At 53.8% G+C, this 259,434-nt stretch overlaps 13 protein-coding genes, 2 long non-coding RNA genes and 1 other non-coding gene across 39 annotated transcripts; 8 read left to right on the top strand and 8 right to left on the bottom strand.

The window, feature by feature from the left end:
* The first annotated feature begins 10,963 nt into the window (after positions 1 to 10,963).
* Positions 10,964 to 19,267, top strand: LOC102453049 (uncharacterized). The gene is made up of 3 exons (XM_089771460.1): positions 10,964 to 11,722; positions 17,854 to 18,402; positions 19,233 to 19,267. Exons 1-3 carry the CDS (start codon positions 11,122 to 11,124, stop codon positions 19,265 to 19,267), a joined length of 1,185 nt encoding a protein of 394 aa, XP_089627586.1. The 5' UTR covers positions 10,964 to 11,121.
* Positions 19,268 to 23,607: 4,340 nt separating this feature from the next.
* Positions 23,608 to 27,689, top strand: LOC149522056 (uncharacterized). The gene is made up of 2 exons (XM_089771745.1): positions 23,608 to 24,412; positions 26,057 to 27,689. Exons 1-2 carry the CDS (start codon positions 23,941 to 23,943, stop codon positions 26,623 to 26,625), a joined length of 1,041 nt encoding a protein of 346 aa, XP_089627871.1. The 5' UTR covers positions 23,608 to 23,940; the 3' UTR covers positions 26,626 to 27,689.
* A 2,938-nt stretch (positions 27,690 to 30,627) lies between these two features.
* Positions 30,628 to 39,756, top strand: LOC102452791 (uncharacterized). Of its 4 annotated transcripts, XM_089771741.1 has the most exons (3): positions 32,381 to 32,804; positions 34,934 to 35,046; positions 37,456 to 39,756. In XM_089771741.1, the coding sequence occupies exon 3, from the start codon at positions 37,465 to 37,467 to the stop codon at positions 38,851 to 38,853; it is 1,389 nt and encodes a 462-aa protein (XP_089627867.1). In that variant the 5' UTR covers positions 32,381 to 32,804; positions 34,934 to 35,046; positions 37,456 to 37,464; the 3' UTR covers positions 38,854 to 39,756. The 4 variants fall into 4 exon arrangements, with proteins under 4 accessions (XP_006114787.3, XP_089627867.1, XP_089627865.1 ...); XM_006114725.5 differs by lacking the exons at positions 32,381 to 32,804; positions 34,934 to 35,046 and adding an exon at positions 30,628 to 30,731; XM_089771739.1 differs by lacking the exon at positions 34,934 to 35,046 and having other exon boundaries at positions 32,381 to 32,800.
* Positions 39,757 to 45,108: 5,352 nt separating this feature from the next.
* LOC102458564 (zinc finger protein RFP-like) lies at positions 45,109 to 60,439 on the top strand. The gene is made up of 7 exons (XM_075918110.2): positions 45,109 to 47,245; positions 48,707 to 48,802; positions 52,292 to 52,522; positions 52,825 to 52,847; positions 53,537 to 53,652; positions 56,025 to 56,084; positions 57,011 to 60,439. The coding sequence occupies exons 1-7, from the start codon at positions 46,724 to 46,726 to the stop codon at positions 57,520 to 57,522; spliced, it is 1,560 nt and encodes a 519-aa protein (XP_075774225.2). The 5' UTR covers positions 45,109 to 46,723; the 3' UTR covers positions 57,523 to 60,439.
* Positions 60,440 to 60,445: 6 nt separating this feature from the next.
* On the bottom strand, positions 60,446 to 79,048 carry LOC102446793 (butyrophilin subfamily 1 member A1-like). Of its 3 annotated transcripts, none has more exons than XM_075918104.2 (8): positions 74,043 to 74,762; positions 71,941 to 72,048; positions 70,335 to 70,682; positions 68,606 to 68,884; positions 66,908 to 67,012; positions 66,086 to 66,106; positions 64,503 to 64,529; positions 60,448 to 62,209 (listed from the first exon to the last, which is right to left on the bottom strand). In XM_075918104.2, exons 1-8 carry the CDS (start codon positions 74,299 to 74,301, stop codon positions 61,608 to 61,610), a joined length of 1,749 nt encoding a protein of 582 aa, XP_075774219.2. In that variant the 5' UTR covers positions 74,302 to 74,762; the 3' UTR covers positions 60,448 to 61,607. The 3 variants fall into 3 exon arrangements, with proteins under 3 accessions (XP_089626811.1, XP_075774219.2, XP_075774220.2); XM_075918105.2 differs by lacking the exon at positions 74,043 to 74,762 and adding an exon at positions 78,856 to 79,048 and having other exon boundaries at positions 60,450 to 62,209; XM_089770685.1 differs by lacking the exons at positions 71,941 to 72,048; positions 74,043 to 74,762 and adding an exon at positions 78,856 to 79,048 and having other exon boundaries at positions 60,446 to 62,209.
* Positions 78,991 to 104,153, top strand: LOC102445691 (uncharacterized). Of its 2 annotated transcripts, XR_016347292.1 has the most exons (5): positions 78,991 to 79,131; positions 82,723 to 82,923; positions 84,579 to 84,692; positions 86,724 to 98,340; positions 98,916 to 104,153. XR_016347292.1 is itself a non-coding variant. In XM_075918103.2 (4 exons), the coding sequence occupies exons 2-4, from the start codon at positions 82,785 to 82,787 to the stop codon at positions 88,247 to 88,249; spliced, it is 1,779 nt and encodes a 592-aa protein (XP_075774218.2). In that variant the 5' UTR covers positions 78,991 to 79,131; positions 82,723 to 82,784; the 3' UTR covers positions 88,250 to 104,153. The 2 variants fall into 2 exon arrangements, 1 of the variants encoding a protein (XP_075774218.2); XM_075918103.2 differs by having other exon boundaries at positions 86,724 to 104,153.
* LOC102445456 (uncharacterized) lies at positions 89,014 to 116,790 on the bottom strand. Its single transcript, XM_075918114.2, has 17 exons — positions 116,359 to 116,790; positions 114,700 to 114,795; positions 113,983 to 114,213; positions 113,619 to 113,641; positions 111,959 to 112,074; positions 109,325 to 109,384; positions 107,436 to 107,627; positions 106,372 to 106,536; positions 104,669 to 104,833; positions 100,450 to 100,788; positions 98,992 to 99,192; positions 96,945 to 97,292; positions 94,589 to 94,693; positions 92,146 to 92,166; positions 91,717 to 91,737; positions 91,568 to 91,594; positions 89,014 to 90,029 (listed from the first exon to the last, which is right to left on the bottom strand). The coding sequence occupies exons 1-17, from the start codon at positions 116,773 to 116,775 to the stop codon at positions 89,515 to 89,517; spliced, it is 3,042 nt and encodes a 1,013-aa protein (XP_075774229.2). The 5' UTR covers positions 116,776 to 116,790; the 3' UTR covers positions 89,014 to 89,514.
* A 5,462-nt stretch (positions 116,791 to 122,252) lies between these two features.
* Positions 122,253 to 131,290, bottom strand: LOC149522055 (zinc finger protein RFP-like). The gene is made up of 7 exons (XM_089770698.1): positions 130,793 to 131,290; positions 129,126 to 129,221; positions 128,198 to 128,428; positions 127,861 to 127,883; positions 126,708 to 126,823; positions 124,760 to 124,807; positions 122,253 to 123,411 (listed from the first exon to the last, which is right to left on the bottom strand). The coding sequence occupies exons 1-7, from the start codon at positions 131,207 to 131,209 to the stop codon at positions 122,900 to 122,902; spliced, it is 1,443 nt and encodes a 480-aa protein (XP_089626824.1). The 5' UTR covers positions 131,210 to 131,290; the 3' UTR covers positions 122,253 to 122,899.
* Positions 131,291 to 137,089: 5,799 nt separating this feature from the next.
* On the bottom strand, positions 137,090 to 162,847 carry LOC102445185 (butyrophilin subfamily 1 member A1-like). Its single transcript, XM_089771459.1, has 15 exons — positions 162,737 to 162,847; positions 159,624 to 159,740; positions 157,902 to 158,249; positions 155,377 to 155,658; positions 153,938 to 154,042; positions 150,308 to 150,328; positions 147,636 to 147,656; positions 146,850 to 146,870; positions 143,860 to 143,880; positions 143,064 to 143,084; positions 141,388 to 141,408; positions 140,544 to 140,570; positions 140,025 to 140,057; positions 137,283 to 137,644; positions 137,090 to 137,098 (listed from the first exon to the last, which is right to left on the bottom strand). The coding sequence occupies exons 2-15, from the start codon at positions 159,721 to 159,723 to the stop codon at positions 137,090 to 137,092; spliced, it is 1,392 nt and encodes a 463-aa protein (XP_089627585.1). The 5' UTR covers positions 159,724 to 159,740; positions 162,737 to 162,847.
* A 17,899-nt stretch (positions 162,848 to 180,746) lies between these two features.
* Positions 180,747 to 197,720, bottom strand: LOC102458398 (butyrophilin subfamily 1 member A1-like). 3 transcript variants are annotated; one of them, XM_075918120.2, is made up of 8 exons: positions 197,533 to 197,720; positions 195,485 to 195,702; positions 192,283 to 192,630; positions 189,087 to 189,371; positions 184,971 to 185,075; positions 183,424 to 183,444; positions 183,274 to 183,300; positions 180,747 to 181,462 (listed from the first exon to the last, which is right to left on the bottom strand). In XM_075918120.2, the coding sequence occupies exons 2-8, from the start codon at positions 195,675 to 195,677 to the stop codon at positions 180,948 to 180,950; spliced, it is 1,494 nt and encodes a 497-aa protein (XP_075774235.2). In that variant the 5' UTR covers positions 195,678 to 195,702; positions 197,533 to 197,720; the 3' UTR covers positions 180,747 to 180,947. The 3 variants fall into 3 exon arrangements, with proteins under 3 accessions (XP_075774235.2, XP_075774233.2, XP_089626825.1); XM_075918118.2 differs by lacking the exon at positions 197,533 to 197,720 and adding an exon at positions 197,065 to 197,205; XM_089770699.1 differs by lacking the exon at positions 197,533 to 197,720 and adding an exon at positions 196,690 to 196,826.
* Positions 197,302 to 213,082, top strand: LOC102458154 (butyrophilin subfamily 1 member A1-like). 7 transcript variants are annotated; one of them, XM_089770690.1, is made up of 9 exons: positions 197,302 to 197,442; positions 201,194 to 201,335; positions 201,699 to 201,808; positions 204,557 to 204,904; positions 207,481 to 207,765; positions 209,399 to 209,503; positions 210,656 to 210,676; positions 210,794 to 210,820; positions 211,794 to 213,082. In XM_089770690.1, the coding sequence occupies exons 3-9, from the start codon at positions 201,709 to 201,711 to the stop codon at positions 212,291 to 212,293; spliced, it is 1,386 nt and encodes a 461-aa protein (XP_089626816.1). In that variant the 5' UTR covers positions 197,302 to 197,442; positions 201,194 to 201,335; positions 201,699 to 201,708; the 3' UTR covers positions 212,294 to 213,082. The 7 variants fall into 7 exon arrangements, with proteins under 7 accessions (XP_089626816.1, XP_089626814.1, XP_089626815.1 ...); XM_089770688.1 differs by having other exon boundaries at positions 201,620 to 201,808; XM_089770689.1 differs by having other exon boundaries at positions 201,153 to 201,335; positions 201,620 to 201,808.
* Positions 213,083 to 218,564: 5,482 nt separating this feature from the next.
* Positions 218,565 to 244,312, top strand: LOC102446875 (butyrophilin subfamily 1 member A1-like). 9 transcript variants are annotated; one of them, XM_089770694.1, is made up of 13 exons: positions 218,565 to 218,654; positions 219,808 to 219,983; positions 222,010 to 222,126; positions 223,384 to 223,731; positions 225,981 to 226,265; positions 228,190 to 228,294; positions 230,281 to 230,301; positions 231,073 to 231,093; positions 232,576 to 232,596; positions 233,208 to 233,228; positions 234,044 to 234,070; positions 234,557 to 234,589; positions 243,023 to 244,312. In XM_089770694.1, exons 2-13 carry the CDS (start codon positions 219,971 to 219,973, stop codon positions 243,538 to 243,540), a joined length of 1,530 nt encoding a protein of 509 aa, XP_089626820.1. In that variant the 5' UTR covers positions 218,565 to 218,654; positions 219,808 to 219,970; the 3' UTR covers positions 243,541 to 244,312. The 9 variants fall into 9 exon arrangements, with proteins under 9 accessions (XP_089626820.1, XP_089626823.1, XP_075774252.2 ...); XM_075918130.2 differs by lacking the exon at positions 218,565 to 218,654 and adding an exon at positions 219,339 to 219,372; XM_089770697.1 differs by lacking the exon at positions 219,808 to 219,983 and having other exon boundaries at positions 218,630 to 218,654.
* Positions 228,767 to 234,659, bottom strand: LOC142825924 (uncharacterized). Of its 2 annotated transcripts, none has more exons than XR_012900237.2 (3): positions 234,535 to 234,659; positions 233,903 to 234,044; positions 228,767 to 228,903 (listed from the first exon to the last, which is right to left on the bottom strand). It is a non-coding gene; the product is annotated as an uncharacterized LOC142825924 (long non-coding RNA). The 2 variants fall into 2 exon arrangements; XR_012900238.2 differs by lacking the exon at positions 234,535 to 234,659 and adding an exon at positions 234,426 to 234,514.
* Positions 244,313 to 244,865: 553 nt separating the features above from the next.
* On the bottom strand, positions 244,866 to 246,186 carry LOC142825923 (uncharacterized). Its single transcript, XR_016347301.1, has 2 exons — positions 245,939 to 246,186; positions 244,866 to 245,652 (listed from the first exon to the last, which is right to left on the bottom strand). It is a non-coding gene; the product is annotated as an uncharacterized LOC142825923 (long non-coding RNA).
* On the bottom strand, positions 245,714 to 245,904 carry LOC112545347 (U2 spliceosomal RNA). Its single transcript, XR_012900240.1, has one exon. It is a non-coding gene; the product is annotated as a U2 spliceosomal RNA (small nuclear RNA).
* A 5,024-nt stretch (positions 246,187 to 251,210) lies between the features above and the next one.
* LOC149522054 (uncharacterized) lies at positions 251,211 to 256,362 on the top strand. Its single transcript, XM_089770683.1, has one exon. It carries the CDS (start codon positions 253,163 to 253,165, stop codon positions 255,209 to 255,211), a length of 2,049 nt encoding a protein of 682 aa, XP_089626809.1. The 5' UTR covers positions 251,211 to 253,162; the 3' UTR covers positions 255,212 to 256,362.
* Positions 256,363 to 259,434: the final 3,072 nt, after the last annotated feature.

Below are 259,434 nucleotides of genomic sequence, written 5' to 3'. Positions count from 1 at the left end.
TCTACTCTGCACTAATTAGGCCTCAGTTGGAGTATGGTGTTCAATTCTGGGCACCGCATTTCAAGAAGGATGTGGAGAAATTGGAGAGGGTCCAGAGAAGAGCAACAAGAATGATTAAAGGTCTAGAGAACATGAGCTATGAGGAAGGCTGAAAGAACTGGGTTTGTTTAGTTTAGAAAAGAGAAGATTGAGGGGGGACATGAGAGCAGTTTTCATGGTGTCATAAAAGGGTGTCATAAGGAGGAGGGAGAAAACTTGTTCATCTTGACCTCTGAGGACAGGACAAGAAGCAATGGGCTTAAACTGCAGCAAGAGAGGTTTAGGTTGGACATTAGGAAAAACATCCTGCCTGTCAGGGTGGTCAGACACTGGAATAAATTGCCCAGGGAGGTTGTGGAATCCCCATCTCTGGAGATATTGAAGAGCAGGTTAGAGAAATGTCTATCAGGGATGGTCTAGACAGTGATTGGCCCTGCCGTGAGGGCAGGGGACTGGACTCGATGACCTCTCGAGGTCCCTTCCAGTCCTATGATTCTATGAAATATCCTGTGCTTAATCTGAATAAAACTGGCCACCGCTTTTTGCTGACTCTGCACTCTGTCAGCAAAAAGCGGCTGTCAAGACGGGGATCCGGTGACAAAGCCTTTGCCGACCGATCCCTTATGGCCTCCCCACCCACTGTGAATCCATAACGAAGGGTCTTGAATCAGCCTCATTGCAAAAAGGGGGTCTAAGAAGATCCTGCTGCTTCGCTTAGCTTAGAGAAGAGATCGCCAGCTGGGAAGGGACCAGGGAGGGTTGGAGCTGAAATAGGAATTGGCATGGGGGAGGAGAGTGGGGAACGGAAAGGTGTTTTGGGGGAAGAGAAACAGTTTATGAGGGACAAACCCAGCATTCCCCCAGTGGAAGAGAAGGAACCAGACTCCTTGACTGTTCCTGATAGAGACACAAGAAACCTGGACCCAGAGTGCCCTGAAATAGAAGCAGAACTAGGGGGTGCTGTGCACACCCCTAACAGTGTCCTGAGGCCAAACGGTGTCACCTGACCCACCAGCGGGGAGAGGTCTCCGGGGGTTCTGCCCTGACCCCTCCTGAGCCGTTAGCTTCCCAGGCAGCGGATCTCTGGGTTTGTACGTCCCCTGACGTAACTTGGCCCTCCCCCACCCGTGGTTCTGTAACAAGAGTGGGCAACAAGAGCCCTTCCCAATGGCCCGGGACTGAAATTTGGGGGAATAAAGGGTTAATGCCACCTGCCTACCCCCTGCAAAGACTCCTAGCTCATCCCCTGCCAAGCCACTGGCCACCCGCCAGCCAGGGAGGGAACCAGGGAGCAGAGCTTTGGGCTGCTGTTTTGCTGGCTGGGGTCTCCCTAGTGCTGGGCATGTTGCTGCAAACAGAGCACCAGTGACTGCAACGTGCTGTCTAATGGTTAGAGCCGGAGACACAGCACTGGGACTCCTCCCCCGGGATGGGAGTGTGGGCTAGTAGTTAGAACGGCAGGGAGGCTGCCTGGGTTTTATCCCCGGCCCCAGTAGGGGAGTGGGGTTCACTAGGTTAGAACAGGGGGGTCTGGGTGCTTTCCCAACTCTGAGAAGAAGTGAGGTCTAGTGGTCAGAGCAGGGTGGGGCTGGGGATCAGCCAAGGCTCCCTGGTGCTCTGCGTGGGGGGTGTCTGGGCTGCTGTGGGTTTGCAGAGCGATTCGTTGCTCTGTGGGGCGCAATCAATAACACAAGGGGGACAGAAAGGAGCCCAGGCCTCCGGCGTGTCCTTGTAAAGCAGCCGGGTCCAACATGGGCCACGGCCCCGCCTGCGAACACCAACAGGCCAGGCCCTCTGGGAGCTGGGAGGCTGCTCCTGCCAGCCTGGCACACACTGGCCACCCCCTGGTCTCTGCTGCCTGAGGCTGGGGCGCCCCCCGGTGGCCTCGGCTGGTCACTGCAGATGCACTTGCATTGAGGGTCCAATCTCATCTCGGCTGGGCCGTTCACTGCTCCCTTCAACCTGGTCTCCGAGGGGAATCTTGCCCTGGGAAAGCTGCTTCTGGACTCTGCACCAGCCCCTACATCTGCTGCTTTCTATACCTGGGTACCAGTGCAATAGCTCCTCTCCCCCCCCAGACCCTCCCAGCCTACATCTGCTCCTTTCTATACCTGGGTACCAGTGCAATAGCTCCCCCCCCCCAGCCTGCCCTTCTGCTCCTTTCTATACCTGGGTACCAGCTCAATAGCCCCCTTCACCCCCAACTTTCCCAGCCCCCATATCTGCTCATTTCTATACATGGGCACCAGTTCAATAGCCCCTGCCCCCGACCTTCCCAGCCCCCCACATCACACCCTGAAGGGCTCTAAGGCGAGACTGGTGCTGGAGCCATTGGAAGGCCAACGTGGGTCTCCCTGCTGGGGCCGGGGACAAGTGGGGGACACGTGGGGATTCTGAGGTCCCCAAGAGGCAGGACAGGAGGCTGCTCAGACAGCCCATTGAAACCCAGCATCCCTGGGATACCTTAAGGGTCAGCCCTGGCTCTGAGCAGAGAACACCCTCAAACCCCCTCCCCCAGCATCCTGCCCTGACCCCTGCTGCACAGCCCCTCCCTGGCGCCAGCATGGGCCAGTGGGCTCAGCACTAGCTACGGGGGGGGGGGGGGCCCTGCTGAGCCCCCACCGGCCTCCATGAAGCAGGGAGGCGCCGTGCGTCCCAGGAGACCCCTCAGTGGGATGGACGGTCCCAGCCCAGAGAACAGGGCTGAGGAGGGGGGAGAGTCTGGGGTCCGGCCCCAGAGCCACAGCAGATGGAGGAGAGGCTGGGAGGATTAGCGGCTTACAGGGGAGGGTCTGTCTGGGGCGGGTCTCTGGGGGCATCCATACGGACGGCGACGGCAACGGCAACGTTTTAGTTTGTTTTGCCAGAACTCCCACCGCACAAACGCGGAGCCTTTCGGAGCCAGGCCTTGTTGCTCTTACGCTTGCAGGGGCTAAACAGCCACCATGGAGTGGTGATACGGCAACACCACGTCCTGCGCACGTGGCAAAGGCAAATGGAAAAACAAAACAAAAGATCAAAGTGCAGGTTGAACTTCTTTTGTCTGGCACCCGACCCGTGTGAACCAGAGAACTTGCTGAGCCACTCAAATGCCCAGCCCAGAACCCTGGGAAAGTAGAAAGAATTATACTGTAAGGCTGTGTCTACACTGGCCCCTTCTTGAAAGTAGGAATAAGAGATCCTCCGGAATAGGGCTTTATTCCGGAGGATCGCGCCAATCTGGATGCTCTTTTCCGGCTTTTCCCCAAGCCGGAAAAAAAGCGGCGGCCATGTTTATTTAAATCCCGCGAGAAAGATGAATTATGCTGTAATAATTGAATAAGTTGAAGGAATACTGTTTGTCTCTGAACAGGAAGAAGAAAACGTATGTTAATGTTGTTTGTAGGTAGGCAGATCAGAGTGCTAGCCAGGTGGGCCTGAGATAATAGAAAAAGGAACATTAGGTGTTAGGCAGAAAGTAATTGAGATAACCAGGGAGATATGGACAGGAGATTGCTGTGTGCTTGATGTGGAAATGAAGATACTTCACTAGCCTCACACTAATCATGTGAAGTTTTGACCCTCTTTTAATGGTGTTAACTTGGCTTTCTTTTGACTGTATAAATCAAGGAGTTTGAACCTTTCAGGGTACTCACATTTTCTGGGTGCATTTAGCAGAGAGGCTTTGCTAATAAACAGAGTGGTCTGACAAATCTGTGAGTCCTGTCTGACTTTGACAACCCAATCCACCTCCCTGTACACAGAGAGCTCCAGGGCAGGTGGAAAGTGGGCAGGACTCAAACCCACCACTCTGCAGTTACCAGGTGAAAGCCTTAGGCCACTCCAGAACTAAAAGCCCTTGTTTTATGTCAGCAGTGGCAGCCTGTGCCCCATCAGGGTTATATGTTTGGTCCATGAGACAGTTTGTTTAGTGTATCTTTTTCCACTTTTCTTTCGAAAGAGGCTTTTCCAAAATGTGGTGCATCTTCATCGTGCCAAATTTCAGAAAAAGCCTTCTCTTTTGGCACAACCCTTCTTCCTTGCAGAACGAGTTTAATAGGGCTGGAAAGCAGGTAGTTGTGGGGGAGAGGGGGTGGGTGCTAGAGGCAGGCTGTGACTCGGAGGCATTTTGGCTGGGAGGCACTTAGCTAGCCTGCTAGGAAACCTTTGCTGCTGCCCATAGGGACCTTTCCCCAGCTCCTGCCTCAGCTGCCTCTTGGTGCCAGTGGCAGTCGCTCGCTGCTCAGCACAAATTGCTGCAGGTCAGAAGGACTCCTCTGCGGCCACAGGGCCAGCAGGTGGGAAGCCCGGGGTAAAAACCCGACCTGTCAGGGGAGGCAGGACGTAGCAGAGAGGAATGTCCCCCCCCCCCCCCCTCAGCTCCTCCCCTTCCCTGGGTGAGCCATTCCTCTGGCAGGCGCGGCCGAGGCTTCAGGACAACCACAGTGTGACAACAAGCTCGGTGTTTGGTTTCTTCTTCAGAAATTGGCAGGGTTTGGAGTTCCCAGGAACTCCCAGGTGTGTTTGCAAAGCTCTGACACACGTGTTTCCCAGGCAACGATCCCAGCCCTTGGCCAAAGCACTAGGCAAGGTTCATGGGTCACGGTGACTGTGAGAGGACGCCAGGACTCTGGGGTCTGGGCCCAGCTCTGGGAGGGCAGGAGGGGTCTAGCAGGTGAGAGCGGCAGACTCCTGCTCTATTCCTGGCCATGGGAGAGAAGTGGGATCCAGCTGGGAGAAGCTCTGGGTATCACATCTCCTAGGCTTTAATTCCAGCTATGTCTCGGCTGGTTAACTGCAGGGAATTTTCAACAGGGATGCCATGGGGGATCTGTCCAGGAGCAGAGCCCTTTGCAGGTTTGAGAGCAGGTTTCTCTCTAGCCATCTAAGCCTAGGAAGGGAATGTCAGACCCCCCTTCCCCCTCCCACTCCCCCCCCCCCCCCCGCCAGAGATGCCGGCTCCAGCCTCCCTCTCTCTGAATGGGCAGGCTGGTCTCAGTACGTTCAGCAAGTCTGGAGAGGAAACGGCACCTACAAACCCGGATGAGACCAGCTCTCCTTTCGGCACATGCGCCGTGTGGGCGAGGCCTTGGGCGTTCTGCCACCGCGCTGTGAAACCAAACAGGGGATTTTTGTGGTTGATTCCATGGGGGATCACGGGGCTTGTCATTCATGACAGTTCACCCTGCTCCTGGGGGCAGGACGGGGTGGGGGCAGGGGCTGTATTAACTGTCATGCTGGTCTCACAGCTGTGTTTACAAAGTCGGGGCCTGTCAGAAACATGAGACGGGAACACAATGCGCCCGGTCTGCTCCCGACTGGCAATTCTCACGAAACTGTCACTACAGCCTGACACTAGAGCAGGAGCAATGGGAACTAGTTAATGGGAGGCGCGACAGATGATCCGCACTCTGAGACCAGCACGACAGTTAATACAGCCCCTGCCCCTACCCCGTCCTGCCCCCAGGAGCCACATGCATCCTGTCCCTTTCCCATACTGCCTTCAGGGACTGTTCTGCACCTCCCTGTGCCCTTCCCCTCCTGCCCCAGTATCCCTAGTGCCAGGCAGTCCCTCGGAGGATGTGCAGAGGTGTCAGATCTGCAGGCATGGTGAAGCCCAGGGGAGTGACACCCACCAGTCCAACATGGCATGGCAGATGGGCATCATGGTGGGTTTTTACGGCCAAGCTTGACCAAGCCCTGGCTGGGATGACTGAGTTGAGGTTGGTCCTAGATGACTTCCTGAGGTCTTGTCCAGCCCTAATCATCTGTGACTCTATAGCTTGAGCCCTAGATCACAACACCTCTAAAATTTGGGGTGGCCAAACGGGCAACCTGGATACCTTCTTTGGAAAAAGCCCTGACACTCCCCCAACCCACCTCCCCCACTCATTGCAGGAGGAATATCACCTATTTCAATTTAGGGCTTTAAATCGGAAGCCCATTTCACTGCCGCATGTAGACCGCATGTAACGCAGGCAGTTACTTTGGGCTAGTCAATTTCTAAAAATGGCGACCAGCCGGGAACATGCAAATCAAGCGTGGGATATTTAAATCCCAGGCTTGATTTGCAATTCCGGTCGCCCTCATTAGCCTCGCTAGATCGATCTAGGGGGCTAGTGTAGACGTACCCTTAGAGAACACTTGTTTGTGGGTATATCTGTTTTTGTGTCTGTCCCCCAGCCAAGGGACATGCACCCCTCCCCCAAATATGCCTCCTGGAACTGTAGAAACCATCCGTAGGTGCTTCTCCCCTGACCTCAAGCTGCTGCACTGAGCAAAGGTTGGGGTTGCCCTCTCTCTCTGGGGCAGCCTGCACCCTGAACCCCTCCTCTCCAACCCCACCCCAGAGCCATGATTTAAAAGAAAAACAATAATTATCTCATTTAAGGACCTGAGCAATGCCAGGTAAATCTTCTACCTTCTGTGTGTGTGTGTGTGTGTGTGTGTGTGTGTGTGTTCTACCTTCGTGTGTGTGTGTGTGTGTGTGTGTGTGTGTGTGTGTGTGTGTGTGTGTGTGTGTGTGAAATTTTAGTACTTTGGGGGTTTTCTTTTCCCATGTTATTACTCTTTTCACTGACGTTTTTCTTCTCACCACCCCTCCCCCATCATCCTTTTTATTACTTCAGGAAAAGGGGGAGGGAGAAAACCTGGAAAAAATCAGGGATTTTATATAAAAAAGAGGGTATTATAGGAAACACCCCCCCCCCTCCCTTGCTGAGGAATATTTTTAATTCTGTTTTTTCCAATAATACGTTTTCCCTGAAAAGGCTTCAGACAGCTCCAGGTCTCTAAGCTCCTACCATGCTGCTGGAGAGATGAAAGGGGGCTTCCGCATCAAGAAGTATCAGACACGAGAGCTCTGACGCAGCCCAAAGTTACTCCAGACCCCCCCCCCCCCCCCGGTTCCCCTGAGATGCAGGCTGCAGCTAGGAGGGTGCATGTGACCTTTGCCTGGCTGAGCAGGGGGATACAGAGTCGGAGCAGGGACCTGGTACCAGCTCTGCACAGGGCACAGGTGAGACCGTTTCGAGGGTCTGCGCCTGCACAAGGACGTTGGCCAACTGGGAAGGGCTCAGAAAAGAGCAACCGTCATGGCAGGGAATGTGGAAAAGCTGCCTGGGGAGCTAAGTCTATCTCGCTTAACACCGAGAAGCTGTGAGGTGGGTACGATACACAATGAGCGCCAGGCGGACGTGTAGGAAGGGGTCCTCACGGTATCTCCTATTTCACAGGTGGGGAAGCTGCTGGCCCAGAGAGATGCTGGGATTTGATCCCCGAGGTGAAAGCAAGATGATGCGCCCAGATGCACCCTCCCGGCAAGGAAGAGCCAGCTCGCACTGGGTGCTCCGCTGCAGGAGGAGGTGGGGTGCACTTCCAGCGGGGGTCCTGGGGCTTCCTGCAGGCAGCTGTGCTAAGCAGCAGGCAGGTGAAAGGGGCCGGCTGAGGGCATGCCCCCTCACTAGTCTGGGACTCCCCCAGTTCCAAGCCTTCCCTGCAAGGGTGCCATTTCAGGAGAGCAGGGGGTTAATGCCCCTCATACCGGGATGCTGCTGCTCTTCTTCCCAATCCCCTGAGTATCAGGGAGGGAGGGGAAAGTACGCAGGGCGTCTTCATTCCTCTCACTCCCGGCTGGTGCGGGCAGGGGCAGAGGAGCAAGTGACTAATGCTACGTGCTTACCTCTCGCCTCTCCTGCAGGTGCTTTAACAACTCGGAAAGGAGAGCTCTCTCCGGCGGGTACAGGAGTGTCTCTGCTGTCCCTGTGGGCTGCCCTCAAAGCGCTGCAGCTAAACACAAAGGGGGGACAGGTGGCTTAGCAGGAGCAGTTAACACACCTGGGAACATGGCAGACGACAGGGCCCGTTAATGCTCCTCCAGTCATGGGCAGGGAGCAGAAGGGGCAGGGTTGCTGGCCAGCAGTAAAGCCAGGGAGAGTCCATGAAAAAGAACTAACATTGGGCCTGTCTGTAAAATCCATGAAAACATTTAGGTATCAGTAAAAACACACCAGATTTGCAGGGGAGCTGAGGAGTCTCTGACCCCCATTGGCCCGGGGTGAGCTCCACACCACGGGGCAGCTCCAAGGAGTCCTAGGGCAGGGGCAGAGCGGGGAATTGTTCCTGTGGGGGGCTCCCTCCGACCTGCTGCTGGCTGGCGGGGGCTGCTCTTCTCTGCCTCTGGGTTAACTGTCAGCAACATCAGCACAGCAGCATCTTTTGGTGGGTGCACACGCAACATACCCCCTTGCCGGGTTCCCTGCAGCTGGGGGGACAGGGGCAAGTGAGCTGGGCGTAGCAACCTCTGACGGCTCCCTGCTGGTAAGTCACAGAGGGGCAGCCCCAGTACCAGCCAGGCAAGCAGCTGCTGAGCGACCCCTCCCACAGAACGCTGAGTATTGTTCACTTCTGTCCTGAGCCAGCTTCATAGGACATCAGAACGTGTCGGCACAAAAGTCGGGTTCTGTCATTTTTTCTACACTGTCCAGAACAATAATTCTCAGCACTTGTTAACCCTGAGGCGGGGGGGGTGGGGACATCTGTGGGGGGCTGTTAGTGGGTTACCGATTGCTGTGCTAAGCCCTCATTGCAGGGTCTCTGCTCAGCCCATGGTTTTTAGTGTGTAGGAAAATTGCAAAAATTAAGCTCCTAGAAGACTGTTCAATAAAAGTATCAACGGACCCTCTCCCTTGTCTTGTTAATATCCTGGGACCGATCCAGCTCTAGCAACACTGCATCCTGCCCGTACTCACATTACCAACAGAAAATCCTAATACTTCCTGCACATAGAAAACATTCCCGGCCTAAAACGGACATTTCCCACCCAAAACTAGACACTGTCTGCTTAAAAAGACCATTTTTCAGTGAAATCACAGGAAAATATTTGGCTTTGAAAATTCAGCTGGCTCCGCTTAGGGACTGAAAGATCTCCAAGTGCTGGTACATCTGGGCAGAAGAAGGGAGATAAAATTCAGGGCTCAGTGTTCACAGAGACTCTGAAGAGAACGCCCATTGGAAGGCTCTGTTTGGATTGTTCCACCCAAGTTACAGGAATGTTGACTCTTCTTCCATTACCTTAGCAGTTGTACTTCTTCATTCCTCTCCCCCACCCCTTAAATCAACACCCTGCCCCCGTGTGATCTTTGCATGGCCATTTGGGCCTCCTCAGATCACCCAACCAACTTCAGAGCTCCTGCCACTGCCCTCTTGACAGGGTGTTGGAGGAGCTGATGCCACGTAGCTCAGGCTGTGTCTACACTGCACACCATGTGTGGCGGTGGGGAGGGTGTGAATAGCAACAACGTGCAGCAGTGGAAAGTATCAGGAGCTACAGGGGTCGGTCAAAGGTGCCAGTCAAGGGTTGCAGCAGAAAATGGCTCTGGAAAGCTTTCCCCTGTTGGTACCTTTTCCTGCTGCCTTCCCTGACAGAGCCTTTCCTGATTGATGGAGCTGGAGAAATAGCCACCAAGAATTCCTGTCCTACCAGGAAACCTCACCAAGAGCTGCAGAAGGGCTTAGGACTCAGGGCTCCCGGGTTCCAGTAGGAGAATGTGGAACTGGCTTCTGGGGAAGTCGGCTGGCACCGTCCCAAATGCAGGACACCCATGGGTGCTACGCATTGGGACTCTCCTGCTTGCCAAGTGATCAAAGGTGTTCTCTGACTTGTCAGCTCAGTGGGGGTGGGAATTTCACATGCCTCGGAAGTCATGCAGCGACGCAAACACACCACTAGGAAGAGGCGTGGGTCAACAGCACCCTCTATAAATATCACCATAACTCGCGCACTGGGTTCAGTTCCAGAAGGGTGGAGGTTGGATGCAAACACAAAGGTAAGTGCTGGTGGTGGGTGTGCATGTGTGGATGTGGGGGGATTATTTCATGCTGCATTTGTAGTGGAGAGGTAGGGGGGAAACTGCCCCATGGAGTCACTGACCAGTGCTGTACTGGGGGCAAAGAGATGGGAGGGTGTAATAGAGAAATGGGAGATACTGGGTTAGATAATCCCATTAGTTTGATCCTGGCAATGGGGGTCTAGACACAGCTCTTTAGAAAATAGAAGCCAAGGTTTACAGGATCTTTCGAAAAAGGCTTCTATGTTCAAAACAACTGCGTCTAGACCGTGGTTTCACTTTCAAAAGAGAGCTTTTTCGAAAGAGCACCGTGACGTGAATATGCAAATGTAGTGCAGGAAATTCAAATCCAGACTTCATTTGCAATTTCAAAGTGTCTAATTTACATCCCTCTGTCGAAAGAGGGATGTAATCTAGATGTACCCTGAGTGGGTGCTTTCAGAGAACTCTCCACATTAACTCCAAGATCTCTCTCTTGAGTGGTTATAGCTAAATTATTCCCCATCATTCTGTATGTGTATTTTTTCCAATGTGGATTACATTGCATTTATCAAAAATATATTTCATTTGCCATTTTGTTGCCCAGTCACTTACTTTGGTGAGATCTTTTTGAAGCTCTTCACAGTCTCCTTTGGTCTTAACTATCTTAAGCAGTTTAGTGTCATCTGCAATTTTTTCCACTTCACTATTTACCCCTTTCTCTAGATCAGTTATACATACGTTGAATAGGATTGGTCTCAGTATGGACACTTGCACTAGTTACCTCTCTCCAGTCTGAAAACTGACCATTTATTCCTACCCTTTGTTTCCTGTCTTGTAACCAGTTATCAGTTCATGAGAGGACTTTGCCTCCTATCCCAGAACAATTCACTTTATTTAAGAGCCTTTGGTGAGGGGTAGCAGAGATCAGAATCTGGACTTCACTCCTAAGAGGTCAGTGGAGTAATTAAAATCCACCCCAAATGCCATTAAATCCCATACGATCATTGGATTTACTGAAGGGTCAATGGGTATGACCTTGACTCCATTGACTTTCGTGGAGCACAACTGACTTACTTCAGGGATTAGTTTTCAGAAACTAGGCCTATCCCTTACCTCCTTTAGAATTACCTCTGTTCTGCATTTCCTGGGTTTCTAGCACACTGAATACCCTGCGTGCAGGAAGGGAACAATCTCATAAGGAACCAATTGCCTTCACAATACCTTTTTTTGTGTGAAATATCAAGCTTACTCATTGATAGGCCGTCCTTGTTGCATGACGCACGAGGCGGGCAATCTTGTGATACAGGGTGAGAAAACAGTTCTCCATCTCCTTCCTCTTCTCCATTGTAAAGACAGTTCTCTCCCTCATGTAGGCTGTACATTCCCTGTCTCTGGCTGGCCCATGATGGCTTTTTCAGCACAGGTCTCACAAGATGACAGCTATGAACGTGAGGTCTCCGTGGGGCTGGCGTCGCTGGTGTCTCTGGCCAAGTGCCTGGCCCACAAGGGGACAGACCCGGACAAGCATGAGAAGATAAAGGGACACTGCAGAGATGCTTTGGAGACAATGAAGGCTGCGGAGAAGGCGTTAGAAGCCCACAGGAGTGCCGTCAGTGACCGAATCGGGGAAGGGCACATCAGAACGAAAGAGCTGGCAGATGAGCAGAAGCAAAAGGCAACGAAGCTCATTCAGCTGGAGATTCAATTGGAGAACTGTGAGCAGACGTACTTTCGCATCCAAGACAAGGTGACTGTGGCTGAGACCCACCTGCAGGAGCTGACGACACTGCTGAGGAAGGCGAGAAGGGAGGAGAAGTGTTTTAAAACCCTTTCCAACATCACCCTGGTGCTCCTGCCTCTTTACAGTCTTCTAGGTAAGCAGCAGTACAGCAGACCCTTGTCATATGAGGGGTAGAGTGTCATGTTGGCTAACAGCTCAGAGGCAAGCAGACCACAAGGGTGAGCGTGCCATATGTGTCCCCCCTCTCTGCCACCTCCATGATGGCCACCTGGGGTGAACCAGGCAGATGCCCCAGGGGTGAACCAGGCACCTCTTGAGCTGAGAGCCCGAGCTGCTGCCTTGGGAGCTAGAACCCATATTTCCTAGTTGTGGGGTGCAGGAGACTTATTCTCTGTGGACAATGCATGGGGGTAAGGGGACTGCACAACACACACCCACCAGTGGGGGTTCCTGGTGCTGTGGACCCCGGAGGGAACGGCCAGGCACAGCTGTCAGGAAAAGGCTGTTGTCAAGGGCTGGGGAGGGAAGCCGGCGTGTGGGAGGCCTGGGTACAAAGGGGTTAACACGGGTCCTGACTTTCCCCAATGGGTGGGCTCAGCTGGGCAGCCTTGGTTCTCCCCAGGTTCAACACACCAGGCTCCCATGGAAGGTCCCGATCCAAAGCCCATTGGGATCTTTCTGTTGACTCTGGTGGGCTTTGGAGCCGCCCTCAGGCTTCCTGGCGAGGGACGGGGGTGGCTCTGGTGTCATCACTAATCTCCTCTGAGAGTTCTCTTTGTGCGACAGAAGGGAAAGGGTGTCATGTGACCCCTCTCTAAGGACTTTTCCCACCATCCTCCTACCAACAGGGATTAATTTGGCCCCCACCAAACCCCCCTCATGCAACTATCCTGCAATTGCATTAACCCAATGTGTGTGACATTAACTCGGAGGGGGAGGGGGCGGAGTGACTGGGGGAAGAGTTTCCTCCCATGAGCAGAATGAATTTTGTGTTGTGCACCAGTACTGAGTTCATGGGGCTTGTTCGGATGTGCCACTGTGGTACCCACGTTATTAATAAATATCTTATAAATCTCTCCCTTTTCCCTCTGCTGCCATGTCTCCTCCCCTTGCTCCATCAGCTCCCCTGCTGCCCCCCACATCCTCATCCACCTCTGCTGTCCTGACTCCTGCCCTTCTCACTGCCCTCTGCCCTCCTGCGACCTGCCCCCCTCCACCAGCCCTTCTCTCCCCCCTGTGCCCACTCCTCCAGTAGCCCCACTCTGATCATGTGAGCTACCCCTCCTCATCCCCTCTCCTAACACCTCCCTCTACACACCTGCCCTGCCTCTCTCCTCTGGTGCTGGTCCCTCCCCGGCAGGTGTCTGCTCTTCTGCTTCACCCCCAGAATCCCCTGGCACCTTCACCTTCCCTTAGCCCTGCACCCTCCTGGTGCCTCCCCTTTCCCTTACTGCCCCTGCCCCCTTTGCCCTCTTTTTCCCTGATGCCCACCCCCTCACCGCCCTCTGCCCCCATTCCCCTCATGCCCCTCTGTGCCCTTACACATGACTTGTTCCATCCCCACCTTCCTCATGCAGAGCCAGAATTCCGGCAGCTGCAGTTTGGAGAGCAGCACTTAGCCGGCTGGCAGCTCCCGGACCCACACCAGCCCTACGCAGTGCCCCCCTCTTCTCTCCCAGTGTGGTTCCAGGAGGGCAGGGGCAACTGCCCCTCCCCACTTCCTCCCCCCCTTTGCTGTGCCTCTGGAGTGGGGAGGAGAGAGGGAGAAAGGGCTGTGCAAAGCCGGAACTCCAGCAGCCACACCCAGGAGGCTGGTTACTGCCAGGTTTCTCCTTCCTCCTTCAGCAGCCAACAGTCGGCCCTTCAGCCAACAGCCCACCAGGAAATTCCCAGTATCCTGCCGGGCCAGTCTGCCCCTGTTTGTGCCCCATGGATCCACGAAGCATCCAGCTGCCTGACTCACTGCTCAGCCTCCCTTTCCCCTCCAGCAGTCCTGCCCTGGTGATAGTACACACAAGGGATGTTAAATATTGATTAACTGAATATCATTTAGTCAACTATTCTACAGCCCCCAGGGATGGGGCCAGCAGCCAGCTCCAGAGGAGCCCCCTGCCACTCCATGCTGCTGCCTCTGTATCAGAGGCAGCAGCGTGAGGTGCCAGGCAGGAGCTGGACCAGGAGGAGAGCCAGTTTAAAAACTAGCTCCCCTGGCATACTGACTGGCTTTCACCCTGCGAAGTGGCCTCTCTTACAGAGACAGCAGCGTGGGGTGTCAGTAAACCTTGTCTAGGGAGGGGCTGAGCTCCTAGATCCAGGGTGACCCAGAACTGAGCCGGGCTGCCTGCCCACCTGGCTCCTAATACACTTTAAATGCAGAGCTGCAGCAGGGGCAGATCCAAGACCCAGCACGAGCCAGGACTGAGTTGGGCTGCTGGCCAGCCGGCTAAAACATTTACTGGGTGGGGGGAGAGGAACATGTGTCATCTGCAATATTAACAGATTAGCTTTTGCTTATCAGTTAATCGACTATACTGGTACCTCCCTAGTGCACACTGCCCCGGAGTCTCTCCCCGCCCCTCGACTGTCTCTCTGCTTCCCGGCTCTGGCTTGGCCGGCTGCTTCTACCAGTCCTGCGGGGCCCCTCCACCTGACCACAGCTCTCCTGGACTTCCACCGTGGATCCACTACCCTGCGGTCTGGGGCAGGGGGGATTTCTTCTTGGCTGCTGCTTCCAGTGTGGTCCCAGGGTGGGGGATTGCCTGGCTCTGGTTGAGGACTGGGGGTTGGGGCCTGTCCCAGCTAGAGGGTGCTTGCTCCACTCTGGTCCCCGGACAGGGGGACTGGCTGGCTCAGGTTGTGGGAAACTGGACACGAGGCCTGTCTCCTCCACGGTGTGCCAGCCCGACCCAGCCTTGGGCTATCTCAGAGGGATCTCTGCAGCTCGGGGTGAGGAAAGGGGCTTACGTGGGATGGATCTGGCCCTGCAAGCGGGAGGATTTAGCGTGATCTGCAGTGTGACCATTGAGGGCCTGGGGGTGGGGAAAATGCACAAAGTTTCCTCCGCCCTCCACCCCTGCCCTGCAAGAGGGGTGCAGTGATTAGAAGCGCCATTCACTCCTGGCAGGGCGGGAGAAGAAGTCACGCACTCCCCTGCCCCCACGCCCTGATTGGCCTGGGGTCAGAAGGGGAGTGTGTAAAGTCTGGGATGGAACGGGGCTGCCTAGGAGGTACCTGGGTAGGGGGAAAACTTCACCCACTCCCCCACCCCCACACCCCTGCCCCTTCTGCTTGATACCCCGCCCCTTCCAGGGCAGCCGAGGGCCACTTCAAAAAATGATTGCCCACCCCTGCTGCATCCATCCTGCCATTGGCCATCTTCCTAGCTGTGGGCTGTAACTCGCATGTTCTCTGTGGACTGAGCTGAAAGGGATCTAGCTAGCTCAGTTAGCAGCGTGTGAAACTCTTAATTTCATAGTCAATGGTTCAAGCCCCATACAGGGCCAAGCCCTTGACATTGGCAATAAATTGCCAAGGGAGGTTGTGGAAACTCAATTGCTGGAGACATTTAGGAGCAGGTTGGATAAACCGGAGTTGCCCAATTGCGCCGTTTCAAGCACCCAGGTGTAGACAGAGCACTAAAGCAAGCAGATTGGCTACAAAGAGAAGTGTTTCCAGTGACTGCAGGCAACGAGGTGTAAAAATCAGAAATAGCAACAAGAAAAAAGCAGAGAAGATGCAACTAACACTTCATACAACAAACCGGGTTCAATTCAACGCCCAGTTGCTCTCCACCTGCACTTGTGCATTGGCTGCTCCCTTTGTGCCTCCTGGGACAGGGCAGGGCAAGGGGTGCCTGGCGATGTCTCTCTTGCTCTCTCCCCCCTCTGAGAAGTGGCTTTGGCTGAGGTTGAGGGGACCAGAAGCAGCAACCGGTTCCTACAGCTCCTAGGAGGAGGCACAGCCATGAGGGATCTGCTCTCTGCCTGAATACCAGCAACACAGCTCCCATTGGCTGAGAACTGCAGCCACTGGGAGCTGCAGGGGTGCCACGTGTGGGTGGAGGCTGGGTAGGGTCACTTGACTATATCTTTGCCTGGCAGCCAGAGGTCCATGTTGCCATATGTGGGGAGCAGCCCAATGTGAGCACTGCCTGGACCCATCCCATGCCCCAACCCTCTGCCTCATCCCTGAGGCCTCCCCGTGAGGCCAGAGTCCACACCCCTCACCCTCTTCCAACTCCCAGCTCCAGATCAGAGCCCTTTTCTGCACCCCAAATCACTCATCCCGGCCCCACCCCGAAGCCCACATCAGCAGCCACAGCCCAAACCCCAACTCCTTGTCCCCAACCTGAATCCCCCTCCCTGAGCCTCTCATTTTTGCCCCTGTCCCAGAGCCTGTCCCTCCAGCCCTGGGACTATACCCACTCCCACACTGCAACCTCCTGTGTCAGCCCAAAGCCCCCTCCCACAATCTCAGCCCTTTGGTCTCATCCCCTTTCCAAAACCCCCTCCTGCGCCCCAAACCTCTCCTCCCTGGCCCTACTCCAGAGACTACCCCCAGCCAAAGCCCTTAACCTCTCCCAAATCCCAACCCCTGTCCTGACCTGGTGCAAATGAGCACGTGAGTGGGGGGGGGCGGGATGATGTGAGTGGAGGTGGAGCCTCGCAGAAGGGGCAGGACAGGGGTGGGCCAAGGGTGTAATTAGGAAGCTGGCAATCCTCCAGGTCAAGCCAGAGCAAGGATCGGGGAATAGCTAGGGGCGGGCTGGCCAGCAGCCCAGGGTGGTTGTTGCAGCTGTGGGGAGTGAGCTGGCAGCCTGGGCAGCGGTGGCAGACCTGAGGCAAAAGGGGGAAGGGCTAACCTCCCCCAAAAGTGGGGGGGTCACATACAGGTTATGGCCCATTGGCCGTGTTTACACCTGCCAGAGGCATCACTCTGAGGAACTGGTTCAGCCTCTCCCCAGACTTGGGATGTGGTTTGGTAACACTGTCCGGTGGAAGCTTACACCTCTGCTTACGTTGCCACAGCACCAGCCTGTGACCGTGAGTTTAAAGGATTCCTCTCAGGGCTTGTGCTGATGGTTACACTAGGCTGCCGGGGTGAGCACAGGAGTACAGAGTGTCCCGGGGAATCCTGCAAACCAGGGGGAGGTTCGGTGGTGGCAGCAGCTCACCCTGCCAGTGCCCAGGTTGGCTTTGCTCTGGGGGACAGGGGGCTCAGAAGGAATCCGCTTTCAACACAGGGTCAAACCTGAGATCTTTAGATCCTGTGGAGCATGAGGGGAAAAGTCCAGTTCTATCACCCAGGAGTGTAACAGCTGTGACACCCCTCCTCCCCAAACACACACACACACATTTGTTTCTATGAGAAGTTTAAATGAAAACATACCCAAAAAGTTGTTCAGGTCAAATTTTTCCACAGAAAGTGCTGAGCTTTCATCAAAACAATCAGTTGTTGAAAACGGAAACGTTTCGATTTGGAAAGGCTGGACAGGTGCTTCACTGGTGCTGTAGTCCAGGTGCCTCATGGTCCCATTCTCCAGTATGGGCCAGGCTCCTTGGTCAAACTACATCTTCCATGATATTGTCTGGTCAAGGAACCTGCCCGGGGGAGAAAAAAGGCAAGTGAGTCCACAGAACTGGAAATCCCATCCAGCAACACAAATGCTATTTATGATTTTTTTTGGTCTGGTGCATTTGGTGTTTGTTATATTATGAACCAAACACAATCAACTCAATAGAGCATCAAAATGGCATGCATCTGATGAAGTGGGTCTTTTGCCATGAAAGCTGATACTCCAATATGCCTATAAGAGGGGTGGCCAACCCATTTAACAAAGAGAACCAAAACAGTGATGGAAAAAATATGAAGAGTCACACCAGACTTATTGAGAAAAAAAAAAGAAAAGAAAAAAGAGGCTGCTCCTTTAAGAAAAAAGCATAGGCTTTTTATCCATATAAGGCTCTCATAGATGCCCGCCATCTTGGGCACCATTTTCAGTTGCAACCCTGGTGAGCACAGGAGAGTTGCGGTCCAGAGAGGAGGTGGGAGCCATTCTGGGGGGCTGCACTTTTCGGGGAGATGAGCTGCATGCGACTCATAAGCTACAGGTTGGCCACCCGGGGCTCTAAGGTAGCACAGAACTACTCATTGTTTATGCAGATTCAGACTAACACAGCGACCCCTCTGATACTTGTCAAAATGTTGGATAATTGTTTTAAATGTTTGTTTAACCAGTGCCCCCATTTTTCTTTTTCTAAATAGTTTCGATGAAATTCTTCCAAGAAGCTCTCCAAGTGACCGATACGCAGCCACTTTTCCTCTCTGCTAGCATCGTGACCATCGTCTGTCAGGTCTCCATGTGGGTTGCGCAGAAAGCCGGCCTGGAGCTGCAAAAAGCCATCGACCAGTACCAAGTGCATATCTCCGACTATAAAAAGGAGGGCTATGCATGTGACAAAGAGAAGGCAGAAATTAAGGAGAAGATTGAGGACTTCACAGCTGGACAGGAGAAAATTAAAGAAGCCAGCAATGAACTAGGAAAGCTTTTAAAAGTGCTGCAGGAAAAGAAGCATGAACTAGAAAAACACATGCCATTTGTGAGAATGCTCACAGAGAAGGTCGACACGCTAGAAACATACATCGATGATCCCTCAGACTATGAATTTGCCACCATAGTTTTGGAGGAGATTAATCAGTTAGTGCTGTTAGCAGCGGGAAAGGGTGGGCAGGGGGGGTTGGGGTTCTCTGATAAAGAAGCAATAAAGAAAATGGCTGAGGAACTAAACCATGTGGCTCAAAAGCTTAGGGAGGGTAAGGGCAGGAATTTTTAGAGCTGAGATAAACCAAGGCAGAAGGGATGTGGTGTTTCAGTGGGCCTGAGACTGACCCCAATTACACCAGATTTACACCAGGGTCACTGAGATCAGAATCCAGCCTTGACTCCACTGCTGCCCCTGGTGTCTCTGTGGATTCGCACTGGGGTAGGCTGCAGATCACAGGTGGGATGGCAGAAATCTATGTTATGACTGTAAGTGAGCGTAAGGCTGGTTTTGGCCACACCTCTGTGTCTGCCTCGAGAAATACAAAACACGATTATGAAATTTCGATTTAATGGAAGTCACCAGGGGCTTAGCAACTGACTTCAGTATGAGCAAAGTTTTATACCTTCCCATGTCAGGCCTGCCTCAGTTTTTACAGGTAATCATATCGGAGCTCACTCAGTATAAATATAGCTGGAACGTTATCTGCAGTTAATTGAAGGGAAGGAGCATACTGATCTTTAGCAAAGAAAGTTTTTCTCCCAAGAATTTGTGGACATTTGAGTTAAGAAGGTGGCCTCCACAACTATTTTGAATAAATATCTCTTTACCTTGCAATCAATCAGGTTACACTTCTGTGGTTGTCTTTCAGTGCCACAGTATTACAGTTTATCCAGTCAACCATACAGTTTCAAAGGAAAAATAGGATTAGCAACTATTTGTTTCAATGACTATTTGCGTGCCTGATGCTGACATGTTTAAGGTGAGGGTTGCAGTTTTAATTTCAGACAGTTGTGATGATGAATTAATCAATCAATTACAAAGATCCCTTAGTGTGTGGGTGATAATAAGATTATTTCTCACCCCTTTCGCCCCCACCAGGCTTCTGCCCAATCACAGTCTCCCAGCGCCAGTAAAAGCTGCACAAGCCAATGCAAAATATATGGTGCAGGTTGTTGAGTTTTTTAAAAATACAACGCAATGCAAGAGAGATGGTGTAGGAAGAAGTCTGTTTATAATAAAGTATTCAACATAGCATGTGTGTTTGTGTCAGTGGATTTTTTTAGCCTGTGTTCAGTATTGTTCAGTATTCAGTATTTTTGGGAGACCATCTGGCAACCCTACCGATAAGTCTTCTAGTATCAAATGTTGCTATTACGCAAGGCACCACATATTGCAGTAAACTGGGGAGCTGACAGACTCTAATATGAACATTCCCACGTGTATAAAAGGAAGTGATACAGCTTTGGGCGAGATTTTGCACACTTCAGTGACAGGTTTACCTTAGGAGCAATCTGTGAGGAAAGACAAGGAGTTGCATTCAGTTTAAGTGACAGAAGTGAAGAAGTCAGGCTAACACTGGCCATCAATGTCTTTTGCTGTCGAGTTAATGGAATAAACCTGTGTTGAAAGAAGTGGTAAATTAAAAGGAATCCCAGAATGTGTTTATACAGTCACATGGCCACAGAGTGGACTCATCAGAAAGGTAACTGTTTGCTTAGTAGCGCATGGATTTGGCTCAGCCACACACAGTAAGGTTCCAGTGCTAGTATTTTTTTAAAGGAAGGGGAACAGAAATGGGAGATTTCTGCTATTGTTCCGTCTTGCTGGAGCACAGCAGGTCTTGAAGCGACTTTGCAGTCTAGGCTGGAATGCGACAACACATCTAACAAGCTGCAAAACATTTGAAGGGATTTATGAATGGGAACTTTAAATGGGACTTTGCAACAGCTAGCCGAGTGGGCTGGAGAAACTGTACCTGGGGAAGCATAACAGCATGATGAACCAGCAGCTAAGGTTGCCGAATGTCTGGTTTGGGGTCAAAAGCACTCAAAAACTGATCACTTGCTCTCCAAATGAGCCATGAGAGAGGACAACTCTCTTTGAGAGCATTATTATTTCAGAATAATGGCCATTGTTCCAAAATAACAATGCGAGCATCTACACCATAATTATTTTGACATAAATTTGAAATAACGGCCGGCTTATTCTTACTTCTGTAAGCCTCATTCCACGAGGAATAACGTCTCTCCTCACATGGCTATTTTGAAATACCAGTAGTGTGGATGTTCCACTGCTGCTATTTTCAAATAGCTCCTTCCCGGGGCCAGTCAGAATAATTACTGCCCATTGCCTATGGGGGCTCTAAGTCTAGGTAGTGTGTCTACGCTAGGGGAGCCTGCCTCGGAATCATTCTGAGGCTTCCTCGTAATGTAGACGTGCTATTTTGAAATAAGCTATTCTGGATTATCTCGTCCTGAATAGCTTATTCCTAGGGCTCTCATGAGATTTAAAAAACTAATCACAGTTAATCATATAATTTTAAAGAGATTGTGATTAATCACACAATTAATCGCATGCATTGCCCCTTGGAAAAGCCACCCCAGTGTTTCCAAGTGGCAGCACGGTGAAAGCCCGGAGTCAGCTGGAGTCCCCAGCTGACCCCAGGCTCTCTGTTGCCCCTTGGAAAGGGGTATTTGGGTGCAGGAGGGGTTTCTGGCCTAGGGGACGGGTATAAGAGGGAGTACAGAGTCTCGGAGGGAGCTCTGACTAACTCCCTTTCCGCAGGACTCCTTCCTAGATAGTCACTGCCCATTCTGTATGTGTGAAATGGATTGTTGTCTAGAGGTAGCCTCTGGGGACAGTTTCTCCATCTGTTCTGCCCCTGTAACTCCTCCTAGGTTGTATTTACCTAGTTTGGGTGTGCCTGGGGGGTTCTGGGTTGGGCATGTCAGCATTGAATTCTTCCATTCTGTAGCTGTGCTGGGATCTGGGGGATCCTCACCCCTCTGCAGGTGTCTGAGCCCCTCTCCTTGCCTGATGTGTGTTCTGGGATCTCCGGGCCTTGTGGGGTATCTAAATAAGATATGTAATTTGTGCTATGCAAATTGCATATCTTATTTCGATTGAATTTCAAAGTAGCTTATTTTGAAATTTGGTGCATCTGTACAGTGCCAGATTTTGAAATAATGCATTATTCCGAGCCATCCCTTATCCTCTGTGAAATGAGCTTCCCCGGGATTGCAAAATAAATAGCACATCCGTCATCTCAAAAAATATTTCAAAATAACAGGTGGCTTGCATAGATGCAGGGTAGCTAGTTCTGGATACACTATAGACATATCCTAGGCTGTCTACAATCGTGGCTTCTTGCGTAAGTAATATGCAAATGAGGCTAAACATGGAATAACGCTGAGCCTCATTTGCATAGCTAATGAGCCGCCATATTTGCGGAAGAGGCTCTTGTGCCAGAATGAGTTGTCTACACTGCCCCTTCATGCGCAACAAAAACCCTCTTGCGCAATGCTGTTCTTCCTGAAAATGATCGGCATTATGGCATTGCGCAAGAGAGGTTTTGTTGCGCAAGAAGGGGCAGTGTAGATGCTCCTTCTAGCGCAAGAGCCTCTTCTGCAAATATGGCAGCTCATTAGCTATGCAAATGAGGCTCGGTAATATTTCACGCTTAGCTTCATTTGCATATTACTTGCGCAAGAAGCTGCGAGTGTAGACATAGCTCTACTGTGGGTCACTGTTCCATGTAGTGGTGCTCAGTATCAGATACCAGGGCTCTGATGCAGCCCAAAGTTACTTCAGACCCATATCTTCCCCCATCCCGCCCAGACCCAGGCTGCAGCTAGGAGGGTGCATGTGACCTTTGCCTGGTTGAGCAGGGGGATAGAGTCAGAGCAGGGACCTGGTACCAGCTCTGCACAGGGCACAGGTGAGACCGTTTCGAAGGTCTGCACCTGCACAAGGATGTTGGCCAACTGGGAAGGGCTCAGAAAAGAGCAACCATCATGGCAGGAAATGTGGAAAAGCTGCCTGGGGAGCTAAGTCTATCTCAGGGCTCCCAAGTTCCAGAAGGAGAACGTGGAACTGGCTTCTGGGGAGCTCAGCTGCTACTGTCCCAACTGCAGAGCACCCATGGGTGCTATGGGTTGGAACTCCCCTGCTGGCCAAGTGATCAAAGATATTCTCCAACTTGTCAACTCAGTGCGGCTGGGAATTTCACATGCCTCGGAGGTCATGCAACGATGCTGACACACCACTAGGAAGAGGCCTGGGTCAACAGCACCCTCTATAAATATCATCACAACTCGGGCACTGGGTTCAGTTGCACAAGAGTGGAGATTGGAAGCGAACACGAAGGTAAGTGCTGGTGGTGGGTGCGCATGTGCGGAAGTGGGAGGATTATTTCATGCTACATTTGTAGTGGGGAGGTAGGAGGAAAACTGCCCCATGGAGTCACTGACCAGTGCTGTACTGAGAGCAAAGAGATGGAAGGGTCTAACTGAGGAATGGGAGATAGTGGATTAGATGATCCTATGAGTTTGATCCTGGCAGTGGGGGGGTCTGGCAGATTTGAGCTAGAGAGGGCTCTAGACACGGTTCTTTCGAACATAGAAGCCAAGGTTTACAGGATCTTTTGAAAAAGGCTTCGATGTTCAAAACTACTGCGTATAGACTGCGGCTTCACTTTCGAAAGAGCGCTTTTCCGAAAGAGCTCCATGATGCAAATATGCAAATGAAGTGCAGAAAATTCAAATCCCGGTTTCATTTGCCATTTCAAAGTGTCTAATTTACATCCCTCTGTCGAAAGAGGGATGTAATCTAGATGTACCCTGAGTGGGTGTTTTAAGAGAACTATCCACAGTGAATCCAGGATCTCTCTCTTGAGTGGTTATAGTTAAATTATTCCCCATCATTGTGTATGTGTAGCTGGGATTATATTTTCCAATGTGCATTACTTGGCATTTATCAAAAATATATTTCATTTGCCATTCTGTTCCCCAGTCACTCACTTTGGTGACATCTTTTTGAAGCTCTTCGCAGTCTGCTTTGGTTTTAACTATCTTAAGCAGTTTAGTGTCCTTTGCAAATTTTTCCACTTCACTATTTACCCCTTTCTCTAGATCAGTTATACATACGTTGAATAGGATTGGTCTCAGTATGGACACTTGCACTAGTTACCTCTCTCCAGTCTGAAAACTGACCATTTATTCCTACCCTTTGTTTCCTGTCTTGTAACCAGTTATCAGTTAATGAGAGGACTTTGCCTCCTATCCCAGAACAATTCACTTTACTTAAGAGCCTTTGGTGAGGGGTTGCAGAGATCAGAATCTGGACTTCACTCCCAAGAGGTCAGTGGGGTAATTAAAATCAGAATCCACCCCAAATACCATTAAATCCCATATGATCACTGGATTTACTGACCTTGGGTGTGACCTTGACTCCATTGACTGGTGGAGCACAACTGATTTACATCATGGATTAGAATTCAGAGGCTCGGCCTATCCCTTACCTCCTTTAGAATCTCCTCCGTTCTGCATTTCCTGGGTTTCTAGCACACTGAATACCCTGCGTGCAGGAAGGGAACAATCTCAGGAGAAACCAATTGCCTTCACACTACTTTTTTTTATATGAAAAATCGAGCTTCCTCATCGAGAGGCCGTCCTTGTTGCATGACGCATGGGGCGGGCAATCTAGTGATGCAGGGCGATAAATCAATTCCCCCCTCCTTCCTCATCCCCGTTGTCATGACAATTTTCTCCCTCGTATAGGCTGCGCATTCCCCGTCTCTGGCTGGCCCATGATGGCTTTTTCAGCACGGGTCTCACAAGACGACAGCTATGAACGTGAGGTCTCCGTGGGGATGGCGTCTCTGGGGTCTCTGGCCAAGTGCCTGGCCCACGAGGGGACAGACCCGGACAAGCATGAGAAGATTAAGGGACACTGTAGAGATGCTTTGGAGACAATGAAGGCTGCGGAGAAGGCGTTAGAAGCCCACAGGAGTGCCGTCAGTGACCGAATCGGGGAAGGGCACATCCAAACGAAAGAGCTGGCAGATGAGCAGAAGCAAAAGGGAATGAAGCTCAGTCAGCTGGAGATCCAAATGAAGAACTGTGAACAGATGAGCTCCCGCATCCGAGACCAGGTGACCATGGCTGAGACCCACCTGCAGGAGCTGACGACACTGCTGAGGAAGGCGAGAAGGGAGGAGAAGTGTTTTAAAATCCTTTTCAGCATCACCCTGGTGCTCCTGCCTCTTTACTGTCTTCTAGGTAAGCAGCAGTCCAGAGACCCTTGTCATATGTTGGTAGAGTGTCATGTTGGCTAACAGCTCAGAGGCAAGCAGACCACAAGGGTGAGCGTGCCGTATGTGTCCCCCCTCTCTGCCACCTCCATGATGGCCACCGCCATCGCAGACGCTCCAGGGTGAACCAGGTACCTCTCAAGCCGAGAGCCCGAGCTGCTGCCTTGGGAGCTAGAACCCATATTTCCTAGTTGTGGGGTGCAGGAGATTCATTCTCTGTGGACTGTGCACAGTGGAAGGGGGGGGGGCTGCACAACACACACACACCAGTAGGGGTTCATGGTGCTGTGGACCCCAGAGGAAATGCCCAGGCACAGCAGTCAGGAAAAGGCTGTCGTCAAGGGCTGGGGCGGGAAGCCGGCGTGTGGGAGGCCTGGATACAAGGGGGTTAACACGGATCCTGACTTTCCCCAAAGGGTGGGCTCAGCTGGGCGCCCTTGTTTCACTCTGCTGCCATGTCTCTTCCCCTTGCTCCTTCAGCTCCCCTGGTGCCTGCTGCCCCCCCAACCCCTCACCCTCCTCTGAGTCCTGACTCCAGCCCTTCTCATTGCCCTCAGCCTTCCTGAGACCTGCCCCCTTTCATCAGACCTTCTCTCCCCTGTGCCCACTCCTCCGGTAGCCCCACTCTGATCACCTTCTCATCCCCTCTCCTAACACCTCCCTCCACACACCTGCCCTGCCTCTCTCCTCTGGTGCTGGTCCCTCCCCTGCAGGTGTCTGCCCTTCTCCTTCACCCTCAGAATACCCTGGTACCTGCACCTTCCCTTTCTCCTGCACCCTCCTGGTGTCTCCCCCTTCCCTCACTGCCTATGCCCCCTTTGCCCTCTTTTTCCCTGATGCCCACTCCCCTCACCCTCTCTGCCTCCATTCCCCTCATGCCCCTGTGCCCTCACACATGCCTTGCTCCATCCCTGCCTCCCTCATACGCACCCCTTCTTTCAAGACTCCTCTCAGCACCTCCATCTCCCCCCTCTAGTCCCCAATGCCCTTACCCCCTCCTCTCCCAGCATCACCCTGTTCCCCCCTCCCACTGACACCTCCCCTCCTGCCCTTTTCCTCATTTTCTGCACTTGGTCCCCTGGCATTTGTCTCTCCTCCACCCTGCCCCTTGGCCCCTTCCCCTTTCTTCTCCTGACCTGCCCCCCTCCCCTCAGCACAAGCCCCTTCCTCTCCCCCGCCCCTAGTTTTCCCTCTTTCCCTCCTCCACCTTCTCCCTTCCAATTTGTGGGGCTGGAGTCTGTGATCCGGCCCCAGAAGTCCCCACAGCCCTGGCCCCAGCTGCTTCCAGGGCTCCAGACCACATGCCAGGCCTGGAGCTGGGCCGCATTGTGCTAATTTTACTGAAGTCCCTGCACCAGCTGTGGCTCCCATTAGCAGGAACACGGGAGGGGGGGAAGTCCCCACCACCCCAGACCTGCCATGCGGGGAGAAGAGCTGCATGCAGCTCATGAGCTACAGGTTGGCGACCCGGGGCTCTAAGGTAGCACAGAACTACTCATTGTTTATGCAGATTCAGACTAACACAGCGACCCCTCTGATACTTGTCAAAATGTTGGATAATTGTTTTAAATGTTTGTTTAACCAATCCCCCCATTTTTCTTTTTCTAAATAGTTTCGATGAAATTCTTTCAAGAAGCTCTCCAAGTGACCGATACGCAGCCACTTTTCCTCTCTGCTAGCATCGTGACCATCATCTGTCTGGTCTCTACGTGGGTGGCGCAGAAAGCCGGCCTGGAGCTGCAAAAAGCCATCGACCAGTACCAAGTGCAGGTGTCCGACTACAGAAAGGAGGGCTATGTATGTGATAAAGAGAAGGCAGAAATCAAGGAGAAGATTGAAGACATCACAGCCGGACAGGAGAAAATTAAAGAGGCCAGCGATGAACTGGGAAAGCTTTTAAAAGTGCTGCAGGAAAAGAAGCTTGAGCTGGAAAAACACAAGCTGTTTGTGAGAAAGCTGACAGAGAAGGTCGACACGCTAGAAACATACATCGATGATCCCTCAGACTATGAAACTGCCACCATAGTTTTGGAGGAGATTAATCAGTTAGTGCTGTCAGAGGTGGGGAAGGGAGGACAGGGGAGCTTGGGGTTCACTGATAGAGAAGCAATAAAGAAAATGGCTGAGGAACTAAACCATGTGGCTCAAAAGCTTAGGGAGAGGAAGGGCAGGAATTTTTAGAGCTGAGATAAACCAGGGCAGAAGGGATGTGGTGTTTCAGTGGGCCTGAGCCTGACCCCAATTGCTCCAGATTTACACCAGGGTCACTGAGATCAGAATCCAGCCTTGACTCCACTGCTGCCCCTGGGGTCTCTGTGGATTCGTACTATGTTATGTCAGTGTAAGTGAGCATAAGGCCGTTTTTGGCCACACCTCTGTGTCTGCCTTGAGAAATACAAAACACTAAATGAAATTTCGATTTAATGGAGGTCAACAGGAGCTTAGCAACTGACTTAAGTATGAGCAAGGTTTTATGCCTTCCCATGTCAGGCCTGCCCCAGTTTTTACAGGTAATCATATTGGAGCTCAATAGAAATATAGCTGAAGCGTTTTCTGCTTTTAATTAAAGGGAAGGGGCATACTGATCGTTAGCAAAGAACATTTTTCTCCCAAGAATTTGTGGACATTTGAGTTAAGTAAGTGGCCTCCAAATCTATTTTGAATAAATATCTCTTTACCTTGCAATCTGGTTGTCTTGCAATGCCACAGTGTTACAGTTTCTCCAGTCAACCATATTGTCTCCAAGGAAAAATAGGATTAACACTACCTGGAAGAAAAAATTAAATCATTGCTATTGAGGTTTCCATGTGTCAGGGATGACCGTTAGTTATCCCTGCTGTCTTCTGCAGGTGGCTCGGCTGGAGCCGGCGGTGGGCTGGTTCTAACCGGTGATGAGCTGGCTCAAGGCCTTCTTAGCTGCATAAACAATTTGTAAGATAATTAGGCCCAAGGACATGTGTGGGAATGGGATAGCCCTTGTGCTTCTTGCTAGAATCTGCCTATGAATGTTTGTGCTTCTCAGAAAGAGTTATAAAACAGCTGAGAGGCGCTGCTTGAGCAGTCAGTCTCACCTGTGGATCTAGGCCTGGTTGATGCCCAAGAGTTCCCCACGCTGGAGCAGCGCCTGCTACCAGCCCTCGAGAGCCTGGACAGGAGGGCCCAGGACTGGATGCAGCCCAAGGGGCGTAAGCGTTGAATCCTTGCTTGCCGGTTTGCTTGCTTGCTGAATTGCCTGCTTCTCTGCACTGAGAAGCACATATTTGGTAATGCGTGAAGACTGTAAGGTGTAATATGCTTTGGCAATAAAACCTCTTATAATTATGCACCCACCATGGCTTCACTGAGTATATCCGAGCCTCCTGATCAAGCGACAATATGACACAAATTGATACTTTGGTAGAATGATAATAATGATAAGGTCAAATCAGGTCTAAAAAGTGATCTGATAGGACATTGGGCTACTCTGAGTAATATAAAAGGAAATATTTTAACAGAACATGTGATTAGGCTGTGGAACTCATTGCCACAGGAAATTCTTGGAGCCAAGAAGTTAGAAAAATTCAAAATGAGGTAGGAAGTTTATATGAAGAATAAAAATATAAAATTAATTATATAAAAAATGATCACAGTGAGTAGTCCTTTGGCGCCTTAGAGACTAACAAAAATATAGAGAGGGTCATGAGCTTTCAGGGACAGAAACCACTTCCTTAGATGATGAGCTGAAGAGGAATAACAGAAACCAAGTATTTTATACCAGAAAGGGAACCTGTCAATTGCAGGACAGGTGCTTATGAGGCTAATTAAGTGGGTTGGACGTGTCTCATACTTAGCATTTGATGTAAAAATGAGGTGTTAAATGCAGACAATGTGACAACCAGTTAATGTCATTGTTCCAGTCAAAGGAAACTGTCACATTTGATTAAAAATCGTATTAAAACTGTACCTATATATATATTAGAGCAGTGGTCCCCAACCTTTCATGGCTGCCAGGCAGCCGGGGTGGGGCCACTCACGCACCGGGCGTCCGGGGGTGGGGCCGCTCACACGCTGCACTTCCGGGGTTGGGGCTGCTCACACGCCATGCGCCTGGGGGCAGGGCCGCCCACGCGCCCGGGGCTGGTACCATGCATGTGCCAAAGAGGGCAGGGGTGAGAGGAAAGGCTCTGGCAGATATGGGACACTAGGAGAGAAAAGGCAATTGATGGCCAGGGGTAAGGGAGCCCCTCTCCCTGCCTGATGTGTGTTCTGGGATCTCCAGGGCCTTGTGGGGTTTCTAAGCCCTTCTTCCACCCCAAAATGACACACCTTTAAACATCTGAAACCCGGGAAATGAATAATTTAGATGCACGTCACTCCTAGGGTTGCCAGGTGTCCCGTTTTGAACTGAACAGTCCAGTATTTGAACTTTCTGTTCAGCAAAAAAATAGAGAAAATATAATTGCGCCGATAGAAATGTCTGGTATTTTCTCAAGCAGATGGAATGTAGATAGTGATGTAATGCCAAGTGTGTCAAGTATTTTTGTTGAAACTATCTGGCAACCTTAGTCACCACAGGGGGGAGGGGTGCAGCTGGCCAGAGTGTGGGGCAGGAGCCTGGTTTGGAGGGGCGGCAGACTCAGCCTGACTCGCAGAGGGAGGTGGGAGTAGGTGGAAAGGGTCCATCTTAGTGTAAAGGTCAGGCTGCGTCGCCATGGCAATATGTGGCCTACCAGGATGCTGCAGCCTGTGATGTGTGTACACAATAGCACAGGGCAGGAGCGAACAAGAAGCAACTTGTCATCTGTTAGTACTTTCCACTGAGCCAGCTGCTGATTGCACGGGATGGGGAGGGAGGGGAAACTGCAAATGTTGGGGATGGGGGGGGAACCAATCTTCCCAGTCTTCTCCCAGGTTCTTAAAGTCACACAACCCCCTCTCAGGGAAGCTGTGGAAATTTGAGGCTGGGGAACATGGATGAGATCTCTCTCGCTGGCTCTGTTCACAGAGACACTTCAAAGGGCAGCCACGGTCCCCTGTCCATTATCCCAAAGTGCACCAGAGAGGGGAGGAGCCCGGAGGAATCACAGGCGGTGGGGTGTCCAAGTGGAAAGACCACTGTCCTGGCCTGTCCTAGCTCTGCCATTCACCAGCTGGGGGGCCTCAGCAAGTCAAACTTCATAGACCTCGTCAGAAAACCTCAGTGAAGCCTCAGAGCTTGTCCCTTCCACCGACCACAGTTGGCTAGTCAAAGATATTGCCTCACTTACATTGCCTCTGTCCGGTATTTGTTATTCTGATGCCAAATGAATATCTCTACCCCAGTGGCCACCAACCAGTCGATCGGGATCTGCTGGTCGATCTTGGAGCCCCTGACAGGGGATCTTGATGGGTTTAGCCAAGAGGCTGTCAAGTGCCTGCACTTCAGCTGCCCCTCCCCGCACTGCTGCACATCTCCTGCCCCTCCCCCTGGGAAGCCTCCTGCTTTCTGGGCAGGGCAAGGAGGGGGTGCTGATATCAAGGTGCCTCCTCCCATTCTGTATCCTTTCTCCACAAAGCCAAGAGGGGCACAACAGGACTTGGGATGGAGTTTGCTGGGTGCTTTTGGGACTGGTGCAGGGCCAGGGCAGGGGTGAGTCTGCCTTAGCCCCACTGCACCACCAACCAGGAGCCACCTGAAGTAAGCAGTGCCCAGTTGGAGCCCACACCCCGAAACCTTATCCCAGTCATGACCCCTTTCTTGGTCCCCACGTCCTTGCCCTCACACCCGTGCATCCCATCTGCCTGCCCCAAGAGCAACGCAGAACCCCTCTCACGCTCCAGATCCCTTAATCCAAGACCAGAGCCTGCGCCCCAAATCTCTGCCCCAGCCTGATGAAAGGGAGTGAGGATGGGCAAGAGAGAGAGGCTGGAGGTAGCGGAGCAAGGCCTCAGAGAAGGGGCAAGGGTATTTATATATGAGGTAGATCTCAGAATGCACTTACATTCAAAAAGTGATCTCATGCTTGAAAAGGCTGGAGACCTCTGCCCTACCCTAACCACAGAATGAAGCTCCAGCTGTAGAGATAAAACACAAATGAGCCCTGGCAAACACAATTCAGTGTGTGGTCACTTTAAGAGCCCTCCTTCAGCCCTGGTAATCTGAGCTTCCCACCCGGTCGTTTGCATTTGCATAACTCCCCCCCCCCCCCCCCCCACCCCCATATATTGAAATCCCATTTTGCCAGCACTTCAGCAGCACTGGAGATCGTCTGACTCTAAGCGGCATCATAAATGGACAACCATTCAGGCTGTTCTTACATCTGAAAAAGGTGAGTCCCGCCTGTCCCTGGGAGTTGTGAGGCAGAAGAAAAAAAAGCAAAAAAGCTTGCCGAGTTTATGGCAGATTTTCAGTCGGTGTGTGTTAACCCACCCCAGCTGGGAAGGGTTGCTCCATTGGCTTGAATAGGGTCAGACCCCAGGTACAAAAGGGTGAATCGTAGTAGAAATGTAGCCGTGTTAGTCTGGTGTAGCTGAAGCAAAATGCAGGACTATGTAGCACTTTAAAGACTAACAAGATGGTTTATTAGATGATGAGCTTTCGTGGGCCAGACCCACTTCCTCAGATCCCTCAGGGTGAATGTGATACTTGGATGCATGAACAGGGGGAATCTCAAGCAGGAGAGGAGAGGTTGGTTATTTCGAACCTGTATTTGGTGGTGTGACTGCTGGACTCCTGGGTTCAGTTCTGGTTCAGTTCAGGAAGCACGCTGATACAATGGGGAGGATCAGGGAATAGCAGTGAGAATGGCAGAAGGATTAGACAACATGTGGGAGAGTGAGAGAGACTCACAGAGTTCAACCGTTTTAGTTGCACCAAGAGAAGATTAAGGGGTGACTTGATCACACTCTGAAAGTATCAACGTGAGAACCAATATTTGACAGCCAGCTCTTTAATCTGGCGGACAAAGGCACACGGAGCGGGGCCGTGCTATTCCTATTTGCAGATCAGCTTTGAGGCTCTTCATAATTACACAAAAATTGGTGGAAAATTTGAAAATCAAAGGCTTTCCCAGCTTTGAATCTTGAGCTGCTGGACTCTGGCTTTAATCATAAAGCATTTCCCTCCCCCCTCCTTTTGTACCTCCTTGGTACATGTCTCTTGAGCTTTTGGGATGGTTTAACATAGGCCTCTATACATCTCTAGCAACAAACAAATTCTAGTGTGTTTTGTGAACAGCCTTTTGTTTGAAAGACCGTCCTGTCCCTTCCCTTGTCTTGTCTTTTCTACTGATACTATTTTTCTTTTCTTTTCTTTTCTTTTCTTTTCTTTTCTTTTCTTTTCTTTTCTTTTCTTTTCTTTTCATACTATTCACCAGCTGGGGGCCTCCAGCAAGTCAGAGAATAAGGATGAATAATAAAAAAAATGAAAAAGGATGAACTATGCAGAGTCCTAAGAATACTTGAATGGATCTTTCTCATCTGCCTTGGACATACAATGAGTTGGCTACAGAGATAGCCAAGCTGAAAAAAACTAGGTATTTCTGTCTGGACTATATGTGTGGCATAGCTCATCAAAAAGTCACTTGAACAAGGACCTTGATCACTGAGGATGCTTTAATGCTGGCCAGGAGATCTGTCAGAAGCAGCAGTCCTGCTTTGAGTATGTCTCTTTCATCAACCAGAAAGACTGAGGAGGTGGAAGAAAGAGGGAGCAGTCTTAGGCTCTCGGAGACCCTGACAAAACCCCAAAGGACGCTCAGCGGTGGTGAAGACCCTGGCGAAGAAGGAACGATCCTAGGGGTGCTTTTATTGTTTGTGTCTAGAGCTGTGTCACTCTTGCGACGTAGCCGCACGGAGGGATGACACTCGCACGCCTGGAGTGTTTAACTGCGCTCTTGTAACTTGTCAAGGGAGGGATCAAAGGGGCCTGGCAGTGGCGCGCTGTGGACACGGGTGTCACCGGCGTGACACGCTGTGGAGACGCTGGAGGCGACTAGGAGCACCGCTTCGGGACACCTGCAAGGGTATCTCTGCTTTGCACAGGTGCGCCGCGCGGCTGGGTGAGATCCCCGCATCCGCGCAGCCTGGGGACCACCCGGGGATGCGCGCCGCAGAGCGAAAGGACCAGAGATGCAGCTTCTGACTCAGCACGGCGCGCAGGGGCAGGCCTAGGGCTTCGGATCACGTGCCGGGCAGCCTGCAAACACAGAAAGCGCCAGCTGCATGGCGAGCTGCGTCTTCTCCATTTTGTTTCCACCCCTGCTTCTGAGCTCCGGCGCGACCGTTCTCCAGACGAAAGGCTGAAGGACCCGGCCAAGCGCGTGGTGTGTTCCAGAGGGGCTTGCAAGCCGGCAGACGCCCCCGGATTGCTAGGAACCTGGTGGCCTCGGAGCTCTTTGTATGTATGTGACTTTCCAGCACCGCTCTTCTTGCTCTTTTGTTTAATATATAACAAACCTTTCGTTTTAGTCACTAAAGGGCTGGCTCGCTGGCACCAGTGTTCTCTCTAACTTTTCCCAGCCCTGAGCAGCGTGAATAATGTGCCACAGGGGGAGGATGTGCAACATATCACCTTCATATGAGTGCATGTAACATTCATGTCTTGGGGGTGGGGCCAAGGGGTTCTGCGTATGGGAAAGGGCTCAGGTTTAGGGCAGACGGTTGGGGTGCTCTGGGTGGGGTTGAGGGGTGCAAGGCTGGGACAAAGGATTAGGGTGCAAGGGCTCTGGGGTAGGTTTGGGGCAGAATCATTGAATCACAGAACCGTAGAGCTGGATAGAAGGTCACCCAAGTCCAGCCCCCTGCCCTAGGCAGGACCAATCCCAACTAAATCAACCCAGCCAGGACTTTGTGAAGCAGAGTCTTAAACACCTCTAGGGATGGAGACTCCACTACTTCGCTGGGTAACCCATTCCAGTGCTTCACCACCCTCCTAGGGAAATAGTTTTTCCTAATATCCAACCTGGAAAATGGGGTGCAGGAGAATGAGGGGGATTCCAGGCCACCTGGGCCATGGTGAGAAAGGTCTGTTGTCCCCAGCTGAACCCCTCCATGATAGGCGTTTTTGGGGCCAAACAGCACCCTACGTGCATCAAGAAAGCATGTGAATCATTCTGATTTTCAGTAACTCTTGAGACACTGAGGAAGTTCCAGAAGAGTGGAAGAAAGCTAATGTTGTATCAATATTTTAAACAGGTAAACAGGATAATCCAGTAATTATAGGCCTCATATCTATTATAGGCCTCACAGTGATTGGGCAACAAAATGGCAAATGAAATTTAATGTGGATAAGTGTACAGTAATGCATGTTGGAAAAAATAACCCCAACTATACATATACTATGATGGGGGCTAATTTGGCTACGACAAATCAGAAAAGAGATCTTGGAGTTATTGTGGATAGTTTTCTGAATAGTTTTTGCGGTGGTCAAAAAGGCAAATAGGATGTTAGGAATTATTAAGAAAGGGATAGAAAATAAAACACAGAATATCTTACTGCACCTGTATAAAACCACGGTACGCCCGCATTTTGAGTACTGTGTATAGATGTGGTCTCCTCACCTCAAAAAAGATATTTTGGCCTTGGAAAGGGTTCAGATTAGGGGTTTGGAACAGGTCCCATATGAAGAGAGGCTAACGCGACTGGGACTTTTCAGTTTAGAAAAGAGGAGACTGAGGGGGGATATGATAGAGGTCTATAAAATCATGAGTGGTGTGGAGAGGGTGAATAAAGAAAAGTTTTTTATTAGTTCCCATAATATAAGGACTAGAGGACACCAAATGAAATTAATGGGTAGCAGGTTTAAAACTAATAAGTGAAAGTTCTTCTTCACACAGCGCATAGTCAACCTGTGGAACTCCTTGCCAGAGGAGTCTGTGAAGGCTAGAACTATAACAGAGTTTAAAGAGAAGTTAGATAAATTCATGGAGGTTAGGTCCATAAAAGGCTATTAGCCAGGGGGTAGGAATGGTGTCCCTGGCCTCTGTTTGTCAGAGGCTGGAAATGGATGGCAGGAGACAAATCACTTGATCATTGTCTTCAGTCCACCCCCTTCCGGGGCACCTGGTATTGACCACTGTCGGCAGACAGGCTACTGGGCTAGATGGATCTTTGGTCTGACCCAGTACAGCCATTCTTATGTTCAGTCTGACAATGATCCAGGACCAGACAGTGGAGTGGCTAATATGTGACTAGATTAATAGAGAACTAAAGGACAGTAATATAATTACTGCCAATCAACCTGGGTGTCTGGAAAATGGTTCCTGTCACACTAACTTGGTATCTCTCTATGATGGGAGAACAAATTTGGTTGATAAAGGTAACAGTGATGATGTAACAGACTTCTGTAGGGTGTTAGCACAACACTGTGATTAAGAAATGAGATTGATGTGAAATCGATACAGCACATATGAAACATTACAAACTAGCTCACTGAATAGGTCTTAACATCTAACTAAAATGGGTGGGTGGGTTTCCACTGGGGTGTCATAGAGACTGGTTCTTGACCCTGTTTTGTTTAATATTTTTTGAGGGTCCTGGAAGAAAATACAAAACCATTCCTCATGACAGTTGCAGGCACAACCATTGAGAAAGTGGACAACAACAAAGATCATTGATGCAAACTGATCGTGAGGCTATGGCAAGGTGGGCTCCACCAATGACGATGTGATTTTAATAAGGAGAACTGTGCACCTCTAAGAACAAAGCCAGACAAATTCACGCTGAAAATAGGGAGTACAAGTTTCTATCAGTGGAGGAGGAGAATTAACATACGACAGGCCATGGTGGATTCTCCATCGTGGAAATTTTTTTTATATCAAGATTAGATGTTTTGCTAAACAACCTGCTGTAGGAATTATTTTGGGGAAGTTTTATGGCCTGTTATTCAGGAGGTCAGATTAGATAATGACAAGGGTCCTTTCTGCCTCTGGAATCTGTGAAAATGTGTTGGGTTTAGGAATCCCTCTCCAAGATCTGTGTGGGACTTTCTGTTTCTTGGGGGAGTGCCCTGTAACCACCCCCCACCCCGCTCCTGCATTCCTCATTTCTATGTAACTGTGATATTGCAGATAAAAGTGCAATCGGCAGCCATCAAGGTACCTCGCGAATAGAGGGCAGTTGCATTTAGTGCATAGGGACCCAGGGCAGGGGGATGTGGGGTGTTCAGGAGTAAGGGCTGGGAGCAGAGGGGCCCAGAGTTGACGGATATAGGGGTGTCTACGGGGAGTGTGTGCGCAAGGGTGCCAATTCAGGAGGGGTGGAGCTGCAACCACACATAAAGATCCCTGCTGCTCTTCTTCCTCTGACTTTCAGGGAGCAAAGGGAAAGTTTGCGACCTTCTGTATCCTACCCTGCCCTCCTCTCGGCAGCCGGGAGCCAAAGGAAGGCCCAAGCTGAGCCTCATTCCCTAAGAATCCAGGGAAGAGTAAGACTCAGTATGTATGGCTGCAGCCCCTCCCCCCGCCCTTCCAAAAGGGTGCAAGGGGGGGCAGCGTTGGGTGGAGGGGGTGCTTTCACACCCCAGCCAGCCCCTTTCACCTGCCTGGCTATCTGCTGCTTAGCAAGACAGCCTGCAGGAGAGCCCGGGAACCTAGCTGGGAATAGCTGCAGCCGGGCTCACCTGCTTCTTCTTGCTGGAGGCCACACCAGGGCACACAAGCTAACCATCACCTCAGGTCATGAGAAAAACAGGACAAAAAAGCGTCCTGTGTCATATGAGTAGAGGACAGGAGCAAAAAAGGACTGTCCTCTATAAAAGAGGACAAATGGCCAATTCACATGGGCCATCCCTAGGACCTCAAAGGGGCACAGGCTGCTCACCACTGATCTGGCAGGTGTCCAGTCTAACAGGGTTGAGGGTCTAGACTATGTGTTTGTTGTCTTTTCCTTTGGTAACGACTCTGGCTTGTTGCCTAACCCCTTATAATCACATACATTCTGTCTCTACACACAGTCGATTTCTTTGGCTGTTCATCTTCACCGGTGAGTTTGGATGAAGTGTGTGGCAAATCTATTCCAGGGTTTTACAAAAGCTTGTGTGTGTGCCCCATTTCCACTCATGCAGGGGTGAATCAGTCAAGGAATTAGATGGTATATTCCTGAGGTAGAGTACAAGGAGCCGGAGGGAGGCGGGGATTTGGCCGGTGTCTTCCTCTGAGAGGTTCATGAGTGGTCCTAGGAGGATTCATGCAATCTAGCAGCTGACTGTGGGGCTAGTTGTGCTGAGTGATAACCCAGCCTGGAGGGTTTGCTGCTGGTCACTAGCAAGGCACTGTGGGAGACGGCTCTGTCTGGAGAGAATTTGGGGGGCACAGTGGTTCAACGGTCCCAGGCTGCACTCCTGGGGTCCCCGTGTTGTTAGTCTATAAAGTGCAACCAGACCATTTGTTATTTTTTTCTGTAACAGACTAACTCGGCTACCTCCTGAAGCTCCTCACACTGTGAGTTACTTGTCTCAAGTGTCACCTGTCCATAAAGGGTTAAACTGTAAACCAGAGTGGCCAAAGCTACGTCTACACAACAGAGTTAAATCAGAAAAAGAAATGGAATTTGCAGTACACAAACTGCGTCTCTTTTTCCAATTTATTGTTTAAAGCGACTTAACGCATTTACATGGCACCAAATTTTGGAAAACAATCCTCTTTCAGCATATCCCTTATTCCTCATAGAACGAGGTTTACAAGGATAGCGAAAGAGCGTGTCCACGTTTTTGAACATTTTTTTTTTTCAAAAAAGCGGACATGTTCCTTGGACACGTTCCTTGGTATCCTGGAAAAGCAATGCAGTGTAGACATACCCCAAGAGTCAAGCCTAAACTACAGGGGAGCCTTGATTTTAGTTCCTAAGGCATGTGTACAGCACGGTCCCCATTCCTAGAATTCATGTCACGTGTAGTGAACCCTACCGGTAAGCTTGAGAGTACCTGGATATGGCTCAGACTCTGTGGACGTAGAAGGGTGCAGGGGACACTATGTGGATCCAAACACAGAAGTCTTCCGAGTGCGCAGCAGGGGGATCTCAACCAGGCCTGTGATCTCTTTCTGTGTTTTACAGGGCTATCCCATGGCAGCAGCAGGAGGACCATTTCAGGCCATAACCAAAGCCACGGTGAGCCCCGCAGAAGAAGACAGTGTGAGGAAAGAGGCTGAGCTGCTGCTAAAGCCGGATGCCAAGTGGGAGGAGCTCTTCATGCCAGCCCCCACCTCCGTTGCCATCCTGGGGGAACTGGCATGCCTCTGCGCAAGGCAAAAAGCCGATGTGTCCATCAAAGAGAACTGCCCTGAAGATGGATTTAAATACATCAAACACCCCGAATCCTTCAGGGCTTGTTTGCATCAAATGTGTGACCGAACAGGGGAGGCCTTGAATCAACTTTATGTCAAAATGGACGGGAGCCGCCTGCATTCCATGTTTGTCTCACGGAAGATGAACCAAATCACCCAGGGCTTCTTCCAAAATGCTCAAGCAGGAAGGGACCAGCTCCAGAGTGGGAGACAGAACATACAGAACAAAGCAGAGAAGTGCACAGAGTCGGCTCAGGCAATGAGGGACGTGGTCTCGGAGGTGATTTCCCTGGCGCAGGAGATGTTGCTGGCCTGTCAGGAGGCTGAGCACGGCTGTGAGCAGGACCTGACGGATGTGCAGCAGAAGCTCAGAAAGGCAAAGGAGATGGAGCAGTCGGTCAGGAAGGCTATGGAGGATGCTCAGTTGAAGCAAAAGCTGACAGAAGGGAACATAAAGCAGGCTCTTAGTAAGATTGAAAAAGCTCTGACCATCAGTTTTGCTTCATGTTGTGACATCAGCTCAGGTGTGAGTGATAAAACCGAGTGGATAAAAGAGCAAATATCGAAAGTGGAGAGCAGAGGGGAGGCACTGAGAGGGTCCCAGGCAGAAGAGCACAGAAGTTTTGAGAACACCATTAAGCTGATGAAAGAGCAGACAGAACTCCTCTGTGAGTTGAAGGCGAGTGAGATGAGCGAAAGAGATTTGGAGACAACTAAGGAGATGCTAATCGAACGGCGGGTTGCCCTGGCCAAGGCAGAGGAGCAGTGGGAGAAGATGCTGCAGTTATCCTGTATGATCTCCAACCTGATCCAGTTCTGCTTCACCTGGGACATTGAGGAATGTTTAGCTTCTGCCGAAGGCATCCAGCAGGCCACTCATGCATTTAATGCTTCCAATGTGGCTTGGATGCTGTACATGATCACCAAGATATTCACCCAAGTTTATACAGACCATCTGCTAGACCTGCTCCATAGCTCAGGGAAAATCCTCACTCTGGAACCTTCCGATCCCGATTTTAGTTCGGAGCATGCTAAGATAGACAGGGGCTGTGCGGAGGCCCAGAAAGCTATTTCCAGCCTTGTGCTGGAGATGAAGGAAGAGTTCAAGAGGAACTTAACTGCTGGGCAGGAGACAATTGAGACGATGAAGGCCGCGCAGCACCCATGAACCTGAAAGCAATTTACGGGGCTAATTCAAAGTAGGATTAGGATGAATTTGGTGTCCCACTTACATCCCAGCTGTTGGGAAGAGCACTACAATTAAGTGGTTAACGATTCCTGCCCTTTTATTTTGTGTTTTGCTGAATGATCTCCATCAGCCACTCTTGAAGCTCACTTTAGAAAAGCTCCATTCCTCTCCTACTTGGGAGATAAAAACAAAAGATGCTTCATTGAGTTTACATCTCCTGCAGGCACCAAGGCAGAATTCTTCCCTTCAGGCTTTTCCCCCAGGGCTATGGCTTTAAAGGTCCCAAGGGATGAAGGTCTCATACCACCTGCCCCCATTCCAAAGATCCTTCAAAAATATTACCCCTATTACATACATAGACCGGTCTTGAATGGGCCCCTCTGCCAGAGATGGGTCTGTGCCGCTCCTGCCACAATAGCTCCGCTAAGAGGAGGGATCAGCAGGAAGGAGTTGGAGCTTTCATGGGAGGCAGAGGTAGAAATCAGCAGCTGGGAGAGGGTTAGGAGGTTCACAGCTTGGGAAATGACTGGCAAAGGGGGCAAAAGTGGATGATGAACACTGGGGGGAGAATCGATAATGGATGAATCCCATATTCTTCCAAAGGGACAGAAGCCAGAAACCCTGGCCATGTTTGTTAAAGATGGTGATGGAAGAAACCTACAACCAAAGAGCCCTGAAGGGTGAAAGCAAACCACAAGGTGCTGCCATCACCCCCATTCTGTGTGTGTGAAACTGATTGTTCCTCCTTAAGTGGAGCATTTTGCATTTACATTTACATTGGGGGTGGATGAGCTGGCTGTTACCTGTGCTGCATTTCTGCTGCAATCCTTTCCTATCAGTCAGTCAGTCAGTGGTGCTCCTTCAATAAAGCTGTGAGGAAGATGTCTGAGTATATTTCTGTTCAAACAGCCTGGTCAAAATTTAGCCAAGAGACCCCCAAACCAAACACCAACATCTGGTCTCTGTTCCATTCTCTTAAGGCTGTGTGTGCAGTGGAGAGCCTGATTTTGGGAGGGTCATTTTTTAATATATCTGTGGCTCTGTTGTTTACATTAGAGGACAAGGTCAACGAAAAGCACCTGGCACTCTAGAGCAGAAGGTGATGCAGTTTGTGATGGTCCTTATTTTTGGAGGATTTCATCCTGGGCTTTTTCACTGCCAGGTCACAACAGTTCATACTGACTGACATCTACCTGTGACAGGTGCATCCCTTCTTAGTCAGACCAGGGAAATGAATACCCCACTTACGTGTTGTCAGGTGCTGCAAGTGAAGGACGGTGTATGTTTGTGAGAGACTCAGACATGCAGGCTGTGTCTAGACTGGCAAGTTTTGTGGAAAAACTTGCCAGCTGTCTACACTGGCCGCTTGAATTTCCGCAAGAACACTGACGATCTCATGTAAGAAATCAGTGCTTCTTGCGGAAATACTATGCTGCTCCCATTTGGGCAAAAGTCCTTTTGCGCAAAAGGGCCAGTGTAGACAGCTCAGATTTGTTTTGCGCAAAAAAGCCCCGATCGCGAAAATGATGATCGGGGCTTTTTTGCGCAAAAGCGCATCTATATTGGCACAGACGCTTTTCCACAAAAAGTGCTTTTGCGGAAAAGTGTCCGTGCCAATCTAGACGTTCTTTTCCGCAAATGCTTTTAACGGAAAACTTTTCCGTTAAAAGCATTTGCGGAAAATCATGCCAGTCTAGATGTAGCCACACAGTGTGTGAGTGGCAATGTAAATATATATCAATCTCCTTCCATCCCCTCCTCCCTGGGTGAAGATAGGATACAGAAGTGAGGGAAGGAGGGACACCCTGATATCAGTGCCCCTTCTTCTCCCTCCCACACCCTGCACAGCAAGCAGGATGCTCCCAGGGGGGCAGCTCCCAGGCACAAAGCAGGAGTAGTGTAAGAGTGGGTGGAGGGGCAACTGAAGTGCAGGCACTTGATAGCCTCCTGGCCAAACCAGTCAGGATCACCTGTCAGTGGCCCCAAGATCTACCAGCAGATCCTGATGTACTGGTTGGGGACCACTGGGACAAATCACCCTACACTGAGTGGGGCAAGGAGAGAGGCATCCAGAGGCTCCAAAACTGTGGCTGGAGGCATGAAAACCCTACAGAAAGTCTCTCCCTCGCAGTACATTTTGCAGTGACCAAAAGAGGCAGCGAAGAGCCTGGCAGAGGAGGGGAGGCAGGAACTCAGGCTGGGGGAGAGAAGGGACTGAACATTGAGAGGGGAGGAACAGATGGATTTGGGGATTCCCGATGTGTGTGTCTGGGGGGCAGGACAGCAGAGATTTCTCCCTGCCCGCTCCCCTTGTGAATGTGGGGGGAGATTTCGCTGGGGGTCGCGGTACCGGGAATTCCCCAGCTCCCCTGAGTGCAGCAGCTCCCCATGACCGTGGCCCCCGACCCCACTTACCGTCCATGTTCTCCTGGGCGCTGGGGGGCTGCAGGGAGCGTCTGCCCCCCGGCTCAGCTCCGGCTCAGGGTGGGAGGACTCCAGCCGGGTGCGGCTCCCCCTCGGCCTGCAGCTGGACAGGACACAGCGGGGACCCCGTCGCCCATCGCAGCCTGGCCATGGGAGCTGGGTCCGACGGGGGGGGGGCGGGTAGGTTGCAGGGGGAGCCCCTCAGCAGCCACGGAGAGAAGCCACGTGGTGGGGGGGGAAGGAGGCAAAATGCCTGTGAGCCCCGTACACCCTGTACAACCGGGTGTGGCGGGGGGGGGGGCTCTGTCTGTGGGGCACAGACTGGCAGTCAGGGACGTGGGGGGGCTGGCAGAGGGGGGCTCTGTCTGTGGGGCAGAGACTGGCAGTTGGTCAGGGACGTGGGGGAGGGGCTGGCAGAGGGGGGCTCTGTGGGGCACAGACTGGCAGTTAGTCAGGGACGTGGGGGAGGGGCTGGCAGAGGGGGGCTCTGTCTGTGGGGCACAGACTGGCAGTTAGGGATGTGGGGGAGGGGCTGGCAGAGGGGGGCTCTGTGGGGCTCAGACTGGCAGTTAGTCAGGGACGTAGGGGAGGGGCTGGCAGAGGGAGGCTCTGTCTGTGGGGCACAGACTGGCAGTTAGTCAGGGACGTGGGGGAGGGGCTGGCAGAAGGAGGCTCTGTCTGTGGGGCAGAGACTGGCAGTTGGTCAGGGACGTGGGGGAGGGGCTGGCAGAGGGGGGCTCTGTCTGTGGGGCACAGACTGGCAGTTAGTCAGGGACGTAGGGGAGGGGCTGGCAGAGGGGGGCTCTGTCTGTGGGGCAGAGACTGGCAGTTGGTCAGGGACGTGGGGGAGGGGCTGGCAGAGGGGGGCTCTGTCTGTGGGGCACAGACTGGCAGTTAGTCAGGGATGTGGGGGAGGGGCTGGCAGAGGGGGGCTCTGTCTGTGGGGCACAGACTGTCAGTTAGTCAGGGATGTGGGGGAGGGGCTGGCAGAGGGGGGCTCTGTCTGTGGGGCTCAGACTGGCAGTTAGTCAGGGACGTGGGGGAGGGGCTGGCTGAGGGGGGCTCTGTCTGTGGGGCACAGACTGGCAGTTAGTCAGGGACGTGGGGGAGGGGCTGGCAGAGGGGGGCTCTGTCTGTGGGGCACAGACTGGCAGTTAGTCAGGGACGTGGGGGAGGGGCTGGCAGAGGGGGGCTCTGTCTGTGGGGCACAGACTGGCAGTTAGTCAGGGACGTGGGGGAGGGGCTGGCAGAGGGGGCTCTGTCTGTGGGGCACAGACTGGCAGTTAGTCAGGGATGTGGGGGAGGGGCTGGCAGAGGGGGGCTCTGTGGGGCACAGACTGGCAGTTAGTCAGGGATGTGGGGGAGGGGCTGGCAGAGGGGGCTCTGTCTGTGGGGCACAGACTGGCAGTTAGTCAGGGATGTGGGGGAGGGGCTGGCAGAGGGGGCTCTGTCTGTGGGGCACAGACTGGCAGTTAGTCAGGAATGTGGGAGGGGGCGTCTGGGGCACAGACTGGCAGTTGGTCAGGGTTGCGGGGGAGGGGCTGGCAGAGGGGGGCTGTGTTGAGGACAGACTGGCAGTTGGTCAGTGATGGGGGAGGGGCTGGTAGTGGGGGGTCCTGTCTGTCTGTCTGTCTGTCTGTCTGTGGGCAGTCCTGGAGGCTTTGCATATAGCATAGTAATAGAGATGTGGCCGAGTTGGTTTGGTTTTGCTGAAACAAAAGCCAGGACTATGCAGCACTTTAAAGACTAACAAGATGGTTTATTAGGTGATGAGCTTTCGTGGGCCAGACCCACTTCCTCAGATCAAATAGTGGAAGAAAATTAGCATGACCATGTATACCAAAGGGGTACAATAAAAAAAAAGTGAACACACATAAAATAGACCTTAATTTTTTGTGGAAGAAAGCCCGATGGCTAAAATGGCCATCGGAGCTTTCTTGCGCAAAAGCGCATCTATACTGGGCACGGATGCTTTTGCGCAAAAGCACTTTTTGCACAAAAGCATTCGTGCCAATCTAGACACTCTTTTGTGGAAATACTTTTAACAGAAAAATGTTTCCGTTAAAAGTATTTCTGCAAAATCATGCCAGTCTAGACGCAGCCCTGGTGTATTTGTTAAGCCCCCAGCTCCCAGAAGCCTGTGATGAGATGAGAATCTCTCCTAAACAAAGGAAGTTACTAGTTTTCTTGGGTTTAGAGAAAGTTAGATATTATTTGTGACCTGAGTGCAGCCTAACAGCCTGAGAAGCCAGACGATGATTTGTCCTTTTTATAGGTGTTCATTTTTTTTAATTGTATCCTTTGGTATATATGATCATGCTAATTTGCTACATAGTCCTGGTTTTTGTTTCATCATTTCAGGATAGGGTTGCCAGCTGTCTGGGTTTGAACCGGACAGTCCAGTATTTGAGCTTTCTGTTTGGGAAACAAATTGAGAAAATATAAATGTCCGGTATTTTCTAAATAAGATGTAAGGTAGATTGTGATGAAATGTCAAGTGTGTCTGGTATTTTTGTTGAAACCATCTGGCAACCCTAGATGTGGTCAACCTCACATCATCAAAGACCAGTAGTTTGGCTGAAGGAAACAGGGAGGTTTTGCTTCTAAATCACTGACATTCTGGGAGTTTAGTGAGTTTCTTTGCGTCCCGGGTTTGCTCTGTTCACGTCCCCAAAGTGCTCTACTCAGCCAGGAGAGCGAGAAGGTGACTGTGGTTAAAGTGAATGCTGAGATTGTCACAGAATCGCAGAAGCACATTGGGGCATTAGGAGAAACATCAACGAGTGAAAGAGTCTGTGTGAAATCAGCCATGTCTGCAACAGTCCCCATGGCATGTTTTTGGGGAATGTGATGGGGACAGAAAACAGCTGCACTTCTAGCGACTGCAGGCCCTTATCTGGCTCCATCCCCACCCTGCCTGAGTCCCATATATCCTTTTTAGGGTTTACCCACACCAACCACTGGGGGATCTTCTAGTAGTTCACCCTTAATGATGCTTCCCTCCTCACTAGGTTTACAGTCTCACAGCAAATATTTTTATTTTATTCTCCAAATGCCACATCACCTGTTAGTGGTTAACTTGCAATATATACTGTCATTGTGTTGTATGTTTATTACTATATGTTCGTGCTTTTAATGTTCAAACATTGATTTTATGTAAAACAAAATGGAGTCGGTCACCTTAGTCCCCGGGGTTCCATCTTGGGCTTTGCCCCCTCCCACTGGAACATTCCAAGACAGTTGAGGAACCGGTTCTAACCGGATTTTCCCCCCTCGTCTTCCCATTTCTAGCAGAGGGGAGCACGGGCCACTGGCTGAATTTGGGGGAGATCACCCTGAAACCCCAGTACGGGAACTCAGCAATGAGGCTGCACCTGACCCAGAGGAGGGGCTGGCCCTCCCCTCTGTGCTAGGTGGGGCTGGGCCATGATGGGGTGTTGGGGCTACTCTGATGCTGGAGGACAGGGGGGTTGGGCCTCGTATGGGGCCTGGTGAGGGGGCCAGCTTCCCCAAGCAGGGGGGCAGGGGGAGAACACACCCAGGCCCCCAGTCTCTTCATATCACAGGCGGCTGGGAGAGTCAGTGCTGAGCAGTGGGGCAGGGCACCAGGGGCTGGGCTGTTTGCTCCCCCTCCTGCTCCAGTGCTTCCTTATTTGGAAGGGGCAGGAGGCAGCGGGAGTGAGGGGAACCCACATGGTTGGTAAGAATCCAGCCTCTACTCCGGGTTGCTCAACTCACCACATGACAGGATGCCGCAGGCTCCTGGTCCCAGCAGCTGCCCCTGCCGGTGCCCGCCCAGCATTCAACTGAGACTCCAACTCGGTCACTAAACTCCCTGCGAGCTGGGCCGGCTCTTTTGCAGACATTTCAGGGGTGTGCAGAACAACCCAAACCTGCGCCCCTCCCCTAGCCTGACTCCCCCCCACACCTGCCGATGGCACTGGGGGGGGAGTTTTTCACAGGCTTCCTGCTTCTGATGCCCTTCGAGAGAAATGTTGCCATTGCTCATAGAGTTTTGGGCCGCTGCTCTTCCAATTGTTTGTCCGCTCTCCTCAGTATATTTTTATGTTTCATTGGCCAGAGTTTAGGCTCCTTTCGATTTTCCTCACTAGGATTGAACTTCCACTTTGTAAACGATGCCTTTTTATCTCTCTCTGCTTCTTTCTGTTACTCGGTTAAGTCATGGTGGCACTTTTTTGGTTCTTTGACTGTGTGTTTTAATTCGGGGTGTACAGTTAAGTTGAGCCTCTCTTACGGATGCCTTTCTGGTGTGTGCGCTGGGCCAAACGCACTGCTGCGCCGTGCACACGGCCTGGGAGCTGCCAACCGTGTGTGGCCCTGAGCAGCCTCTGATGTTTCCACGGGCGGCCGGCTTGAGCCCAGAGCTAGCCCTGAGTGGGGGTGACCCGGGGGGAGCAGCTCAACCGTGCAAAGGGGCTGCCCAGAGGCAGGACATGAGCCTCGCTGGGCGTGGCAGCGACATCACAAGGGCCTATTGCAGCCCCTCAGCTTATTGGCTAAAGAAGTTTGGGAGGCGGTGACCTCACAGAGCATCCATGACAACGGCCAGGTGGGACAGGCTGCAGGGCAGGGGCAATCTCAGAGACCCCCCCCCATGGCTTTGCTGCAGGGAGTCTCTTCCTTGAGGTCTGCAAAAGAGTCTGAATTCAGAGTCACGTCCGGGAGCACCAGGAAGAGGCTCTTTGGGGTCTTCTCCATTCCCGCAACTACCTGAGCTCGTAGACAGACGCCCTGTGGGAAAGGTAAGAGCCTCTGAGAGGTCTGGTGCCAAAACAGCCTGATCCACCTGTTGCTGGCCAAACTGAAGGCAGGAAAACTCTAGGGGAGGTTCTTTCATACCCAGTGGAACTGAATAGTGAGTGGATGAGAATTCTCCTAATTCCCTTGACCCGGAGCAATAAGAGACAAGTCTGTGATCCTCTAATGCCCCATCCCTGGGGAGGTGCGGACAGGCAATTAACCATGGAACGCTCTCTTCCAATGTGTGTTACCTGCTTGTGATAAATGTGTTCTGCCCACGGCCCTAGCTTGCAGCCGGGGTACATGCACTGTGTAGATATCACCTACGGTACATGAACTCCTTGGGAGAGAGACACAATCAGAGGCAAGATCAAGATTCACTCAAGGGATTTGTTTTTTGTGCACTCCTGCACCCCTCTCTGTCTGTCCCCAGATCCCCCAGCAGCCAGACAGTGAAACCCCCTTTCTCACAGGGGGTACGTCTCCCCTGCACACTTATCTCGGAATAAGCTAATCCAGAACAGATCGTCCAAAATAGCTTATTCTGAAATAGCACATCTGCACTACAGGGAAGCCTTGAAATTAGTCCGAGGCAGGTTCCCCTAATGTGGACGTGCTACCTCGATTTACAGCCCCAGGAGGCGCTGGGGAGTAATGACTTTGAATGGCCCTGGGGAGGGGCTATTTTGAAATAGCAGCAGTGGAGCGTCCACCCATTTCCCAGCAGAAGGAAGTGAGACTAAACTCTCTGGTCTCTGCACCAGAAGCCATGGCTGCTGTGAATCCAGCAAACACGCTCCAGGATGAAGTGACCTGTTCCATTTGCCTGGAGTATTTCAACGATCCAGTGGCTCTCGACTGTGATCACAGCTTCTGCAGAGCCTGCATCACCCAGTGCTGGGGGGGACTCACTGCAGACGTCTCCTGCCCCCAGTGCAGACAGGCCTTTGCCCAGGGGAACCTCAGGCCAAACAGGCAGCTGAGGAGTTTTGTGGATGCAGCCAGAGAACTCCAGTCGCAGGCAGGGAGGGAACCAGCCCCAGAGAGACTGTGTGAGAAACACCAGGAGCCTCTCAAACTCTTCTGCAGAGAGGATGAAATCCCCATCTGCCTGGTGTGCGACAGATCCAAGGGGCACCGAGGTCACACCGTGATTCCTGCCGAGGAAGCTGCCGAAGAATTCCAGGTAGGGAAATGCCGACTGTGATCCCTGCCCTCCTGGGACTGAGGGGGAGCTCTGGGGAACAACTCCCACCCTGGGAATCTAGCCCGGTCAGGGGTGGGACTGCAGGAAGCAGGGACGGCCTGGGGATAGGGCACTGCAATGGGGTCATTGCCTCCCGAGTGCCTCTCGTAGCATGGGGTAGCCCTGCCTCAGTTTCCCAAAAAAGACCCACAGTGGCATTTTTTGTGGCCAGTAACAGCCCTGCTCTCCCAGCAGGGACTCTCAGGACTTTGAGTCTGGAGTTTGGCCTTATCATCCTGAGCAAGATCCAGGGTCCCCTCTGCCTGCTCCAGGGGCCTCCTCTCTCTGGCTTTCCATGGGCCTGTTTCACCTACCCCAGGTTGGGTTGGATCCCATGACCCCTCTCCCTTCCTTGGAAGGAGAATTGACTATGTCAAAGGTGGGGTTACCAACCAATGTTCCTTCTAATATTTTCCATCTGTGTGTGGATTAAATTTTGTTCTGTGCGCCGAGGCATGTGTGGCTGTGCACCACCCATATAAACACCTGCTGCCAGCTGTGGGTGACTGGCCATGCAGCTAATCAGCTGGGCAGCACTGGAATCTCTCCTGGCTGGGTGCCCAAGCACCCAACTTACAGGGACCCTGCTGAGAGCTTCTCCCTTGAAAGGGCAGCCAGCCTGTGCCCAGCCTCATCCCCACCCGCCTCTCTTGAGCCACAGGGAGAGCCCCAGTCCTGCAGATTCCTCTTGGGGATTTCTCTCTGCAGATTCAGTGGGGAAACCTTGTGCCCAGCACGTGTCCATGCTGATGTTAATGGCAATGGCAATAATTGGTAGTGGATAGAATGCACTGGTGTCTATAGCACCGGCCTCTCTGGGCCCCAGGGAGCGATTGGGGCCCCGTGGGGCTGGGCAACGTATGGACAAGCCAGCCAGAGAGAGCTCCTAGCCCTAGCCACAGCCTCATGAACACCACCCGCAGCAGGTGGGTAAAGAAAGAACCAGGAAATGGGGGAGGGACACTGAGGGGTGTTTGCAAACACCTGCAATCGCCAGAGCTAGGTCATCACGGGTGGCTGCCAGGCCAGATTTCCACACTCACCCCCCCACACACACGCTCCCCAGCCTCTCTGGAGGTCCCCGATGCTCACCATGGCTCTCCTCTCCTCCAGCTCCCTCCCCTGAGATCTCCCCCCCACCCTCATCTCCTCCCTCTGCATGCAGCCTCTGAGTATGAGACACCCGTTCCCTATTGGTGTCAATAGAGTAACAAGGTCCCACAATTGAAATGAAAACACTCCCAGTGCCCATTCCTAGGATTCCACTTGCTTGGTGTCTCTGATCCCATAGACCTACCAGGCTCTGCAGTGGGGAGTACAGTGTGTGGTTGTGCTGGGCCAGCTCCCCCCAAACCCTAAAACTAAACATAGCACCATTCCCATCACTTTCTGTGTCTCCAGGAAAGGCTCCAGGCCCATCTACAGACTCTGAGAGCCGAGAGAGAAAAGCTGCTGGGACTGAAAGTGAGCAGGGAGAAGACCAGCCAGACATACCTGGTAGGTGCCCGGCGTTATTACCCTGCTGTTGTAGCGAGCCGGAGAGAGCTGATCCGGAATCAGACACTAAGGAGCAGCCCTAGACTGGATTACAGTTTCTCTTCATCAGCCAGGGAATGAGCATCCAGAAATCACAATTCATTGCTTTAGCAAAACCCCTCCTTAGGGCTGGACCCTAAACCAGCCGCTTCCAACTTTTGTGCGTTTGTGGAACCCTGTAGAAATGTCAAAGGGAGGTTCTTTGACCCCTCTGTAAATCGATTATCTGTGTGAACAGCTGAATTCTGTCCAGTCTAAGTCCTTTTCTGACATGGTCCATGGCCCCCAGGGCACCAAGACCACACTGCTGCTCACTCGGTAAACTGTTATTCTGATCTACAGCCTGTTAACTACGGTTAGTTTATTAAACTCACTTCACAAGCAACAATTTATATTAACGAACAGCCAAAACTGGGAATGAGGAAATGCCGTGCCCTAGAGCAAAGGCCCAGTGAAATATGTTTGTCATCAATTCCCAGCCTCTCTCAGCTCAGAGTTTGCAGGACATATAGGCTATGTCTGCACTGCCAGTTTTTTTCGGCAGAAGATATGCAAATCGCACTTGCATATGCATATCTTCTGCCAATCCTTTTTTCAGAAGCGGTTTTTTTGGTATTTGGCCCCATGTAGACGGGGCCAAATGTTGGGAAAAAACCCTTTTTCACAAGACCCCTTATTTCTCGTAAATCAAGGATCACATGGTTTTGCAAAAAAGGGTTTTTTCCCCGACATTTGGCCCTGTCTACACGGGGCCACATACCAGCAAATCCTCTTTCGAAAAAAGGATCGGCAGAAGATATTCAAATGAGAGTGCGATTTGCGTATCTTCTACTGGAAAAAGAAGGCAGTTTAGATGCAGCCTGAGTTAGTTCCTGAGGAGGCCTTTTGTGCAATCTTTGCTGTTCTGAACTCCAGCTTAAATAACTAAATAAAGCCCCGTGTTCCCAGATGTCAAGTTCTTCCCTCCGCTGCTTCCTGGCTTAGTCCCTTTGTGCTCTGACAGTTTCTCCATTCCTGTCATTCACCTCGGGTACCTGCTTTTTCTCTCATGGGTTCATTTGCCTTTTTCTTCCCACCTGTCTCTGTGAACGTGGTTCTGAGCAGAGCTGAGCAAATACCAGATCTTCGCTGGCGGGGTATTTAAAAAACTAGCCAATTAGCCTGCCATAAGACGGGATTTTCAGGTCTCTCCTCCACGTCGGTCTTCCCTCCTGAGCCTCCGGTCTCTCTCTCTCTTTCTCTCTCCTCCCACTGCCTCCCTCTCTCTCTCTCAGCTCTCCTCCACCTTCTGCCTCTCTCTCCGTCTCTCTCTTTCTCTTCTCCCCCTCCTGCCTCTCACTCTCCCTTTCTCTTCTCCTACTCCTCCTGCCTCTCTCTCCCCTCCGTCTCTCCCCGCCCCCCTTCTCCTTCCCTTTTCCTCCCACCGCGGCGCTTGGCTGAGTGCTGCCTGCTCAGCTGGGCTGCCACGAGAGAGGGGGTGGGGCGGTGACATACACGGCCAGGGGCGGGGCTGTCTATGTCACCGCCCCCCCTTCCCCTCTCCCGAGGTGGCCCGGCTGAGGGGCGCACCACTCAGTGCCATGGCGGGAGGAGGAAGGGGGGGCGGTGATGTACACAAGGACTCCGGTTGCGGCCAGTGGCTGCACCCGTCCCCCTTGCCAGGTCTGCTTCCCGTCCAGCCCCATGACCCCCGATCCCCCCAAGCTCTGCATCCCACCCCCTCTTCCTGCCAGCCAGCCCCACGGCCCCCCTGGACACCCCCCCGCCAGCGCTGCTTCCCTCCCCCCTTCCTCCGGGCCCCCCCATCCTCCCCTCCAGCCCTCCAGCCCCCAATCCCACCCCAGCTCTGCTTTCCACCCTCCTTCCAGCCAGCCCTGTCCCTTCCCGTCCCTGTGTGGTGCCCACCCCCCTTCCTCTCCCTCCGTGGCGTGCTGTGGCGCTCCCGCCGGGCCCACCTGAGTGGCGCTCAGCTGGGCCCTGGCAGGGGAGCAGGTGGTGGCAAGCATGGGGAGCGCAGACCCCAAAAGGCCGCTTGCTGCCCTGGGCCCAGCTGAATGGTACTCAGACTCACAGACACTGGGCTACTATATATATGATGATGGATTGAACCAAAAATTATCTATTTTTTAAATTATTAGCACATCACAATTTGTTTCTTTGCTTGGTCAAATGAAATCTTATAAAAAATGATCGTTTCCAAAATAATTCAAACCTTAAAATCTGGAGGGAAAAGTAAAGGGAATATTTTGATTTGTCATGTCATAGAATCATAGAATCATAGAATAATAGGACTGGAAGGGACCTCAAGAGGTCATCGAGTCCAGCCCCCCGCCCTCAAGGCAGGATCAAGCTCCGTCTACACCATCCCTGACAGATGTCTAACGAACCTGTTCTTAAATATCTCCAGAGAGGGAGATTCCACCACCTCCCTTGGCAATTTATTCCAATATTTGACCACCCTGACAGTTAGGAATTTTTTCCTAATGTCCAATCTAAACCTCCCCTGCTGCACTTTAAGCCCATTACTCCTTGTCCTGTCCTCAGAAACCAAGAGGAACAAATTTTCGCCTTCCTCCTTGTGACACCCTTTTAGATATTTGAAATGTATTTATTTCTGCTGCACAACAACCAGGTGACATCACCAGTAATTCATGAAATGTTTCTTTGGCAAAAAATCTGCATTTTTCCAGGAAAATAATATAATGCAGAAAATGTCACCAAGGGCTAATGCTGAATTATGCCCCCTGCTGCTTTAGATCTGTATTGCTGAGGGTATCAGCCACTCACGATCCAAAGCACGTCAGACATGGAAACGTCTTTTATGAGAGTCTGGGGTCAAACAGGAAGACGTGACAAAAATCCTCTCTCTAGTAACCGCAGGAGACTGTTCACAGTCTGGTGACTTAGAATTTGCAAAGAGATTCTCCCCCTGCACACTCAGTGAAGGGGCCCAGGCTCCACCCACGTCCCCCTAGCGGTGGTGGGTTATGTCTAGACTGGCATGATTTTCTGGAAATGCTTTTAACAGAAAAGCTTTCCATTAAAAGCATTTTCGGAAAGCGCGTCTAGATTGGCAGGACGCTTTTCCACAAAAGCACTTTTTGCGGAAAAGCGTCCGTGGCTAATCTAGATGCGCTTTTCCGCAAAAAAGCCCCGATCGCCATTTTCGCGATCAGGGCTTTTTTGAGGAAAACAAATCTCTGCTGTCTACACCGGTCCTTTTGCGCAAAAGTGTTTCGGAAAAAGACTTTTGCCCGAACGGGAGCAGCATAGTATTTCCGCAAAAGTACTGACAATCTTACATGAGATCGTAGGTGTTTTTGCGGAAATTCAAGCGGCCAGAGTAGACAGCTGGCAAGTTTTTCCGGAAAAGCGGCTGCTTTTCTGGAAAAAGTGGCCAGTCTAGACACAGCCAATATGTTCTTCCTTTGGTTCTTCTTCTTCTTCTAGAAATGGACACGAGCCGAGTGGCAGAAGTTTGTGGCCGAGTTTCAGCAGCTGCGGCAGTTCCTCGAGGAACAAGAGCGACTCCTGCTGGCCCAGCTGGAGCAGCTGGACGAGATGATCGTGAAAACATGGACTGACACTGTCACCAAACTCTTGGAGCAGATTTCCCGTCTCAGCGAGCGGATCCGGGAGCTGGAGGGGAAGTGTCAGAAGCCAGCGAGTGAATTCCTGCAGGTGAGACTGAGGGAGAAACAGCCCAGTTCCCACCACAGAGACAGGACAGCACCTAACAGATGGGCACAGGAGTCAGAGCAGTCTGTGTGCACCTTCCTGACATGGAAATTATTGTTGTTTTGTGCAGACCCACAGGCACAAAGAGACTAGAGATGGCAAAGCCCCATCGCTCAGGGATCCGTGGCCCTGGGGCCAGGCAAAGCCTAGTTCCCCTCACTCGCCAAATCCCTCCCTTGGAATTCACAGTGTGTGTCAGGTGGGACTGAAACTCTCTCTCCCTCCTTCTCTCTCTCTCTCTCCAGGACATCAGAAGCACCCTGAGCAGGTCGGTGGCTCTCACACCTCACAGCGCTGGGGAAACACTGGGCAGTGAAGTTGTCGCTGCCTCTCCCCAGGGCTCCACAGCAGAACGTGCGGGAAGGTCACATTTGGGATACAAATCTCTGACCCATGTAACCCTGAGGCCCTCGCCCCTTTGCAGACGACTCTGCAACGCCCCAGGGAAAGGCGCAGACTGGCCTGTGGTACATTCTACCATGTCACCGCCCTGGGGACTGGCTGCCCCAGGACTGAGGGGTGGGACATGGGCCTGTCCCTGCTGGGCGCTGGGCACCATTCAGCCCAGGGCAGCAGGATCCAGGGTCTGTCCCACCTGAGGGCTGTTTGGAGCCTGTGTGGGATGAGCTGGGGAGGAGTGGGGAGAGCTGGTGTCTCAGTCTTGTTCCTAGTGGGCAGATACCTACAGCCCTTCCCCTGGGAACCTCCCATCCCTCAGTGCCTGGAGGCCCAGGAGTGAATTGGCCGCGGAGACCCAATTCCCCTTTGTCCCCAGAGCTGGTGTCTCCAGGCCAGATTTTAAGAATATTATCGGGTCTGTTGAGGGGAACACGGCCCAGCCATGGGAGAATTGCAGGGATTCTAATTCCAGCCCCATCAGGGCAGCGACTCACTGGCCAGAGAGTAAGAACTGAGTCACTCAGTGCAGGGTCACCGTGGGACGTTGTGTCTCCCCAGGTGTGAGGAGGGGCAGGCCCAGCAGCCAAAGAAGATGGCTCCTGAACTGGAAGAACAAGTCCGTGGTTTCTCCCAGAAAGCGATTGCGCTGTCGGAGACACTGAGGGAGTTCAAAGGTACCTAGGGGGGGATGGCGGAGGGGAAAGTGAGAGCGTGGAAGGAGAATGGCACTGGTCAGTTGGTTTATAATTAAATGATGTTTCTACGTCAGGGGTGGGAAATACATTTTTGCCAGGGCCACGTCAAAAATTTTTGAAGTGATTCCCAAGCCACACCAGAAGGGGCGGGACCTCAAACAGAAGGGGCGGGGCCAGGATGCTTTAGGGCTTCCCCACCCAAAGACCATGATTGCTCTGGGGATGGGGGGGCCCTTTGCCACTCCCCCCAGGTTCTCACTAGATGCTCATGCCCCTGGTGGTCAGAGGAGACTTTCCACGTTCCCTCACCCCAATCAGGGCTTGGGGCAGGAGGACACACGAAGCTTCCTCCCACCTTGCCAGGAGCACACGGCACGTCTAAGTGCCACACGCCCCTCGCAGGGTGGGGGTAGGGCAGAGGAAACTTCACGTGTCCCCCCCTGTCTACAGGCTCTGATTGGCCTAGGAGATAGGCAATCTCCACTACATGTATATATATTTTATCTGTAACTAGTTCTGTTCCAATCACCATTGTGTTAGGAACAGTAAAGGGCTTGTATAATTCACACGCTGCACACACAGGAAGATTGAATTGTCAGGGGTTTTGCTGTCCAAGCAACTTTCAGGTTCATCTCTTTTCTGATTCATTACTGCTCAGCACAGGCCAATGTGCATAGGTCACTTCTCCACAGGGGGGTTCTGGATGTGTCTTCCTGGCTGGGCAGGTCACTTGGTGTCTGTCTGCAAGCACCATGTGCGGGCAACACATCTGTGTCCCGCAGAGCAACTCAGGAACGTGGCAATCACACGGCTCACCAGGCCCAAGCCGAGCCAATTAGCACCAATCGCGGGGGGGGGGGCACCCCAAGGTATAGGAAAGTAGCCAAGGGCTACACTTTGCTGTGGCAGAGGTGTGGGGTCTAAGGTAGAGGTTGGGTGCAGAAGGGCGCACGGGGTAAGGGACTGAGGTGCAGGAGATGATGTGGGGTCTGACAGGAAGTTTGGGGTGGTGACCTGGGTCAGGTGTGGGGTGTAGGGTCAGGGAGGGGTTCTGGGTGCAGGTGAGGATTCCGGGCAGGGGCGCTAGGAGGGGTGCAAAGTCTGGGAAGGAGCTGTGACCTGGGAGAAGGGGAAAAGGGAGGTGTAGAGTGCAGTGTTTGGGTGGTGACATGGGGCAGGGGAATGGGAGGGTGCTGGGTGCAGGAAAGGATTCTGGCCTGGGGGAGGAGTATTGGGGCGAGGGGCTGCAGGGAAGGAGAAGGCCCCTCCCCCACGGCGAGGGGTCCCTCCAGCACAGGAGTCTTGTGCCTCCTCCCAGCAGCTGCAGGCCCAAGGCTTGTCCCTGAGAGGGGTAGGGAAGGCGGGAGGCAGGCGGAACAGAGGCATGTCCCTGAAAGGGCTGGGGATGGGTTGGGGCTTGAGAGGGCAGGGGGAGGAGGGACAGAAGGACAGGGGAGTGTCCCTGAGAGGCCTGGGGATAGGAGGGGGGAGGGACAGAGGGCCGTGGGCAGTGTGACACTGGGCCCCTGGCTCTCTGCGCCCTGGCCCAGGCACACGGGCCATTGTAACCGGGATGTGACTCTGCCCGAGCCTGAGCCAGGCCCGGCCCAGGCCCCGGCCCCTGCAGCCACTGAGCAGCGGGTCACAAGTGGCCTCCCCGCCCTGCTCTGCCGGAGCAAGGTGAATCTGGCCCATGGGGCCCACCACCCCTGCCTCAGTTTCCCCAGGAATAAAATGATTTTCTCCTTATTCCGACTGCTGTGAATGAAGGCTGAAGCCCCATCATGCTGCTCTGTGTAGAGATGCTGAGCAAACAGCCCCACAGCTCAGTCAGAGCCAAGATTTTGCAAACTCCTAACCTCCTGTTCGCACCTCAGGCTACGTCTAGACTGCTAGCCTCTTTCAAAAGGGGCTGTTTCAAAAGTATCTTTCGAAAATGAACATCTAGACAACAAGACGATTTTTCGAAAAAGTGGCTTGATTTTTCGAAAGAGAGCCTAGGCGCTCTCTTTTGGAAAAGCCCTGTTTTCATGCACTAGCACCTTTTTTCGAAAGATGACTTTTGAAAAAAGGCGTTATTCCTCATAGAGTGAGGTTTACCACCGTGTTCTTTCGATTTCCTGTCAGCAGGACGCGGTGGTAGTCTAGACACAGGTAAAGTAGACCCTATAGTTTAGACACATCCTCCAGGACCAAAGTGCCGGAAGCTGCTTTGATGCCAAAGGCTCTGCAGGGCCTGGGCCTAGGCATCGACAAAAGGCCAGATGTGAGCGAGGCCTGAGTGTGTCTGTGACGTGACAACCTGGCTCTGGGCTCCCCGTGCAAACCTGAATCTCCCCCTCCCCCCCTAGACACTCTGCCGGCCGCACTGGAGGCAAGAAGTGGGGAACCTCTAAGAGCGCACAGACCAGGTGAGCTGCCTTGGGCCTCATGCCCCGCTCAGAGCCAGGCCTGATTTTAAGCACACAGCCCCAATCCACAGCCCAGCCCCCTGCCCAGAACCCTTCATCCCCAGGGCTACCCCGGAGCCCTCATCCCCTCCAGCCCCCCAACTCCCTGCCTCAGCTTGCATCCCCTCTGATATTTCAAAACCCTCCCCCCCCCCGACCTGGAGACCCTCTACATCCAAAACTCCTCTTGGCTTTGGTCTCCCCTTGTTCTCTGGCACGGGGGGTGGGGTCCAAGAGGGGAGTTTCTCTTCCCCCCGGTGACTGAGGGGCTGTGCCCAGCATGGACTCCGGGGCACTCGGGGACGTTGCTCTTTCTCCTGCCCCCGGCAGAGGACCCAGGAGTCCATGGGAGGGTCCCTGCTCTGCCAGCGGAAGGGATGGATCAGACCCCAGAGCCCCAGGGCCCGGGGCACAGACAGGGGCAGCCCTGGGCCCATGGCAGGCCGAGCCCAGACGTGCCGTGCGGGGAAGACGTGTCCCAGGGGGAATCACAAACCCCCCCAGAGGCAGCTGGGACCCAGGGACATTTCAATGGGGAGGGCCCAGCCGAGGGCAGGGCCTGGATTCAGCCAGCCCTGACCAGGCAGTTTCCATCCGTCCCTCTGGGGTCCCCGGCCCAGAGTCGCTCGTCCCCGGCCCAGGGAGAGAGGGGCAGATTCCCAGTGTCAGGGCCCCTCTGACCCCTTCTCTGCCACGGCCCCTCCCTGCCGGGGAGCAAGCTGCCCTTGGGCTGGGCCGAGACCTCAGGGCTGCTCCCCACTCAGAGCCGGGCGCCCCTGGAGGCAGGAGAGTCCCTGAGTCACGGTCCAGCTGGGGCAGATTCTGTCCCTGACGCCATCGACCCCCCAGGGCTGAGCTCTGCCCCTCACGCTCTGATTCCCCCCCAGCCAACGTGACTCTGGATCCAGACACGGCGCATCCCCGGCTCGTCCTGTCGGGGGATGGGAAACATGTGAGATGGGCAGGGACACGACAGCCACGGCCCGACACCCCGGAGAGATTTGACAATTGGTTCTGTGTGCTGGGCCGGGAGGGCTTCACCTCGGGGAGACATTGCTGGGAGGTGGAGGTGGTGGGTGGGATATTCTGGGCTGTGGGGGTGGCCAGAGAATCTCTGAGCAGGAAGGGAGGGATGAGCTTGAGCCCCCAGGGCGGCATCTGGGCTGTGCGGTGGTGGGGGGATGAATTCCAGGCTCTCACTGACCCTGCGACCTCCCTGCCTCTGACCATCCTCAGCAGGATCCGGGTTTGTCTGGACTGTGACCGGGGGCAGGTGACATTTATCGATGCTGGAACCAAGGCCCCGATCTTCACTTTCCCGCCGGGCTCCCTCCCCGGGGAGAGAATCCGACCCTGGATCTGGGTGGGATCAGGATCCCAGCTTGGCCTGTATCCCTGAAAACAGCCTCTTTAGCCTCACATACACCAGTCTCTGTGATCCTGGAGAACCCCCCTGTACCGAGCCCCTGGCTTCTCATCTCTAGGACTCCTGAAACTCCTCCTCCTTCCTCCCTGCAGCCTCAGGGATTGGAGGGGAAGAACCCCTGGGGCTGCAGGAAGGGCAGAGGTGGGGCTTGGGCAGGGGCAGAACCAGTGGGTTTTTTTGTGACGGTACTTACTGGCGCCTCTGTAATGAAAATGGCTGGGCTGCGTCTCTTAAAGGGGCAATGCCGACCCCACCACTGCTTTTTCTCTTTCTTTTTTTTTTTCTTGCTCAACAAGTTTTCCCCTTGAGTATCAGCACCTTTTTTCTTTTCTTTTCCACAAAAAGCATTGGGCAGAACTAACAGCGGGGCTGGGGACAGGCAGAGGTGGGGTTTGGGCAAGGGACAGAACTAACAGCTGGACTGGGGACAGTGACACAACGAGCAGTGGGCACGGGTGTCTCACAGGTAGGGGTTGGACCACAGGAGGGACACAGTGAGCAGGGCCATCCCTAAGGGAGGTGTGAGGCCTGAGGCTACCCCCAGGCATCGAGTGTGGGACAACCCCACTGCCACAGGCCCCACCCTTCCTCTGCTCCACCCCCACCCCACTGCACCCCTTCCCCTGTTCTCTACCCCTAGTCCCCCAACCCTCGCCGCACCGCTTCCTGCCCCTGCTCCAACATCATCCCCATCCAATGCAAGCCTGGGAGCCTGCCCCCCTCTCCTGGCCTGCTGGGCTGTTTCTCCGAGGGGAGGAGGGACACTGCAAGGGCCAGGTGGGAGAGTCCATGGCCCTGCTAGACACGGAGTCGAGTCAGTCCCCATGGGGACTCCGCTCTGTCCTGGCCCCTGGGCGCCGGCCTCTGTGATCGACAGCTCCTCACACCACAAACCGGCCCAATATTCCGCTTGTGCCCAGGCCCACAGACCAATCACTTCCCCAGGTCCCCGGTGTGGTGCTGCATAAAACGGGAGCCACAGGAGGCTCCGGCTCACCCCAGTGTTACACAATCGCCAGGACTCAGACCAGAGCGGCCGTGCGAGGTGTCTGCACACGGGCTGGTTTGCAAGTGTCGTGTCTGTAGGTTTTTGTCCCCTTTGCATGGGGAGCTGTGGGGCTGCCGGGGGTCTCTGAATGTCACCCTGGCGCCGTGCAGCAGGGTCACACCCCACACAGAGCGGCATCAGCCCGGCCTCCCCGCTCGGGGCTCCAGCCAGGGACATCGGCTGTGCCCCAGCCCCAGGGACAGACCAGAGATGGCACCGCTGGGCCAGCGAGCTGGGGGGCCTGTGTGGTGAAGCTTGTTTGGGACACAGGAAGTACCAGCCTCTGGCAAAGAATGGAAAAGGCCCCAGCCGCCCCTCAGCTTGGTCTTCGCTCCTGCGCCTCCCTTGGGAGCAACGTGGCTACAAACCAGCCTCTGGGGGGCGGGGGGGATTTGGGCTTCTGTGGGGAGGGGGGGACCAGAAAAGGAGGAATGACGTAGCATTGGTGATCAGTAACATCCAGAGCCCTGCCCCAGCCGGCCACTGTCTGACGGGGGCACCAGCCTGAGGCACGACGGCCTGTGTCCCGTTGGGGCCCTGCGCCCAGGTAGAGTCGGCAGCCACGAGGGCTGGGTCAGTATCACTAGGTGCTAATACGCACCTCAGGAACGTGACTGGAACATGCAAACCCGCCAGGGCATTATGGCTGCCAGCATGTGAAACAGAGAGAAGTCGCTCGACCATGCGACCTGCTCTGGCCAGGAGGATGCCAGGAGAGATACATAAGCGCCATAAGCTTCAGTTTAGCTCCTGATCCCAGATGCAGCCTTGCAGGGAACGGCGAGCTGGAAAGAACCGTGGACCCGTCCTGACACAGGATGTACGCCAGAGACTTTTAAGATAGCCGTTTGTACCATCCCTGCTAATTAGCACGGCCATAGGCTGAGCTGTTCTCGCCTGTTGCTCACCCACATACAAACTCCCAGTCTCCATACAGAGTACATATTCATAACTCCACACACAGACATTATACAGGTATACGAAGAGCATATACAGAATCGGTAGAAGGAAAGCTTTCATCTGACACCTCACATGGCCCCCTTTGTACCCACTTTTGGGGCAAACAACCCCCCCCCCCCCCGTGGGTGCAGCAGTGACCTGGCTGCTTCCCTTAAACTCCAGTAACGTGACACCCAGGAAGCTGCCAGATTTGAACTTCAGCTTAAGAGAATAGAAGAACAAAAGAGACTGGGAGTTCGGTGTATAACCGTGTGGGTATGTGGTGTGACTATGACATGTAACCCTCCCCCCAGCAAGACCCCACATCCCCAGCTGCTCCAACACCCTCCCTTGCTCCTGCACCCTCCCTCCTGCCAGACGCCCCTGCATCCACCGTTACTTCTGCACCCTCCCCTGCTAATGCTCCCTCCCCCTGGCCCGACACCCTACTTCCCAGCCTGCTTCTGTACCCCACCTCCCACCCAGATCTTGTAACCTCTCCCCCTTCTACACCCACCTCCCTCCCAGATCCTGCACCCCATCCCTATCCCACTCGCTGGCAGCCCAGTCCTGCACACTGAACCCTCATTTTTGTCCCCACCCCAGAGCCTAAGGGGGGGTCCATAAAATCCAGTAACTCCAGAACCCCAGAAAAGTAAATCTGGCCTATGGGAAGCCCTGGATCTCAGCCCTCCCTGCCCCTTCCCTTCATCCTGTGGGGCTAGAGCACCAGAGGAGCGAGGTGTCCCAATTGGGGGCCACATCAGTGAGGGTTGGAGGTTTTTTTGCTTCTCTCTTGTGTGGCCCCCAACTGATTTTTCTGTGGGTCGGTGGCCCCCGACCCAAAAAGGGTTCCTTACCCCTGCATAAAGAAAGAAAACATTGAACCCTTTTGTGCTGGACATAAGTTAATATTTTACTTGGTTTAAAATGAAGTTTGATAAAACCAGCATGAGGCAGTTAATGTTCTCAGTCTGTTTAATAATTTAAATGAGTATTTCCTTTCTTACTGGTTAAATTAAACCGTTCGCCCGCGCTGCAGCACACACAGAATGGCTCGGGCGTAATTAACGGCGCATTTCCATTCGCAATTGGTGGTCTGCGGACAGGTTTGCATTGAGCCAGGTAGGCCAAAAAGTTCGAGAAGCCCTGCACTAAGCCACGTTGGAAACCTCTGGTAGCAGCTGGACAGACCTGTAAGAATTGGACCCGCTTCATGGCTTGATTGACAGGCCACCTTTGATTGACATCTCTACATGCTCTGGAGCACGTTTGTAACCCCTGCAGCACCAGGGGGAAAGAGCCCCAGAATGCATTAACCCCAAAGGCAGGACCCTACCCGCCTCAATCATGGGGCGTGGGGGAAGTCTCCAGGCCCTGCACCCCTATACGTAGGCAAGCGTGACTGTCATCCGGCAGGCAGAAGAGAAGGTTGATTGGTTCATGGGGACACAGCATAGCTTAGACTTCTTGTTACAGGCACCAGGAGCTGGCAGTACAATCCATCTTGGGGAAAGGGGGGTTCAGAGCCCCTGCCCCCTAAGCCAGCTTGGCTCCCTTCTCCCTCAGCCAGCCGGAAACTAACTCACTCACAGCCACTGCTCACAGACCCCAGGCAGCCCCACCTCCTGCTTGGTCCTGCTTCCGAGTCCAAGGGGTTATCTGCTGTCATTTGGTCCTCAGGCCCTGAGAGACTGAAGATACTTCCCCCATGAGTCCTAACCAGGCTCCTCCTCCTCATGCAGTGCTGCAGTGCCTGGGGAAACTGAGGCAAGCACCCGGCGTCACTGCAGAGCAGCCCAGGACAGCAGGAATCATGTACAGCACCACCAAGCCACCAGCGAATACAACAACAGCATGAACACAGGACTCTGAAGAGTGGACAAAATCCCCATGATGTCACTGCAGCTCATCCCGATTCCTGTTCCGAGTGGAGCTGGGCAGAACGTGCAATAGCAGCGGGACCACACAGAGGGGCCCCCCCAAAGGGAGCACACCACAGACCAATGGCCAGGAAACCTGCCTGGACAGCCTATTCCTTGCTTCGGCTTTTGACCCTCCTGAGATGCCTTCAGTCTCCAGAGTCAGAGACCGGGATGTCTGTGGCCTCATTTAATGGGCCCAGTGGCGGGTCCCCACCCCTGCAGCCCTCTCTGAAGCACAGCCTGAGCTCCGATTTGGTGTCCCACAGCCAAAGTAAAGGGAAGACTCTCTCCCCATGGAAAGAGACTGTCGGGAAAGTGAAGATCGGGGCCTCCTTATCAGCATTAGAAAAGGTCACCTGCCCCCGGTCACAGTCCAGATAAACCCCAAGCTTCCTGAGGACCTCACTCAAAGGCAAGGAGGTTCTAGGAGAGGTCAGAGCCCGGTAGTGACTGCTCCAGTCGTAGTCCACGGCCCAGATGCCCTCCTCGGGAGTACGCATGATCCATCCCTTCCGCGTCACAGACTCTCTGGCCACCCCCACAGCCCAGCCTCTCTTGTCCCCCACCTCCACCTCCCAGTAGTGTCTCCCGGAGGTGAATCCCTCCTGGCCCAGCACACAAGCTCTAGAGTTGAATCTTTCAGGATTGTCGGGCAGATCCTGCCGTGTGACTCCCCAGCTCACACGTTTCCCATCCTCCGACAGGACAAGCTGGGGATGAGCCGTGTCTGGATCCAGAGTCACATTCTCTGCGGAGAGAGAGAGAGAGAAAAAAAATCAAGGTTCCAGGCATAGCCGAGACTTGGGAAGGGTTTGGCTGTCTCAAGCTAGGTCTACACTGCAGTGGAAAGTCGGGAAAAGAAGCGCAATTTGCGGTACTCAAGTTGTGTATCTTTTTCCACTTTACTGTCAAAAGAGGCATTTCCAATATTGGGTGTATCTACATAGCTCCAAATTTTGGAAAAAAGTTCTCTTTTGACACATTCCCTTCTTCCTCGTAAAACGAGGTTTACAGAGATGGTGAAAGAGCTGCGTCCGCTTTTTCAAAAATTTTTCCAAAAAGCGGACACACATTCCTTGGATGCAGCATTGCTATGCCGAGATACCTCCCATATCCCGGAAAAGCAGTGCAGTCTAGACAAAGCCTTAGTGACAGTAATGTCTCTCTAAAGTTAATCCTGTCCTCCAAAGTGCTTGCAGCTTGGTGTCATCCACAAATTTTATAAGCAAGTTTTCCACTTCGTCACCCAAGCCACTGATACAAATCCTGAAAAACAATGAACACTGGATAGACCCAAATGGGATCCCACTCAACACCTCTTCCCAGTTTGACAGCGAACCATTGACAACTACTCTTTCAACCATTTTTGCACCCACCTTGCAGTAATTTCATTTAGATCCCATTTCTTTATTTTGCTTCTGAAAATGTCATGTGGGATTCTGTCAAAAGCCTTCCTAAAATTAAGATCTATCGCATATACTGCTTCCCCCACGCCCACTAGCCCACAAATCCTGCCAAAGAAAGAAGTTAGCTGGTTTGATATGATTGGCTCTTGACAAATCCATGTAGGCTATTACTTATCAACTCTACGTTCTTACAAATTGATTGTTTAATAATTTGTTCTAGTATCTTTCCAGGTATTGAAGTTAGGTTGAGTTGTCTACAATTCCCTGGGTCATCCTTTGTTCCCCTTTTTGAAGACAGATACTATATTCTTCTTTCTCCGGTCCTCTGAGGCTGTGTTTAGACTACACAGTTCTTCCGGAAAAAAGATACACAAATTAAGAACTGCAATTTGTGTTGCTTTTTCCGTGTCTTTTTTCAGAAGAAGTTTTTCAGACATTTGGCCTGTCTACACTGGGCCAAATGTGGAGAAAAAAAAACCCTTTTCAGAACATCCCTTCTTCTTCATAATATGAGGTTAAAGGGACGCCGAAAAAACACGTCTGCTCTTCCGAAAAAAATTTGAGAACTCACAGAGAGTGGGTGATAACTCTGGCTATGTCTAGACTGCAGAGTTTTTCTGGGATACCTGCTGTATCCAAGGAACATGTCTGCTCTTCCTCGTAGAAAGAGGTGTACCGCCGTTGGAAAAACCCCTCTATGCTTTCAACTTTCTGTCGAAATAACTCAATGGCAGTGTGGACACAAGTATTGCTTTTCCGGAAAAATGGCCATTTTCCTGGAAAAATGCCGCAGTGTAGACTCACTCAAATATGGCTAGTAGCTATTAGGAAGGCTTGTAGACACCTAACTTGAATGTAGGCCCTGAAGATCTCCCACCTCTCAGGTGAGGGCCCCAACCACTGCAGCATGGGACATACTAGCGGAGAGGACATCTTTCCTTGAGGTGGGGCTATGCCGGCTCACTCTGTCTCAGGAGCAGCAGTTTAGGCAACCTCAAACCAGGCTGTGGCTTGCCAACAGAGACAGACACTAACACTAACCCTCTCCCCATTCATTGTCCAGAGAGCCTTGGTGGGTTAATTCAGGACCTATGGATGCGGTGTCCTGTTACCTGAGTGTTGGGCATTGTAACTGTGAGAGAGGGCCTATGTCCCTTTGTAGACCTACTTTCTCTGTTGCTACTCCATGAAGATCTGGATGGCCAACCCATTCTGGGCAAAGAGCCAAGATATCAGTGGATAAAAATAAAGTGGATAAAAAAGGGGGGATTACCCCTTTAAGAAAACTCATTTCGAGGCTTTTTGGCCACCATCTTTAGAACGCCGTCTTTAATGGACATGTTAAACTGCTCTTCTGTCACGGTGAGCACAGGAAGGCAGGAGGAGAGGGCCATTTTCAGGGGCGTGGGGATAGCACAAGCGGCGGGGGAGGGGGCTTCATGCACCCGGGGAGTGGGGGAGGAGTCGCATGCAGCTCATAAGCCATAGGTTGGCCACGGCTGATTTAGGTCCTAATTCACTGTCTGTCTCTTGCCCAGATGTGGCTCGGTTCCAAATAGCCTGCAAAGGGAAAGGAGGCGCATTTCCTCCGCAGGGACGGCTTGTGGACCACGGCGATATGTGCTCTTGACTTACCTGGGTGGGTAAGGACACTTCTCCATCCTGAAAGAGGCCACATAACAAGAGGTGAGACACGGACAGACCAGACATTGGTTAGAGAGCATTCTGTGCATGTAGGACAGTCCTGCCTCAACTCCTCTCCCAAAATAAAGTAAAGTAATCGGTCGGGGGGGACAGAGGGAAAGCCCTTAACAGAGACTAGTGTGCATCCTAGATGATGCCCAGCTACACCTTCTGGCGGGCATGCAGATGGCTAAGGCGGATATAGGTGAGTTCAACCCACCCCATTTTCTTCTGATGTTTCACTGGAAAAACCTTTCAGTGTCAGCACACTTGGCATATCCCTGTGGAACTGTCTAATTCCCCCCCCACACAAAACCCAAGCAGCTCCAATAAGTAACCAGCCAAGGCGTGTCTATACTGCATCCGTAGCTCGAAACAAGCGATGAAAGTTGAGCAAATTCTGCCGCTTCTTTCAAGTTAATTTCAAAAACGCTTATTTCATCACTTGGCTCTGTCTACACTGTGCCAAATTCTGGGGCGGGGGGGGGAGGGAATGCTCTTTCAAAACATCCCTTATTTCTCTTGGAATGAGGTTTATAGGGACATTGGAAGAGTGAGCCTGTTCTATTTGGAACTAACGGGCTTATTTCAAAGATGCGGAATAGCAATTCCAGGACCACGGAAGAATCCTGAAATACCACTGCAGAGTAAACATACTGTAATTCTCCCTCAGAGGCTACATAGTGAAACTGGTTCCGTTATACAACTTCGCATTAACCATATGCAAATGTGTTAATTATAACTGCCGTTTCTTTGATGACTCACTGAAACCATATTGCAAAACTCTGAACAAAGGTTAGATCCAGTCTCTTGAAGACATAGGGAGTAATGTTACACCCCTCACCCAACCTCACACCCTCTTCACATCACAAAGTTGAAACTAACGTGCAGGCTCGCTGGGCATTTTTAGTCAGAGCGCTTGAGAATTTTAAAAATTACTTTTGGGCTACGTCTACACAACAGAGTTTTTGCAGAAAAATGGCCATTTTTCCTCAAAAACTCGCGGAGCGTCCACACGTCAAGCGTGTTTTTGCCTTCCAAAATTGAAAGAGCAGAGGGTTTTTGCAGTGTAGGTATTCCTCTTTCTACAAGGAATAGCTCCTTTTTGTGCAAAAGCTCTTGCACAAAAAGGTGTGCGTGGATGAAGAATGTGTTTTTGGTGCAGAAAGAGGCTTATCGAAAAAAAGCACAGGTGCCCTGGTGGGCCATTCTGTGAATAGCAATCAGAGTTTCCTTTTGAGAGAGCATCCTTGCAGTCTGGATGCTCTCTTGCACAAAAGTGTATCACTTTTTCAACACGCTTTTGCAGTGTGGACACGCTCTTGCACAAGATCTCTTCCACAAAAAGCTTCTTGTGCAAGAAACCTGCAGCGTAGACATAGCCTGGGAGTGACATTTCGCATGCTTAATATTAAACCCACATTAAAACTACTGACACTAAACACCCAAATGCCAAACTATCGAGGAAACGCACTTCCGAAGACAGACATTTGTGCAAAATATGTAATTGTAGGGGAAGCGTTCGTGAGACTTACTAAGTTCTGCTGCAAGTTTCTCTGAAAAAGAGACAGAAATGAATAGGCATTTTTATTAATTATTTATTTCGCTCTCCCCCCCCATCCCATCCCCCAGTTAAAGGCATCACTGCACCTCAGACACAGAGCAAGAAGGGTTTCTGTGCTGACCACACAGAGGGGCAGGCAGCTGCATGGTGCAGGGTGGGAGCAGGCCACACCCCAACTAGTTTGCCAGCCCAGTGGCACCAGTCCCTGATACAATGAGGGCACAGCTATTGGGGTGGGGAGGATCCTAGAAGAGGGGTTTAACATGGCACCTGAGCAGCCTCTTAACTACGGAGAGACTGGTAGTTACCTGGCCCCCATCACCATGACAACAGGGCACCTCACAGCATCCTGGCGAAGGGCGAACTATATTAATAGGAGGGGGACTGACGCGCAGGGAGGTGAGGACCCAGGCCCACAAGAAACCTTAGCACTGAACTCCCAGTGTAGATGTAACCAACACCCCAGACCTCTGACTCCAGACGCGGGCTCCGGGCTCAGACTCCTTCCTACACAGGGAGACCTGCCTCCCTCTAGCCCAGATGTCAGCCCCCAACTCCCTGAGAAAGGTGGGGCTGAGGGCACAGCATCTTCCACAGCTGCCCTGGGCTCGGTGCTGTGGTAGAGCTCGTGTTTAGGGACCTGTCTCTCCCCTTGCGCTGTCCATGAATCCTGGGTGCCCTGAGACACAGCTTGGAGCTGCAGTGCCTAACTCCCCTTGTGCTTTGGGGGCGTAAGTGACTTGACCCAGGTCACACATGGAGCCGCTCGGTGTTTCACTGTGTGATGTTTTACCTTTTACTCTGAAGAGATGAACCAAGAGGCCAACGCAAACCAAGAGAACTGCCAAGATCACACCCAGAGCCACCACCCAGAGGGAGACCCTTGAGAAAAAAGCACCTGAGGAAACAAAATCCCACAGCTTGTGTTCCTCGGCAAGAGCAAATGGTGGTATTTACAAGGAAAAGGCACCCAGAAAAGAGTCTGCGTCTGGCCCCACCGAGCATGAACGGAACCATTATGGAATAAAGTTGTAGTATGTGCCACACCATTGGAATAAATCACCATTCAGCTGCACCATGGAGAAAGAAACGCATGATATTATTATCTTGCTCAATAGGAGCAGTCATCATGTGGCCAAAATGCCGTGATCCATGCAGTAAATAATATCTACCTGGTGGAGTTTTTAGCAGCTTTCAATCAAAATTACTTGCTGCACTTTACATACACTTTACGTTTATAAAGACCGAATCACCTGAGACGCGAACTTTTGAAAATGTTAACTTGGATGCAATTTTGGATGGGATTTTCAAAAGGGCCATTCAACCATCGATCTTTGTACACTTACATTCATTTGAACAGATTTCTCTTAACTAATTCACACACTGCAAAGGCAATTTCCCCTTTTAATATGCACATCTTCACATCAAATGCTACAAATGAGACACATGCACCTTGACTTCATTAGCCTCATTAACACTGGCCCTGCCATTGACAAGTAACGTCTTCTGCTGTTATGTACACCGGAGACTTTGTCATTTTCACTCCAAGTCATCAGATGAAGTAGGTTTTACCCATGAAAGCACATGACCTAATAAATCTCTAAGCCCAGGCCTACATTAGCGGCTTAGTTTGAAATAACACCCCTTAGGTCGAATTTATAAGTGGAGCATGCACACTGCTAAGCCCATTGTTTTGAAATAATGTTAATTTTTAAAAAAAAATCACATATGTTCATTTTTCGCTCCACAGGCATTTTTGTCCCCGTCACTATTTTCTTTTTTCCATTCCAACGGCTCACTTCCAGTGATGTGGACATTAGGGGCATCGTTTCTAACATGCACGGACACTGTGTGCAAGTTGGCAAAGGCACTAGGTCCAAAGTGCACTAGGAAATTTTCCACGGGCGCAAACACACTAGTGCATGAGTGCACATTCGAAGCCACACTTCCATAGGGCTGTGTCTAGACTGGCAAGTTTTTCTGGAAAATCAGCCGCTTTTCCGGAAAAACTTGCCAGCTGTCTACACTGGCCGCTTGAATTTCCGGAAAAGCACTGACGATCTCATGTAAGATTGTCAGTGCTTTTCTGGAAATACTATGCTATGCTGCTCCCGTTCGGGCAAAAGTTCGGGAAAATGGCAATCGGGGCTTTTTTGCGGAAAACCGCGTCTAGATTGGCCACGGACGCTTTTCCACAAAAAGTGCTTTTGCAGAAAAGCATCCTGCCAATCTAGACGCGCTTTTCTGAAAATGCTTTTAACGGAAAACTTTTAAAAGCATTTTCGGAAAATCATGCCAGTGTAGACGTAGCCAGAGAGATTAAATGTCTTGACTAGAGAGAGTGTCTAGCAGAATTGGAGCCCAAGAACAGTTCTTGCTGGCCTTAGTGTACTTCCTTCACCGCACACCTACTCTTCCTCTCCTTTCTTACACACACACACACACACACACACGCACACAAAATTGGGTAAGTAGTTTGGCTGGAACTGACCTGACACGGAAATCGTTGATTCCTTTTCTTGCTTGAGGTGGCTGTTCCAGACACAACAGGATACCTGCCGGTTGGAGTTTTCCGTGATAACAATTGTCGCTTTGGCTTCAAACAGGCCGTCGCCCACCATGGAGGTTTCAGAGACTGAGGGCAAGGTCTGGCCACCGGCATCTCTCCACAGCACCTGGGGCTCCGGGTACCAACCCGCGGAATGACAAATCACCTGGATCCCTCCTGTCTGGTAGCCCTCAACAGAGATCTGCGGATCAGCACCTAAAGCTGGAGCCGAATGGGATACCGCTGTTAATCCGATATGCTGATTTATGTGAATATTCAACAAAAAAGATGTTTGTATCCATTGATAGAAGGGATACATGGATTCTTATTCTGAATTCCCTGGGCCCATGGACACAGTAAAGTGTGTAAACATTTAAAAACCAATAAACCGTGCATGGTTGGGGGCAGGCCATCCTCACAATGCACAAGGTCACCACTAGGAATCACTGGTTTGCAGAGACTTGCACTGCACTGCTAATGGAGTGAACACTCACTCGCAGGGCCAAGAGAGCCAGGACTGATTGCTTAAGGTGCAGGGCTCTTGTGTTATCCATCTCTGCCCCCGGTTGGGAAACTGACTTGTAGGGCCCTCACTATCTGATCCTGTTACTAGAGTGTTTCTTCAACTTTTTAAGATGGAGGAACACCAAAGACATTTTGACGAGAAAAAAAAAACGAGGCTGGGGAAAACGGTCGGGGAGAAAATTATTGGGGGAGGGGAAGAAGTCGCCTGTCCCTTTAAGGGCAGCCATTTTGAATTCTGTTCTCTGCGGCACACTTCCGACTGCCTCGTGACACACGAAACACAGTTTAAGAAACACGGCATTAGTCAAAACAGAGCGACAGGGTTACCGAAGATCTCCCCACAAAATCCTATTGGCACATTTTGTAACTAAAGCTGGAAGTTTCTCAGAGACTTTGGCCTGGTCTAGACTTAATACTTTTGCTGGTGTAGTTATGTTGGCCAAGGATTGATTGATTTTTTTTTACCAGCACCAATATGCTGTTGGGAGAGAGCTGATTTTGTTTGTGCAGCTGGCATAAGCTCTAGCAGCAAAGTTATGACAGAACAAACGTGTCTACATGAGGAGGATTTGCTGGTGTCGCTAGTCCAGCACAGCCATCCGGGTACATCCTGGACAGGTCTCAACTGAAAAATGCCCTGCTGCTGTGGATCAGGCCAGGACTGGGCACCTGGATGGAAAGCAGGAGAATTGACAGCCCTGTTCTTTCAGTCTCCTTCCCCCGCTGGCCCCGAGCCGAATGGAGGAGGAAAGTGACTGGAGGGTAGTGGGTATGGACCTGGAGGGTGTAGGGAGTAGACTGGGACAAGGAGTCAGGGGCAGGGAGGGGGGCAGAGAGACTGGCGGAGGAAGGGAAATGCAGAGTAGCTGAGATATGCAGGCTGGGCGGTGGGTGAAGGGAGGGAGATCAGGGCAGCCTAGGGAGGGAGGGAGGGAAGGAAGGAAGGAAGAAAGAAAATTTACAAAGGAAGAAAGAGACAAAGAGAAAGAAAATTTACAAAGAAAGAAAGAAAGAAAGAAAGAAAGAAAGAAAGAAAGAAAGAAAGAAAGAAAGAAAGAAAGAAAGAAAGAAAGATCCAGCCCAAGCAACATGCACGAGTCACACTAGCAGCCATCTCAAAAGCAAATACAGACACAAGCTTATTCACCTGCTACTTTCAGTTCCAACCTGGCTTCATTATAAAACGTCAGGGACTGAACAAAACACCCATATTGTCCCTCATCAGCAGGCCGGATGTTGCGTATCCTGAGCGAGACATTTCCCGCGGCCAGGCCGTCTCTCAGAAACTCCGTCCTTCCCTGGTACTCCGGGGTCTGGTCTTCTGTCTGATCCTGCCCATCCACATAGCGATGAACTAAGCGGGAGAGCTCGGCCCGGAACCACCTCACCTCCATGTGCTCTGCGCTCGTGCTGGGGGACAGGCGGCAGGGTAACACGGTGTCTTCCCCCACCACCGCCGTGACTGGTTGGTCTGGTCCGATGACTTGAAACTGGGCTGGGAAACGCAGCAGAACACAAGAAAAGAAACTCAGGGGGAGAGGGAGAAACTGATTGGAAAGGTGCGTGAAGCCGGTTCTGGTTTATACGCATTACATTCATGGAGCCAGGGCCGTGCCCTGAGCGTGGGCAGGTTGTCTGGAGGCTACTTGGAAGCTTACAAGGAAAAAGGCATTTGCACACCCATTGGTCCCCAATCAAGGGAGCGTGTCCACATCAGGGAAGCCGGCCTCGGACTAATTCAGAGGCTTTTCTGCAGTGTAGACGCACTATTTCGAAATTAGCTATTTCAGAGTATTTCTTCCAGAAGCGCTTATTCTGAAATCAATCTGCCATGTAGATGTCAGGGAAGTAATAGCGTAGTCGATTAGCAAAAGCTAATAGGTTAATGCTATAGACTATATGCACTCTCCCCTGCCACCAGTACATTTTTTAGCAGGCTGGCCAGCAACCCAACTCAATCCCGGCTTCCACCAGGTCTGGGACCTACCCCTACGGCGGCTCTGCATTTAAAGTGTATTAGGAGCTGGGCGGGCAGGCAGCCCAACCCAGTTCCAGCTCATGTTGGGTTTGGGAGCTCAGATCCACCCCTCACTTCCCAGTGTGAGGTGGCTGTTGCCACCCCACACAGCTGCCTCTTTATCAGAGGCAGCAGCGCAGGGCGACAGGCAGCCGGTCCTCGAAAGGAGCTGCATCTTAAACCGGCTTCCCTCACAGACCAGCTCCCACCTGGCACCTTGCACTGCTGCCTCTGATACAGAGGCAGCAGCATGGGATGGCAGGGGGCTCACTGGGAGCGCACTGGCTGCCGGCCCCACCCCTGGAGACTATCGAATCATCGAGTAACCGATATGAATTCACGAGGTTACTCGACTGTTCAATTAACCGATATCTAACACCCCTAGCAGATGTACCCCTGGCATACTACAAGGGCTTTGGGAGCTGAAGAAGCACTCGGCTTGGTTGTGGGGCACTTGCAGAGACTCCTCCTCACCGCACTTCTCCGCGACGGCCAAGGGCAGCGTCCCTCCCTAGGACCACCCTGTCGCCGGGGTGGGCAGCTCCCCAGGCCCTCCAGGAAGGGGGAGGAAGGGTCAGCAATGGAGAGCAGAGTGTGATGGGCAGTCAGCCCTGCCACGCTTTGGAGGGGCTCTCTGTGCAGCTCTAGTGTCCCGGTTGTGATAGGGAATTGGGCCGGTTTTAGAGGGGGAACCGAGCTCTCGGTAACGGCAGGGGGCGTCGCCAAGGTCTCCTACCTGAGACCTGCGGGTGAATGTGGCAGACCAGTAAGAAAATGAGGCAGCCACGCCGGGAGGAGGTGGCTGTGGCCCAGCGGAGCAAGGAAACCAGCATCTTCCCGGTCCCTTCCGTCGCCAAACAGGAGCAGGGGAGGGAGGGAAGAGTCTGGTCAGTTTAACACCGATCACGGCAAACACATTAAGAGGCTGGCGATCATCGGCGCCGACTAAGATCAGCCCCTCCCCCTCTCAGCACCTCCCTCACACCCGCAGCCCCACAGATCCGCTCCTTCCCCACCCTCACAGCCCCTCCCTCCCTGATCAGCTGTTCCACGGGCTGCAGGAAGTGATGGGGTGGGAAAGGAAGAGGCGGGAGGGAGGCAGCGGAATGTGTGGGTGGGGGCAGGGCGACAGCGGGAAGAGGCAGGCTGGGGGTAGGGTTTGGGGAGAAGAGGGTTTTCCTAGGTTATTAGGGTAGAATCACACCCTGGGAAGTGCATTTCCCAACTTAGCCCCTCCCCCACACCAGCAAGTAGTGTCCTGACAAGGGGATGGCTTCCCCAGTCAATGTAGCCACCCTGCTGGGGGGGGAGGGTTTCCTGCTCGCATGGACCAAGCTCTCCCTTTGGGGTGTGGCAGGGAGTGTGGACAAGCCCAGGATGCTGGGAGCACCTTTCCTTCACCATCACAAGACAGTGAGGCCAGGCCCACGCTCACGGGGCTACCCTGGGCCACCGTGGCACCTCTGTCATGCTTCATGGAGTCATAGCACACTAGAACGGGAAGGGAACTTCGAAAGGTCATTGAGTCCAGTCCCCTGCCCTCACGGCAGGACCAAGCACCTTCTAGCTCATCCCTGACAGGCGTCTGTCCAACCTGCGCTCAAATATCTCCAGAGATGGAGATTCCACAACCTCCCACCATGTTTTTTCCCACCATGTTTGGAATTTTTCGTGAAACTATCTGGCAACCCTACTATCATGCCCCCTCTCAGTCGTCTCCCTTCCAAACTTAACAAGCCCAATTCTTTCAGACTTCCCTCTTAGCTCACATTCTGTAGACCTTGCATCATTTTTGTTGCTCTTTTCTGGACCTTCTCCAATTTCTCCCCAGCTTTCTTGAAACGTGGTGCCCAGAACTGGACACAATACTCCAACTGAAGCCTAACCAGCACAGAGTAGAGCGGAAGAACGACTTCTCGTGTCTTGCTCACAACACACCTGTTAATGCAGCCCAGAATCATGTTTGCTTGTTTTGCCACAGCATCATGCTGTTGACTCGTATTTAGTTTGTTGTCCACTCTGACCCCTAGATCCCTTTCTGCAGGACTCCTTCTTAGACACTACCCTGTCATGAAAAGCAAAGTTCTTACTCTTTACAGTCACCAGCAATTTCCCAAACTTGTGTTCCTGGTTAAACACTGGAATAAATTGCCCAGGGGGATTGTGGAGTCTCCATCCCTGGAGATATTGAAGAGCAGGTTGGACAGACACCTGTCAGGGATGGTTTAGAGACGGTGCTTGGTCCTGTCGTGAGGTCAGGGGACTGGACTGGATGACCTCTTCCAGTTCTATGATTCTGTTCTTGTTACAGCCCTCTTCAACCCAAACCATTTCCCCTCCTGGCCTTCCCCCCACTCTGGGAGGGGATACCCAGGGCCATTTGCCCAGCTGAGACTGGGGGCTGCCACTAGAGCTCACCTCTCTGTGATTGACCAGCGGGGTGCCTGTGGGAGGCTGCTACCCCCGGCCAACTGTCCCCTGCCCCCCTCCCCAGCCACTGGGAGCCTGGCAGGGGTGCGCACTGCATACCGACCCACCAAAAGTTGCTGCTGCACTGACACTAGTGATGCTGAAGAAGATTTCAAAGTAGAGGCAGAGGAGTGCAGCCCCCCCCCCCAATTTCCTCCCCCTGCCCCGGGCATTGTAAACACCCCAGAGCTGCCCTGCGGCACGTACCCCAGAGCCCAGTGGGAGGGAGTCCTCAGCTCCACTGCAAAGAGGGGGTGTTTTTACAGACAGGGCCAAGATTAGCTCTTGGATGGCCTGGCCTGGCAGCTAGAATTGGCCTGCCAGGAAAAGCAAAGCTCTTCCTCTTTACAGCCTCCAGCGACTCCCTACCTTGAGCTCCTGGGTGGGCCTGGCTCGGGCGTAAAGCAGGCAGATGACAGGTGGCTTGATCCTTGACGCAGAACAGCCCCCCGCACGCCCCTGTCCCTCCTGCTCCCTGACGACGCGGCCTGTTTCCAGGACATCTGCCAGCTGCCCTTTCAGCCGGCAGCGTCTCGGCTGGGCAGGGTTCTGGCACAGAGGGCAGGAGGTGGCTGTATCCGATCCGTCCCTGCGCCAGCTGATGCAGGCTCCCAGAAATTGTGCCCATAGTCTAGGCCTTTAAATTATTCCAGACAGCAGGAATCACTGGCCCCACCCTGGAGGTTTTCGCTGGGGCTTCTTTGAGACCATGACTGAGGGCTGCCTCTGAACTATGGAACAGGGTTAGTTTCACTTTCCTGAGCTTGGAATGCTGTCCAGCTTACAGCCCTGGCTGGGTGTTTCCCTTCCAGGAACTGACTCTGGCTGTTTACAGAGCTGGTCCGGGGAGGTTTCAGCCCTAGAGGTTTGGGTGACAGAAGTGTACCAGCGGGGCTGTGACCCTGCTGGCGCTTTCCTGAGGCATCAGGGCTGAGCTGGGATGCTGAGCTTGCAGGGGCTGTGGGTCTAAGCAGGGATGTTACATTCACAGGCTAAACATCAGGAATCAGAGTCACAGAATCCCAGGGCTGGAAGAGACCTCAGGAGGCACCGAGTCCAGCCCCCTGCCCAAAGCAGGACCAATCCCAACTCAATCATCCCAACCAGAGCCGATAGTTATTGCAGAGAGCCCCTTTCTGGAGTAGGGATGTTAAATATCGGTTAAGTGACTAGTCGAGTAACCTCATGAATTCTTATTGGTTACTCCACTATTCTATACTCCCGGGGGGCGGGGCCAGCAGCCAATGCACTCTGGCCCCACTCCAGAGGAGCCCCCTGCAACCCAGGACCCTTGGGGAGCGCAGGGTGGTGGGTTCAAATCCCCCTCCCCCTTGTGAGGGTCGGGATGAGACAGCCAATGCCTGGGAACTGAGATGTAGAAAGTGGGTGGGCTTGTGTTGACCCAGGGGTGTGGCTGGTCCTGCTGGATCAGAAGCAGCAGGAGAGAGACCCCTCAGGGCGGCAGAATTTGGATTGCTGAATCTGGCTTCCAATAACCATGTCTCAGTAAATTCAGTGTCTGGGAGGGTGGGGATGATTCGAGGAGCCTGCTTTCCTGACATTTGTTAGCCAGTGGAGAGAAAGAGAAATTTACTCTTGTGGCTGGTTGGTAGATCTCCTGGGATACTAATCACCCACCGCGTTTGGGGGCACGACTGCCCATTTCTCAGGAAAAAAAAATAAAAAAGAATGAATGGCTCTACAGCACCTTAGCGCAGGGCTGGGGAACCGTTTTTTGGGTCAGAGCCCATTGACCCACAGAAAAAATCAGCTGGGGGTTGCACACGATTGAGAAGCAAAGGGGAAAAAAACCCAAAACCAAACAAACCTTTGCTGATATGGGCCCTGGCTGAGGAAAACATTTCTTGGCAATTTGCCCTAAATCTGCTATCCTCCGCCGTGACCCACTGAGGCGCAGAGGCAGGCAGCTTTGGCTCGTCGGCCTGGCGCTAACTCGAGGAAGGAGGAAGAGGCAGGCAAGCAAGACTGGCCAAGCATCAGGGGGAAGAGACACCAGGTCAGAGCTTGGCCACGCAAGTATCCACCCCACAGCCTCTCCCGTACCAGGCCAGCACCCGGCCACTGGAGCGAATTCCCCACCTAGGGACATGCTGAGATGCACCAGCCAGGCAAAGTGAGGACACAGGGGAGGTAAGCGGGACAGGGTGTCAGAAAGGGTGGCTGGATCTATACATGTGGGGAAGGGCCCTTCGTCCTGGATCCCAGTCACACACACGTGGGCACACAGACCCGTGGCCCTGGCATGAAGTGCAGCATGGGGATCAGCATTAGCCCCTGGAGCAAGCACCACACTGCAGCAAAGACACCACTTTCATGGAACCATCGAACCCCCGACTGCCCTGACACCAACTCCCTGGCACTGCACAGACCCAGGGCCACACACAGCCCTGCCCCACTACTGCTCACTCCAAGCTGCCACCAGCATGGGCTGAGCTCAGGGGCCCTGGGGGTAGGGTTGCCAGGTGTCCGGTTTTTGCCCGAACAGTCCGGTAAAAAAAAAGTCAGAGAATTGTACGTGTCCAGAATTTTTCGTTTTTCTTGGACGGAAGATCGGTGGGAACATTCTTCCCCTGCCACATCTGGCAGAGGCAGGGGGGAGCGAGGGGATTCTTAAAGGCGCAGCAACTTTTTTGTTGTTGTTGTTCTCCCCATTTTTTTTCCCTCTTTAGTTTTTTTCCTGCCACGTTCGGGATTTTTGGTGAAAGCATCTGGCAAGCTTACCAGTGGGTGATCTGCCCTGCAGCTGTAACGGCATGAGGCTCCTCCCACCAGCCTGCTCGGTCAGTGCACCCCAAGGAGCAGAGAGATTGTCCCCCTGAGTGACGCTCTCTGCTAGCCAATCAGCTTTGTGGGGAGGAGCTTGGAGGTGGGGCAAAGGGCTGGGGCTCTCATGTTAGGATCCCCAGCGGCAGCTATGGGATGGTGGGAGCCAGTTACTGCGGAACAAAGGACACTAGAGAGTGGGAGAAATGAACCATCTCCTTTATTTGCAATGAAGGAACAAAGGCAGACTCCTGTCCCCACCCTCGCTCTGGCTCTTTGCATCCCCAGCCGCACACCCCCCCCCCCCCCCCAGAGAGCAGCATTCAGACCTGGGGGGCTGGAAAGTGGAGAGAATCCCCAAGGCACCAACACAAAAGGAAACACTCTGGGTGCAGTGGAGTGTCCCTGAGGGGTTAACCAGGTGAACACTAGTTAATCAAAACATTACAGTAGATTATATAGGCAGCAGATGGGCGGAGAAGCAATTTCATAGGTTCTAGTGGCAAGACGGAATGAGCACATAAGCCAATAAACAATGAAGGTTACACAGCATCTCCCTCCCCCCCCCCCCCCCCGCCCCCGGCCCACCACCTGCTCTCCCTGCCTTCTTATCCCATGTTCCTCAAACACGCGATAGCTCCCACAGCCAGCCTCTCTCAGACAGGGCCTGTCACTCTGCAGAGCTGCTCTGTACTGGCCACCCATCATGTAGTTACCAGGTGTGTATACAAATTCTGTATCCGCACAGGGCTCAGAGGGTAAGAGCCCAGCTGGCAGCTGTGACGAACTGTGATACGGACCCTCCGTCTGACCAGAGAGCAGGGGGATGCTCAGGGTCCTTTCCCAGGGAAGTGAAGGGCCCTCTGCCACCCCACAGTTCCCACTGACACTTCCCATGCAACTCTGAGCCACCCTGACGACAAGAGTGGGTCTGGGAGAGCGACATGGGCAGCTATGGGGACCAGCCCCCCTGCACATGCCCTGATCCAGGGCAGGATCCTGCAACTCTGCATGTACGTCCGGAGAGCCGCAGAAAAGTTTTGCAGCTGTGGACACACTTTTTTGTATCCGCACAGAGCTCTGGCCCCAGTTTCCTCCACAAACCATCCTCAGTATTTGGTCTCCCAACTCCCCGTGTCCCTGTGGGATTTGGGGTAGGGAGGAGTTTACAGCCTTTCTGCACACAGGGAACAGCTCCAGGGCGAGGGGTGATGGTAGATGGGGGTGGGGGACAAGTGTCTAGAGAGAAAGCGAGGCCTGGGACAAGTGTCCTCCCATAATGTCCATGGCAGAGAGATCCTAGCTGGGATGGGAAGGAAGAGGGGGAATTTGAGGTAGGTATGAGGTGCGTCTGGCGGAGTTTGTCTCTTCCTTCTCCCTCCTGTGGCCCAGCAGCTTAGCAGCCAGCCTGAGGGGTGATGGGGTCCCCCCCACCTGGTGTTTGCTCAGACCCAGGCAGAGCCAGAGGATCCCAGGCCAGCTGACTGTTGGGTGTTACAGCCTCCTCATGCCAGCGCTGGACAGAGGGATCCCTGGGAGGCAAAGGCTACTCATGTGTGTGTGGGAATTTGGCAGGGCTCTGGGAGAATTTCCCTTAGGTGTGGAGCTATCTGCGCTGCCCAAGCTCCAACAGATGCATTTCACTCACTAGCTCAGTGTTTCTTAAACTGTGTTCTGTGGCACACTCGGAAGCGTGCCACAGAAAACAGAATTCAAAATAGCTGCCCTTAAAGGGACAGGCTACCTCCCCAATAACTTCCCCCAACTTTTTTTTTTTTTTTTGACTAAAAAAAAAAAATCCTTTGTGTTCCCCATAAAAAAATTGTTTGGTGTTCCTCAGTCTTAAAAAGTTTAAGAAACACTGCAGTAGCTAATGAAATTAGTGTGCTTTCCGGGGGGATTTGCTGGTGCACAAACTGAGATTTACTTCTCCCCCTCTGTCCCCCCCGTGTCTCCCTCATCCCAGCGCTGCCCCAGAATTCTCCCCCCGCCCCACCCCTGTGTGCCCCCTCCACCATCCCACAGCCCCTCCAGTGCCCCACAACTCCTCCCCCCACCTCCGCTTTGCTTCTCCCCCTCCGTCCCCCCGTGTCTCCCTCATCCCAGCGCTGCCCCAGAATTCCCCCCACCCCTGTGCGCCCCCCTCCAGCGCCCCACAGCTCCTCCCCCCACCTCCGCTTTGCTTCCCTGTCGCCCCCACTCAGTGTCCCCCCCGCCCCACCCATGTGCCCCCCTCCAGCGCCCCCCAACCCCTCCTGTACCCCCCAGCCCCTCCCTCACATCTGCTTGGCTTCCCTCCTTCCCCCCCCCAGAGCCCACAGCCCCGCCTCTCCCCCCGGCTCCCCACACGTGGCCGCCCCGCTCCCAACCCTGGCGGGGCCCGGGGGGCGGGGCTCACCTGCTCGGCATCGAACGCGGCTGCGGGGGGGGCGGGGCCAGACAGCTCCCGGCCTGAGCGACGCGCAGTCACCGCCCCGCCCCCTCGGGCCGGGCCCCGCCCCCTCGGGCCGGGCCCCGCCCACCCCGCCCCTGGGCGCGGCGCGCGGGCGGGTGGGGGCACAGCCGCTCCCCGCCGTGCGGTCACTGCGCATGCGCCGCCGGGAGCCGTTGGCGCCGTTACTCGGCGCGCGGCCGCTTCCGCTTCCGGGCGGCGGGAGGGATCCGGGGCGCTGAGGTGAGGCCGGGGCAGGCGCGGGGAGAGTTGGGGAGCGGGGGGGTCAGGTGACGTCACAGATGGGGGCGCTAAGAGAGGGGGAGAGAATTGCTGAGGGGGGGGGCAAGTTTGGGGGGCGGGGCAGGTGACGTCACAGCTCGGGGGCCTTAAGGGGGGGAGGGAACCTGTGAGGGAGGGGCAGGTTTAAGGGAGGGGTGGGGGGCGGGGCAGGTGATGTCACAGCTCGGGGGCCTTAAGGGGGGGGAGGGAATCTGTGAGGGAGGGGCAGGTTTAAGGGAGGGGTGGGGGGCGGGGCAGGTGATGTCACAGATCGGGGGCCTTAAGGGGGGGGAGGGAATCTGTGAGGGAGGGGCAGGTTCAAGGGAGGGGCGGGGCAGGTGACGTCACAGATCGGGGCCTTAATGGGGGAGAGAAGCCGTGGGGGAAGTGACGTCACAGATATGGGGGGGGTTGACGCTGGGGCAGACAAACGGGGGGGGGAAGCTTTGGTCTCTGTTTGCACATGGGGGGGCAGCTCCTCCTCACACACCCTGGGGGGGCTCAGCTGCCAAAAGGCCCCGACACCCGCCTTGTGAGTCGAGGGGGGGGGCATCTGGCCCCTTCTCAGGGGCTCGGGGAGAAGGGGCTGAAACTGCAGCCAGGGAGGTTGAGGTTGGACATTAGGAAACACTTCCAGCCTGTTAGGGTGGTTAAACACTGGAATAAATTGCCTGGGGGGTTGTGGCGTCTCCGTCCCTGGGGATACCAAACTGGGTGGGGTTGCGACTTCTTTGGAGGAGAGGGACATAATTCAAAATGACCTTAGCAAGTTAGAGAAATGGTCAGAGGTAAACAGGATGAGGTTTAATAAAGAGAAATGCAAAGTGCTCCACTTAGGAAGGAACAATCAGTTCCATACATACAAGATGGGAAGCGACTGTCTAGGAAGGAGCATGGCGGAAAGGGATCTAGGGGTCATAGTGGACCACAAGTTGAATATGAGTCAACAGTGTGATGCTGTTGCAAAAAAAGCAAATATGATTCTAGGTTGTATCAACAGGTGTGTTGTAAGCAAAACTCGTGAAGTCATTCTGCCGCTCTACTCTGCACTAGTTAGGCCTCAGCTGGAGTACTGTGTCGAGTTCTGGGCGCCACATTTCAAGAAAGATGTGGAGAAATTGGAAAGGGTACAGAGAAGAGCGACAAGAATGATTAAAGGTCTAGAGAACATGACCTATGAAGCCAGGCATCATGAACTGGGCTTGTTTAGTTTGGAAAAAAGAAGATTAAGGGGGGACATGATAGCGGTTTTCAAATATCTAAAAGGGTGTCACAAGGAGGAAGGAGAAAATTTGTTCCTCTTGGTTTCTGAGGACAGGACAAGGAGTAATGGGCTTAAAGTGCAGCAGGGGAGGTTTAGATTGGACATTAGGAAAAAATTCCTAACTGTCAGGGTGGTCAAATATTGGAATAAATTGCCAAGGGAGGTGGTGGAATCTCCCTCTCTGGAGATATTTAAGAACAGGTTAGATAGACATCTGTCAGGGATGGTGTAGACGGAGCTTGGTCCTGCCTTGAGGGCGGGGGGCTGGACTCGATGACCTCTTGAGGTCCCTTCCAGTCCTATGATTCTATGATATTGAAGTGCCGGTTAGACAGACACCTGTCAGGGATGAACTAGCTCAGGGATGGGCAGTGATTTTTGGTCAGAGGCCTCTCCAAGATTTTGGAAAATGGTCAACAGCCGCACGTTTCTGTGGAGGGGGATGCGGGGTCTGTGAAGGAGTCCGGGTGCAGAAGGGCGCACTGGGTAGTGGGCTAGGGTGCAGGAGCAGGTGTGAGGTCTGAGAGGGTGTTTGGGTGAAGGAGGGGGTTGTGACTTGTCAGGGGATTGTCATCAGAAGCAACAACGGGGAGGAGGGCCAGGAGCTGGTGTTATGAGGAGCAGCTTAAAAGCTGGTTCCTCCCAGTACTGTCTCCACAGGGGAGGTAGAAAGAAGTAGGTTCTCCCATCTCCCACTATGCCTCTGCTTTTTAAACAGAATAAGAGCCAGCTCTTACTTCATTTGAAAGTCAGAGCTGCAGCAGGATTAGCTCCCAGGGCTAGGTCTACAGTTTGCCCCTTTATCAAGTAGTCGATGGAAATTCCATCAATTACTCAATTAGCTGATTAAACGCAATGTAACATCCCTACAGGCTACATCTGTTGTTGTTACACATTTCACTGGTCTTCTTTATTCTAACAATGCTACTGTTCTGTGTTGCCAAAATCCAGCATTTTTAAAATGAATAATCCTCTACATTCGTTGGGTGCCTGGCATAGCGCTGACCTGGCCAGATTTGGCTTTTGTTACAGGTGAATAGCTAGAGCTCATTAGTTGCTGGTAAAACAGACATTTTCTGAGCTGTGAAGACAGAGACTGGAATGCTGACTCGGATGTGAAGCAAAATGTTATTAACAGCTGGAGAGCTCTGATATCAATTTGGGGCAAACGGTGCAATTTGCTGTCACCAGTATCTGTGTCTGAGTGTGCAGCCCCTTATGTGTAGCTGTTACAGAAGAGCAGTTGAAACATTTCAATCTGAAGCAGGGGTGGGGAACCTTACACCTAGGGGCCACCTCAGTGAGGGTTTTGTTTTTTTTAACTTCTCACATGTGTAACCCCCAAACCACAAAAGGTTCCTCACTCCTTAATAATGGTATCATCTCTGCAGTAGTTGCAATGTGGCCACTTCATATGGTGCATGCATACAACCTCCCTTATCTGACTTCTCCCTGCTGCTCCAGAGAACACCGAAGCCATCCCTGCGGGGAGAGAGTACGCCAAACCAGAAATAGTCCCTTCCCAAGCTGGGAGTGGAAGCTAGGACTGCTGCACAGAAGCCGTCTCTAGTGTCAGGGACTGTGGAGAGCCGGGCCAGGGGGCAGTTTCCCTCAGTGTACCTGTACATAGACTGGCCTACTTTCATTGTGCATACACTAATCCGCATGGGCAGGTTTTCCCTTACTACAAACCCAACTCTGGGAAACATGCTTTGGGGAAATAAAGGTTTGTTATGGGGGTAACAGGGTTAAATACAGTGGCCTGTGACAAATGAGACCAAAGTACATGAAATAAGATTCCTCCGGATTCTGTGAATCTATGAATCTTAGGACCTCATCCTGTAAACATTCAGCAGGTGCATTTAATTTTAAGCATCTGAATGGTCACCTTAACTTCACTTAATCTCTGTTGGTTTAGTCCTTATGAGTGGGCCTAGATCTTTGCTGCAAATGGATGGAGGAAGAATAGGGGCTTTAAATACAGAAGTCTAAACGAACACACCTACCTCCATGTTCAGGCAGGTGACTGTGCGGCTTGTTTATCAGAACCGCTGGGTGCTGAGAACCGAATCCCATTGTTGCAGGCACAGCAGTGTTGAAACTCAAGCCATGTATTGGGACAATGAATATGACTTTGGGATCTAACTCATGTGGTGTAGAATATCGAGATGCAAGCATTTGTGGAGTCTAGCGTTTGTGTCCCCAGGGACCGAGTCTGGGTAGCATGGGGGGTGGAAAGGATTAAAGCCTCTTCTGGAATGTCTCCAGTTGCCCTTCTCCCCCGACAGGCTGCAGAATACTCATATCTGTCTCCAGTTCAGCCCGTGGACTGCAGAGCCAGGGTCAGGGAATGGCCGTGGCAGAGCCGGTGACCTTCGAGGAGGTGGCTGTGTATTTCTCTGAGGAGGAATGGGCTCTGCTGGATCCGGGCCAGAGAGCCCTCTACTGGGATGTGATGCAGGAGAATTACGAGGCTGTGAGCTGGCTAGGTAAGGACTCCTGTCCCCTCGGGTATCAGAAGCTGGGTGAGCTCTAGAGCAGCTGGGCTGGGTTTGGTTCAGGGTACCTCATTGCCCCCACTCCCAATGTCAGGAGTGTCATCCCCAATAATCCTGGCTCTTGGGTGAGAGATTGTCCCATCCACACCTCCTCCCAGGGGAAGCAGGTTCAGGGACATAACAGTGGTGCTGCCCTTCCCACAGCCAAGATCTCTCTGCTTCCTCACCATCTTAGCCATGTTGTGCCTTGGCCGGAGGTGTCAGTGGAAGGGCCCAGGCAGGAACGGCAAGTACCAGAGTTGTGGGGCTGAGTCCAGCTGCTGTCAGTGCCAGCAGGGTCCCCCTTGTGCCAGGGTGCTTACCCCTGGATGGAGGGTGCGCTTCCCAGAGTCCTTTCTTGGCTGTGGCTGGTCTCTGTGACATGCTGGTTTCTACTAGTGAGAGGGACTGGGACTGAGGGAGGGTGGACGAGGAAGTTCATGCTCTGTGAGTGTTTGTGGGGGGGAGAGGGTGTTAGGTGCATAGCAGATAAACGGGAGCAATTTTTGCATCTCAAGCCCTGCACTTAGGAAACCTGCGCTCAATTCCCTGCCCTAGCACAGCCTTCCTGTGAGACCCTGGGCAAGTCACTTACAGTAACCCAAACATTTGGACCCGAGGTTCTTCAGCATTTGCTTGTCTGTTACCATGAACTGATCATTGGTGTAGCTGGCCCACAAGTGTAAAAGGTGCCTGGATATCACCAGAGGGTTTTGTCTGACTAACAAACTTAAACAGTCTTAATACAGGCACGTGAATGATGAGAGAGAGGCTGGATATTGTTACAATGGATGATACATAGAGATCTTTCATCTGCTGTGTATTTGAGAGAGGCTGTGTCTGTGTCCAAAAACTCCTCTTAACGGTAAGAGCTAGGGCCACCCCATTCTGTCGGCAGCTTCTTCTGACCATCATTTAAAGCAAGATCAGGGATTGGTTGTGCCAGGGCAACCAAAGGTACCTGGAATGGGACTGTTCTTCAGCAAGGGGGCAGACTCAGGAGGCAGACGTCGGGAGCGTACGCAGGGTGTGGAACAGCCACCAAGGATTCACTGAGCTGCTCAGATAACTTCCTTTGCCTCCTGGTTTAGGTAGAGCATCCGAGACAAAGAGCAGGGCGAGCCGAGCCCCCCAGCCAGGAGCTTTGTGGACAGAGCCCTTGGGGGACCAGAGCTCTGCTAGGTCCTTTCCCTCCAAGTCCTAGTGACCTGCCATTTGGCAGCTGCAGTCTGAGCCCTGCCTGGGGGCCTCGATGTCAGACCTGCCGGCCCTCACTAGAGCTCCCCTTCTGAGCACTGTGTTCTGTCCTGCCCTGGCACGGGGGGGATAGAACACGCTGGGAGATGTAGCTGTACCCCAGAGAGTGCAGTAGGGTGCTCGGCTCCCCAGGGAATCAGCTGGGCCGTTCCCAAGGCAGCAAGGGAGAGAGGGATGCACCTTTACTGCAGGTGAGCATGTCCTAGGATCTTGTACCAACCAGAGCCCAGTATGTGTAAGGTGGCGAAGGAGCCTCTCTGGATGGGTGACTCAGACCCTGGCTGTGCAAGCAATAACGGCCCAGACCGTAATGAACACAATCAGCACTTGGTTAATTGCTCCCTGTGCAGGATTTCCAGTCTCCAAAGCTCATGGGATCTCTTGGGTAGAGCGAAGGGCAGAGCTGCGGATCCCAGATCGCCAGGGCTCTGAAGAAGGGGAGAGCGTCAGTGACACCCGCACAGGTGAGCAGTCACTAAACTGACTCAGAAACCATTTGTGTGTCCTCATAGCAGGAGTTACTTGTGCATTTTCCTCAAGTCTCACTGACCATTCAGCCTGTCTTCAACTGCAGTCGGGGGGAAGTTACCCACAGTTCCGTCAACCCATAGATCTCAGTAACTTTTCCAGTGGCCAGTCTTCCTTCTGCTGGTGGGACTTTAAGGTCTATCCAGGGCAAGTCCCTGAAGAGTCCCACCCACAGGGTCCACCTGCCCCTAACTTTTCATCCCTATTTATTTCTTAGTATTTCAATAACCCATCATTCAAAGAAAACTTGAGTGAGCAACTCCGAAGGTCAGGCAGGATATTATCTTCCAACCATTAGCCAGCCAGATGGGAATTTTCAGAGTTGGCTTGCCATGGGGTCCTGACAGATTCAGCCATGACGGCACGCAGACAAACTTTTCAGCAATTGCAACAGAGATTTCCTCAGGAAGGATGTGGGGTCTTTTCTGTGGTGCCCAACTCCTCCTTCCCCCTAACCTGGTTATGCTACGTACTGCCGTAAGATATGTACTGACGCTAAATACGGACAACCAGGGGCAGCCTGTGAGGCTAGGCAAACTAGGCAGTGGGCTAGGGTGCCACCCGATGATTACGTCACAGCCATTGACGGCCGTGCAGGTGGGGGCGCCGATCGCGCCTTCTGCCTGGGTCACCAGCTGCTGCAGCCAGCCTCAGGTCACTCCTGTGGACAGCAATTGCTCCCCAGTTAAGTTACTTAGGCTGGGCTTGATAAGAAACAAAAGTGGTTTCATTAAGGACAAAGTAGGATTTAAGTGAGCGTAGATCAAAGTAAATGACTAATTTCAGCAATGTACACCCGCGAGTTCTAATCCACTAAGAAACTTGTTACCTGCAAGTTCTTACCCATAACAGTTCTTATCTCAAGTAAAATACTTCAAGTCACAGAGCTGATCTTTATTCTGGACTTAGGTCTGCTGCTGCTCAGAGTTCTTTGTTTTCAGATTTCTTTGTGTGCACCCTCTTAGGGTGGATGAAGCTATGTCTAAGCCAGCTGATGAGAGAGACCTGATTGCTTTCCTTTCCTTACATGCACTTCCCCCAGGGTGGGAACTCTGAGTTCATGCTCCTCATGGAAAAATACTAGATTCAAGATGGAGTTCAGTTTCAGGTGGCATGGCCATGTGACTTCCTCTGATCAAGCACAGATTGGGCTCACAGGAAAAATAGAACCATCATTGGTTGTTGGTTTGAGTACTGAGTTGCTAAGTTCTTGACATGTCACTAACAGCCCTCATTAGCACATTTTGAACTAGAAACAAATGTACACTTCATATGTCTGTCTTTGCATACAAAAATGATACAGGCACAAAAACAGCACATACAGATTCAGCAGGCTGTAACTGTAAAAATGGTATGTTACCCTTTGAGACAGTATACCAGGACATGTATGTCTACACTTGCACCCTCTTTCGATAGAGGGATACAAATGCAGACATTGGAAATTGTAAATGAAGCGTGAGATACAATTTTGATTCTCATGCTTCATTTGCATAATCGCGTTATGGCGCTATTTCAAAATTGCGCTGTTTCAAAATAAACGTTGTGTAGATACGGTTATTTCAAAAGAAAACCCTTCTTCCAAAATAAACCTCATTTTATCAGGAATAAGGGTTAACAGTTATTTTGGAAGAAGGGTTTTCTTTCAAAATAACCGCTAAACAGCCTTTTTATTTCAAAATAGCGCCATAATGCGACTCTGCAAATGAAACACGGGATATTTAAATCCCCGCTTCATTTACAATTTCTGATGTCTGCATTTGCATCCCTCTGTTGAAAGAGGGTGCCAGCGTAGACATACCCAAATAAGCTCTATGAAAATTAATTTTCATAAGCCAATTTTCATGAAACTGGGGGAAGTGGAGGTTTTGTGATAGCAGTTGTTTGGGTGTTTTCTCCCCCTTTTCCTGTTTCCTTTCAGTTCAGCACAGAGAGTGACCCCTGTCTGGTTTCTGTCTTTGTCTCTGCAGGTGATGGAATGCTGATGGAGAATGAGGACAGTCTTCAGCAGACAGGACTGGAGCAAGTGGCTCCACATGGGATGTTACTGGGAAGATCTGAGGGGCTTGTTGCCCAGAGTCCTGAGCAGGGAGAGACCTGTGAGAGTCAGCCTAGCTCAGAACGGCAGCAGGAAAACCGTGGGGTGGAGCAAAAGGGGAAATCTAGTCACAGGAAAAGAGGGGTGAAAAGAAACAAAGAAACCGTTCCACAGAAAATCCCCTACACTTGCAGCGACTGTGGGAAAAGTTTCCAATGTAGACAGGTCCTCATTTCACACCAAAGGATCCACACAGGTGAGAACCCCTTCCAGTTGTCTGACTGTAGGAGTTACTTCAGTCAGAAGCCTAAGCTTCTCTCCCAGCAGGGAGTGCATCCAAATGAGACTGTGTGTGAGTGCTGCGAGTGTGGGAAAAGCCTACAGTGCCCAGCGGGTGTTACTGACCATCAGAGAAACCACCGAGTCCAGAAACCCTTCAAGTGTTCTGAGTGTGGGAAAAGCTTCAGCCAGAGGTCAGACCTTGTTAGACATCACAGAATCCACACCATGGAGAAACCTTTTTATTGCTTTGACTGCGGGAAAAGTTTCAGTCAGCGCTCCTATCTCAACGTTCATCACAGAATCCACACGGGGGAGAAACCCTTCCCCTGCGCCGCCTGTGGGAAAAGCTTCAGTCATCGCTCAAGTCTCAACAGTCATCTCCGGATCCACACCGGGGAGAAACCCTTTCCCTGTACCGCCTGTGGGAAAAGCTTCAGTCGGCGCTCTCACCTGATTGGCCACCAGGCGCTACATACAAGCGAGACGGCCTACAACTGCTCCGACTGTGGCAAAAGCTTCCAGCAGCGCTCCAGTCTCCTTGATCATCAGAGAACTCACACGGGCGAGAAGCCCTTCAGCTGCTCCGAGTGCGGGAAAAGCTTCAGTCGGCGCTCGTACCTCAGTAAGCATCGGATAATCCACACCGCAGAGAAACCCTTCAGCTGCCCTGCCTGCAGGAAAACCTTTGGCTGGAGCTCCGACCTTGTTCGACATCAGCGAACCCATACAGGGGAGAGACCCTTCAGCTGCGCTGACTGTGGGAAAGGCTTCAATCAGCGCGCCAACCTTATTAAACATCAGCGAATCCACACTGGGGAGAGGCCCTTCAGCTGTGCCGACTGTGGGAAAAGCTTCAGTCGGCGCTCCTGTCTTAAGAATCACCGTGCAAACCACACCGGGGAGAAACCCTACACATGCGCTGACTGTGGGAAAGGCTTCAGTGTGCGCGCATATCTTATTAATCACCAGAAAAGCCATGGGGAGAAACCCTTTGACTGTTCTGACTGCGGAAAAACCTTCAGCCATGTCTCAAGCCTTGTTATTCATCAGAGAACGCACACAGGAGAGAAGCCCTTCAGCTGCCCTGACTGTGGGAAAAGTTTCAGTCAGAGGGTCCACCTGCTTAGACACAGGAGAGCCCACCTCGCAGAGAAACCTTACAACTGCTCAGAGTGACGAAAAAGGTTCAGAGGTTTTTGAATATCAGAGACCCCACGTGGGTGAGAAGCCCTTTAATTGCTGTGACTGTGGGGAAATGGGCTTAAATTGTAGCAAAGGAAATTGAGATCAGACATCAGGAAAAACTTCCTGGCAGGGTGGCTAAACATTGGAATAAATTGCCTGTGGTGGTTGTGGAATTTCCATCACTGGACAAACTTAAGAGCAAGTTAGGCAGAGAGCTCTCAGGGACGGGCTTGATCAAGGCTGGGGAATCTCTGGCCCACCAAACAATTTAATCATGCTCCTTCCTCCTGAAGGTGCCTCGTGCTGGGGGAGGCCTTCCCTCTGGTCCCATATGCTTCCCTGACTGTAAAGGAGGCATCGCTGGCAGATGTTGCTTCCTGATGCAGCCGCCCTTTGAAGGCAAGGGACTGGGGGGTCGGAGGAAAAGCTGGGCCCTCCCCTTCGTCCTGAAAGGACCCTATTTCCAGGCAAGGGAAATGCAAATGTGATCATCATGTTTTGGCCACAAAGCTGGCTTAGCTACTCTCCCATTGGCTGTTGAACTGAGTCAGCCCCACTCTGCCATTGGCTGTTGAGCTGAGTGAGCCCTGCCATTGGCTGGTGTCTCAAGCCATTTTGGTCCTGCCATTGGCCATGAGCCTGGATGAGCCACCCTAGCATTGGCTACTCAGCCAAGAGGTGTGAGCCCTGCCCTGGGCCATTAGCTTGGCCAAGCTGCCCTGCCACTAGCCAAAACAAAGAACAGGACTAGGTAGCACTTTAAAGACTAACAAGATGGTTTATTAGGTGATGAGCTTTCCTGGGCCAGACCCACTTCCTCAGATCAAATAGTGGAAGAAAATTGGCACAACCATATATACCAAAGGATACAATTTAAAAAAATGAACACATATGAAAAGGACAAATCAAATGTCAGAACAGAAGGGGGATGGAGGGGGGAAGGTAAATGTCTGTGAGCTAATGATATTAGAGGTGATATCACTGCCACTAGGCACTGAGACTAACCAAACCTGCCCTGCCATTGGCCAGAAGCACAGCCCAAGCACCCTGCCATTGGCTACAGAGATAAGCAGCACCCCCACCTCAGCCCCTCTGCTCCCCCGTAAGCCCCAGGGGTTCTTCCCCCTTCTTCCCAGCGGCTTCAGGGAAGGAGGGGGAGGAGCTTTCAGGTAACAGAGATGAGGAGCCAGGGGCTGGGTAGGGGGTTTCCTGCAGGGTCACAGAGACGAGGGTTTGTGAGGCTAGAGAGGCTGAGGTCAGTGACACAGGCGGAGTGGGCACATGTCCCATACCCCCAGCCAGGGTTGGATTCTCTCCTGGGGCAGGGAGCCTGGCGGGAAAACATAGATTAGATTCTCAGTATCAGCATTGGTAAATACCACCTGCCCCCGGTCACAGTCCAGACAAACCCGGACCCTCCTGGGGATCTGGGACAAGAGGAGGGGGGTGACGTAGTCAGTGAGAGCCCAGCAATTACTCCCGGACCGCTGCACAGCCCAGATCCCCCCCTCGGGGGTCATACTGATCCCTCCCTTCCTGCTTACAGACTCCTTGGCCACCCCTACAGCCCAGTTATGCCCATTCCCCACATCAACCTCCCAGGAATGTCTCCCCGAGGTGAATCTCTCATTGCCAAGCACACAGGGGTCAACATCAAATCTCTCCGGGATGTCAGGCCGTGACTGCACATCGTATCCCCATTGCAAACATTTCCCATCCTCCGACAGTTTAAGCAGGACATGCGCCGTGTCTTCATCCAGAGTCACGTTGTCTGGAGAGAGAATACGAGTGTGGGGGCAGAGCTCGGCCCTGGGGGGTCGATGGTGTCAGGGACAGAAGCTGCCCCAGCTGGGCAGCGACTCAGGGAATCTTCTGCCTCCAGGGGCTGCCCGGCTTCCAACAGGGAGCAGCCCTGAGACCTCAACCCAGTGAAGTGGAGAGTCACTTTCCATGCGAGGAACAGAGCAAGATTTGTAGAGCCAACCTTGAGCCCTGGCGTTACACGTCCAGCCCTCCTCCTGCCGGACACCAGAGATGCTGGAATCCTGGGGCAGCCCCAGGGGATTTCTACTTACATCAGTCAAATGATCACAAATATATTTTCCCTGTGGTGCCCTCCCTTCTTATTTAAAACCCTGGAACTTGATTGGCTCCAGCTTACGCCTGCTGCAGCCTTCCATGTGCCTGGGCTCTGTAGACATTTCAGTAGTTAATCTATGCTTCATTCAGGTTCTGTACAGGAAGTCAGCAGGGCTGCCAGCTAGGTTTATTAGTGCAGACTGCAGCTTTCACATTGGGATTTTGATTGTGAAGCAAAGAGCCTGTAGAAGAGATGAGAACAGCGGCGAGAGGAGAAAGAGGGTTTGGAGAATTCATGGAGGAGAAAGCAGAACGATGGTTGAAAAGCAGAACAAACCTGGGATTTTATGGAGAGGAAGAAAGCAAAAGCAGCAGAGCAGACCCTGAATTCTAGTGAGCGTGATCCCTAGGTTATGTCTACACTACAGAGTTTTCAAAAACATGTTTTTCTGAAAGAGCTTCACTTACATCCACACTACAATCTCATTTTCAAAAAAAAACAAAGAACTGGGGGACTTTTCTGACACTGGTAAACCTCTTTCTACAAGGAAGAGCTCTTTCGGATAAAGGTGTGTGTCAACAGGGAAGAGAGTTTTCAAAAGAAGAGGAAAGACAGGTTAGATAGACATCTGTCAGGGATGGTGTAGACGGAGCTTGATCCTGCCTTGAGGGCGGGGGGCTGGACTCGATGACCTCTCGAGGTCCCTTCCAGTCCTATTATTCTATGATTCTATGATTCTATGAAAGAGGAAAAAGCACAAGTGCCCTGGTGGCCACTTCACTCAGTAATCACAGCTGAAATGCAAGAGAGCATCCATTCAGTGTGGACACTATCTTTCAAAAAAGCAGATCACCTTTTTTTATGTTTTTGCTGTGTAGATGATCTCTTTCAGAAGAAGTTATTTTGGAAACTCTTTTCCGGAAAAGCTTCTTCTGAAAGAAGCCTGTAGTCTATACGTAAGCCAACTGCTGGTCCTCTACCTGACACTAGGACTAGGATGGATCCTAAGAAGCATTAACTGCCCAGTGACTCCGAGCAGGGATATTTCCCGAATTGTGGGAGCGGCATGTAAGGCAGGCGTGTTGCGTTGGACCTTTCCTCTCTCCTTTGGGAACCTCCAAAGCCTCTGATCCCTGACCCAGGAAAATATTCTACACACATATCTCCTTAGCTTTTACACGGTGAAAGGGAGCAGGGTTTCCCATTGGTTAAGCTCACACTGTCATTACCTGCATCAATTAAGCATCGCCTCCATTCTGAAAGCAAAGAAACAGACAAGGAGAAAAATTAAACCGGACAAAATGCAGAATCTGTAAGAGTCAGAACAACAGAAAAAGCTGCAGTCCAAAAAAAACCACGAAACAAAAAATATCCTTACCTAGCTCTCTTAGAAGTTTACCTGAATGAAAAACAAAAGGGCATCCTGTAAAAGCTTCTCCTGGGTGAATTAACCTCTGTCTACCCCCCAATCACTGATCATTTTGGGCAATGCCGGGCAGTGTTTAACATCCGTTCACCCCTAGGGACGGCACAAGGTAACTCCACCACGGTGTGGCTGCACGAGTGGTCTGATCTGCTGCAGATTTACAAGGAAAGGCGGAAGGAGCCCAGAAATCTTCTGGCAACCATCCAGGCTACCTCATTGGAAACACATGGCCAGTGCTGGCATCCTACCCTTAATTGCATAACATGACATGCAATCAGCACGGGCAGTATTACTCATGAGTTCCCAGCGGATGTGGTCGCATCCATTCAGAAATCTTTCGCAACATCATATTGGTTCTACCAGGAGACAAAAGGAACTTACTGATCAGGTGAAGATATTTCCCTGGAAAAGAAAACAACAGACAGGTCAGGACTTTTTCAGTGGTTCTAGGTTTAAAGTAATTTTTTCATGATGAGACTTTGTGTAATAACCATGCTGCCCTTCTACCAAGCCATTGCAGTTACTCCAGGACTTGCAGGCAATGTTTGCTCACATTTTTCCAATGTGAAGAAAACATTTTATTATGTGCACCAAGGCATGTGCAGATGTGCACCACCAGCAGAAACATGCTGCCGTCAGCGGGCGCTCTGCTAATCAGCCAGGCGGCATTTCAATCTCTTCTGGGTGAACGACCAAGCGCTTACAGGGCATGCTGGGAGCAGACTGGGTTCCCAGTGGGAGAGAAATAAGTGGCGGAGTCTGGGGGCACTGTAAGTATAAATTGATGTGTTAACACACAGAGACCGCCCTAGAACAGCGATGGTCACAAACAGCACACAGTAAGCCCTTCCAAGGAGGCAAACCCTTCAACAGGCACTTCCCCCAACGCCAAGGCTTGGTTCCTAGGGAACTCCATGTGGCTAATAAATTCTACTCTGGTTTGAAAGGGCTGTTTGGTGTCACAGCAAACCGTTGCTGGGATGAATTTGTCCCTAAGAACATACAGGTCTCTATTCAGGAGACTCGCTCAGTGGGGACTCATCGGGGAGAGCTCTTTATGTAAAAACTAGGGGTGTTCAATTTTGTGGGTTTTAGTAATCATGTGGCTGTGGCAATTTTAAACTGTTACGTGGTTACTAAAATTGTCCCTGGGGGAGGGGCCAGCAGCCACTGTGCTCCCCGCCCCACTCCCGGGGAGCCCCTGCCGGTTCTGACTCTCTTCATGGACTGGCTCTGCCTGCCACTCCATCCTGCTGCCTCAGATGCAGAGGCAGCATTGCAGGGAGGTGGGGGGGAAGAGCAGAGAAGGTGGTTCTGCAGGATCCAGAGCTCACGGGGAGCCGGCTCCTGAGCACCAGCTCTTGCCTCCCCCCCCCCCCCCCCAAGATGCTGATGCCTCTGTGGGAAGCAGCAGGCAGCTCTACAAGAATTGGCATGTACAGGGATGTAGAGGTGGGGGGGGGGGGGAGTCGTTAGGATTAACTGATACACCCAGGCTTATCAATTAATTGTTTAAATGTCTGTTCTATACGCTAACAGCCCTAGTGAAAACAGACAGGCTGGTTCCCCCATGTTCATTGAAGGAGGGGTGAGGCTGTGAGGCCTTCTCTGAAGGAAGAGGCACCCCCTGGAAGTGGGGCAAACTCCAGGGGATGAAGAGCTTGATTGAAAGCGAGGGAAGAACTCCGCTCCTGTGGATCCAGGACACTTACTTCCTAGATAATAACTGACGCCGGAGGAATTGTCTCTAACCTGAGACCAAGACGTTGAGCAAACACTGCTGTTTCCTGCTCAGTTCCCTCCTCCTGGAACTGCAGAACCCAAAACTAACAGGAGTGCAGCCTGCCGGCCCCAAGACTGAACATTTGCTCCCACACTAAAATAAAAAATAAAACAGAAAAACTAGGAAGTCTCTGCACAGTGGCACCCCACAGAAGTAGCCTGCCAAACACCTCAACAATAATACGCTATCCATGAGTGCTGCAATCATCTTTTGAACACACTAGAATTAAATCTCACCCATTCTGAGACAGGAGTTTTCATAGGGACCAAGGGTAGTTACGAGCCCTAAGTACATCGATTTTCAGTAACAGTTGGGAACTTGACTCCCTTGGGCTCCATTTTCAGCCTAATTAAACTAGTACAAACTTAGTTTTAGACTTAATTTTAAGACGAAGAGAAACATGTTTAAACAAAACTAAAATAAACTCCACCTAAATGGATGTGTTCATACAGAAGTTTGGATTAGTTTCACAAAAATCAATTTAAATTCAGAACTCAAGTTGTAACTTTCTCACTTAGGGTACATCTAGACGTATGTTTCCCAAATGGTTTTCTGTGGAACCCCAGGGTTCCATGAGAGAATTCCATTACAACCTGAACTATCAGAATAGAATTTTCATTTATGAATTTTATTGAAAACAATTTTCATTTGTGTTTGCTACAATAAGTGTCCCTGTGTAATGCCAGCCTAACCAGCGAGTGGGAATGATAATGCCACTACTTAACACTGAATAAACTGGAAAAGCAGATGCGTTTTTTCGGTTTCCCTGTAAACCTTGTTCTATGAGGAAGGGATGTTCCAAAAGAGGATTCTCCCCCTCCTCCCCACAACATTTGGCCCCGTGTATATGGGCCAAATGTCAGAAAAGCTTCTTTCAGAAGGAAAGCGGAAAAAGATAAGAAAATTGTAGTTCATAATTTGCGTCTCTTTTTCCATCTCGTCTATGGCTGTGTTTCGACTACAAAAAAAGGTCTCAGCTGTCGTTTCATAAGGGTAATACCCAGTTCCGATCACACCGCCTTCCCCCCTTTAGAGTTTTACCTCTTAATTTGAGAAGAAAAAGGGTCAGGCCGATGAACACCAACAAAATCACCAGAGTCACAATCCAAACAACAATCCAGGGAACTGCTCCCGGGGAAGAGACATCTGAAACACAAAGCCCCTGTTAGGCTGGAAATAACAAATGGCATTCTTTCATTTGCAATAACAAACTAGAATTATATTCCAGGAAAACAGATCACGTTTGTTATTTCAAACTATACTAGCGTTTGAAATAAAACTATACTTTTTACTATGCATGTGCGCAACATCAAAAACTGCCATGAAACACAGAAGGGAAAAATTGCTCCCTGAGATTTAAAAAAAAAAAAACCTATCAGAAACCAACCAGTAGGTAACTTGCCCCTGCCTTGTAGGGAGTGCATGAGAACAAGAAATCTAATTTCAGTTTAAACATATATAGTGAAACCTTTGTTATCCGGCACTCTGTTAACCAGAAAACTTTGTTAACTGCCATCGCCCCCAGCCACAATACTGTCACATTTTCAGGCCTGACTTGATTGGCTTATTTTTTTTATTTAAGAAGTACTAATCCTCTTTAACTCAAACTAGAAATGTGAGACCAACTGCCTCATGCTACAAAACTACCAATATTAAAAACCTGAGTTTTACTATTATTGTCCATTGTTTTTTCCTAGGTTGGTGGGACCTTCAGAGAACCAGAACTTTTAGATAACCAGAACACCCTTATCCCCGAGCATGCCAGATAACACAGGTTTTACTGTATTAAAAAATAGAAATAAAATTCCACTTTCATCTTTCATAGGGCTTAAAAACCCAACCACTATGTTTTCATTATAATTCTATCTGTGGGGCATTTGTGGACAGTAATTCTTTCGGATTTCTTTTTAATGTAACCTTAATTCTTTTCTCAGGTTCAAACTACTTTTTTTATGGGATAGTTATAATATCTCTGGAATGTATAAACTGTGCTCTCAACTTTATCTAAAAGAAGTTTTCCCGTGAGGAAGTATTTTAAATTTTGTGATATTTAGCAAACCTGACTTTTTTTTCTTTCCCTCTCCCCTGTTTGGGATGGCAGCTTTTGGGTTGGGTGGTCAGTGACCTGACATATAAAAAGCTGAGGGATCCTTTTCTAGGCTGAAGTGTGCATTTCTTACAGTATACATTCTGGTTGGAGTGCTCGGTCACAAGACGTAAGCACTTGTAAAGCAGTTGTGTAACAGTGTTTCAATCCGGGGGCCTCAGAGAGGGAAGTGAAAGCTCTCCAGAACAGGGGAGCCAGTTGTGATTAACCTCTTTGGAGAGGACATAAAGGGGGCAAGGAACACAAGAGATTTCTCCCTCAATTTCTATGCTTTATAGGTTTTGAGCTCACAGATTTAATTGATTTTTAAGGGAGTGGAGCAGAGCTGCAGCAGCAGGGACTAGCAGGTAGAGCCAGGAGGCGGTAGCCTATGAGCCTCTGTGCTCTCCTGCCCTGGCCCCTCCTGTGCACTTGCGCCCCCTTAACCATTTTCAACATTTACTTAAATGAGTCCCCAAAAACAGCAAAGCGGGGGGAAGCTCCTCTAACATTTTCCATCCATAAGGGGGGCGAGTTTTGTCTTGAGCACCAATACTGAGGTCATGTGCACTTGTTCGGACGTGTGTGACCATAGCGCCCAAGTTATTCACAAACATACAGATATTTTTAAATGTTAGTGGAGAAAAAAGAAAGGTTACTAAAAGAAAGGCCAATTAACAAAGTGTATGACTTTTATACCATTTTTGGGCCAGCATCCCCACCTATGGGTGCAGCCATGATCTGCCTGCTTCCCTCAAATTCGGTAACGTGACAGAGGGGCACATCCTATCGCCCTCCCCTTGATTTCAGAGCTGGGTCAAAGCTCTTATCTCCACTTGTGATCCGCAGCCTGGCACTGCAGGAGTCAGAAGCTCCTTTGGCTGACAAACCTGGTGCTGGGAACTTTCATGTGACTTTCATCCCAGTGTTTCCAGCCCTTGCTGAAGATGTGGGAGACCCTGGTTCGTCTCCCCCCCTCTGCCTGTTGGGGAGACATGGTCTCAACAGCCATCTCCCACTGCTCGTGAGTCTGGTGTGGGGCTCTTTCACACTCCTGCTGAAGTTGTTTCACTCTGGAGAAATCTGGAGGACTAGATCACAGATCTCCTTCTAGCATGTGACAGCCATAAGCACTGGGCTACCAGAACCATTCTCTGTCTCTCTAGCCCAGTGGTTGTTTAATGACTATTTTTAGGGTCTCATGGGCACTTAATTGGTAAGTGCTTGATGCGGGGAGATAGGTACTTGAGTAGCTCTGGGATCTGGGACTACGAGCCCGCTAAAAAGAGATGACAGACCCACATTACTGACCTGTGATCTTCAGTTCCAGTTCGGCTTCTACGTGAAAGACCCCATCCTGAACAGAACAGCGGTACTGTCCTTCATCGGAACGCCTGACATTCACAATCTTCAAGGCCACATTCCCGTCCGTGAGGCTGGCTTTCAAAAGCTCAGTCCTGCCGTGATACTCGGGCATCTGCTGCCCAAACTCATCCTTCCCACGCCGGTACAGGTGCACGAAGGATGTGAACTCAGAGCGGAACCATCTGACCTCCATGTTCTCAGCGCTCATGCTGGGGAACAGGCGACAGGGTAACACGATCTCCTCCCCCACCATGGCCGTGACAGGGTGACCAGGCCCAACCACTGTGAACCGAGCTGTGAAAGGCACAAAGAAAACAAAGTAAGTGCGTCATATTCCCTTTAAATCAATGACACCCCTAAATTCAGGTCCCTTGGGTGTATTTTCCTATTCTGTGCCTCTTTTGCAGCGGTCTGACATTCACCAGAATGTGTCCTGAACCAACATACACAGTTTACAATAAACAATGCACTGGGATAACCATAATTGATATTAGTTTTAATGGAAGCTGAAATACAGTCTGCCGTTTTCCTTATCAGTCACTCTAGACCGAATGCCCTTGCACTAGCAAATGAAAGGAGTTTTTAAAAAGTTTTTTGAATGATATAAAATTATATATAGGGTACCAGTCAGGAAAGAATCTTTCTTCAGAAAGTTAAACGTCTGCTCAATATTCCTATCAGCATAGGCTGAAATCTTTCCCTCCGGGAGTTCACATTTTTCAAGCCGATTAGGATTTTGAGAAGAAAAGGGGCCCATTTAGAGAACGCCACATGAAGAAAGGGGATTGACGAGGTGCAGTAGGTCCATAGTTTTGGATCCTGAAGGGCAGAGGAGACATTTTGCTGTGTGATCCCCATTTCAGTCTCAGCAGCTAGTCCCATTTTGGGGCTTGCTGGAAGCAGAAATGAGCAGAGGCTGCTACACTCTTTGCTGAAATCTTTTTTATTCACATGGAATATACTGAGTCCTGCTTCTCCAAATGCAGAAGGACCCAAAAGCAAAAGGAGCAGTTTTGTAGTGACCAGCCCCACCCTTTTCTAGACAACAGACTCGATGTTCCCTCTGTAGCTGTTCCCCGTCACCCTGTGCTCACAGGCTTGTTTGGCTTCTTTGCTTTTGTGTCTCTGCCGCTCTCTCTGGTCTTGTCCCCTTGCAGTTCTGTTTCTGCCCTCTTGGCTCTCAGACTCTGACACTCACCTGTTTGCAACACCTCTGGGAAAGCTGCTCCCTGAATTTGCCACCTCCTCCCGCCCCAGCACAGTCGGCACTTTCTACACGTGCACTTCTGTGCCACAAACTTTTGTCGTTCGGGGATGTGAAAAACCCACCTCTCTGGCCAGCGTAAGTTTCACCAATAAAACCACCAGTGCGGACAGGGCTGTGTTGGCAGGAGACGCTCACCTGGCCTAGCTACTGCCGCTCGTTAGGACAGCCACATTTCCATGCTGCCGCTGTGGTCAGAGGCAGCAGGGGGAGGTGGGAGCCAGTGCCCATGAGGAGCCGGGTTTTAAACCAGCTGCCCATGTGAAGGGGATCCACAGAGATGCCTGCCCCTCTCCCCATTATGGGGAGCAAAGCTGGTGTTTGGGAGGAGCCGGTGAGCCAGGCTGGAACGCCCCTTCCCACAGTGGGGTGGGCCCAGCCAGGCCACGGGTTAATCAGTACCCAGCAAGCACCATGTGGGAAGATGCTAACCAGTTATCTGCGGACATCCTGAGCAGCCATGGGAGATTTCATAGTGGCACTACGGTAGCAATACAGCTATATAACCCCCACCTCTGCCCACGCTCGGGCTGGCTTTGTGTTAGGGGCGTCTACAAGATTTCACTCCACCCATAATCTTTCCTTTATTTTTTTAACTGATGTTCAGACACTGGAAAGTCTGTGCCAATTTCAGTTTACCATTCTATAAACAGGTAAACAGGGCAATGGCTGAAATCAAACCAATCAATCAATCCTGTAAGCAGCAGCAGAAGCTACGGACCTTCCTACCTGAGTCCAGCCTGGGGACACACAGTGCTTGGAAGAAAATGATCAATGCGTGAAGCAAGGAGCCGGCTCCGGAGCTGCGGCCGAGGGACAGAACTTCCATCTCACCGGAACTGGATCCAGACCACAGGGCAGGAGGGAAGGATAAGACAGCAACAGCAGCAATGTCTTGAGTGTAGCACACTCCCAGTGATTTCAGACAACCTGCACACAGAGACAATGGAAAATGATGAACATGACGCATTACGAGACAAACCAAACCAGGCGCTGCACATTTCTCTTTCTGCCTGACTCGATAACTTCCCGAACTCTGCATCTGATCAATCCCGACACCCCATGAAGATCTCCCAGCATCGCTCCAAAGCCACCTCCTGATCCCAGGAAACGGACCCCCCCACACACAGCAAATATGTTAGCCAACAGAATTTTTTTTGGGGGGGTGAGGTGTTTTGGTATTTTTGGCTAAGCCATCTGGCAACCCTAATTACCAGATGGCTCTGAGGAGCAACGCCAAGTAGGGCAGAAATCAATTTTGAGAGGGTCAGATCCTGTTCCAGTCTGTCCCCATTCAACACTAAGATCATGGACATCTGGTAGCCTAGGTGGGAAGGCTTTTTCTTCCCAAACTGCCAGACACAGCCCCACCCACACTCTGCTGGGAGCTTGCCCAGTGTTTCTGAAACTGTGTTCAGAGGCAGGGTTTTTGGTTTGTTTGTTTTTCCTCAACAAAAAATCCTCCGTGTTCTGCATTTAAAAAAAATATCCTTTGGTGTTCCAACGTCTTAAAAAGTTTAAGAAACTGCTGTAGATAGAGAATGCTAAGTCCTGTTCGAGTGCAGGATGATCTCTGGAGATGGGTCTACACTGCACCATGGCTCGAAATAAGATTTGCAATTGGAGCTAGGCAACACGTGTATCTTATTTCAGAATCGATTATCTTGTACTTTGGCACTGTCCCTGCAGCGCCACATTTCGAAATACCCCCGGGTTGCAAAACGCCACTTACGCCTCGTGGAGTGAGGTTTACAGGGGCGTCGGAAGAACGAGCCCGGAACATTTCGAAATCACCAGCTTGCTGGGAAGAGGCGAGATCGCCATTTCAGGCTCCCTCGGGTATCCCCAAATAACCCTGCAGTGTAGACATAGCCCGGAGCTCCCCGCCAATCCTAGGAGGTACAGATTTCTCCCTCACCCCTCCCAGCGGCTGTTCACACGGAGCTGCTCTGCCATCCCCCAGATCAACCGGTTTTCTTTTCTATCCGAGGAGGAAATCTCCGTTCAGCGACTTTTAACACACGCGGGACTGGAGCCCCGGGTCCCCGCAGGGCCGGACGCGTTTCCCCTTTGCAGGGGCCGGGCCCGCAAGGACTCGCCGCCCCCACCAGGCCCAACGCCGGGGCGGTAACTGCGCTCCGCGCAGCGCACCCCGATTAGTGACCAGTCTCCGCGGGGCGAGCCTACCTGCCGGGCCCTCCCCGCCCCTGGGCGAGCTCCGGGCTGCGCTCGGCTCCCGGGCTCCGCGCAGCGAACTCGCCTCTCCAGCGCCGCACCGCCTCTTCCTGGGGCCCGCCCCGCGGCTGGCAGGCCGCCGCAAAGGGGGCCGGTCACCGCTCTGTGGAGTTGGGGAAGGGAAACTTCCCCCCGCGGCGGTAACTTTCTTTCCTTCCCCTCGTGCGGAAATGCTGGGAAGGGCGCGCGCCGCGGTGCCTTTCAGCCAGCGCCGGGAGAAACCAGGGGAACGCGCTGCCGCAGGGAATTGCGCACAGCCCCCTACAACGTCTCTGGACGGTACCAGACTCCCTCCCCGCCAAGATCATCAAACCGCTCAGCGGGACAAAAGAGCTGGGTTAGTTTTGCTTCAGAAGTGGCTCCTCATAACGCCTGTTTGTGCCTGACTAGATGGAGCAGGATTTTCTTATCCCAGGAAAGCAGGGGTGGGGAACCTCAGGCCCTCGGCTCCTGGCTTGCCTGGAGCTGCCCCCCCCCCCCCCCAGGCTCAGCATTGAGGAGCCAGCATTCATGCGCCCGCCCCTCTCCCCCTCCCACCCACCTGCAGGGCTGGAGCTCAGAAAATCTACTAACCTGGTCCCTCCAGGCTCTGGTGTGCCAGGTAAATGTGGGGGTGTCTTTCTCCTCACTCAGGGGCTTCTCCCTTTGCTTCTCCCTTGTCTGCGGCCGCTGACTGATTTTTCCGTGGGTCAGCAGCCCCAGACCCAGAAAAAGTTCCCCAGGCCTGCACTAGTCTTTCCACTGCCCCAGGACTCTTCCTTGTTCTCACTGAAACTGACTAACCCCTCTGATATTTAAGTTTTTCCTGTTACAGACTAACTGGGCTGCTCCTCTGAAGCTCACGATTAAGACATCTGGCTCCGTTACCGGCGCCTTCCGTGTCATTTCCGTTGCCAGCGCCTTTCCAGTCATTTCCCTGGCCCTTGTAACCGGAGAGCAGCGTCTTGTGCAATCGTGTTCATTCCAGAGCTGTGGGCTCTGTCCCTGTTCTCTGAGATGTCAGAGGGAAATCGTAACAAAATGACGTCTGGTGTTTAGAAATCAGAAAGCAATGGGGAGAGGGGAAGGATAAATCCAGATGTTCCAGATACTTACAAGGGGAGCGGGGAGGGAAATTATTTCCTGGGTGAATCAAAGCTGAAATTTACATCTTGCTCTTTTTCTGAAGAGAGGGGGATTCCGCATGCCCCTGATGCAGGCCTACCATAATTTAGTCTCCCCAAACGAGGATGCTGCTGGAGGGGAAAGGTTCAACAAGCGGGGGGAGACAAAGGAAATTAAATCTATGAATTTCACCCCTCAACGGGCTGTTTTCCTTTGGCAATGAGGGATTAAAGAAAACATTCAACACGTAGGGTGGATGAAAATTGGAATTGATATCGCAATGAAAACTTTAAACTAGAGAGCTTCTTTAACTTGGACTTTTAAAACAATTTATTTTAAAAAAATCAATTTTTAAAATGGTAACAATCCAAGGTAAATTATAAAGGTCTATAATCTAGTAAAATCATTTAAATTCAATATACATACATTAATATGCAAACAGTGCATGGTTGCTGCAGAAGTTTTACACAAAAACAAACTGTTGAACTGGTAGAAATCGCTGACTAAGCACTTGGAACTGTTACACATACACTATTCTGTCATTCACACTCCCTGGGGGTACCCCCCGTTACCCATCTTTGGGCTCAGGCATAACCTTTCTATGGCTTTCTAACTGCAGGGTTTTTGTGCAAAAATCTTTTTGCAGAAGAGATCTTCCTCAAAAACTTCTTGTGCAAAAGCGCGTCTACACCTCAAAAGCATAAGGCAAAAGTGATGTGCTTTTGTGCAAGAGAGCATCCACGCTGCATGGATACTCTTGCATAAGAATGGCCATCAGAGCACCTGTGCTTTTGCCAATAGGGGTTTCTTGTGCAAAACCCCCCTGAAGCACCCACACCTGCCTTTTTGCACAAGAGCTGTAGCACTAAAAGGACTTATTCCTTGTGGGAAGAGAAAAAACTCTACCGCAAAAAGCCTTCTCTTCTGCTGATGTTAATGTTTACTGTGAAAACAGTCTGGTTGCTTTCCAAACTTTGGATGTTAAAATTCAGAAGTACCCAACATTTTATATAGGAGAATGGTTTATTATAAAAGACTGTACATAAACTTTAACAAGTTAAATACAAATTGGCTGCATCTAGACTGGCAAGTTTTTCCGCAAAAGCAACTGCTTTTGCACAAAAAAGCTTGCCAGCTGTCTACACTGGCCGCTTGATTTTGCACAAAAGCACTGCCGTTCTACTGTCCGAAATCAGTGCTTCTTGCACAAATGCTTTGACGTTCCCGTTCAGGCAAAAGCCCTTTTCTGGAAATGTTTTTGCACAAGAGGGCCAAGTGTAGACAGGTAAAAACTGTTTTGCACAAAAAAGCCCCAATGGCGAAAATGGCGATTGGGCCTTTCTTGCGCAAAACCGCATCTAGATTGGCACGGACGCTTTTCCACAAAAAGTGCTTTTGCGGAAAAGCGTCTGTGCCAATCTAGATGCTCTTTTCCGCAAATGCTTTTAATGGAAAAACTTTTCCGTTAAAAGCATTTGCAGAAAATCATGCCAGTCTAGAGGTAGCCATTAAGTGAAGACTTTCCAATTTATAAAGAAAATACAGATAAATTATTGGTTGATAATGTCTCAGAAAGTGAGATTAACAGTTAAAAAAGCAGAAAGCCTTTGGAAGTTACAATGTCTTTTAGGAAGTTGAGGGAGTTTTGATGTTTCTAAATTTACACTAGAAAACAAACGAGGCAGTGACCAATCAAGCTTCCAACTACCAGTTTTATAGCACTTCTATTAAGAAGTGTATATTGAACACTCCACTAGGACAGCACCTTGAAATCCAAAATAAATCCTTGGTACATACAATAGAGTATGCAGCATAATGTGAGCAGGTAAGTGAAGCACTCCAGTTTTGTATAAAATGAAGCGAGCGTCCGATTTGACTTTTTTCCCAAGTGCCATAATGCAGAGGCGAGGTAAAGTGTATTTGTTACTTTCCAATAATAATTAGGATGTTTATGTCTGTTCCCATACAACTGCTCTGACTGCCTAGCTGGTGTATTATCAGTTCTGAACACAGCTGCTCTCCTGTTGATCTAGCATCATTTGTATTTATCAATGTCAGTTGCAACAAACTGAAACCAATTATTAAATTACAAGTTCAACATTCAGCTGAGAATCCTTTTTCAAGTACTTCATTTTAGCAGTACTTCAACCCTTTACACAAGTTACTTTTGAAAGAAGATTGTGGTAAGTGGCTAATGTTTAGGTTTTGCATATGTTTGCCCACTAATCTCAATGTTAAATAAGGCTATAACACTTGTATTTAGTTTAGTACGGTGCTTGCAGTAACATAATCAAACTGACTTACGTGGCAAAACAATTAGAAATGCTGACAAAGTAATGGACAAGACCTTTGGTTCCACTTATATATTTATGACTGGAAAAGCTGTAATGGAAATATACTCATTAAAAAAAAGCCTGGTACAAATTACACGTACATAAGACCACCTATTTTTTATTCACATGGACACCTTAGAGACGCAAGCGATTCATCATAATAGACTTTAGTGAATCCTCCAGATAAAGATTACAACACATTGGAAGCATCTTGGATTTTTTAAAAAATATATTTCAATACACAAGTTTGCACGCATGATTTAAACAATTATAATTCAAGAATGAGCAAGAGGTTTAACAAAAAGTAATATGACCAGCACGGACATTAAACTTTTCACCCAGATTTTAATATGTTAGTTTAACATAGTTAGTTAACATGCGGCACTGAAAAAATGTAATGGTACAATTTGAATCGTGGTTCAGTAAATATTATACCCTACTTCCCAAGAATATTTAGGCTGGTCATAAAATTAACAATGCACAAGTAAATAGGCATAACCATTAATAGACAGATGCTTGTTTTACAAACTACTATCAGGTAAGACAAGCTGCCGCCAGAAATTTATGCTTATGGAGATGGACATTCTTCAATCACACCATTAAAACAGAATGGCCTGAAAAGATAGACACATTTTTTTAAGTTTGTTAAGACAATTGTATTTACCTCTTGTAAATAATCATGGTATGATTGAATACAAGATCCAACTTCAAAAACAAACGATTTTAATCTGCACAGTGCTTGATGGATTCAACATAATTCCCAGGGAAGAGGCCAGTTTCTTGATTGCAAACTCCTTCATACCACCCATTGTCATTCTTCTTTGTCACATAAATGATTGCACCTTTCTTAAATGATAGCTCATCATCCATGTCCTTCGTGTAGTCATATAGAGCAACAACTAGGAAGGAGGAGTCAGACAAGTTAGTCTGGTGTGCACCTTCATCAAAGAGACAACATTGTGAAGTGCAGGTCTCTTTTTTAAAATGACTAGTACGGACATCTCAGGGTTTTCAGTGTTGGTCTCTGGCTCATATTTAAACATGCTGGCTACGTCTAGACTGGCATCATTTTCCGCAAATGCTTTTAACGAAAAAGCTTTTCCGTTAAAAGCATTTGTGGAAAAGAGCGTCTAGATTGAAACAGACGCTTTTGCGCAAAAGCACTTATTGCGGAAAAGAGTCCGTGCCAACCTAGATGAGGTTTTGCGCAAGAAAGCCCTGATCGCCATTTTCGTGATCAGGGCTTTTTTGCGCAAAACAATACTGCGTTGTCTACACTGGCCCTCTTGCGCAAAAGCATGTAATTATGTAAATGAAGACAAGACATAAATACCAGAGGGCCAAATCAATGTTCTACATGCAGCCTTAATTCTGGTCTTTCCAAAGCGTTGGGTGCTTGACTTTTGAACCTTAGGGTGTGTCTAGACTACAGGGTTTTGTCAACAAAAGTGGACTTTTGTAGACAAAACTATACCTGCGTCTACACTCAACAGTTTTCTCGATGGCTGTAAACCTCATTCTACGAGGAATAACGCCTTTTGTTGACAGAGTTCTGTCGATAGAAGGCGTTATTGCATCTACACTGTCCTTTGCGTCCACACTGTCATGTCGACAAAACGGCTTGCTTTGTCGACAGAACTGGATGTAGTCTAGACGCTCTATGTCGACGGAAGTTTTGTCGACATAGACAGTATCTGTCGACAAAACTTCTGTTGACAGAAGCCTGTAGTCTAGACGTACCCTTAACCATGATTTTATGGATTCAAGGTTTTTTTTGAAAGTGAAAACAAGTTTAGACATACCCTTATGACTCTGAAACTGTTTTATTCTCTGTAGTGGCAGTCAAACCATTTTAAACATCAGACTACAGGGAACATGTAGCTGGCACGAGTTGTCACAAATATTTTCTTAGCACAGACTAATCTTACAGCTAGGAAATGGCTTGTTTTTTTCTGTAAAATTAATTAACATTCCCAATCTTATGAGCTCCATAAGGAGTTCTGTATGCAAGCAAGATTCAAAATACTCTAAGGCATTTACCAAACAAAACAACATTTTATTAAAAAGCCACCTTCGTTATCTCACTTATTAAGCATCAAGGAAGAAAACATAAGTTTGAAGCTCCATTGGTCTTTCAATTAGTTATTTCTGGATAGATCTCTGGCAGTGCTGACACAGCCATAGCTGGTCTGTTTAACAAACAAAATGAATGAAATCCAATGTACTGCTATTTCTTATAATGCATTACTTATCCACTTCAGAGTGCTGGTGTATCATTTAATGTGGCATCAAGGACTGGATTTGTTACACTGGACACAGCCACTGGGCAGATTATAACCCGTCTTTCCTAAATTTGGATTGAGCAGGGAGATTTTAGATTCCTTTTGTCCAACCCTGCAAGTTAACTTGCAGTTACACGAACTGATTCATCTCTTACCTTTCTCAGTATAGTTTTTAGGTGCCCAGGCAGGGTCTCCATCTGCAGCTTCCTCCTCCTCATAATCCACAGGAGGGGGAGAGGGAGTGGAAGGAGGAGAAGAAGCACCAAGCATCGGCATCTCGTCTGGAAGTGGTGCCGAGGGAAGAGTTGGGCTGTCAGCAGCTAAAAAAATATTTGGAGATTTGCATTAGAAACAGGAATGTAAACCTTGTAGAGAAAGACACCGCATGCACTACAAAACCATGCACTGCTTAGACACAGAGGCTTTCCATGTTAAAGCTACAAACACAGCTGTGTTATTAGTGGTCAAAACTATCTATAAGTTCTACTAGCGTCAAAGCAAATGCTCCAGCTGGAGATGAGTCAACAATGCGCCCCTGTAGCCAAGAAGGCTACTGGCATATTAGGTGCATTAGAAGGAGCATTGCCAGTAGATCTAGAGAAGTGATTATTCCCCTTTATTCGGCTCTGGTGAGGCCACATCTGGAGTGTTGTGTCAAGTTCTGGGGCCCCCAGTATAGAAAGGATGTGGACGCATTGGAGAGGGTCCAGCGGAGGGCGACCAAAATGATGAGGGGGCTGGAGCACATGACCTGTGAGGAGAGACTGAGGGATTTGGGTCTGTTTAGTCTGCAGAAGCGAAGAGCGAGGGGGGATTTGGTAGCAGCCTTCAACTTCCTGAAGGTGGGTTCCAAAGAGGCTGGAGAGAGGCTGTTCTCAGTAGTGACAGATGGCAGAACAAGGAGCAATGGGCTCAAGTTGCAGTGGGGGAGGTCTAGGTTGGATATTTGGAAAAACTATTTCCCTGGGAGGGTGGAGAAGCATGGGGATGGGTTCCCTAAAGAGGTGGTGGAATCTGCATCCCTAGAGGTGTTTAAGTTTTGGCTTGACACCACCCTGGCTGGGTTGATTTAGTTGGGATTGGTCCTGCCTTGGGCAGGGGGCTGGACTTGATGACTCCTGAGTCTCTTCCAGCTCTAGGATTCTAAGTTTGGATCGAGTAGGGAGATTTTGGATTCCTTTCGTCCAACCCCATGTGCCTGAAATGGTTCTTCTCTTACCATTCTCAACATAGCTTTTAGGTTCCCAAACAGGGTCCCCATCTGCATAAGAATCATCGTACTGCCCTATTGCAGCTTCTTCCTCATCATAATCCACAGGAGGGGGCGTGGGAATGGAAGGAGGAGGAGAAGCACCAAACATCGGCATCTTATCTGGAGGTGGTGGAGGGGAATGAGCTGGACTGTCAGCAACTAAAAAAAAGTTTGGAGATTTTTATTAGAAACAGGAATGTAAATACTAGGCTGTGCGTGGCAGAGGAAGACACAGCATGCACTACAAAACCATGCACTGCTTAGACACAGAGGGATACATCTAGACTGGCATGATTTTCCGGAAATGCTTTTAACGGAAAAGTTTTCTGTTAAAAGCATTTTCGGAACAGAGCGTCTAGATTGGCACGGATGCTTTTCCACAAAAGCACTTTTTGAGGAAAGCGTCCGTGCCAATCTAGACGCGCTTTTCAGTAAAAAAGCCCCGATCGCCATTTTCGCCATCGGGACTATTTTGCGGAAAACAAATCTGAGCTGTCTACACTGGCCCTTTTGTGCAAAAGTTTTGTGCAAAAGGACTTTTGCCCGAACGGGAGCAGCATAGTATTTCCGCAAGAACACTGACAATCTTACATGAGATCGTCAGTGCTTTTGTGGAAATTCAAGCAGCCAGTGTAGACAGCTGGCAAGTTTTTCCAGAAAAGCGGCTGATTTTCCGGAAAAACTGGCCAGTCTAGACACAGCCAGAGGCTTTACATGCTAAACCTACAAAACACAACTGTGTTATTAGTGGTCAGATCTATGTATAAATGCTACTGGTGTCAAAACAGACGCGCCAGGGACATAAGCTGATTGTCAGTGGGTAGAACGGCATGTTTCCCCCATCTGCATAGAGAAGTGACTAGATGCAATATGGACATGTGCAAGGGGGATGGCAGAGGCATCCTCAGAACCACGAGAGAACTCAATGAATCAGACGTTTGAGGAGGCTTTGTAAATCCTGTGTTACTCCATTTTGTACACGCTTCAGATTTCTGCCATTCTGAGCGCTGATTCATTTGCATCCATCTTAGCTGGCAAGTCAGCTTTTTACAAAACGCGGTACAGGACAAGAAGGGAGGGACGTCGTTAGTGTGTCAGATAAGAGAAAGGAAGAAGACGACAGAATATTATAGACAGTGGAAACGCTTGGTACAGCCCCCGAGTTTACAGGATAACCTATGGCTATGTCGACACTGGTGAGCTATCGTGCAAGAACGGCCGTTCTTCTGCAGAGCATCCACACTGCCCGCCCGCTCTTGCGCAAGAAGAGTTACAGGACGGCGTGGGAAGAGAGGGCTTTGTGCGGAAGAGCTATGCTCTTTTCTAACAGGTGTAAGCCCTCTAGCGCAAGACAGCAGTGTGGATGCTCAGCAGGGGTTTCTTGTGCAAGAAAGCCCTATGGCTAAAATGGCCATGGGAGCTTTCTTGTGCAAGAGAGCTCCCACACGGCCATGGTTGCTCTTGTGCAAAAGCACAGCTCGCACATGGCAGTGTGGACATGTTCCTGTGCAAGACTTCTTGCACAAGAACCCTTGCACAAGATGTTCTTGCACAATAACCTGCCAGTGTAGACATAGCCTATGAGTACAGGCCCTGGATTCCTGCGTAGTGAACCCCCAATTCTGCCTGTCCTCAGTCCGGCTGTTAGTTCTATCCCTGCCCATCCCCTGCTTCTGCCTGTCCCCTGGGGGCAGGAAGCAGCCCCTGTGCTAAAGGAGGCTGGGGAGGGGGCAGTTTGTGGCTCTTGTTTCCATGGCTGGCTCCTGGCCAGTGGTGCTAAGCAGCCTGCCCGATTCCTGCCCTGGCAGTGGCCAGCAGTCCTGGCTCTGGGGGGGATGAGGCCCGAGGCAGCTCACCTGGTCTGTGTGCTCCAAGGGGGTCCCCACTTTGTGTCCCCAGTGCGGCCGGCAGAGTGTCTGGGGAAGGAGAGGGGAGATTCAGGTTTGCACGGGGAGCCCAGAGCTGGGTTGTCACGTCACAGACACACACTCATATGACAAGGGCTGAAATCTCCTGTTTCCTCTCTCACTCTGGTACCTCCCGGCCCTGGACCCGACATCCCCACAGCCCCGTGACCGTCCCAGGAGGGACAAGCTGTGGGTGAGATTTACCGTTCCCTCCGCATCCCCTCCCGCCCCTCAGACCCCAGCGGGTTTGTCTCACTCGCTCACGGCCTTTGCCAGGACCCGACACAGACCCTGCAAAGACTTTCCCTTAAAAGTCACTTCACCCCCTTTGGATCATCTCACGCCGACGGGCGGGTCAAAGTTTGCAAACTCCTGGCTCAGGCTGGGAGCAGCGGGGCTGTTTGCTCACGACGGGGCCTCGGCCTCCAGAGACAGCAATCGGAATAAGGAGAAATTCACTTTATCCCTGGGGAAACTGAGGCAGGGGCGGTGGGCTCCATGGGCCAGGTTCACCCTGTGGTGGCAGAGCAGGGCGGGGAGGCCACTTGTGACCTGCTGCTCAGTGGCTGCCGGGGCCGGGGCCGGGACTGGCTCAGGCTCGGGCAGAGTCACATCCCAGTTACAATGGCCCCGGTGCCTGGGCCAGGGCGCAGAGAGCCAGGGGCCCAGTGTCACACGGCCCCCGTCCCTCTGTTCCTCCCCCCACCCTTCCCCAGCTCCGCCCCTCCCCAGCCCTCTCAGGGACACCCCCGTCCCTTTTTCCCCAGCCCTCCCCATCCTCACCCCCTCCCCACCCCTCTCAGGGACAGGCCTTGGGCGTGCCGCTGCTGGGAGGAGGCACAAGACCCCCATGTTGGAGGGACCCCTCGCCGCGGGGGAGGGGCGTTCTCCTTCCCTGCAGCCCCTTGGCCCAGACGGGCTGCCAGGCGAGACCAGAGCTCAGGGAGGGGCTGGGCCCAGCTCGAACCCGCAGCGTTTAATTTTAGGTTTAGATTTTGGGTGCTGATTTTAGGCCCTGGGCCTGGGTCTCAGTGGGGCTGTGAAGGGGTAACTGGTCAAGCTGATAACCAGTAAGCATCAGCCTAATGCTCACTGGTTCCGGTTAACTGGTAACCGGGCTGGGCTGGGGTAGAAGAACCAGCCCCAGTTCGGGGGCTGTGAGCGGCCTCAGCACGGGGGGGAGCCCCACGGGTTGCGCTGCTGGACAAAAATGTTGTGAGCACACAAGGGGCTTGCAGACACCCCAACTCTGCTGCTGCGGAGCAGCTGGGAAAGCCCAGAAACCGGCGTGCAGAGAAGCGCCCCGGGCCCGTCGGCCCGCGCCGAGTGGAAGGAACAAATCAGAAAAGGGACAAAGGTGAAAAGTGCTTGGGAAAGTCTCGGATGATTAAACACGTCCTGCGTGTGCAGCCTGGCCTCAGGCACTCCGGCCCAGGACTGCGCGATCAATACACCCGCCTCCCCTAGCCTCAGATGGAGCCAGAAATTGCCCCCAATCAGCCCAATCAGCACCCCTGGTCATTCACAGCCCCATCCCTCACCTGCCTGGAGTTGTTTCTCCCACCCTTCTTCCCCTCTCTGCCCCCCCCCCACCTGCTACCCAGCTCTGATCCCCCCGCCCCCAGCGCTCATGTGCCCAGCCTGTTTCCTTCCCGTCTCTGCACCTCCCGGGCCAGCTCTTCCCCCAGCCGTCCTATTCTCCCCACCTTGGCTCCTCCCTCCCAGCCACCCCTGCCTGCCTCCTCCCCCACCTCTCCGCTCTTCTTGGTCGTTTCCCTTCTCAGCTCCGTTCCTCCATCCCCCACCTCTGGTTCCCCGCAGCCCCATGCCCAGTCCCAACCCCATTCACATGGCTACAACCTTGCAAGGATTGCTGCTGCCCCAGAGCTGTCTCCTCCCCTTGGCTCTGCCTTCCTAGTGCAACTGGGGACTTCTCTCCCGACCTGAATTCTGCTTACCCAGGGCTCACATCAGAATACAACTCTGGGCTGGGACTTGGGAGCATGCGCCTAGGAGCCTGCAGCCTTCCCGGGTGATGTAGAAGGGCCCAGGGCCCCCAGCTACCACTACTGTCACCCAGGGATCCGAGGCCTCTTTAAACTGCCCAAGGTCCTGAGAAATTGCCCCTTTTAACCCCTCCCTCCCATTGGCAGACCTGTGCGTGAGCAGTTTACTGCGTACACAAGATACTCACTGTTCCTAACACACAAAGGTGACTGGAACAGAACTCATGGGTAAGTAATCTGGCCGTGCGTAACATGTCAGCCTTGGAAGGGGCAGTCAGAGCACCACAGGAGAAATGCATCATGCCCCACCTATGCCCCAGGGGAAGGGAACTGGGCGTGTTTCTTTCTCTATGTCTGTCGTTTCTCACTCTCATCGTCACTGTAATTACATGGCAGGTATTTGGAACAATTAAGAGGTTGAATCAATCAACACTAATGACTTGCATCCCAACTCTGCACCGTTCTCACCCCACAAATAAATAGAAGCTTAATCTAATTATGAACCAATTATGGACCATTCTCTTTCCACAATCTCAGCTGCTTAATTCACTTTCTCCTCCTCCATCCCCCCAGGTACCTTTGAACTCCCTCAGCGTCTCCGACAGCGCAATCACTTTTTGGGAGAAACCACGGACTTGTTCTTCCAGTTGAGGAGCCATCTCCTCTGGCTGCTGGGCCTGCCCCTCCTCACACCTGGAGAGAAACAACGTCCCATAGTGACCCTACACGGAGTGACTCCGTTCTTACCCTCTGGCCAGTGAGTCGCTGCTCTGATGGGCCTGGAGTTAGAATCCCTCCAGTTCTCCCAGCCTGAGAGCAGATGCAGCACAACTCATGACCAGGCAATGTTCCCCTCAATGGACCCATTAATAGTCTTAAAATATGGCCTGGAGAGCCCAGCTCTGGGGACAAAGAGGAATTGAGTCTCCACAGCCAATTCACTCCTGGGCCTCCAGATGCTGAGGGGCGGGAAGTTCCCAGGGGAAGGGCCGTAGAATCTGCCCACTGGGAGCTAGACTGAGACACCAGCTCCCCCTCCCCAGCTCAGGTCTCCAAACAGCCCTCGGGCAGGAAAAACTCTTGATCCCTGCTGCCCTGGGCTGAATGGTGTCTAGTGACGAGCAGGGACAGGACCACGTTCCATCCCTCAGTCCTGGGGCAGCCAGTCCTCAGGGAGGTGACAGCTCTAGGAACTACTTGTGGTCAGACTTCGCCAGTGAATGGAGAATTCCAGAGTGCTTTGTGCAGGTGTGAGCCCCTCAGGCTGAAGTTGCTCAGAGAGATTTGTGATCTTCCCCACACATTTGGCTGTAGAGCCCTAGGGAGATGAGGCACTAACATCATCTCCAAGCTCACAGCATTGTACAGTGTGAGGGTGTGATGAATCGGAGGGGAAATATCTCTTTCTAGACTTCCCAAACATTTCCTTCAAGTGTTAAACCAGAACATCTCCAGGAAGTGTAGGCAAGGAGCTAGGAGAGCCAATGGGAAGAGAGTGTGAGATATGAATTGAAGCAGTGATCTGCCTTCAGCAGTCTTTGTGTGGACAGAAGAGGGCTGGAGGAGATGGATTGAGCTAGGAACCAGGCATGGAATTTCCAGTGATATTCATATCTAGAAAGGAATAAACCTTGAACAACAGATACGTGAGTAGAACAGAGAATGTTTAGTTAGATGCAATCAGGTTATTTTCTTTAGTTTTGAACTCTGTGCTGAGTCATACACTGTAACTTTTAAACTGAATCCCAGGGTAGCAATTATCTGTGTTTTTTATCTGCCTTTTTTTCCAGTGGCTCTGTTGCACTTACCAACCAAGTATGCTTTAGCAAGTATGCTTGCTTTCTTTTGTTAATAAAATCACCATTGTAAGACTAGGATATGATTCCTGTGTCCTAGAAAGCCGGAGGTTCTGTGTGTACATGCCTGAGACTGAAAGGTTGGCTATTAAGAAATTGCAGTTTGTTTTCATGCTCTTTCCTGTGGGAGGGTAAAAGAGGTTGAGGGTACCCACAGGAAGGAATTCTCAAGTGTGGCTTCCTGGGTTCTCAAAGTGGGTTTTGCGTTTGGCTGGTGGCAGCTTTCCAACAAGGTCAGAGAAACTGTGACCTTGGGGAGTTTTTAAGCAGAAGCCTTCAGTGGCAGGGTGATCCAACATCTCTTGTGGGCCCCACCTTCTGCACTCGAAGTGCCAGAGCAGGGAACAGCTTTGACAAATGAGAAGTCAGAGAGCCACGTACCTGCTCAAGGTGCTTCTGACATCCTGGAGGAGAGACAGAGAGGGAAAGAGAGAGAGAGAAAAGAATCACAATCCCATAAGTCACACAGGGAATACCCATCAGACATACAACGGGGACCCAGAGAAGGGATTTTGCAAACATGGGAAAAGAGGCCCTGCCCTGGCCCCAGGACCATGGATTCCCTGAGTGAATCCATCATCTTTAATATCTCTGTGTCTGTAACTCTGCAAAACCCAACAGTCGCTCACGTGTCAGCAAAGCACCCGCCGAGTTACACCCAGACCTGACGGCTGCACCCCAGCGCTTGTGATTCAGAAGCCTCCCTTCCCCGTGTGGGGGGCTGGGCTGTTCCCCTCAGTCTCACCTGCAGGAATTCACTCGCTGGCTTCTGACACTTCCCCTCCAGCTCCCGGATCTGCTCGCTGAGACGGGAAATCTGCTCCGAGAGTTTGGTGACAGTGTCCGTCTGTATCTTCACAATCTCCCCCTCCAGCTTCTGCAGCTGGGCCAGCAGGAGTCGCTCCTGTTGCTCCAGGAACTGCTGCAGCTGCTGAAACTCGGCCACAATTTTCTGCCGCTCGGCTTGTGTCTGTTTCTGTGTGAAAACAGGGAAAAGGCTGATCGGGGCAGTAATGGAGCCTGAAGGCCCGTAATATAGTCTGGAAATATTAAGACTATATTTCTAAGACATCTGTACAGGGACCAGCGTTAGGATTGAAAGTTGTATTCTTGTTATATTTGTGTTTTTAGGTTTAATAATGTAGCAATAATGTAGGTTTAATAATATGTCAGATAACATGTTATCATTTTATTAAATTAAGCCCTTTATTAAGCCCTTTTATTTTAAAGTTTAGTGTGTTTAGTAAGGAAGGAAATGGAGTTTCGGAAATAGAGTTGTATCTATATTAATGAGACTAGAGGGATGTTGAAGGCTGAAGTTTTAATTGTGCACACACATGCTATCCCATGAAAATGGAGAATCACGCCCATACCCACATTCGCCAAGGCCACAGAGCAAGCTAACAATAAACAACCCTCCCAGCTCCATCTCCCCAGCAGATAAAGAACAACAGGCACCTACCAGACCCGCCTGGCATCTCTTCTCACGGGTCATCTTCAATCCCAGAAGCTTCTCTCTCTGTTCCCTCAGAGTCTCCAGATGGGCCTGGAGTTTTTCCTATAAAACAGAAATGAGTTGGTGGTTTTATGTTGATGACTGTAGGGGAGTTTCAGGGGGTCTTACCCAGGAAAGGTCATGATCCTCTATATTTGTGTTACTCTCTAAGGGTACGTCCAGACTAAGGCTTTTATCGACAGAGGCTTTGTCGACAGATACCGTTGACCAAGCTTTTTTCAACAAATTGCATCTAGACTACATCCAGTTCTGTAGACAAAGCAAGCCACTTTGTCGACATGACAATGTAGACGCAAAGGACAGTGTAGCTGCAATAACACCTTCTGTCGACAGAACTCTGTTGACAAAAGGCGTTATTCCTCGTAGAATGAGGTTTACCGCTATCGACAAAACTGCCGAGTTCTGTCAACGTTATGTCGACGGAACTCGGCGATAGTGTAGATGCAGGTATAGTTTTGTTGACAAAAGTCCACTTTTGTCAACAAACCCTGTAGTCTAGACACACCCTGTAGTCTAGAACACCTGTAGTCTAGAACACCTGTAGGGGGCGTTTTCCCACCCAGACTCCAAGACAATCGTCAGTCTTCCTAGACAGACTTAGTGTGGGATGCAATATCTTCTACCGGCCCAGCTCCTGTTGGTAAAAGAGCTGAACTCTGAGCTCAGGAACAGACGCTTTCCTGGACCTGAATTTCGGGTATGTCTACACAGCAGAGTTTTTCCAAAACACTAAACTTATGTCCACACTGCTATTGTGTTCTTTGGACAGAAAGTCGAAAGAACGGAGGGGTTTTTCTGACATTGGTAAACCTCTTTCTATGAGGAAGAAGCCCTTTTCTGAAAAGGCTTTTAGTGTGTGTGGACACGAAAGAGAGTGTTTTTTCGAAAGAAGAGGCCTCCAGGAAAAAGCACAGGTGCCCTGGTGGCTACTCTGTCCATAGTCATCACAACTGAAATGCGAGATAGTGTCCCATGAATGTGGACACTGTCTTTCGAAAAAGCACATTGCTTTTTCAACACACTTTTGCTGTGTAGACGCTCTCTTTTGAAAAAAAAAGTTTTTCAGACAAATCTCTTCTGGAAAAGCTTCTTCCAAAGGAAGCCTGCAGTCTAGACACAGCCGAAGAGATACACCCGCATAGAGAACATTTGAGAATCCACTGGAAGACAAGAGTCTGAGGGACGCCCGCCAGTGAACTAATGGATAATGTGACAACTTCCCAAACTAGGGGTTCAAGTTCCCTGCCCCCCCCCCCAACTGCTGCCTCCACCTTTGCTACAGCTGGTACCAGCTGAGAGTCAGTGGTGATACTGGGGCTGGATAAACATTTCTGGATGGTGGCAGCAACCTCCAACCCTGTGAACTGTGATTTTAAGGGGAAGTTTTTGGTAACTGGTGGCTACAGAGGCAAGGGTTTTGAGCTCTCTTGTGGGTTCTCAGCTTCTGCCCCAGAAGTGGCTGAGACAGAAGCCTGCCGGGCAGAGCTTTAGGAGGGTCGAGAGATCCGGAGAGAAAATCTAGGAAACGGGGAGATTCTGGGGCTCAGAGAGACTGAGTCTGAAAAGGGAAGGGTAGAACTAACCCGCATCCAGCGTGGGTCCTACCTTGTGTGTCTGGGCAGCCTCATCCAGGGACAGCGCCGTGTGAGATTTGTGCTCGGGGGACTTCCAGCAAACCGCACACACGGCCTCCCAGTCCTCTCTGCAGAACAGAGCCAGGGCTTTGCCGTGTCTCCCGCACAGATCCTCTTTGCCTGGGCTGACATTCAGTTGCCTGAGTTTTTCCACGATATTTGTGAGCTGTTGGTTGCTCCGGAGGGCCCCTTTCTGGATTTGGGTTCTGCAGCTGGGGCAGCTCAGGGGGTCAGAGCCCGGCTCTCCCTGTGTCTCACGGTGCCGAGTGATGCAGCCTCGGCAGAAGCTGTGCCCACAGTTTATCCTCACCGGGGCAGTGAGAGAGTCCTGGCAGATGGGACATTTGGATTCCTCTTGGATTTCCTGTGCAGGAGTCGCTGCGGCCATGGCTGCCGGGAGCTCTTTGGACTTCTGTTCTCTCTGCACCTGGAATGGTTTTGCTGGGAGCCGGAGGCCCACACCCCACCTCCTATCAGCTGCACAGGTGCAGGGTGAGGTGAAGAGAAAGTAGAGATGGGGGTGGAGGGAGGAGCTGCAGAAAGATAAGGGAAGAAGACGGCAGAACAGCATGGGCAGGGAATGGGAGCCGCGGGTATGAAGTAGCAGAGAGGGGGAAGTAGAGAGGGAAACACAAAAGACAAAAACTTGAACCCAGGAGCTGCCAATACCGCCTGTCAGTGGTTCCCAATCCTTTTTGAAACTGGGGACCAATAAACCCATTCACAAGCTTTTGGAGGTCCGGCAACATATATTTGCATACATGAATATTCATTATGCAAATGATGAATATGCAAATAGTCACTGGCCCTACCTGTCCAGCGGGTTATTCTGCTTCCCCACTCCTGGCCCCAATCCTGGCTGCTTTATCAGCCAGCACCAGCTCCCTGGCTGTGTCTGGCGCCAGGCCTTCTCCCTGGGTCCTACCGCCTGCCGGATCTAGCCACGCCCCCAGGAGCATGCCTGGCAGAGATGCCGCGGTGGCGGGCTTTCTCCCAAGAGGGCCACGCCGCCGTGCTCGGCAGCGCAGGGTGCTGCTACCCTGTCACACAAATTAATCGGATCGTGCGTGATAATTTTTCTAAGGACCGGTATTTTTTCTCTAGGGACCGGTACTGGGCCGCGGACCACACTTTGGGAAACACCGCTGCATGTCATTGAAGGCGGGGCTGGATTGGACTCTAGTGTCTACCCCATGCTGCCGCCTTCACTTCCACAGCCCCACTATGGGCTGAGAACCAGTGTGGGCATGAGAACCGAGCTGGGAATCTCCCCGCCTGTAGCTGTGTCGACAGGCCAGCAATCGAACTGGGCCGCTTTCACCTCAAAGTGCCAGCATCCACAGCCTCACGCCGGCTTGAACTGAGACCACACTAGGTGGGAATGAACCCCCGGAGTTACTGCAGTGACACCGCGTGTGCAGGGGAGCGACGTGGCTGAACACCCCACCTCCGGCCTGGGACCAGCTGGGCTCCCGGGTTAAGGTCACAGGCAGCGGGCGTGTGCTGGTGACAAGGCACGAAACCGACAGCAACTCGCTAATCAGCAGCAGCCCTTGCGCTGAAGAGGGATTTCAGGGCAAAGCTTTCAGCTTTATGACCCTGCAGTCTGAAGGTCACAGCCGAGCCTGTTCCCGCTGCTGCTATGCGCTGGAAAGCAGATGTTACCTTTCCACTCTGTACAACAACAGGCACCGCAGGGACAAGAACAACCCACCTCCACCCTCATCCCCATCCCCATTCCAGCTGTCCCAGTCTCTCCCTGCCATTTTCGCTCCTTGGGCCAACCCTGAGCCCACGGTCATGGTGGGGCTGGTGAAGTTCAGGGCAGGGGATAGGAGACAGGGGTGCATAGCTAGATTAGTCTGACTGCAGAGAAGTGCATGAGCTCCAAGTGCAGGGTGCCGCTCAATTAGGGTTGCCAGGTGTCTGGTACTGACCCGGACAGTCCGGTATTTTTGCCTCCTGTTCAGTAAAAAAAATTCAGAAAATACTGGACACCTAAAATATCCGGTATTTTCTGATTTTTTTTCCCCTGCCAGGAGGCGAAAATACCAAACACCTGGCACCCCTACTCACACTCAGCAACCCCCTCTCCCCCGTCCTGGAGCCCCCGGACACCCCGCTCACCTAGTTCCACAGCGGAGCTGCCTTCTGGCTCGGATCAGGAAAACAATATGGCTGCCGGCAAAATATCTCAAAGGCTTTTCTTAAAGGGGCCATGATGGGGTTTTTTTTATATATAATAACTCTCGGGGTCCTTTTTTTTTCTCAACAATATTGGTCTCCCCCGTGTTTTTTTCTCAACAGAATTTTTTTCCTTGTATTTTTTTTTGGGGGGGGGTCAGTATTTTTGGTTAAACCATCTGGCAACCCTATGCTCAGTGTACAGGCACATGCTGAAGTCCTCAGTGAGCAGCAAGCTGCCTCTCTGCACAGGCTCTGTGCTGCTGGGCTCCCTGCAAACCTTCCCCCCTGCACGTTTGCTGCCCTAGGGCTGGATCCCGACACAGGTTGTACCCTGGAACCTTTGGCCTCAGCCGCCAGCTCGTGTCTGAACCTTGCTCGGTTCTGCCACTGGCAGGAGACTGTCACAGGACCGCTCGTTGTCTAGCTAGCTAGCTGTGAGGAGACAGGTCCAGCCTGGGGCTCACAGCCAGGCCTTGGAAAGAGAGCAAGGCTTGAGGTCAGGGGGCGGTAAGGCAGAGAGGATGGAGGGAAAGAGGCTGTGGGCCTAGAGCATTTCTCCAGTGCTAGACAGAGAGGGGCTGAAAGGCAGCCGTGCTCTTGAGTGGCAGTGGAGTCTCAGATGGCTACTAGACACCTCAATTCCACTAGGAGGGGGCGAGGCACTGGGATGGGTTACCGAGGGGGGTGGGGAGAATCGTAGAAAACGTTAAGTCCCGGCTGGAAGAAGCCCTGCCAGGGGTGATTTGGTTGGGGTGGGTCCTGCTCTGAGCAGGGGGTAGGGCGAGATGACTCCGGAGGTCTCTTCCAGCCCTGGGATTCTATGACTCTACGGACAGGGGCAGACAGTGGGGTCCCAGGAAAGGTTCCCTGTAGCACAAAGCCTAGAGCAGCAAACTTTTCGGCATCACGCCCGCTTTTTGATTTTTGAGAAACCCTGGTGTTATCCTTAGAGGCTCCCGGGGTCTGTCTCAGGGGAAAAGGCAACACGCCACTTTTATTGCGAATATCCTAGAAAAGCATAAAAACCAACACATAGTCTGGCAGCGCTTTAAAGACTAACAACACACGGAGATGGGACCGGCTACCCCTGAAGAGTAGAAAACCAGTGAGCGTCTGCTTCAGAAAGACAAGCCCCTGCACACACACAACGTCTTGTCGCTGCTTAACGTTACCAGTCTGTTGCTCACATTAACTCACTGGCCAGGCAAGTTCAATGTGAGGGGGAGGTGCGGGGGTTTCTCTCGGTCCGGACCGACACTCCGATGTTGACAAGACACGACCTGGAGATTCATGCAAGACGCTCCATCTCTGATAGGACTGTTCTCCAATTCAAGTCTATGCATTTTGCTTCGTCAACTCTTAATCAATCACCATCCGTTCTGCTCAATGTCCGGGCGATATTCTTTATTCTGACATCACGATGTGGGTGTCTCCTTCCCAGTGTTATTTCAAGGCTGTCTTATTTGTAACAGCACGCTTGCTTCTTCACACTCCAAGGCTGTTGTGACAGGGCACAACGACCCCGTATGGGAGCCCCCATGGCAAGCACCCTTCTGGGGCTACAGGGGAGCCCGTGCCAGCTGAGTGCCCAATGCTGTGGGGCCACGGCTCAGCTGACACCCGCGGATATGGCATCGGAGATGCCGGGATCCATATTGTGTCGCAGGACGGGGCGGTTTAACACCAATGACATCCGGCTGATGTCACGCCCGTCGCCGGAAGCAGCGGGCGATTTAAACGCCACCTGGCCCAGAGCCTGAGGGGAGGGGAGAGGAGCATCTGATGCTGGAGCTGAGGAGGCCCAGCGATCCCCGCTGCTCCAGCCCCTGGAGCAACGGGAGGGGGTGAGCAGCAGCTACGGCCGGAGGGGAGATCCAGGCCGTGACTGGTAGGCGACCAACCCAATGCGCGGTGTTCGGGGAGGGAGGAGAGAGGGCAGGGCGAGAATCAATGCCCGTGGGTAGTGAGTTGAGGCAGCAGCCCCACCAGCCGGAGTTGGACCTTGGTGTGGTCCAAGTCCTTAGGGCCCTGGGGTGGAGCCCGTGAGTGTGGTCGGGCCATCTGGGGCACGAATATTGCTGGGGTCTCAGAGGGGTTTTGTTCGTGAGGCTTCAGGCAGGCTGCTGAATCGCTCTGTGGGACTGGTTTGCGGCCTGTTTGGAGAGGTCACCAGTCTGGTAGTCGGCAGGATACTGGACTACGCCACTGTGACAGACCAGGCCATGTCTGGGCACAGCTGAGGGCGTCCGCTCAGGGCGAATTGCTCAACTTCGGGGCTCCCTACAGCCCCAGACTGGTGACCTCTCCAAACAGGCCACACACCAGTCCCACAGAGCGCTGCAGCAGCCTGCCTGAAGCCTCCCGAGCAAAACCCCTCCAAGTTTTCCGTTAAAAGCATTTGCGGAAAAGAGCATCTAGAGCACTTTTTGCGGAAAAGCGTCCGTGCCAATCTAGATGCGCTTTTGCGCAAAAAAGCCCCGATCGTCATTTTTGTGATGGGGGCTTTTTAGCGCAAAACAAATCCGAGCTGTCTACACTGGTCCTCTTGCGCAAAAGCTTTGCGCAAAAGGGACTTTTGCCCGAACGGGAGCAGCATAGTATTTCGCAAGAAGCACTGATTTCAGACAGTAGGAAGTCAGTGGTCTTGCAGAAATTCAAGCGGCCAGTGTAGACAGCTGGCAAGTTTTTCCGCAAAAGCAACTGCTTGCCAGTCTGGACACAGCCCTGATGGAAAAACTAACAACTAAACTATCTCTGACTACAAAAAGCCCCTGAGGAGAAGAGCTCGCTCTGTCTGCGACCGAGGGCGGTGAAGAGGGAACTGGTGGGAGGCAGACCGTGCGCGTGAGCAAAAGGGCATGAGCTGCACGAGGCAGCCACTGTACATGTACGGTCTGACCGACTGCTGCTAATGAAAACTCCCATCTGTGGCGCCGGGATGATCTGACATCACAGTGGCGCTCCCACAGGGACATCACTCGAAGAACATTTATTAAAGGAAACATTTCAGGTAAGGTTCCGGGTGCGCAGTTGGCAAAGGAAGGCTCCGTACATCTGTGGTCACCCCTGAGTTCTGGGAAGTTTCTAGGATCCGTTTAAACAGTTTGCAAGAGACACGGTATCGGTAACCAGCATTATCCCAGAGTGAGAGGAGAGGGGCCTGGATTCCTCATACGATTCCCCTCTGGTGAGCGCCCCCCATAGACTAGCTCAGGCAGCTCCCTGCCGGGCCTGCTGGCCTGTCCCAGACACTCCCATCCCCGTCACTCAGGCTGGGGGCTCACAGCGTCGTGCCAGGGATTTTCTGGGCAGCTACAATCCCAGGCAGCGCCGTTCAGCATTGCAATAGCCCAGCCCCCGCCTGGAGCTCGCTCCTTGTCTCCAGCTCTGCAGGGAGAGCAACGTTCCCAGCAGGCAGCAGCTTCAGGAGCCAGGGCGGCTGCTTTCCTGAGCCCAGCTGGACCCCAGAATCTCTAGGGTGGGGTGGGAGGGGGAGGAGAGTGAGGGGCAGAGCTGTCAGGTTGGTCGTTTTGTGCGACTTGCTCTGAACTCTCTTGTGCTTTGTGTGGTGCAGTGACTCAGCGCTGCGGGGTGGGACTTGTGTGCAGAGTCTCTGGGCCTGTGCGTGTCTCCGGACCGATATCACCTTGGCCTGGAGCTCTGGGAGACGGGGGGGGGGGGGTCTCAGCATGTGGGACTCTGCACGGCCAGCTCGGCTCCAAGGGGCCAGGCAGGGGGTGACACACCTCAGGCAGGGCCTAGAGAGCCTCCCCCAAGAATGTGCCCGGGGACCCCAAGATTGGGGCAGGGGACCTGCCTCTGATTTGGCCCCATTGTTTGTCCTGATTTTACCCCTTCCCCTCTGGCTGCGCCAATGGACCCAGGTCTCTGCAAATCGCCTCCTGCTGCTGCAGAGCCTCCAGCTTCCCCCCAACCCTGCTGGGTTAATTCTGTGTCCTGTCACCCCCACCTCCGCCTGTCCCCGGCCCGGCCCAAACACCCACCTCCGCCTGTCCCCAGCCCAGCACCCACCTCCGCCTGACCCCAGCCCAACCCCCACCTCCGCCTGTCCTCAGCCCAAACACCCACCTCCGCCTGACCCCAGCCCGGCCCCCACCTCCGCCTGTCCCCAGCCCGGCCCCCACCACCGCCTGTCCCCAGCCCGGTTGTTAGTTCTGCCCCTACCCAACCACCAACTCTGCTCCTCCTGCTGCTCCAGGGAGGGGGAGGAGGTTTCAGGGTCACAGAGAGGAGGAGCCGGGGCGGGGTACAGGGGAGTCCTCCAGGGTCACAGAGTCTGGGGTGTGAGGCCAGAGGGGCTGTTGTCATGGAGACAGTCGGAGTGTTTTTGTGTCCCACATCAAGATCCAGGGTCGGATTCTCTCCCCGGGGAGGGAGCCCGGCGGGAAAGTGAAGATCGGGGCCTCGGTTCCAGCATCGATAAATGTCACCTGCCCCCGGTCACAGTCCAGACAAACCCGGATCCTGCTGGGGGGGCTCAGGGACAGGAGGGCCGCAGGGTCAGTGAGAGACAGGAAGTGATCCCCCCACTGCCGCACACCCCAGATCCCGCCCTGGGGGCTCAGGCTGAGCTCTCCCTTAGTGCTCACAGACTCTCTGGCCACCCCCACCCCCCAGTCTCGCCCACCCCCCATCTCCGCCTCCCAGCAATGTCTCCCCGAGGTGAAGCCCTCCCGGCCCAGCACACAGGGCACAGTGTCAAATCTCTCCGGGGTGTCGGGCCGTGGCTGTCGTGTCCATTCCCATCTCACACGTTTCCCATCCCCCGACAGGACGAGCCGGGGATGCGCCGTGTCTGGATCCAGAGTCACGTTGGCTGGGGGGGGGGAGAATCAGAGCATGAGGGGCAGAGCTCGGCCCTGGGGGGTCGATGGCGTCAGGGACAGAATCTGCCCCAGCTGGGCCGTGACTCAGGGACTCTCCTGCCCCCCGGGGCGCCCGGCTCTGAGTGGGGAGCAGCCCTGAGGTCTCAGCCCAGCCCAAGGGGCAGCTCGCTCCCCGGCAGGGAGGGGCTGTGGCAGACAAGGGGTCAGAGGGGCCCTGACACTGGGAATCTGCCCCCCTCTCCCTGGGCCGGGGACGAGCGACTCTGGGCCGGGGACCCCAGAGGGACGGATGGAAACTGCCTGGTCAGGGCTGGCTGAATCCAGGCCCTGCCCTCGGCTGGGCCCCTCCCCATTGAAATGTCCCTGGGTCCCAGCTGATCTGGGCAGGGTTTGTGATTCCCCCGGGACACGTCTCCCCCCCACGGCCCGTCTGGGCTCGGCTCCTTTCCCGCTGCACTGGGGCTCTGGGCCGAGCTCCGACCTGCCCCCACCAGGCTGCTCAGCCTCCGGCCCGGTGCCCGGACCCCGCGGAGCCAGCAGGGAGGGGCAGGGACCGGCCCCAGCTGGGCGGGAAGAGGCTGAACAAGGCGAGTCCTGCCCTGGGGGTGCCCAGGCGCCGTGCGGAGGGAACGGGGGTGTCTCTGTCCCAGCCATGGCAGGAGGCTGACTCAGGGGTGACAAAAGGAAGAGGGGCCCAGGGAGCTGAGGGGGGTCCCAGCGGGGGCTGGGCGGAGGGCGAGAGAAGCTGAGCTCACGCGGGGGGAGAGGAAAAGGGGAACAGGACCAGAGCTCTGCTCTCAGCAGCCCCCCAGCTGCCTGCCATGGGCCCAGGGCTGCCCCTGTCTGTGTCCTGGGCCCTGGGGCTCTGGGGTCTGATCCGTCCCTTCCCCCGGCAGAGCAGGGACCCTCCCATGGACTCCTGGGTCCTCTGCCGGGGGCAGGAGAAAGAGCAACGTCCCCGAGTGCCCCAGAGTCCATGCTGGGCACAGCCCCTCAGTCACCGGGGGGAGGGAAACTCCCCTCTTGGACCCCCCCAGCCTGCCCCCGCCCCAGAGAACAAGGGAGCCCAAGGCCGAGAGGAGGCAGGGAGGGGTGAGGCCGAGGGCTTTGGATACTGGAGGGGGGGTACGAGCTGAGCAGGGAGTTGGGGGGCTGGAGGGGCTGAGGGCTCCGGGGGAGCCCTGGGGATAAGGGGCTCTGGGCAGGGGGTTGGGCTGTGGGCTTTGGGGGGTCTCAGGAGGAGGAGTTTGGGGGCAGGAGGTGTCCCCTGGGCTGGAGGAGGCTGGGGAGGGGCGTGTGTGGGGCTCCGAGGGGGGCATGAGGCCCGAGGCAGCTCACCTGGTCTGTGCGCTCTTGGGGCTTTCTCCAGTGCGGCCGGCAGAGTGTCTAGGGGGGGAGGGGGAGATTCAGGTTTGCACGGGGAGCCCAGAGCCGGGGTGTCACGTCACAGACACACTCAGGCCTCGCTCATGTCTGGCCTTTTGTCGATGCCTAGGCCCAGGCCCTGCAGAGCCTTTGGCATCAAAGCAGCTTCCGGCACCTCGGCCCCTGGGCGCTAACAGGAGGTTCAGGGAGTGTGAGACCTTGTCTCACGCTGGGAGCTGTTCATCCCTGGGGAAACTGAGGCAGGGGCAGTGGGCTCCATGGGCCAGATGCGCCCTGTGGGGCAGAGCAGGGCGGGGAGGCCACTTGTGACCCGCTGCTCAGTGGCTGCAGGGGCCGGGGCCGGGCCTGGCTCAGGCTCGGGCAGAGTCACATCCCGGTTACAATGGCCCCGGTGCCTGGGCCAGGGCGCAGAGAACCAGGGGCCCAGTGTCACACTGCCCACGGCCCTCTGACCCCCCACCCCCGAATCCGGCCACCCAATCCGGCCTGTGGACCCCCCTGCCGGGACCCTCAGGCACACGCAGCTGCCGTGGCTTAAAGCTCAGTCCCCGCGGCTCTGGGCTCTGCGGGGCGGGGGGCTTCATGTGCTCTCCCCACTCCCAGCTGGAAACAACCGGCCAATAGAAACTGAGAGATTGGCCTGGGGGCGGGGAGCAGCACAAGCCTCTTCCCCCTCCCGGAGCTGAGAGCCACATGGAGGGAGCAGCCTGCAAGTTTAGTGATGTGGGGCTGTAGGGGGCAGGGAGCCCAGCCTGCCTTGGGGGATGCTGCAGGGCTGCTGGCTGGGAGCTACTTAGGAAAGTGCCTCCCAGCCACAGCCTGCCTCTGGCACCCCAGCCCCTCCTGCGTCCCAACTCAGTTCCCTGGGTCACCCTCCAAGCCCTGTGTACCCCGTCCCAGGTCACAGCTCCCTACCAGACCCTGTACCCCCCTCCTACATCCCTTCCCCAGACCAGAATCCTCCCCTGCACCCACACCCCCTCCCTGACCCTGCACCCCAATTCCCTGACCCAGGTCACCACCCCAAACTCCTGTCAGACCCTGCAGCATCTCCTGCACCCCAGTCCCTTACCCCGTGCGCCCTTCTGCACCCAACCTCCACCCTAGACCCTGCGCCCCCAGCAAGCAAAGTGGGCCCCTTGGCCACTTTCCAAAATCTCGGAGTGGGCCCCACCAAGATTTATTGCCCCCTCCCACTCCCAGCCTGATGGATGCTGATTGGCTCGGCTTCGGCCTGGCGAGCCGTGTGCTTGTCACAAGGGAAATGTTTCCTACAGTGACCTTGCTCTTAAAGTGCCGCGTTCCTGAGTTGTTCTGCGGGACACAGATGAGTTGCCCACACAAGGCACTTGCAGACAGACACACAGAGTGACCTGCCTAGGGCAGGGAGCCACGTCCAGAACCCCCCTGTGGAGAAGTGACCGTGCACATCAGAAAAGAGAGTAACATGAAAATTGTTCGGGCAGGAAAAACCCTCCAGCAATTCAAAGTTCCGGTGTGAGCCGTGTACAAGTCACACAAGGTACTGACTGTCCCTAACACAACGGGGATTGGAAAAGAACTCATCCGGGTATAATCTGGATGGTTCTAACAGGTCAGATACTGGCGGGGGGGCTCCTACTCTCGCAGGAGAAATGCACCATGACCGGCCTGTGTCCCAGGAGAAGGGAACTGGGCGTGTTTCTCTCCCTGGCGTTTCTCGCTCTCACAGTCACTGTCATTGCAAAGGCTGCTTGTGAACACACAAGGGTTTGAATTAATCAACCTGAGTGTCTTGGAACCCAAGTCTGGGCCGTTCCCCCCACAATTAAATGGAAGCATCATCTAATTATGAACCAATTGACCAGTGCCATTGTCCTTCCAGGGTCTCACTTTCCCCTCCTCCATCTCCCCCAGGTACCTTGGAACTCTCTCAGCGTCTCCGACAGCACAGTCACTTTCTGGGAGAAACCACAGACTTGTTCTTCCAGTTCAGGAGCCATCTCCTCTGGCTGCTGGGCCTGCCCCTCCTCACACCTGGGGAGAAACGTCCCATGGTGACCCTGCAGTGGTACCCAGCCTTTGGGCCCTTTTCAATCTATGAAAATTTCACGGACCCCTTCCTCTCCCTGGGGACAAAAAAAGGAAAGGAAAAGAAAACGAAGGATCCCGCCCACCGCCACGGGCCCAATCCTTGCTTTTGAACTCTCCACAGATCCCCTGCAGTCCCGTCACAGACCACCAAGGGTCGAGGGTTGCCAAATACTTTCACAAAAAATACCTCCCCTCATGTGGTGGGTCCAAAAAACCCCACAAACACGCCAAAAAAAAGTGTCACTGCACCTTTAAGTCCCCAGGCTCCCTGCTCTCCGCGCCCCACCAGACGGGGCGGTGGGAAAATGGCCCAAGCGCCCTTCCGACCGAGAGAAACAGAAAATACCGGACATTTTACTGGACAGAGGCCACAAATACCGGACTGTCTGGGCCAATTCCGGACACCTGGCAACCCTACAGGGGTCTGGCCCACAGGCTGGGAGCCGCTGTGATCCTGCCTTGAGTGACTCAGTTCTTAACTTCTGGTTAGTGGGTATTTGAGTCTCCACGACCAACTCCTCTCTGGGCCTCCAGGTGCTGAGGGACGGGAGGTTCCCAGGGGAAGGGCTGTAGGAATCTGCCCACTACGGACGAGACTGAGACACCAGCTCCCCCTACCCGGCTCATCCCACACAGGCTCCAAACAGCCCTTGGATGGGACAGACGCTGGACTCCTGCTGCCCTGGGCTGAATGGTGCCCAGCGCCCAGCAGGGACAGGCCCACGTCCCCCCTCAGGCCTGGGGCAGCCAGTCCCCAGGGCGGTGACATGGTAGAATGTACCACAGGCCAGTCTGCGCCTTTCCCTGGGGCGTTGCAGAGTCGTCTCCAAAGGGGCGAGGGCCTCAGGGTTACATGGGTCAGAGATTTGAATCCCAAATGTGACCTTCCCGCACGTTCCGCTGTGGAGCCCTGGGGAGAGGCAGCGACAACTTCACTGCCCAGTGTTTCCCCAGCACTGTGAGGTGTGAGAGCCACCGACCTGCTCAGGGTGCTTCTGATGTCCTGGAGAGACAGAGAGAGAGAGAGAGGGAGGGAGAGAGAGTTTCAGTCCCCCCGACACACACTGTGAATTCCAAGGGAGGGATTTGGCGAGTGAGGGGGAACTAGGCTTTGCCTGGCCCCAGGGCCATGGATCCCTGAGCGATGGGGCTTTGCCATCTCTAGTCTCTCTGTGCCTGGGGGTCTGCACAGAACAAGAGTTCCCATGCCAGGAGGGCGCACGCGGAGCTGTCCTGTGACCTCTGACTCCTGTGCCCACCTGTTAGGGGCTGTTCTGTCTCTGTGGCGGGATCCGGGGAATTTCCCCTCAGTCTCACCTGCAGGAATTCACTCGCTGGCTTCTGACACTTCCCCTCCAGCTCCCGGATCTGCTCACTGAGACGGGAAATCTGCTCCGAGAGTTTGGTGACAGTGTCAGTCTGGAGCCTCACAAGCTCCTCGTCCAGCTTCTGCAGCTGGGCCAGCAGGAGTCGCTCTTGTTCCTGCAGGAACTGCCGCAGCTGCTGAAACTCGGCCACAATCTTCTGCCGCTCGGCTTGTGTCTGTTTCTGGAAGAAGAACCAAAGGAAGAACATCGCCACCGCTAGGGGGACATGGATGGAGCCTGGGGCCTTCACAGAGCACTGAGGGTGCAGGGGAGAATCTCTTTGCAAATTCTAAGTCACCGGACAGTGAACAGTCTCCTGCGGTTACTAGAGAGAGAATTTTCCCACGTCTCAGGCTGGGAACTGACGAACGAACGTGTTTCACTGGGCTTGGTCTCAGGCTCGGCATTTCCTAATTCCCAATTCGGTGTTTGTTATTGTAAATTGTTGCTTGTGAAGTGAGTGTAATTAAGATCATTGTAACTAAAAGACAGTAGATGAGAATAACAGTTGACAGAGTGTGGCAGTGGTTTCCATCCTGGGGTCTGTGTGCCCCCGGGGCCATGGACCATGTGAGCAAAAGACTTAAACTGGACAGAATTCAGCTGCTCACACAGACAATCGATTTTCAAAGGGGTCAGAACCTCCCTCTGCCATTTCTAAAGGTGTCCACAAACGCACAGAGGGTGGAAGCGGCTGGTTTAGGGCCCAACCCTAAGGAGGGATTTTGCTAAAGCAATGAATTGTGATTTCTGGATGCTCATTCCCTGGCTGATGAAGAGAAACTATAATCCAGTCTAGGGCCGCTCCTTAGTGTCTGATTCCGGATCAGCTCCCTGCAGCTCTCTACAATGGCAGGGTAATAACGCCGGGTACCTACCAGGTGCTCCTGGCTGGTCTCCGCCCTGCTCACTTTCAGTCCCAGCAGCTTTTCTCTCTTGGCTCTCAGCGTCTTCAGCTGGGCCTGGAGCCTTTCCTGGAGACACAGACACATTTCATGTGACTGAGCAAACAATCAAATGTGAGATTTGCTAATCATTGAAAAATAGATGGTTTTTGGTTCAGCCCATTTCTGTAATGTCCTGCCAGGGAAGATGTTTAGTTTTTTAGTTTTGTTTCTGTCACTGTTAGTTTTAGGACTAGAGGGAGGGGAGCTGGCCCAGCACAACCACACACTGTACTCGCGACTGCAGGGCCCGGCAGGTTTATGGGATCAGAGACAGTCACAGTAATAGACACTGGGAGTGTTTGAAATTCTCGGCCCTTGTTACAGTGGGGAGCTGGGGTCACATACTCAGAGGCTGCATGCGCGGGGGTGGGGGGAGATGGCAGCAGAGGGAGCTGGAGAAGAGGAGGGACACCTCGAGCATCGGGGACCTCCAGAGAGTCCAGGGAGCGTGGGAGGGCGGTGGGGAGCAGAGAGGAGGGTCACAGCCAGGCAGGTGCAGGGTGGAAATCTGGCCTGGCAGCCACCCGTGATGACCTAGCTCTGGCGATTGCAAACACCCCTCAGTGTCCCTCCCCCATTCCCACCCTGGTTCTTTCTTTACCCGCCTGCTGTGGGCCATGTGCATGAGGCTGTGGCTGGGGCTAGGAGCTCTCTCTGGCTGGCTCCTCCGTAGGGTGCCCAGCCCCATGGGGCCCCAATCGCTCCCTGGGGCCCAGAGAGGCCCGTGCTATAGACACCAGTGCATTCTTCTCACTACCAATTATTGCCATTGCCATTAACGTCAGCATGGACACGTGGGGGGCACAAGGGTCCCCCTGAATCTGCAGAGAGAAATCCCAGAGAGGAATCTGCAGGACTGGGGCTCTCCCTGTGGCTCAGGAGAGGCGGGTGGGGACGAGGCTGGGCACAGGCTGGCTGCCCTTTCCAGGGAGGAGCTCTCAGCAGGGTCCCTGTAAGCCAGGTGTTTGGGCACCCAGCCAGGAGAGATTCCAGTGGTGCCCAGCTGATTAGCAGCGCACCCTGTCGCACACAGCTGGCAGCAGGTGTTTCCATGGGCGGTGCACAGTGACACATGCCTTGGCGCACTGAATACAATTTATTCCGCAACCAGATGGACTATTTTAGAAGGAACATTGGTTGTCAGCACCGCATGAGACATAGTCAATTCTCCTCCCCAGGAAGGGACAATGAAGGGCAGAATGAGGGGCCCTGGGATCCAACCTGGCCTGGGGTAGGTCAAACAGAGGCCCAGGGTAGCCAGAGGGAGGAGGCCCCTGGAGCAGGCAGAGGGGACCTTGCTCAGGATGATAAGACCAAACTCCAGACTCAAAGTCCTGAGAGTCCCTGCTGGGAGAGCAGGGCTGTTACTGGCCACAAAAAATGCCACTGTGGGTCTTTTTTGGGAAACTGAGGCAGGGCTATCCCATGCCACGAGGGACACTCGGGCGGCAATGACCCTGCTGTGGTGCCCTATCACCAGGCCGTCCCTGCTTCCTGCAGTCCCACCCCTGACCGGGCTAGATTCCCAGGGCGGGAGCTGCTCCCCAGTGCTCCCCTCAGTCCCAGGAGGGCAGGGATTGCAGTCAGCATTTCCCTACCTGGAATTCTTCGGCAGCTTCCTCGGCAGGAATCACAGTGTGAGCTCGGTGCCCCTTGGATCTGTCGCACACCACACAGATGGGGATTTCATCCTCTCTGCAGAAGAGTTTGAGAGGCTCCTGGTGTTTCTCGCACAGTCTCCCTGGGGCTGGTTCCCTCCCTGCCTGCGACTGGAGTTCTCTGGCCATGTCCACGAAACTCCTCAGCTTCCTGTCCCGCCTGAGGTTCCCCTGGGCAAAGGCCCGTCTGCACTGGGGGCAGGAGACGTCTGCAGTGAGTCCCCCCCAGCACTGGGTGATGCAGGCTCGGCAGAAGCTGTGATCACAGTCGAGAGCCACCGGATCATCGAAATACTCCAGGCAAATGGGACAGGTCATTTCATCCTGGAGCGTGTTTGCTGTATTCACAGCAGCCATGGCTTCTGGTGCAGAGACCAGAGAGTTTAGTTTCACTTTTGTCTGCTGGGAAATGGGCGGGTTGCAGTTTGTATAGGTCAGTGCTTCCTTTCTGGGCATGTTCTCCTGCTCTTTCCCTTTACAGACTCAACCAGCCTTTGCATGAAGTGTGATGAGTCCAAACTGACAGTCACTCCTCCGAAACATCTGCCAGGCCCCAAACTTGGGCCTAGGCACTCAGGGTGCATCTACACTGCACCGCTATTTCGGACTAAGATGTTCTGGAAGATACATTCCGAAATAATATCATCTACACTACAGAGAAGCCTCCAAAGGAGTCCGAGGCAGGCTCCCCTAGTGGGGATGTGCTACCTCGATGTAGAGCCCCAGGGAGCACTGGGGTGTAATGGCTTTGAAAGGCCCTGGGGGGGGAGCTATTTCGAAATAGCAGCAGTGGCGCGTCCACACGACCAGCATTTGGAAATGGAGCTTTCGGAAGAGGCGTTAGTTATTGTGGAATGAGGGTTACAGAAGCTGGAATGATGCTTTCGACTTTATTTCCCAATAACGGAATTGCTGTGTGGACACTCGCGTTGTTGTGTCGGAATAACGGGGCAGGGCAGACGTACCCTGGATGAGAAAGGGGTAACAAGCGCCTGGGGGGTTCACCGCCCGACATGGGGGTGGGATGAGCAGCCGGGGAAGGAGGGCGACAGTCTCAGCTACTGACTAATTGCCTCTCCCCACCTGGCCAGTAGGCTCCTTATGCCCCAGGTCTCTCTGGTGCCCGTGTAACCCACTGGTGGGGGTGTAGCTGATGCTGTTCTCGAGGGGTGAAGACTGAGCACCGAGGGTGGGACGCTCGCCTGTGCTGGGGGAGGGGGGGTTCTGGTTCCATCCTGGGGGTGCCGGTGTAATGTAGACAGCTCCTACTTGAGAGATTGTGCTGCTACCTGAGCACTGAGCATGCTCAGCAGTTCTCTTGCAGCCCCTGCCCTTCTCTCTGCCCACACTAGCTGTACGGTTTTGCTCACTACACGTTAAAAGCATTTCCAAGGGAAGACGAGCGGCTCGACGGAGGAGATGACTGAGCAGTGACGTGGCGAGGGGGTGCAGCAGATGCAGGGAGATTAGGATCCATTCTGGGCAAACTCAGCTCTGGGGGGGGGGGCGCGCAAGCTAAACCCCTGAACACGGAGCGCAAAGCCCCAGCACCGGCCGGGCAGAGGGATAAAACCAGCCCCCCAGTGGGAATGAAGCGCACGTCGGAGTGGCAAGGGGGCTTTTTATTTGCTTCAGCATATTTTAATCATGTATTCACCTCAGAGGCACTGAGTAGGGTTACCAGATAGTCTTAAAAAAATACCGGACACTCTTCCTGAGGAGGAGGGGGAGAGGGGCTGGCCGGGAGGAAGAGGGGGGTCAGAGAGGAAGAGGGGCGGACTGCGAAGCAGAGCTGGCGGGGCGGGGACAGCCAGCAGGAGCGGGACTGGCAGGGGTGGGTTAAATGGAGCAGAGCTGGCCGATGGTCATGGGGGCGGGGGACGGCCGGCAGGAAGTAGAGCTGGTCGGTGGGGGGGGGGGGCAGACAGAGCGGGACTGGCCAGGGGATATTGGGAGGGGGCGGCTGGGGGGAGTGGGACTGGTCGGGGGGGGTCGAATGGAGGAGGGCTGGCCGAGGGACATGGCGGGGGAGACAGCTGTAGGGAAGTAGAGCTGGTCGGTGGGGGGGGGGCAGACAGAGCGGGACTGGCCAGGGGATATTGGGAGGGGGCGGCTGGGGGGAGCGGGGCTGGTCGGGGGGGTCGAATGGAGGAGGGCTGGCCGAGGGACATGAGGGGGAGACAGCTGTAGGGAAGCAGAGCTGGTCGGTGGGGGGGACAGCCAGGGGGAGCGGGGCTGGCCGGGGCAGATCAGGAGGAGGAGGGGAGAACTGGCCACTGGAAGCAGGGCTGGTGGGGGGTGCAGCGGGGCTGGCTGGGGAAGGTTGGGAGAAGGAACCCGGGATGGCAGGAAGCAGAGCTGGCAGGGGTGGGGGGGTTGGGTGCAGCAGGGCTGGCCGGGGGAGATCGGGAGGAGGAGGGGAGAACCAGCCGTGTGGGAGGGGAGCGGGGGGGGGGAAGCGAATGGGCTGGCAGGGAGTGGGACTGACCTGGGCACATGCAGATCCCAGGGCGCTCCCGTCCCCTGCAGGGTCCTGGCAAAGTGAGCCCGGCTGCAACTCCACCAGGCGCTTGACCAGGGGCAGGGACAAGGCTTCCCCTTCTCCTCCGATGCAACCAAGGGCCCCCAGCGCCGATCACACCCCGCCTCCCAGCCACTCCCCCGCCCCCGCCAGGCTTCTGTTGGGCACCCAGCTGGAAAAACAGAAAAAACCAGACACTGCTCAAGTCTGGTATTTTCTGAATCTTTTTACCGGACAGAGGCCCCAAAAACCGGACACGTGGCAACGCTAGCACTGAGCATGTTCAGTAGTGCTGCAGACGCCCCTGCACTCTGCCCTGCCCTCTCTATCTATGTTTTTTCTTACTGCATTTGAAAGGAGGTTCAACATGTAAAAAGGGGACTAAAGACAGGACATGAAATTTCATAACATTTCTCACATTTGTCTTATCTTATTCCTGGGACTCACTGAATTGCACTCCCATCTCTGCAACCCATTTTCATTGTTTTGCTCCTTGCAAACGTAATGTCTTCGTACTGTAATTACTCTGTGCAATGCACGGTGTTGGAGGAAAAGATTCTTAAGTCAAAGTACTGCTACTCTGAAACAAATGTAAGTAAAAGCCAAAGTAACCTTCTTCAAAACTACTTGAGTAAAAGTACAAAAGTATCACATCTTAATTGTACTTAAAAAAACAACAACAAAAGATTAACTTTGCTCTCCCCTGAAGTATTTGTATTTAGGTATGCAAAAATAAAAATTAGTTGTCTTATGGAAACCTATGCTTAAACACCCAAGTTTTTGCTGGTAACCATTATTTCTCTCTCTCTCTCTGTCACACACACACATACACAAACATGATATATAAACACTTATAATAGAACTCTCTCTATATTATATACACACATAGGGTACGTCTACACTACAGCGCTAGTTCGAACTAACTTAGTTCGAATTAGTTAATTCGAACTAAGCTAGTTCGAACTAACGCATCTAGAACTAAAAACTAGTTCGAACTAGCATTTTGCTAGTTCGAACTAGTAAGTCCACATTGAGTGGACTCTGAACAGGGCTTAAGGATGGCCGGAAGCAGTGCCGGCAGGGCATAAAAGGAGGACTTAGAGCATGGAGATGCTGTCTCAGGCTAGCCGAGGGCTGCGCTTAAAGGGTCCCAACCCCCACCCCGGACACACAGTTCTAAGGGGTGCCCCGCTTGCAAAGAAGTTCTGGCTTGGAGTGCCCTGAGTGCCCACACTGGGCACATCACACCACTCGGCCATCAGCCCGGCTGCACTTGCCGCAGGCTGCCATCTGGGGAGAGGGAGTAATTGGGGGGCTGCAGGAGAGCTTCCACCCCCAGAAGCCCGCAGAGCCAGCCCAGTCCTCCCCATTGGGGGCTCGTACCCCATTCCTCCCTCACCTCCTTCCACTTACCCTTCCCTAGCACCCCTTCTTATTGATGTACAAAATAAAGATAACGTTTCTTCCAACATTGACTCTGTCTTTATTGAAAAAAACTGGGGGAGACTGGGAAAAGGAGGTGGGAGAGGGGAAGAGAAAGGCTGGGAGAGGGGAGGGCAACTAACATGATCAGGGGTTGGGAACAGGTCCCAGATGAAGAAAGGCTACAGAGACTGGGACTGTTCAGCTTAGAAAAGAGGAGACGGAGGGGGGGCAGGATAGAGGTCTCTAAAAGCAGGGGTTGGGTGGAGAGGGTGCATTCAGAAAAGTTCTTCCTGAGTTCCCATAAAGAAGGACTAGAGGACACCAAAGGAAAGGAATGGGTATCAGGCTTGAAACTAGGAAGAGAAAGTTGTTGTTGTTCACAAAGCACATAGTTAACCTGCGGAACTCCTTGCTGCAGGAGGCTGTGAAGGCTACAACTAGAACAGAGTTTAAAGGGAAGTGAGATCAAGTCATGGAGGTTGGGTCCATGGAGTCCTATTAGCCAGAGGGTAGGAGTGGTGTCCCTGCCCAAAGTTTGTGGAAGGCTGGAGAGGGATGGCACGAGACAAATGGCTTGGTCATTGTCTTCGGTCCATCCCCTCCAGGGTCCCTAGGGTTGGTCGCTGTTGGCAGACAGGCTACTGGGCTAGATGGACCTTTGGTCTGACCCAGTACGGCCATTGTAAGCTCAGGGCTCAGTGTCGGGGGTCTCAGTGGACCCCCTTGATTTTCATGCACACCTGGTCCTGGGTGGCCAGGCTGGCAGCTCTCCTGCCCTAGACGGCCACTTTCCTGTGCCTAGTGCGGAGATCGTGGACGAGGTCCCCGATGTCCGCACTAGCCCAGGAAGGTGCCCGCCTCTTGCGGTCCAGGGCAAGCTCCCGGGAGCCGCCAGCCTGGTCCCGGCAAGAGGGGGTGGGCTGGGGGGCATCGGGTGGGTGGCTCTGTGCCGTGCCAGGTGCAGGGTCTGCTAGCTGGGTGCTGGCAGGCTTGCACCTGGCACGGGCACCGTAGCCAGCCCGTGCCCCTTTAAGGGGTCCGGGGCCGGGAGGGGGGCATAGAGTTTCCCTGGTGTTGGCCAGAGTGGCCACCAGGGAAACCTGGGGAGGGCTAGCCTCCCACTAGTTCGAACTAAAGGGCTACACAGCCCTTAGTTCGAACTAGCTAGTTCGAACTAGGCGTTAGTCCTCGTAAAATGAGGTTTACCTAGTTCGAACTAAGCGCTCCGTTAGTTCGATTCAAATTCGAACTAGCGGAGCGCTAGTGTAGCACCTATTAAAGTTAGTTCGAACTAACGTCCGTTAGTTCGAACTAACTTTGTAGTGTAGACATACCCATAGGCTGTGTCTACATTGGTGCGATCTTGGGCAAAAGAGGCTGCTTTTGCACAAAAACTTGCTGCCTGTCTACACTGGCCGCGTATTCTTGTGCAAGTAAACTGACGTTCTAATGTATGAAATCAGTGCTTCTTGCACAAGAACTATGATGCCCCCCCCCCCCCCTTTGCAGCAACAATCCATTTCCTAGAGGGGGGACACACCAGAGAGCAACCGCACAGGGGCAGATGGAAACATTTTATTCAAGCGACTGATTCCCACACAGTTCCCCACACACAAGTTACACAGGGGCTGGGCAGGGAGGGGGCCCTGGTCTGTGTGTGGGGGGCTGGGAATGGGCGACAGGGGAGGGGTCACTGGATGTTCCCTCCCTCTGGGGCACCTGGCACTGGCCACTGGGGGCCGACAGGACACGGGGCCGGAGGGGCCTTTGGTTGGACCCCGTCTGGCTGCTCTGCTGTTCCCTGGTGAGCGCCCCCCATAGACTAGCTCAGGCAGCTCCCTGCCGGGCCTGCTGGCCTGTCCCAGACACTCCCACCCCCCGTCACTCAGGCTGGGGGCTCTCAGCGTCGTGCCAGGGATTTTCTGGGCAGCTACAATCCCAGGCAGCGCCGTTCAGCGTTGCAATAGCCCAGCCCCCGCCTGGAGCTCGCTCCTTGGCTCCAGCTCTGCAGGGAGAGCAACGTTCCCAGCAGGCAGCAGCTTCAGGAGCCAGGGCGGCTGCTTTCCTGAGCCCAGCTGGCCCCAGAGCCCCGAAGCCGGGGGGCTAGTGCGGGGCAGAGCCGTTGGGCTGGTCGATTTGTGTGACCGGATCTGAACTCCACCTGTCCCCAGCCCGGCTGTTAGCTCTGCCCCTGCTCAGACCCCAGCTCTGCCCTTCAGGGAGGGAGGGGGGGAGCTTCTGGGGTCACAGAGAGGAGGAGCCGGGGTGGGGTACAGGGGAGTCGTCCAGGGTCACAGAGTCTGGGGGGTGAGGCCAGAGGGGCTGTTGTCATGGAGACAGTCGGAGCTCAGTGTGTGTGCCCCCCACCCAGATCCAGGGTCGGATTCTCTCCCCGGGGAGGGAGCCCGGCGGGAAAGTGAAGATCGGGGCCTCGGTTCCAGCATCGATAAATGTCACCTGCCCCCGGTCACAGTCCAGACAAACCCGGATCCTGCTGGGGGGGCTCAGGGACAGGGGGGTCTCCTCAGGGTCAGTGAGAGACAGGAACTGATCCCCCCACCACTGCACAGCCCAGATCCCGCCCTTGGGGCTCAGGCTGATCCCTCCCTTCCTGCTCACAGACTCTCTGGCCACCCCCACAGCCCAGAATCGCCCACCCCCCACCTCCACCTCCCAGTAATGTCTCCCCGAGGTGAAGCCCTCACGGCCCAGCACACATTCCCAATAGTCAAATCTCTCCGGGGTGTCGGGGGGTGGCTGTCGTGTCCGTTCCCATCTCACATGTTTCCCATCCTCCGACAGGACGAGCCGGGGATCCGCCGTGTCTGGATCCAGAGTCACGTTGGCTGGGGGAGAATCAGAGCGTGAGGGGCAGAGCTCGGCCCTGTGGGGTCGATGGTGTCAGGGACAGAATCTGCCCCAGCTGGGCCGTGACTCAGGGACTCTCCTGCCTCCAGGGGCGCCCGGCTCTGAGTGGGGAGCAGCCCTGAGGTCTCGGGCATGTGCAGGGAAGAGTCACACCCCTGACTGAGCTGGGCCAGCCAGGGAGCAAGGACGGCGCTTGAGCCAGGTCTGGGATTCAGGTTCCTTCATGTTCTGCTGCACATCTCTCTGGGCGGGGCCTGGAGACCCGGGGCCATGTGTGGTGAGGCACTGAGCTCCCTCCACTCCTGCTCACTGACACGGCTCACCGCTGCCTGCAGTTCCCATCTCCCACCCGCCTTCCCGGGGGAGAGAGACTGTCGCTGTGGGGGGAGACCAGCTGCCCCCATCCCTGGCCTGGCCTGAGTGAGACCAAGGGACACGCGGGGGAGAAGGAGCAGGAGGCTGGAGGGGGATCCCTGACGAACCCCCATTGGAGGAGGAGATGGGGAGCGGGAGGCCCAGGGCAGCAGCAAGGGAAGGTTCAAGGGAGTTGCTGGGTGAGACTGAAACCAGCAACTCAACTACCAGTTGCCTCCAGCCCCCCACCAGCCCTCCAGCCCGACCACCTGCCCCCCCGCCCACTGCCCCCCACCAGCCCTCCAGCCCGACCACCTGCCCCCCCGCCCACTGCCCCCCACCAGCCCTCCAGCCCGACCACCTGCCCCCCCGCCCACTGCCCCCCACCAGCCCTCCAGCCCGCCCACCTGCCCCCCCGCCCACTGCCCCCCACCAGCCCTCCAGCCCGACCACCTGCCCCCCCGCCCACTGCCCCCCACCAGCCCTCCAGCCCGCCCACCTGCCCCCCCGCCCACTGCCCCCCACCAGCCCTCCAGCCCGACCACCTGCCCCCCCGCCCACTGCCCCCCACCAGCCCTCCAGCCCGACCACCTGCCCCCCCGCCCACTGCCCCCCACCAGCCCTCCAGCCCGACCACCTGCCCCCTCGCCCACTGCCCCCCACCAGCCCTCCAGCCCGACCACCTGCCCCCCCCCCCACTGCCCCCCACCAGCCCTCCAGCCCGACCACCTGCCCCCTCGCCCACTGCCCCCCACCAGCCCTCCAGCCCGACCACCTGCCCCCCCGCCCACTGCCCCCCACCAGCCCTCCAGCCCGACCACCTGCCCCCTCGCCCACTGCCCCCCACCAGCCCTCCAGCCCGACCACCTGCCCCTCGCCCACTGCCCCCCCCTCCAGCCCAACCACCTGCCCCCTCGCCCACTGCCCCCCACCAGCCCTCCAGCCCGACCACCTGCCCCCTCGCCCACTGCCCCCCACCAGCCCTTCAGCCCGACCACCTGCCCCCTCGTCCACTGCCCCCCACCAGCCCTCCAGCCCGACCACCTGCCCCCTCGCCCACTGCCCCCCACCAGCCCTTCAGCCCGACCACCTGCCCCCTCGTCCACTGCCCCCCACCAGCCCGACCACCTGCCCCCCCGCCCACTGCCCCCCACCAGCCCTCCAGCCCGACCACCTGCCCCCTCGCCCACTGCCCCCCCACCAGCCCTCCAGCCCGACCACCTGCCCCCTCGCCCACTGCCCCCCACCAGCCCTCCAGCCCGACCACCTGCCCCCTCGCCCACTGCCCCCCACCAGCCCTCCAGCCCGACCACCTGCCCCCTCGCCCACTGCCCCCCACCAGCCCTCCAGCCCGACCACCTGCCCCCTCGCCCACTGCCCCCCCACCAGCCCTCCAGCCCGACCACCTGCCCCCTCGCCCACTGCCCCCCCACCAGCCCTCCAGCCCGACCACCTGCCCCCTCGCCCACTGCCCCCCCACCAGCCCTCCAGCCCGACCACCTGCCCCCTCGCCCACTGCCCCCCCACTAGCCCCATTCAGCTGCTGGCTGCTGCTCTCCCACCCTCCCGTTCTTACCAGGCACTGCCAGCCCTCCAGCCCCCTTAAATGCTGCCCCCTTCCTCAGTCTGCTGGCGCCTTCCCCATCCTGACGTGCCTCCCTGTGTGGGCACAGGGGGAAGGCGGGAAGATGAGCAGGAACAGCCATGGAGCTCGTGGGGAGGAGGAGGAGGAGGAGGAGGAGGAGGGCTCTCTTGGCCCTGTGCGGCCAGGCTGGGCGTGTGCCCAGGAAGCTCTGCCGGGCGCACGGCCCAGGAGGCAGGGGAGGGACGGTGCCTGGAATCTGGACCCAGGGCTGCATGTCAGGCCAGGGCTGCACAACCTGCCTTCAGCCCCTGCTGTGAACTCTGCCTGTGAGCTCTGCCCTGAGCAACCAAGTCCCCTCCCCCAGTCACAGTCAGCAGCAAATGGCACTGGGACACTGACAGACCCTGAACTCGACTTACCTTCTAGTACAGGCGGCGCAGCGCTTCCCAGCCCTGAAAGCAACACGGGATCAGAGTGAGAGCCCCTCCGAGCAAGGGCAATAGCAGAGGGCAGGGCGGTGCAGAGGGAGGCCGCTCGCCGGGAGGGATGGCCGTTGAGAGCTGCGTCTGCTCCCCGGCACTGGGTCAGAACCGGACGTGACTGTGCCCAGTGCTGGACGGGGACATGGCCTTGTCCTCTCTGTCTCCCAGAAATGGCGGGCTTCTGAGAACTGAAACGAGCACCAAGCCCTGGCCCAGCCCTTTGCCCACCTGCCCCCCCAGGGGCAAGAACAGCATCTCGCTGAGACGCCTTCGGGCTCCCAGTGCGCCCAGAGAACCCTTTTAGGCCCCCAAACCAGCTGTTCTGGTCCCAGCAGCCTTTGCGCCTTCCCCCTCAGCACAGCGCCGCCCCGAGGGGCAGAGCACAGAGGCTCTGCCTGAGAGGGGCAGTCCCGGGGCAGGGGGTTTGCGGACTGATTCCACAGGAGCTGTACTTACCTGGGCAGACGATGTCTCTTCTCCAGGCTGAAAGCAAATACGGAGGGGTGAGAACTCAGCTACCAAAGGCAGCAGCCCCGGGGCTCTGGGATGAGGAGCAGCCGCCTTACGGTGAACCCGGGCGAGAGCCACGTGACGCAGGAACAAGGGCCCGTTTTGGGGCGCTAGGTAAGTGCTTTGCCCCTCGCTCCATCGAATGTGCCCAGCCCCCCTTTGCCACAGACACACAAAGGTCCCCCCCTCTCAGCCCCCTCACTGCTTCAGGGGACCAGGTAGCGCCAGTGTCTAAAGCAGGCGGAACAGGGTCAATTTACCTTCGGGCCAGTGCCAGGCCTCACACCCTCCTCGTGGCCAGTGGGCACCCCCCTGGCAGGGTTTGGGGGGAGGGAGCAGGGGGTCTCCATGCATCTACTGGCCCTGCCTGCCTGTATCTATGCTGCCCCATACATTTCCCTGGGGGAAGGTCTTGAGGGAAGGGAGAGGGCAGAGGAAGGACGAGAGGAGGCAGGATGGGGCAGAGCAGGGGCTGGACTTGGCGGCGGGCGGGGAGATACTGACACCCAGGGCCGCAGGGACTCACGTGCCAGCAGCTGGGCTGTGGCCAGACTCAGGCCTTGGCTCTAACCGGCAAGGCAGAGACAGAATCCAGCCCTAGGGAGCCTGTTCGCCTCCAGGGAATCCTCCCTGCTCAGGGGCTGGGTCTCAGACACTTTCTGTCTGGAATTGCTCGGGGGAGCCCCTGGCATTGGCCCCAGAGCTCCTTGCTGACCCCACCCCCACAGGCAGAAGGTGACAGATCGATTGACCCAGGGACAAGGCTGCCTGGGAGAAACAGGGAACTTACCAAGTTCTCTCTGGAGGGTCCCTAGGGAAGACAGGAGGAGACACACACACAGTAACTAAGTGCCCCTCTCACAGGACGGATGTAACCCCCCCCCCCCACCAGGCCGCCTGCCCCTCCCAACCCCACTGATTCAGGGCGTGGGCGGGTCAGCTCCAGAGGTCTGGGGAGAAGGGTCCATTGGCCAACCCACGGGCAGGGCACAGAGCACCTGTGAAGCCCCATGAGACAGCCACACAGCAACTGACCATCCACAACCGGCTCGCGTCCGCTGGCGGGACATGGGCCGGGGGCTGTAACACTGGGCCCGAGCTCTGGGACCCTGCGAGTCCTGAGTCTGTTCCCAGGGCTCAGCTCTTCATGTGCAACTGCTGTGTAGCCCTAACATCAGTGACCTCTGAACTCGCCTTGAGGGGGTGACTGTGACCCCTGCACGGCCCCTCATGGACCCCACAACGTCCTCTCCCTGGCTCTGGGGGGCTGGTACGTGGGGTGTGACCACAGCAAGGAACCAGGGAGAATCCTTTTCTGTGTCACTCCACAAAGAATAGTGCACACGCCCCCCCACCTGAGCACCTGAGCCTGCCCTGTCCCCAGCCCAAGCCACAGAGAGAAAAGGGCCTTTTGACACTTCCCCACTTCTCCAGTAAGTATCCCTGAAAAGCACAGAAAGAAAGGTCAGGGATTGTCAGCCCCTTGCTCCCTGAGCCAGTGTGAGAAGGGACATCCTACAGTCACACAATCCATTGGGAAAGACGCCGGCTTTCTATGGACATTCGGCAGATAGCACTCCGCTGGCCCCTCTCCAATGCGTCCACAGCCTTTCTGTAGTGGGGGGCCCAGAACTGGAGGCAATACTCCAGATGTGGCCTCCCCAGAGCGGAGTACGAGTTAGGTGAATATGGGGTTATTTTTATTACTGAACTGAGGAACAAATGTGTTTTTTACCGATTTACTACAGGGGCCTATCTCTGTACAGCTGGGGTGAGCTACACTTTAATAACAAAATAAATGTGCATTACAGATATGAGAGGCCAGGCCTAAAGCCTAGGACCAGAGACAGACAGTGGTGACCCCTGAGAACTAGCCAGGGCAGGAGGGGAAGGAGGTTGCAGAAAACAGATGGATTTGCTATGACCAGATTCCCTCGTTCGGTTCTATTTCCCCAGACTCCGCTCTCCTATTCCACGCCTCTCCACACACCCCCCCTGCCCTCGGACCCCGGGTTACACCGCACACGTCCTGCACACCCCTCCCCCACCCAAACTTTCGTGAGGCTCTGGGGCTCTCGCGCGCCTCCTCCCCGCCACCCCAATCCTCGCAAGGCCACATGGCTGCTGAGCCCCTCCCCACACCCAAGGCCGGCAAGGCCACTCAGCTCTTGAATGCCCCCACCTCTTCCCTACCCGAGCCCCCACGGCTCCCATGTGCTTCTCAGCCGGGTGCTTCTCACTTGAGCCCAAACTGTTACAATGACACAGGCTGTTCTCTCCCAGGGCAGCCTGCAAACTGAGCCCCTCACCCCAGCCCCACCCCAGAGCACGGCTTTGCATGAAAAACAAAAAACCCCACACAAATGATTCCCGGTAAGGACCTGAGCAAGGCCGGGGAAATCTTCTAGTTAATGGAACAGCCCAACAGGGCACAGAAAAGGCTCCAATGGGAAAAATCCAACTTACCAATCGTACTAAGATGTTTCTCTAGAAAAGAAAATAAAGACCCAGATACAAACACAAATTAGGTAAGAATATTTCCAGTCACTGCAGAATAAAAGAGCCTTTCATTGCATGACTCCCTAACACCGGGTCATAAGCAAACCTCCATTTTCTGTTGGCAACTGTTTCGTATTTACCGGGGCAAAACTGATCAGATTTGCTCTCATCCCAATTCCTTATTTAATACCAAATGAAATCACACACGGGTCCCTTAATAAGCACAACGCACAGTCCTCATGCTGATCCAGCTCTGTGCCAGATGCTGAGCTGTGAGGCTGAATCTCATCCTGATTCATGTTTCAATTTAAAGGGGCTGCTACCGCTGCTCGCTACACTCACCCACCCACCTCTCAGGCGTAGGCAGCCCCTCCTGGCCCTGGGGAGAGCCAGGCTGAGGCACAGCAGCCCTGCCTGTCCCAGCTCTCTCACTCCGGCCAGCGAGAGGAGGGGGCTGGGCCAGACCAAGACCACGCCGGCCGGCTCTCTCCCCTCCCGCCGCTGGGGAAGGGAGGGCTGGGAGTTGGGCCTGACTGAGGCTGGCCCAGCTCTCTCCCCTCTGGCCGCTGGTGGGCTGGGCTTGGCCAAGGCCACTGCTGGGCCTGCCCTCTCCATGTGACTGGAAGGGGGGAAGCCACGCAGCTCCCAGGCCCCCACCAATGAGAGACAACGGTGTGCGGCTCCAGACCGCCGGTGAGGCTGCATGTCCTGTGTGCCCTCCCCCACCTGGGCCCCCGAGGGGAAAGGGCCATTTGAAACTTACCCACTTCTCCAGTAAGTTTCCCTGAAAAGCACAGAAAGAAAGGTCAGGGATTGTCAGCCCCGGCCTATTAAACAGTGTGAGAAGCAACATCCTACAGTCACACAATCCATTGGGAAAGATGCCGGCTTTCTATGGACATTCAGCAGATAGCCCTTCCCGAGGAAGTTCTCCTGGGCCTGGACGGTTGTGTCTGAGTTCATAGAATCCCAGGGAGGGCAGAGACCTCAGGAGTCATCGGGTCCACGCCCCTGCTCAAAGCAGGACCAATCCCGACTAAATCAACCCAGCCAGGGCTTTGTCGAGCAAGGACTTAAACCCCTCTGGGGATGGAGACTCCACCCCCTCCCTCGGGAACCCAGCCCAGCGCTTCCCCACCCGCCCAGGGAAATTGTTTTTCACAATCTCCAACTTAGACCTCCCCCCACTGTACCTTGACACCATTGCTCCTTGTTCTGCCATCTACTACCACTGAGAACAGCCTCTCTCCAGCCTCTTTGGAACCACCCCCCCACCCCAGGAAGCTGGCGGCTGCTCTCAAATCCCCCCTCACTCTTGTCGTCTGCAGACTAAATAAACCCAAATCCCTCAGCCTCTCCTCATAGGTCATCTGCTCCAGCCCCCAAATCATTTTAGTCGCCCTCCGCTGGACCCTCTCCAATGCGTCCACATCCTTTGTGTAGTGGGGGCTCCAGAACTGGACTCAGTCCTCCAGATGTGGCCTCACCAGAGCCGAATAAGAGTTATGTGAGTATGGGGTTATTTTTGTAACCTGAGGAACAAATGTGTTTTTTACCGATTTACCACAGGGGCCTATCTCTAGGGCCTAGGTCTGTATTGCTGGGGTGAGCTACACTTGAATAGAAAAAGAGATGTGAAGTACAGATATGAGAGGCCAGGCCTAAAGCCTAGGACCAGAGACTGTAGCCAGACAGGAACCCCCCCTTGTAACATCCATTTTTGCTTGCCTGGAGCATACAGGGCACACAGAGCAGAAGGCCCAGGCTGTGTGACCGTGAATGGCTGTAAACAGAGATATGCCAATTGCTGACCAAGAGGCTGCCAAGGAGTGCCCTTGACTTAAACCCATATTGATACGAACACACATCCATCCGCGGGGGGAGGAATCTCTCGCCCAGTAAAAAAATGTCTAGTGCTCACAATTTAGTTATCTCTCTTGCAACTGTAAATTAACTTGAAACTTGCTTGTAAGAACTGGCGCCACAAAACAGACCAGTACAATTCGGCATCTTAGATAAGAAAGAGGATACGGGCCCCCAGGGGTATAAAGATGGGTCCAGCAGCGCATTCTCTTTGAGTGTCAATCTACCATCTATCTGCTGGTCGGGTTAGGTGTTTGATCTCCCGAGGTTCCAAGGGGACGCCCACCTCGTATTCGTCTTTCCTAGGAATTGAGAGACCGGCCCTGGCCTGACACGCTGGAGTCGAGAGGCACAGAAAGGGGTAAAAATTGTACCTGGATGTGGTCCTTTGTTTAAGTATATATATATACATAGTGTTAGAGCTCTTTAAAGATTAAGCTGTCACTTGGTACCATTATTTCTATTTTCTATCTTTACTTTTTTTCCCGTAATCATTGTTAAGCCTATATATATATATATTTGCTAGCATTTAAGAAATAGAGCAATAGCCATTGTAACCATATGCTTTTATAAGTCTTTTAATAAACCTGTAACTGTTTAAGCTTAACCTGACTCCTTCAGTTGCTGTAATAGAACCAAGCACAATTTAAAAGAACTTCAGCCGGTCATAAAGGGACAGACATAGGGAGAGCTTAGGCGTTTGGATCTGCGTCACTCCCAGGTGACAGATCCATTGGGGCACTTTTCAGCCTTCCCCAGGCTGCCCGCTGCAAAGGAACTTTGTGTTCTAGCAGCTAAAATCTAAGGTGTAATAAGCTCTTCCTATATAACGGGGCGTCTGTTGGCCTGCTGGCCACCCTCTGCGACGGGACCCCGGTCCTAGCAGTAAAGACACAGACGTTAAACCTTTTCTCGGAAACATACACACACACACTGCCCTGACCGTCGGCTGACAGAGACAGACAGTGGTAACCCCTGAGAACTAGCCAGGGCAGGAGGGGAAGGAGGCTGCAGAAAACAGATGGATTTGCTATGACCAGATTCTCTCGTTCAGTTCTATTTCCCCAGACTCCGCTCTCCTATTCCGCGCCTCTCCACACACACCCCCTTCTGCCATCCCCCGCTGTGGATAAACTCTCCCTCTGACACTCACCTTTCATTGTAAACGGATAAACAAGGCCAATCAGAGACACCAGTAACAATAGGGGCAGTTGTGTGACTGGTCAAACATTGCATTTGTGGCCCAGCCCTCTCCCTCTGAGCATGAGGGAGCAGCACTGAGCCCCCTCACTCTGGCAGGGGCTGGAGTCGAAGGGAGGGGCACAGCACCCAGCCCTCTCCCTGTGGCTGAGCGTGGGGAGGCCACGCTGCTCCGCCTACCCCCAGCGAGGGGAAAGGCTGGGCAGCTCCAATGCACCCCCTGCCCTTGGACCCCGGGTTACACTGCACACGACCTGCAACCCCTCCCCCACCCAAACTTTCGTGAGGCTCTGGGGCTCTCGCGCGCCTCCACCCCGCCACCCCAATCCTCGCAAGGCCACATGGCTGCTGAGCCCCTCCCCACACCCAAGGCCCGCAAGGCCACTCAGCACTTGAATGCCCCCACCTCTTCCTTACCCGAGCCCCCACGGCTCCCATGTGCTTCTCAGCCGGGTGCTTCTCACTTGAGCCCAAACTGTTACAATGACACAGGCTGTTCTCTCCCAGGGCAGCCTGCAAACTGAGCCCCTCACCCCAGCCCCACCCCAGAGCACGGCTTTGCATGAAAAACAAAAAACCCCACACAAATGATTCCCGGTAAGGACCTGAGCAAGGCCGGGGAAATCTTCTAGTTAATGGAACAGCCCAACAGGGCACAGAAAAGACTCCAATGGGAAAAATCCAACTTACCAATCGTACTAAGATGTTTCTCTAGAAAATAAAGACCCAGATACAAACACAAATTAGGTAAGAATATTTCCAGTTACTGCAGATTAAAAGAGCCTTTCATTGCATGACTCCCTAACACCGGGTCATAAGCAAACCTCCATTTTCTGTTGGTAACTGTTTCGTATTTACCGGGGCAAAACTGATCAGATTTGCTCTCATCCCAATTCCTTATTTAATACCAAATGAAATCACACACGGGTCCCTTAAGCACAACGCAGTCTTCATGCTGATCCAGCTCTGTGCCAGATGCTGAGCTGTGAGGCTGAATCTCATCCTGATTCATGTTTCAATTTAAAGGGGCTGCTACCGCTGCTCGCTACACTCACCCACCCACCTCTCAGGCGTAGGCAGCCCCTCCTGGCCCTGGGGAGAGCCAGGCTGAGGCACAGCAGCCCTGCCTGTCCCAGCTCTCTCACTCCGGCCAGCGAGAGGAGGGGGCTGGGCCAGACCAAGACCACGCCGGCCGGCTCTCTCCCCTCCCGCCGCTGGGGAAGGGAGGGCTGGGAGTTGGGCTGGACTGAGGCTGGCCCAGCTCTCTCCCCTCTGGCCGCTGGTGGGCTGGGCTTGGCCAAGGCCACTGCTGGGCCTGCCCTCTCCATGTGACTGGAAGGGGGGAAGCCACGCAGCTCCCAGGCCCCCACCAATGAGAGACAACGGTGTGCGGCTCCAGACCGCCGGTGAGGCTGCATGTCCTGTGTGCCCTCCCCCACCTGGGCCCCCGAGGGGAAAGGGCCATTTGAAACTTACCCACTTCTCCAGTAAGTTTCCCTGAAAAGCACAGAAAGAAATGTCAGGGATTGTCAGCCCCGGCCTATTAAACAGTGTGAGAAGCGACATCCTACAGTCACACAATCCATTGGGAAAGATGCCGGCTTTCTATGGACATTCAGCAGATAGCCCTTCCCGAGGAAGTTCTCCTGGGCCTGGACGGTTGTGTCTGAGTTCATAGAATCCCTGGGAGGGCAGAGACCTCAGGAGTCATCGGGTCCACGCCCCTGCTCAAAGCAGGACCAATCCCGACTAAATCAACCCAGCCAGGGCTTTGTCGAGCAAGGACTTAAACCCCTCTGGGGATGGAGACTCCACCCCCTCCCCAGGGAACCCAGCCCAGCGCTTCCCCACCCGCCCAGGAAAATTGTTTTTCACAATCTCCAACTTAGACCTCCCCCCACTGTACCTTGACACCATTGCTCCTTGTTCTGCCATCTACTACCACTGAGAACAGCCTCTCTCCAGCCTCTTTGGAACCCCCCCCCCACCCTAGGAAGCTGGCGGCTGCTCTCAAAACCAACCTCACTCTTGTCGTCTGCAGACTAAATAAACCCAAATCCCTCAGCCTCTCCTCATAGGTCATCTGCTCCAGCCCCCTAATCATTTTAGTCGCCCTCCGCTGAACCCTCTCCAATGCGTCCACATCCTTTGTGTAGTGGGGGGCCCAGAACTGGACACAATACTCCACATGTGGCCTCACCAGAGCCCAATAAGAGTTATGTGAGTATGGGGTTATTTTTGTAACCTGAGGAACAAATGTTTTTTTTACCGATTTACCACAGGGGCCTATCTCTAGGGCCTAGGTCTGTATTGCTGGGGTGAGCTACACTTGAATAGAAAAAGAGATGTGAAGTACAGATATGAGAGGCCAGGCCTAAAGCCTAGGACCAGAGACTGTAGCCAGACAGGAACCCCCCCTTGTAACATCCATTTTTGCTTGCCTGGAGCATGCAGGGCACACAGAGCAGAAGGCCCAGGCTGCTGTGACCGTGAATGGCTGTAAACAGAGATATGCCAATTGCTGACCAAGAGGCTGCCAAGGAGTGCCCTTGACTTAAACCCATATTGATACGAACACACATCCATCCGCGGGGGGAGGAATCTCTCGCCCAGTAAAAAAATGTCTAGTGCTCACAATTTAGTTATCTCTCTTGCAAGTGTAAATTAACTTGAAACTTGCTTGTAAGAACTGGCACCACAAAACAGACCAGTACAATTCGGCATCTTAGATAAGAAAGAGGATACGGGCCCCCAGGGGTATAAAGATAGGCCCAGCAGCGCATTTTCTCTGAGCGTCAATCTACCATCTATCTGCTGGTCGGGTTAGGTGTTTGATCTCCCGAGGTTCCAAGGGGACGCCCACCTCGTATTCGTCTTTCCTAGGAATTGAGAGACCGGCCCTGGCCTGACACGCTGGAGTCGAGAGGCACAGAAAGGGGTAAAAATTGTACCTGGATGTGGTCCTTTGTTTAAGTATATATATACATAGTGTTAGAGCTCTTTAAAGATTAAGCTGTCACTTGGTACCATTATTTCTATTTTCTATCTTTACTTTTTTTCCTGTAATCATTGTTAAGCCTATATATATATATATTTGCTAGCATTTAAGAAATAGAGCAATAGCCATTGTAACCATATGCTTTTATAAGTCTTTTAATAAACCTGTAACTGTTTAAGCTTAACCTGACTCCTTCAGTTGCTGTAATAGAACCAAGCACAATTTAAAAGAACTTCAGCCGGTCATAAAGGGACAGACATAGGGAGAGCTTAGACGTTCGGATCTGTGTCACTCCCAGGTGACAGATCCATTGGGGCACTTTTCAGCCTTCCCCAGGCTGCCCGCTGCAAAGGAACTTTGTGTTCTAGCAGCTAAAATCTAAGGTGTAATAAGCTCTTCCTATATAACGGGGCGTCTGTTGGCCTGCTGGCCACCCTCTGCGACGGGACCCCGGTCCTAGCAGTAAAGACACAGACGTTAAACCTTTTCTCGGAAACATACACACACACACTGCCCTGACCGTCGGCTGACAGAGACAGACAGTGGTAACCCCTGAGAACTAGCCAGGGCAGGAGGGGAAGGAGGTTGCAGAAAACAGATGGATTTGCTATGACCAGATTCTCTCGTTCAGTTCTATTTCCCCAGACTCCACTCTCCTATTCCGCGCCTCTCCACACACCCCCCCTTCTGCCATCTCCCGCTGTGGATAAACTCTCCCTCTGACACTCACCTTTCATTGTAAACGGATAAACAACAAGGCCAATCAGAGACACCAGTAACAATAGGGGCAGTTGTGTGACTGGTCAAACATTGCATTTGTGGCCCAGCCCTCTCCCTCTGAGCATGAGGGAGCAGCACTGAGCCCCCTCACTCTGGCAGGGGCTGGAGTCGAAGGGAGGGGCACAGCACCCAGCCCTCTCCCTGTGGCTGAGCGTGGGGAGGCCACGCTGCTCCGCCTCCCCCCAGCGAGGGGAAAGGCTGGGCAGCTCCAATGCACCCCCTGCCCTTGGACCCCGGGTTACACCACCAATGAGACAACGGTGTGCGGCTCCAACGCACCCCCGGCCCCCAGACCGCCGGTGAGGCTGCATGTCCTGTGTGCCCCTCCCCCACCTGGGCCCCCGAGGGGAAAGGGCCATTTGAAACTTACCCACTTCTCCAGTAAGTTTCCCTGGAAAGCACAGAAAGAAAGGTCAGTGATTGTCAGCCCCGGCCTATTAAACAGTGTGAGAAGCGACATCCTACAGTCACACAATCCATTGGGAAAGATGCCGGCTTTCTATGGACATTCAGCAGATAGCCCTTCCCGAGGAAGTTCTCCTGGGCCTGGACGGTTGTGTCTGAGTTCATAGAATCCCTGGGTGGGCAGAGACCTCAGGAGTCATCGGGTCCACGCCCCTGCCCAAGGCAGGACCAATCCCGACTAAATCAACCCAGCCAGGCCTTTGTCGAGCAAGGACTTAAACCCCTCTAGGGATGGAGACTCCACCCCCTCCCTCGGGAACCCAGCCCAGCGCTTCCCCACCCGCCTAGGGAAATTGTTTTTCACAATATCCAACTTAGACCTCCCCCCACTGTACCTAGACACCACTGCTCCTTGTTCTGCCATCTACTACCACTGAGAACAGCCTCTCTCCAGCCTCTTTGGAACCCCCCCCCCACCCCAGGAAGCTGGCGGCTGCTCTCAAATCCCCCCTCACTCTTGTCTTCTGCAGACTAAACAAACCCAAATCTTTCAGCCTCTCCTCATAGGTCATCTGCTCCAGCCCCCGAATCATTTTGGTCGCCCTCCGCTGGACCCTCTCCAATGCGCCCACATCCTTTGTGTAGTGGGGGGCCCAGAACTGGACGCAGCCCTCCAGATGTGGCCTCACCAGAGCCGAATAAGAGTTATGTGAGTATGGGGTTATTTTTGTAACCTGAGGAACAAATGTGTTTTTTACCGATTTACCACAGGGGCCTATCTCTAGGGCCTAGGTCTGTATTGCTGGGGTGAGCTACACTTCAATAACAAAATAAATTTGCATTACAGATATGAGAGGCCAGGCCTAAAGCCTAGGACCAGAGACAGACAGTGGTAACCCCTGAGAACTAGCAGGAGTGGGAGGGGAAGGACGTTGCAGAAAACAGATGGATTTGCTATGATCAGATTCTCTCGTTCAGTTCTATTTCCCCAGACTCCGCTCTCCTGTTCTTCCCCCCTCCACACACTCACACGCCCTTCTGCAATCCCCCACTATCAATAAACTCTCCCTCTGATACTCACCTTTCATTTTAAATAGATAAACTGCGAGGCCCATGCTAAAAACCAAACCACCAGGATCACACTCAGAGCCATGGATTTGTTAGTCTTCAAAGTACCATCAGACTCCTTTTTGTTGAAACAGACTAACCTGACTGCTTTTAAAAGGACTTTTACTAGTTCCCTAAATACACTGGGAAGGAGGAGGATGTAGGAGAAAGAAAAAGGCTGAAGCAGGGGCCTGGTGCCTGAATCAAAGTTAGCAAGAGTTATACTTTGAGTAATAGACAGGTCATGTGAAAAGCAGATGTTTGCCTGGATGTCAGTGTCTCTCAGCACTAGAGCTGCTAGTATTGATAAAAGACCGTGACGTGTGCACATACATTCCACCAGGACAGTACAAGGACAACCCAACTTAGCACACGATACTATAGTTTGAAACAACAGGAGGGAGAGCATGACAAGGGAGGGTGAGTAGGGATGCTTTGGAGGAAAGTCCAAGGGGATGTACCAAACGTGCCATTAATGCACAAGATGATACGTTCAACGTGTATCAGAGATTGTTTGTCTCCACCTCTAAATGTTGGGCTACCCTGAGTTAACTCCATGTCCGGCCTAGGGGGCGACAGTAAAATCCATACTGTTGACTGAGCTGGGTCCATTGTCCTGAGTACAAACGCATAGGGCCTCGGAGGCCATCTGGCTACCGATGACTGTTAATGTTCTTCATTTGTCAATAATCCTGACTCGTGTGCCTACGTATTTTATCGGAGTCTGTGGTCTTCGGGGGTTCTCATGAAGTCTATTCCACTAGCTACCTGTGTAGAGCTGGCACAATCTGAGGGAGCCTATGAAAACACACGCAGCCAAACGCTGATCATCACTAATAGAGCAGGAGACCTGTCAGGATGCTACATCGCTGTCCTGACCTACTTCAGGGGAATAAATGAACAGGTGGGTGGGAATGGGCAGGGTTTTGGCTGCATTGTTTGGCGTGGTCTACACTAGGACTTTACATTGGCCGTAGCACCACAAAGTCAGTTTTTAAGTGATGCGTCCACACTACCAAGCCAATTGTGTCACCCTTAGGGTCTGCTGAAGTCTATTTCACCAGGAGTAGCGCTATTCCTGACCTTGCGTGGTCGAAGTGACACTGCTGTAGATGCAGCATTTCTTAAAATTTGACCCTATTGGCCTCTGAGAGGTCTCCCGGAGCTGTAGTAGGTCAGGACAGATCTATACTAGACCCGCTAAATCAAAGGCCAGAAGACTGACCTCCAGAGAGTCAAGTGTCTGGTAAGTACAGACGTGTCCTTAAGCTTTCCCTGTTTTAAAAAATGTGAATAGCAAATCTTCCAATAGAACCAGGAAACACCATCCCCACCCCCTTCCCCACGCTGCTACAAGGACATGAGCATGTACAACAATGCCTCACATGGAAAGAGAGAGAAGGAGACTTACCAAATGGCTCTGAGTGCTTTTCCTCATCAGAGAACACATCTATTTACATAGTGTTCCTCAAGGAGCGCTAGTGCAGAACAAGGGAGCACGGCTCTTGATTAGCAAAAAATGATTTTAAGTATAGAAATCAGGCTTGGCAGTGCCATGTGCGAAGGTGTAGCAAAAATGTATATTTCATATTGGTTAAGATTATAAGTATGAGCATAATGATTTGATGTAATGACTTGCTCGTAAGTTCTCTTTCTCGGTCTCCCGTAATTAAATAATGTTACTGCAAGGCCTTGCTCCCTGCTAGTATTGAAGATTAAGTTGTACCCCTAGTAACTATTGATCTTGTCTAATACTCTATACAGTTGTTGTTGGGGGGGGTGTCTTTATGACGGTATGCTAACTGCTTCTCTGCTGTCTTCTTAATAAACATGGTGTGTTGCCTTCTCCCCTGAAAAAGATCCCCTGTGCTTCTTATAGGCATAACAAAGGGAGACCAGAGCCAGATGGGAGTGACCCCAGAGAACGGGGAGAGGGAAGACGGAGCAGGATGCAGATACCTGCTGTGATCTGGCTCTCTGGTCCGGCCCCGCTGCCTATTTGCCTCCTTCCAATCCCATCCCCCTGCGTGTCCGTAAGTACGAACCACCCGGCGGCTGCACTTTGACAAGCCCGTGTCTGGCACAACTCGCCACACAAGAGAGTGAGGGGAATGAAACCTCCTTATCCCCAGGCCTGGGCTCCCTGGCTCCCTGCTGTGCCATTGGGTGGGGGAGGCCCAGCTGGAGCAATAGGCCCCTCTGCAAAGGTGGGTGGGGATGGCCCAGGGCAGTGGACTGAGCTTTTCACCCCGTCCTCCGGCGCTGCCGTCAGGTCCTGGGGAGTCCCCTGAGCCTGCAGCCAGGGGCTGCTGCAGACGATCAGCCCACGGACAGAGGGGAACCTCAGTGGCATTTCCAGCCCTGTGCTGCGGGGGTGGGGCCGTTCTAAGCTCCCGTCATGCCAGGCCCAGTGTCAGATCTGTCCCTGCGCGCGGCTTTGAAGGAAATCCCTTGTGGGCGTCCCTGTATTTCCTGCTCCAACATTTACCTTTGATTCTGAAGAGATAAACACTCAGGGCAAAGGAGCCCAGCAAAACCACCAGGGTCACTCCCAGAGACGCCATCCAGGGATTCACCTTTGGGAAAAAGGGATCTGAAAAACACAAGCCCAGAGGCACCCACGTTACTCAGTGAGCAGGGACCCAGCTCTGATGACTCCATGTGTATAAGGCCGCCCCCGTGGGACCAGTTGGACACAAAGGAGGGAACGTGGCCCCATCGGCACGGCACCAAACACCACAAAGCAACCAAGACAGCCACCACATTTGTACATTGGTGTGCGAGTGAGCCTGGCCTGGCGTGCCATGGGAGACAACCATCAGTCTCCAGTCCCTGGGGCAGCGGGGTGGGACTTGTGAGATCTGCCGTGGGAACCTGGACAAGCCCTTTCCCCTCTCTGGGCTCCATTTCCTGGCCGGCCTTTGTGGGGCCTTGATCATTTAGGAGCTTGTTCTTTGTACCAGGCACTGACTGTCAGTCTGTGGCTTTGTGCAGCGCACAGCACAGCGGGGCTACTGTCTCATCCGAGCTATCTGGGGGTATGTCTACACTGCCACTTTAGTTCGAACTAGGGTGGCTAATGTAGGCATTCGAAGTTGCAAATGAAGCCCGGGATTTAAATATCCCAGGCTTCATTTGCATCTTGCCGGGCGCCGCCATTTTTAAATCCCCGTTAGTGCGGATTCTGTGCCCGCAGCTACTTCGAACTACTGGTACACCTCATTCCACTGATAGTAACTAGGTTGGTCTGATTACTCCACACAGTGCGGGCAGGAATTTCAAAAGTGCCTCATGTGTACACTACAACAGAAAATATTTCTGACAGCAGAGCCATGTGAGTTGGGGTTGTGATATTTTATCAACAGAGTTATTCTGACAAAAGCCCAACTATAGACACAGTTATACTGGAAATCCTGCACTCACAGCCTGCTATGTCCGTTTGGGACTCTGGCATAAAACAGACTAGCAAAAGAACAGCTTAGCCAGTATAGCAGTGTCCACACCAGTGTTCCCAGTAAGCTGTGTGCTGGGGCGGCCACTCAGGAGAGATTCAGATGCCACCAAGTAGATTAGCAGAATGCACAGAGCACCCTCAGCCAGCAGGATGTGTTTCTACTGGTGGCGCACATCTGCACATTCTGCTGGTGCATACAACAACATTTATTCTGCACATGGATGGAAAATCAGAGAGAACATTGACCCACACTAGAAGTGTTTTGTTGGTAGAGCTGTACTGACAAAATCTTCTTAGTGTAGACAAGACTTAAATTAAAATTTAAAAAAGTGACACCATTAATTAACTAGATTTCTTGGCGGTTTTTGGTTTGTAAGTTTGTTTTAAATACACATAGTATTTAATCTGATCAGGAGGTTGTTGTCTTTTTTTTTCTGTTGCTGCTCAGAGTGTGGTTTTTGATGGTCACTGACCTGAAATATAAAATAATGATTCCTTTTCTTGGCTGAGGCGGGTGTTCCTGACCAAACAGGATAAGTTCCGATTGGAATTTTCCATTATAATGGCAGATGTTTGTGCTCCATACAGTCCATTGGCTTCTTGGGAATTTGTGTGAGAGGCTGAAGGAAAGGCCTGTCCATTGAGATCTCTCCACGTCACCTCGGGCTCCGGGTACCACCCAGCCGTCCGGCACACCACTCGGATCCCTCCATCCTGGTAATCCTCAACCGACACATGAGGAGCAGAGCCTGAAGCTAGAGACAAATGTATAAATCCATGTTGATTTATGCACATACTGAGCCTAGAGAATAAGAAATTCAACTTCCCCTTTATACTCAAATGATTATGGACTCAGGGAACTAGATGAACAAGCAACTAATTATTTCATGGAAGGGATGGAAAGCTTTCTCTGCAGTATTGTTCCCTCTCAAGAGCCACACAGATGTGCCATGTTTGGGACTATAGGAAACCCTTTAATTGATCATTTAATTTAGCATTAGCAGATTCTGAAAAAAAAACCAGAGAAAAATAATCTTTGTATTTCAAATGTGCTTTCAGGTGAAATGTCACCTTTTTGATTATGGAAGCTCTTCAACTTGGCCCTGCATATGCAGAACTAAAGCAGAAGGGGAGAAATATCTGGACACCTACTTGAGCATAATCATCTTCATAATGGACTGCCCCCTCGCCATGCTTTAGAACATGGAACTTTGGACACAGATATCACTAACTCAAAGGTGCTTTGGACAAATTAGCTCAAGTAACTTCTCAATCTTCATAGAATCACAGAATGGCAGAACTGGAAGAGACCTCGAGAGTCATTGAATCCAGTCCCCTGCCCTCATGGTAGGACCAAGCACCAGATCATCCCCGACAGGTGTCTGTATGAGCTGCTCTTAAATATCTCCAGAGATGGAGAGTCCACAACCCCCCTAGGCAATTTATTCCAGTGTTTTACCACCCTGAGAGGCAGGAAGTTTTTCCTAATGTACAACCTGAACCTCCCTGGCTGCAATGTCATGTCAGAATCCGCTGAATCTGTTTCTCTTATTCCCTGTATCGTTCTTGTGTTTGAAATTAGACATACGGGGCATGCTCTGGCGTTATGGTTTCAATGTGCCATCCAGGGTGTTCCCAATGCTGGGATGTCTCCATTTTTTTAATTAATCAAATGCAAAGAGCCTTTTGTCTGTAAGTCGTAGCAGTGGTTGGTCTTAGGAAGTCGCATGACCTCCCTAACTGGCCTTGGCTGGGGGAGACCAGGGAGCTGGCCCAGCAGGACCGGGCGGGGAGGAGCCCCAGAGAGCGGGAAGGCGAGTGGCAGTGGCCATGTCAGCACCCCAGGGGAACCCCCAAGGGGTCGTCTGTGACCTTCACCCCCTCACAATCTTCAACCACCTGACTGATGAGAATCAGTAGAGAACTGCCCACCATGGGGTGAACTCTTCCTCCTCCCAGCTGTGTGTCGTGTTCTCCAGAAAGCAAGGGACCCTCCCAAGGTGACACCAGAGCGTCCCAGGGCAGTAAGTCACGTGGTTCTCTGTTCTAGATTAGGGATGTCAGTGACCAGTCGACTAGTCGACTAACCGATAAGCAGGAGCTTACCGGTTAGCACTATCGACTAGTCCATCGTACCCTCCCCTCCCCCCCCCCGGGCGCTCTGCAATGTTAGGGATCATGGGAGCCAGAGCACAAAGACGCTGGCTCTGACCCACAGGAGAAGGGACTGATCAGTCTGCATCACTTTCCCTGCTGCCGCTTCACACGGAAAGGGACAGGGAGCCGACGCGTGAAGATCAAACTTCAGAGACTTCAGTGAAGGACCTTGTCCTGCCCTCTACTCCCCCCACTGCCTCTCGCTCCCTGGCCACTTCCCCTCTGGCCCTTTGCACCTCCTGGCCATGCAGCAAGGCCACCGCCGGGCAGGGACCAGGCTGGAGCCTCCCGCTCTAGCCCCCTGGGCCTGCCCAGCCCTGCTCTACTGACGGTGCCTTCTCTGAGGGAACCAGGCCCTGCCCCCTCCTTGGCCAGGGCCTCACTGACTCTCTCTGTGGGGCAGCTCTCTCTATAGGGCTGTCCCTGCAAGCTGCACCCTGCTCGGCTCTTTCAAAGCCTCCCCAATGGGCCTGGGCTCTGCCCAGGCCCCCTCCAGCCTGCACTGACCCTTCCCAGCCAGAGTGGGGCCGTCACCCCCCACAGAAGGAAATTTGCATATTGGCAAAGTCATTCCTGGGTGTTAGATTTAACCGTGTGACCATGGGAAATCGGGTTTTGTGTCTCTGTTTGGCCCATTTACCACACCCGGGAAGTGTTCGGTGAAAGAGTGAGGTGAGTCTTGAGGAAGAAGGCGTCATAATCCAGGGGCACCTTCTCCAATTTTCTTCATATTTGGTACAAGTAAATGAATCACCTTGGGAACTGACCGTGGGTAAACTGCTCAAATCATTCAACTCACTCAGCGCCATCCCCGAGGGACGTACAGACACACGCTACTGACCTGCCACCTGCAGTTCCAGGACGGCTTCTTCATAAAGGTCACCATCTTGAACAAAACAGCGGAACTGCCCTTCATCCGAGACTCTGACGTGGAGAATTTTCAAGGTAACATTCCCCTGGGTCAGACCATCTTTCAAGAGCTCTGTCCTCCGCTGGTATTCTGGCATTTGCTCTCCATACTGGTCCTTTCCATCGCTATAGCGATGGACAAATGGGAAGATCTTGGACCGGAACCAAGTCACCGCCATGTTCTCAGCGCTCATCCGGGGGGCCAGGTGACAGGGTAACACGATCTCTTCCCCCACCACGGCCGTGACAGGCCGGTCAGGTCCCTCCACTGTAAATTGTGCTGTGGAATGTCCCAGGAGAGAAGGGAGAAAAGCTCAGAGAGAAGATCTTTCCATTCAGTCAGTGGCACACACAAAACCGGTCCTGTTTGCTGTAGTTTGTATTCCCTGGAGATACTGGGAGGAGACCCGGCACATGGAGATGCCACCAGCCAATGGGCCTTGCAGGTGAGATTGGAGGAGGACCCCAGCTGAGGGAGCTAATACTGGAGAGAAGATTCCTGCCACCTGGAGCCTGAGGGCATGTGGCCACCTCCAGAGCAAGTGTCCGACCCCCGGCATCCCTGTGGCACAGCCAGGAGCAGGGTGACGGGATTTCCTTTAACATTCCCCATTTTTTACTTATTCTTTTGTTAATGGATTGCTGCTTAATAACAGATCTTAGCTCTGAGCTGTACACATGGCTCAGTGAGTCAGGGAAGTGCCCGGTGTGGAGACAGCACCATGGAGTGAGGGCAACTCAGCCCCCACCTTAGATTTAGTCCCGCAGGAACCCTGGGCCCAGCCTTGCTGAGTTCCAAGGACTCTGCCACAAGGAAGGTGGAAGTGGAGCCCTCGAGGTCAGGGAGGCCGCTGGGGCCGTGTCTGCCCTGCCAGGTGATTTCCAAATAATAATGAATTCCCCAACTATTTTGAAATAAGCCTTTTCCTCTTCCCAAGCAGGCGTTGTTGTTTCGAAATAACAGGCTTCATCGTGTGGACATTCACGTTGGTATTTTGAAATAAGGGGAGTTCTTTTGAAATAACTCCCCAGTGTAGACAGGCCCTGGGTAAAGACGTGGGAGCGAGGACTCAGATCCTGTCACTGGCCCATCTCACCGGGGTCGTACAGAAGCCAGGAGAGTTCCACAGGAGCTGGACCATCCCCCCGCTTACACTGAGCTTGCTGTGTTATGTTTACACACTGTGGATATGGCTACACCGCATGCTTCATTCAAAATAGCACGTCTACACTGCAGAAAAGCCTCAAAACTAGTCCGAGGCAGGCTCCCCTCACGTAGACGTGCTATCTCGATGTAGAGCCCCAGGAGACACTGGGTAGGAATAACTTAGAACGGCGCTGGGGAGGGGCTATTTTGAAATAGCAGCAGTGGAGCATCTACACGCGCCTTATTTCGAAACAGCTATTGCGGAAGAGGCGTTATTCCTCACAGAATGAGGTTTACAGATTTCGGAATAAGCCGCCCATTGTTTTGAAACTATTTCGAAAGAAAGGAATGGCTGTGCAGACGCCCACATTGTTATTTCGAAATACCGGTGCAGTGTATACGCACCCTGGGAGAAGTTCCACTGACTCCGAGTTGTGCAGGTTGTTAAGACACTTCAGGACTTAAATAAACCCTCTAAGAAACAGCAGCCCCAGCGCAGAGTCCTACCTGATTCCATGCTGCACACATAACAAGTCAGGAAGAAAAGAAGAAAACCAGGCAGAGGGGAGCTGGCTCTGGCGCTCTGGCAGATGGAGGGAACCTTCATCTTCCCCGTAACTTCATCTGAACAACAGGAAGGAGAAAACAAAAACTGACCACAGTGAGCAGGACACTGACTAGCATTAAGGCCAAGTCTAGACTGGCAAGTCACTGTGCAGTAAATCAGCCCCAGCGCTGTGACGTTCAAGGTGTCCACACGGGCAGGGCAAGGCACTTACCCCAGGCCTGCACTAGGACTTCATTTCAAAATAACCCCCCTTAGGTTGAATTGATAGGAGGATCATGCACCCTAACAAATCCCTTAGTTCAAATAATGGGCTGCTTATTTCAAAATCTGGACTCCTGCTTTCCTCGGGGAATAGTGTTAATTTTGAAATAGCTATTTCGAAATAGCATTAGTGTGGATGCTCCAGTGCCATTATTTCAAAATAACTGCTCCCCAGAGGAATTTGAACTAATTATTCCGCAGGGCTTTCCGGAGCTCTCAGGCGAGGTAGCATGTCCTCATTAACGAAGCCTGCCTTGGACTATTTTTGAGGCTTCCCTGTACAGGGCATCTCCGCTATAGGTCTCCCCAGTATACGTCGGTTCCGCACTAACATTGTTGACCCTTGTAGGAATTGTTGCGATATACGTCCTCCCAGTCCCCACTCTTATGTCATGCAGAAGAAAAAGAGACCAATTCATGCAAATGGAAGTCAACCACAGGGGAAAGATATCCCTGCTTTACGTCATTTCGCTCTATATCCCCATGATTTGGAACTCATCTTGGGTGTATAGCAGGGATGCCCTGCAGTGGGACACGCTATTTTGATGTTGTAAAATTGGGAGATATTGAGTCAAATTTAGTGATTTTGAAATCATTCCCTAGTGTAGATACGGTCTCTTGGTGCACTAGCTTTGCAGTTGCAGCACTCTGCCACACAGAGCAGCCTGTGGGAAAAGGGAGGGAAGGTGTACCTGGGAGTGGGAGAAGGGAAGGGATAGCATGATGCTAGGAGAGGAGAGGGGAGGGGCACTGAGGACAAGAGGGAGGAAGAGGAGAGGGGAGCAGTGGGTGCTCAGAGAGGGGGGTTGAGAGGAGAGGGGGGCATGTGGAAGGCAGGGATTGGAGCAAGTCATGTGTGAGGGCGCAGTGAGGAGAATTGGGGCAGAGGGTGGTGAGAGGGTGGGTGCCAGGGAGAAAGGGGGCAAGGAGGGCAGGGGCAGTCAGGGAATGGGAGGCAACAGGAAGGTGAAGGGGTAAAGGAAGGTGAAGGTGCCAGGTGGGGGTGGGGGTGAAGTAGAAGGACACTGGAGTGGAGGGATGGGCACCAGGGGACAGAGGCAGGGCAGGTGGGCAGAGTGAGGTGTTAGGAAGGGGGATGGGGAGGGGCAGCTACAGCTGATCAGATGGGGCTAGAGGAGGAGTGGGCTCAGGGGTAAGAGAAGAGCTGGTGCAGGGGAGGGTGAGGGATATGGGGGCAGCAGGCAATATGGTCGCCATAGGTATAGTCTGGCCTTGTATTGTCTGCGGGGGCACTTGAACCCTTTCTACAGTAGGGTGCTCAAAGCCAGTTAAATTGCCCCCAAACTTTTTACCTCACCCCTCTTTGTCCCTCTCCATGCCCCCAAACCACATGTTGCTTGTACAATTCGTTAATACTGATTTTTCAGTGAAATCGATACTAAATTAAACAAATCTAATTTATTCAAATTGAGAACGCCTCCTCAAGAGGAACACAAATATTTATTCCCCTCATCCTCTCTCAAAGGAGAAAAGGGAGCAACATGAAAACTGAAAGAAAGAAAAACCAGAATATTTCGTGCCACTTCCCAGCCAACTCTACCATTTCTGAAGAGCTGTCCGCCTCCCATATCCCAGCCAACTCTACCAGGTTTGACTCGCTCCGCCTCCCATAGGTTTCCTCAGGATATTGCAACGCCAGTGGCTTGTCACACAGGAGGAAACGAGCCGTTTCACAATGTGTAACACATTTCCCTTTTTCAGTGTAGCCTGGAGCCCCCGCCGCCTCAGTGACACCCTGGAGCACAAGATCAGCTTCAGGCACATGCAGAAGGAACCAGCTGCGGTTTGCTGCCCTGGCTGGTTCCCGGCAGGACTCGATTGGGCTTTACAAACCCAAGAGGATTCACCCCACCGGCAAGAGGCGGAAAAGCGCAGCGAGAGCGGGCGGGGAACCAGACTTCGTGCAGCGAGGGGCCTGTCCCCGCAGTCTCGGCCGGGGTTTGTCACAGGTCGCCCCGGGGACCAGGAGCGGGCGCCTCGCTCTGCACAACCCGCAAGAGGCAGAAATTCCCAACCCAGCCGGCGGGCAGAGGGACACCCCGCGAGGGTGGGACCCCGCACGGAGCGGGGCCAGTGCTCGCGGGGCGGCTCCCGCCGGGTGTTTCCAACCATCCGCCCGCGCCCCGCGCGCTCCCAGGCTCGACCAGACCCGCCCGGGGGCAGAACGTACCGGGCTGGAGCCGCGGGGCGCGGGACGCTCTGCCGGGCTTAGCCGGACTCCCTGCCCCGGGGCGCTCCCAGGCCCGCAGGGTCCCGCTGCTCCGCCCCCGCCGGGGCGCTCCCAGGCCCGCAGGGTCCCGCTGCTCCGCCCCCGCCCGGGCGCTCCCAGGCCCGCAGGGTCCCGCTGCTCCGCTCCCGCCGGGGCGCTCCCAGGCCCGCAGGGTCCCGCTGCTCCGCTCCCCCCGGGGCGCTCCCAGGCCCGCAGGGTCCCGCTGCTCCGCTCCCGCCGGGGCGCTCCCAGGCCCGCAGGGTCCCGCTGCTCCGCTCCCCCCGGGGCGCTCCCAGGCCCGCAGGGTCCCGCTGCTCCGCTCCCCCCGGGGCGCTCCCAGGCCCGCAGGGTCCCGCTGCTCCGCCCCCGCCGGGGCGCTCCCAGGCCCGCAGGGTCCCGCTGCTCCGCTCCCCCCGGGGCGCTCCCAGGCCCGCAGGGTCCCGCTGCTCCGCTCCCCCCGGGGCGCTCCCAGGCCCGCAGGGTCCCCGCGCGGCTCGCTAGGGACGGGGACCCCGGGGCGTTCGATTGGGGAAAGTGAAAGTGACAGTGGAACGTTCGGACCCGTCACGTGGGCCGGCTGCACCGCGCGCTTCTCGCTGCGCTCGGCTCCCCGGCGGGCAGTGGGTATGAAAATATCAAGGGGAATTGCCTCGTCTCGGTCCTTCCCGCTCCCATTTTCCTTCTCTCCCCCCCCCCCCCCCGCCCCTATTTGTTTTGGTCCTGGACATCCAACTCCAGTCACTGACGCAGCGGGCTGTGCCCACCAAAGCTCACGATCCCATCTCCATGTGTTGTGAGTCTATAAAGTGCTACCAGACCACTTGTTGTTATTTAAGTGTCCTGTAAAAGACGAACTGAGCTATCCCCTCAAGCTGCTCTCGATAGTTAAGCCCAAAGCAGACTGCGGAGCACTTCAGAAATATCTCCCCAAACCAAGTGACTGGGCCACAAAATGGCAAATGAAGTGGAATGTGGATAAATGTAAAGTAATGCACATTGGAAAAAATAATCCCAACTGTACAGACAATAGGATGGGGACTATTTAGCTACAACTCCTCAAGAGAGATCTTGGAGTCATCCTGGACAGTTCTCTGAAAACATCCGCTCTGAGTGCAGCGGCAGTGAAAAAAGCAAATGATGTTAGGAGTCATTAAAAAAGGGATAGAGAATAATATGGAAAATATCACATTGCCTCTATAAATCCATGGGACCAGGGGCAGCCCGGGAGTGTAGGCAAGCTAGGCAGTCGCCTAGGGTGCCGCTGGCCCGGGCGCCCAATGATGATGTCACAAGGCGCCGAGGTGCCCCATGATGACATCATGGCCATTGATGGCCGTGCAGGCAGAAGCGCTGCAATTGGTGCTCCGCCCAGGGTGCCAGGTGCGGCAGCTGACTTCAGGCCGCTCCTGCATGGGACGCCCACATTTTGAATACTGTGTACAGATGTGGTCGCCTCATCTCAGAAAAGATCTACTGGCATTGGAAAAGGTTCAGAAAAGAGCAACAAAAATGAGCTGGGATTTGGAATGGATCCCATATGAAGAGAGATTAAAAAGACTGGGACTGTTCATCTTAGAAAAGAGGAGACTAAGGGGGATAGGATTGAGGTCTATAAAATCATGGCTGGTGTGGAAAAAATATATAGAATCATAGAATCATAGGACTGGAAGGGACCTCGAGAGGTCATCGAGTCCAGCCCCCCGCCCTCAAGGCAGGATCAAGCTCCACCTACACCATCCCTGACAGATGTCTATCTAACCTGTTCTTAAATATCTCCAGAGAGGGAGATTCCACCACCTCCCTTGGCAATTTATTCCAATATTTGATCACCCAAACAGTTAGGAATTTTTTCCTAATGTCCAATCTAAACCTCCCCTGCTGCACTTTAAGCCCATTACTCCTTGTCCTGTCCTCAGTAACCAAGAGGAACAAATTTTCTCCTTCCTCCTTGTGACACCCTTTTAGATATTTGAAAACCGCTATCATGTCCCCCCTTAATCTTCTTTTTTCCAAACTAAACAAGCCCAGTTCATGAAGCCTGGCTTCATAGGTCATGTTCTCTAAACCTTTAATCATTCTTGTCGCTCTTCTCTGTACCCTTTCCAATTTCTCCACATCTTTCTTGAAATGTGGTGCCCAGAACTGGACAAGTTAAGGAAAAGTTATTTACTTAGTCCCGCAAATATAAGAATTGGAGGTCACCAAATGAAATTAATGGAAAGCAGGTTTAAAACAAACCAAAGGAACATTTTCTTCATGCAGTGCACAGTCAACCTGTGGAACTCCTTGCCAGAAGCTGTGGGGAAGGCTAAGAATTTAACAATGTTCAAATAAAAGCTGGAGAGATTCATGGGGCTTAGGACCATCAATGGCTATTAGCCAGGATGGGTAGGAATGGTTTCCCTAACCTCTGTTTGTCTGGAAATGGTAGGAGAGGGATCAGGTGAGGTTTCCCTGTTCTGTTCCCTCTCTCTGGGGTACCTGGCATTGGCCACTGTGGGACAACAGCACACTGGGCTGGATGGACCTTTGGTCTGACCCAGTCTGGCCATTCTTATGTTCTCTGGTGAGCGCCTCCCACTGGCTAGCTTAGGCAGCTCCCTGCCGGGCCTATTGGCTTGTCCCATTCCCAGACGCTTACATCCCCCCATAACTCAGTCTTGGGGGCTCACAGAGTCATGCCAGGGATTTTCTGGGCAGCTACAATTCCAGGCAGCGCCGTTCAGCGTTGCAATACCCCAGCCCCTGCCTGGAGCTAAGCTGCAGAAAGGAAAGCTCCCAGCAGACAGCAGCTTCAGGAGCTTGGGGCCCGGTGTTATGTTCAGAAGCACACGGGATCTTTTTCATGGGAAAAGGCAACATCCTGAATTTATTGCAAATACAGTAGAAAAACAGTTAGCGTCTGCTTCATAAAGTGTCCCCCTCACCCACACACAACGTCTTGTTCTTGCTTGAAGTTACCAGCCTGCTGCTCACATTAACTCACTGGCCAGACAAGTTCAATGTGAGGGGCAGGAGCGGGGGTTTCTCTCAGTCCGGACTGATGCTCCAATGTTGACGAGACCTGGAGATTCATGCAAGACGCTCCATCTCTTATAGGACTTTTCTCCTATTCAAGGCTATGCATTTTGCCTCATCAACTCTTAATCAATCACCATCCGTTCTGCTTAATGTCTGTTTATCTGGGCATTATTTGTAACGGAGCGCTTGCTTCTTCACACTCCAAGCTGTCCATATGTCCCCCAACGGTCTGCTTTGCATTGGGCCCAATTTATGGTACTTTGACGCCTCTGAGTCCCCTCCCCTCTTCCACTGTCTGGACTCTGAAACTGTTGGGCATCTAAGTTGTTACCTCTCCACACACTCTATTCCCTTCCCTCTCCTGCCCCAAGAACATTCATTCTCACACTGCCCATTCAGCACCTTACATAACACGTTACAAAACTCTGTGGTCTACACTGGCCTGCTTTCCTGATCCCAGCTGGGCCCCAGAACCCCCAAGGCAGGGGGGAGCTAGTGAGGGATGGTGCTGTCCGGTTGGTTGTTTTGTGCGACCTGATCTGAACTCTCTTGTGCTTTCTCTGGTGAACTGACAGAGCACTGCGGGGTGGGACTTGTGCAAAGAGTCTCTGTGTGTGTTCAGTGCTACACAGCTGCTTCATGTCTCTGGACAGAGATCCCCTCAGACGGGGGGTTTCAGCATGTGGGAATCCGAAGGGTCAGCTCGGCACCAGAGTGTTAGGCAGAGGGTTACGCACCTCAGGCAGGGCCTAGACAGCCTGCCCCCAAGCATGTACCCAGGGACCCCAAGATTGGGGCAGGGGATGGGCCTCTGATTTGGTCCCATTTTTTTCTCTTCATTTTATCCCTTTCCCTCTGGCTGTCCCAATGAGATCTAATGACCCGGCTCTGTACAAAAATCTCCCTGCTCCCAGCTTCTCCCCAGCCCCCCTCCCAACCCTGATTAATTCTGTGACCTACCACCCTCACCTCCTCCTCGCCCCAGTCCAGCTGTTACTTCTGCCCCTGCCCAGCCCGCACCTCTGCCTCTCCCCTGCCCAGACCCCACCTCTCCCCCGCTGCTTCTTCTGCAGCCTTGAGGTTTCTTCCCACACACGACTGTGGTGCAGGAAGAGGGCGGCGAGGTTTCAGGGATCAGAGATGAGGAGCCAGGGGCTGGGTACAGGGGAGTCTTACAGGATCACAGGGACTGGGGCGTGCGATGCCTTAGGGGCTAATTTCACAGAGAGAGGCTGATCTGGGATCCTGACCCCACCCAGAGCCAGGGTCGGATTTTCTCCCCAGTGAGGGAGCCTGGTGAGAAAGTGAAGATCGGGGCCTCAGCTCCAGCATCGATAAATGTCACCTGCCCCCAGTCACAGTCCAGACAAACCCGGATCCTACTCGGGGGGGGGGGCAGCTCAAGGGCAGTGAGAGCCAGGAACTGTTCCTCCTACTGCCCCACATCCCCCCCTTGGGGCTCAAGCTGATCCATCTCTTCCTGCTCACACTCTCGGGACACCCCCACAGCCCACAGTCGCCCACCCCCCACCTCCACCTCCCAGCAATGTCTCTGAGGTGGAGCCCTCGTGGCCCAGCACACAAGGCTCAAGGAGAAATATCCAGGGTGTCGGGCCGTGTGTCTGCCCAGCTCACACGTTTCCCATCCTCCCACAGGATGAGGTTGGAATGCACAAGAGTCTCGTTGGCTGGGGGAGAATCAGAGCGTGAGGGGCAGAGCTCGGCCCTGGGGGGTCGATGGCGTCAGGGACAGAATCTGCCCCAGCTGGGCTGTGACTCAGGGACTCTCCTGCCCCCCGGGGCGCTCGGCTCTGAGTGGGGAGCAGCCCTGAGGTCTCGGCCCAGCCCAAGGGGCAGCTCGCTCCCCGGCAGGGAGGGGCTGTGGCAGAGAAGGGGTCAGAGGGGCCCTGACACTGGGAATCTGCCCCCCTCTCCCTGGGCCGGGGACGAGCGACTCTGGGCCGGGGACCCCTGAGGGACGGATGGAAACTGCCTGGTCAGGGCTGGCTGAATCCAGGCCCTGCCCTCGGCTGGGCCCCCCCCATTGAAATGTCCCTGGGTCCCAGCTGCCTCTGGGCAGGGTTTGTGATTCCCCCTGGGACACGTCTCCCCCCCACGGCCCGTCTGGGCTCGGCTCCTTTCCCGCCGCACTGGGGCTCTGGGCCGAGCTCCGACCTGCCCCCACCAGGCTGCTCAGCCTCCGGCCCAGTAATTTACTTCAGCGTTTTATAACCCCCCCCCCCCCCCGGGTAAAGAGCAGGCGAGATATGAAGGGAACCCAGAGGAAGAGCCTGGGGGAAGGATCCAGAATCAGAGGATGTGGGGCAGAGGCTGGGGTGTCTCTGGATGCTATGGGGGGAGAGGAGAGAGCTGGGGGGAGGGGTTCAGGGCAGACAGCAGCGACCGGTCCCCCCCCCCCATTGCATACAGCCCCTGGGCGGGTCCCCTGAGGGGAGCGGAACTCTCGCCAAGGCGGGAAAATCCGGTTGGAACCGGTTCCCAACGGTCGCTCGGCTCCCTCGCCACAGGGCTCTGCAGCCATTTCCCCTCCCCCGCCCAGTGCGGGTGCAAGAGCCCAGTCACAGCGACACTGTCCCCCCGGCCCGGCTCCCAGCCCACTGCCCTCTGCCGCCCGGCCCCAGGGTGCGCCCTTACTGCCCCCACGGTGGAGCAGAGCGCAGTGGGGCTAGGACATGGGTGGGGGCACCACCGTGATGGGTGTGGGGGGCTGGCCCCTGGTGCCGCCCTCTACCCGGCCCCCCAATAATCCCCTGACTCATTTCATACAGTAGAGGGGGCTTGGGGAAAGGCGGGCAGTGGGGATGGAAGGGGGCAGGAGCTGGGGGAAGCGCTGAAGGGGAGCTGCAGCATTAGGGGAGGGGTTTGCTCTGGTCCCCATGTTGTCCTAGGGACAGCCCTGCCTGCTTCCTAGTGAGGATAAATACTCAGAGACGGTCGCTGGGAGCAGGTCCCATCCCACAAACACCCCCCTGGAGACCACAGCCTGGGGGGACCCAACCCAGCACAGAAGCAAATCCGACCCCTCGCCCCCCAGCAACACAGCAGGGCGGGACATTTAAAAAGGGACAAATCAGACGTGTCTTTTCTGCCCCCCTTTTTAATATTGTAAAAGCCCGTCAGAGTGGAAATGAGCGGAGATGCAGCTTTAATACCCAGGCCAATGGCAGAGAGGCCCACGGGTTTGGGGAGCAGTTTATGTTTTAATGACACTGACATGGCAACCAGGTCAAGGTAGAAACCTGAAATGAGTGAGCGGCGTCTCCCCTTCCATCAGGACTGGGACATTTCTCTGCCCCTTTGAGCTGCCTTCGCTTCAGCCTCGACTTCCGCCCGTTTTATTTCCAGGCGCCCTGTTCCGTCCCTGTTTATTCCTGGGTGTCTCCTCCACTCTCCCCCGATTCCTCTCACAGACCCACCCCCTCACGTTCTCCCTTCTTTCCTCTGTGTTTATACCCTCCCCTCCCGTAGCTGCTGGCAGTTTTCTCCCCCAGGAGTGTTTCTTTCATTGTTTTTATATCCAGTTTTACACTTTTCTTAGGACACTCTGTCTGTTTTGCTTTACTTGAACTTGTCCTTTTGTTTTCTCTGTTACCTCAGGTTCAGCTCCTCCTGCCCTGTCCTCCTGCCCCCGCATTTTGTAGCCTGTCCTCAGTCCAAATTTAGTTGTCCCCTGCCCAGCCCCCCATCGGCTCCTCCTGCAGCCTCAGGCATTCTCCCCCCTTCCTGTCCCATCCCTGGGGCTACAGGAAAAGAAAGGGGGGAGTCCGGGGTTATAGAGAGGAGAAGCGGGGAGTCCTCCAGGGTCATAGAGACTGGACAGGCTGATTTAAAGGTCCCCACTGGGACGTCCCTCTCCACCCCCATGTCTCAGGGACTCAGGCTGAGCTGGGATCCTGACCCCACCCAGAGCCATGGTCGGATTCCAGAGAGGGAGCCCGGCGGGAAAGTGAAGCTCGAGGCCTCGGTTCCAGCATCAGTAAATGTCACCTGCCCCCCATCACAGTCCAGGCAAACCCGGATCCTGCTGGGGGCCTGGCTCAGGGTCAGGAGGGTCACAGGGTCAGTGAGAGCCTGGAACTGATCCCCCCACCGCCCCACAGCCCAGATCCCCCCTTCAGGGCTGATGGCTCCTTTCCCCCTCCCAGACTTCCTGGTCACCCCCACAGCCCAGTGCCCCCCATCTCCCACCACCACCTCCCAGCGATGCCTCCCCAAGGTGAAGCCCTCCCAGCCCAGCACACAGTGACCACTGTCAAATTTCTCGGGGTTGTCGGGCAGCAGTTGCTGTGTCTCTGCCCGACTCACGCATTTCCCATCCTCCGACAGGACGAGGTCGCGCTGCGCCGTGGCTGGATCCAGCGTCACGTTGGCTGGGGAGAGAGAATCAGAGCGTCAGGGGCAGAGCTCGGCAGGGGGCAGAGGGGGGGGGTCGATGGCATCAGGGACACTCTGTCCCAGCTGGGCAGTGACTCTGGGACTTTTGTATCTCCGGAGTACACCCGGCTCTGAATAGGGAGCCGCTCTGAGGTCTCAGCCCAGTGCTGGACGGAGTCACTCACCAGCAGACAGGGATGTGGTAGAGCAAAAAGTCAAGCCTGAGACACGGAATGTCTCCCTCTGAAGGGGATTAAAGACCTTGAAATGTCAGGAAGCCCCAGCGACTTCCACTCACATTATTCACAATTATCTTTACCCTGATGCACCCTTCCTGCATTCTAAATCTTGGTGCTTGGACACCCGTTGTCTGGCGTGGGGGCCAGCACCGTAGCCCATGACAGAATTAAACAAATCCCCAATTAAATTTCTGTCGCTCCTCATCTGGGCCAGCCAAAGAGAATTATCACCCCCGATTTCAGAGTCTGAAGTTGGGATTTTGGTTTACAAGCAAAGAGCTTTCAGAGCCGAAGAAGGGGTGTGGAGGAGGGAGGAGAAAGAGAGTTAGGAAGTGAGTCCATGAAGGAGAGAGTGGAAAATATGGATTAAAACAGCAGGAAGTTGGTGTTGGGCAGAGAGAGGGAAAAGGGAGGAGAAAAGCAGAACTTGACCGATCACAGGAGGGTCTTGGTTTGAACATTTGGCTGGTCACTCTTGTGCCTCGACCTGACAATAGGACTGGGATCAAACGGGACAATAACAGCTCAATCACTCGGAGCTGGGAACGTTTTCAGAATTAGTAGAGCGAGGTGTCAGGAGGGCGTGTTGTTGTGTTGATGCCTTCCTCTTCCTCCTTGAACCACAGGGCCCCTCTGTTCTTTGGCCCAGGAAATTACATTCCCCTTTCCTCATGTTTTGCATGTTGAGAGGGAGCAGGGTTTCCCGTCGATGAAACACGCGTTGGAATTACCTGCGTCACTGAATGATCTCCTCTGCTCTGAAAGCAAAGACACATGTGAGGATGAGAAGGAAGCCTGAGAAATTCAGTAGCAACAGGGAGAGTTACTGCAGATAGGGGTGCAGTACAGAGAAGCCAAACAGAACATGCCCTTACCTAGCTCTGTGTGAAGTTTACCTGAATGAAAAACAAAGAAAAAGGCTTCTGTAAAAGCTTCTCCTGGGTGAATTAACCTCCACTTGGCCCCCAGTCACTGATAATTTCGGCCTGTCTGCTGGGCACTGGTTAACATCGGTACCCCCTAGGCACTGGGGACAGGGTAAGCCCACCAGTGCAAGTCACTTTTCACCGGGGTGTGGCTGTGTTAGGGTCTGACCTGCTGCCCCCTTCCCCCACTGCCTCTGCAACAGAGGCAGCAAAAGGCAGAGGTGTTGTAGGTCATCGTTAGGATTAACTGATACATCCAGGCTTATCGGTTAATTGTTTAAACGTCTGTTCTCTACACTAACAGCCCTAGTGAAAACAGGAGGGCTGGATCCCACATGCTTGTTGAAGGAAGGGTGAGGCTCTGAGGAAGAGAGACCCCTTGGAGATGGGGCAGACTCCAGGGGATGAGGCGCTTGTTTAAAAGTGAGGGAAGAGCTCCACTCCTGTGGATCCAGGGCACTTACTTCCCAGATAAACTCAAGAGTTGATGCCTCAGGAATTGGCTTTAACCTGAAACCAAGACAATGAGCAAACTCTGCTGTTTCCTGCTCAGCTCCCTCCTCCTGGAACTGCAGACTCCAAACTAACAGGAGTGCAGCCTGCCGGCCCAGGACTAAACATTTGTGCGCACATTCAAAACAAAAATAAAACAGAAAAGCAGCACCCCTGGAAGTAGCCTGCCAAACACCTCAACAATAACAGGCCATTCAGGAATGCTGTAGTCATCTTTTGAACACACTAGAATTAACCCTCACCCACCCTCTGAGGCAGGGGTCTTCATAGGGGCCAAGGGTAGTTACGAGCCACAAGCACATCCATTTTCAGTTAGAGTTGGGAACTTGACTCCCTCAGGCTCCATTTTCAGCCTAATTAAACTGGCGCAAACCTAGTTTTAGGCTGATTTTAAGGGAAACAGAAACATGTTTAAACTGCACTGAATAAACTCCACTGAAATGGACGGGTTCACACAGAAGTCTGCGCTGGTTTCACAAGCTGAAGTTTTAATTGTGCACACACATACTATCCCATGAAAATGGAGAATCACGCCCATACCCACATTTGCCAAGGCCACAGAGCAAGCTAACAATAAACAACCCTCCCAGCTCCATCTCCCCAGCAGATAAAGTACAACAGGCACCTACCAGACCCACCTGGCATCTCTTCTCACGGGTCATCTTCAATCCCAGAAGCTTCTCTCTCTGTTCCCTCAGAGTCTCCAGATGGGCCTGGAGTTTTTCCTATAAAACAGAAATGAGTTGGTGGTTTTATGTTGATGACTGTAGGGGAGTTTCAGGGGGTCTTACCCAGGAAAGGTCATGATCCTCTATATTTGTGTTACTCTCTAAGGGTACGTCCAGACTACAGGCTTTTATCGACAGAGGCTTTGTCGACAGATACCGTTGACAAAGTTTCTGTCAACAAATTGCATCTAGACTACATCCAGTTCTGTAGACAAAGCAAGCCACTTTGTTGACATGACAATGTAGATGCAAAGGATGGTGTAGATGCAATAACGCCCTCTGTCAACAGAATTCTGTCAACAAAAGGCGTTATTCCTCGTAGAATGAGGTTTACCGCCATCGACAAAACTGCCTAGTTCTGTCAACGTTATGTCGACAGAACTCAGTGGTAGTGGAGACACAGGTATAGTTTTGTCGACAAAAGTCCACTTTTGTCAACAAACCCTGTGGTCTAGACACATCCTAAGGTGCCACAGGGACTATTTGTCTGTAGGGGGTGTTTTCCCACCCAGACTCCAAGACAATCGTCAGTCTTCCTAGACAGACTTAGTGTGGGATGCAATATCTTCTATAGGCCCAGTCCCTGTTGGTAAAAGAGCTGAACGCTGAGCTCAGGAACAGACGCTTTCCTGGACCTGAATTTCGGGTATGTCTACACAGCAGAGTTTTTCTGAAAACACTAAACTTACATCCACGCTGCTATTGCGTTCTTTTGACAGAAAGTTGAAAGAACAGAGGGGTTTTTCTGACATTGGTAAACCTTTCTATGAGGAAGAAGCCCTTTTCCGAAAAAGCTTTTGGTGTGTGTGGACACGAAAGAGAGCGTTTTTTCGAAAGAAGAGGCCTCCAGGAAAAAGCACAGGTGCCCTGGTGGCTACTCCGTCCACAGTCATCACAGCTGAAATGCGAGATAGTGTCCCATGAATGTGGATGCTATCTTTCGAAAAAGCACATTGCTTTTTCAACACACTTTTGCTGTGTAGACGCTCTCTTTTGAAAAAAAAGTTTTTCAGGCAAATCTCTTCCGGAAAAGCTTCTTCCAAAGGAAGCCTGCAGTCTAGACACAGCCGAAGAGATACACCCGCATAGAGAACATTTGAGAATCCACTTGAAGACAAGAGTCTGAGGGACGCCCGCCAGTGAACTAATGGATAATGTGAAAACTTCCCAAACTAGGGGTCCAAGTTCCCTGCCCCCCCCCCCCAACTGCTGCCTCCACCTTTGCTACAGCTGGTACCAGCTGAGAGTCGGTGGTGTTTCTGGGGCTGGATAAACATTTCTGGATGGTGGCAGCAACCTCCAACCCTGTGAACTGTGATTTTAAGGGGAAGTTTTTGGTAACTGGTGGCTACAGAGGCAAGGGTTTTGAGCTCTCTTGTGGGTTCTCAGCTTCTGCCCCAGAAGTGGCTGAGACAGAAGCCTGCCGGGCAGAGCTTTAGGAGGGTCGAGAGATCCGGGGAGAAAATCTAGGAAACAGGGAGATTCTGGGGCTCAGAGAGACTGAGTCTGAAAAGGGAAGGGTGCAACTAACCCGCATCCAGCGTGGGTCCTACCTTGTGTGTCTGGGCAGCCTCGTCCAGGGGCAGCGCCGTGTGAGATTTGTGCTCGGGGGACTTCCAGCAAACCGCACACACGGCCTCCCAGTCCTCTCTGCAGAACAGAGCCAGGGCTTTGCCGTGTCTCCCGCACAGATCCTCTTTGCCTGGGCTGACATTCAGTTGCCTGAGTTTTTCCACGATATTTGTGAGCTGTTGGTTGCTCCGGAGGGCCCCTTTCTGGATTTGGGTTCTGCAGCTGGGGCAGCTCAGGGGGTCAGAGCCCAGCTCTCCCTGTGTCTCACGGTGCCGAGTGATGCAGCCTCGGCAGAAGCTGTGCCCACAGTTTATCCTCACCGGGGCTGTGAGAGAGTCCTGGCAGATGGGACATTTGGATTCCTCTTGGATTTCCCGTGCAGGAGTCGCTGCGGCCATGGCTGCCGGGAGCTCTTTGGACTTCTGTTCTCTCTGCACCTGGAATGGTTCTGCTGGGAGCCGGAGGCCCACACCCCACCTCCTATCAGCTGCACAGGTGCAGGGTGAGGTGAAGAGAAAGTAGAGATGGGGGTGGAGGGAGGAGCTGCAGAAAGATAAGGGAAGAAGACAGCAGAACAGCATGGGCAGGGAATGGGAGCCGCGGGTATGAAGTAGCAGAGAGGGGGAAAGTAGAGAGGGAAACACAAAAGACAAAAACTTGAACCCAGGAGCTGCCAATACCGCCTGTCAGTGGTTCCCAATCCTTTTTGAAACTGGGGACCAATAAACCCATTCACAAGCTTTTGGAGGTCCGGCAACATATATTTGCATACATTAATATTCATTACGCAAATGATGAATATGCAAATAAATTGTCACTGGCCCTACCTGTCCAGCAGGTTATTCTGCTCCCCCACCTTCTGGCCCCAATCCAGGCTGCTTTATGGGCCAGCATCAGCTCCCTGGCTGTGTCTGGCGCCAGGCCTTCTCCCTGGGTCCTACCGCCCGCCGGATCTAGCCACGCCCCCAGGAGCATGCCTGGCAGAGATGCCGGGGTGGCGGGCTTTCTCCCAAGAGGGCCACGCCGCCGTGCTCGGCAGCACAGGGTGCTGCTACCCTGTCACACAAATTAATAGGATCGTGCGCGATAATTTTTCTAAGGACCGGTATTTTTTCTCTAGGGACCGGTACTGGGCCGCGGACCACACTTTGGGAAACACCGCTGCATGTCATTGAAGGCGGGGCTGGATTGGACTCTAGTGTCTACCCCATGCTGCCCCCTTCACTTCCACAGCCCCACTATGGGCTGAGAACCAGCGTGGGCACGCGAACCGAGCTGGGAATCTCCCCGCCTGTAGCTGTGTCGACAGGCCAGCAATCGAACTGGGCCGCGCTCACCTCAAAGTGCCGGCATCCACAGTCTCTCGCCGGCTTGAACTGAGACCACACTAGGTGGGAACGAACCCCCGGAGTTACTGCAGTGACACCGTGTGTGCAGGGGAGCGACGTGGCTGAACACCCCACCTCCGGCCTGGGACCAGCCGGGCTCCCGGGTTAAGGTCACAGGCAGCGGGCGTGTGCTGGTGACAAGACACGAAACCGACAGCAACTCGCTAATCAGCAGCAACCCTTGCGCTGAAGAGGGATTTCAGGGCAAAGCTTTCAGCTTTATGACCCTGCAGTCTGAAGGTCACAGCCGAGCCTGTTCCCGCTGCTGCTATGCGCTGGAAAGCAGATGTTACCTTTCCGCTTCGTAAAACGCCAGGCACCGCAGGGACAAGAACAACCCACCTCCACCCTCACCCCCATCCCCATTCCAGCTGTCCCAGTCTCTCCCTGCCATTTTCGCTCCTTGGGCCAACCCTGAGCCCACGGTCATGGTGGGGCTGGTGAAGTTCGGGGCGGGGGATAGGAGACAGGGGTGCATAGCTAGATTAGTCTGACTGCAGAGAAGTGCATGAGCTCCGAGTGCAGGGTGCCACTCAATTAGGGTTGCCAGGTGTCTGGTATTGACCGGGACAGTCTGGTATTTTTGCCTCCTGTTCAGTAAAAAAAATTCAGAAAATACTGGACACCTAAAATATCCGGTATTTTCTGATTTTTTTCCCCTGCCAGGAGGCAAAAATACCAGACACCTGGCACCCCTACTCACACTCAGCAACCCCCCCGCCCCCACCCTGGAGCCCCCGGACACCCTGCTGACCTGGTTCCACAGCGGAGCTGCCTTCTGGCTCGGATCAGGAAAACAATATGGCTGCCAGCAAAATATCTCAAAGGCTTTTCTTAAAGGGGCCATGCTGGGGTTTTTTTTATATATATATATATATATAACAACTCTCGGGGTCCTTTTTTTTTTCTCAACAATATTGGTCTCCCCCGTGTTTTTTTCTCAACAGAATTTTTTTCCTTGTATTTTTTGGGGGGGGGGTTCAGTATTTTTGGTTAAACCATCTGGCAACCCTATGCTCAGTGTACAGGCACATGCTGAAGTCCTCAGTGAGCAGCAAGCTGCCTCTCTGCACAGGCTCTGTGCTGCTGGGCTCCCTGCAAACCTTCCCCCCTGCACGTTTGCTGCCCTAGGGCTGGATCCCGACACAGGTTGTGCCCTGGAACCTTTGGCCTCAGCCGCCAGCCAGTGTCTGGTCCTTGCTCGGTTCTGCCACTGGCAGGAGACTGTCACAGAACCGCTCGTTGTCTAGCTAGCTGTGAGGAGACAGGTCCAGCCTGGGGCTCACAGCCAGGTCTTGGGAAGCGAGCAAAGCTTGAGGTCAGGGGGCGGTAAGGCAGAGAGGATGGAGGGAAAGAGGCTGTGGGCCTAGAGCATCTCTCCAGTGCTAGACAGAGAGGGGCTGAAAGGCAGCCGTGCTCTTGAGTGGCAGTGGAGTCTCAGATGGCTACTAGACACCACAATTCCACTAGGAGGGGGCAGAGCACTGGGATGGGTTACCGAGGGGGGTGGGGAGAATCGTAGAAAACGTTAAGTCCCGGCTGGAAGAAGCCCTGCCGGGGGTGATTTGGTTGGGGTGGGTCCTGCTCTGGGCAGGGAGTAGGGTGAGATGTCTCCTGAGGTCTCTTCCAGCCTTGGGATTCTATGACTCTGGACAGGGACAGAGAGTGGGATCCCAGGAGAGGTTCCCTGTAACACAAGGCCTAGAGCCATGGTTCCCAAACTTTTTGGCATCACGCCCGCTTTTTGATTTTTGAGAAACCCTGGTGTTATCCTTAGAGGCTCGCGGGATCTGTCTCGGGAAAAAGGCACACGCCACTTTTATTGCCAATACCCTAGAAAAGCATAAAAACCAACACATAGTCTGACAGCGCTTTAAAGACTAACAACACACGGAGATGGGACCGGCTACCCCTGAAGAATAGAAAACCAGTGAGCGTCTGCTTCAGAAAGACAAACCCCTGCACACACACAACGTCTTGTCGCTGCTTAACGTTACCAGTCTGTTGCTCACATTAACTCACTGGGCAGGCAAGTTCAATGTGAGGGGGAGGTGCGGGGGTTTCTCTTGGTCCAGACCGACACTCAGATGTTGACATGACAAGACCTGGAGATTCATGCAAGACGCTCCATCTCTGATAGGACTGTTCTCCAATTCAAGTCTATGCATTTTGCTTTGTCAACTCTTAATCAATCACCATCCGTTCTGCTCAATGTCCGGGCGATATTCTTTACTCCGACATCACGATGTGGGTGTCTCCTTCCCAGTGTTATTTCAAGGCTGTCTTATTTGTAACGGCACGCTTGCTTCTTCACACTCCAAGGCTGTTGTGACGATGCGCAATGACTCCGTATGGGAGCCCCCATGGCAAGCGCCTTTCTGGGGCTACAGAGGAGCCCGTGCCAGCTGTGTGCCCGATGCTGTGGGGCCGCGGCTCAGCTGAAACCCGCGGATATGGCATCAGATATGCCGGGATCCACATTGCGTCGCAGGCGGGGCGGTTTAACGCCAATGACATCCGGCCGACGTCACGCCTGCCGCCGGAAGCAGCGGGCGATTTAAACACCACCCGGCCCAGAGCCTGAGGGGAGGGGAGGGGAGAGGAGCGTCTGATGCTGGAGCCGAGGAGGCCCAGTGATCCCCGCTGCTCCAGCCCCTGGAGCAATGGGAGGGGGCGAGCAGCAGCTATCATGGCTCCTTCCCCACTCTGGCATGATAAATGCAGAAGTGGGGGCCAGCAAGTGTACCCCAAAGCCTTCTCTACCAGGCTTTGGCATAAAACTTCCCCCAAAATCTTAAAAACCTAGATCTTGGGAATAAAACTTCTGCTGCCACCACCCAAATGTTGATAAAGAAATCAGGGGAAAGATCATTTGGGAAATCTCACCCCTAGAATAAAAATCAGGGCACACAATTAACCACTGCCAGGTTAATAAAAAGAAAAGAAAGATATTTTATTATTACAACAGTATTCCTGTTGCAAACATAATGACTAGATGGGAAGGTAACAAAATATACTCATGGAGAAACCTCATGGGCTTAGACCTTAGTTACAAAGAAAAGCCAAAACATCTTTTAAGCAGGGCCAGATCTCAGATCCCGCACCCAACCCTTAAAACAAGAAAGCCTAACGAAACTACCCAAACGTTACCCTACTCACAGAAAATGAAGAATGGTGTCTTGGAGAGAGAGAGAGAGACATGCTTGTCCCTCTCTGTAGCTGCAGAGGACTCACCCAGAGAGACAAAAGGGAGAAAGGAAAAAAACCCAAATTCCTTTGTCCCAGTTTGAAAGTCCCCCCTACATTCCTACTGGCCACTCCACCTGGCTAGGTGTAGTTACCCCCTTAATCCCCAGGCTGCTGGCTAACCCTCATCATCATGACAGCAGCTACGGCCGGAGGGGAGATCCAGGCTGTGACTGGTAGGCGACCAACCCAATGTGCGGTGTTCGGGGAGGGAGGAGAGAGGAAGTAGCCCAGGGCAGGGCGAGAATCAATGCCCGTGGGCTAGTGAGTTGAGGCGGCAGCCCCACTAGCCAGAATTGGACCTTGGTGTGGTCCAAGTCCTTAGGGCCCTGGGGTGGAGCCCGTGAGTGTGGTCGGGCCATCTGGGGCACGGATATTGCTGGGGTCTCAGAGGGGTTTTGCTCGGGAGGCTTCAGGCAGGCTGCTGAAGCGCTCTGTGGGACTGGTTTGCGGCCTGTTTGGAGAGGTCCCCAGTCTGGTAGTCGGCAGGATACTGGACTACGCCACTGTGACAGACCGGGCCGTGTCGGGGCACAGCTGAGGGCGTCCGCTCAGGGCGAATTGCTCAACTTTGGGGCTCCTTACAGCCCCCAGACTGGTGACCTCTCCAAACAGGCCACAAACCAGTCCCACAGAGCGCTTCAGCAGCCTGCCTGAAGCCTCCCGAGCAAAACCCCTCCAAGTTTTCCGTTAAAAGCATTTGCGGAAGAGAGCGTCTAGAGCACTTTTTGCGGAAAAGCGTCCGTGCCAATCTAGACGCGCTTTTGCGCAAAAAAGCCCCAATCGCCATTTTCACCATCGGGGCTTTTTTGCGCAAAACAAATCTGAGCTGTCTACACTGGCCCTTTTGCAGAAAAGTTTTGCGCAAAAGGGACTTTTGCCCGAACGGAAGCAGCATAGTATTGCCGCAAGCAGCACTGATTTCAGACAGTAGGAAGTCAGTGGTCTTGTGGAAATTCAAGCAGCCAGTGTAGACAGCTGGCAAGTTTTTCCGCAAAAGCAGCTGCTTTTGCGGAAAAACATGCCAATCTGGATACAGCCCTTATGGAAAAACTAACAACTAAACTATCTCTGACTACAAAAAGCCCCTGAGGAGAAGAGCTCGCTCTGTCTGCGACCGAGGGCGGTGAAGAGGGAACTGGCGGGAGGCAGACCGTGTGCGTGAGCAAAAGGGCATGAGCTGCACGAGGCAGCCACTGTACATGCACGGTCTGACCGACTACTGCTAATGAAAACTCCCATCTGTGGCGCCGGGATGATCCGACATCACAGTGGCGCTCCCACAGGGACATCACTCGATGAACATTTATTAAAGGAAACATTTCCGATAAGGTTCCGGGTGCGCAGTTGGCAAAGGAAGGCTCCGTACATCTGTGGTCACGCCTGAGTTCTGGGAAGTTCCTAGGATCCGTTTAAACAGTTTGCAAGAGACACGGTATCGGTAACCGGCATTATCCCAGACTGAGAGGAGAGGGGCCTGGATTCCTCATGCGATTCCCCTCTGGCGAGCGCCCCCCATAGACTAGCTCAGGCAGCTCCCTGCCGGGCCTGCTGGTTTGTCCCAGACACTCCCATCCCCCGTCACTCAGGCTGGGGGCTCACAGCGTCGTGCCAGGGATTTTCTGGGCAGCTACAATCCCAGGCAGCGCCGTTCAGCGTTGCAATAGCCCAGCCCCCGCCTGGAGCTCGCTCCTTGGCTCCAGCTCTGCAGGGAGAGCAACGTTCCCAGCAGGCGGCAGCTTCAGGAGCCAGGGCGGCTGCTTTCCTGAGCCCAGGTGACCCACAGAAGCCCCAAGGCGGGGGGTGGGGGCGGGAGAGTGAGGGGCAGAGCTGTCGGGTTGGTCGTTTTGTGCATCTTGCTCTGAACTCTCTTGTGCTTTGTGTGGTGCAGTGACTCAGCGCTGCGGGGTGGGACTTGTGTGCAGAGTCTCTGGGCCTGTGGGTGTCTCCGGACAGAGATCACCCTGGCCTGGAGCTCTGGGAGACGGGGGGTCTCAGCATGTGGGACTCTGCAGGGCCAGCTTGGCACCGGGGGGCTAGGCAGGGGGTGACACACCTCAGGCAGGGCCTAGAGAGCCTCCCCCAAGAATGTGCCCGGGGACCCCAAGATTGGGGCAGGGACCCGCCTCTGATTTGGCCCCATTGTTTGTCCTGATTTTACCCCTTCCCCTCTGGCTGCGCCAATGGACCCAGATCTCTGCAAATCGCCTCCTGCTGCTGCAGAGCCTCCAGCTTCCCCCAACCCTGCTGGGTTAATTCTGTGTCCTGTCACCCCCACCCCTGCCTGTCCCCAGCCCGGCCCCCACCTCTGCCTGTCCTCAGCCCAACCCCCACCTCCGCCTGTCCTCAGCCCAAACACCCCCCTCCGCCTGGCCCCAACCCGCCCCCCTCCTTTGCCTGTCCCCAGCCCGGCCCCCACCTCTGCCTGTCCCCAGCCCAAACACCCACCTCCGCCTGACCCCAGCCCAACCCCCACCTCCGCCTGTCCCAAGCCCAAACACCCACCTCCGCCTGTCCCCAGCCCGGCCCCCACCTCCGCCTGCCCCCAGCCCGGCCCCCACCACCGCCTGTCCCCAGCCCGGTTGTTAGTTCTGCCCCTGCCCAACCACCATCTCTGCTCCTCCTGCTGCTCCAGGGAGGGGGAGGAGGTTTCAGGAACCATAGAGAGGAGGAGCCGGGGCGGGGTACAGGGGAGTCCTCCAGGGTCACAGAGTCTGGGGGGTGTGAGGCCAGAGGGGCTGTTGTCATGGAGACAGTCGGAGCTCGGTGCCTGTGCCCCACACCCAGATCCAGGGTCGGATTCTCTCCCCGGGGAGGGAGCCCGGCGGGAAAGTGAAGATCGGGGCCTCGGTTCCAGCATCGATAAATGTCACCTGCCCCCGGTCACAGTCCAGACAAACCCGGATCCTGCGGGGGGGGCTCAGGGGCAGGGGGGTCGCAGGGTCAGTGAGAGCCAGGAACTCATCCCCCAGCCGCTGCACAGCCCAGATCCCGCCCTGGGGGCTCAGGCTGATCCATCCCTTCCTGCTCGCAGACTCTCTGGCCACCCCCACAGCCCAGTGTCGCCCACCCCCCACCTCCACCTCCCAGTAATGTCTCCCCGAGGTGAAGCCCTCACGGCCCAGCACACATTCCTCAGTGTCAAATCTCTTCGGGGTGCGGGGCCGTGGCTGCCATGTCCGTTCGCATCTCACACGTTTCCCATCCCCCGACAGGACGAGCCGGGGATGCGCCGTGTCTGGATCCAGAGTCACGTTGGCTGGGGGAGAATCAGAGCGTGAGGGGCAGAGCTCGGCCCTGGGGGGTCGATGGCGTCAGGGACAGAATCTGCCCCAGCTGGGCAGTGACTCAGGGACTCTCCTGCCCCCCGGGGCGCCCGGCTCTGAGTGGGGAGCAGCCCTGAGGTCTCGGCCCAGCCCCTGAGGTTCATCCCACCGGCCAGTGACAGAGCCCAGAGATTTACTGACCCCGACCTGAGACTCAAACTTCCCCCTCAGGCACCATCTGTCCCTGGGTGGGGATCAGGGGCCTTGCAGAGGTGACTGGTGCGGGGGGGACAGGGAGGCCACCAGCCACATGACCCCCCCCCAGCCCAGAGAAGGGCTGTGACAACCCCCCTCCAGCACAGGCTGCACCTCCCCCTGCCACTGCTCTGCCCCCTCCCTGCTCTGTCCCTGCCCTGCCTCTTCCCCCCACTGAGGCAGCCCCAGGGGAATACCAGCATGGCGTGGGGGGGGGGGAACCAGTGGGAGTCTCCCCCCCCCATTCAACAGCATCAGGAGGGAGAGACAGAGAAAGTGACCCCGGCTCACTCTGCTCCCCTGGCCCCATCCCTCTGCTTCCCCCACTGCTGCTGCTTAGTGTGGGGAGGCCAGACCCCTGCTGACCCACCAAGCCTCCCCCCACCAGTGTCCCCACAGGCCAGCCCCTTTCCCTCCCTCCCACAGTGCTGGGGGCATGTGACCCCTCGTGTCTTTCTTTATTTCGCCCGTGCCCTGGGCTCACAGGGAACACCCAGGGGATTCCCCCCAACATGTGTGTGTGTGTGGGGGGGGGGGAAATGCAGAGTCCTGTGAAACCTGAGTGGTTAAGAAATTTATTAGGACATCAGCTTTCGTGGGTAAAACCGAGGCAGGAGTGTAGATGGACAAGAAAAGAGAGAGGGTGCTTGGACCTGCCTTCTATTGTTGTGTTATAGAGATACCCCCCACCTCTAAAACCCTCTTCATCAGATGACTCGGAGTGGAGTTTACACCCACGAAAGCGGATGCCCTAACACATCTCTTAGTCCCAAAGGTGCCACAGAACCTCTTGTTGTCTTTACAGACAGATTAATACTTCTGAGACTCCTTCTGAGACTTATCAGTTACATGGTCACAACTAGCTCTCCCCTGATGCACCCTTCCTCCCTTGTATTGAAAGTCCTGAAGCTTGGACGTCTCTTGCTGACACCGGCCTGACTTTGGTTCCATCCTGCCACGTCTGAGAGCCGAAGATAATGACGTGAGTCAATAGACCCTTAATTAAACGTCTACGGCTAGTAATCAGGGGCAGACAGAGAATTATGGGCTTCTACAAGAACAGGGCTACGTCTAGATTTACGAAAAAGGGATGCAAAGGGATACAAATTAGACGTATCGCAATTGCTAATGAAGCAGGGATTTAAATCTCCCCCACTTCATTAGAATAAAAATGGCTGCCGCTTTTTTTCGGCACAGAGCTTTACCGGAAAAAAGCGCCGGTCTAGACGCGGATATTTTGGAAAATAAAGGGGATTCTGGATTTGAACTCTTTTGTCTGGTCCCTGCTCTCCTTCCTCTCCCTGACTCTAGGGCTGGATTCTTAAGGCTACTCAGACCCACTCAGAGATGCAGACCTGGGATTATCTCTGGAGGTGGGGAGCAATTTGTAACCAGGACACACTTGGATGTTCTCTGCCTCTTACTCCTCGCACCTCAGCACCTTCTCTTTTCCCACCAGGAACATACTCTATTCTGTTTATTATATTTTCACCTTCTTACACAGTGACAGAGCAGGGTCACCCATTGATTAGACATTTGTTGTAATTACCTGCGTCACGTAGGGCTCTCCTCCACTCTGAAAGTCAACACAGAAATAGGAATGAATTAAACCAGACAAATGTAGAATCAAAAAGGTTCACTATTGCAGAAAAGACTGAATCAGAAAGAGAAATAAAACAAACAACAAAAAGGTCCTTACCTAGCTCTGTGCGAATTTTACCTAAATAATAAAGAGAAAGAGACCAGGCTGTAAAATCTCATGTGTGAAATTAACGACCGCAGGCCCCCAACTACTGATCACTGAGGCTAATCTCCTGGGCATTGTTTTGTGTCAATACAGGCCTAGGGAGGCACAGCAAGTCACTTTTCACACTGGTGCAGTTGTGTGAGGGGTGTGAGCTGTGTCTCCCCATTTCCAGCATTCCAGCCTGGAGTCTGGCAAAAGGTCACAATTTTGACTCACAAAGTTCCTACACGCCAGGGTTGTGGGCACTGACTCTACGTGACGCTGGCCCCAGTGGCCGCATCTTTACTTATCTTCTGAGCTGCCACCAGCCCCTCTGACATTCTTTGTACGGACGCATTTCTGCCACAAGCATCCAGTGCACAACCCCCCCTCCCCACAAGACACTAGCACAGTGTCGGCTCCCTACCCTATTATTTCAGTAACTAATTACGCAATTAGCATGGGCAGTATTGCTTAGGGTTGTCACATTGTCATTGTGACATCCATGTGAAAATCTTCCATAACAGAAATTTGGGTCTCCCAGGCTTGGTCCACAGGGAAGGCCAGGGATGGAGGCCAGATGATGAACAAATCCTGCTCTGTTTGGAAAAGGCTGTTTCTTGCCAAAGCAAATTCTTGTTGGGATGAATTAGAGCCCACACAGGTTACATTCCAAGGGCCTGTCTCAGTGTGGACTTGCCGGGCAGAGCCCTTGGTGTGAACCAGGAGGGCTGGAGCCCAGAGGCCCAGCTGAGGAGGTGGTGAGGCTGAGGGACCGACTCTGAAGGAAGAGCGACACCCCTATGGGATCTGGCTAAACGGCTTCCTCCAAGACTCAGCTGGGACTTAGCACCGATCCAACGGATCCATCATACTTGCTTCCTAGAGAACCTCAAAACTTGGTGCCTTGAGGACTGAGTCTGACCTGAGACCAAGACAATGAGGAAACTCGTCTGTTTCCTGTTCTGCTCCCTTCTCTTCCGAGGGTACGAGGAGCAGCAGTGTCAGTCTGCCCCAACACCGAACATTTGCTCACACATTCAAAACCACAAGACGTGGATGACTCTGAATACCGACACCATCTAACAGCGCCTGCCGCAACAGCAGTGATGAGCTGTTCATTGACACTGGAATAGTCTTTTGAATACAGTGGAAATGAACCTCAAACACACCAGAAGGCAGGGATTTGTAGAGGCATCTAGAGGAGTTAGGAACCAAATCACATTGAATGTCAAAGGGAGTTGGGAACTTAATGCTTTCAGGTTCCATTCTCAATCTAATTCGACTGCTGCAAACCTAGTTTTAGGCTTCCTTTACAATGAGAGGGAACACGTTTCATCTATCCTGAAACAAACTCCTCTTAAATTGGTAAGTCCACACAGAGATCTGCATTGGTTTCACACAGTCAGTTCACATTCATGCCGTAAGTTGGGGTAACGTTCTCATGTAGAAACATCCAAACTGTCTTTTCTAAAGAGAACAATTCTGGTTACCTTTTATTTCCCCGCTTCGAGCTTTACCTGTTAATCTAAACAGAAACCAAGTCAGGCAGACGAACACCAACAAAATCACCAAGGTCACACTCCAGCCCACCATCCAGGGAGAGGCTCTTGGGAAAAAGGAGTCTGAAACACAAAGCACAGACTAGCTTAGACACAGTAGCAACAGGCTGCATGTTTTTATTGTAAGAAAATACATCACACCAAGATTTGTGTGAAATGCATGTAGAAAAAAATGGCTCCCTGCAATGTACAAACTGGCAGAAATCAATTTTAAGAGATTTGGTTCACCCACTTTCGATAGTACCCCGTGAGGTTCCCAGGACCCTATGGGGAAGTAAGAATAGCACCTCTGTACCCTTCCAAGCATGTCGTAAGAGGTGAATGAGGGTTGGGCATGGACTAGCAACCCCATCCTGTAAAAATAAACAGATGCTACAAAAACATCAACAGTTTCAATTTGAATAGCAAGCCAGCCTTCCTTGACTACAAAAGGCCCTCAAAGAGGGATTATGATGTGGGGCAGCCAAACCCGAAAGGATACTGAACTGCTGATTCCCCGTCTTTCAGCAAGAAAAAGGGGATGAGGACGGCCAAAGATTAGTTGGAGAAGAGACCTGGATGTGAATGTGAGGAAAACGAATAAAAGCTGGAGAGAATTAGAAAAGGTGGCACAAGACAGAGAGGCTTGGAAAGAAATTGTTGACAGTCTAGGCTCCCATTGGGAGCCAAAGGCAAAGAAGAAGACTTTCAATAGTATTTAATACACCATTCAATACTATCTAATGTGGTTGCAACCCCACCCCCGTCACCTCCTCTCCCTGCTTCTCTCTGGGGCCGGTCACATCACCGGTTATAAATGTTGCTCGGCACTTCCCATTGTAGGGCCCTCTTTTCAGTTGCTCACGACTTTGCCAGATTTCAAGCATCTGGGCAGAAAAGTTCCACGCTGGGCGGCTGCCCCAGACTGAACTTTATTGACAAGTTTCAGCCAAACTGTGAGAACTGGTTCTGAGAACGGGGGCAGGGAATAACAGCGTGTTCTGACATTTCAAAACCATCCAATGAGCTTTTCTAGGAGAAACTTCAGTGGCCTGAGTGTTGGAGCAGAGACGTGAGATGAAGCAAAGGGCGACCTCATGGCAGGGATGCGCCTTTTCCCTGGGAAAATCCACCCAACAACCTGCCAAGTGCAGAGCCTCTGAAAAGCTGTCGTTAATGCACACGCGGGAGAGTTCTGAGAGTCCAGCAGCTTCACTGTCTGAAGATCGTGCCCCACTGAGCCTGCTCCCCCCGCTCACAGCCCCTGGTGCTGCACAAGTGACATCCCCACGCTCCCGCTCAAGGGCAGAGGGACAAAGCTGAGCTTTCCCGGTGACTGCTGCGGATGGCAGCTCCCAGCTGCTGAGGGGTGGGGCTCTAGGGCCATGTGCTTCTGTGAATGCTGAGATCCTGGGGAGGGGGCGAGAGGCTTCTCACACAGCCCCCCTCACCGTCCCCTCCCCAGTAGCTCCCATTGGTCAATTTCCAGCCAATAGCAGCTGCCTGTTTACTGGACAGGCAGCATGTGAAGTGGCCTCCCCCCTCATCCCCCAGTGTTCACAGCAGCAAACATGCCCCCTGCAGCTGCTCTGAGCACACACAGGGCAGGGCAGGCAGGGACCCGGCTAAGGAACCTGCTGGGCTGCTGGCTGGGAGCCACCCAGGTAAGAGTTCCCCCGCCAGAGCCGGCCCCTGGCACCCCAGCTGCTCCCTCCCCAAACTCTCAGCCCGTTACCCCATGTAACCCAAACCTTCTGCATCCCTGCTCAAGCCCCCGTAATCCTTCCCAGACATCCCCTTCCACACCCCTCCTCAGGTCACAACCCCCTCCCAGACCTTGCACTCCAATTCGCTATCTCTAGCACAACCCAAAACCCTGCTCCCCCTCCTGCCCTACGTTACAACCTTCTTCCAGACCCTGCACCTCCTTCCTGCCCTCCTGCCCCGGGTCACAGCTCCCTCCAGACCCGGCACTCTCTCCTCCTACACTTCAGAATCCTCTCCTGCACCAACTCTGCCCCACTGGCCACAGCCCCAAACATCCCTGTCACCTCAAAATCCCAAACCCAAGACTCACTAACGTCCTGTATTTCTCCTACAGTCCCCTGAATGCACCCGACCACTCAGCATCCTCCACTTGCCGTGGTCCTCAACGTTCCCTGCTAACCTCAGAGCTTGCTGATGGACGGACCTGGCACCCTCAGGACACAGGACATATATGGCAGGCCCAGAATGTAGGGAGGTTGGGGGGCGTCTCCGGTGGCACAGAGGATAGGATACCCACCTCCAGAGCCAGAGATCAAGGGCTCAAGCTCCACATCCCACCCCCCAAGGACCTCCAACCCAAGCTCCCATGGGACAGACCTGGCACCCTTCAGACCTGGGACAGACAAGGGGGAGCCCAGAATACAGGGAGGCTGGGGGGCTCCTCCAGCGGCTCAGTGGAAAAGGTACCTTGCACCCCAATCTCCCATCCCAGGTCACAACCCAAACCCCTGCCCCAGGTCACACTCCTCTCCCAGACCCTGCACCCCAGTCCCCTTCCAGGTCACAGTCACCCCCTCACCCACACACCCCCAGATCCCACACCCCAATCTCCCCACCCCAAGATCCCCCCCTGAACCCACCCCCCATCTCAGACCCCTCCCCCGACCTCCTCCACCAGCACAAAGGAAGAAGAGTGCAGCTCTCGACCACTTATCAAATTCTTGGAGTGCCCCTCCCCCATTAAAAATGATCGCCCAGTCCTGCTCTAGACCCACCTGCCTCAGTGACCCACGGCCAGTCGTCATCTGGCCCCTTATCTTGGGGCAAACTGCTTCGGACATGGCCACCCCACACTGGCAAGGGGGGGGATGGGCCTGCTGCCTTCTCCTGCTCTGGCTGCTTCCCCACAGCCCCAGTGTCCTCAGGCCTTGCAGCCTGGGAGTGAGGCCAGGCCAACGCTCCCCAGCCCTGCCTGCCTTTCCCATGGAATCTGCATATCCTCTTTCAAAATTAAACATAGTCTAGACATGCCCTCAGCGCACTGGATGTACCCTCCCCCCCCACCAGGATGCAGCTGGGTTGAGCAGGGTGCCTATTGGATCCCTGGCCTCAGCGTGTACAGAACGAGGCAGGGAATTGCAGGGAGCGCAAGGAAGGTCTTCTGAACCCACCGCCTAACCCAGCAGCCACGTCTGGGGAAACGGAGGGAAGGAAAAGCTTCCTCTTCATGCAGTTAGTGACACACTGAAAACAGGGAGGAAGAGAAATTGTGGTATTGTTACATTTCCCAGCAGAAATCTTACTCTGAAGTGAAACAAACTTCTGTACCCCCAGGGAATTTCATAGAAAAAGAAAACCGGAGGCTTTAAGAGCAGAAATAAATGATTAAAGGGCTAATTCATAGCCCAAAACTCTTCACTTCTGCGGGCTCAGGAGTTCCTGGCATAGGCACGGACCCAAATCCTCCTCACGTCAGTGACAGGCTGTGGATCGGACTCACAGTATTTTGTGGTTATGGACGCCCCTTTCCCTGGGTGAAGTTTGCTAACGGTGACAGATCAAACTCTGGCCCTGCCTTGCTCCTGACCCTCTGTGAGCAGAGACTCAACTGTCACAAATTTCCTCAGGCCAAAGAGATCTCAGCAGATCACATCTCTCTCTCCACAGTCACTGGGGCAAGGAGCCTTGTGTTTGACCCACCAGTCCACTGGGTGCCAGAAAGTCCAGCCAGCCAGTCGGTACCTTAGCCCTGCCCTGTAGTGAGTGCATGACAACAAGAAATCTAATTTCAGTTTAAACACATATTAACAAAAACAGAAATGAAATACCACTTTATAACCCTGTCTGGGGGCATTTGTGGACAGTAATCCTTTGGGATTTCTTTTTAATGTAACTGTAACCCTTTTCCCAGGTTCAAACTGCTTTTCTCTGGGACAGTTACAATGTACCTGGAATATCTGTTACCATAAACTGTGCTCTCAACTGGATCTTAATGTAATTTTCCATGAAGAAGTGTTTTAAATGTTGTGTTATTTAGCAAATTTGAGTTTTATTTCTTTTCCTCTCCCCTGCTGGGGATGGCAGCGTTTGGGCTGGGTGGTCACTGACCTGACATATAGAATGTCGAGGGATCCTTCTCCAGGCTGAAGCGGGCGCTTCTGACAGAACAGGACACATTCTGGTTGGAGCGCTCGGTCACAACGAGGGAACTTTTGATTTCAAAGAGCCCCTGGGCATCTCTGGATTTGGTTTCCACCGAGGAAGATAAAAGCTGCCCGCTGAGATCTCTCCACAGCACCTCGGGCTCTGGGTACCACCCGGCCAGATGACAGACCATCAGGATCCCTCCGTCCTGGTAACCCTCCATGGAGATCTGAGGAGCAGAGCCTGAAACTAGAGTAAGAAGAATCAGTGTTCACCGAGATAAGTGTACAGCCTAGAGTATAAAAACCGACATTTTCAATACGACTGACTACACCAGCTTTATGGCTGAGATTCATGGAGACAGGGAACTTGACAGAAGCGCTTGTAAAGCAATTGTGTAACCATATTGCAATCTGGGTATTTCTACACAGCAGCGCTATTTTGGGATAGCGGAGGTATCCTGAAATAGCATATTCCGCACCTTAATCTTAAGTAGTTTTTGAAATAACAGATGCACTATTTTGGCATCCCTGTAATCCTTGTTCCACGAGAGCTAAGGAACATTTCAAAATAGCTGTTTATTTTGAAATCTGGCGTTGTGTAGACAGCACCAAATGACGAAATAAGCTATTCTGAAACTGACTCAAAATAAAGATCTGCAAAGTAGCGCAAAGTGTGTTTCTCATTCTGAGTTAAGGGTGCAGTGTCGATGCACCTCAGAGGCAGAAGTGAAAGCTTTTCACAACAGGGGAGTGTTGTGATTGACAGGCTTGGAGAGGACATAAAGGGGGCAAGGAACCCAAGAGATTTCTCCCTGATTTCTGTGCTTTATAGGTCTGAGTTCACAGATTCAATTGATTTCTAAGGGAGTGAGATCCGATGGCCTGGGGCAGCAGAGACTGGCAGGTGAAGCCAGGAGGCGGAAGCCTGTGTGCCCATGCCCCCCACCCCGGCTCAGCCTCCTTCACTAGTTTCAACAATTACTTAAATGAGTCCTCAAAAACAGCAGCGGGGAGGGGAGGGTCAGCTCCAGTGTCCCTCTAAGATTTTCCAGGCATGGGGGAGTGAGTTTTGTCTTGTGCACCAGTACTGAGGTCATGTGCGCTTGTTCGGACGTGTGCCACTCTGGCACCCAAGCTATTCACAAACATATAGGCTGTGTCTACACTGCACCCCTTTTCCAGAAAAGGGATGCAGTTTAGACAAGTCGGAATTGCAAATGCAGTGGGGGATTTAAATGCAGTGGGGGATTTAAATATCCCCCTCTGCATTTGCATGAACATGGCTGTCACTTTTTTCTGGCTCGGGGCTTTGCCGGAGAAAAGCGCCAGTCTAGACAGGATCTTTCGGAAAATAAAGCCTTTTCCGAAAGGTCCCTTATTCCTCTTAAAATCTTGTCTAATCTGCATCCCTTTTCCGGAAAAGGGGTGCAGTGTAGACACAGCCCTTGATATTTGAAAATGTTAGGGAAGAAAAAAATACCGAAACCAGGGCTCATTAGCAAGATGCATGACCTTAAATGTTTGTTTAATAAGCAATCAAATAAAAAGAAAAAGAAAATGAACACGCCACCGGTCGTGGCTGGGGGAGTTGCACACTGGCCACCAAGTAGCAAATCTGGTGACTAAAACTTTCACTGGCAATTAGACACAAGATGGAGAAGATCCTGCTTGATGCTAAACCTTCATGTGTCAGCCAGGATGCACGATACAAGATGTGCCTCTAAGGGCCCAGATCCAACAAAGCAGGTTAGTTTCAAACGTGACAGCAAGCTGGGCTCAGACAGTACAGCTGATACAAAAATCATTAAGAAAAAACATGGAGTGCCCCCCCCCACCAGCTCAAATACTCCACAATTCCATATTTCGAACAGAAAAGAGCCCAAATACAGGGTGAACCTCTCTAATCCAGAAAGCTCTTATCCAGAAACCTCCGTGGTCCGGAATGATGTTAGCCAGCCAGAGGTCCACTTTTCATGGATGCAGCAAAGTTTCCCGCGGCCTCAGAAAGTTTGTTTACAGCCACCAGCCCTGGCTCTCAGTGTTCTGTGCTGTTCTTTAGCTCTAATTTACCCCTCAATGTCTTCTAACAGCCCAGCAAGCAGTGGACGTGTTGGTAATGCTGCTAGACAATATTGACCTCCTGGAAAACTCTCTTATTCGGAACCGGTCTGGTCCCGAGGGTGCGGGATGAGAGAGGTTTAACCTGCATTTGTGAGTATCCCTCTCTTCTGAGGACATGGGACTTCCTATCTTCTAGGGCCGTTGTCCAGTCCTTCATTTGGTTAGAAAGCCTGTACCACACTGACACCAACACTGACACCAGCCCTGCTGCTTGGGGAAACGCGGAAGTGAAGGGGGATTTAAAGGTACACGGATGATAAACACGAAGCCCCAGATCCACAAAGAGGATTCGTGTTGCAACATCCAACGGCCTAAACTTTAAGGCATTTAGAAAACCGCTGGAGTCCACAAAAACCTGAGTTAGGAGATAGATCAGCACCTGAGAACAGGATCCCCACAATCCAGGCAGGGAGCAGGCTAACAGCCCATAACAGATGCTGATCCGAGGGGCATGTCCAATCCCCCTCTCCTTGATTCCAGAGCTGGATTGAAGCTCTTGTCTCCACTTGTGACCCACAGCCTGGCACAGCTCTGCAGGAGTCAGTCCCCGAAGCCCCTTTGGCCGGCTGCCGTGGTGCTGGGAGCTCTCATGTGACTTTCATCCCAGCGTTTCCAGCCCTTGCTGAATGTGAGAGACTCTGGTTCCTCTTCCCCCTCTGCCTAACAGGGAGAAATGGTCTCAACAGGACACTGCCACTGCTCATGAGCATGCCCTGGCCACACGGCTCTGGGGTAGTCTGGTGTGCAGCTCTTTCACCCTCCTGCTGAAGTTGTTTCACTCAGGACAGATCATTAGTCATGAGAGCAGGAGAACTAGACCACAAATCTCCTTTTAGCACCGGACAGCCCTAACCATTGGGCTACAGAACCATGCTCTGTCTCACTAGCCCAACAGCTGTTCAATGACTATTTTGAGGGTCTCACGGACACCTCACTTTCGGAGTTAAGTGCTTGATGTGGGGAGAGAGACACTTGAGTAGTTCTGTGGGTCTGGGTCTAGGAGCCAGCTAAAGAGATGACAGACTCACGTTACTGACCTGCGACCTCCAGTTCCAGTACAGCTTCCTCCTGAAAGTCACCATCCTGAACAGAACAGCCGTACTGTCCTTCATCGGAGGGCCTGACATTGAGAATTACCAAGTCCACGTTCCCATCTGCGATGCCGTCTGTCAAAAGCACCGTCCTGTCACGATACTCGGGCATCTGCTGCCCAAACTCTTCCTCCCCGTGCCGGTACAGGTGCACAAAGGGAGTGAACTCATGTCGGAACCATCTCACCTCCATGTTCTCCACGCTCATGTTGGGGGACAGGTGACAGGGTAACACGATGTGCCCCCCCACCACAGCTGTGACAGGGTGATCGGGCCCAATCACTGAGAACCGAGCTGCGAAAGGCACAAAGAAGAAAAAGTAAGTGTGCGTCATATTCCCTTGAAATCAATGACACCCCTAAATTAGACACTTTTGGGTGTATTTTCTATTCTGTGCCTCTTTTGCAGCGCTCTGCCAGTCACTAGAATGTGCCCTGAACTGACACACACATTTTACAATACACTGGGATAACCATAATTGATAGGAGTGCTAATGGAATTTGAAATACTGTCTGCCGTTTTCCTTACCAGCCGCTCCAGATTGAATGCCCTTGCTTTAGCAAATGCTCCAAAATGCTGCTTCCTCATTGAAAGAGTTTTCAAAGTTTTTTGAATGTTATAAAATATATAAAGTAAGTTACAGAATGTTGTGAGGGTACCCGTCGGGAAAGAATCTGGCTTTCAGAAAGGGAAATTAACGAGATGTTTAACTATCAGCGTGGGCTGAAATCTTTCCCTCGGGGGCTAGATCTACACTGCTTCCCTCTTCTGCAAGAGCCTATGAAAATGAAGCATGGATTAGCATATAGCCACACTTCATTTCCATTATTCATTGGGAGCTCTTTTTGCACAAAACCCCCTCTTGAGTAAGAGCTGTTCTTCCTCATTTTTTGGGGAAGAAAGGCTCTTACACAAAAACCTCTTGTGCAAAACCAGCTCCTAATTAATTATGCAAATGAAGTGCAGCAATATGCTAATCTGTGCTTCATTTGCATAGGGAAAGAGGGAAGCAGTGTAGACGTAGCCTAGGAGTTCTCACATTTTTCAAGCCAGTTAGGATTTTGAGAAGCAAAGGGGTCTGTTAAGGAGGACACTCAGAGAGACCCACATGAAGAAAGGGGATTGATGAGGTGCAGTAGGTCCATAGTTTTGGATCCTGAAGGGCACAGGAGACATTTTGCCATGTGATCCCCTTTTCAGTCTCAGCAGCTAGTCCCATTTTGGGGCTTGCTGGAAGCAGAAATGAGCAGAGGCTGTGACACTCTGCTGAGATCTTTTTTATTTGCAGGGAATGTGCCGAGTCCTGCTTCTCTAAATGCAGAAGGACCCAAAAGCAAAAGAAGCAGTTTTGTAGTGACCAACCCCACCCCTTTCTAGACAACAGACTCGATTGTTCCCTCTGGAGCGGTTCCCAGAGTCACCCTGTGCTCACAGGCTCTTGTTTGGGTTCTTTGCTTTTGTGTCTCTGCCGCTCTCTCTGGTCTTGTCCCCTTGCAGGTCTGTGTTTCCACCCTTTTGTCTCTCAAACTCCGACACTTGCCTCTTTGTAACACCTCTGGGAAAGCTGCTCCTGGAATTTGCCACCTCCTCCCGCCCCAGCACAGTCAGAGCCGTGGGCGCTTTCTACACGCGCACGTCTGTGCTACAAACTTGTCGTTCGGGGATGTGAAAAATCCACCTCTCTGGCCAGCCAATAAAACCACCAGTGTGGACAGGGCTGTGTTGGCAGGAGATGAACTCCTGGCCCAGCTACTGCCGCTCGTTAGGACAGCCACATTTCCATGATGCCGCTGTGGTCAGAGGCAGCGGGGGAGGTGGGAGCTGGTGCCCATGAGGAGCCGGCTTTTAAAACAGCTGCCCATGCGCACGGGATCCGCAGAGATGCCTGCCTCTCCCCCATCATACTAGGGTGGTTAATGTAGTCATACAAACTTGCAAATGAAGCCCGGGATTTGAATTTCTCGGGCTTCATTTGCATGTTGCCGGGCACCGCCATTTTTAAATGTCTGCTCGTTCGGACTCTGTGCCCGCGGCTACACACGGTACGAACTAGGTAGTTCGGATTAGGCTTCCTATTCCGAACTACCTGTACTCCTCGTGGAACAAGCTGCCTCTGACAGAGAGGCAATAGCACAGAGGGTGAGGGGGGCAGGCAGGAGTCGGTACACGTGGGAAGTCAGCTTTCAAGCCATGGGAGCATTGATCCGGATCGGCAGAAGCCCGGCTCCACCCCTCCCCCATCTAACTCACCTGGCCCGTGCAGTTAGGGGGAGCAACTTTTGGTAACAACAAGACGGAGTGTGCTTGCGTGTGTGTGAGTGCTTGAGTGTGATGTATCGCATGCATATGATAAGTACTGATTGATCTAGGTATGTTCAATAAATGTGGCCTGTTGCCTTATTCCCCCTGAAAAAGATCCCGGGTGCTTCTTTTAAGCACAACAGAGAGAAGGGGCAGAGACACGTGGGGAACCGTGGGGTGCCAGGGCAGCCTCTGTCATGGGGAGATTGGCGTCCCAGCGGATGGGGGCTGCTGTCACCCTGCGCTGCTGCCTCTGAATCAGAGGCAGCAGCACAGGGCAGCAGGGAGCTCCTGGGAGTGGAGCTGGCCCTGCCCCTGGAAGTATAGAAAAGTCGTGTAACGGATGCATTCTGTGTGTGGTCATGCAATTATTCAATCAATCACTAACATCCCCATTAACTGGTTAAGCGCTATATGAGGGAAGTGTGGGCATGGAGCTGCTCCAACCAGCCAGGCTGGAACACCCCTACCCCTACCGGTAACACACTGGGCCTACAGGGCCGCGGGTTAATCAGTAACTGTCAAGCCTCATGTGGGAAGGTGCTAACCGGTTATCTGCAGACATCCCTAGCAGCCACAGGGGAGATTTCACAGTGGCACCACTGTAGTTGTACAGCTACATAACCCCCGCTTCTGCCCAGACTTAGGCTGGCTTTGTTTTATGGGCGGCTACAAGATTTCACTCCACCCATAATCATTCATTTATGTTTTTAACTGATGTTGAGACACTGGACAATTTGTGCTAATATTAGTTCACTTTTATATAAACAGGTAAACAGGGCAGTTGCTGAAATCAAACCAATCAATCAATCCTGTAAGCAGCAGCAGAAGCTACAGACATTCCTACCTGAGTCCAGCCCAGGGACACACAGCATCAGGAAGAAAATGATCAATTCGTGTAGAAACGAGCCAACGGAGAGAACTTCCATCTCACCGGAACTGGATCCAGACAACAGACAGGGGGGAGCATCCCATGGAGATCTCCCGGCACCGCTCCAAAGCCCTCTCCTGATTCCGGGAAATGGACTCCATGCACACATCAAATATTTTAGCCAAAATTGTATCCTGCCATAGGTAAAGAGGATTTAAAGGGGACCCGTTGAAGATGCAGTGGATCTGAGCACAACCCACCCAGTAAGTCTTTTTGCCAAAGCCTTTGAGAAAAGTTTATAGTTGGAGCAACACAGGGACACAGATCTCTCATCCTTCACTTCTCCAAGGCGCACCATGTGGTGCCCAGGAATCCGGTCCCAGGTTCTAGTGGTGCTGCTGTTTTGAAGTACCCCCTCCGCTCCCCTCCCGCTTGCTGCATCTATCTGATAGATGCAACAAGCATTTTCTTATTGGATAGTCAGCTTGTCCTTCACATTCCTGATCCCAGTACTAAATCCTGATCCCAGTACTAGATGGCTACGTCTAGACTGGCATGATTTTCCGGAAATGCTTTTAACGGAAAAGTTTTCTGTTAAAAGCATTTTCGGAAAAGTGTAGCTAAATTGGCAGGACGCTTTTCCGCAAAAGCACTTTTTGCGGAAAAGTGTCCGTGACCAATCTAGACGCGCTTTTCCGCAAAAAAGCCCCGATCGCCATTTTTGCCATCCGGGTTTTTTTGCGGAAAACAAATCTCTGCTGTCTACACCGGTCCTTTTGCGCAAAAGTCTTTCGGAAAAAGACTTCTGCCCGAACGGGAGCAGCACAGTATTTCTGGAAAAGCACCGACAATCTTACATGAGATCGTCAGTGCTTTTCTGGAAATTCAAGCAGCCAGTGTAGACAGCTGGCAAGTTTTTCTGTAAAATCAGATGATTTTCCGGAAAAACTTGCCAGTCTAGACACAGCCGATGATCGGGGAAGTGGGGGGGAATTTATAGGTTTCTCCCCTCACGCTCCCTCCCAGTAGCTGTTCAGAGCTGCTCTGCCACACCCAGGGCGACCCACAACATTTTGGCCCCTGAGGCGGGGAGCTCAAATGACACCCCCTCAATTGGGCCAACACTGTGAAAGGTCTCAGTTCTGCCCCTCTCATAGCTGCTCTGCTACCCACACACTCACCAGCAGCAGACACTCTGGGGCCTAGTGCCCCCCCAGCCTGGCACCGCCTCAGCCTGGCCACCCCCAATATCAGCTCCCCTCGTTTTCTGCCAGAGGAGGAAATCTCCGTTCAGCAGCTTTTAACACACGCGGGACTGGAGCCCCGGGTCCCCGCAGGGCCGGACGCGTTTCCCCTTTGCAGGGGCCGGGCCCGCAAGGACTCGCCGCCCCCACCAGGCGCACCCCGAGTAGTGACCAGTCTCCGCGGGCCCGGGACTCGCTGCGAGGCGCTGGCCGGGGAGGGGGCTTGGGACGGGGCGAAGCAAATCCCCCCCCCCCCGGGCACCCAGCCCAGGGACCAGGGGCCGAGGGGGGTTGGGCGCGGGACGAGCCTACCTGCCAAGCCCTCCCCGGCCCCCGGGCGCATCCCCCGCGGAAAGCGGCTGCAGCCGGGCGGGACCGTCCCGTCCCCTCCGCCCCTTGCGCCCCTTTCCTGCTGGGGCCGGGGCCGGAGGGGCAAGGGGGGCCGGTTACCGCCCTGCGAGGCCTGGCGGGAGGGGAGCTTCCCCCGCGGCTGCAGCTTTCGCTTTCCCTTTCCCTGGTGCGCAAATGCTGCAGCCGCCGGGCCGGGAAGGGCGCGCGCCGCGGTGCCTTTAACCCAGGGCCAGGAGAAACCAGGGGAACGCGCTGCCGCAGGGAACGGAGCCCCCTACAGCGTCCCTGGGCGGTACAAGCCCCCCGAAGTTCATCCCACCGCTCAGCGGGACCAAAGAGGTGGGTCAGTTTTGCTTCAGAAATGGCTCCTCGCTCGCAGCCCCTCCCGCCCTGTGTCCTGTTTGTCCCGGCAGATGGAGCTTGTCTCACCCCACTGAACCCCCAGATACATGTGTGAGTCTTTACAGGGTCCCGGGACGACTCCTTGTTCTGCCTGATACAGACTCAGGCGGCTCCGCCCCTGATGTTTGTCCCCAAGAGTCGATCCTCTGGCTGATATTTAGTTTCCTCGATGTGGAAACTGTCCACGACCAGCCTTCGAAATGATTCCCCTTCCCAGGCCTGTCTGCTCCTCTCCCTGCCCTTGTATCCTGAGATCGGCAGCGCCTGCAGGGCCCAAGGCAATTGCTTCTTGTGCAATTGTGTTTCATTCCACACTGCGGGCTCTGGCCCTGTTCTCAGAGGTGTCAGAGGGAACTTGTCACAAAATGAATCCTGGTGTTTGGAAATCAGAAAGGGAGGGGGAGGGAGAGGGAGATGAATCCTGTTGTGCCTGATACTTACAAGTGGGAATGGGAAAATTATTAGACAGTCTTTCTGTTAAACAGCCACCATTCTTGTCTCTTACACTTGCCTTATCCTTCCACTTAGAGAACCAGAGTTTGACAAAATTTCTAAACCAGCTTTTGACATCAATAGCTTCTTATGAGATGCAGAAAGAGCATGTCCTTCATTTCAGTGTATTGAACTAGCTCAGTTCAATGATTAGTTCACTCAGAGCTGAGATGCTGGCTTTTTACCCTCTTCCAATCTCTATCTAACAAGTCAGGCCTGGGAGGATGAACTCTACCAGTTCTAAAAGCCTGAAGTTTGGGATGACCATAAGCAAACAAGAAATGGTCCTGCTGTGCCTTAGAGACTAACAAAAAGTGTAGAAGTGACAAGGAGTCCTGTGGCACCTTATAGACTAACACATGTATTGGAGCATAAGGTTTCCTGGACAAAGACCCACTTCATCAGATGCATGTAGTGAAAATTAAAGAGGCATGAGAAAAGAGCACCAATCAAGAGTCAGGCTGGAGATAATGAGGTCAATTCAGTCAGGGAGGATGAGGCCCACTTCTAGTAGCTGATGTGGAGGTGTGAACACCAAGGGAGGAGAAGCTGCTTTTGTAGTTGGCTAGCCAGTCACAGTCTTTGTTTAATCCTGAGATGACGGTGTCAAATTTGCAGTTGAATTGTAGCTCAGCAGTTTCTCTTTGGAGTCTGGTCTTGAAGTTTTTTTGCTGCAGAATGGCTACCTTTAGATCTGCTACTGTGTGTCCAGGGAGATTGAAGGGTTCTCCTACAGCTTTTTGTATGTTGCCATTCCTAATATCTGATTTGTGTCCATTTATTCTTTTACGTAGGGACTCTCCAGTTTGGCCGATGTATCTAGCAAGGGGCATTGCTGGCACACGATGGTGTATATTACATTGGTAGATGTGCAGGTGAATGAACCCATGATGGTGTGGCTGGTCTGCTCAGGTCCTGTGATGGTGTTGCTGCTGTAGATATGTGGGCAGATTTGGCACCGAGGTTTGTTGCAGGGATTGGTTCCCGAGTTCGAGTTACTATGATGCGGTGTATAGTTTCTGGTGAGAATTTGCTTCAGGTTGTTGGGTTGTCGTGGGTGAGGACTGGCCTGCCTCCCAAGGCCTGTGACACAGACATACACAGTGAGGGATCATTGTCCAGGATGGGTTGTAGATCACTGATGATGTGTTGGAGAGGTTTTAGCTGAGGACTGTAGGTGATGGCCAGTGGTGTTCTGTTGGTTTCTTTGTTGGGCTTGTCTTGTAGTAGGAGGCTTCTGGGTACATGCCTGGCTCTGTTAATCTGTTTCCTCACTTTGGGCGGGTATTGTAGTTTCAAGAATGCTTGGTTATGATCTTGTAGGTGTTGGTTTCTGTCTGAGGGGTTGTACCTTAGTGCTTGGCTGTAGACAATGGATCGTGTGGTGTGTCCGGGATGGAAGCTGAACGTATGAAGGTAGGCATAGTGGTCGGTAGGTTTTCGGTATAGGGTGGTGTTTATGTGACCATCACCTATTTGCACCGTAGCATCCAGGAAGTGGATCTCTTGTGCAGACTGGTCCAGTCTGACGTTGATGGTGGGGTGGAAGCTGTTGAAATCATGGTGAAATTCCTCCAGAGTCTCCTTCTCATGGGTCCAGATGATGAATATGTCATCAGTGTAGCATAGGTTGAGAAGGGGCATTAGTGGACCAGAGCTGAGGAAGCGTTGTTCCTGGTCAGCCATAAAAATGTTGGTGTATTGTGGTGCCACTGGTCTGGAGGTACATACTGTCACCATATCTGAAACAGTTGTGTGTGAGGATAAAGTCACAGAGCTCAGCCACGAGTTGTGCTGTGGCATCATCCGGGAATACTGTTCCTGACAGCTTGTATTCAATCCATGTGTGGGATGTTGGTATAGAGAGCCTCTACATCCATGGTGGCGAGGATGGTGTTTTCTGGAAGATCACCAATGCATTGTAGTTTTCTCAGGAAATCAGTGGTGTATTGGAGATAGCTGGGAGTGCTGGTGGTGTAGGATCTGAGTAGAGACTCCACATATCCAGACAGTCCTGCAGTGAGAGTGTCAATGCCCGAGATGATGGGGCATCCAGGATTTGCAGGTTTGTGGATCTTGGGTAGTAGATAGAATAACCCCGGTCGGAGCTCTAAGGGTATGTCTGTGTAGATTTGTTTCCATGCTTGTGTAGGGAGTGTCCTGAGCAGATGGTGCAGTTTCTTAGTGTATTCCTCAGTGGGATCAGAGGAAAGTGGCTTGTAGAATGTGACATTGGAGAGCTGTCTGGCAGCCTCCTTTTGGTAGTCAGACCTATTCATGAGGACAACAGCACCTCCTTTATCAGCCTCTTTGATTATAATGTCAGAGTTGTTTCTGAGGAATATACTTCAATCTCCCTGGACACACCGTAGCAGATTTAAAAGTAGCCATCCTGCAGCAAAAAACTTCAGAAACAGACTTCAAAGAGAAACTGCTGAGCTACAGTTCATCTGCAAATTCGACACCATCAGTTTAGGGTTAAACAAAGACTGTGAATGGCTAGTCAACTACAAAAGCAGCTTCTCCTCTCCTGGTGTTCACACCTTCAGATCAGCTGTTAGAAGTGGGCTTCATCCTCCCTGATTAAATTGACCTCATTATCTTACTCTTGAGTGGTACTCTTTTCTCATGCCTGTATATTTATATTTGCCTTTGGAATTTCCATCATATGCATCTGACGAAGTGGGTCTTTGCCCACGAGAGCTTATACTGTTAGTCTACAAGGTTCCACAGAACTTCTCGTCACTTTTGCAGATTCAGAATAACACGGCTATCCCTCTGATAAAAAGTGTAGATCAGTGGTCCCCAACCTTTTGAGGCTGCCGGGCGCCCGGAGCCCGGGGGACAAGAATGGCTCGGGCCAGCCCTGGTCACTAGGTGGGCGCACATAAATGCCCCAGCGGGTGCCATGGCGCCCACAGACACCGCGTTGGGGACCACTGGTCTAGATGGTCTAATGAGTTTTGGTGGGCACAACTAACTTCAGTTCACTAACTATAGATGATAATTCTTCTGTTAAACAGATCCACTTTTAAACACAAAACTTGCTTTGATAAGCTTACTTTTTTTTCAATATCCATCCCATTCAAAGACGTTTTATTTAACAAATAAAAAAATAATTTTGGAGGGAACATTGTTCTTTTGTTGTTTCTTAGTTTGCAGTTGTAATTGAATTCCAATTTCCATCAATATGCAGCTTGATAAAGATCACAAGTAAATAACAACTACTTCCCACTGGCCCAACGGGCTCCTGTACATTTCAAAGGAGGAATGCAGAAGTGCCTAAAGACAAGTTGAGTCAGGCCGTGAAGGCAGGGGGCTGGAGTCAATCTCTCAAGGTACCTTCCAATTCTAGTGCGCTATGTAGGGTTGCCAGGTGTCCGGGTTTGAACTGGACAGTCCAGTATTTGAGCTTTCCGTTCGGGAAACAAAGTGAGACAATAGAAATGACCCATATTTTCTAAATACGATGTAATGTCGATTGTGATGGAATGTCAAATGTGTCTAGTATTTTTATTGAAACCATCTTGCAATCCTAGCGCTATGATTCCATGATTCTAAGAACTTTTCTCTTGGCCAGTAATGTATCCTGGTGATAATTTTCTATTTTCTCTGTATCCAGGTTGCCTTACATCATTGACACTGTTACAGTCAATACATTCTTTTTCGTTTCTCTCTCTGCTCCTGTTGTCTGGATCAAGTTCCGGTGAAATGAAAGTTCTCTCCATCTGCCACTGCTCCACAGCCAGCTCCTCTCTGCCTGAGTTTATCATTTTCTTCATAATGTTTTATGTTCACAAGCTGGAATCAGGTAGGAATGTCCGTGCATTCGGCTGCTTCTTGCATGATTTATTGATTTGCTTTGATTTATTAAAAACAGCGAGTGGTCCTGTGGCACCTCAAGACTAACCAAAATATATAGACTCGTGATTTGGAGTGGAAATAACAAAAGCCAAGATATTTATTTAACAGCAGAAGTACCCCTCAATTATAGGACCTGTTTTAATGAGGCTAATTAAGTGGACTGGATGTGTCCCATACATGGTTTTTTTATACAGAAATGCAGATATTCATTGCAGGAGAAATTAGCTTTGTAGTGTTAATGTTAATGTTTTTGTTTGGGCCCAGGGGAATGGTGTCAAATCTGATGATAAATTCCAGTTCTTCAGGCTCTCTGTAACTGGTTAGTGAAATTCCTTTTAGAAGAATGGTGACATTTGCATGCATGATTGAGTGCCCAGGCAGGTTACAGTGTTCCTCTACAGGCTTCTGTGTGTTACCATTTCTGATGTCTGACTAGTGTCTATTTACCCTCTTGTGCAGAGACTGCCCAGTTTCGCCAATATCCATGGTCAAAGAGAATTGCTGGTACTTAATGGCCTAGGTCACACTGATGGATGTGCAGTTGCATGAGCCTCTGATATGGTGGCTAATGTGGTTAGGTCCTGTGATCGTGTCATGTGTATAGATGTGTGAACAGAATTGGCAATGGAGTTTATTAGAAGGGCAGGTTCCTGGGTGAGTGTGTCTGAGGTGTGATGTGTGGCTGCTGGGAAGGATTTGCATCATGTTGACAACTGGTCACGTACATCACTAATCACACCACATTCAGGTTGCTTCCTGTCCCAAGAGACCAGTCACTTACCTAGATCAGTTTGTACCCTAGATCAGTGGTGCGCAACCCATGGGTCACGACCCCCAAGGGTGTCGTGGATGTCTTCCCAGGGGGTCGCGGTGTTTAGATCCAGCTGGTCAGGGGCTCGGTGCAGCCATGCGGCATGGTGTTTAGATCATGCAGGCTGGTGGCTGGGCCTAGCAGTTGGCCATCCCCGCGGCACAGCGCCAAGATCTGACCAGCCGGGGACTGGGCCTGGCCATTGGTGGCCCCCACGGAACAGGGGTCGTAGATCAAAAAAGGTTGTGCACTGCTGCCCTAGATCACAAAGACAACGCCTGCAGCCAATCCTGCCATAAGCTACTGGAAGGTCTATTAAGCAGGAAAAAGAAATAAGAATTTTGTGCAGGTCCAAGCAAGCAAATGTATACATGAGAGTTAACAGCTAGCTCCTAAGAGTGACAGTTGTAGAGATCTGCCCATTCCAAGTGTCCTTCAGGGTGGACACAGGAGAGAAGCCCTGGGGATCTCTGGCTTCAATCTAGTTTCCCTGGCCTTTTCAGAGTTCAGATCACAAAGACATGGAAAATCGTCAGGTCGGCTGTATTATTGCCCTCTTCCAGCGCTCAAAAAAATGGGACAGCACATCGTGGATAAGGCACTTAACAAAGATTTGTCTTATCATGGCCCATTTAAATGTTGATCTCCTGGATTGGGAGGGGAGGAGGATGAATAATTCCTGTACTTGGGATTACAAGTTCAGAGCAAACATTTTCAAAGTTCTAAAGTAGAAGTGACATGTTTTCTTATAGCATGAAATACAAACATTGCAAGTGAGATTCATTCCTGCAGCAGCCTACAAGCATTTCACACAGGCTAAATGCTAAATACATTCTTATAAGAATAAAAGCGATTTTGAGCAAAACTAACACCTCGGTGAATGGGTCAGGTCTCCAGCTATGAGTCCTTAGCTAATTCCTGGCACCGGCTCTTCCGGTGTCACACCCACCACATTCCATCCACCCGAGTTCCCAATATGGCCTTCCTCCTGTGTCCTCCTTAACACACCCGTGCTCTTCTCAGAAACCCAGGCAGTCCAGACTGGAGGCCCAGATTCTATTGGAACTGGTGGGGTGGTGGGGGGCACAAAGGAATTTGAATAACGAAGCTTTCACTGAAGGTCACTGCCACCTATCTCTTGACTGTTAAAAACTGAGGGAGAGGAGGGGAAATATGAGCTCTGAGACACCCTCTGAGCTGGCAGGGCTTAAGTGCAAAGTGAGCAGCAAGTCAAGCATGTGTCTGGCTGTAGGAAACCTTGTCTTGCCCACTCCTGCCAGCTGAGGAGGTGGTGAAGGAGGCTGGGGCACTGTGGCAAGGCAAACAGAGTGAGGTCACGTAACTGAAAACGACTGTGCACTCAAGTGGGGAGAAATCAAACAGTTCGAGCAACCTCTTAAATCTGTCAGCTCCTAATATATCGGGGGCTTTATTTGGGAACCTAAGGCCCCAGCTCAGGAAAGCATTTAAGTGTTTCCTAAAGCACATGTTTTAGCTCCTTTCCTGAGGAAAGGTTCTTTCCTTAATTATGTTTTTTCACTTAGTTTATATATTTTATAACAGTCAAAAAAACTGCAAAACCAGAAAGCAACAATTGTAACTGTTTGCTAATGCGAGTTAATTCCGTCTGGAGCTGCTTGGAAAAACAATGGCAAATCAGATTAAAACAAATATTAATTATGGATATGCAATTATGGATACTCAAATACATTGTTTGTTGGAAAAATCATATCGCAATTCAGGACACATCCTATTAAAAGACAGAGCCCTGCAGTAGAGACATAGAACTGGAAATATATAAAGTAGAATCTTGTGTGATTGATCAAATTGATACTCAATTCCTTCTATTTATTTGTTTTTTCTGTGTCCTGGTGCATTTTGCAGCTCGGTTCGCAGTGGTTGGGCCTGGTCACCCTGTCACGGCCATTGCAGGTGGGGACATCATGTTACCCTGCCGCCTGTTGCCCAGCATGAGCGTGGAGAACATGGAGGTGAGATGGTTCCAACATGAGTTCACTTCCTTTGTGCACCTGTACCGGCACGGGGAGGAGGAGTTTGGGCAGCAGATGGCCAAGTATCGTGACAGGACGAAGCTGTCCAAAGCCGACATCACGGATGGGATTGTTGACTTGAAAATTATCGAGGTCAGGCCCTCCGACGAAGGACAGTACCGCTGCTTTGTTGGGGATGGAGACTTTCATGATGAAGCTGTACTGGAGCTGAAGGTCGCAGGTCAGTAACACGGGTCTGTCGTCTCTTGTTAGCTGGCTCGTAGACCCAGGCCACAAAAGTAGTTAGGTTCCTAATGCCCACGTCAGCACAAAATTTTGGTAACCTCCAGCCAAGTCCTTTAAATAATCATTAAATTAAGGAGACACTAGGACAGAAAGAGAGACTGTGTGGTGCAGTGGTTGGAGCACCCATCTCAGAAGTGGGAGACCCCAAGACCAGTCTCCCAGCTCTAGTTGATCTTTGATTATTTATCCAGTCAGAATAAATAATTAAATAGGCAGTGGAGTAGGGGGACTGGACCTGGGTTCTCCAGCCTCCCTGACCATTGTCCCGCAGTTGCTTTCTCTGGCCCAATGACCATTTACAAATTTATAAGCAGTAGCCATACACTCTCTCTCTCTCGCCCTCTCGTCTCAGCACTGTAAGTACATTTTTTTAATGGGCTGGCCAAAAGGCTGGCTCAATCCCGGGCTTCCCACTGTGGCTTTGAATTATTAGGGGCCTAGAGTGCCAGCGCACTGGCAGGCTTGCTCAGTCTCGGCTCACGCCAGGTCCCAGCAAGAACCTCGCTGTGGCTCTGCACAGTTGGTGAACTGGGGAACCAGTGCTCAGTGAAGACTAAGCCAGCCTTCCTGCGTACTGGCTCCCAGTCCCTTAACAATGCAGAGCTGCAGCGGGTTGGTGCCGGGACCAGGTGTGCGCCGGGACAACCTTGCTTCTGGTAAACCCTGCCTTCCATATCTTTGCATGGGCAGATGAGACAGTCACGCTTCTTCCCACATCTCAGGCAACTTTTGTGCTCTTAAGGAGGCACCTCTGCTTACGTAAAAGTGGAAAGCTGGGCATTTTGTCTCAGGTGCCTGCAACACTTTGTCTTAGTGCTGCTTGGAGCTTCCATGTAAACCAACGTTTCTTAAACTTTTTAAGACTGAGGAATACCAAACAATTTTTTTTATAGGGAACACCAAGGATTTTTAAAAAGGCTTGCCCTATTAAGGGTGGCCATTCCCAAGGGAAAAGTAGTTGACCAAAAAAAACCCCAGAACCAATGAAAAGTTGTTGAGCTAAACAAACAAAAAAGGACAGGGAAAATAAGTTAAGTTAAAAAGAGAGAGAGAGAGCAGGCATTGGCCTTTTAAAATCTGTTCAGGCATTGCCCTGTGAAGGGTGCCATTCTGAACTCTGTTCTCTGCAGCACACCTCCAGCTGCCTCTATGCCGTGGAACACACTTTAAGAAACACTGAGTAAACCCAAAGCGCTCCGCAGCTACTTCCATGCCTGGTGCTATTCCCAGCTTTCTTAAGGTCTAAGATGGACTCTGCCAGCAGATGTCCCTGAATTCTTTCATCAGTGATACCACAGGCAAGGCTATTCCACAGCATGGCAATGAACGTAGCCCCAAAATCACAGCCCTCTGATAAACGACGCATTTTTCCATATGCACCCATTGTTTATCATTTTTGTAAAGGTTTTCACTTACACACACAGTGTGTAAAACTTCTGGCTAGTCTCACTTTATTCTCATCACTGATGTAATATTCAGAAGGGTAGAACTGTAGGGCTGAAAGAGGTCTTGAAGTCATCAAGTCCAATCCTTTATGTTGACACAAGGACCAGATAAATCTCGACCATTCCTGATAGATTTGTCCGGTCTGGTCTAAACACCCTCCGATGACAGGGATTCCACAATGCTGGAAGCCCATTCCAGAGTTTATCCTATTAGAAAGATTTTCCCAATATCTAGCCTAAATCTCCCATGCTGCAGATTCAACCCATTACTTCTTGTCCTACCATCAGTGGACATGGTGACCCAATAGCAGGTAGAACTGAAAAAGGGAATCTTTTAATCTGGTACATGTTCATCAACCTCTGTCTTGAGCAGTTTCTTCCCACAGCCCACAACTTCCTGGAACATGGTTGGAGAAGCCTTGAGGCTACTCACGGGAAATGGCTATTCTCACATTGCCCACCAGAAGGCAATAAGCAAACCAAAAATACCTACAACAGCGTAAAAACCAGAACCCAAGAGGGAAATCTCTTGCATTTCTTGCTCTTTTCCCATCACCTCCAGCGCTGTTGGTAATGTGTTCTGAAAGACTTCCCCTCTATCTCTGAGGCCCCAGGACTGCAGCGCAGTTAAGCAAATGTTTGGGGCAGGGATCCTCAGCCCCGGGGCCCGGATTCAGCTCCAGCCTTGTCTGGATCTGGCTTCTGTGACTCACTGATTCCCTTTCCCTGCCCCAGCATGGAAGAGCCCATGCTGGTGCCCCAGGAGCACACAAAATCTGCTAGTCTGGGCCCCCTTAGACTCAGGTACGAAGGGGAATGTGGACAGTGTACTTTTCCTCAGTGAGGGACCACACAGTGGGGGTTTTGGGGGGTTTTTCTCACTAGTGTGCAGCCCCCAACCCAAAATCATTCCCCAGCCCTGGTTTAACAAGCACTTAAGTTCCATTGCAGACAAGTTTTCATGAATATCAGCAAGGAAGGAAGTGTAGACAGTCATTTTACTGAAAATGTAAACTTTTATACACTGGACTGCACAGGTATCTCATTGAACACTGATTCATTCCAGCTGTAGGCTCCGCACCTCGCATCTCTGTTGCGGGTCACCAGGACGGAGGGATCCGAGTGGTGTGTCAGTCGGCCGGATGGTACCCACAGCCCCAGGTGTTGTGGAGAGATTCCAAAGGGCAGCCTTTATCTGCATTGACTGAAACAAAGGCTGAAGAGGAAGGTGGCTTCTTTAAAATAAAAAATTCTATCGTTATAACGGAAAATACGAAGAAGAATTTGTCCTGTTCCTTAAGAAACACCCACGTAGACCAAGAAAAGGAATCAATAACTTTTTCTATATCAGGTCAGTTCCCACCAAAACCAAACACTGTTGTATCTAAGGGGAAGGAAGCATTAGGTTGCTTAATAGTGCAAAAGGTTAAAATATGCCCTCACAAAAATCTGCATTTAAGATTGGGTTACAGTCAGAGCGCAATGTGAAGCTGCTGGACTCTCAGAACTCTCCCGCATGTGCACAAACAACAGCTTTTCAGAGGCTTAGCACTTGGCCAGTTGTTGGGTGGATTTTCCCAGGGAAAAGGCGCATCCCTGCCACTAGGTCACCCTTTGCTTCATATCATGTCTCTGCTCCAATGCTTAGGCCACTGAAGTTTCTCCTAGAAAAGCTCATTGGATGTTTTTGAAATGTCAGAACACGGTGTTATTCCCTGGTCCCATTCTCAGAACGAGTTCACACATTTTGGCTGAAACTTGTCACTAAAAGTCAGTCTGGGGCAGCCGCCCAGCATGGAATTTTTCTGCCCAGATGGGTAAAGTTTGGCAAAGTCATGAGCAATTGAAGACCATGTAATGGGAGGGGTAGAGCCACCTTAATAACAGAGGGTATGGCCAGGCCTACATATCCATGCTGGTGAGGGGGAGGGGGAAAGGGAGAGACTGGTACTACTTTAGCTTGGGGATGGGCAATGATTTTTGCTGAGAGGGGCCTCTCCAAGATTTTGGTAAGTGGTCAAAGGCCGCACTTCTGTGGAGAGGGCGCGGGGCCTGGGACGGCAGGTGGAATTTGGGTTAGAGAACTCGGGTGCAGGAGGAGGTGGGAGGGGTGAGAGGAAGTTTGGGTGAAGAAAGGGTTGTAATCTGGGGTAAGGAGGTTAAATTGCAGTTATCTGGCTAATCGTGTAGTCAATGCAACTTGTATCAACTACTGCTCTGCTCCAGCACAGGAAGGGAGGGAGCATCTGCATCTGCCTCCAGCAATATTTCTCAGCTCCTACTGGATGGAAATTGGCCAATGGGAACTGAGGGATATTTCTAGGAGGTGGGGGACAGCACACAAAGCTCCCTGTCTCTCCCCAGCATCCAGAGCAATTAGCAGCCAGCTCTTTACCGTGTCATGAGCCGCTGTGTAGTGAGGCTGCTGGTGAAGTGGCGACAGGCCGGATCTGGCTAACTGTCTCTTGCCCACCGGCTTTAGATCACCCCTATCTGCCAACCACCCGTGTTCTCCCCGCCCCAATGTACCCGTCCCCCAAGGGATGCAACATTGTCAGGAGTGGTCGGGCCCTCACTACACTCCCTGCAACAGCAGGATCGCACACTTCACTCCGCTACCCTGTGGCTCCTGCCACTTCGGGAGTGTGTGTGTGGCAGAGTGCAATCCCAGTGCTCTGGGGTGGCCCACAGGCTGTGTCCCGGTTTTAGACAGTATTTAATACTAGCAGCAGTGTGTGAGCAGCATCACCTTTTAACATTGCTTTCTGACGGTTTGTACATCTCAGGGAGAAATTTTCCCTCCTTTGGTTCATGCAGTTTCGGATGTTGACTTGCCTAGAAAAGTATAGTTTGTAATTCCACACGCTAGTACAGTGTGAAACAACAAAGGGGATCGGTTCTTCTGGAACACCATTATAGTTTGTCATTCCAAAGGAAAGAATGCCGTTGATTACTTCCAATCTAACGAGGGTGTTGTGTGTTAGATTCCTTTTTCCCAAGAACGTCTCCCTGGATGGTGGTTTGGAGTGTGACTCTGGTGATTCTCTTGGTGTCCATCGGCCTGACCCTTTTTCTGTTCAAATTAAGAGGTAAAGCTCTACTGGGGGGAGGCAGTATGATGGGAATTGAAAATATTGAGAACTGCCCTTACGAAACGATACTGAGACTTGCTGATGTTGGAAAGTGACAGCAGCTTATGGTGTGAATTTAAATTGATTTTTGTGAAACCAGCGCAGACTTCTGTGTGAACCCGTCCATTTCGGTGGAGTTTATTCAGTGCAGTTTAAACATGTTTCTGTTTCCCTTAAAATCAGCCTAAAACTAGGTTTGTGCCAGTTTAATTAGGCTGAAAATGGAGCCTGAGGGAGTCAAGTTCCCAACTCTAACTGAAAATGGATGTGCTTGTGGCTTGTAACTACCCTTGGCCCCTATGAAGACCCCTGCCTCAGAGGGTGGGTGAGGGTTAATTCTAGTGTGTTCAAAAGATGACTACAGCATTCCTGAATGGCCTGTTATTGTTGAGGTGTTTGGCAGGCTACTTCCAGGGGTGCTGCTTTTCTATTTTATTTTTGTTTTGAATGTGCGCACAAATGTTTAGTCCTGGGCCGGCAGGCTGCACTCCTGTTAGTTTGGAGTCTGCAGTTCCAGGAGGAGGGAGCTGAGCAGGAAACAGCAGAGTTTGCTCATTGTCTTGGTTTCAGGTTAGAGCCAATTCCTGAGGCATCAACTCTTGAGTTTATCTGGGAAGTAAGTGCCCTGGATCCACAGGAGTGGAGCTCTTCCCTCGCTTTTAAACAAGCGCCTCATCCCCTGGAGTCTGCCCCATCTCCAAGGGGTCTCTCTTCCTCAGAGCCTCACCCTTCCTTCAATGAGCATGTGGGATCCAGCCCTCCTGTTTTCACTAGGGCTGTTAGCGTAGAGAACAGACGTTTAAACAATTAACCGATAAGCCTGGATGTATCAGTTAATCCTAACGATGACCTACAACACCTCTGCCTTTTGCTGCCTCTGTTGCAGAGGCAGTGGGGGTAGGGGGCAGCAGGTCAGACCCTAACACAGCCACACCCCGGTGAAAAGTGACTTGCACTGGTGGGCTTACCCTGTCCCCAGTGCGTAGGGGGTACCGATGTTAACCAGTGCCCAGCAGACAGGCTGAAATGATCAGTGACTGGGGGCCAAGTGGAGGTTAATTCACCCAGGAGAAGCTTTTACAGAAGCCTTTTTCTTTGTTTTTCATTCAGGTAAACTTCACACAGAGCTAGGTAAGGGCATGTTCTGTTTGGCTTCTCTGTACTGCACCCCTTTCTGCAGTAACTCTCCCTGTTGCTACTGAATTTCTCAGGCTTCCTTCTCATCCTCACATGTGTCTTTGCTTTCAGAGCAGAGGAGATCATTCAGTGACGCAGGTAATTCCAACGCGTGTTTCATCGACGGGAGACCCTGCTCCCTCTCAACATACAAAACACGAGGAAAGGGGAATGTAATTTCCTGGGCCAAAGAACAGAGGGGCCCTGTGGTTCAAGGAGGAAGAGGAAGGCATCAACACAACAACACGCCCTCCTGACACCTCGCTCTACTAATTCTGAAAACGTTCCCAGCTCCGAGTGATTGAGCTGTTATTGTCCCGTTTGATCCCAGTCCTATTGTCAGGTCGAGGCACAAGAGTGACCAGCCAAGTGTTCAAACCAAGGCCCCCGTGTGATCGGTCAAGTTCTGCTTTTCTCCTCCCTTTTCCCTCTCTCTGTCCAACACCAACTTCCTGCTGTTTTAATTCATATTTTCCACTCTCTCCTTCATGGACTCACTTCCTAACTCTCTTTCCCCTTCCTCCTCCACACCCTTCCTTCAGCTCTGAGAGCTCTGTGCTTGTAAACCAACATCCCAACTTCAGACTCTGAAATCGGGGGCGATAATTCTCTTTGGCTGGCCCAGATGAGGAGCGACAGAAATGTAATGGGGGATTTGTTTAATTCTGTCATGGGCTACGGTGCTGGCCCCCACGCCAGACAACGGGTGTCCAAGCATCAAGATTTAGAATGCAGGGAGGGTGCATCAGGGTAAAGATAATTGTGAATAATGTGAGTGGAAGTCGCTGGGGCTTCCTGAAATTTCAAGGTCTTTAATACCCTTCAGAGGGAGACATTCTGTGTCTCAGGCTTGACTTTTTGCTCTGCCACGTCCCTGTCTGCTGGTGAGTGACTCCGTCCAGCACTGGGCTGAGACCTCACAGTGGCTCCCTATTCAGAGCCGGGTGTACTCCGGAGATACAAGAGTCCCAGAGTCACTGCCCAGCTGGGGCAGAGTGTCCCTGACCCCATCACCCCCCCCCCCCCCCCAGGACCGAGCTCTGCCCCTCACACTCTGATTCTCTCTCCCCAGCCAACGTGACGCTGGATCCAGCCACGGCGCAGCGCGACCTCGTCCTGTCGGAGGATGGGAAACGCGTGAGCCGGGCAGAGACACAGCAGCTGCTGCCCGACACCCCTGAGAAATTTGACAGTGGTCACTGCGTGCTGGGCCGGGAGGGCTTCACCTCGGGGAGGCATCGCTGGGAAGTGGTGGTGGGGGATGGGGGGCACTGGGCAGTGGGGGTGGCCAGGAAGTCTGGGAGGGGGAAAGGAGCCATCAGCCCTGAAGAGGGGATCTGGGCTGTGGGACGGTGGGGGGATCAGTTCCAGGCTCTCACTGACCCTGTGACCCCCCTGACCCTGAGCCCCCCCAGCAGGATCCGGGTTTGCCTGGACTGTGATGGGGGGCAGGTGACATTTACTGATGCTGGAACCGAGGCCTCGATCTTCACTTTCCCGCCGGGCTCCCTCTCTGGAATCCGACCCTGGCTCTGGGTGGGGTCAGGATCCCAGCTCAGCCTGAGTCCCTGAGACATGGGGGTGGAGAGGGACGTCCCAGTGGGGACCTTTAAATCAGCCTGTCCAGTCTCTATGACCCTGGAGGGCTCCCCACCCTCATCTCTATAACCCCGGACTCCCCCCTTTCTTTTCCTGCAGCCCCAGGGATGGGACAGGAAGGGGGGAGAATGCCTGAGGCTGCAGGAGGAGCCGATGGGGGGGCTGGGCAGGGGACAACTAAATTTGGACTGAGGACAGGCTACAAAATGAGGGGGCAGGAGGACAGGGCAGGAGGAGCTGAACCTGAGGTAACAGAGAAAACAAAAGGACAAGTTCAAGTAAAGCAAAACAGACAGAGTGTCCTAAGAAAAGTGTAAAACTGGATATAAAAACAATGAAAGAAACACTCCTGGGGGAGAAAACTGCCAGCAGCTACGGGAGGGGTGGGTATAAACACAGGGGAAAGAAGGGAGAACGTGAGGGGGTGGGTCTGTGAGAGGAATCGGGGGAGAGCAGAAGAGACACCCAGGAATAAACAGGGACGGAACAGGGCACCTGGAAATGAAATGGGCAGAAGTCGAGGCTGAAGTGAAGGCAGCTCAAAGGGGCAGAGAAATGTCCCAGTCCTGATGGAAGGGGAGACGCCGCTCACTCATTTCAGGTTTCTACCTTGACCTGGTTGCCATGTCAGTGTCATTAAAACATAAACTGCTCCCCAAACCCGTGGGCCTCTCTGCCATTGGCCTGGGTATTAAAGCTGCTTCTCCGCTCATTTCCACTCTGACGGGCTTTTACAGTATTAAAAAAAGGGGGAGCAAAAAAGACACGTCTGATTTGTCCCTTTTTAAATGTCCCTCCCTGCTGCCATTGCTGGGGGGCGAGGGGTCGGATTGGCTTCTGTGCTGGGTTGGGTCCCCCCAGGCTGTGGTCTCCAGGGGGGTGTTTGTGGGATGGGACCTGCTCCCAGCGACCGTCTCTGAGTATTTATCCTCACTAGGAGGCAGGCAGGGCTGTCCCTAGGGCAACATGGGGACCAGAGCAAACCCCTTCCCCAATGCCCCAGCCGCCCTCCAGCCCTTCCCACAGGCCTGGCTCCTGCTCTGCCCCCTTCCACCCCCACTGCCCCCCTTTCCCCAAGCCCCCTCTACTGTATGAAATGAGTCAGGGGATTATTGGGGGGCCGGGTAGAGGGCGGCACCAGGGGCCAGCCCCCCACACCCATCGCGGCGGTGCCCCCACCCATGTCCTAGCCCCACTGTGCTCTGCTCCACCGTGGGGGCAGTAAGGGCGCACCCTGGGGCCGGGCGGCAGAGGGCAGTGGGCTGGGAGCCGGGCCGGGGGACAGTGTCTCTGTGACTGGGCTCTTGCACCCGCACTGGGCGGGGGAGGGGAAATGGCTGCAGAGCCCTGCGGCGAGGGAGCCGAGCGACCGTTGGGAACCGGTTCCAACCAGATTTTCCCGCCTTGGCGAGAGTTCCGCTCCCCTCAGGGGACCCGCCCAGGGGCTGTATGAGATGGGGGGGGCTCCAGTCACTGCTGTCTGCCCCGAACCCCCCCCCCCCAGCTCTCTCCTCTCCCCCCATAGCATCCAGGGACTCCCCAGCCTCTGCCCCACATCCCCTGATTCTGGATCCTTCCCCCAGGCTCTTCCTCTGGGTTCCCTTCATATCTCGCCTGCTCTTTACCCGGGGGGGGGGGGGGGGTTATAAAACGCTGAAGTAAATTACCGGGCCGGAGGCTGAGCAGCCTGGTGGGGGCAGGTCGGAGCTCGGCCCAGAGCCCCAGTGCGGCGGGAAAGGAGCCGAGCCCAGACGGGCCGTGGGAGGGAGACGTGTCCCAGGGGGAATCACAAACCCCCCCAGAGGCAGCTGGGACCCAGGGACATTTCAATGGGGGGGGCCCAGCCGAGGGCAGAGCCTGGATTCAGCCAGCCCTGACCAGGCAGTTTCCATCCGTCCCTCTGGGGTCCCCGGCCCAGAGTCGCTCGTCCCCGGCCCAGGGAGAGGGGGGCAGATTCCCAGTGTCAGGGCCCCTCTGATCCCTTCTCTGCCACGGCCCCTCCCTGCCGGGGAGCGAGCTGCCCTTGGGCTGGGCCGAGACCTCAGGGCTGCTCCCCACTCAGAGCCGGGCGCCCCTGGAGGCAGGAGAGTCCCTGAGTCACGGCCCAGCTGGGGCAGATTCTGTCCCTGACGCCATCGACCCCCCAGGGCCGAGCTCTGCCCCTCACGCTCTGATTCTCCCCCAGCCAACGTGACTCTTGTGCATTCCAACCTCATCCTGTGGGAGGATGGGAAACGTGTGAGCTGGGCAGACACACGGCCCGACACCCTGGATATTTCTCCTTGAGCCTTGTGTGCTGGGCCATGAGGGCTCCACCTCAGAGACATTGCTGGGAGGTGGAGGTGGGGGGTGGGCGACTGTGGGCTGTGGGGGTGTCCCGAGAGTGTGAGCAGGAAGAGATGGATCAGCTTGAGCCCCAAGGGGGGGATGTGGGGCAGTAGGAGGAACAGTTCCTGGCTCTCACTGCCCTTGAGCTGCCCCCCCCCCCCCGAGTAGGATCCGGGTTTGTCTGGACTGTGACTGGGGGCAGGTGACATTTATCGATGCTGGAGCTGAGGCCCCAATCTTCACTTTCTCACCAGGCTCCCTCACTGGGGAGAAAATCCGACCCTGGCTCTGGGTGGGGTCAGGATCCCAGATCAGCCTCTCTCTCTGAAATTAGCCCCTAAGGCATCGCACACCCCAGTCTCTGTGATCCTGTAAGACTCCCCTGTACCCAGCCCCTGGCTCCTCATCTCTGATCCCTGAAACCTCCTCCGCCCTCTTCCTGCACCACAGTCGTATGTGGGAAGAAACCTCAAGGCTGCAGAAGAAGCAGCGGGGGAGAGGTGGGGTCTGGGCAGGGGAGAGGCAGAGGTGCGGGCTGGGCAGGGGCAGAAGTAACAGCTGGGCTGGGGCGAGGAGGAGGTGAGGGTGGTAGGTCACAGAATTAATCAGGGTTGGGAGGGGGGCTGGGGAGAAGCTGGGAGTAGGGAGATTTTTGTACAGAGTTTGGTCATTAGATCTCATTGGGACAGCCAGAGGGAAAGGGATAAAATGAAGAGAAAAAAATGGGACCAAATCAGAGGCCCATCCCCTGCCCCAATCTTGGGGTCCCTGGGTACATGCTTGGGGGCAGGCTGTCTAGGCCCTGCCTGAGGTGCGTAACCCTCTGCCTAACACTCTGGTGCCGAGCTGACCCTTCGGATTCCCACATGCTGAAACCCCCCGTCTGAGGGGATCTCTGTCCAGAGTCATGAAGCAGCTGTGTAGCACTGAACACACACATAGACTCTTTGCACAAGTCCCACCCCGCAGTGCTCTGTCAGTTCACCAGAGAAAGCACAAGAGAGTTCAGATCAGGTCGCACAAAACAACCAACCGGACAGCACCATCCCTCACTAGCTCCCCCCTGCCTTGGGGGTTCTGGGGCCCAGCTGGGATCAGGAAAGCAGGCCAGTGTAGACCACAGAGTTTTGTAATGTGTTATGTAACGTGCTGAATGGGCAGTGTGAGAATGAATGTTCATGGGGCAGGAGAGGGAAGGGAATAGAGTGTGTGGAGAGGTAACAACTTAGATGCCCAACAGTTTCAGAGTCCAGACAGTGGAAGAGGGAAGGGGACTCAGAGGCGTCAAAGTACCATAAATTGGGCCCAATGCAAAGCAGACCGTTGGGGGACATATGGACAGCTTGGAGTGTGAAGAAGCAAGCGCTCTGTTACAAATACTGCCCAGATAAACAGACATTAAGCAGAACGGATGGTGATTGATTAAGAGTTGATGAGGCAAAATGCATAGCCTTGAATAGGAGAAAAGTCCTATAAGAGATGGAGCACCTTGCATGAATCTCCAGGTCTTGTCAACATCGGAGCATCAGTCCGGACTGAGAGAAACCCCCGCTCCTGCCCCTCACATTGAACTTGTCTGGCCAGTGAGTTAATGTGAGCAGCAGGCTGGTAACTTCAAGCAACGACAAGATGTTGTGTGTGGGTGAGGGGGACACTTTATGAAGCAGACGCTAACTGTTTTTCTACTGTATTTGCAATAAATTCAGGATGTTGCCTTTTCCCATGAAAAAGATCCCGTGTGCTTCTGAACATAACACCGGGCCCCAAGCTCCTGAGGCTGCTGTCTGCTGGGAGCTTTCCTTTCTGCAGCTTAGCTCCAGGCAGGGGCTGGGGTATTGCAATGCTGAACAGCGCTGCCTGGAATTGTAGCTGCCCAGAAAATCCCTGGCATGACTCTGTGAGCCCCCAAGACTGAGTTATGGGGGGATGTAAGCGTCTGGGAATGGGACAAGCCAGTAGGCCCCGCAGGGAGCTGCCTAAGCTAGCCAGTGGGAGGCGCTCACCAGAGAACATAAGAACGGCCAGACTGGGTCAGACCAAAGGTCCATCCAGCCCAGTGTCCTGTTGGCCCACAGTGGCCAATGCCAGGTGCCCCAGAGAGAGGGAACAGAACAGGGAAACCTCACCTGATCCCTCTCCTACCATTTCCAGACAAACAGAGGTTAGGGAAACCATTCCTACCCATCCTGGCTAATAGCCATTGATGGTCCTAAGCCCCATGAATCTCTCCAGCTTTTATTTGAACATTGTTAAATTCTTAGCCTTCCCCACACCTTCTGGCAAGGAGTTCCACAGGTTGACTGTGCACTGCATGAAGAAAATGTTCCTTTGGTTTGTTTTAAACCTGCTTTCCATTAATTTCATTTGGTGACCTCCAATTCTTATATTTGCGGGACTAAGTAAATAACTTTTCCTTAACTTGTCCAGTTCTGGGCACCACATTTCAAGAAAGATGTGGAGAAATTGGAAAGGGTACAGAGAACAGCGACAAGAATGATTAAAGGTTTAGAGAACATGACCTATGAAGCCAGGCTTCATGAACTGGGCTTGTTTAGTTTGGAAAAAAGAAGATTAAGGGGGGACATGATAGCGGTTTTCAAATATCTAAAAGGGTGTCACAAGGAGGAAGGAGAAAATTTGTTCCTCTTGGTTACTGAGGACAGGACAAGGAGTAATGGGCTTAAAGTGCAGCAGGGGAGGTTTAGATTGGACATTAGGAAAAAATTCCTAACTGTTAGGGTGGTCAAATATTGGAATAAATTGCCAAGGGAGGTGGTGGAATCTCCCTCTCTGGAGATATTTAAGAACAGGTTAGATAGACATCTGTCAGGGATGGTGTAGACGGAGCTTGGTCCTGCCTTGAGGGCGGGGGGCTGGACTCGATGACCTCTCGAGGTCCCTTCCAGTCCTATGATTCTATGATTCTATATATTTTTTCCACACCAGCCATGATTTTATAGACCTCAATCCTATCCCCCTTAGTCTCCTCTTTTCTAAGATGAACAGTCCCAGTCTTTTTCATCTCTCTTCATACGGGATCCATTCCAAATCCCAGCTCATTTTTGTTGCTCTTTTCTGAACCTTTTCCAATGCCAGTAGATCTTTTCTGAGATGAGGCGACCACATCTGCACACAGTATTCAAAATGTGGGCGTCCCATGCAGGAGCGGCCTGAAGTCAGCTGCCGCACCTGGCACCCTGGGCGGAGCACCAATTGCAGCGCTTCTGCCTGCACGGCCATCAATGGCCATGATGTCATCATGGGGCACCTCGGCGCCTTGTGACATCATCATTGGGCGCCCGGGCCAGCGGCACCCTAGGCGACTGCCTAGCTTGCCTACACTCCCGGGCTGCCCCTGGTCCCAGGGATTTATAGAGGCAATATGATATTTTCCATCTTATTCTCTATCCCTTTTTTAATGACTCCTAACATTATTTGCTTTTTTCACTGCTGCTGCACTCAGAGCGGATGTTTTCAGAGAACTGTCCAGGATGACTCCAAGATCTCTCTTGAGGAGTTGTAGCTAAATAGTCCCCATCCTATTGTCTGTACAGTTGGGATTATTTTTTCCAATGTGCATTACTTTACATTTATCCACATTCCACTTCATTTGCCATTTTGTGGCCCAGTCACTTGGTTTGGGGAGATATTTCTGAAGTGCTCCGCAGTCTGCTTTGGGCTTAACTATGGAGAGCAGCTTGAGGGGATAGCTCAGTTCGTCTTTTACAGGACACACTTAAACAACAACAAGTGGTCTGGTAGCGCTTTATAGACTCACAACACATGGAGATGGGATCGTGAGCTTTGGTGGGCACAGCCCGCTGCGTCAGTGACTGGAGTTGGATGTCCAGGACCAAAACAAATAGGGGCGGGGGGAGGGGGAGAAGGAAAATGGGAGCGGGAAGGACCGAGACGAGGCAATTCCCCTTGATATTTTCATACCCACTGCCCGCCCCGGGAGCCGAGCGCAGCGAGAAGCGCGCGCTGCAGCCGGCCCACGTGACGGGTCCGAACGTTCCACTGTCACTTTCACTTTCCCCAATCGAACGCCCCGGGGTCCCCGTCCCTACCGAGCCGCGCGGGGACCCTGCGGGCCTGGGAGCGCCCCGGGGGGGGCGGAGCAGCGGGACCCTGCGGGCCTGGGAGCGCCCCGGCGGGGGCGGAGCGGCGGGACCCTGCGGGCCTGGGAGCGCCCCGGCGGGAGCGGAGCAGCGGGACCCTGCGGGCCTGGGAGCGCCCCGGGGGGAGCGGAGCAGCGGGACCCTGCGGGCCTGGGAGCGCCCCGGCGGGAGCGGAGCAGCGGGACCCTGCGGGCCTGGGAGCGCCCCGGCGGGAGCGGAGCAGCGGGACCCTGCGGGCCTGGGAGCGCCCCGGCGGGAGCGGAGCAGCGGGACCCTGCGGGCCTGGGAGCGCCCGGGGGGAGCGGAGCAGCGGGACCCTGCGGGCCTGGGAGCGCCCCGGCGGGGGCGGAGCAGCGGGACCCTGCGGGCCTGGGAGCGCCCCGGGGGGGGCGGAGCAGCGGGACCCTGCGGGCCTGGGAGCGCCCCGGGGGGAGCGGAGCAGCGGGACCCTGCGGGCCTGGGAGCGTCCCGGCGGGAGCGGAGCAGCGGGACCCTGCGGGCCTGGGAGCGCCCCGGTGGGGGCGGAGCAGCGGGATCCGGACCCAGCCCAGCGGCATGTAGCGCCCCGGGGCAGAGCGTCCCGCGCCCCGCGGCTCCAGCCCGGTACGTGCTGCCCCCGGGCGGGGCTGGTCGAGCCTGGGAGCGCGCGGGGCGCGGGCGGATGGTTGGAAACACCCGGCGGGAGCCGCCCCGCGAGCACTGGCCCCGCTCCGTGCGGGGTCCCACCCCCGCGGGGTATCCCTCTGCCCGCCGGCTGGGTTGGGAATTTCTGCCTCTTGCGGGTTGTGCAGAGCGAGGCGCCCGCTCCTGGTCCCCGGGGCGACCTGTGACAAACCCCGCCCGAGACTGCGGGGACAGGCCCCTCGCTGCACGACGTCTGGTTCCCCGCCCGCTCTCGCTGAGCTTTTCCCCCTCTTGCCGGTGGGGTGAATCCTCTTGGGTTTGTAAAGCCCAATCGAGTCCTGCCGGGAACCAGCCAGGGCAGCAAACCGCAGCTGGTTCCTTCTGCATGTGCCTGAAGCTGATCTTGTGCTCCAGGGTGTCACTGAGGGGGGGCTCCAGGCTACACGGACACAGGGAAATGTGTTACACGTTGTGAAACGGATCCTTTCCTCCTTCCTGACAAGCCACTGGCGTTGCAATATCCCGAGGAAACCTATGGGAGGAGGAGCGAGTCAAACCTGGTAGAGTTGGCTGGGAAATGGCACGTTATGGTTGGTTTGGTTTGAATCATGTATTATGGAACACGAAATATTTTGGGTTTTCTTTCTTTCAGGTTTCATTTCGCTCCCCTTTCTCCTTTTCCTTCCTCTTGCCCCCAGTGCCCTTCCCCTCTCCTCTCCTAGCATCATGCTGTCCTCTCCCTACTGCCATTCCCACTGACACCTCCCCTCTCCTTTCCCCTGCCCTTTTCCTCATTGTCTCCCCTTGGTCCCTGGCATTTGTCTGTCCTCCACCCTGCCCCTTGGTGCCCCCCCTTTCTTCTCCTGGCGTGCCCCCCTGCCCTCCACACAAGCCCCTTCCTCTCCTTGCCCTCCTTCCCCTTAGTACACCCCCTGCCCCCCCTCACCTTTTGCATTTCATGTGAAAAGCAGTTTGTGGGGCTGGAGCTGGGCTGCACAGGGCTGGCCTTACCGTGAGGTGAACTGAGGTGGCCGCCTCAGGTGCCAGACTGGGGGGGACACCACTAGGACCCAGAGTGTAGAAAATTGTGTCTGCTGCTGGTGCAAATGTATTCTCTCTGCTCTAGATGCACAGAGATGGGGGAGTGCTGTGCTGGAGGAAGGAGGGAGCAAGAGACATAACAGGCAGGCAGGAGAAAAGCAGGCATGGGGGGTCATTTGAGCTCCCTGCCTCAGAGGGCAAAATGTTGTGGACCAGCCCTGGGGCTGCAATGGTATTACCACAGTCTCCATCCCAGCTGCTCCTGGTGTGGGACTGTGAGAATGGAGTAGAGGCTGCCCATGGTGCTATTTTTAGTACTGTGGTACTGGTCCCCACAGGCTGCCTGGCTCCAGCTGGAGTTGAGCAGCAGCTGCAGGAGGCCCATTCCAGTGAGGCTGACCCAACTGGAATGTGCATTGTGAGGCTACCCCTTGACTCCAGCTGGAGCTGGAGACACTCACAGGGACTGGGACCTGGGTATTAAAATATAGCACCATAGGTTGCCTCTGCTGCAACTGCTGGGCCCAAACTTGCCCCACCCCATAGAACCAAGCTCTCAAGGCAGCCCGGCAGAGAGGGAGGCCATGCCATCGAACCAGGACCCCACATGGCAGAGGCAGTTCAGTGGGGGGGGGGGGTGTAAGTGGAGAGGAAGGGGCTGTGCGCCCCCGGAAGTTACCTCAGCTGCCATTCCCACCCTGCTGGAGGGGAGGGGAAGGAGGCTGTTACGCATAGCAGAGTGCAGTGACTGCAGAGCTAGTGTACCCAGAGACCATGTCTACACTAGGAAACGATTTCAACATCACTAAATTTCACTTAATAACTTCCCTGATTTTACAACATCAAAATAGCGTGTTCCCACTGCAGGGCTTCCCCGCTGTACACCCAAGATATGTTCCAAAACATGGGGGTGTAGAGTGAAACGACGTAAAGCGGGGCTATTTTTTCCCACGGCTGACTTCCATTTGCACTAATTGGTCTCTTTTTTTCTGCATGACGTAAGAGCAGGGAATGGGAGGACGTATAACACAACACTTCCTACAAGGGTCAGCAACATTAGTGTACTGGGGAGACGTATAGCAGGAATGCCCTGTATGGGGAAGCCTCAAAAATAGTCCGAAGCAGGCTCCGTTAATGAGGATGTGAGACCTCGACTTAGAGCCCCAGGAAGCCGTAGGGAGTAACTAGTTCAGATTCCTCTGGGGAGCAGTTATTTTGAAATAATGACACTGGAGCGTCCACACTAATGCTATTTCGAAATAGCTATTTCAAAATTAACACTATTCCCCGAGGAAAGCAGGAGTCCAGATTTCGAAATAAGCGGCCCATTATTTGGAAAGAAGGGATTTGTTAGGGTGGATGCTCCACCTCTAAATTCAACCTAAGGGGGGTTATTTTGAACTGAGGCCCTAGTGCAGGCCTGGGGTAAGTGCCTTGTCAGGGTGGATACCTTGAACGTCACAGCGCTGGGGCTGATTTACTGCACAGTGACTTGCCAGTCTAGACTTGGCCTTAATGCTAGTCAGTGTCCTGCTCACTGTGGTCAGTTTTTGTTTTCTCCTTCCTGTTGTTCAGATGAAGTTACGGGGAAGATGAAGGTTCCCTCCATCTGCCAGAGCGCCAGAGCCAGCTCCCCTCTGCCTGGTTTTCTTCTTTTCTTCCTGACTTGTTATGTGCGCAGCATGGAATCAGGTAGGACTCTGCGCTGGGGCTGCTGTTTCTTAGAGGGCTTAAGTCTCAGAAGTGTCTTAACAAGATGCGCAACTCGGAGTCAGTGGAACTTCTCCCAGGGTGCGTCTACACTGCACCGGTATTTTGAAATAACAATGCGGGCGTCTGCACAGCCATTCCTTTCTTTCGAAATAATTTTAAAACAATGGGCGGCTTATTCCAAAATCAGTAAACCTCATTCTGTGAGGAATAACGCCTCTTCCGCAATAGCTATTTCAAAATAAGGCACGTCTAGACGCTCCGCTGCTGCTATTTCAAAATAGCCCCTCACCAGGGTCATTCGAAGTTATTCCTCCCCAGGGCCTCCTGGGGCTCTACATTGAGGTAGCCCATCTACAGTCTGCCTCGGACTAGTTTTGAGGCTTCCCTGCAGTGCAGACGTGCTATTTTGAAATAAGCGTTCAGTACAGACGTACCCACAGTGTGTAAACATAACACAGCAAGCTCAGTGTAAGCGGGGGGATTGTCCTGCTACTGTGGAACTCTCCTGGCTTCTGTACGACCCCGGTGAGATGGGCCAGTGACAGGATCTGAGTCCTCGCTCCCACGTCTTTACCCAGGGCCTGTCTACACTGGGCAGTCATTGCAAAAGAACTCCCCTTATTTCAAAATACCAAGGTGAGCGTCCACTCCTGTTTGGGAAGAGGAAAAAGCTTATTTCTAAATAGTTATCTGGGGAATGAATTATTATTTCTGGCAGGGCAGACACCGCCCCAGCGGCCTCCCGGACCTCAAGGGCTCCACTTCCACCTTCCTTCTGGCAGAGTCCTTGGAACTGAGCAAGGCTGGGCCCAGGGTTCCTGCGGGACTAAGTCTAAGGTGGGGGCTGAGTTGCCCTCGCTCCATGGTGCTCTCTCCGCACTGGGCACTTCCTACATTGAAAAATGGGGAATGTTAAAGGAAATCCCGTCACCCTGCCCCTGACTGTGCCACAGGGATGCCGGGGGTTGGACACTTGCTCTGGAGGTGGCCACATGCCCTCAGGCTCAAGGTGGAAGGACTCTTCTCCCTGGCATTAGCTCTCTCAGCTGGGGTCTCCCTCCAGCCCGGCCTGCAAGATCCATAGGCTGGTGACATCTCCATGTGCTGGGTCTCCTCCCAGTAGCTCCAGGGAATACAAACTACAGCAAACAGGACCGGTTTTGTGTGTGCCACTGACTGAATGGACAAGATCGTCTCTCTGAGCTTTTCTCCCTTCTCTCCTGGGACACTCCACAGCACAATTTACAGTGGAGGGACCTGACCGGCCTGTCACGGCCGTGGTGGGGGAAGAGATCGTGTTACCCTGTCACCTGGCCCCCCGGATGAGCGCTGAGAACATGGCGGTGACTTGGTTCCGGTCCCATCTCTCCCCATTCGTCCATCGCTATAGCGATGGAAAGGACCAGTACGAGCAGCAGATGCCAGAATACCAGCGGAGGACAGAGCTCTTGAAAGATGGTCTGAGCCAGGGGAATGTTACCTTGAAAATTCTCCACGTCAGACTCTCTGATGAAGGGCGGTACAGCTGTTTTGTTCAAAATGGCCTCTTTTTTGAAGAAGCCGTCCTGGAACTAAAAGTGGCAGGTCAGTAGCGTGTGTCTGCACGTCTCTTGGGCATGGCACCGAGTGAGTCGAATTATTTGAGCAGTTTACCCACGGTCTGTTGCCGAGGTGACTCACTTACTTGTACCAAATGTGGAGACAATTGGAGAAGGTGCCCTTGGATTATGACGCCTTCTTCCTCAAGAGTCATCTCACCCTTTCACCGAACACTTCCCGGGTGTGGTAAATGGGCCAAACAGGGTCACAAAACCCGATCTCCCATGGTCTCACGGTTAAATCTAATGCCCAGGAATGGCTTTTTGTTTCCCGAGATAATTGGCCAATATGCAAATTTCCTTCTGTGGGGGGCGACGGCCCCACTCTGGCTGGGAAGGGTCAGTGCAGGCTGGAGGGGGCCTGGGCAGAGCCCTGGCCCATTGGGGGAGGCTTTGAAAGAGCCAAGCAGGGTGCAGCTTGCAGGGACAGCCCTATAGAGAGAGCTGCCCGCAGAGAGTCAGTGAGGCCCTGGCCAAGGAGGGGGCAGGGCCTGGTTCCCTCAGAGAAGGCACCGTCAGTAGAGCAGGGCTGGGCAGGCCCAGGGGGCTAGAGAGGGAGGCTCCAGCCTGGTCCCTGCCTGGCTGTGGCCTTGCTGCATGGCCAGGAGGTGCAAAGGGCCAGAGGGGAAGTGGCCAGGGAGCGAGAGGCAGTGGGGGGAGCAGAGGGTAGGACAAGGTCCTTCACTGAAGTCTCTGAAGTTTGATCTTCACGCGCCGGCTCCCCTGGCCCTTTCCGTGTGAAGCGGCAGCAGGGAAAGTGATGCAGACTGATCAGTCCCTTCTCCTGTGGGTCAGAGCCAGCGTCTTTGTGCTTTGGCTCCCCTGCCCCAACATTGCAGAGCGCCCGGGGGGGCGGGGGGGGTACGATGGACTAGTCGATAGTGCTAACCGGTAAGCTCCTGCTTATCGGTTAGTCGACTAGTCGACTGGTCACTGACATCCCTAATCTAGAACAGAGAACCACGTGACTTACTGCCCTGGGACGCTCTGGTGTCACCTTGGGAGGGTCCCTTGCTTTCTGGAGAACACGACACACAGCTGGAAGGAGGAAGAGTTCACCCCATGGTGGGCAGCTCTCTACTGATTCTCATCAGTCAGGTGGTTGAAGATTGTGACGGGGTGAAGGTCACAGACGACCCCTTGGGGGTTCCCCTGGGGTGCTGACACCGCCACTGCCACTCGCCTTCCCGCTCTCTGGGGCTCCTCCCTGCCCGGTCCTGCTGGGCCAGTTCCCTGGTCTCCCCCAGCCAAGGCCAGTTAGGGAGGTCATGCGACTTCCTAAGACCAACCACTGCAACGACTTACAGACAAAAGGCAGTTTGCAGACGATTTAATTAAAAAAATTTAACATCCCAGCATTGGGAACACCCTGGATGGCAGATTGAAACCATGATGCCAGTGCATGCCCCGTATGTCTAATTTCACACACAAGAACGATACAGACACCAAAATAAGAGAAACAGAGCCAGCAGATTATGACATGACATTGCAGCCAGGGAGGTCGAGGCTGGACATTAGGAAAAACTTCCTAGCTGTCAGGATGGTGAAACTTGCCGCCGGGGGTTGTGGAATCTCCATCTCTGAGATATTTAAGTGCCGCTCATACAGACACCTGTCGGGGATGATCTGGTGCTTGGTCCTACCATGGGGGCAGGGGACTGGATTCAGTGACTCTCGAGGTCCCTTCCAGTTCTGCCATTCTGTGATTCTATGAAGACTGAGAAGTTACTTGAGCTAATTTGTCCAAAGCACCTTTGAGTTAGTGATATCTGTGTCCAAAATTCCATGTTCTAAAGCATGGCGAGGGGGCAGTCCATTATGAAGATGATTATGCTCAAGTAGGTGTCCAGATATTTCTCCCCTTCTGCTTTAGTTCTGAATATGCAGGGCCAGGTAGAAGAGGTTCCATAATCAAAAAGGTGACATTTCACCTTGAGGCACATTTGAAATACAAGGATTATTTTTCTCTGGTTTTTTTTTCAGAATCTGCTAATGCTAAATTAAATGATCAATTAAAGGGTTTCCTATAGTCCCAAACATGGCACATCTGTGTGGCTCTTGAGAGGGAACAATACTGCAGAGAAAGCTTTCCATCCCTTCCATGAAATAATTAGTTGCTTGTTCATCTAGTTCCCTGAGTCCATAATCATTTGAGAATAAAGGGAAAGTTGAATTTCTTATTCTCTAGGCTCAGTATGTGCATAAATCAACATGGATTTATACATTTGTCTCTAGCTTCAGGCTCTGCTCCTCATGTGTCGGTTGAGGATTACCAGGATGGAGGGATCCGAGTGGTGTGCCGGACGGCTGGGTGGTACCCAGAGCCCCAGGTGACGTGGAGAGATCTCAATGGACAGGCCTTTCCTTCAGCCTCTCAGACAAATTCCCAAGAAGCCAATGGACTGTACGGAGCACAAACATCTGCCATTATAATGGAAAATTCCAATCAGAACTTATCCTGTTTGGTCAGGAACACCCGCCTCAGCCAAGAAAAGGAATCAACATTATTTTATATTTCAGGTCAGTGACCATCAAAAACCACACTCTGAGCAGCAACAGAAAAAAAAAAAGACAACAACCTCTTGATCAGATTAAATATGATGTGTATTGAAAACAAACGTACAAACCAAAAACCTCCAAGAAATCTAGTTAATTAATGGTGTCACTTTTTAAAAATTTTAATTTAAGTCTTGTCTACACTAAGAAGATTTTGTCAGTACAGCTCTACCAACAAAACACTTCTAGTGTGGGTCAGTGTTCTCTCTGTTTTTCCATCCATGTGCAGAATACATTTTGTAGTATGCACCAACAGAATGTGCAGATGTGCACCACCAGTAGAAACACATCCCTCTGGCTGAGGGTGCTCTGTGCACTCTGCTAATCAACTTGGTGGCATCTGAATCTCTCCTGAGTGGCCGCCCCAGCACACAGCTTACTGGGAACACTGGTGTGGACACTGCTATACTGGCTAAGCTGTACTTTTTCTGGTCTATCTTATGCCAGAGTCCCAAACTGACATAGCTCTGTTGATAAATATCACAATCCCAACTCACATGGCTCTGCTGTTAGAAATATTTTCTGTTGTAGAGCAAACATGAGGTTTTTCAAATTCCTGCCCGCACTGTGTGGAGTAATCAGACCAACCTAGTTACTTTATGTCTCTGCCAGAAATGCCATAAGGGCACTGACCTGGCTGAAGGATGTGCTGTGTTCTACTTGCTTTCTTTGACTGAGGAAGTTTTGAATGTCTCACCCAAAACCTGTAACTGTATTTGAAGAGTAAAGGGAAGGCGCAGGAGACAAACAGCCAAACATCCTTCCGCTCTGCACAGACGTATGATGGTTAGATATTCTACTGGCTGTTTAGGAGAGAGGGAATAACTCCAGGCAGATCCTTGACCCCATGAAGTCAATTGTTTGAGTTTGATTGAGTTCAGTGGGACCCACATTTCAGCACCACCATCTATGGTTTGTTAAATCCTTGACTGCAAGAGGTTCATGTCTGAAGCTTTGGAAAAGGGCAGCCAATAGAGGGGTGTAAAGTGGCCAAGAATGCAGTCTGGGCAGTGAGATGGTGGCCGTGGTGTTTAGCTTTGGTTTCATGGCAGGGAAAGTGGAGCATTGAGGCCAGGGAGGAGGAGGGGACAGAAGTGAAGACAGCGGGTGTTCCAGAATTTGGCAGTGTGGGCAGAGAGAAAAGGTCTGACCAGGGTGATGTTTCACAGGAAGAAGTGGTGGGATTTAGATCTGAGGTTTAAAGAGGAGAACCACAAATCATAAATCGCTTCCCGCACAGTGGTTTGGATGAATTGTGATTATGATTCATTGACAGATGATGGGGTAAATAGTGGATCTACAAGCTGTTGTTTCCAGACAACCCAGCAGTTTCTGAGTGTTCTGTAACACTGACGGCCTTGTGCTCCCTGGCATAACACCTGGTGATCAGAGACTTTAACTGTGAACACTCGGGCCTGTTACTGTTACTAGCAGCAGGTACTATGTTAGATAGCTGGAATGAGACAGTAGCCCTGCTGTGCTGTGCTCTGCACAAAGCCACAGACTGACAGTCAGTGCCTGCTACAAAGAACAAGCATCAAAATAATCAGGACCCCACAAAGGCTGGCCAGGAAATGGAGCCCAGAGAGGGGAAAGAGCTCGTCCAGGTTCCCACGGCAGATCTCACAAGTCCCATCCCGCTGCCCCAGGGACTGGAGACTGATCGTTGTCTCCCATGGCACGCCAGGCCAGGCTCACTCGCACACCAATGTACAAATGTGGTGGCTGTCTTGGTTGCTTTGTGGTGTTTGGTGCCGTGCCGATGGGGCCACGTTCCCTCCTTTGTGTCCAACCGGTCCCACGGGGGCGGCCTTACACACATGGAGTCATCAGAGCTGGGTCCCTGCTCACTGAGTAACGTGGGTGCCTCTGGGCTTGTGTTTTTCAGATCCCTTTTTCCCAAAGGTGAATCCCTGGATGGCGTCTCTGGGAGTGACCCTGGTGGTTTTGCTGGGCTCCTTCGCCCTGAGTGTTTATCTCTTCAGAATCAAAGGTAAATGTTGGAGCAGGAAATACAGGGACGCCCACAAGGGATTTCCTTCAAAGCCGCGCGCAGGGACAGATCTGACACTGGGCCTGGCATGATGGGAGCTTAGAACGGCCCCACCCCCGCAGCACAGGGCTGGAAATGCCACTGAGGTTCCCCTCTGTCCGTGGGCTGATCGTCGGCAGCAGCCCCTGGCTGCAGGCTCAGGGGACTCCCCAGGACCTGACGGCAGCGCTGGAGGACGGGGTGAAAAGCTCAGTCCACTGCCCTGGGCCATCCCCACCCACCTTTGCAGAGGGGCCTATTGCGCCAGCTGGGCCTCCCCCACCCAATGGCACAGCAAGGAGCCAGGGAGCCCAGGCCTGGGGATAAGGAGGTTTCATTCCCCTCACTCCCTTGTGTGGCAAGTTGTGCCAGACACGGGCTTGTCAAAGTGCAGCCGCCGGGTGGTTCGTACTTACGGACACGCAGGGGGATGGGATTGGAAGGAGGCAAATAGGCAGCGGGGCCGGACCAGAGAGCCAGATCACAGCAGGTATCTGCAGCCTGCTCCGTCTTCCCTCTCCCCGTTCTCTGGGGTCACTCCCATCTGGCTCTGGTCTCCCTTTGTTATGCCTATAAGAAGCACAGGGGATCTTTTTCAGGGGAGAAGGCAACACACCATGTTTATTAAGAAGACAGCAGAGAAGCAGTTAGCATACCGTCATAAAGACACCCCCCCAACAACAACTGTATAGAGTATTAGACAAGATCAATAGTTACTAGGGGTACAACTTAATCTTCAATACTAGCAGGGAGCAAGGCCTTGCAGTAACATTATTTAATTACGAGAGACCGAGAAAGAGAACTTACGAGCAAGTCATTACATCAAATCATTATGCTCATACTTATAATCTTATAACCAATATGAAATATACATTTTTGCTACACCTTCGCACATGGCACTGCCAAGCCTGATTTCTATACTTAAAATCATTTTTTGCTAATCAAGAGCCGTGCTCCCTTGTTCTGCACTAGCGCTCCTTGAGGAACGCTATGTAAATAAATGTGTTCTCTGATGAGGAAAAGCACTCAGAGCCATTTGGTAAGTCTCCTTCTCTCTCTTTCCATGTGAGGCATTGTTGTACATGCTCATGTCCTTGTAGCAGCGTGGGGAAGGGGGTGGGGATGGTGTTTCCTGGTTCTTTTGGAAGATTTGCTATTCACATTTTTTAAAACAGGGGAAGCTTAAGGACACGTCTGTACTTACCAGACACTTGACTCTCTGGAGGTCAATCTTCTGGCCTTTGATATAGCGGGTCTAGTATAGATCTGTCCTGACCTACTACAGCTGCGGGAGACTACACAAAGGATGTGGACGCATTGGAGAGGGTCCAGCGGAGGGCAACCAAAATGATTCGGGGGCTGGAGCAGATGACCTATGAGGAGAGGCTGAGGGGTTTGGGTCTGTTTAGTCTGCAGACGACAAGAGTGAGGGGGGATTTGAGAGCAGCCGCCAGCTTCCTGGGGGGGGGTTCCAAAGAGGCTGGAGAGAGGCTGTTCTCAGTGGTAGTAGATGGCAGAACAAGGAGCAATGGTGTCAAGGTACAGTGGGGGAGGTCTAAGTTGGATATTGTGAAAAACAATTTCCCTGGGCGGGTGGGGAAGCGCTGGGCTGGGTTCCCGAGGGAGGGGGTGGAGTCTCGATCCCCAGAGGGGTTTAAGTCCTTGCTCGACAAAGGCCTGGCTGGGTTGATTTAGTCGGGATTGGTCCTGCCTTGGGCAGGGGCGTGGACCCGATGGCTCCTGAGGTCTCTGCCCACCCAGGGATTCTATGAACTCAGACACAACCGTCCAGGCCCAGGAGAACTTCCTCAGGAAGGGCTATCTGCTGAATGTCCATAGAAAGCCGGCATCTTTCCCAATGGATTGTGTGACTGTAGGATGTTGCTTCTCACTCTGTTTAATAGGCCGGGGCTGACAATCACTGACCTTTCTTTCTGTGCTTTTCAGGGAAACTTACTGGAGAAGTGGGTAAGTTTCAAATGGCCCTTTCCCCTCGGGGGCCCAGGTGGGGGAGGGCACACAGGACATGCAGCCTCACCGGCGGTCTGGAGCTGCACACTGTTGTCTCTCATTGGTGGGGGCCTGGGAGCTGCGTGGCTTCCCCCCTTCCAGTCAGATGGAGAGGGCAGGCCCAGCAGTGGCCTTGGCCAAGCCCAGCCCACCAGCGGCCAGAGGGGAGAGAGCTGGGCCAGCCTCAGTCCGGCCCAACTCCCAGCCCTCCCTTTCCCAGCGGCGGGAGGGGAGAGAGCCGGCCGGCGTGGTCTTGGTCTGGCCCAACCCCCTTCTCTCGCTGGCCGGAGTGGGGAGAGCTGGGACAGGCAGGGCTGCTGTGCCTCAGCCTGGCTCTCCCCAGGGCCAGGAGGGGCTGCCTACGCCTGAGAGGTGGGTGGGTGAGTGTAGCGAGCAGCGGTAGCAGCCCCTTTAAATTGAAACATAAATCAGGATGAGATTCAGCCTCACAGCTCAGCATCTGGCACAGAGCTGGATCAGCATGAGGACTGTGCGTTGTGCTTATTAAGGGACCCGTGTGTGATTTCATTTGGTATTAAATAAGGAATTGGGATGAGAGCAAATCTGATCAGTTTTGCCCCGGTAAATACGAAACAGTTGCCAACAGAAAATGGAGGTTTGCTTATGACCCGGTGTTAGGGAGTCATGCAATGAAAGACTCTTTTAATCTGCAGTAACTGGAAATATTCTTACCTAATTTGTGTTTGTATCTGGGTCTTTATTTTCTAGAGAAACATCTTAGTACGATTGGTAAGTTGGATTTTTCCCATTGGAGCCTTTTCTGCGCCCTGCTGGGCTGTTCCATTGACTAGAAGATTTCCCCGGCCTTGCTCAGGTCCTTACCGGGAATCATTTGTGTGGGGTTTTTTGTTTTTCATGCAAAGCCGTGCTCTGGGGTGGGGCTGGGGTGAGGGGCTCAGTTTGCAGGCTGCCCTGGGAGAGAACAGCCTGTGTCATTGTAACAGTTTGGGCTCAAGTGAGAAGCACCCGGCTGAGAAGCACATGGGAGCCGTGGGGGCTCGGGTAGGGAAGAGGTGGGGGCATCAAGAGCTGAGTGGCCTTGCCGGCCTTGGGTGTGGGGAGGGGCTCAGCAGCCATGTGGCCTTGCGAGGATTGGGGTGGCGGGGTGGAGGCGCGCGAGAGCCCCAGAGCCTCACGAAAGTTTGGGTGGGGGAGGGGTGTGCAGGGCGTGTGCGGTGTAACCCGGGGTCCGAGGGCAGGGGGGTGTGTGGAGAGGCGCGGAATAGGAGAGCGGAGTCTGGGGAAATAGAACCGAACGAGAGAATCTGGTCATAGCAAATCCATCTGTTTTCTGCAACCTCCTTCCCCTCCTGCCCTGGCTAGTCCCCAGGGGGTTACCACTGTCTGTCTCTGGTCCTAGGCTTTAGGCCTGGCCTCTCATATCTGTAATGCACATTTATTTTGTTATTAAAGTGTAGCTCACCCTGGCTGTACAGAGATAGGCCCCTGTAGTAAATAGGTAAAAAACACATTTGTTCCTCAGTTAAGTAATAAAAATAACCCCATATTCACCTAACTCGTACTCCGCTCTGGGGAGGCCACATCTGGAGTATTGCCTCCAGTTCTGGGCCCCCCACTACAGAAAGGCTGTGGACGCATTGGAGAGGGGCCAGTGGAGGGCGACCAAAAAGATTTGGGGGCTGGAGCATATGACTTATGAGGAGAGACTGAGGGAGTTGGGTCTGTTCAGTCTGCAGAAGAGAAGAGTGAGGGGGGATTTGAGAGCAGCCTGCAACTCCCTGAAGGGAGGGTCCAAAGAGGATGGAGAGAGGCAGGTGGCAGAACAAGGAGCAATGGGCTCACGTTGCAGTGGGGGAGGTCTCGGTTGGATATTAGGAAACACTATTTCCCTAGGCAGGTGGGAAGAGCTGGGCTGGGTTCCCGAGGGAGGGGGTGGAGTCTCCATCCCTAGAGGGGTTTAAGTCCCAGCTGGACAAAGCCCTGGCTGGGATGATGGAGTTGGGTTGGTCCTGCCTAGAGCAGGGGCTGGATCTGATGACTCCTGAGGTCTCTGCCAGCCCTGGGGTTCTATGAACTCGGACCCAGCCGTCCAGGCCCAGGAGAACTTCCTCGGGAAGTGCTATCTGCCGAATGTCCATAGAAAGCCGGCGTCTTTCCCAATGGATTGTGTGACTGTAGGATGTCCCTTCTCACACTGGCTCAGGGAGCAAGGGGCTGACAATCCCTGACCTTTCTTTCTGTGCTTTTCAGGGATACTTACTGGAGAAGTGGGTAAGTTTCAAAAGGCCCTTTTCTCTCTGTGGCTTGGGCTGGGGACAGGGCAGGCTCAGGTGCTCAGGTGGGGGGGCGTGTGCACTATTCTTTGTGGAGTGACACAGAAAAGGATTCTCCCTGGTTCCTTGCTGTGGTCACACCCCACGTACCAGCCCCCCAGAGCCAGGGAGAGGACGTTGTGGGGTCCATGAGGGGCCGTGCAGGGGTCACAGTCACCCCCTCAAGGCGAGTTCAGAGGTCACTGATGTTAGGGCTACACAGCAGTTGCACATGAAGAGCTGAGCCCTGGGAACAGACTCAGGACTCGCAGGGTCCCAGAGCTCGGGCCCAGTGTTACAGCCCCCGGCCCATGTCCCGCCAGCGGACGCGAGCCGGTTGTGGATGGTCAGTTGCTGTGTGGCTGTCTCATGGGGCTCCACAGGTGCTCTGTGCCCTGCCCGTGGGTTGGCCAATGGACCCTTCTCCCCAGACCTCTGGAGCTGACCCGCCCACGCCCTGAATCAGTGGGGTTGGGAGGGGCAGGCGGCCTGGTGGGGGGGGGGGGTTACATCCGTCCTGTGAGAGGGGCACTTAGTTACTGTGTGTGTGTCTCCTCCTGTCTTCCCTAGGGACCCTCCAGAGAGAACTTGGTAAGTTCCCTGTTTCTCCCAGGCAGCCTTGTCCGTGGCATTGAAACGATCCCTGGGTCAATCGATCTGTCACCTTCTGCCGGGGGGGGGAGGGTCAGCAAGGAGCTCTGGGGGCCAATTCCAGACAGAAAGTGTCTGAGACCCAGCCCCTGAGCAGGGAGGATTCCCTGGAGGCGAACAGGCTCCCTAGGGCTGGATTCTGTCGCTGCCTTGCCGGTTAGAGCCAAGGCCTGAGTCTGGCCACAGCCCAGCTGCTGGCAGGTGAGTCCCTGCAGCCCTGGGTGTCAGTATCTCCCCCCCCCCCCGCCAAGTCCAGCCCCTGCTCTGCCCCATCCTGCCTCCTTTCGTCCTTCCTCTGCCCTCTCCCTTCCCTCAAGATCTTCCCCCAGGGAAATGTATGGGGCAGTTTAGATACAGGCAGGCAGGGCCAGTAGATGCATGGAGACCCCCTGCTCCCTCCCCCCAAACCCTGCCAGGGGGGTGCCCACTGGCCACGAGGAGGGTGTGAGGCCTGGCACTGGCCCGAAGGTAAATTGACCCTGTTCCGCCTGCTTTAGACACTGGCGCTACCTGGTCCCCTGAAGCAGTGAGGGGGCTGAGAGGGGGGGACCTTTGTGTCTCTGTGGCAAAGGGGGGCTGGGCACATTCGATGGAGCGAGGGGCAAAGCACTTACCTAGCGCCCCAAAACGGGCCCTTGTTCCTGCGTCACGTGGCTCTCGCCCGGGTTCACCGTAAGGCGGCTGCTCCTCATCCCAGAGCCCCGGGGCTGCTGCCTTTGGTAGCTGAGTTCTCACCCCTCCGTGTTTGCTTTCAGCCTGGAGAAGAGACATCGTCTGCCCAGGTAAGTACAGCTCCTGTGGAATCAGTCCGCAAACCCCCTGCCCCGGGACTGCCCCTCTCAGGCAGAGCCTCTGTGCTCTGCCCCTCGGGGCGGCGCTGTGCTGAGGGGGAAGGCGCAAAGGCTGCTGGGACCAGAACAGCTGGTTTGGGGGCCTAAAAGGGTTCTCTGGGCACACTGGGAGCCCGAAGGCGTCTCAGCGAGATGCTGTTCTTGCCCCTGGGGGGGCAGGTGGGCAAAGGGCTGGGCCAGGGCTTGGTGCTCGTTTCAGTTCTCAGAAGCCCGCCATTTCTGGGAGACAGAGAGGACAAGGCCATGTCCCCGTCCAGCACTGGGCACAGTCACGTCCGGTTCTGACCCAGTGCCGGGGAGCAGACGCAGCTCTCAACGGCCATCCCTCCCGGCGAGCGGCCTCCCTCTGCACCGCCCTGCCCTCTGCTATTGCCCTTGCTCGGAGGGGCTCTCACTCTGATCCCGTGTTGCTTTCAGGGCTGGGAAGCGCTGCGCCGCCTGTACTAGAAGGTAAGTCGAGTTCAGGGTCTGTCAGTGTCCCAGTGCCGTTTGCTGCTGACTGTGACTGGGGGAGGGGACTTGGTTGCTCAGGGCAGAGCTCACAGGCAGAATTCACAGCAGGGGCTGAAGGCAGGTTGTGCAGCCCTGGCCTGACATGCAGCCCTGGGTCCAGATTCCAGGCACCGTCCCTCCCCTGCCTCCTGGGCCGTGCGCCCGGCAGAGCTTCCTGGGCACACGCCCAGCCTGGCCGCACAGGGCCAAGAGAGCCCTCCTCCTCCTCCCCACGAGCTCCATGGCTGTTCCTGCTCATCTTCCCGCCTTCCCCCTGTGCCCACACAGGGAGGCACGTCAGGATGGGGAAGGCACCAGCAGACTGAGGGAGGGGGCAGCATTTAAGGGGGCTGGAGGGCTGGCAGTGCCTGGTAAGAACGGGAGGGTGGGAGAGCAGCAGGCAGCAGCTGAATGGGGCTAGTGGGGGGGGGCAGTGGGCGAGGGGGCAGGTGGTCGGGCTGGAGGGCTGGTGGGGGGCAGTGGGCGGGGGGGCAGGTGGTCGGGCTGGAGGGCTGGTGGGGGGCAGTGGGCGGGGGGGCAGGTGGTCGGGCTGGAGGGCTGGTGGGGGGCAGTGGGCGGGGGGGCAGGTGGTCGGGCTGGAGGGCTGGTGGGGGGCAGTGGGCGAGGGGGCAGGTGGTCGGGCTGGAGGGCTGGTGGGGGGGCAGTGGGCGAGGGGGCAGGTGGTCGGGCTGGAGGGCTGGTGGGGGGCAGTGGGCGGGGGGGCAGGTGGTCGGGCTGGAGGGCTGGTGGGGGGCAGTGGGCGGGGGGGCAGGTGGTCGGGCTGGAGGGCTGGTGGGGGGGCAGTGGGCGAGGGGGCAGGTGGTCGGGCTGGAGGGCTGGTGGGGGGGCAGTGGGCGAGGGGGCAGGTGGTCGGGCTGGAGGGCTGGTGGGGGGCAGTGGGCGGGGGGGCAGGTGGTCGGGCTGGAGGGCTGGTGGGGGGGCAGTGGGCGAGGGGGCAGGTGGTCGGGCTGGAGGGCTGGTGGGGGGGCAGTGGGCGAGGGGGCAGGTGGTCGGGCTGGAGGGCTGGTGGGGGGCAGTGGGCGGGGGGGCAGGTGGTCGGGCTGGAGGGCTGGTGGGGGGCAGTGGGCGGGGGGGCAGGTGGTCGGGCTGGAGGGCTGGTGGGGGGGCAGTGGGCGAGGGGGCAGGTGGTCGGGCTGGAGGGCTGGTGGGGGGGCAGTGGGCGAGGGGGCAGGTGGTCGGGCTGGAGGGCTGGTGGGGGGCAGTGGGCGAGGGGGCAGGTGGTCGGGCTGGAGGGCTGGTGGGGGGCAGTGGGCGAGGGGGCAGGTGGTCGGGCTGGAGGGCTGGTGGGGGGCAGTGGGCGGGGGGGCAGGTGGTCGGGCTGGAGGGCTGGTGGGGGGCAGTGGGCGGGGGGGCAGGTGGTCGGGCTGGAGGGCTGGTGGGGGGCAGTGGGCGAGGGGGCAGGTGGTCGGGCTGGAGGGCTGGTGGGGGGCAGTGGGCGAGGGGGCAGGTGGTCGGGCTGGAGGGCTGGTGGGGGGCAGTGGGCGGGGGGGCAGGTGGTCGGGCTGGAGGGCTGGTGGGGGGCAGTGGGCGGGGGGGCAGGTGGTCGGGCAGTGGGCGAGGGGGCAGGTGGTCGGGCTGGAGGGCTGGTGGGGGGCAGTGGGCGAGGGGGGCAGGTGGTCGGGCTGGAGGGCTGGTGGGGGGCAGTGGGCGGGGGGGCAGGTGGTCGGGCTGGAGGGCTGGTGGGGGGCAGTGGGCGGGGGGGCAGGTGGTCGGGCTGGAGGGCTGGTGGGGGGCAGTGGGCGGGGGGGCAGGTGGTCGGGCTGGAGGGCTGGTGGGGGGCAGTGGGCGGGGGGGCAGGTGGTCGGGCTGGAGGGCTGGTGGGGGGCAGTGGGCGGGGGGGCAGGTGGTCGGGCTGGAGGGCTGGTGGGGGGCAGTGGGCGAGGGGGCAGGTGGTCGGGCTGGAGGGCTGGTGGGGGGCAGTGGGCGAGGGGGCAGGTGGTCGGGCTGGAGGGCTGGTGGGGGGCAGTGGGCGAGGGGGCAGGTGGTCGGGCTGGAGGGCTGGTGGGGGGCAGTGGGCGAGGGGGCAGGTGGTCGGGCTGGAGGGCTGGTGGGGGGCAGTGGGCGGGGGGGCAGGTGGTCGGGCTGGAGGGCTGGTGGGGGGCAGTGGGCGGGGGGGCAGGTGGTCGGGCTGGAGGGCTGGTGGGGGGCAGTGGGCGGGGGGGCAGGTGGTCGGGCTGGAGGGCTGGTGGGGGCAGTGGGCGGGGGGGCAGGTGGTCGGGCTGGAGGGCTGGTGGGGGGCAGTGGGCGGGGGGGCAGGTGGTCGGGCTGGAGGGCTGGTGGGGGGCAGTGGGCGGGGGGGCAGGTGGTCGGGCTGGAGGGCTGGTGGGGGGCAGTGGGCGGGGGGGCAGGTGGTCGGGCTGGAGGGCTGGTGGGGGGCAGTGGGCGAGGGGGCAGGTGGTCGGGCTGGAGGGCTGGTGGGGGGCAGTGGGCGAGGGGGCAGGTGGTCGGGCTGGAGGGCTGGTGGGGGGCAGTGGGCGGGGGGGCAGGTGGTCGGGCTGGAGGGCTGGTGGGGGGCAGTGGGCGGGGGGGCAGGTGGTCGGGCTGGAGGGCTGGTGGGGGGCAGTGGGCGGGGGGGCAGGTGGTCGGGCTGGTGGGGGGCAGTGGGCGGGGGGGCAGGTGGTCGGGCTGGAGGGCTGGTGGGGGGCAGTGGGCGGGGGGGCAGGTGGTCGGGCTGGAGGGCTGGTGGGGGGCAGTGGGCGGGGGGGCAGGTGGTCGGGCTGGAGGGCTGGTGGGGGGCAGTGGGCGGGGGGGCAGGTGGTCGGGCTGGAGGGCTGGTGGGGGGCAGTGGGCGAGGGGGCAGGTGGCCGGGCTGGAGGGCTGGTGGGGGGCAGTGGGCGAGGGGGCAGGTGGCCGGGCTGGAGGGCTGGTGGGGGGGGCAGTGGGCGAGGGGGCAGGTGGTCGGGCTGGAGGGCTGGTGGGGGGGCAGTGGGCGAGGGGGCAGGTGGTCGGGCTGGAGGGCTGGTGGGGGGCAGTGGGCGGGGGGGAGGTGGTCGGGCTGGAGGGCTGGTGGGGGGCAGTGGGCGAGGGGGCAGGTGGTCGGGCTGGAGGGCTGGTGGGGGGCAGTGGGCGAGGGGGCAGGTGGTCGGGCTGGAGGGCTGGTGGGGGGCAGTGGGCGAGGGGGCAGGTGGTCGGGCTGGAGGGCTGGTGGGGGGCAGTGGGCGAGGGGGCAGGTGGTCGGGCTGGAGGGCTGGTGGGGGGCAGTGGGCGGGGGGGCAGGTGGTCGGGCTGGAGGGCTGGTGGGGGGCAGTGGGCGGGGGGGCAGGTGGTCGGGCTGGAGGGCTGGTGGGGGGCAGTGGGCGGGGGGGCAGGTGGTCGGGCTGGAGGGCTGGTGGGGGGCAGTGGGCGGGGGGGCAGGTGGTCGGGCTGGAGGGCTGGTGGGGGGCAGTGGGCGGGGGGGCAGGTGGTCGGGCTGGAGGGCTGGTGGGGGGCAGTGGGCGGGGGGGCAGGTGGTCGGGCTGGAGGGCTGGTGGGGGGCAGTGGGCGAGGGGGCAGGTGGTCGGGCTGGAGGGCTGGTGGGGGGCAGTGGGCGAGGGGGCAGGTGGTCGGGCTGGAGGGCTGGTGGGGGGCAGTGGGCGGGGGGGCAGGTGGTCGGGCTGGAGGGCTGGTGGGGGGCAGTGGGCGGGGGGGCAGGTGGTCGGGCTGGAGGGCTGGTGGGGGGCAGTGGGCGGGGGGGCAGGTGGTCGGGCTGGAGGGCTGGTGGGGGGCAGTGGGCGGGGGGGCAGGTGGTCGGGCTGGAGGGCTGGTGGGGGGCAGTGGGCGGGGGGGCAGGTGGTCGGGCTGGAGGGCTGGTGGGGGGCAGTGGGCGGGGGGGCAGGTGGTCGGGCTGGAGGGCTGGTGGGGGGCAGTGGGCGGGGGGGCAGGTGGTCGGGCTGGAGGGCTGGTGGGGGGCAGTGGGCGAGGGGGCAGGTGGTCGGGCTGGAGGGCTGGTGGGGGGCAGTGGGCGGGGGGGCAGGTGGTCGGGCTGGAGGGCTGGTGGGGGGCAGTGGGCGGGGGGGCAGGTGGTCGGGCTGGAGGGCTGGTGGGGGGCAGTGGGCGGGGGGGCAGGTGGTCGGGCTGGAGGGCTGGTGGGGGGCAGTGGGCGGGGGGGCAGGTGGTCGGGCTGGAGGGCTGGTGGGGGGCAGTGGGCGGGGGGGCAGGTGGTCGGGCTGGAGGGCTGGTGGGGGGCAGTGGGCGGGGGGGCAGGTGGTCGGGCTGGAGGGCTGGTGGGGGGCAGTGGGCGGGGGGGCAGGTGGTCGGGCTGGAGGGCTGGTGGGGGGCAGTGGGCGGGGGGGCAGGTGGTCGGGCTGGAGGGCTGGTGGGGGGGCAGTGGGCGGGGGGGCAGGTGGTCGGGCTGGAGGGCTGGTGGGGGGGCAGTGGGCGGGGGGGCAGGTGGTCGGGCTGGAGGGCTGGTGGGGGGCAGTGGGCGGGGGGGCAGGTGGTCGGGCTGGAGGGCTGGTGGGGGGGCAGTGGGCGAGGGGGCAGGTGGTCGGGCTGGAGGGCTGGTGGGGGGCAGTGGGCGAGGGGGCAGGTGGTCGGGCTGGAGGGCTGGTGGGGGGGCAGTGGGCGGGGGGGCAGGTGGGCGGGCTGGAGGGCTGGTGGGGGGCAGTGGGCGGGGGGGCAGGTGGGCGGGCTGGAGGGCTGGTGGGGGGGCAGTGGGCGGGGGGGCAGGTGGTCGGGCTGGAGGGCTGGTGGGGGGGCAGTGGGCGGGGGGGCAGGTGGGCGGGCTGGTGGGGGGGCAGTGGGCGGGGGGGCAGGTGGTCGGGCTGGAGGGCTGGTGGGGGGCAGTGGGCGAGGGGGCAGGTGGTCGGGCTGGTGGGGGGGCAGTGGGCGAGGGGGCAGGGGGTCGGGCTGGAGGGCTGGTGGGGGGCAGTGGGCGAGGGGGCAGGTGGTCGGGCTGGTGGGGGGGCAGTGGGCGAGGGGGCAGGGGGTCGGGCTGGAGGGCTGGTGGGGGGCAGTGGGCGGGGGGGCAGGTGGTCGGGCTGGAGGGCTGGTGGGGGGCAGTGGGCGGGGGGGCAGGTGGTCGGGCTGGAGGGCTGGTGGGGGGCAGTGGGCGGGGGGGCAGGTGGTCGGGCTGGAGGGCTGGTGGGGGGCAGTGGGCGAGGGGGCAGGTGGTCGGGCTGGAGGGCTGGTGGGAGGCAGTGGGCGAGGGGGCAGGTGGTTGGGCTGGAGGGCTGGTGGGGGGCAGTGGGCGGGGGGGCAGGTGGTCGGGCTGGAGGGCTGGTGGGGGGCAGTGGGCGGGGGGGCAGGTGGTCGGGCTGGAGGGCTGGTGGGGGGCAGTGGGCGGGGGGGCAGGTGGTCGGGCTGGAGGGCTGGTGGGGGGCAGTGGGCGGGGGGGCAGGTGGTCGGGCTGGTGGGGGGGCAGTGGGCGGGGGGGCAGGTGGGCGGGCTGGAGGGCTGGTGGGGGGCAGTGGGCGGGGGGGCAGGTGGTGGGGCTGGAGGGCTGGTGGGGGGGCAGTGGGCGGGGGGGCAGGTGGTGGGGCTGGAGGGCTGGTGGGGGGCAGTGGGCGGGGGGGCAGGTGGTGGGGCTGGAGGGCTGGTGGGGGGCAGTGGGCGGGGGGGCAGGTGGTCGGGCTGGAGGGCTGGTGGGGGGCAGTGGGCGGGGGGGCAGGTGGTCGGGCTGGAGGGCTGGTGGGGGGCAGTGGGCGGGGGGGCAGGTGGTCGGGCTGGAGGGCTGGTGGGGGGCAGTGGGCGGGGGGGCAGGTGGGCGGGCTGGAGGGCTGGTGGGGGGCAGTGGGCGGGGGGGCAGGTGGGCGGGCTGGAGGGCTGGTGGGGGGGCAGTGGGCGGGGGGGCAGGTGGTCGGGCTGGTGGGGGGGCAGTGGGCGGGGGGGCAGGTGGTCGGGCTGGAGGGCTGGTGGGGGGCAGTGGGCGGGGGGGCAGGTGGTCGGGCTGGAGGGCTGGTGGGGGGCAGTGGGCGGGGGGGCAGGTGGTCGGGCTGGAGGGCTGGTGGGGGGCAGTGGGCGGGGGGGCAGGTGGTCGGGCTGGAGGGCTGGTGGGGGGGCAGTGGGCGAGGGGGCAGGTGGTCGGGCTGGAGGGCTGGTGGGGGGCAGTGGGCGAGGGGGCAGGTGGTCGGGCTGGAGGGCTGGTGGGGGGGCAGTGGGCGAGGGGGCAGGTGGTCGGGCTGGAGGGCTGGTGGGGGGCAGTGGGCGGGGGGGCAGGTGGGCGGGCTGGAGGGCTGGTGGGGGGGCAGTGGGCGGGGGGGCAGGTGGTCGGGCTGGAGGGCTGGTGGGGGGGCAGTGGGCGGGGGGGCAGGTGGGCGGGCTGGTGGGGGGGCAGTGGGCGGGGGGGCAGGTGGTCGGGCTGGAGGGCTGGTGGGGGGCAGTGGGCGAGGGGGCAGGTGGTCGGGCTGGTGGGGGGGCAGTGGGCGAGGGGGCAGGGGGTCGGGCTGGAGGGCTGGTGGGGGGCAGTGGGCGAGGGGGCAGGTGGTCGGGCTGGTGGGGGGGCAGTGGGCGAGGGGGCAGGGGGTCGGGCTGGAGGGCTGGTGGGGGGCAGTGGGCGGGGGGGCAGGTGGTCGGGCTGGAGGGCTGGTGGGGGGCAGTGGGCGGGGGGGCAGGTGGTCGGGCTGGAGGGCTGGTGGGGGGCAGTGGGCGGGGGGGCAGGTGGTCGGGCTGGAGGGCTGGTGGGGGGCAGTGGGCGAGGGGGCAGGTGGTCGGGCTGGAGGGCTGGTGGGGGGCAGTGGGCGAGGGGGCAGGTGGTCGGGCTGGAGGGCTGGTGGGGGGCAGTGGGCGGGGGGGCAGGTGGTCGGGCTGGAGGGCTGGTGGGGGGCAGTGGGCGGGGGGGCAGGTGGTCGGGCTGGAGGGCTGGTGGGGGGCAGTGGGCGGGGGGGCAGGTGGTCGGGCTGGAGGGCTGGTGGGGGGCAGTGGGCGGGGGGGCAGGTGGTCGGGCTGGTGGGGGGGGCAGTGGGCGGGGGGGCAGGTGGGCGGGCTGGAGGGCTGGTGGGGGGCAGTGGGCGGGGGGGCAGGTGGTCGGGCTGGAGGGCTGGTGGGGGGCAGTGGGCGGGGGGGCAGGTGGTGGGGCTGGAGGGCTGGTGGGGGGGCAGTGGGCGGGGGGGCAGGTGGTGGGGCTGGAGGGCTGGTGGGGGGGCAGTGGGCGGGGGGGCAGGTGGTGGGGCTGGAGGGCTGGTGGGGGGGCAGTGGGCGGGGGGGCAGGTGGTGGGGCTGGAGGGCTGGTGGGGGGGCAGTGGGCGGGGGGGCAGGTGGTCGGGCTGGAGGGCTGGTGGGGGGCAGTGGGCGGGGGGGCAGGTGGTCGGGCTGGAGGGCTGGTGGGGGGCAGTGGGCGGGGGGGCAGGTGGTCGGGCTGGAGGGCTGGTGGGGGGCAGTGGGCGGGGGGGCAGGTGGGCGGGCTGGAGGGCTGGTGGGGGGCAGTGGGCGGGGGGGCAGGTGGGCGGGCTGGAGGGCTGGTGGGGGGGCAGTGGGCGGGGGGGCAGGTGGTCGGGCTGGTGGGGGGGCAGTGGGCGGGGGGGCAGGTGGTCGGGCTGGAGGGCTGGTGGGGGGCAGTGGGCGGGGGGGCAGGTGGTCGGGCTGGAGGGCTGGTGGGGGGCAGTGGGCGGGGGGGCAGGTGGTCGGGCTGGTGGGGGGGCAGTGGGCGGGGGGGCAGGTGGTCGGGCTGGAGGGCTGGTGGGGGGGCAGTGGGCGGGGGGGCAGGTGGTCGGGCTGGAGGGCTGGTGGGGGGCAGTGGGCGGGGGGGCAGGTGGTCGGGCTGGAGGGCTGGTGGGGGGCAGTGGGCGGGGGGGCAGGTGGTCGGGCTGGAGGGCTGGTGGGGGGCAGTGGGCGAGGGGGCAGGTGGTCGGGCTGGAGGGCTGGTGGGGGGCAGTGGGCGGGGGGGCAGGTGGTCGGGCTGGAGGGCTGGTGGGGGGCAGTGGGCGGGGGGGCAGGTGGTCGGGCTGGAGGGCTGGTGGGGGGCAGTGGGCGGGGGGGCAGGTGGTCGGGCTGGAGGGCTGGTGGGGGGCAGTGGGCGGGGGGGCAGGTGGTCGGGCTGGTGGGGGGGCAGTGGGCGGGGGGGCAGGTGGTCGGGCTGGAGGGCTGGTGGGGGGCAGTGGGCGGGGGGGCAGGTGGTCGGGCTGGAGGGCTGGTGGGGGGCAGTGGGCGGGGGGGCAGGTGGTCGGGCTGGAGGGCTGGTGGGGGGCTGGAGGCAACTGGTAGTTGAGTTGCTGGATTCAGTCTCACCCAGCAACTCCCTTGAACCTTCCCTTGCTGCTGCCCTGGGCCTCCCGCTCCCCATCTCCCCTTGGGCTGGGCCGAGACCTCAGGGCTGCTCCCCACTCAGAGCCGGGCGCCCCGGGGGGCAGGAGAGTCCCTGAGTCACGGCCCAGCTGGGGCAGATTCTGTCCCTGACGCCATCGACCCCCCAGGGCCGAGCTCTGCCCCTCACGCTCTGATTCTCCCCCCCCCCAGCCAACGTGACTCTGGATCCAGACACGGCGCATCCCCGGCTCGTCCTGTCGGAGGACGGGAAACGTGTGAGATGGGAACGGACATGGCAGCCACTGCCCGACACCCCGGAGAGATTTGACACTGTGCCCTGTGTGCTGGGCCGGGAGGGCTTCACCTCGGGGAGACATTGCTGGGAGGCGGAGATGGGGGGTGGGCGAGACTGGGGGGTGGGGGTGGGGGTGGCCAGAGAGTCTGTGAGCACTAAGGGAGAGCTCAGCCTGAGCCCCCAGGGCGGGATCTGGGGTGTGCGGCAGTGGGGGGATCACTTCCTGTCTCTCACTGGCCCTGCGGCCCTCCTGTCCCTGAGCCCCCCCAGCAGGATCCGGGTTTGTCTGGACTGTGACCGGGGGCAGGTGACATTTATCGATGCTGGAACCGAGGCCCCGATCTTCACTTTCCCGCCGGGCTCCCTCCCCGGGGAGAGAATCCGACCCTGGATCTTGATGTGGGACACAAAAACACTCCGACTGTCTCCATGACAACAGCCCCTCTGGCCTCACACCCCCCAGACTCTGTGACCCTGGACGACTCCCCTGTACCCCACCCCGGCTCCTCCTCTCTGTGACCCCAGAAGCTCCCCCCCTCCCTCCCTGTGGGGCAGAGCTGGGGGCTGGGCAGGGGCAGAGCGAACAGCCGGGCTGGGGACAGGCGGAGTTCAGATCCGGTCACACAAATCGACCAGCCCAACGGCTCTGCCCCGCACTAGCCCCCCCGGCTTAGGGGCTCTGGGGCCAGCTGGGCTCAGGAAAGCAGCCGCCCTGGCTCCTGAAGCTGCTGCCTGCTGGGAACGTTGCTCTCCCTGCAGAGCTGGAGACAAGGAGCGAGCTCCAGGCAGGGGCTGGGCTATTGCAACGCTGAACGGCGCTGCCTGGGATTGTAGCTGCCCAGAAAATCCCTGGCACGACGCTGTGAGCCCCCAGCCTGAGTGACGGGGGTGGGAGTGTCTGGGACAGGCCAGCAGGCCCGGCAGGGAGCTGCCTGAGCTAGTCTATGGGGGGCGCTCACCAGGGAACAGCAGAGCAGCCAGACGGGGTCCAACCAAAGGCCCCTCCGGCCCCGTGTCCTGTCGGCCCCCAGTGGCCAGTGCCAGGTGCCCCAGGGGGAGGGAACATCCAGTGACCCCTCCCCTGTCGCCCATTCCCAGCCCCCCACACACACAGACCAGGGCCCCCTCCCTGCCCAGCCCCTGTGTAACTTGTGTGTGGGGAACTGTGTGGGAATCAGTCGCTTGAATAAAATGTTTCCATCTGCCCCTGTGCAGTTGCTCTCTGGTGTGTCCCCCCTCTAGGAAATGGATTGTTGCTGCAAAGGGGGGGGGGGCTTTGCTGTCTCTAGGGGGTAGATTTTGTGGGGGGAGGGGTGTTTGCCGTTCAGACTATTCTTCTGAACAGAAGCAGGACTCAGATTCTCTGTGAACTCATGACTGGACTCAGGTACCCGGGACCCTGCGCTGCTGCGTGTGTGTCGGTGCAGAGACACTTGGGTGCAGCGGGGCAGGGGCTCTTTAAGGACATAACATAAGATCGGCCATATGGAGTCGGACCAATGGTCCATCCAGCCCAGAGTTCCACAGTGAAGAAAGCGACACCCCCAGAGGGAGTGAACAGAACGTGGAATCATCATGTGATCCCTCCCCATCGCCCATTTCCAGCCCCTGGCAAACAGAGTCCAGGGTCACCATCTCTGCCCATCCTGGCTAATAAGTATTGAAGGACCTAACCCCATGAATTTATCCAGCTCTTTCTTGATCCCTGTTAGGATGCGTCTCCACAGCAGGGCTCAACTCAAAATAAGCTACACACAGTGAGCTTCGTCAATTGCATATCTTATTTCAAAATTGGGAATGTCTACACAGCACTTATTTCAAAATGAAGCAGTGTTCCTCCAACTTCCCTCAATTCTCGTACAATGAAGCTACATCTACACTGGCAGCTTCTTGCACTAGAACAGCTGTTCTTGCGCAAAAACTTGCCACGTGTCTACACTGCACGTGCGTTCTTGCACAAGTAAATTTACAGTCTAGTGTCGGAAAACAGGGCTTCTTCTGGAAGAGTGTCTTCCCCCCCGTCCGCCACCCATGCTGCTGTCTCTGTATCAGAAGCAGCAGCGCTGGGACGGGAGGGCAGAGGCTGCTGCCTCAGAGCCACCTTTGTACGTGGCGGGCCTAGGCTCAACACAGACAGAGGCTGCTCCGTGGGATTCAGGCAAGGCCTCTATCCCCAGGGAGCTAGGGCCCATTCTCAAGGTAACCCGTCTCCTAGACCGGTGCCCTGCTTTTGCTGCTGCTGGAGAGGACAGCCGATGAGATGGCGCCATGTCTGCTGCCGGATGCGCTGCCGGTGCTGTTACACAGGTGAGTCTGATGCCGTCGGGCTCATCGGTGAGCGGTGCCGACACTGGCGGTGCCGACTTTGGCGATGCCGTTGGTACGTCTTGTTCTTCCGGCGCCGATGCCGATGCCGGAGCCGAGTCTCCACCATGGAGGTCAATGGTGCCGGTTCCCTTGGAAGGGCCAGTCCTGGTGCCGATGTGCTGCGGCCCTTCTTGTGCCTCTCGGCATGACGGCTGAGGGCCATTCCCGACGTTCCCAGCTTTGGGCAGAAGCAGAGAGTTAAATTCATTCTGTTTTTCAACCAGAATAGTCTCCCCAAGGGGAGGTGCACCGTTCCTGGAGGTACTGCAATACCAGGTCGATGCGTGGAGTGGATGGAGCAAGCTCCTATTCCATCTCCCTGTTCCAAAAATCCATTTAATATATAGTCCTCAGATAGAGGACGTATCAGATATTAAACTGATAAGAACAGATACTACACTTGATCTTAGCCAAAAGGCCGAGAAGCGATACCAATACGCTGAAATTTCATGCACCCCTCCTACCTGCACATTTTTCTACATCACAAGGACATGCATGAGACATGTACTAGGCACCGCAACGAGACTCTCACAATCGTTTGCCTAAAACCTGCATGTACTTGACCGTCCCGCGTCTCCTGTGTATCCAGTCAAAGGAAAGCACTTCTTGCCTGGTAATTTAGCTTCAAAAAGCAATAATTCCAGCAGACATGTGCATTTCCTCCTGGTTGCTTGTTTCTCTGGCCGAGAGAGCTTGTCTCATCTGCATGAGGCCAGCCCTTACGTTGCAGCGTGCTGACGACACGAGGCTGTTAACCCTGTATCGACAGTAGACTCTCAGTTACAAACTCTGAACTGTGCAATCAACCATACACTTCTCAGTTGGAACCGAAAATATTCAATCCGGAAGCCGACGTGAAGAACAGGGAGAGCAAATACAACACCATGTTCTGTTCAACGTCAACTACTAAAAATACGAGGAAAAGCTTAAAGATTTGAAAAGGAAAAGGAACATTTTTTTGTCCTTTCTTTCCATTTAGTTTAAGATCGTTAAAAGCAGAATCTTCTCCCTAGTAATGTTTCAAAGCTGTATTCAATCAGTGTTCAGTTGTAAACTGGTGAAAGAACAACCATTGCTGTTGTTTTGTTCAGTGTTACGAATGTTTCACAGCCTCATGTTGTCAGCATGCTGCAATGTAAGGGCTGGCCTCATGCAGATGAGACAAGCTCTCTCGGACCGACAAACAAGCAACCAGGAGGAAATGCGCACGTCTGCTGGAATTATTGCTTTCTGAAGCAAACAGCCTCCTTTCTGGTGTGTTTGTAACTGAGTTTCTACTGTGTTGAGTTCCCAGGCGTGCTGGCCTCCCCCCCAGACTAAGGAGAGGAGCTACTGGATCCAGGATCAAATAAATACAGTGGGCAACAAATGAGAAAACAGGCAAGGAGTTCATAGAGTTAAAAGTGGGGATCTAGAATAGGACTGTCAACAGCGTGAACTGCTCATTTTACACTGGTCCCCTAGGCACACATCATTGTCTTCCTTTTATCAATGAATGTCTGTATTCAAGGGTCTTATCTCACACACTTGAAACGATCAAATTGCATAATGCAAGGCTTGTCACGTGGAAGGACAATTGAAAATACTGCATTGTACAAACACCAGGAGGGTTGGCAGGAGCACTCACAGAAGCCTACCCAGCAAAATCCCTATTCTTATTAACAGAGCTAAGATCTAGAAGGGTTCATTTCTGCATGCCGATATCCACTCCAGAGGTTCCTTCCTGTCTCCTGAATCTACTGCCATGTGCTTTGTTATGAAGCATTCACACTCGCCTCCCCATCACTGACTGGCGAGTCCTGTTCAGTTTCTGCACTTCAATAATGTGAAATGTTGAAAGGTTCGTCATTTCTGGTCCTGCACGGCCTGGGAGCTGAATGCAAGTCTGCCACTGAGGAGGCAAGCAGTGGAATCCAAGAGTGTGAAGGGCAAGTCTGCTCTAGCTTAGAGGAGAAGAGACAGGCCCAGTGTTCAAGAGTTTGGGGATTCCCAGTTAAGTAAAGGGTTAAAGTGCTGAAAATTTACTATTCATTGGGGATGGGGTGAGCTACCAACTGATTCTTAGCCTTAAAGGCATCAGGGACAACGGGGTCGTTCGATCTGACTGCCCATGTCACGCAGGCGTTAGAATTTCATCCTTTTGCCCCACCGGAAGCCAAATAACATGCCTGGGACTAGATCTGTCATCCAGAAAGGCAGGCACCCTTGATGACATCGACAGTCTCATAGACTCATAGACTCCAAGGTCAGAAGGGACCGTTATGATCATCTAGTCTGACCCCCTGCACAGTGCAGGCCACAGAATCTCACCCACCCCTCCTAGAATAATCCTCTCACCTATATCTCAGATATTGAAGCCTTCAAATACTTTGAAGACCCCAAGATGCAAAGAATCCTCCAGCTGTGATCTGTGCCCCATGCTACAGAGGAAGGCGAAAAACCTCCAGGGCCTCTGCCAATCTACCCTGGAGGAAAATTCCTTCCCGACCCCAAATATGGCGATCAGCTAAACCCTGAGCATGTGGGCAAGACTCACCAGCCAGACACCCAGAAAGTTCTCTATAGTAACTCCTATCATCCCTCCATTGACCTATTCCCACTGATAATGAATGGTCAATTAGTTACCAAGATCATGTTATCTCATCAAACCATCCCCTTCATAAACCCATCTAGTTTAATCTTGAAGCCAGATAGATCTTTTGCCCCCACTACTTCCCTTGGAAGGCCGTTCCAGAACTTCACTCCTCTAATGGTTAGAAACCTTCGTCTAACCTCAAGTCTAAACTTCCTACTAGCCAGCTTATATCCATTTGTTCTTGTGTCCACATTGGTATTAAACTTAAATAATTCCTCTCCCTCCCTGGTATTTATCCCTCTAATATATTTAAAGAGTGCAATCATGTCCCCCCTCAGCCTTCTTTTGGTTAAGGTAAACAAGCCAAGCTCCTTGAGTCTCCTTTCATAAGACAGGTTTTCCATTCCTCGGATCATCCTAGTGGCCCTTCTTTGTACCTGTTCCAGTTTGAATTCATCCTTCTTAAACATGGGAGACCAGAACTGCACACAGTATTCCAAATGGGGTCTCACCAATGCCTTGTATAATGGCACTAACACCTCCTTATCCCTACTGGAAATACCTCGCCTAATACATCCCAAGATCATATTAGCCTTTTTCACGGCCATGTCACAATGGCGGCTCATAGTCATTCTATAATCAACCAGGACTCCGAGGTCCTTCTCCTCCCTGGCTGCCCTTAGTTTGTTCCAAGGGAGCACCAATAAAACATGACAAAAATCTCGCTCCCATCAGCTTGGATCATTGCACACTTAGGCAAGTCTCAGGGCCCGTTTGCCTGGACAAAACTGACCCACATGGCTAGAGCAGAATAGCTTTGGAAGCCGCGTAAAAGTTGGAAATAGAGCTGCTTTTATTTAGCACAGAGGCTCCCGGGAGAGTTTTATACAGAAATAGCTACAGCACAGGAGCTAGGCACTGCAGCTATGCCTGCCCATTTCCCCAAAAGCAAAATCACGTTCGGTCAGAGCTCACTTTCCTTTTTGCAGGAAATCACGACTCCTTTGTGTGTTACGGGGGCAGCTGGACCAGCCGCTTCGGTTCCTGGTGCCTGGCTCTGAGCATCCCTCCAGGCGCAGGTAGGGGCTGCGTTTGGATGCACTAGTACGATGCTGATGTCAATGTTGCTGTCCCGGCTTTGGGGGTGTGCGAGTGTCACACACACACAGCAAATACCACGTCCCAGTGACAGTGTCCCATACCAGCCTCTCTGGGTGTCCAGACCTTGCACTACAGGGAACCTCCCTAGGACCAGCTCCCTGTCCCTGATCCTCAGCCCCTTTCTGAATGGCTGTGGAGAAACCCCCCTAGGGCAGGCATGCCAAATTCGAAGCCTGCTGAGGGCTGCACAGATGAAAACGGATAGCTTTCAGCTCCACCTAGGGTTCCCAGATGGTTTGTCGAGGAGGGACTAAAAGTGCCAAGCAGAAGGCACCAATACCTCAGTGGAGTGAAATAACAAGGAAGGCTCCTAACGTAGCCTGTTTAGCTCTATACTGCAACAGAGGGAGAAACAGGCTGAAACAGCCTTGCCCAGACTCAGAGGGGCAGGCAGTCTGCTGGTTGGAGGTCCCGCCCTCCCATCTTACTCTCACAAGGCTCTGACGTGACCAGCCTAGACTCTGTAACTGACAGGGAAGCACAGTCTGTCTTTTCTGGAGTCCCACACTCACTGCAAGTTCTAGTGCCCTAATCCACAACTCCTGAAGTTAACACTTGTGTTATTTGGGTGTCAGTACTAGTCGGATTGATTCCAGTGAGTGAACATTGCTCCATCCACTGAACAGCCAGCAGATCTGAGTCAAAGGCTACATCCAGACTGCACTCAAAAATCAAAAAAAGATGAGCAAATTGCATGTCTTTTCTAGGTTTAATTTCAAAACAAGACTATTTTGAAATTTGCTGTGTCTACATAGTGCCAAATTTTGAAATAAAGTACTCTTATGAGCCATCTCTTATTCCTCGTGGAACGAGGTTTACACGGATGGCGAAAAAGCGCATTGGTCATTTAGAAAAAAAATTCAAAATAGCATTCCTTGGACGTGGGGTAGCTATTTCAGGATACTTCCGGTATCCTAAAATAGTCTTGCAGTCCAGACATACCCAAAGAGCGAGTAGCCCTGTGGTACCTTGGAGAGGACCAGAAATATATAGAATTATGAGCTTTCATGGGCAAAATCCACTTCCTCAGATGGTGAACTAGAGTGGAAATAACAGAACCAAGCTACTTATTTTAAGACAGTCTCTTGTTTACACAGCACCAAATTTCGAAATAGACCGCTGTTCCGACAAGTCCCTTCATCCTCGTGGAACAAGGTTTACCAGGATTTTGGGACAGCAAGCCTGTTATTTTGAATATACGGGAGGCTCCCGACTCACAGCACGACTTCTTCCGGGGGAAGTGTCGCAAGTCGGAGCCATTGTAACTCGAACCCGCATTTACGATCGGCACCGTGCGCCATCATATATGTGGGCTGAGGATGTAAGTCGGGGGTTTCTGGCCCCTTCCTCACTTACAAAAATGGTTGTAAGTGCGAGGAGTTGGAACTTGGGTGGTCGCAATTCGGGGGCCTCCTGTATTTCGAAATAATGGACCTCCTGTTAAGATACAGAGAACACTATATTGGGATAACAGAGTTATCCTGATATGGCGCTGCTGTCTAGACGTACCTTGGGAGTCTAAGCTTACCAGGGCCAGGAACATCCTTATTTCTACATACTATACAGAACTTAAAATAATGAATCTATTTTATTTACTTGCCAATTTTATGGTTTGAAATTCTCCCCTTAGCTAGGAACCCAATGCTTCAATCTGACCAGATGAGGAAGACAATTCGCTGTCATTGAATTCTACTCACCCATTTGCCTGAGACGGGCTTGGCTCATTTTTTTCTTAAATGGGGCGATAAAATAACATTTCTTTCTTCATCATTTTGGGCCCACGCGACCGTATTTTCACGATGGCTCAACAAGATTGGCGTGTGAGAAAAGCGGAGCACCACACTCACGCTGCAAATAAACACCCACGCTCAACACTTACCTGCAGACTCGAAGGCTGTTTTCTCAGCAAGAGAGTCGGCTTCTGATCAGTTGAGCCTGGGTCTAGTTGTCCCTCCCGCAGGGCTGGGGGAAGGACTTTGAGAAGTGGGCGGGCTGTGCCCACCCACCCCTCCCATGGCCTCAAATATAAGTGAGCCAACTTCCCGTCCTATCCGGCTTTTATTATAGTGCATGGGCCCAGATAGGGGTGAGCGCCATCTAGTGAGTTCCCGTGAGAACTGGTCAAGCATATCCCTTATTTTTGACCCTACTAGCAAATGTACCCAACGTTGCCCAGTAGCGCCAAAACACAGCATGACTTCAAATGCCTGTTGTATCTCATTTCTGGGAGGTGTCCTGAGAATCAATCCTATTCCAGGTTCATCCCGTTTCTGTCTTCAGGATCTTTCCACAGTCGCTCAGTTGCGTTAATTTTTTAGCACTATATTTCATCTGGGGATCCTGTCTCTTTTCTCTGTGGTTTTCTGAGGAGCAATCCCATTCCATGCACATCCCATTCTCCCGGCACAGCCAAACCCTGACCTGGCTTTCCGTTACGATAAAAGGAAGCTGCAGACTGAATTTGGTGGTCCTGGCTCTTACAATTTAGGAGGAGTTCTGGAAGAAACAGACTCAAAGACAAACAGATGGACTCACAAACTCTCTCAACTATCTAGCAGACAAGAGGATTTACCCAGAATTGCTTGGGTCCTTGTGCGGGCTCAGGACAGGGCACGGTGGGTGCATGTGTGAGGGTACAGGAATGGGGCTCAGGACAGGGCATGGGGAATGCAGGAGGCAAGGCGGGGGTTGGGAGCTGTGGGGGGCTTCGGCAGAGGGGCAAGGGTGCAGGAGCCAGGGCGGGGGGTTAGAAGGGTGGAGGGGTTCTCTTGCCGGAGCTGTCTAGAGTGGCAGGGCCTGGGCTTGCAGCCCCCCATACCCCCCTGTGGTCATTCCACACCAGTGTTTCTTAAATTGTGTTTTGCTGCACACCTGTGTGCCGCAAGGCTGTCAGATGTGTGCCACGGAGAACAACAGAATTCAAAATGGCCACCCTTAAAGGGGCAGGCGACTTTTTAATATATATATAGTAGTGTTTTTTAAATAGTTTCAGACCGCAAAGTGTCTCCCCTGCATCCTCCAGGCTGCGCCCTGCCCTGGCACTGAGAGTCCAGCCTCAGCCCGGCATTCCCTTCTCTGGTATCTGTGGGGTTCGATCCATGGCCATTGGTGCCCCCGTCATTGTGTAGGACGCGAGCGGCACTAACCCCATTGGTGTCTGCGTGCCACCTGTTCCGTGCCACCTACCAAAAGCCCCCGATCTGGCCGTGGTTCTGCTCCCACACAGGAGACGTGTGTCTGCAATCAGGAAAAGTCTGGAAATTTCCAACCAAATGGAAATTTTCCTGTGGAAAAGGCAGATTCTCTCCCAAGGCCATTTCTCCGTCAGAACCTGGCTTGGAGCCGCAAGATCCTGGACCATGTCCAGTGCTTAAGGGCTTCCTCCCAGCCCCCACCCATCCAGCAGTAATTACACAGCCTGGCAGATCAGCTGACTCAATACAGAGCTGAACAATCTGACAATTCCCGTTCTCACTTTCCTCACCTTCCTCCCTGCACCTGGGCCGGTCACTCAAGGAAGCGTGTCTGCCGCCCAGCTGCTTACAACTTCCAATTTAAAAGCTTGTTAACATTCATGAAGTACAGTGAAGTAGAATCTAGGAACCATGGTACCGTACTACTGTTGTGCTGGGTGATTCCCAGACACACGAGAGACAGTCCCTGTGCCAGCTGAGATCAGAGCCCTGTTGTGCCGGGCGCTGCACAGACACACAGATGGTCCTTGTAACACTCTTTTAAGTTCTTGGAATGGAAGTGAAGGAAAGGCATCGCCCAGCATGGGGCTCGACGCCATGACCCTTAGATTAAGAGTCTGATGCTCTGCCAGCTGAACATGTCTTCCCAGGTCTCTGTCACACTCACAGCACACTGGGCCCTTTCTCCTCATTGGGCGCTATTCTAATATGAGTTGTGACTAAATGTGTCTAATGGTTTCAGCGTTACTGGCTGCACTATGGTGGATGAAGACAGGAAGTCGTCCCAAGCACTGGTTGAAGTTCTGGTGAGGATCAGCAAAGCCCAGAGTGTGCGGGAGGAGACGGCGCTGAGGATGAAGTCCTATGCCAACTGGGAGGAGTTCCTCATGCCGGCCCCCATCTCCATCGCCATCCTGGGGCAGCTCGTGTTCATTTCAGCGGCGCAGAAGGACTTCTCCATCAATAAGAACCCCCCTACTGGTGGCTTCAAGCACATCAGGTACCCAGAATCCTTCAGGGCCTGCTTGTGTCAAGTCAGCAACCAAGGCTGGGAGGCCTTCAACGCCGCGCACGGCAACATGAACAGGATTCGGCTGCTCTGCATGAACGTCCCAGGATGGGAGAAGGTGATTGTTAAAATTCTGTTCCAGGACATGGAGATGGTGAACGCCATGTTGCCCATACAGCTAAAGAACAGGAAGGCCATGACAGACGACTGCGAAGACTTAGCCCAGCCTGTGGAGGACAAATATTCAGCTGTCATCCACCTGATCCAGGAGCTGCTGGAGGCCTGTTTGAACGCCAAGAAGGGTTACGAGGATAAGCTGAAGGGCATCGAGATCGCCCTGCAGCAGGCTCGGATCAAGGAGAAAGCCACCAGGGAGGCCCAGAAGCTGGCCGAGCAGTATCACAACCAGATAAAACAGCTGGTCGGTGAGTCCTTGAAGCAGTACAAGGAAGCCATGCAAGACTTCCCCACAGGGTGGGATTTAATGGGCATGGCCACTGTGGAGACTTCGGCTATTGGGCACATAAGCTTGATCACATCTGGGAAAAAGAAAGGCCATGCAGGAGATAACTTGGAGGAAGATGATGATGGAAGCCCAATATCAACACTCAACGTTTTTGCAAAGTCAGGACACCCACTGGTTTATACATTGAAGCTCAAAAATCTAATCAATGAGCACTCTGGACTCAACATGAAGAAAGTTGTCAATGAGGAAACTGGGGCTATTAACTCCAACTGGATGAAAAAAACATTCCTAGACCTGAAAAGCACGATAGATGCAGAAAATGCGTGTCAGCCAAAAGATCGAGCAAAAAAGATCTGCATCTGTGGCTTTCGTATTTGTGAAAGGCTGGAAGAGTTGGCCTTGTCTGAAAACAAAGGAAAGGGACAAGAGAAGTCTCTCATTGAAGAGATCCAGCTCTTATACCAAAGAGCATCAGAGATTGATACAAAGAGTAAATCCTCAATGGGAGCTCCTGCCTTCGCCCTGAAGCCGCCTAATGTGCGTAAATGCCAACAAGCCCCCAAGGGAGCATCCAGTGCCCTGAAAAATGCACATCTGAAGGTGGAACAGAGCCAGGTGATGCTGAAGGAGACCCAGGAGGAGTATCAGAGGAGCTATGAGAACTTCAAGAAGCAGAACGACGAGCTGAAGGAGCTCTTGTGCACCATGGAGAAATGCCAGGTGCAGGAAATTGATTTCAAGACGGCCAGGGAGATGCTGATCAAAGGGCTGGAGGCCCTGGGGAGGGTGAAGGAGCAGTGGGAGAAGATGGTGAGGTTCTTCCAGATGATCTCCAGCCTGATTGACTCCTGCCTCAGTCGGGACATCAAGGAATTTGTGAGCTCTGTCTCGGACGTACAGAAAATTGGAAATTATTCCTCCAACTCCTTTGTCCTAGACATGATCTACAGCCAGGCGTTCAACGCTTCCAACGTGGCCCACCTGGTGCACATGATCTCCGAGACCTACACCCAAGTGTCCAATAAATTCCTGATGGATCGCGTGAGCAGCGTGGGGCGACTGATTACCCTGGAACCAACCAACCCGAGCTTCAACTCCAAGCGGGAGAGGTTACAGAAAGGTTGCGAAGAGGCCCGCCAAGCCATCCATGACTTGGTGATCATGAAGAAGGAGGAGTTTAATTACAGTGTGGAGGCCAGGGTGGAGACAATCGACAGGGAGCTGATGGCCGTGCTGCCCCTATTGAGCATGGAAGAGCAGAAGGCAATTGAGGGAGCAGTGCACCAGGCGATGAAGGAAAGGACCGTAAAGGAAGATGATCAGTTTTGCTAGAGAGAAGTACCACTGATAGTGGTTTGCGTAGATGGATACATTGCTGGGGTTCTAGCAGCTGGCTTTCGCTATGTGGAGTCTCCCCAGTCAAGCAATGGCAACCCCACCTCACTTTGCACAGCCTGAGCCCAAGAGAGCCCAGCCACATAGTCCAGGTGCTTTGTGAGAACGCAGCAGATCTGGGTTCTAGTCTTTTCTCTGCCACACGCTGTCCTTTCTCCCCCTGGGCAAGTCACTGTGTTGCTCTGTGCTGTGGCTTCCCGTCTGTAAGCTAGGGCTGTCTCGTTGCCCCCATCTCAGCCAGGGGGTGTTGTGTGTAGGGGGGGTGAAACTCGCAGGTAATAGTGGGCCCTGGTAATCTGCAGAGCAATCCAGGGAGGGGCGACATTATTGGGATGTAACATGAATGTATAAATCCTTGTTGCAACCAGTGTTACACGTTTGCACCAAATCTTGTACAAGGGCCAAGTGTGATGTCTGGCCACCTTTCCACTACAAGGTTTTTGTGCAAAAACCAGCGGAGTGTCTGCACCTCCAACACCTTCACCCACATGCCACGTCCCTGATGGAGCGAGGTCACCATAGAACAGGTGTGGGCCGAGGTAAAGGAACTCCATCAGGGATATTTCAGGGCGACAGAGTGGAGGGGACGCTCAGGGGCAGGACTCCACACCCAACTATCAAGAGCTCCACCACGTCCTTGGTGGAGAATCCCTCTTCCCCACCATTGTGGTGGATTCTGGGCTAGAGCAGCCTGTCCTCCAAAGTCCGGAGCCAGTCTCTGAAACAGAGGATGTAGGATTGAAAATTGTATCATATTTTTATATTTGTAGTTTAGGGTCAGTAATGTAGTGGTGTAAGGTAATATATAATCATACTTAATATTGTCGTAATTACAATTCTTTAGTTAAGTATATAGAGCCTATATTTCCTTGTTTTAAAGTGTAGCGAATAAAGAGACAGAGTTTTGGTATTTTGTCTATGTTAATGAGACTAAAGGAATGTTGACGGCTAAAGGCCTTAATTGCTTGATTTACAATGTCTCTCTGCTTTGCCCAGTGCAGATACTGATGTGCTGCGTAACCTCGAGAGTCCTTGTAACATCGCTTATGTGGTCTGAGACATACACCCCTCTGCCAGCCCCTCCCCACGTCCCTGACTGCCAGTCTGTGCCCCACGGACAGAGCCCCCCTCTGCCAGCCCCTCCCCACGTCCCTGACTAACTGCCAGTCTGTGCCCCACAGACAGAGCCCCCCTCTGCCAGCCCCTCCCCCACATCCCTGACTAACTGCCAGTCTGTGCCCCACAGACAGAGCCGCCCTCTGCCAGCCCCTCCCCCACGTCCCTGACTAACTGCCAGTCTGTGCCCCACAGACAGAGCCCCCCTCTGCCAGCCCCTCCCCCACATCCCTGACTAACTGCCAGTCTGTGCCCCACAAACAGAGCCCCCCTCTGCCAGTCCCTCCCCGCGTCCCTGACTGCCAGTCTGAGCCCCACAGACAGAGCCCCCCTCTGCCAGCCCCTCCCCCACGTCCCTGACTAACTGCCAGTCTGTGCCCCACGGACAGAGCCCCCCTCTTCCAGCCCCTCCCCCACATCCCTGACTAACTGCCAGTCTGTGCCCCACAGACAGAGCCCCCCTCTGCCAGCCCCTCCCCCACATCCCTGACTAACTGCCAGTCTGTGCCCCACGGACAGAGCCCCCCTCTGCCAGCCCCTCCCCCACATCCCTGACTAACTGCCAGTCTGTGCCCCACGGACAGAGCCCCCCTCTGCCAGCCCCTCCCCCACATCCCTGACTAACTGCCAGTCTCTGCCCCACAGACAGAGCCCCCCTCTGCCAGCCCCTCCCCCACATCCCTGACTAACTGCCAGTCTGTGCCCCACAGACAGAGCCCCCCTCTGCCAGCCCCTCCCCACGTCCCTGACTAACTGCCAGTCTGTGCCCCACAGACAGAGCCCCCCTCTGCCAGCCCCTCCCCCACATCCCTGACTAACTGCCAGTCTGTGCCCCATGGACAGAGCCCCCCTCTGCCAGCCCCTCCCCCACATCCCTGACTAACTGCCAGTCTCTGCCCCACAGACAGAGCCCCCCTCTGCCAGCCCCTCCCCCACATCCCTGACTAACTGCCAGTCTGTGCCCCACAGACAGAGCCCCCCTCTGCCAGCCCCTCCCCACGTCCCTGACTAACTGCCAGTCTGTGCCCCACAGACAGAGCCCCCCTCTGCCAGCCCCTCCCCCACATCCCTGACTAACTGCCAGTCTGTGCCCCACGGACAGAGCCCCCCTCTGCCAGCCCCTCCCCCACATCCCTGACTAACTGCCAGTCTCTGCCCCACAGACAGAGCCCCCCTCTGCCAGCCCCTCCCCCACATCCCTGACTAACTGCCAGTCTGTGCCCCACAGACAGAGCCCCCCTCTGCCAGCCCCTCCCCCACATCCCTGACTAACTGCCAGTCTGTGCCCCACGGACAGAGCCCCCCTCTGCCAGCCCCTCCCCCACATCCCTGACTAACTGCCAGTCTGTGCCCCACAGACAGAGCCCCCCTCTGCCAGCCCCTCCCCCACATCCCTGACTAACTGCCAGTCTGTGCCCCACAGACAGAGCCCCCCCCTGCCAGCCCCTCCCCCACATCCCTGACTAACTGCCAGTCTGTGCCCCACGGACAGAGCCCCCCTCTGCCAGCCCCTCCCCCACAGAGCCCCCCCCAGCCCCCCCCTGCCAGCCCCTCCCCCACATCCCTGACTAACTGCCAGTCTCTGCCCCACAGACAGAGCCCCCCCCCTGCCAGCCCCTCCCCCACATCCCTGACTAACTGCCAGTCTCTGCCCCACAGACAGAGCCCCATGGCCAGGCTGCGATGGGCGACGGGGTCCCCGCTGTGTCCTGTCCAGCCGCAGGCCGAGGGGGAGCCGCACCCGGCTGGAGTCCTCCCGCCCTGAGCCGGAGCTGAGCCGGGGGGGCAGACGCTCCCTGCAGCCCCCCAGCGCCCAGGAGAACATGGACGGTAAGTGGGGTCGGGGGCTGCGGTCGTGGGGGGCTGCTGCGCTCAGGGGGGCTGGGGAATTCCCGGTACCTCAACTCCCAGTATTTGTAGTTGGAGATGCGAATATCAAAACAGTATCAATTGCCTTCGTAGTGCATTAGCCAGCTCAGATCTTTATTCAAGCCTAAGTTGAAAGTTTCTGATTAGCTGAAATAGTCCTCAAACGTGATTGGCACACATCCAGTTTTTTAAACATGTTGTCATAGCTTATATGAGCAGTTGCAAACTTCGTTTTCAACCAGTTCTCACCATTGGCTGAAATTTAAAGTTCTTAATAGTAGAGTTATTTCACCTCTGATTAAGTTTCTTTCTTTAAATTCAATTACTTTCTGGGGAGTGTGAGAGTTGTTTCCATGGTAGAAAAGCTGAACCATAACAGGATCAATTGGTGGAAAAAATGCATAATGATCAGGATTTAAGAAAACTGGGAGAGATGGAAGAACCACATGTTAACCTGAGAATGACTGATTCTTGTTACACCAGTCTTGTCCAGATTAGCTGTGAACACTTCTGGGGAATGGGTAATATCTGGCCAGATTCATTTTCAATGTGAAAAAATTGAGCAGTTAATGGAGTCATAGTGACCTGGGACAGGACTGACTTTATTATTTAATGCAGTGTGTGTAAACACCGAACGGAGACTTTGCAATAATGCATTTTGATACAGTTGTGTTTATCATGGGGTGGGGAGGAATATTCTTTATGCTCAGGGCCGCCATAAATATGAATCTATTTCGGCTCAGAAATAGCCACCGTACTTAAACAGTGTTTCAGGGGGTAGCTGAGTTAGTCTGTGCAGGATAAACTTAAAAAACAGCAAAAGGTCTGGTAGCACTTTATAGACTAACACCACATGTAGATGGGGTCATGAGCTTTCGTGGGCACATCTGAAGAAGTGGGCTGAGCCCACGAAAGCTCATGATCCCATCTACATGTTTTGTTAGTCTATGAAGTGCTGCCAGACCTTTTGCTGTTTTTTAAGTTTATCCTGCACAGTGTTGTTAGACGGCTAGGATTCTCAAGCGTGAGTCAGTTGGTTAATCACTGCTGGGGTGGGAAAGCTGGAAGAGTGTCAATCGGGGGTTCCGACCTTTTTAACCACAAGATCACGTTTTTGATAAAAGTGCAATGTAAGATTGACCTCGAATGCAAACCCCCTTTTCCCACTTCCTTCC

This window comes from Pelodiscus sinensis, chromosome 19 (genome assembly GCF_052426305.1).
Source record: "Pelodiscus sinensis isolate ZL-2025 chromosome 19, ASM5242630v1, whole genome shotgun sequence".
Lineage (NCBI taxonomy): Eukaryota > Metazoa > Chordata > Testudines > Trionychidae > Pelodiscus > Pelodiscus sinensis.
This window is presented reverse-complemented; position numbering and strand designations above follow the sequence as displayed.

Excerpts from the sequence above, each read along its gene's own strand:
- LOC102453049 (XM_089771460.1), top strand. The coding sequence starts at position 11,122 with ATGACGCACGAGGCGGGCAATCTTGTGATACAGGGTGAGAAAACAGTT. Across the intron at positions 11,723-17,853 it reads GCCTCTTTACAGTCTTCTAG|TTTCGATGAAATTCTTCCAA; the intron begins GTAAGCAGCAGT and ends TTTTCTAAATAG. Across the intron at positions 18,403-19,232 it reads GGCTCAAAAGCTTAGGGAGG|GCTTCTGCCCAATCACAGTC; the intron begins GTAAGGGCAGGA and ends CGCCCCCACCAG.
- LOC149522056 (XM_089771745.1), top strand. The coding sequence starts at position 23,941 with ATGATGGCTTTTTCAGCACGGGTCTCACAAGACGACAGCTATGAACGT. Across the intron at positions 24,413-26,056 it reads GCCTCTTTACTGTCTTCTAG|TTTCGATGAAATTCTTTCAA; the intron begins GTAAGCAGCAGT and ends TTTTCTAAATAG.
- LOC102452791 (XM_006114725.5), top strand. The coding sequence starts at position 37,465 with ATGGCAGCAGCAGGAGGACCATTTCAGGCCATAACCAAAGCCACGGTG.
- LOC102458564 (XM_075918110.2), top strand. The coding sequence starts at position 46,724 with ATGGCCCTGGGGAGGGGCTATTTTGAAATAGCAGCAGTGGAGCGTCCA. Across the intron at positions 47,246-48,706 it reads AAGCTGCCGAAGAATTCCAG|GAAAGGCTCCAGGCCCATCT; the intron begins GTAGGGAAATGC and ends CTGTGTCTCCAG. Across the intron at positions 48,803-52,291 it reads AGACCAGCCAGACATACCTG|AAATGGACACGAGCCGAGTG; the intron begins GTAGGTGCCCGG and ends TTCTTCTTCTAG.
- LOC102446793 (XM_075918104.2), bottom strand. The coding sequence starts at position 74,301 with ATGGGCACAATTTCTGGGAGCCTGCATCAGCTGGCGCAGGGACGGATC. Across the intron at positions 72,049-74,042 it reads GGCCCACCCAGGAGCTCAAG|GGACCGGGAAGATGCTGGTT; the intron begins GTAGGGAGTCGC and ends TGGCGACGGAAG. Across the intron at positions 67,013-68,605 it reads ATCAACGATTTCCGTGTCAG|GTGCTTTTTTCTCAAGGGTC; the intron begins GTCAGTTCCAGC and ends TTGTTTCCTCAG.
- LOC102445691 (XM_075918103.2), top strand. The coding sequence starts at position 82,785 with ATGGCCGTGGCAGAGCCGGTGACCTTCGAGGAGGTGGCTGTGTATTTC. Across the intron at positions 82,924-84,578 it reads CGAGGCTGTGAGCTGGCTAG|GATTTCCAGTCTCCAAAGCT; the intron begins GTAAGGACTCCT and ends CTCCCTGTGCAG. Across the intron at positions 84,693-86,723 it reads CGTCAGTGACACCCGCACAG|GTGATGGAATGCTGATGGAG; the intron begins GTGAGCAGTCAC and ends TTGTCTCTGCAG.
- LOC102445456 (XM_075918114.2), bottom strand. The coding sequence starts at position 116,775 with ATGGCCGCAGCGACTCCTGCACAGGAAATCCAAGAGGAATCCAAATGT. Across the intron at positions 113,642-113,982 it reads CAGCGAGTGAATTCCTGCAG|GATGTCAGAAGCACCTTGAG; the intron begins GTGAGACTGAGG and ends TCTCTCCTCCAG. Across the intron at positions 106,537-107,435 it reads TAAAAGCTATGTTGAGAATG|CTGCTGACAGCCCAACTCTT; the intron begins GTAAGAGAAGAA and ends ATATTTTTTTAG.
- LOC149522055 (XM_089770698.1), bottom strand. The coding sequence starts at position 131,209 with ATGGCTGCTGTGAATACAGCAAACACGCTCCAGGATGAAATGACCTGT. Across the intron at positions 129,222-130,792 it reads AAGCTGCCGAAGAATTCCAG|GAAAGGCTCCAGGCCCAGCT; the intron begins GTAGGGAAATGC and ends CTGTGTCTCCAG. Across the intron at positions 126,824-127,860 it reads ATCAGAAGCACCCTGAGCAG|GTGTGAGGAGGGGCAGGCCC; the intron begins GTCGGTGGCTCT and ends GTTTCTCCCCAG.
- LOC102445185 (XM_089771459.1), bottom strand. The coding sequence starts at position 159,723 with ATGAAGGTTCCCTCCATCTGCCAGAGCGCCAGAGCCAGCTCCCCTCTG. Across the intron at positions 155,659-157,901 it reads CCTGGAACTGCAGGTGGCAG|CTTCAGGCTCTGCTCCTCAT; the intron begins GTCAGTAGCGTG and ends ATTTGTCTCTAG. Across the intron at positions 137,645-140,024 it reads TGCGCCGCCTGTACTAGAAG|CCAACGTGACTCTGGATCCA; the intron begins GTAAGTCGAGTT and ends ATTCTCCCCCAG.
- LOC102458398 (XM_075918120.2), bottom strand. The coding sequence starts at position 195,677 with ATGTGTGCATGGAGTCCATTTCCCGGAATCAGGAGAGGGCTTTGGAGC. Across the intron at positions 183,301-183,423 it reads TAAAATTCGCACAGAGCTAG|AGTGGAGGAGAGCCCTACGT; the intron begins GTAAGGACCTTT and ends GTTGACTTTCAG. Across the intron at positions 181,463-183,273 it reads GAGAGCCCTACGTGACGCAG|CCAACGTGACTCTGGATCCA; the intron begins GTAATTACAACA and ends ATTCTCCCCCAG.
- LOC102458154 (XM_089770690.1), top strand. The coding sequence starts at position 201,709 with ATGAAAGTTCTCTCCATCTGCCACTGCTCCACAGCCAGCTCCTCTCTG. Across the intron at positions 201,809-204,556 it reads TGTTCACAAGCTGGAATCAG|CTCGGTTCGCAGTGGTTGGG; the intron begins GTAGGAATGTCC and ends TGCATTTTGCAG. Across the intron at positions 210,821-211,793 it reads GAGATCATTCAGTGACGCAG|CCAACGTGACGCTGGATCCA; the intron begins GTAATTCCAACG and ends CTCTCTCCCCAG.
- LOC102446875 (XM_089770694.1), top strand. Across the intron at positions 223,732-225,980 it reads CCTGGAACTAAAAGTGGCAG|CTTCAGGCTCTGCTCCTCAT; the intron begins GTCAGTAGCGTG and ends ATTTGTCTCTAG. Across the intron at positions 234,590-243,022 it reads TGCGCCGCCTGTACTAGAAG|CCAACGTGACTCTGGATCCA; the intron begins GTAAGTCGAGTT and ends CCCCCCCCCCAG.
- LOC149522054 (XM_089770683.1), top strand. The coding sequence starts at position 253,163 with ATGGTGGATGAAGACAGGAAGTCGTCCCAAGCACTGGTTGAAGTTCTG.